Below are 288,358 nucleotides of genomic sequence, written 5' to 3' on the forward strand. Positions count from 1 at the left end.
AGAAAGGCCGGATTGCTTAAGGTCCAATAGGTAGTCAAGTATGAGCAGAAGAGATGCTGACGTGGGACCAAGTTGTTTAGCTGAACACCAGTGTGTGAATCGTTTCCACTTACGTAGATAGGTGGGGCGAGTAGATTGTGTTCTGCTATGTAGGAGCACTCTTTGAACTTGTTCAGAGCAATCTAGTTTGCTTTGGGAGAACCATGTAGTAACCATGCTTTGAGGTGAAGCATGGACAGGTTGGGGTGGAGAAAGCAGCTGTGTTGTTGTGATAGGAGGTTCGGGATGAGAGGCAAGGGGATTGGTGGTCGAATTGACATTTTGGTGAGAAACGGAAACCACGGCTGTCTGGGCCATGACGGGGCAATTAGGACCACCTTGGCCCGATCTGTTCATATTTTTATCAGGACCCTGTTGAGAACCGGTATCGGGGGAAACGCATAGAGTAAGTTTTGGTGCCATGGGATCATGAATGCGTCTCCCAGGGAATGTTTGCCTAGTCCTGCTCTGGAGCAAAAACTGGGACATTTCTTGTTTTTTGCGGTTGCAAAGAGATCTATTGCTGGGTAGCCCCAAATGCGGAATACATTGTGAATGGTGTGCTCGTTTATTTCCCATTCGTGATCCCAGGGGAAACGTCTGCTTAGTTCGTCCACTGTGGTATTCATCACTCCGGGAAGATAGGCCACTGATACCCGGATGTTGTTCGCAATGCACCAGTTCCAGAGTTTCATAGCCTCTGTGCACAACGAATGGGATCGAGCTCCTCCCTGCCTGGTCACATAGAACATGCATGCAATATTGTCTGTCATTATGCGTACATGTTGATTCTTGATTAGTGGCAGGAAGTGACGGCACGCATTGCGAATGGCTCGAAGTTCTAGGACATTTATATGGAGAGAAGTCTCGGTTGAAGACCAAAGTCCCTGGACTGTGTGGTGAGACATGTGCACCCCAGCCTGTCAGAGATGCATCGGTTGTCAGTATGAGGGATGGAGCCTGCTGAAGAAAGGGGACTCCAGAACAGAGGTTGGAGTGAATTGTCCACCACTGTAGGGAATCTTTGACTCGGACAGGTATGGGGAGAGTCTTGTTTAGAGGGTGCACCTTCGGTCTGTACACTGTGGCCAACCACGCTTGGAAGCACCTCATGTATAGGCGTGCATTTTGGACGACAGAGGTGCACGAGGCCATGTGACCTAGTATTTGTAGGCAGTCTCGGACAGTCACCTGGGGACAGTTGCGAATCTTTGTGGCCAGTCGGCTTATAGAGTTGAAGCGGTCTGGTGGGAGAGATGCCAACCCCGTCCGGAAGTCGAGGTATGCCCCTATGAACTCCAGATGTTGGGTGAGGTATAATGTGGATTTGCTTTTGTTTATTTGCAGGCCTAAAGATAGGAAACAATCGATGGTAAGTCGTATGGATCAGAGAGCTTCGTCGAACGTTGAAGCTTTGAGGAGGCAATCGTCTAGGTAAGGAAATATTACGACCCCTTGTTTTCTGAGGTATGCTGTAACTACGGCTAGGATCTTGGGAAAAACACGGGGAGCCGTGGACAGTCTGAAGGGGAGAACCCTGTATTGGAAATGTGTTGAGCCAAGAGTAAAACGTAGGAACCGTCTGTGGGATGGGTGTATAGTCACATGAAACTAGGCGTCCTGTAGGTCGAGGGCTGAAAACCAGTCGCCCTGCTCCAGCGCCGGGATTATAGTGGTGAGAGTGACCATCTTGAACTTTTGCTTTTTGACAAATTTGTTGAGCCGCCTGAGGTCGAGGATTGGTCGCCATCCCCCATTTTTCTTCTCTGTTAAGAAATAATGGGAGTAAAAACCCTTCCCTCTGTGTCATTCTGGCACAGTTTCTACTGCTCCCAGTTGAAGGAGATGCTGCACTTCTTGGAAGAGTAGTCGTTCGTGGCGTATCCAATTGTAACTACCTCTATGACCCACTTGTCAGATGTAATTTTCTGCCATTGATGAGGGAATGGTCGTAGGTAGTGTCCAAAGATAGGTGTGCCGGCTGAAGTGGGAACGCTGTTCTCTAAACCCTCGACCAATGCTTCAAATCTGCCTATTAGTTGGAGGGGATTGCGGCGCCCCTGTAGAATTAGGACGACGACGCTGGAATCTTGGTCTTTGGCGTTGTTGTTGCTGTTGTTGCTCCTGTGGTCTATAGGAGTGTTGTGTAAATGCGGGGTAGCGTGGACGTTGATAAGGTTGGTATCTATATTGTCGTCTTGTGGTCGCAGGTGGCTGGAGACCTAGGGACCAGAGGGTTGCCCTTGCGTCCTTCATTGAATGAAGTACGTCATTGGTGGTGAAGGCAAAAAGTTTTTCCCCGTCAAAGGGAAGATCTTCAATGGTGTTCTGAACCTCTCGAGGAAAGAAAGAGGAGGAGAGCCATGAACCTCGTCGCATGACCACTGCTGTGGCGGTCGACCTTGATGCAGTGTTAGCTACATCGAGGGCTGCTTGAAGAGCGGTACGTGATATGGTTTGTCCTTCGGAAACCAGAGCTGTGAATTGTTGTTTCTTCTGCTCTGGGATGTCATCGATAAAATCCATGAATTTATTATAGTTTTTGTGGTCATATTTTGCAAGGACTGCAGTATAATTAGCTATGCGAAATTGTAGCGTCGAGGATGCATATACTTTACGGCCAAAGAGGTCCAGGCGTTTACTGTCCTTGTTGGCTGGAGTGGAGCGGGAGTACTGTTGTTTGGCCCTCTGGTTCACTGCATCTACTACCAATGAGTTTGGCGCCGGATGGGTAAAAAGGAATTCAGAGCCCTTTGAAGGGATGAAGTACTTCCTGTCTGCTTGTTTACAGGTAGGTAGGCTTGTGGCTGGATTCTGCCAGATGGATTTAGCGGGTTCTAAAAGGGCTATGTTGATTGGTAATGCCACTCTAGAGGAAGAAGAGGGCTGTAAGATGTCTGTTAGCTCATGCTGTTGTTCAGTGACTTCCTCCAAGTTAATTCTCAAGTCACTGGCAGCTCTTTTAAAGAGGTCTTGGAATTTTGCATAGTCATCCGACGGGGTTGGAGGAAGGGGAAGTAAGGCTTCCTCAGGCGTTACGTCCAGCTCTGCTGGAATAGGAGCAGGACTCAGTTGCTCCTGGAAGTGTGATGTTGCTGCCTGGTATCTTGTGTCACTGGCAGGTCTGGCAGGTGGCGGTGCTAGACCGGTGTTGCACCTGGTCGAGGTGCTGTAGCGCACATGTTCTCGAGGGTACGATGTCCATGGTGCCCAACATTGCCATGGTGGGGGGTAGGGCATAGGTGGTGCCATCCAGGGATTCACTCCCCATGGGGCAGGATCCTGAGAATAGGCTGAGGTAGTTTTTTTGTAACCTCTGTTGATTGGGGTCTGGGAGTCTTGATATGGAGAAAAAACTGCCTGTGGATCTGTTTCCTCCTCACTGGAGGAAGGTTGTTCAAATCCTGACTCAGGCATTGGAGAAAAACAGGCATTTATCTGGGGAGACTGCAGACTAGGTGATACCAATAGATCTGCTGTCTGAGTGAATTGACAAGGTGAGGCTCCTGCTGAGGTGAAAACTGTGGAGGAGGAGGTTGCCATGAGGGAACATTCCTCTGAGCAGGGGTTTTGCCTTTGATCTCCCTGTCAGCCTGTGCCGCGGTTGCCGGTGCTGTGGTCGGGGCCGGGGGGGGGGGGCAACATCAGCCTGCAGAAGGTCAGGCAGGGCGGGAAATATCGGCACCGCGTCTGTCGGTGCCATAAATGAGGCAGGCAACTGAAAGCCTGAAGCCTTGGCACCGGAACCTCACGCTGCCGCTGCAGTCTGAGGCGGCTTTCGTGCGGTGCCTGAGGAGCCCGGCTCCTCAAAAGTGCTGAGGCGGGGAAGCACGGGCAGGGAAACTGTTGACCTGCCTGAAGAACTCATGTGCCTCACCAACTTCTTTGTTGGAGAGGGCTGCCCCTTTTTTTGTAGATTTCTTCAGTTTTTTTGAAGCAGGGGGGCTGTGGCGGGCAGCAGAGCCGGAGTCGGTGCCTGGGTCTGAAACTGACCCGATAGACTTTTGCAGGAGGAGCAGTTTCAGTTTAAGCTCCCTGTCCTTCCGTGCCCTGGAACTGAGTTTGCTACAGTGGGCACATTTTTGAGGAATGTGGGTTTCCCCCAAGCACTTTATACATCTCTCGAAGAAGAATAGTTAGTTAACGGTACAAACAACATTTGGAAAGATCATTAAGTGGTCCGCCGAGACCCGCAGCAATTTTCAAGTGGTCCGTAGGAAAAAAAAAAAGTTTGAGAACCACTGCTATGGCATAATGTTGTGTGAAGGTGTGGGCTGATGCCCAGATTGCTGCTTTGCTGATGTCCATAGTGGGGACATTGTTAAGGAAGGCTATCAAAGCAGACAGAGCTCTGGTGGAATGTGTGTGGGTCCCCGCTGGGGGTTTTAGGCTATGTCTACACTATGGACCTTACAATGGCACAGATGTAATGCTGCATCTGTTGTTGTTGATAACAAAAGTTAATGCACCTGGAGATCCATTTAGATAGCCTCTGTCTAGATATGGCCTCTCCTTTTGATCATTCTGTGATGGAAAGGAATAATTGTGGTGACTTTCTGAAAGTCTCTGTTCTCTCGATGTAAAAGGCTAGCACCCTTCGGATGTCTAGGGTATGGAGTGTTGGTTCTCATTTATTCCTCTGGGGATTTGGGAAGAACGATGGGAGATGAATGGGCTGATTCAGATGGAATGAGGAGACAACCTTAGGTAAAAACTTGAGATGCAGTTTTAAGGTAACCTTATTTTTGAAGAATGTTATATATGGGGGGGGGGCGCTACTGTGAGGGCTCTCAGTTCCCTACCCATTGAGGGGACATGATGGTCATGAGGAAGGCCACCTTCATTGAAAGATGGAGTAGTGAACATGTTGCTAGTGGTTCAAATGGGGGTCCGGTAAGGCCTTGTAACACCAGATTGACATCCCATGATGAAGTAGGGGTTCATATTTTGGGGTAGATGTTACGAAGGCCCTTGAGAAAATGCTTGGTGATTGGATGAACGAAAATTGAAAACTCATCCATCTTGTGGTGGAACGCTGTGATAGCTGCGAGATGTACTTTGACTGAACTCATGGAGAGGCACGATTTCTTAAATTCCAATATATAGTCCAGTACCAATGGTAGAGGAGAGGGAACCACCACAATTTGTCTATTTTGGCACCATGTATTGAAGTGTCTCCATTTGTGCAGGTATGTATGTTGAGTAGTTGGTCTACGACTATTTAACAGAATGGCCCTTACTTCCTCTGAACAGGTCATTTTGGCTTCTCAGAGCCATGGAGTAGCTACCCCTGGAGATGAAGTCTTGCCAGATTTGGGTGGTGAACCTGGCCTGCATACTGGGAGAGGAGAGGAGGTAGGAGAGGAAGAGTGCATGATGGGCACACGGCCATCTTTAAAAGGTAAGGAAACCACGTTTGCCTGGGCCATGTGGGGCCTATTAAAATGACTCTAGAGTTTTCTGTCCTGATCTTGTGTATGACCTGTGCTAGAACAGAGGCCAGAGGGAAGGTGTCCCATTTGATGAGAAAAGCATTGCCCAGGGAACGAGGACCCAATCCCACTCTGGAGCAGAAATGTGGGCACTTGTCGTTTTGAGTTGTCACAAAGAGGTCTATAGTTGGGACTCCCACTGTTTGAATATATTCCATAGTACTCGTGTCTTGGGAAAATGTTCTGCTTAGTGCATCTGCAGTGGTACGCTGCCAATGGGTCCCAGTATAGCCACTGTGGTGGGAAAGAAAAAATAATATATGGAGATATACCTATTTCATAGAACTGGAAGGGACCCCGAAAGGTCATTGAGTCCAGCCCCCTGCCTTCACTAGCAGGACCAAGTACTGATTTTGCCCCAGATCCCTAAGTGGTCCCCTCAAGTAACTCACAACCCTGGGTTTAGCAAGCCAATGCTCAGACCACTGAGTTATCCCTTCCCCCCATGGGTGGTGGCATCCAGGGATGTCTGTACCAGTTATAAGTTTCAAGTCCCAGGTGATAGTCCCTTTGTTACAATGGACCTGTTCTGGCAGATATATGGGGAGGTGAAGAATGATGGGAGGAGTAGATTTCTCCTTCACCCTCGTCGTCTTCATCACTTGAAAAGGGAGGAGCAAATCTAGATGATGTGGTAAGATGGTTTGTATGGAGTCTGCTGGAGTGAGGTCGATACTGAGGAGAGGAGAGTCCGACGTCGAAGAGACTAGGAAATTCTTGTGGCAAAGGAATTGCAGCGGTACCAAGAGCAATGGTATCGACGAAGGTGTTGGTGGTGGTACCGACATCTGGGTTGCAGTTGTTGGTGCCAGGGATAGGGCTCTGTGCACTGTGGAGACAGAAGGTGGCACCATAGCCTGCAGTGATGTCAAGCTGCTAGGTGCCGAGTGCCTCATCGGCTCCAATAGTACTGAGGCAGAGGATTTCACTTTCCCATTGCTGCGCTTGTCCGAGCTAGCCTGCTTAGGGTCTTTGCTTGTGAAGTTCCCACAATACTGGATGGTCCCTCAGAGGTGGAAGGTCCCGGTGCAGTTGGTACCGATAGGGTCTGCTGAGTTAGAGAATGCTGTTTCTTGGTGGATTCTTGAGGAGGGGAAGTCTGAGCCCGCTTTTTAGTTGCCTTCTTGGTGGAATGCTCTTTTGCCTGAACCTGTAAAAGGCAGCCTTTGTCAGAGTCTGCCGTGGGAGACTGGCATCCGGGGGGTTGTCCATGATCCGGGATCAGATGTGAGGTGCAGAGACTCCTCCATCATAAGGAGTTTCAATTGCAGGTCTCTTGCCTTCCTGGCTCAGGCTTTCAGGTTATGGCAGTGTGAGCACTTCTGTGGGATGGATGTCTTGCCAAGGCAGCGGACACACTGTGAATGCCCGTCAGAAACTGGGATAGGAGAGTCTGCATGTAAAGCAGCGTTTAAAACCCGGGGAGCTGGGCGTGCCCCTCAGAGAAGGGTTTTCTCCCATGAGGGAGGACAATATGCTAATCTAAAGGTTCACTAACAACTGAAACTTAATATCCCAATATAAGAGAAAAAAGGGGTTTTTAAAAGAGAAATAAAATAAATGGTGAAGGAGAGGTAATTATAAACTAGCCAACAATGAACTATTCACTAAATAACTAGACTAGCTAGGTTAAAGTACAGAGGCGCTGCTAAGTGCTTCAACTCAAGCCAAAGGCAGTAGAGAAGGAACGGGGTGGGGGTGGGGGTTACACGGCACTATGTAGCCACCTGAAGCAGCATGAGGTGGGGACAACACATGTGCGACCCAACCAAGCACTGCTACTACAAATCTCCAATTACAGGCAATCACCTAAACAGGAGCACCCACAGGGACAGTCTTCAAAGAAGAACTGAGGGATTCGGGTTCCCACAGAAAGTTATGGGCAGATTTAGTGAGAAACTATGTGTGAAGAGAAATTGCAGATTCTTCAGGCTTCCTGAGGAGGCAGTTTCTGGCAGGAAGTTCTCTTGGTACACGTGCCTTTTTGCAGCAATACAGAAGAAAGACACCCAACCATTCATACGAGACCACCACATTTTTCTGAGCCCTCATTAGCTCTCCCTATATTCATTATACACTTATCTATTACTAATAACAAAACTGATGGACGGATATCAAAGTTTTTCTACATAACCGGGCCTCCCAGACTTTTCACTTGAGAAAGGACACCACCACCACTACTCTGATATGTTGATTTCAATGAGAGTCCAGAAAACCCTACATTGCCAAGTTTAATACAGCGCCAGCAATGGAATCAGATAAAGCTGCAAGACATCAGACAATCAGAAACTTCTCCAAATCATAATCTCAGAAAGTCTAATGTTGCCAGAAGACATGTCATTGAACCAGCTGCTAGAGATAGGAAGTTGAGTTTAACGTTTTATTAGTAACATCCAAGACTTATTCTTAATACAAAACACTTGCAGATTTCAATGGCCACACAGAAAAGAGAGTCTTTTCAAAGAGGCACATTCTCCCTTTATTTTGTAAGCAGACAGATGTCCCATTAGTCTCAATGGATGCACTATGAAGAGCATAATGTCTTTATACACACAGGCATGGGTTATTATGTGAGCATGTGTCAACAAGCTGACACTTTAGTACAGCCACCCTTCAACTAACCTAGGACTTGGGCTACCTAGGTTCAAGTCAGTGCTCTGCCACCGACTTTTAAAATGACATTGGGCTAGTCCCTTCCCCTCTCCGTGTCTTAACTCCAGGCCTGGACTATGAGGATAGTAGTATGTTGCCTCACAGAGCTTCTGTGATGGAAAATACATTACAGATTGTCAGGTGCCCAGATACTACGCTAATCGGGGCCTAAATACCTACAATCAAGAGCTAGGGCTGTGCTTTTGAAAATAATTCTGAGGTATTTTCATAGAGTTTAAGGCCAAAAGGGACCCCCAAGTCATCTAGTCAGACCTCCTGTATGGCACAGGCCACCAACACCAGCCAGTGCCCGCACACTGACCCCAGCTGTCACATCACAGTACACAGTTTAGGTACGACACTGCCGTTCTTTTATGATGATACTTTAAAAAATATATTCAGCACATCCTTAACCCGTGGGATTTAATTGTCAAAAGGTATCATCGAGGACAACAGCTTAGTAAGAATCAAAAAAGTATTCAGTGTTTATATAGGTAAGGAGAATATCCAGTTAAATTAGATAGCATAACCTCCCTTCCCCCACTTTTTTTTTTTTTTTTAAAGAAGGGATATAAGTCCTAGTGATTCAGGATTTAAGCAGCTGACCACAGTTGCTAGCACATAACCTATTAAAGCAGCAGGTATTTGCCAGTGTCAGAGACAGGATAGTAAATAGACCACAGGTCTGATCCCACCTGGCACTCCCTATGTGATGTACCTCTCTCTTTGTGCCGAAGAATTTAAGGTGCTCTCCTTAAGAACATTATTACTTTGTGAGCTTTCAGAATGCATGATAGATTTTCTTCTTACAACATGCAGGACTTTATTGAGGTTTACTTCTATCTTTTGGCTGGTGGCATTGTGACTCCAGCCAAAACTCAGATGATCATAGCTAACATGTCATTGTGCAATTTGAATGGAGGGATCCCCTTCTGCCACTTTGAAAGTCTGACATTCAAATGCCTGAACAGAAAAATTTGGAGATTGTCTCCCCATGCATGCATGCTTTTGTGATTAGAAAAGTTGCATTCAAACATTTACCTTATAACGTTTCAGAGCTGCCCTGGCTTTATTGACTCATTCCCAAATCTCTCTGTGAACCTACCTACTTATTTAGTTCACAACCCAAAAATGCTAAGTAGAACATTAGCATTTCAATTTTATAATTATCTACTGAATATCTAAAAGATTAGCTGAAAGGGGAAATCACCTCTTTGTCAATATAAAAAATGCAAGCCACTTCAATGAACAAAATTCATCAGAAAATGTGAGTAATGAGCAGTGATGAGGATTTTCTCATCTTGCTAATTTTACATTATATGCTATCTGATTTGATAATATATGCTGAAAATCTGCTTATAACCAAATACAATAAAATAAAAATAAAAAAATGAGGAAAGTGCTCTTTTTGCTGAAGCAGGATCTTCTACCACAGTGAGAATTTCAACATACTTTTGTTGAATTAACAGAAATGTTAAAGCACAAACCCCCCATGGCACTGAAATTGAGACAGACCAGGAACTCCCAGTTGTTCCTAGATCATCCAAATATTTAGAAACAACAAGCAAGGAGGTTCCATTTAAGACCAAATTCAAATCATATCTCTCACCTTGTTGTTCCCTCAATCTGTTATTGACAATGATTTACAGATGTTTCATCCAGAAAGATGCCAAATGGTCTAAAAGCCAATCATAAGTATATAGTATGCACCAAGATCTGCTAAAGATAAAGCTGAATTTCGATTTCTATTCTGATCCTCCTTTTTCAAAACCTTCCAACTCAAAAGGAATTTGTTTGAGAATTTTCTCTACAAGAAGAAAGTTTCAGCCGAATTGATTACACTATTTTATGTAATGAGAACATGAGGAAAAGAAAACACATTTTGCCCATATATTCGGATCAGAAAAGGTTCACTTTGACAACTGAAAAACAGCTGCATTTAGAAAAAAATGTCTTACCTGTTAATTTCATTAGTCCCAAAATAGCAAGATCTTTTGTTACTAATGGAAGGAGGCAGCTAGCTACTTCATTTAAGTTGCTCACAACTATCTTCTTTTAAAGGGCTTAAGCACTTTGGGTATGTCTACACTGCAATTAAAAACCTGCGGCTGACCCGTGCCAGCTGATGTCAGGCTCATGGGGCTCCGGCTGTGGGGTGATTTAATTGCAGTGGGCTTGGGCTGGGACTTGGGCTTTAGGATTTTGCAAGGTGGGAGGATCCCAGAGCTTGGGCTGAAGCCCAAGCCAGAATGTCTACACTGCAGTTAAACAGTTCCGCAGCCAGAGACCGGCAAGCCCAAGTCAGCTGGTATGGGCCAGCCACTGGTGTCTAATTGCAGTGTAGATATAACCCTTTAAGTGGGTTTGTTCAGGACTTTATATAACAGCCTGCCTACTCCTTTGGGGAAACTGAAAGAACTTGTAAAAAATCACAGGCCAATAACTCTGTATTAAAGAACTCATGCCAATTAATCTCTGCACTTGGAATTAATGGTGCTCACGAGCCATAGAGGACACGAAGGCTGCTGCATCACGGAGCCTTTAACACACGGTAGCTCTAGATGAAGAAATTTACAAAGGTGAAGACAAATATTTGTAATGCTCCCCTCAGAAAAACCGCTCTGGATTTTTTTTCTGTTCTTCAATAATCCAAAGAAACAAAATGCAAAAGACTATTGTTTACTGACGTGCTCAAGTAGAAATATCAAACTCGGAACATTCTAACACAATGTTGCTCTTGCAAAAGTATCTGGTCTACATTGTACATTATGTAGCATTTTCTATTTTTGTTCCAATTGAGTGAAAGGAATATAGAAGCAGCCTTCACTTTAGGAATCACCTGACACTTGCATGCACGTTATTTGAAGCTTAACAGTGCATTAATGCTAGGATTTTGCATTTAATAAGAAAATCACTTCGCCTACCACTGGAAGAAAAGCAACCACCTCTGGAATAAAATGCAGCTGCTGTTAGTGCTTAGCATTACTGCACAACAGTTTAGGGAAGGAAATTAATAGCAGTATATAAAATAAGCTCTTTGCATTTGTCTATACAGTGTCTACCTATTATAAACCATTAGCAATAAAAATAATATCCATTTGAAACTGCAGTGTGAACCTTTTAAAACTCGATTTTGTGTCATTCAGTAGACACTTAGTGGGCCCCTAACATGTTGAGACATTGTTCCAGTATAGATTGCCACTTGCTAAACAATCACCACAATTTCCTGAAGCACCTGTTGTTTTGTTTACTATCCACATGATGACCAGGCCCCAAGCCTGCCTAGTATATGAAAAGTTTATGATCGTTACTCAAGGTGGTATAGCAGATGGATAGTAACAGCTTTTGGTCACTACCTGCCTCGCCTTGATATTAAGCAGTGACATAGAGGTAACGAAGTCTAAACCCCCTTATTAATTCCCTCGAAGCCATTCTGTCCCCTGGACAGATATAAACAAATGTGTCGGTCCCATTAAAAAAGACATCTGAGATAAAAAGGAGCCAATAAGAGTCCCTATCTAATAAACTTTTAAACTGTTTGGCATTATTTTAAAATTGCTTAGCCTTTTCCCTTGGGTATAAAATTTGATCCTGGACTAAGAACTTTTACGTTAATTACCATGCCAGAGTGATTATTTTACTGCTGCATGACAGTATGTAAACCTCTCAACAACATGGCTTACATCAGAAATGCTAACAGACTTGCCATCACTCTAGTCCCATTTGAGGTCTGCCATCAGTGTAACAAGGTTAGCTGCAGACATAGTTCACATCGAGTCCTGAAACCCAGACACTCCAAATCATATTTATGCTCTACAGCACAATGTAATAAGCTCTACTGGCATGGCAAGTAATACAAGCGCTGCCAATTGTTTTGACAATAGTCACATATATTTTACCAGCTCTAGCCAAATATTACAATTCCAAATGCCCACGTGGGCCACAATTCATAACATGAAGCAGATTTGCTGACACATACAAATGTCCTCTTATTGTCACAGATCAAGATGGGTCCAAATCAAACCCTCAGATCAAAATACCCCAAACTGTGCAGAGTTCAAGATCCAGATCTGAATTTTAGGGCTTGAGCCCATCTGTAGGATTAGATACCATTTTGTTTGTATTTCAACTTTAATTTATTTTGATGAAGGTCACTGTAGATTTCACATTGCAAAATGGTTCCACGCTTATAGCAAATACAAAAGATGCAGGGCCCACTCATTCCCTAGCGAGATCCCAGATTGGGACAGACGTTAACTCTGTCTCTTTGGAAGTAAATTTTCTGCGTGCACCTGGGTTTTCATGTACAATTTAACAATGGGACTAATCCAAACCCCACTGAAGTCAATGAGTTTTTCTATTGATTACAGTGGGCTTTAGATGAGGCCCAATATAACAGGAGTTTTGATATGTTTGTATGTTGTCTTTTCTAAAAGGAACTGAAGATCACATGTAATCATGGTAACAGCCAAATTCTTGTCTTGATGTTGCCATTCTCACAAAGCCAGAATAATCTCTAGAACATGCCATTTTTGCATGATGTCACAAAAATCACACACACTTAAGGAAAACGCTTGAACCACATAATTCAAAACCCCAGGGGTCAGTTCAGAAATAGTTTCTAGAATATATTTTCTAATGCTTTAACCAGTCAAGTGTTAAATGTGTGCAGGCAGGTGACTTCCAGCAAGTTCCTGGCAAGTCATAGATCTCTGAGTCAGGAAATTTTCTGTGTTAATCCAGTTTTTCTTTTTAATTAATCCCCATTTCACTTCGTTTTGCATCACTCTGAACAATGCCCCTCCCTCTTTGGTGTTTAGACTTTCCAAGTATCTGCAGGCATGCATTCTGTTCCCCATACTTGTGGCTCACCTTAGCTATATTTTTTTCTAGGTTTTTCCTTATAGATTAATCTATGTTGGACTTCAGTCATTTTCTGTCACTTTGATTTCCCTCCAGTCTGTCTCTCTCTCTCTGGTAATGGATGTACCCAGAAATGAATGGTTCAATAGTTGCATGGCAATAGGGTATGTGAATAAAAATCTCACCTTTAGTACACTTCTCCTCAGGGACGCAGTAGGCTTGGCAATGGTTTGGTTAAGTGGGTAAATTCAATCCTTCAGTCATCCCCCCACCCCTTGTGCTACAGCACATAGAGCCTCACAGAGCTACAAAATGTCCAGCCCCAGCCCCCCCCAGCATAAGTGTCTCACCTCCTCCTTGCTGTCAGATAGTGAATTTGTACTGGGTCTGGTATATTTAGAGCTTTTGATGCATACGGGTGGGCAGAATTTGCTCGACATCCATGATCCACAAATCACGGCCCTGATTCTGCAGTCTTATACATACGTTTCACTTTCAGTACGAGTAGTCCCCTGCCTAGTCACAGTTCAGAGTGTGTGCAAACGCTTGCAGGATTTTGATCCACGTTTCCAATCTTCTAGGTTCTTCTGTATTATTTCTCTGCCCTTAAGAGTATTCAACAACTCTCTCTCAGATATTATCTGCAAATGTCATTGATGTTCTCTAGACCTTCCACAGCCTATTAATGACGATGTTTTAAAACTCAGGTTTGTTTGCCAGGATTTGTTCTTCATTCCCACACATTGCTTGTTTCTTTTGGTCACACTATCCTCTGTATGTTTATGGATTGTCCCCTTATTTTACTAAAGACTGACATTCAATTTTACTGAGTCACTCCTCCCCGATTAAGTTTTTTTTCTTTTTAACTTCAGTATCCCATTTGCTTTCTCCCAATCTTTAGGTACCTCCCCAATCATCAGTGACTTTTCAAAAAGTAATTCTCAGTAGTTCAGTAAATTAGGGCTCATCTACTCAGTGTACTAGTTCGCACTAGAGTGGTGTAAATTCTAGCGGGCACTAGTTTGGGGCACACTAACTGGTATGATGTGTGGACCCTGCTGGCACACAATAAAAACTCCTGAGTGTGCATTAACACAGTACTGTTTGAAACAGGACTGCATTAATACGCACTACAGAATTTTCATTGTGCACCAGCAGGGTCCACAAGGAACAGGTAATGCAAAACACCCTAACGTGCGCTGGAATGTACACCCCTCTCGTGTGGACAAGCCCTTTGTGAGCTAATTCCTTAACACCTCAAGATGCAGAACATCTGGACACACTGAAATGTGTATTTGAATTTTCCAAGGTGTCCTGCACCTGTTATTTTTAGTGAAGATCTATTTGTACATGCTTCTTGTCACTTCCCAATTTCCCAAGTTTATTTTTCTTTTAAATGGTAGATGAAAAGACCCCCAACAATCCCAGCTCAATCTTTTAGAGTTGTCATTAATCTTTCTTAGGCATCTAGATGCTGATTCAGAAGGGATGTACATATGCACGTACATAACTTTAAGAATGTGAGCAGCACCAATGACACTTAAAGTCAGGCATGTTCTTAAGTACCTTGCTGATTTTTTGGCCTTATAGAGGCCTCTCAGGGTAGTATCTAGGTCCATTTACCAATTGGCTGAATTTTTCTCTAGTATTGCCATTAAGCCGTGCATCCTTATAAATACTCTTAACCCTTAAAACACTTTTTGCTATCATGAAGAGTGTGTGTGTGTGCGCATCTGCATTTGTGCTCTCTTCAAGTCTTATCTGACTATATATTCTGGTGTGGTCCCCACAATGCTTTTCCATTTCCAGTAAAGTTTTTTTACTCACTGTATCTTTGAACAGGTCCTTCTGAAGCCGCATTGACCACTTCTTGTTTCTCATAATCTTCTTTTTCAGAGGAACTGTCATCTATTGTACCTTAATTATGGTATCGTAGCATTCCTAACCCCTCTTCCACACAAGTAGATTTTAATAATTTCTTCCATTGAACCTTCTTCATTAGGTTTCTTCATTTTACCCAAATCTGCTTTCTTGAAATCTAATACTTTTGTACTACACTGGGTCATGACCCCTTTCCTCACCATGTTTAATTCAAGTAGCATGCAATCCCTTTCCCATTATTCTTAGCCCCTCTGTCAGTAACATTCAGCATTCTTGTAGAAAGACTGAACTAAAAGCAAATGGCTTGGTTTAGGTTTTGAAGAGAACAACCAATCTCTTGTTACATAAGATGACCAATATAATGACACTCTGAGGGATGTTTCTTACTTTAGCACAAAAGCTTCAGAAATGTTGCAACCTAGCTGATGCAAATATAAAACCTCACATATTATGTAAAGAAGGTCATAAATTCTTCAAAAATAATGAAATCACAAAAAGTTAATGGTCATCTTGCTTAAACACCACTTTATTATTCTGAAGTTAGTGCCTTTACAGGTCTAACAAACTGTACAATCATATCAGAAACTGTGACTATAAATTTATATACTCAGCTTAGGTTAGATAACAGATTTAGGAAAACAACAGTGGTCCAGGTAACTGTTTAATACTCCCTCAATAAGCATATACACTTAAAAAGTTTCAGATTTTCATTAAAATGCTCTTAATGCTTATTTAGTTACATATATAGGCAACACATAGTTTATTACTGACGCTCTATATTTTATTTTTAAAGCATTTAACTATATTGGCAAGATAAAGAATTTCTGGTGATTCATGAAAAATATTTTGTGAATTCAAATTATGGCTTCTGTAAACCAGGCCAAAATAACTTTAAATACATAAACAGCAGATAATTATTGGCCATTATTAGTTTAGTAGATCAATAAAAAAAACAACCCCCCCCCAAAACTAACAGCCTATACCAATTAATATTTGTTTTAGTTTATGGCATCTTTATTTCCTATACTTTACATTAAGTCACAGCATGTGAGTCCTTAGGGTCAGTAGAGAAGCCACAATACATACACAGCTTCTAGGATTACACTCCAATGGCAGTAATAGCAGAATTTGTCTTTGGTCTGCTTAATCTCCACCCACCCACAACAGGGATTCAGTATTTCCTGATGAGAATGATACAACCAGGGAGGGATGGCAGACAGAGGGAGTAAGTCTAAAAGGAGGAGACAAGGCAGGAGAGGAAGTGGGAAGGAAGCAGCAAAGTCCAGTGGCCTACACTACACTATTGGTAGCTTATTTTTGACTATCTGAGAAGTTGTTTGCTCTTCTGGACCTTAACCAATAAAGAATATTTGATTTAGTGAAGATTTAGATTATTTAAAATACTGCGATGCTTGCATTTACAACGCAGAGTAGTCACTAACTGTTAAGTGGCCACTGAAAAGGTAACCATACTTCTATATTTCGGCTATACGTTTAACCTTGACTTTCTGACTGAACTGGAATAGACAACACAGTATTGCCCTGCCCAGGAGATCAACTGAATTTAAAAAATACCAAGAAGTCAGATTTGTGAGCACTTGAAGACAATGGCAGAGAAATTACCCAAAGTGCTAAATTTTTTAAATATGCAGCTCCTTCTCCATCATACTATATTTGAATGTGTATTAGAGCCATCTGCAGTTAGTAACATTTGTAGTACGCATCTGGATAGTTTATACAACATGCCAATATACAAATCCGTTCTCATCAGCATTCCTGTGCATCCAGGGAGTTTCAAACTGGTACATGGAGATATGTCTAACATGACCCATTTTCAAAATAGATATCTAACAAATGAAATATACTTTGCAGCACACAAATGAAGATTTCTCTATAAACATACAGCTGTGAAGAGGATATTAGAGCAAAGTTTGTCTAACCGCCTTGATACGATGAAAAACAATAGATAATTTTTTTTACAGTGGCATTTCTAATAATCTTTCTTATTTTGAAGGCTACACCACATGAATCACACCATTGCTTGCCAGTAAACTGAAACACCACTCCAATGAGAAAATATTCTGCTAAGTGTTCAAAGGAAATGAAAAAGGACGGGAGTAATGGGAGTGTGTTTATCTGTGTTCTTTTGTGGGATGCTTGCATTTTGCTGTCGTCTATGTTTTCATCATTGCTGAAGAAGCTTGAAAGCAGGTGAGCTGCAGGTGCATACTACTTTTAAATTTGTTTAGTAGCTCTTCTAATAACCTGTAAAAAAGAAAACATTGTATAACTTTGGCAGTTTGGAGTTTACAGATTTGGGGTGTTGCAAGTTTGGTTTATCCATTTATTTAGAAGGTAATTAATGTCGCATATATCCCAAGCTCTCTGACCTTGGACACATTAAGGCAGTAATATTTTTGTATACATTAAATAGTTCAGTTTCTCCAGTATAGCATACCAGGAACAAACATGCACTACTACAAAAGCAGGTACTGTAGATGCACACCTATTTTTTATCTTTAAAAAAAAAAAAAATCTACTTATTATGGGTAATGCAAGGAAAATCTTATTCTTTTGCGTTCAAGTTCCTCTCGTACTTTCTTACCCTCCCACAGCATCATGTCAGACAACTGGGTGCTCTGAAGTAGCTTTACATCCTTTGGTAACAGATCCTGTATAAACCACTGTTAGAGACCAGATACTTGAACACAGAGACTTCTGATTCGTTCTAGTATGAAAATTCTTATACACCTCTACCCCGATAGAACATGAATTCGGATATAACGTGGTAAAGCAGCGCTCCGGGGGGGGGGTGGGGGGTGGGGGGCGCAGTCCGGTGGATCAAAGCAAGTTCGATATAACACGGTTTCACCTATAACGCGGTAAGATTTTTTGGCTCTGAGGACAGCGTTATATCGAGGTAGAGGTGTAATTTCTCACAATATAGCAGGAAAATGACAAATTCCACTGCAGTGACACCAACAGACACATACTGGAAGCAGCAGCTTTCAGGGAATCAGTAGCAGAGCATCAGGAATGTTAGGACCAGATTGTGTTAACTTGCCACTTTTTCTTATAGTCCCACAAGCTTGTTCTTTTAGAATGCATCACAAGGAGCCTGTTTTCATGTGGCTGAATAGGATGATAAAGGAAAACCCTACTTAAAGCGTTAGCAGTTATTTCTGTGTTCTCAAATACATGGTCAACTTAAATCAGATCAAATGCTGGCACTTGTTTACAAATCCATATATAGCTGATGTTTAGATGTACAGCAAGCACATGTTATATTTAACCTGCTGCATAAGGGGACAGTAAAAATTATGTGCTCATGGAAGAACATAGCCTCAGAGGTATTATCAAATTGTATGCTTTTGCCTTCATATAAATGCTATCTTCAAAAATAAATTTTCATTAAAGAGGGAACCTGCAAAAGAAAAAGTAGTCTTGTTTCTCCCAGTCTCCCACCTTTTTTCCCCTCCTTATGGTCTAGGTCTATTTAGACTATAAACTCTTTTGGACAGAAAATGTTTCTTTCTCTGTGTCTGTACAGTGCCTACCACCCTGAAAACACAAACACACACAAAATAATGTCAGGTTTCAGAGTAGCAGCACAAAATAATGTTGTCTGATTTTTTTTTTTTTTTTTGTAAAGGCCTGGTTTGCTACTTAGGAAAAGACTATGGTGCCTGGAGAACTAGTGAAATGGCAACATCAAAAAAAAGTCAAGCGATTGAAACCTGAGCAAATGCAAGGTAACGAGATTTTCCATCAGGCTATTTAAAACGCTTTATTGTTTATGTTAGCACCTATTGAACTCAAGGTAATTATTTGTGTCACAGGCATGGCTAGAGGCCTCAGATGAGACTAGGGGTTTCACTGCACTAGGCACCGTACATACATGTAATAAGAGACAGTTCCTGCATCTAAGAATTTACAGTCTAACACTAGACAAAGGATGGGAGAAAGGAAGTACCATCACCCCCATTTTACAGATACGGAACTGAGACACAGAGAGGTTAAGTGCCTTGTCCCAAGTCACACAGGAAGTCTGTGGTAGAGCTGGGAATCGAAACCAGATCTCCTGAACAATAGTCGAGTGCCTTAACCACAGACCGTCTTTCCTCTTCAGCTACAACGCATATGGAGTATTTGTGACAGGATGTCTTTGTTAAAGATTCAATACTCCCATCGCTTTAATTAGGTCACACTGAACATCTCAGATTGACAAGAAATTCCTCCAGCAAAACCAGGGAAAATCAGAATTCATATTTCTAAGGTAAAATTAAGTGTTTTTGGGGGAGGAGGAAACCCCAAAATTTTAGGTCTACATCAACAGAAGCAAGAAAGGGCAGCCCATACAATTTTATAAAATCCGTTGAAGGCTTCCTTTAAGCAGATGTCAATCATTTCCTTCAAAGAACAAATAATACGTTGTGTGCTGTAAAATTAACAGGTGTGTGTCTTTCCTACGATCAGCGAGTGAAAGCACAAATTAATACCCACTTCCCCAACAGTCCCTCTGGGAAAGGCTACTGAGGACATCCATCATTCACACGCAGGTGAATATTTCAATATTACATGGAGCATGTTATTGGTAACACCAGCAGCTCTAAATCATTCCATAAAAAATACATTTAACATAATTATTTTTAATTTTGTCATGAATGGTGTGGGGGAGTTTACAGATGTAGTGGTAACATACCTGAGAAAATAATTTAAGGTATAGAACACATCCTTAACTCTCTGGGCCTCAGAGCTGCCCTCTGGGTGGAGGTAGAGCTGTAAAAACTGTACAGTGCTTTGTTTGTGAACCGCCCTCTGTAGTTCAGCACACAGTGGTTAGAAACATACCAAGTCCTACGGGTTTGTCTGAAAGTTTAATTTCGATGAACTCCAATTGCAAAGGGGAACCTTCCTTACCCCAAAAGAGGCTCCTTTTTTATCTTCAGCCCCTCCTGTAGAGCTCTAAAAGGTGGGGAGAGGTCTTGAGGCTTGTGGATGGCAGGAGCAAGGAGTAATTGTTGGATAAATGGATGGAGGCCCATTGCAGGGAGGCAGGGTTCACAAATGTTGTAGTTGTGCAAGCATACTTTGCTTGCGTCTACAGAATATTGAACTAGGGTGATGTCTGAATGGATTCCGTGCAAATGTTTCACACATCTTTGGTTTCAGTTTCATAGACAGAACACAAACCAATGCCGAGTTTGTTTTTCTGAGACATGTGTGCGTGTGATTGTGTGTGTAAATACATTCATTATGGGCTCAACATTGTAAAGTGCTGAGCACTCTGGCCCCAAACCAGCGAAGCACTAATAACATACTTCACCTTAAATGTGTGAGTAGGCCCATTTATCACATGGCATTACTAACATGCTTTAGTCTAAGTGCATACATAAATGCTGCTCACAAACAGGGAAGAACTAGTAGGGGAAGCAAAAGTGGATGGGAACCTGGGAGGCAGTGACCATGAGATGGTCGAGTTCAGGATCCTGACACAAGGAAGAAAGGAGAGCAGCAGAATACGGACCCTGGACTTCAGAAAAGCAGACTTTGACTCCCTCAGGGAACAGATGGGCAGGATCCCCTGGGAGAATAACATGAAGGGCAAAGGGGTCCAGGAGAGCTGGCTGTATTTTAAAGAATCCTTATTGAGGTTGCAGGAACAAACCATCCCGATGTGTAGAAAGAATAGTAAATATGGCAGGCGACCAGCTTGGCTAAACAGTGTAATCCTTGCTGATCTTAAACGCAAAAAAGAGGCTTATAAGGAGTGGAAGATTGGACAAATGACCAGGGAGGAGTATAAAAATATTGCTCAGGCGTGCAGGAGTGAAATCAGGAAGGCCAAATCACTCTTGGAGTTGCAGTTAGCAAGAGATGTTAAGAGTAACAAGAAGGGTTTCTTCAGGTATGTTAGCAACAAGAAGAAAATCAAGGAAAGTGTGGGCCCCTTACTGAATGAGGGAGGCAACCTAGTGACCGAGGATGTGGAAAAAGCTAATGTACTCAATGATTTTTTTGCCTCTGTCTTCACGCACAAGGTCAGCTCCCAGATTGCTGCACTGGGCAGTACAGCATGGGGAGAAGGTGGCCAACCCTCTGTGGAGAAAGAAGTGGTTCGGGACTATTTAGAAAAACTGGACGTGCACAAGTCCATGGGGCCGGATGCGCTGCATCCGAGGGTGCTAAAGGAGTTGGCGGGTGAGATTGCAGAGCCATTAGCCATTATTTTTGAAAACTCATGGCGATCGGGGGAGGTCCCAGATGACTGGAAAAAGGCTAATGTAGTGCCCATCTTTAAAAAAGGGAAGAAGGAGGATCCGGGGAACTACAGGCCAGTCAGCCTCACCTCAGTCCCTGGAAAAATCATGGAGCAGGTCCTCAAGGAATCAATTATGAAACATTTAGAGGAGAGGAAAGTGATCAGGAACAGTCAGCATGGATTCACGAAGGGGAAGTCGTGCCTGACTAACCTAATTGCCTTCTATGATGAGATAACTGGCTCTGTGGATGAGGGGAAAGCAGTGGATGTGTTATTTCTTGACTTTAGCAAAGCTTTTGATACTGTCTCCCACAGTATTCTTGCCACCAAGTTAAAGAAGTATGGGCTGGATGAATGGACTGTAAGGTGGATAGAAAGCTGGCTAGATCGTCGGGCTCAACGGGTAGTGATCAATGGCTCCATGTCTAGTTGGCAGCCGGTTTCAAGTGGAGTGCCCCAAGGGTCGGTCCTGGGGCCGGTTTTGTTTAATATCTTTATTAATGATCTGGAGGATGGTGTGGACTGCACTCTCAGCAAGTTTGCAGATGACACTAAACTAGGAGGCGTGGTAGATACACTAGAGGGTAGGGATCGGATACAGAGGGACCTAGACAAATTAGAGGATTGGGCAGAAAAAAACCTGATGAGGTTCAACAAGGACAAGTGCAGAGTCCTGCACTTAGGACGGAAGAATCCCATGCACTGCTACAGACTAGGGACCGAATGGCTAGGTAGCAGTTCTGCTGAAAAGGACCTAGGGGTCACAGTGGACGAGAAGCTGGATATGAGTCAACAGTGTGCTCTTGTTGCCAAGAAGGCTAACGGCATTTTGGGCTGTATAAGTAGGGGCATTGCCAGCAGATCGAGGAACGTGATCGTTCCCCTTTATTCGACATTGGTGAGGCCTCATCTGGAATACTGTGTCCAGTTTTGGTCCCCACACTACAAGAAGGATGTGGAAAAATTGGAAAGAGTCCAGCGGAGGGCAACAAAAATGATTAGGGGTCTGGAGCACATGACTTATGAGGAGAGGCTGAGAGAACTGGGATTGTTTAGTCTCCAGAAGAGAAGAATGAGGGGGGATTTGATAGCAGCCTTCAACTACCTGAAGGGGGGTTCCAAAGAGGATGGAGCTCGGCTGTTCTCAGTGGTGGCAGATGACAGAACAAGGAGCAATGGTCTCAAGCTGCAGTGGGGGAGGTCCAGGTTGGATATCAGGAAAAACTATTTCACTAGGAGGGTGGTGAAACACTGGAATGCGTTACCTAGGGAGGTGGTGGAGTCTCCTTCCTTGGAGGTTTTTAAGGCCCGGCTTGACAAAGCCCTGGCTGGGATGATTTAGCTGGGAATTGGTCCTGCTTTGAGCAGGGGGTTGGACTAGATGACCTCTTGAGGTCCCTTCCAACTCTGATATTCTATGATTCTATGATTCTATGATAAATTCTTTGCTAGACTGGGGTCACAGTGGCCATCACCTTCAGATCTGAATCCTTCTGGGCCAGTATCAAGGGCCCTTGTATAATACAATTAGATGATGGTATAAGTGGCTATTTAAAAAAAAATTATTAGTTTTTAATTATATTCCAGAATCTAAGCTTTCATTTAGGAAAAAAATTAAGTTTCTAGCCCTTCAGTTGTGAAAAAACAGTGGAAATGAACACAGCAACATTTACTTGAATTTGCTGACAGCCTGAAACAACAGGTCTGGAGACATGAATCTGTCCATTCACCACAATGGGTGTTAACTCTGAAAGTTAATTATGACAATTTAAATGTTGGCACTATTTCTGATTTTAGTCTAAACATGAAACTAATGTGCTTATCCGCCACTGTATAGATACCGGTTTAGATGTAGCATGGCAGAATGCCTTTGTCAAGGGCTGCTGGGATTGGGAAAGAGGAATTAAATTTCCTCTTCTTCTGAATTTAAAGGAATGCTACATTCCCCTCTTATTTAAAGCCTTTGGATTACAAAACCAAACAAAACTGTCTTCCAAGTTCCCCAAAACACCAATTGTCAAACCTTCAGTTTTCCTCCCTGGCTATTTCTCCAATGCAGTTATTGGTATTCAATAGAATAAGACAATGCAGCACACTGAAACTTGAAAATTAGCGTGAAAAGCTATAATTGACTGTAATTCAAAAATGATACTGTATTGATTAGACTGGACTAGGGAACAGAGCAGTGTCACATAAAGCCAAAGTTTCTGCTGTAAAATTTAGGTCTAATGTGCCACACTGAATCAGGGCTTTGTCCTGAATCAGGACTGCCATTCTGTGACTTGCAAAAGTCAAATGCCATAACTTATTCTTCAGCACCACTATCTTGCTACTGCACTAAAAAAACAGTGCTCTTGCGAGTGGTATTATAAAAGGAAGTACAAGTACACTTACTTTTTGTCTGCTCCACTTAAGAGTTGCGGCAGGGCTTCCAAAGCTTGCTTAAAACTTGAGCTGTAATGCAAACATATTTAATTTTTCCCAGGTATAATAGCTCTCTCTCACAGCCTCCCTCTGTAGCTCCATGAATACATACTTCAATTTATGAAATGTTTTGACTGAGCTAAATTAACACATTATCAACTCAACACCTCAGGCTTATGTATAATTTGAACATAGCCAGCCATAGGCTCAGGTAGACTTCTAGCCTGAGGAAATTCCACAGCCACTGAAAATACCTGATACCAGATAAACTCTGGAGACTGACAGCAAAAATATTCATGCTGAACACAGTCGCTGTGAGGGGTCATAGAGGAAGAGGCAGTCTTCGAAATAACTGGTCTTAGTCATTTATGGTGCTATAGACAATAGTTAACCGTCTGAATTCCACCCAGAAGTGAACAGGAATAAAATGAAGAGTACAAAGTACAGATGTATATGCTCTCACTGGCTTGATGTACTTAAGAGACAGGCCATTCCATTCTATACTAGCTGAACAGCTGACTGGCATTCCAAGAGCCCTACATAGAGGGTGTTACAGTAGTCAAGTGCTAAGTTGACAGAGCTGTAGGTAACTGTCAAAATCTGCATTCAAGTGGGAAGGGTACATTTTGGCCAACAGAAGATGAACGAAGGTATTTCTGGCCATTACTTCTAGTGGGGAGTCCAGGAACCAGGAGGAGCCTAATGAGACCCAGAGACTGTGAATGACTTTGTTTTGATTGCAACAAGCAGCATTTTCATCTTATCCAATCTGTGTTTATGCCAAATTGTTTTCATCCAGATCCCTATCTCTGCCAGACACTTGGAGAGTGGGGAAGCAATACGCCCCAAATTAGATGAAAAGATACTGCTCAAAATCTGATAATAAAAGTAACAATATTTCCCATTATCAGAGATGAGTTTAATAACTGAGTATTCATTGTTTGAAATTAATTTGAAATAAAATTTCTTTCAACAAATATTTAAACTATATGTAGTGTTTTTTTCATATTTATCAGGCATTTCATTTTAAATCAAGAGCACAATCTACTTAGCATCTTACTTGCTTTCTGGTGTTAGGTATACGGCCACAGCATCTCTCAATGCACAAATTTCAAGCTTTGCCTAGAGACAGAATGTAACCATTGTTACAAATTTAAAACATTCTTGGGTTAATTAAACATATATGTCACAAAGCCTCTCGCCTGTTTTCAGAAGCAAAATATTACTGCACATTGCAACTTTAAGCAGCCTTAACTTCAATAACTTGTTTCCTGTATTTCTGGTTACCACTCTGCCATGTCAGTTAGGAAGTGCTACAGGAACTATTACAGATTTGTGAAATTGAAGTCAAATTGTTTATCCAATCACTATGTAGCTGTCTCCAAACAAAGAGCGGTCTCCCAGTAACAGTACCAAAGCATGAACTCTGGTGCTCTTTTTCTGCTCTGAGATAGCATTTCCATGCTTTTCTACGTTTAGCTATTGCTTTCTACAGGGCAAGACTAGCACCTTACAGCACAGCTTGGCCAGAGAGGAAGAAAACACAAGAGAACAAAAATCGGTTAATACACATTTTAATCTGGGTTTTGCTGCTGAATTAATTTTCTTCTTCAGATGAGGAAGTAGATGGTTCTGCTCCACTTCTCTCATCTGTCACTTCACTGAGGGTATGTCTACACTACGAAATTAGTTCGAATTTATAGAAGCCGGTTTTATTGAAATCGGTTGTATACAGCCGATTGTGTATGTCCACACAATAAAATGCTCTAGGTGCTCTAGTCGGCAGACCGCGTCCACAGTACGAGGCTAGCGTCGACTTCCGGAGCATTGCACTATGGGTAGCTATCCCACAGCTATCCCACAGTTCCCGCAGTCTCCGCCGCCCCTTGGAATTCTGGGTTGAGATCCCAATGCCCGGATGATGCAAAACAGTGTCGCGGGCGGTTCTGGGTACATGTCGTCAGGCCCCTCCCTCCCCCGTCACAGCAACGGCAGACAATAGATTCGCGCCCTTTTATCTGGGTTAGTTACCTGGGTTACCTGTGCAGACAACATGGAGCCCGCTCAGCACAGCTGAGCTCACCGTCACCATATATCCTCTTGGTGCCGGCAGACGTGGGACTGCATTGCTACACAGCAGCAGCTGCTAACTGCCTTTTGGCGGTAGACGGTGCAGTAGACTGGTAGCCTTCATCGGCGATCTGGGTGCTGGCAGCCGTGGGGCTTGCCTTTTGGCAGTAAATGGTGTATTATGACTGTTAGCCGGCCTATTACAAGTCGGGTCATCGCACATTAGCAGAGTCTTCCCTGAGCAGCAGCTCGTGCAATAGGCCTGAAGACCATCGTCATACACCGCCCCGTATTTGCTGCCAAGCACCCAGAAAGATGCCGAGGGCTATCAGTCACGCTGCACCGTCGTCTTAAGATGTAAAAAATAGATTTTCTCTGTATTCATTTGCTTCCCCCTCCCTCCGTCAAATCAACGGCCTGCTAAACCCAGGGTTTTCAGTTTAATCTTTGGGGGGGACCAGTCTGTGACAGTTGTTTGTGTCTCTCCCTGATGCACAGCCACCGTTCTTTATTTTAATTCCCTGTGCCTGTACGCCATGTCGTCACTCGGCCCCCCTCCCTCCTTCCCCTAGGCCGTCAGATACTACGTTTGCGCCACAGCTCGAGCCGCGAAGCGGTTCACGCCTTTTCTTTGAATTCTGGGTTGAGATCCCAATGCCCGGATGATGCAAAACAGTGTCGCGGGCGGTTCTGGGTACATGTCGTCAGGCCCCTCCCTCCCCCGTCACAGCAACGGCAGACAATAGATTCGCGCCTTTTTACCTGGGTTACCTGGGTTACCTGTGCAGACAACATGGAGCCCGCTCAGCACAGCTGAGCTCACCGTCACCATATGTCCTCTGGGTGCCGGCAGACGTGGGACTGCATTGCTACACAGCAGCAGCTGCTAACTGCCTTTTGGCAGTAGACGGTGTAGCATGAGTGATAGCCGTGGGGCTGGCAGCCGTAGGGCTGCATTGCACCAGCCCCTTCCAGGCGATGGTATATTATGACTGGTACCCGTCGTCGTCGTACTGGAGTGGCTGTCAATCATGGCCACCTGGGCAGACATGCTACTGTCTCGATGATGACGGTTACCAGTCATAATGTACTATTTTCTGCCAATTGCCCAATATTGTCTGCTAAGCACCCAGAAGAGGCCGAGGGCGATGCTGGGTGCTGGCGGACGTGGGGCTGGCAGACATGGGGCTGCATTGCTACACAGCAGCAGCCCCTTGCCTTTTGGCAGATGATGGTATATTATGATTGGTACCCATCATCATCATACTGGTATGGCTGTCACTCATGCTGCAGCGTCGGCTGCCACCTTAAGATGTAAAAAATAGATTTATTCTGTGTTCATTTGCTTCCCCTTCCTCCGTGAAATCAACGGCCTGCTAAGCCCAGGGTTTCCAGTTTAATCTTTGGGGGGACCATTCTGTGTGACAGTTGTTTGTGTTTCTCCCTGTTCCTGTACCTGTACGCCATGTCGTCACTTGGCCCTCCCTCCCTCCCTCCCTCCCTCCCGCCCTCCTTCTCCTGGTCCATCAGATACTACTTTCGCGCCTTTTTTCTGACCAGGCGCCATAGCTAGCACTGGGATCATGGAGCCCGCTCAGATCACCGCGGCAATTATGAGCACTATGAACACCACGCGCATTGTCCTGGAGTATATGCAGAGCCAGAACATGCCAAGGCGAAACCCGGACCAGGCGAGGAGGCGATTGCAGCACGGCGACGAGAGTGATGAGGAAATTGACATGGCCATAGACCTCTCACAAGGCACAGGCCCCAGCAATGTGGAAATCATGGTGTCACTGGGGCAGGTTGATACCGTGGAACGCCGATTCTGGGCCCGGGAAACAAGCACAGACTGGTGGGATCGCATCGTGCTGCAGGTATGGGACGATTCCCAGTGGCTGCGAAACTTTCGCATGCGTAAGGCCACTTTCATGGAACTTTGTGACTTGCTTTCCCCTGCCCTGAAGCGCCAGAATACCAAGATGAGAGCAGCCCTCACAGTTGAGAAGCGAGTGGCGATAGCCCTGTGGAAGCTTGCAACGCCAGACAGCTACCGGTCAGTCGGGAATCAATTTGGAGTGGGCAAATCTACGGTGGGGGCTGCTGTGATCCAATTTGCCAGGGCAATGAAAGACCTGGTGATAGCAAGGGTAGTGACTCTGGGCAACGTGCAGTCAATAGTGGATGGTTTTGCTGAAATGGGATTCCCAAACTGTGGCGGGGCCATAGACGGAACCCATATCCCTATCTTGTCACCGGAGCACCAAGCCACCGACTACGTAAACCGCAAGGGGTACTTTTCAATGCTGCTGCAAGCCCTGGTGGATCACAAGGGACGTTTCACCAACATCAACGTGGGATGGCCGGGAAAGGTACATGATGCTCGCGTCTTCAGGAACTCTGCTCTGTTTCGAAAGCTGGAGGAAGGGACTTTCTTCCCGGACCAGAAAGTGACCATTGGGGATGTTGAAATGCCTATCGTGATCCTTGGGGACCCAGCCTACCCCTTAATGCCATGGCTCATGAAGCCGTACACAGGCAGCCTGGACAGGAGTCAGGACCTGTTCAACTACAGGCTGAGCAAGTGCCGAATGGTGGTGGAATGTGCATTTGGACGTTTAAAAGCGCGCTGGCGCAGCTTACTGACTCGCTCAGACCTCAGCGAAAAGAATATCCCTATTGTTATTGCTGCTTGCTGTGCGCTCCACAATATCTGTGAGAGTAAGGGGGAGACCTTTATGGCGGGGTGGGAGGTTGAGGCAACTCGCCTGGCCGCTGATTACGCGCAGCCAGACACCAGGGCGGTTAGAGGAGCACAGCAGGGCGCGGTGCGCATCAGAGAAGCTTTGAAAACGAGTTTTGTGACTGGCCAGGCTACTGTGTGAAACTTCTGTTTGTTTCTCCTTGATGAACCCTCCAACCCCCCCCCCCCCCGACCCGGTTCACTCTACTTCCCTGTAAACCAACCACCCCACCCCACCCTCCCCTCCCCCTTGCAGAGGCAATAAAGTCATTGTTTTTTCACATTCATGCATTCTTTATTAGTTCCTTACAGAGGTAGGGGGATAATTGCCAAGGTAGCCTGGGATGGGTGGGGGAGGAGGGATGGAAAAGGACACACTGCATTTTAAAACTTTAACTCTTATTGAAGGCCAGCCTTCTGATGCTTTGGCGATCATCTGGGGTGGAGTGACTGGGTGGACGGAGGCCCCCCCACCGTGTTCTTGGGCGTCTGGGTGAGGAGGCTATGGAACTTGGGGAGGAGGGCTGTTGGTTACACAGGGGCTGTAGCGGCGGTCTCTGCTCCTGCTGCCTTTCCTGCAACTCAACCATACGCTCGAGCATATCACTTTGATGCTCCAGCAGACGGAGCATTGCCTCTTGCCGTCTGTCTGCAAGCTGACGCCACCTATCGTCTTCAGCCCGCCACTTGCTCTGTTCTTCCCGCGATTCAGCCCGCCACCTCTCCTCTCGTTCATATTGGGCTTTTCTCATCTCCGTCATTGACTGCCTCCACGCATTCTGCTGTGCTCTATCAGCCTGGGCGGACATCTGCAGCTCCGTGAACATCTCGTCCCTCGTCTTACGTTTTCTCTTTCTAATGTTCACGAGCCTCTGCGAAGGAGAAACATTTGCAGCTGGTGGAGGAGAAGGGAGAGGTGGTTAAAAAGGACACATTTTAGGGAACAATGGGTACACTCTTTCATTACAAGGTCGCATATTTCGGCTTGCAGGCAGCCATCGTAGGCCACAGTGTTTTGGCTTTTTTAACCTTCTTAACATGCGGGAAAGGTTGCAAACAGCAGCGCATTTCCCATATCAAGGATGAATTGGGTTGTCCATTTAAAATGGGGTTTCAATGTAAAAGGAGGGGGCTGCGGTTTCCCGGTTAACATGCGGCACAAACACAAGTAAACCACCCCCCCCCACACACACACACACGATTCTCTGGGATGATCACTTCACCCCTCCCCCCCACCGCGTGGTTAACAGCGGGGAACATTTCTGGTCAGAAGAGCAGGAACGGGCGCCTCTGAATGTCCCCCTTAATAAAATCACCCCATTTCAACCAGGAGAGCTTTCTGGAGATGTCCCTGGAGGATTTCCGCCCCATCCCCATACACGTTAACAGACTTGCTTGCTTTTTTTTTGTAATGTTTACAAATATTTACAAAGTTACACTCACCAGAGGTCTCCTGTGTGCCCTGAGGGTCTTGGGTGAGTTCGGGGGTTACTGGTTCCAGGTCCAGGGTCACAAACATATCCTGGCTGTTGGGGAAACCGGTTTCTCCGCTTCCTTGCTGCTGTGAGCTACCTACAGTACCTCCATCGTCATCTTCCTCGTTCCCCGAACCGTCTTCCCTGTGTGTTTCTCCAGTGAGAGAGTCATAGCACACGGTTGGGGTAGTGGTGGCTGCACCCCCTAGGATCGCATGCAGCTCCGCGTAGTAGCGGCAAGTTTGCGGCTCTGCCCCGGACCTTCCGTTTGCTTCTCTGGCTTTGTGGTAGGCTTGCCTTAGCTCCTTAATTTTCACGCGGCACTGCTGTGTGTCCCTGTTATGGCCTCGGTCCTTCATGGCCTTGGAGATCTTTTCTAATACTTTTCCATTTCTTTTACTGCTACGGAGTTCAGCTATCACTGCTTCATCTCCCCATATGGCGAGCAGATCTCGTACCTCCCGTTCGGTCCATGCTGGAGCTCTTTTGCGATCCTGGGAGGACTCCATGACGGTTACCTGTGCTGATGAGCTCTGCGTGGTCACCTGTGCTCTCCACGCTGGGCAAACAGGAAATGAAATTCAAACCTTCGCGGGTCTTTTCCTGTCTACCTGGTCAGTGCATCTGAGTTGAGAGCGCTGTCCAGAGCGGTCACAATGAAGCACTGTGGGATAGCTCCCGGAGGCCAATAACATCGAATTCCGTCCACACTACCCCAATTCCGACCCGCAAAGGCCGGTTTTATCGCTAATCCCCTCGTCGGAGGTGGTGTAAAGAAACCGGTTTAAAGGGCCCTTTAATTCGAAAGAAAGGGCCTCGTTGTGTGGACGTGTCCAGGCTTAATTCGGTTTAACGCTGCTAAAGTCGACCTAAACCCGTAGTGTAGACCAGGCCTGAGTATACAGGCTTGGGGATTTTGCCTCAGCAATGTACCTGTGTGTCAATTTCCAGCTAAGCAGGCTACGATGGAAAATGAAGTTTGGGTACATTTCTGAGGTAGAAGTGAATCAATCAGGGTTTAAGAGATTTTCTTTGCTCTCATTGAAATCATTTCCGTCGTGGATTTTATGTGAAGATGGTAACACCATGAATTTGATCAATACTTAAAAAAAATCCCATTTACACATTTCTTTCTAGAAATGGATTAGAGCCACAAACTTCACCATAATTCACAATCAGCTTTTGTTCAGCCCATTACAGAGATTCTGGTGGATCCAATCATGAAATGCAGAGACTGATCCAAACTTAACCAAAGTTAATATAACCATGTCAACTTTCTAATTAAGCTTTTTAAACTCTAACATACATATTTATTTTCAACTGTAATGAAGGCTTTTGTTTGGGAATATCTTATACATATATCATACATACAGAGTTTTTATTTTCCCCTGCTAGATAGGCAGCCAGCATAGATTTGTGCGTTAAGGGTGCAGGATTTCCTGGCAAGCATTAGGATTTAGCTGACCACCAATTTATGTTAAGGAGAAAGGTTTCTCTTGTAGGAAAATGGCAAGCAAAGATGGGCCTTCTCAACTTCCTTGAACATCTTGTAGGTTCTTTCAGGATGAATGGGTTAGGATTTTTGAGAGCTGGGTGCCTTAGGCACCTTTAGACCCTGGTTCTGCCACCAATAAAATTTTGAGTTCTTGGGTTTCAATGTAACACTAAGGCCTGGTCCACACTAACCCCCCACTTAGAACTAAGATACGCAACTTCAGCTACGTGAATAACGTAGCTGAAGTCGAAGTACCTTAGTTCGAACATACCGCGGGTACAGACGCGGCAGGCAGGCTCCCCCATCGATGCCGCGTACTCCTCTCGCCGAGCAGGAGTACCGGCGTCGACAGCAAGCACTTCCAGGATCGATCCCAGAAGATTGATTGCTTACCGCCGGACCCGGAGGTAAGTCTATACTTACCTACCCTTAGGTAAGTATAGACTTTGCTTACCGCCGGACCCAGAGGTAAGCAATCGATCTTCTGGGATCAATTTATCGCGTCTTGTCTAGATGCGATAAATCAATCCCGGATTGATCCCGGAAGTGCTCGCCGTTGACGCCGGTACTCCTGCTCAGCGAGAGGAGTATGCGGCATCAACGGGGGAGCCTGCCTGCCGCGTCTGGACCCGCGGTAAGTTCGAACTAAGGTACTTCGACTTCAGCTACGTTATTCACGTAGCTGAAGTTGCGTATCTTAGTTCGAAGTGGGGGGTTAGTGTGGACCAGGCCTAAGTTGTGTAGTTTTGTTTCAGTTTTAAGAGGCAAAATCCCACTGTGATAGTGGCCCATTATCAGAAGCCATAGTTTATGCCTAACGTCAAGCACAAGGCTGGGGAGTGAGTGAAGCCTGGATATGTAGGGGGTGGCTGGATCAGGGGAATGGCTGTTAAATACAGATTGAGGCATCTCTTGTCAAAGCTCAGTTTTTTCCACAGGGAATGGGTATTATTGAGCAGTTTGGTCTGGTCCATATCCTACTGGTTTTGGTACAATCAGTCTATCAATAGTGAGGGTTGATTATGGCCAGAATGATAGAAAGGGACCACAACTGACAAATTTTTCTGCTGGGAGAGAGAATTCTTTCAGTTATGGGTTCAGGGAGTGAGTTCAACAAAAGGTGGGCTACTTACTCAACTCAAAAATTAATTGTGTAGAGCCTTTATTTACCAACTTTACCCGGCTGTGACAAGAAGTCCTTCCCACATGAATTCTCCTTCAAATGCTATTCTACTAATAATACTTGGAAAGTATTACAAGTATATTTAAAATCGAAACTGTACATAAGGTTTATAATATGGTGGGATTTAATATTTACATTTCCCCAAACCAGATGCCAAGACTGCTGGAGAGAATATGAAATGGCAGCTGGTAGTTTCTGCAAGTCCTAGAGAGGCTGTGTGTCAGAGAAAGTGCCTGTTGAGTCAAAGGGAGTTTTCTTTTTTCTTTAGACTTCTCTAGAACTAGTTCAAACTAATGGGAGCAATCAGAAGTGAGCAGGGCAGTGTTAAAATATCTGTTTTACCCATGGATTGGTAAAGTGCCACCACTTCCATGGTATGAGTTCAAATCAGGCACTGCCACAATCTGAAAGACCCTGCCACACAGTATAGGTCATTTGTTTAAAAAAATCATAAGCTTGATTTAAAAACAAAAACCAAATATTTGACTGTAGTCCTGAGACTTCGCATTTAATAACATTATACAACTATTGTGAGTAAACGCCTCATCCCTCCAAAATCCCTTTTGGAAAATATGCACAATTAATGGTAGGTAAACTACCAGAATGCTCATGTATGCCAATATGGAACACAAAGCTCCTTTGTATCAGACCACTGTGGATTACATCATATCATATTTCGGTCTCAAATATTTTCCTTCTCTCCTTGTCACATTTGTATTTAATACATTTACGTGTAATTACATTTTAAATATACACTAGTTAATTCCACCCTTGTAATTTCACTAGGCTATGGAGTCTTCTGCTCCAATTAAGTTTAATTGCTAACTAAAAAGCATAACTAGTCTATGGACCTCCTCTTTAAACGTTAAGTTGATAATACTCTACATTGTATCTTCATTACTAAGAGTGTAATATATTTTTAAAAATAAACCCATTTTCGTTTAGATTTTCAGTTGCTTTAGAATTCTAAAATAAATCTGAAAGAACAGTAAGATGGGTGTTGGCTGCAGATTTCTATTCCATTTATCTACATTATTAAGAATGGGTTTTAAAAGCTAAACATGCTTTTTAAATACAAGACATGGAAGAATAGAAGTAAAACCCGAATATGAAGATATTTTAAGATGTACAATTGCCTGGACTACAACAATTCACAGACCATATATAGCTGATGGGTATTCCTCAGTCAAAAGATTCAAAAGCATTGACTTAAGAGTTTTGTCTGAGTAAGAACTATTGGATCTGATTCTATGAAGAATGTGATTAAACCATGTATTCTATAAATATTTTGCTAATGACGCACCAGGGTTATAGTTATTTACAAAATCCTAAGAACTTACCCTTCCTTGAACCTCATTGGGAATCTTAATTTCACAAGAAAAGCACTCAAAATAAATTGTTAGAAACAAGGGGGGGGGATAGCTCAGTGGTTTGAGCATTGGCCTGCTAAACCCAGGGTTGTGAATTCAATCCTTGAAGGGGCCATTTAGGGATTTGGGGCAAAAATCTGTCCGGGGATTGGTCCTGCTTTGAGCAGGGGGTTGGACTAAATGACCTCCTGAGGTCCCTTCCAACCCTGATATTCTATGATTCTCTGAATGGGCCAGCACACATTCCCACCCACCTCTGTTTATTTAAAATACTCTGGTCACAGTTCATTTGCTCATTGTTGTTAGTACTGGTTCATCTAATCTGAAATGGGAATGGCAAGACTTTTGATAAATGGATCTTTAAGACCTTCTTTTAATGGTAATTTTTGCACGCGTTTCCATAGTGATGTCATTTGCAGATATTTTGCAGCTATGCCTTCCTCTGGAGTCGTACGATACAGGAAATGTTTTTATTCTCTCTCCAAACAGTGGAATAATATACAACTATGACACATCACTACACTGATCTTTCCACACTAATACCAACAGATTTAAAAACAAGCTATAAAATACAATTAAAAACATTATTAAAACCAAAATCTTTGCGGACAAAAATAAGAACACAATCAAAATATTTAACCAGCTGCTGTAAAATAATGGGTAAAAATATAACTTCTACAACAGCTGTTTGTTGCATTTGAGTACAAACAGGCTATTATGCTACAGTCCAATAACAATGGGGAATCTCTCTCTCACTTTCTAGCTACAGTATTTCCAATTTTCTCAACTCAGAAATAGAAAGTCAGAGTCTTTATCTACCTGTAAAGCTCCATTTTTACTGAACGATGACACACACTGCATCAGTCGACTTAGTTCTTCAGCAACAGATTCCACAATCCTTGACAGTACTCGAGGCACTAATTCCTTAGAGATGGTGAATACCTGCAGGTTTTAAATCAGAGCTATGAATTGGGTATCTGTATTAATATTTATATTGCACCTTAGTATGGACATGCAAAGAGTTAACCTTGATTGCATGTTTCGTTGCTTTTCCCAGAAGCACCTTATCTTCTTCCCACTTCTTCCCCATAAACCTAGAATGAAAACTCTCTTGGACTGTCTTTTTTATTACTTGCTTGTATAACACTGAGATCAACGGTGCCTGGATTCCCAATTAGGGTCCATAGTTGCTGCCATAATTCAATTTAATAATAATACAAGATCCACCTTACAAAATAATAGAGTAATAAAACAAAAAGATAGGTGCCAAAATGAGATCAAACAGTGTCAGAGTTCTGAAGCTTGGCAAAAAAGTCAGTTTTTAGGAGAGATTTAAAGACAGTAAGAGACTGTTAGTGCACTGGAAGAGGGATAATGTCTCAGATAATTAGGAGAGAAAATTGGGCAGAACACGGAGCAAGAGGTGGGTAAGAGGAAATGAGATTGAGTTGTGTTAAGCCTTGACGATGAAAATGAGGACAGTGTGGATTACATGTGGAAAAGAGGGGAAAGAAAAAGGGATGGTGATTTGAGGAGGAAGTGATGTGATCAGAGTCATGGGGAAAGATGATGATTTTGGCTAGAAATTTCATTATTCATTTATTCAGATTTCTTAAAAAAACAAACAAGCAATCAACAACAAATGATTGGGTCACACTTTTACTATAGGACCTTTGCTTTATGTGAAAGTTAGGAGCGTGTCTGATTTGACAATGAAAAACTGCTTTATAGAAATGCATAATCAGTGGAAAATATTTAGAGAAACACCAGTATGCGGATGAGTAAAACTCAAATATGAATTTAGGAACCATACCCGATTTTTCACGATATATGTGAGAGTGATGTGTCATGGATTTCACAGACTAAACAAACTGTAACATAACAGATTTGCACTACAGCCAAGGCACGCTGACCACACATATGCTGGCTATCAGTCACTCACCTACGAGTTCAAATAATCATCTTGCTTTTAACTGCTTTGACCCACAAAAGCCAACAATTTTGGTCACATACAGAGAAAAATGGTAAAAGCAATATGGGAAAAAGCCATTTCATGCAGGTGTTGCTGAGCAATACAACACAAGCATACCAAGAAAACGGTCAAAGCCTTCTACTAAGAGGAAAGTATTTGTACCCACAATGGCCATTCTCAACATTACTTGTTAGAACTCAGGAAAAAAATTCTCAGCCATGGTAAATCACCACATTTTTGCAAAAACTATACTTATTTTGGTTTCAGTTCAAATTTGACTTTTTAGTTAAAAGGAACAATTTTTTTCACCTCAGAACCTGCCTATTGCACAGTTGATGGTTAACTATTGTTGTTTAAACTACAAAAATCAACAGTGTTGCTAGCAAAATCTAAGACTGAGCCAGATTGGCAAAATTTCAGCAGAAAACAGTGTTACTCTTGTGGAAATTGTAAAATTTCACACCAGTGATCAAATTCACATACTTCTGCAAGTACTTGTGAAAATATAATTTCACACATAGAAATTCATGAGGCAAAGCTTAACACGGGAAAATCAACTAGCATCCAATTCAATAGGGTATTTATGCATGTGCCCTAATTTTAAGCACGAGTAGTCCAATTGACGTTAATGAGACAACAAACTTTTTTAAGGTAGTCATATGCTTAACTCCCTGGCTGAATCAGGACTTTGATAATTATACCTACTTAAAAGGACATAGCCAAGTTAAAAATCATTTAAAAAATGTCCTTACTTGTGTTTATTAAAAACAATTTAGATTATTTTAACTGAATTTAAAAGAAAAATCTAACTTATTTTGTTTGTTCCTTTCACGTAATTTACTCATCCTGGAAAATGAAAACAGACTAATCATTTTCACTGTGGTTTATAGTTATGTTAACTCCTTCATTCTCAAGTACTGGCACAATGCTGCAGTATTTGTGCTACATACACTGAAGGTAAATACCTGCATCAAAACAAAAATCTGTTTTAATTGGAATTCCAAAACCCATGAAAATATTTCAATTAGCATTAGTCTCTCTAATTAAAGAAAATATTAAAAGGAGTCTAAAATACTCAAAAGCCAATTTTAAGCAAGTAAAGAGGGTCTAAAGACTGAACAGTGTTATTTGTGCTATGTGAAAGAATGGTTTTGGTAATATTAATGAGAAAATACATTTTGTGATGGTGAGGGATGGGATTATTTAGAACAGGTGCTATAGCTTAAGTACTGTAGAAAATTCCTGCAATAGTCTATTTACACTTAGGTATGCATCTGGAAGTATGCAGCTCTGCAAATAATTATTTCAATTTTCATCAGTATTTCACGCTTACTTTTTTAACATACACTCCTCCTCTCTGTTGCAAGCCATGGCCCATTTTGGGAGTCCAGATGCTACATATCCGCGGTTCCCAAACTGGGGTAGTGCCCTCAGCAGAGGGGGTTGTGGGTCCAACAGGTCAGATTCGGCTCGCAATCTGACGCTGTCTGCCCCCAAACACGTCCGGACTTGCTCCACAGGTGCCACACCAGGAGACTGCTATTTTGATCTACAAAATGGTGACCTCCACAAAGTGCAACCTTACACCTATGGTGTGTGTGAGGTCACTCAATGCAGAGATCATCGTTTTGTAAAACAGCAGCTTCCTGGGACAGTATTTGTGGAGCAGGTCCAGACGTTGGCTGTAAGGAGGTGGTTATATGGATGCCATTTAACCATTTGCACCCTCTGGCTCTGCCAGCATCCAGGGGAGGGAGATTTGAATCCAGAAGATACTTATCTATGGGCAGCAGTTTTACCATAAGAGCATCCTCTCTGCTTGAGCCAGTAGGAGTCTGTGCTAGCTTTTTCTGAGATGGGAATCTGCAGTGGCTTGTAAGCTCCTTAAGGCAGGGCCCATATCTTCTTTTATGCCACCATAAGTATCCTGTTAGTACTCGATAAAGAATCATTGTAAATTGCTGTCTCTGTGCTGTAAGTTATTGGCTGATAATGAAATTATTTGGCCTCCCAGACACTCCCAGACATGGGATGACTGAGCATCTCAGCCAGATGGAGTAATGGTTTGCATCCTTTTCCCCTGACCTTGTACTTATAAAGTATGACTGGGAGTGAAACCTGTTTGCAAGCCTCATGCCATGGATTTGCCAGCAGCTGAAATTGAACAGCTCATCGAAATTTCCTGTGATTGATTCTTGGGAGTAACATATGCCCAATTTTCTCTCCCAGAGTTCTGGGTTCACTGTCAAGAATGAATATCCTGCACTCTCAACACATGCATTGAAACTGATGGTGCCACTCATGAACACATATTTGTATGAAGCTGGATTCAGCACATTTGTGTCCATCAAGTCTCAGAATCGATCTGCCCCTAATGTCACAATTAGATTAGATATGCAATTTCTACTACACGTCCGGATTTAGAGAAGCTGTGTTGCAACACACAAGTCCATGTGCTCACATCAGAGAGCACTAACTAAAATTCCTTGGATTCCTTGGTTGTTACGTTGCTTTGTTGTTGTCTGGGTTACAGGAAACAGAAAGTCGCAAAATGGGGTCATGCAGGCAAATATATACCATGCATCCACTCCAGATTTTCTATTTTTGCTTGATGAATTTCCATGCAACATGATGTATGTTTTCCCGCTCAAGCCGCACATGTTCAACACTTCCCCTACACTCCCATCTCTTGAAGCACAAACTAACTCAGTTCATACAAAGAGCACTGTATTTTTTTAAAACATGCACGGAAAGAGAAGAATTGAGTTTTATACTTTGACTTTCCTCTTTTTCAGATTGTTGAAAGAAAATAAAAAGCACACACCAAGGATTTGTCTCCACAGGGAGTTATTCCAAAACAGCTACCCCTGATTAACTCCACATGTGGATACTTATTCCAGAACAAGAGTACCTTATTTTAAATTAGTTTAAACCATACTAATTTGGAATAAGGCACTCTTATTTACTCTTAGCCCTGATCTACACTACGAGTTTAGGTCGAATTTAGTAGTGTTAGATCGATTTAACCCTGCACCCGTCCACACGACGAAGCCATTTTTGTCGACTTAAAGGGCTCTTAAAATCGATTTCTGTACTCCTCTCCGACGAGGGGATTAGCGCTGAAATCGACCCTGCTGGGTTGAATTTGGGGTAGTGTGGATGCAATTCAATGGTATTGGCCACCAGGAGCTATCCCAGAGTGCTCCATTGTGACTGCTCTGGACAGCACTCTCAACTCAGATGCACTGGCCAGGTAGACAGGAAAAGCCCCGCAAACTTTTGAATTTCCTGTTTGGCCAGCGTAGCGAGCTGATCAGCACAGGTGCCCATGGAGTCCCAGAATCGCAAAAGAGCTCCAGCATGGACCAAACGGGAGGTACTGGATCTGATCGCTGTATGGGGAGATGAATCCGTGCTATCCAAACTCCGTTCCAAAAGATGAAATGCCAGAATATTTGAAAAAACCTCCAAAGGCATGAAGGACAGAGGTTATAACAAGGACCTGCCGCAGTGTTGCGAGAAGCCTACCAAAGAACCAGAGAGGCAAACGGCCGCTCCGGGTCCGAGCCCCAGACATGCCGCTTCTATGATGAGCTACATACCATACAGCAGGGCAGTTAGAAGAGCTTCTAGGAGGTGCCCCTACAACTACCCCACCCTATACTTCCCTCCTCTCCCACTCCTCCCGGGCTACCTTGGCGGTTATCCCCTCATTTGTGTGATGAATTAATAAAGAATGCATGAATTTGAAACAACGATGACTTTATTGCCTCTGCAAGTGAAGATCAAAAGGGGGAGGGGAGGGCAGATGGCTTACAGGGAAGTAGAGTGAACCAAGGGGGCACGTTTTCATCAAGGAGAAACAAATAGAACTTTCACACTGTAGCCTGGCCAGTCATGAAACTGGTTTTCAAAGCTTCTCTGATGTACAGCGCACCCTGTTGTGCTCTTCTAACTGCCCTGGTGTATGGCTGCGCGTAATCAGTGGCCAGGCGATTTGCCTCAACCTCCCACCCCGCCATAAATGTCTCCCCCTTATTCTCACAGATATTGTGGAGCACACAGCATGCAGTAATAACGATGGGAATACTGGTTTCGCTGAGGTCTAACTGAGTCCGTAAACTGCGCCAGCGCGCTTTTAAACATCCAAAGGCACATTCTACCACTATTACGCACTTGCTCAGCCTATAGTTGGACTGCTCCTTTCTACTGTCCAGGCTTCATGAGCCATGGGAGCAAGGGGTAGGCTGGGGTAGATGCGACCGTGCGGTGCTGCCGACTGGGAGAGCAGCCTGAGGCAGAATCGTCCAGCTGGCATGATTTTCCAGGCAGGACTGAATCTCCATTAGACAAAACTTAAAGAAGAAAATGACCTGGAGTCATTCCCATTTTTGTCCAGGCACCCTCGACCGACCTCACTGAGGCCGGCCAGGAGCACCCATGTCTGCCGAGGCGCCCCCGATCAACCTAACCGAGGGACAACGATGACGGCTAGCAGTCATATTCTACCGTCTGCTGTCCGCAAGGCAAGTCAAGGGGATGATGCTGTGTAGCACTGCAGTACCGCGTCTGCCAGCAGCACCCAGGAGACATATGGTGACAGTGAGCTGAGTGGGCTCAATGCTTGCCGTGGTATGTCGTCTGCATGGGTCAACCCAGGAAAAAAGGCGAGAAACGATTTTTTGCCATTGCTTTCACAGAGGGAGGGAGGGAGGGGCCTGACAACATGTACCCAGGACCACCTGCGACAATGTTTTTGCCCCATCAGGCATTGGAAGCTCAACCCAGAATTCCAATGGGCGGCGGAGACTGCGGGAACTGTGGGATAGCTACCACAGTGTAACGCTCCGAAAGTCGACGCTAGCCTCGGTATTGTGGACGCACACCACCGATTTAATGCGCTTAGTGGGGACACACACAATCGACTGTATCAAATCGATTTCTAAAAAAATGACTTCTATTAAATCGACCTAATTTCGTAGTGTAGACATACCCTTAGTTTGCTTTGACCTACCCTGTTTTGAAACAGGAGTAGATTAAAGTGCACTAGGGAACTTTTTGGGCATGACAGCAGGATCCACACAGACAGTTAGGATAGCAGCAGGATAGCACAAAGTAGACTTACTTCCCAGCTTGCTGCGTACTAACTGTTCACATAGGTAAACCAAATTTAATCCATACTAATTCAGATAAGGCACTCTTATTCCGGAATAAGAGTGTCTACATCTAGAATTAATCAGGAATAGTTAATCCACTTTAAATGCACATGCTACTTTATTCTGGATTCTCTTTCAGGATAAACAAGCCCTAAAATTTGATATATGGTGTTACTGATGGAAGTTTATACAATTTTTAACCACGCCCACATCTTTAATAAAATTTGTATTTAAACACGTAAATAAAAGTGGCCTGATTTTCAGAATGCTCATTTCCAATGAAGTCAGCCAACTTATTTTGTTTGACGCTTGTAATAATGTGAATAATCTAAAGTTACCTCACCTCTGCGTGCACAGCAATGATATTCACTAATGCTTCTTTCAAATAGTTTCTGACACCTAAAACAAAACAAAAAGAGCAGTCAATCACTTTCACTGTGTTATCTTGACAGAGCTAAGATATTCTACTGTTCAATTCTACTGTTTAATAGTAGACTTTTTCTTTTCATTTCTTTAACTAACACATTTGCAATGATAGAGGCAGAAAGAGAAAGTTCCACAGCCACACCACCACAATCTATTTCCTTTTTCAAAATCAAATGGAGAAAGGCACATTTCCTTACAGCAAAAGGTTAAAGAAGCCAGTAGGTTCCTGTTTCAGTATTCTTCTTCTTCTGTGTGACAGCCTGACTCTGATAACCTTTCAGTTGACCACAGATCCAATATTAAAAAAATAGAAACCCCCCCTAATCTAAAGGTCCTGTTGATACACATACAATATAGTATATTACATGTATAACAGAAAAGTGATGTTTTAAGAAGCGAACGTAGACAACAGGATTACATAGCTTGCAACCAGAAGATCTCATTCCTATTTCTTTTGCAGCTTCTTTGATTGTGAAATATTATCATAAATGGAAATAAGAATTCTTGTTTCTATGGAAGTGGTTTTAGAAGATATTACTCATAACAATTTATAGCAGATGTTATGCTTATATAGGAGAAGTTTCTTTGGGGAAAAGAGTTCAAGCAAGCAGTTTATTTTCTAACAAAACTTTTACAGTAGCATATAAAATATTTGTTCAGTAAATCTAGAGTATCAGAACAAATCTGGCTCTTTGTGTACCTTGCTTTGCAAGCAATGGCAACATAGGGTCTATTTTTTGTTTAAGGGTAGTTAATTTGCAACATACAGGCAAGAGGAATCGTTGAAAGCACAAAAGCAGGAGAGAGAGAGAGAAGGGGTAGATGTACATGACCGGCCAGATTCTGATCTCGTTACACTAGCATAAATCCAGAGTACACTGAGCCCACACCAACTTCTTTGTACATACTCCAAATGTAACTGAGATTAGAATCGTGGAGAATATTGAGGCTCTACAGATTGTGAGTTACAATGGATATTAATATTGCTATTATAAAAGTTACATCAAAGATACACTTGTAATCAATTTGTCTCATTTACTCCATCTTTCTTCAGCTACCTCAGTCATTATAGCACAGTTCTACTTTGAAAAGTGACTCTAAAAATGACATTGAGGGAATCAAAGTGCATTGTCTCTCAACTGTCATTTCAAGTGTACTCAGTTTATAAAATATAGTTGTGTGTTTATTTTACTTGCAAATCCAGCTTGAGATTTAAAAATCAGGCTGCACTCTTTCCTTCCCATCAAAGCTAGTTCAAACACACCCAGAGTCCCTCTGGCACTCACCCCTGTAATCCTTATCACTCACAGCTTATTATTAAATATATATTTTGTGTATATTTACAAATCTATACATTTTCTCCATTATTCACAGCTGGACTGAGCTGAAAGGCTGAGAGGAGGCAGATAAGGACGGTTGGAAGATTAAGAGAAAAAGCAATGGCCTCCTGGAGCTCACCCCAGAGCAGCGGCTCCCCAGTTAAGATTTAGGGCTTGTCTACACTGGCAATTAACAGCGCTGCAACTTTCTCACTCAGGTTGCAACTCTGTAAAGCGCCAGTGTAACAGTGCCCCAGCGCTGGGAGCTACGCCCCTCGTGGAGGTGTTTTTTTTAGAGCGACCATACAAGGCACGTTAAAGCTTTAGCATTGCCAGTGTAGACTAGCCCTCAGTCAGATGTATTTTTATGGTCCGTGACCTGTCCATGACTTTTACTAAAAATACCCCTCACTAAACTGTACCCTTAATTATGACCTTTGGTCACATCTGTAGAACTCCACAGTCTTCAAATTATGCTTTGAATCACACGTGTGCAATACCATCGCTCTTAATGCATTTGCACCAGTATAAAGTAATCGATAACCTCTATAATCAAAACTTAGGAGACAATTATGTTAACTGGGCACTGGAAAGAACAATCACTCTTTGTTTGTTGGTTCTGAAAGTTTAACAGGAATAAAAAGATATAACAATCTATTTATGTCACTAAAGTCAGTAGACAGGATTCAGAATACAGACAGGGAGCAGATCTATTCAGGAAGAAGATTCCATTTTTACATAGTCACTATTTAGGACAGAAGTATACTTCGATCTAATGATGTGCTAGAAACAAAGGTCTTCTCATAAGCTCTATAAGGTAGAAGTGCCATCAGGCTTTTAGTCATACCTCCACACATTCTCTTCCCTGAAAAGTTTTTCATTTAAACTAAACAAATAGGAAAAAAAACAAAACAAAAACTGTAGTGCATTAAAGTTTCCAAATTTCCAGAATTTTATCAAGCCCTCTCCATTTTTGCTCTTTATTACAAGGTGGAGAGGGGAAAACCCTGCAATACAAAAAGTTTTTATGATTTCACTGGTCTACAATTTTTGAGAAGTCATCTGCTTCAGAGATAAAATGCGCTATTTATTATGTATTTTGATGTGCTGAATTCAAATATGACAATTAAAACAACTGATTGGCTACTGTTTCTAAGATATTTAAGTTTTTACATTTTATGTCTATGTATATTGTGTAGATAGTAGAGTTTTAATCATAAATTGTAAACCTAGGTCTTTTCATGTGTTTATGGTTGCTTTACATGATAATATTTCACCTGTCCTGTTTATGTAACACTTTAAAAATCAGCAAAAGGATTATATAAATAAAATTTATTATGAAACAAAAGGCAAAAAACTATTATGTACATAGTTTAGTCCTATTCAGTGTCTACTTGGCGCTTCTTGGCTTGTCTCTTGTATTCATTAAATGGAGCATCTCTTGTCACTGTCCAGCAATAGTCTGCAAGCATTAATGGGCTCCATTTGCCCTGATAGCATTTCTCCATTGTTGCAATGTCCTGGTGAAATCGCTCGCCGTGCTCGTCGCTCACTGGTCCGCAGTTCGGTAGAAAAAAATCTAGATGAGAGTGCAAAAAATGTATCTTTAGTGACATGTTGCAACCAAGGCTTTTGTATGCCTTGAGGAGGTTTTCCACCAACAACCTGTAGTTGTCTGCCTTGTTGTTTCCGAGAACATTTATTGCCACTAACTGGAAGGCTTTCCATGCCGTCTTTTCCTTGCCACGCAGTGCATGGTCAAATGCATCATCTCAAAGAAGTTCACGAATCTGAGGACCAACAAAGACACCTTCCTTTATCTTAGCTTCACTTAACCTTGGAAATTTTCCATGGAGGTACTTGAAAGCTGTTTTTGTTTAGTCAATGGCCGTGACAAAGTTCTTCATCAGACCCAGCTTGATGTGTAAGGGTGGTAACAAAATCTTCCTTGATTCAACAAGTGGTGGATGCTGAACACTTTTCCTCCCAGGCTCCAATGACTGTCGGAGTGGCCAGTCTTTCTTGATGTAGTGGGAATCTCTTGCACGACTATCCCATTCGCAGAGAAAACAGCACTACTTTGTGTATCCAGTCTGCAGACCAAGCAAGAGAGCAACAACCTTCAAATCGCCACAAAGCTGCCACTGATGTTGGTCATAGTTTATGCACCTCAAAAGTTGTTTCATGTTGTCATAGGTTTCCTTCATATGGACTGCATGACCAACTGGAATTGATGGCAAAACATTGCCATTATGCAGTAAAACAGCTTTAAGACTCTTCTTCGATGAATCAATGAACAGTCTCCACTCATCTGGATCATGAACGATGTTGAGGGCTGCCATCACACCATCGATGTTGTTGCAGGCTACAAGATCACCTTCCATGAAGAAGAATGGGACAAGATCCTTTTGATGGGCACGGAACATGGAAACCCTAACATCACCTGCCAGGAGATTCCACTGCTGTAGTCTGGAGCCCAACAGCTCTGCCTTACTCTCGGGTAATTCCAAATCCCTGACAAGGTCATTCAATTCACCTTGTGTTATGAGGTGTGGTTCAGAGGAGGAGGATGGGAGAAAATGTGGGTCCTGTGACATTGATGGTTCAGGACCAGAAGCTTCATCCTCTTCCTCTTCCTCATCTGACTCAAGTGAGAATGATTCTGGTGCATCAGGAACGGGCAGTCCTTCTCCGTGGGGTACTGGGCGTATAACTGATGGAATGTTTGGATAATGCACAGTCCACTTTTTCTTCTTTGACACACCTTTCCCAACTGGAGGCACCATGCAGAAGTAACAATTGCTGGTGTGATCTGTTGGCTCTCTCCAAATCATTGGCACTGCAAAAGGCATAGATTTCCTTTTCCTGTTCAACCACTGGCAAAGATTTGTTGCACAAGTGTTGCAGCATATGTGTGGGGCCCACCTCTTGTCCTGATCTCCAATTTTGCAGCCAAAATAAAGGTGATAGGCTTTCTTAACCATAGTGGTTATACTGTGCTTTTGTGTTGCAAAAGTCACTTCACCACAAACATAGTAGAAGTTATCTGCACTGTTCACACAAGTACGAGGCATCTCTGCTCACTTTGGCTAAACAGAAATGTGTCCCTTTGCAAAATCAAACACTGACAAATAAGAGAGCACGACACTGTATGATTTCTAGAGCTGATATAGGGCAATTTGTTCAGCAGAGTGATGTAAGCTTCGTTATGATTGCATCATCCATGACTTCTAGGAATAACATGATGCAATTCATATCATGTATGACGCAATACCAGCTTCAGATTGCATCATTCATTGTTTTGCCTAAAAAGCAAGTACTGTCCAAACCCAGTCATAGATTTATTCATAGATCCAGTCAAAGATGTATTTTAGTCATTTCTGGTTTAAATTGAGATCCCTTCCCTTTATAACTCACTTATCCTCCGCCATTCCCAAGTCATGGGTCGTATATATTGACCCAATAGCATATCTTGAAAACTAGAGCCAATCAACAATTTTAAGCATCATTTTCGTTCTCAGTGACCCAGAATTAGTAAAGTTTGACTACATTTATTTCAGAAGCATTTTGGCTGTAGAGCAGTGTTTGTGAAACTGGCTGAAATAATATGTTCCTTGTAATTAGTAAACCAAAGTGGGGATATTAAACATCACTATCTGTACCCTGTCAAAAGTTCACAGGCTGATGTGAGATTGTGCCATATTCCCTTTGCCTCTTTCCCTCTTCATCTTCCTTTCTCTTCTCATCCCCTACTTTCCTTTCTTAGGGCTTAAATCCTCTGAGGGCTTAAATCCAGAAGAGGACAACGCAGTCACATACCATCAAATATAGTCTGATGATTTAGCATACCACATCAGTTCTGCCTTAGGAAACCCACTAGCAAATAAAGAGGCAGACATATTCTTGCAATAGACGTTGTCACTGATAATAATAGCTACCAGTGATATGGAAAAACATGAACGAATACAAGCCGCATCAAAGCACTGGGATTTAGGTCCCATCACACCACAAAGACTTGGGTCAAAAATGTATTTCTTTTTCATAAAGTATTTCTGAATTAAATTATACATTGCATTATTCAGAAGAACAGGCTGCATTAAGCAAAGACAAAGTTAAGAAGAAAATATACAGGATAGGTAGGCACAGTTGAGTTATGTGATCTCAGTACAAACTAGGGAAATGACATGGTGCTTGACAAATATTGTTAGCAACTGGTCCCCCTAAACTAGTACTGAAAATTTTCAAAGCTCTTATGGAACGATGACAAACAGTTTTGCAGCTCTTACACTAGTAAAGACCATTTTCAATACCTGTTCAAGGAGACTTGTTGTGACAACCACTGTCATCAGTGAGTCAATTTCCAACCATACACAGAGCATAAGCAGTTACTAATGTAAAGGGGGCGCTCCTTTTCTTCTATTTCAAGAAGGATATTTATTTTTCCATGTGGATACACAAAACCAAACAAATCAGGACCTGCAGGCATAATGAACAGCTACAGTATATTTTGAACAAAAATAAAAAATTAAAAAAATTAGAGTAATAGTTTTTATATCCCTGCAGCTTTTAATGAGCACCTTCATGGAAGCAATCGCTTCCTGGCTCTCCGAGCTCTGGTCAAGTGAAAAAATTATTTAATTAATTAAAAATATGAGCAACATCATCCAACTGTAAATTTGTTAGAAAATTCTGTTCAGAAAGTAAAATTTCTATGTATAATGTATTTTTGTTCAGGTTTCTCCATGCCTGCGGCCCACACAATTATAGTTTTGGGATACCATGCTGCCAATCCTATTATATAGCACTATAGTACTAAAGCAAATGCACTGTATAGCCATAGGTTGTAACTATTAGGCCAATCAAGTGAAATGTAACAACATTCTTAAATTTAAAACAGTTCTTATTTAGAGTATTGAGACATAACTTCCTATGGGAAGAAAGTCTAAGAGGAAAAACAATTGAAGACGGTTGGCAGTTTTTCAAAGAGACATTATTAAGAGCAAAAGAGAAAACTATCCCACTGTGTAGGAAAGATAGGAAGTATGGCAAGAGACCAACCTGGCCTACCTAGGAGATCTTCAATGATCTTAAAAAAAAAAAAAAAAAAGAGTCCTACAAAAAGTGAAAACTAGGTCAAATTACAAAGGATGAATATAAACAAATAACACAAGTATGTAGCGACAAAATAAGAAAGGGCAAGGCACAAAACAAGATAAAACTAGCTAGAGACATAAAGGGTAACAAGAAAACATTCTACAAATACATTAGAAGCAAGAGGAAGACCAAGGACAGAGTAGGCCTGTTACTCAATGAAGGCGTAAAAATAATAACAGAAAATGTGGAAATGGCAGAGGTGCTTAATGACTTCTTTGTTTCGGTTTTCACCAAGAAGGTTGGTGGCAATTGGACGTCTAACATAGTGAATACCAGTGGAAAATGAGGTAGGATCAGAAGAGGCTAAAATAGGGAAGGAACAAGTTAAAAATTACTTAGACAAATCAGATGTCTTTAAGTTACCAGGGCCTGATGAAATGCAGCCTAGAATACTCAAGGAGCTGATTGAGGAGATATCTGAGCCATTAGTGATTATCTTTGAAAAGTCATGGAAGACGCGAGAGATTCCAGAAGACTGGAAAAGGGAAAATATAGTGCCCATCTATAAAAAGGGAAATAAGGACAACCCAGGGAATTACAAACCAGTCAGTTTAACTTCTGTACCTGGAAATATAATGGAGCAAATAGTGAAGCAATCAATTTGCAAACATCTAGAAGATAATAAGATGATAAGTAACAGTCAGCATGGATTCGTCAAGAACAAATCATGTCAAACCAACCTGACAGCTTTCTTTGACAGGGTAACAAGCCTTGTGGACGGGGGGTAAGTGGGGGGGGGGCGGGGAAGAAGCGGTAGACGTGGTATATCTTGACTTTGGTAAAGCTTTTGATACTGTCTCACATGATCTTCTCATAAACAAACTAGGGAAATGCAACTTAGAAGGAGCTACTATAAAGTGAAAAACCGTTCCCAGAGAGTAATTATCAATGGTTTCACAGTCATGCTGGAAGGATGTAATGAGTGGGGTCCTGCAGGGATCAGTTCTGGGTCCTGTTCTGTTCAATATCTTCATCAATGATTTAGATAACGGCATAGAGAGAAAACGTATAAAATTTGTGGACTATACCAAGCTAGGAGGGGTTGCAAGTGCTTTGGAGGATAGGATTAAAATTCAAAATGATCTGGACAAACTGGAGAAATGGTCTGAAGTAAATAGGATGAAATTCAATAAGGACAAATGCAAAGTACTCCACTTAGGAAGGCACAATCAGTTGCACACATACAAAATAGGAAACGACTGCCTAGGAAGGAGTACTGGCGGTCATAGTGGACCACAAACTAAATGATGAGTCAACACTGTTGCAAAAAAAGTGAACATTATTCTGGGATGTATTTGCAGGAGTGTTGTAAGCAAGACATGAGAAGTAATTCTTCCACTCTACTCTGCGCTGATTAGGCCTCAATTGGAGTATTGTGTCCAGTTCTGGGCATCATATTTCAGGAAGGATGTGGACAAATTAGAGAAAGTCCAGAGAAGAGCAACAAAAATGATTAAAGGTCTAGAAAACATGACCTATGAGGGAAGATTGAAAAAATCGGGTTTGTTTATCTGGAAAAGAGAAGACTGAGAGGGGACATGATAACAGTTTTCAAGTACGTAAAAGGCTGTTACAAGGAAGAGGGAGAAATATTGTTTTTCTTAACCTCTGAGAATAGAATGAGAAGCAATGGGCTTAAATTGCAACAAGGGAGGTTTAGGTTGAACATTAGGAAAAACTTCCTAACTGTCAGGGTGGTTAAGCACTGAAATAAATTGCCTAAGGAGGTTGTGGAATCTCCATCATTGAAGATTTTTAAGAGCAGGTTAGACAAACACCTGTCAGAAATGGTCTAGATAATAATTAGTCCAGCCATGAGTCAGGGGACTGGACTGGATGACATCTCAAGATCCCTTCCAGTCCTATGATTCTATGATAACACAATACTTTTCCACAGCTTCTGAATAAAAGGTGTTAAAGAATAACCAAATAAACCCTATTGTACAAATACTATATATTCCACTCCCAGTGCCTTTAAACTGCAAAATCTGTCTTGCCAGAATCCTAGCTGCCACGAGCAATTATTGGTACAATTACTTAATAAAAAACACACATTCCTGATAATGTTCTAAAGACATGCAGAGAAAAGCTGGTTGGGAAGATTTAAACAGACATGTAGGGAAGTTTCAACCATACTTTGGCTGATAGAAACTTTAAAAAAAAAAAAAATCTTCCCATTTGGGGCCAACCACAGCAGTTTTGTACTGATGAAACATTTGGGAAGACAATCTATTATCTGTTAAATACAATTTTCCATTTTATGTCTTAAATAGTTTAGTTTGTGGCAAACAAAAAACCCCAGAAAGTTCACTTTTTAGAAGAAAGTTTAGCAAAGAATGTAAAGCTTTTGCAATGACTTGTACAAACTATGTGAAAAACAGAAGGGAAAGATTTGTGGTTCTGAGAAGTAACAGAAACTAAGCTTGCAGTCACACTCAATGGAGTAGTAGTTCAGGAGTTGTCAGATACAGTATCATCCTACCAAATGTACTGCACTTGGGTATACAGGTTTAGCTGTAGTAGAACTATACCACTGAATCTTCCAAAAACAACCATAAAACACACACAATATTGCATATCAAATCAATTGGGTCCTGAGAGTTGGGTTTTCCAAAAGTATTCAGCTAGCATAAGTCTTCCACAAAAAACTGCTAAAAGGCAGAATTTGTGTGGAATGTATATGTGTATACAAGTTGTGCAAAGTTTTAAAGTGATCAAATAAACATGAAAATGTTGAGACTTTTCTACATTTGTATGTGCAAGTTTAAAAGAAAGCAACAAAAATCTGCATGCACCTGAACACACAGAGTATATATGAACTCGTCAGGACATTTTCTCTATCTGCATGCAGCAAGCTAGTTCTTCAGGTGTTCAAAGATATTCAAGAGTAAACTGATACAGAAAGAGGATGTGAACATCAAACATTTTAACCTCTTCCACAGCCTAGAAAACTCAAAGCTCAAAGACCTTTGAATTCAGCTAGGACAGCAGGAACATAGAGGAATTTTTTTTAACTCAGCCTAGATTTAACATATTTTAAATGTTTTAAGATTTGAGTTGCTTTAGAAATGATGTATAATATTGGCACAATTAGGAGTTTTAACTCTCGTTTTCGTTCTCTCTTGCCAAGTGAGCCAGTCAGATCGTATGCTGTGGGTCAAGTCGTGTGAGTAAAGAAGGGATTAAGGTGAAAAAGTTTTAAGAAAAAGTGGGTGGCATGCTTAAATAGTTTTGCTCACAGGTAGTAAAGCACACCAGTGATGAAGGCTGATGTAATGTTAAAACTTTAGGAAGGAAGATAGAGAAGAAAGAGAAGCAGTAGAGAAGGACCTTAGGAAAAAAAAATTACCTACCTTTTCGTAATTTATTGAATGCACACATACATTCTGCTGTAGATGTGTGTGCATACTGTGCACAGTTGCTAGAAATTTCCCCCCTCAGCAATAACTGTCGGGGTAGTGTGAGCACCCTCTGGTGCCTTGCACCACTGCACGAGTAGTATAAAGGACCATGCTTCCCCCTCCTGCCCCCAACCCCTCAGTTCCTTCTAGAAAGTCTCCAATAGAGGGGAAGGAAAGCGGGTCGGGGAATGGACATGTGCAGCACATCTCGAAGAACAGTTACAGGAAAGACAGATACGCGTTTTTTCTTCTTCGGTGATTGCATATGTCCATTCCACTATAGGTGATTCCCAGGCAGTTTGAACTGGAGGTCGGTGTGGAGTCTACTTGAACAAGGATTGAAGGACCACCTGTCCAAATCTGGCATCGTGTTTAGATTGATGAGAGATGACATAGTGAGAGGCAAACATATGGACTGACAACCAATTTGCTACCCTACAAACATCTGATATGGTTACATGAGCCAGAAAGGCTACAGAAGTTTGCCTGCAACCTGGATGAGCGAGCCAACATTTTACTGGAAGTGCAATATCACCCAATTGGTAGCACAAACACAGCTAGAAATCCAGGAAGAGATCCTCTGGGTGGCCCTTTACTCTGTCTGAAACTGCATCAAAGACCTGAGGAAAAAGATCTGAAAGACCTAGTTCAATCCAGGTAAAAAGCCAAAGCTCTTCTAATGTCTAGAGTAGGGGTTGGCAACGTTCGGCACATGGCTCACCAGGGTAAGCACCCTAGAGGGCCAGGCCAGTTATATTTATCTGCTGACGCGGCAGGTTCGGCTGATCGCGGCCCCCACTGGCCGCGGTTCGCCGTCCCGGGCCAATGGGGGCGGCAAGAAGCCGCGGCCAGCACATAGCTCACCCGCGCCACTTCTCGGTGGGTGGAATCTTCCTTGACTTTGGACAAAACTTTGGGCAGGAGTGTAACTGGAGGAAAAGCATACAGCTGGCCTTTTGATCACGGCAGGAGGAAAGCATCTGTCAGTGAACCTGGGCTGTGACCCTCTTAGGAACAAAAAAGATGACATTTCTTGTTTGGTGTTGCAAACAGGTCCACTTGGGGTGTTCCCCACCGCTGGAAAATGGACCTGGACACATGTTGGCGAATAAATCATTTGTGGTGACCTGTGAACAACTTGTTCAGGTGGTCTGCCAGAGTGTTTTGAACTTCCAGAAGGTAAGCAGGTTGATGGGACTGGTGATGCAGAAATTCCAAAGGAGGTTCACCTCCTGGCATAACTTTGAGGAACTTCTCCCCCACCCACCCCCCATTTGTTTACATAGAATGCGGCTGCTGTGTTGATGTGCAGAAGGAATGCCACCCAAGCTAAATGGAGCTGAAACTCCCTGGTATTTTTTATGGAGACTTAGATCCTGAGAATACCAAAGGCCCTGAGGGACATTTAAGTGAACTCCCCAACTTAGATCGGATTCATTTGTGTCTAAAGTGACTGTCACAAACAAACAAAGATAACAGCTGAGCAGGTAATTGAACCACCATGTCCATATGATGATGGGCCAGTGAGTACATCAAGGCTAGCCAACCCTGCACTTCTCTGAGGCGTAGCCTAGTATGCTGCATCATGCAAGTGCACGCCCCCCACCTGTCCTAGAAGTTTGAGGCAATTCCAAACTGTAGTGACAGGGTGCCCCTTTAGATGTAGAGCAATGACCTGCATTATTTGGAACCTCTGCTCCACCAGGAAAGCCCTGGCCTTTGTAGAATCCAGGTCTGCCCGAATGAATTCTATTCTTTGAACAGGCATCAGGAAAGATTTCTCTGTATTGATTAGGAACCCCCACCTGTCGAAAGTGGACTGAACAGTAGCTACACTGGACAGTATCTGATATCTGGATCAGCTTCTCATTAGCACATCATATAGGTAGGAAAACACATGGATTCGTGATCTTCACTAGAATGCCTCTACTACAACCATGCATTTTTGTGAATACACGAGGAGCTGCTGACAGGATGAAAGGCAGTACTGTGCATGCAGTTTCCCCTGCACGGTCCCGGTCGAGGGACAATGGTGACCTTGCTGAGATGCTCCCAAAGCCTAGCTTATGTAGAAGGACAAGAAGGGAGCGGAGATGCTCTAGAACAGGGGTCAGCAACCTATGGCATGCGTGCCAAAGGTGGCACGCGAGCTGATTTTCAGTGGCACTCTGCTGCCGGCCTGTGGTTCCGTTTGTAAATGGCTTTCCGTTTTTTACAGTGCACTGTGCAATCTTGTAACTTCCTTCTGTAGCTTTGGCTGTAACACCTGGTCTAATCTCAGTTGCTGATGACTTATGACATGCCGGAGACCAGGCTAAATAAGCTGGCAGTCCCGTCCGGCCGTGGACTCTCTGGCTTATCTGGCCCCCATCACTGCAGTAGCTGAGCAATTCACTATTTTTAAGACACTTACCCTCCCGGCAGCCATGCGGGGCAGGGCAGTTGTTCCCATTGTACAGAGGGAAAACTCAGGCACAAAGGAGACATCCACACTGTGATAAAAAACTCACCGCACCAAGTCTCAGCCTGGGGCAGCTGACTCAGGCTTGCAGGGCTAAAATTTGCAATGTAGATGCTGCTTGGGTCAAGACACTTGATCCGACTTTGGAGTCTGATGAAAAATCTGCTTCCTCAGACCATAGTGGAGCTGACTCCAATGGTACCAGGGAGACTGACTCCAAGTCTGGAGATGGGGGTATCGACAAGATCATCTCTGGCTTCCCTCTAGACTGAACCCTATCGAGAGGAGCTGCAACTATAGAAGCCACTGGTACCAAACACTGCTCTGGGGCCAGAGAGCACTTCCAATGCTAGTACCAGGCGAGATTCTTGAACAGCAGAGGAAGCTAGCACCAACAGGTTAAGCAACTTTCTGGGTGTCTCGAAAGCCTTGGGTGTAGATGGCACCAAAAAGGCCTCCTGAGTCTGTGGTACTGAAAGCTGCTCTAGCCCTTCAGGGGTTGGTCTTAATGGACTCTTCCTGGGCTCTGAATCAGCAATCCCTCCTGGGTTTTAGACTGTCTGGGGGTGCCTCTTCTCTTAGCACCCCCCCAAGTCCTTGCCTGAGTTTGGTGCTTTACTGTAGATTTTGAAGGCCACAGTTCCAAGTCTTTGGGAGTCTTACGTTGTCTCTTCTTAGATACCTGTAACGAGTATCTGCCTCTGGACACAGGCAGAACAGGGGGAGCACTCTTAGATAACTCAAATGTGCTTGGTACCCGTTCCAAGTGGGAAACACAGACTCCATAAACAACCACTTGAATCTGGCAGCCTTGTTCTTTTTTGATTGGGGCTTGAACCCTCTACAAATGTGACATTTATCACTTACATGTACCACTCCCAGACACTTAAGGCAGCTGTGGCATGGGTCACTCACTGGCATAGACTTGTTACATGAGCAACAGGCCCTGGAGTCAGGAGAATGAACAATTAGTCCTGTACCGAGGCCAGTCTATAACAAGGAACTGGGAACCCCACTCTAGAAAATTACTATCCTATACTTATTCTTATATCTATATCTTTAGTTTAGTTTACACTAGACTAAAAGCTAACTCTACAGGTTCTATATACATTAAAAGAGAGAAGTCTTGCAGATACAAAGATTGGAGCTCCAACAATTGTCACCAGCAGTAGGAAGGAACTGAGGAGCATCGAGGGCAGTGTGGCCCTTTATGCCTGCATGCAGAAATGTGAGGCACAAGAGGGCACTCGCATTGCCCTCCAAAGTACTGCTGAGGGAAAAATCTCCAAGAACTGAGCACGAGGTGTGCACACACCTACAGTGGAATGGACATGTGCAATCACTTGAAGAAGAATCTCATGCTGTGAGGCAAATTCACTGTTAGAAAGAAACAAGATGGGTGAGGTGATATTTTTGATTGGATCAACTTCTGTTGGTGAGAGATGAGCTTTCGAGCTCTAGAATTCTTAGAGGAAGAGCTCTGTGGAGTTCGAAAGCACATCTCTTTCACCAACAGAAGTTAGTCCAATAAAAGATATAGCCTCACCCACCTAGTTTCCTCTATATTCTGGAACCAATACAGCTACAACACTGCAAATAAGAAAGAAACACAGGCAGGAGTACTAACTGCTGCTGTTTTTCCATGGCTGGAAGCAGGATGTTTTGAGAAAGAACAACTCATGGGAGATCCTATGGCTGCCAACTGCAAGTTCTGATTGTCTCAAAATCCCCAAAGATAAGGGGAATGAATCACTGACATAGAAATTAAAAGCTCTTCATATGGTTATCATGTCGCCAGTCCTTTTTTAGACAATTTTCAAGATTGAACTATTTGACTTGCTGATGAGAAATCTAAGTCACTGTGAACTGAAGCAGAAACTGAACCCGAGTTTAGAGGTGGCTTTGGGAATCAAAAGTACTCGGCTCCAAGGACCCAATCTTTAGTGTAGGGGAACAGTGATTCATACTGTAGGTCTATGCCACAATGTTGGCCAGTATTCAGCATGCTTTGTGGAAACGCCTGGTGGCCTGGAGGCGCACTAGCATATGTGTTTTGGTGGAAATAAGAACCTAAAGATTTGGCAGTATGAAATCTGATTCTATTCTCAATTATTATTTGCATAATTCACTGTTCTGAGCTTTCTATGTTCTGAGCAGTGAGTTGTGCCATTTATAGTTACTCAGTCTCTCTCTCAGAACTTCTTTGCCTCATTGTTTAATAATTCCCCCCGCCCCCACTTATAATAAACATAGTATGACAACCCATTTGAGAGGAATGTGATTCACGCGTAGTTGCACTGCTCTTATACTTGACTGTCCTTGGTGGGTTCATATGCTGTCCAGACACAAAATACAGGACTACCGTACCAGAACGTATGAAAGGAGGACAGAATGCATGTCATCATTAGTTCTGTCTTAAGAAAGTCACCTGTTCTTTGTGCTGTTCTGATGTAGGTATGACAACTCTTTCCAAAAATTCCAAAGAACTTTTAATTAGCTCATATTAGTGCCATGAAAAATTCTCATACCAAATTTCAGATGTATAGTTCTATAACTTTATAACAAGCCACAGATAGTTTTTTGTCACTCAAATTTTGTACCCCGGCTCTAAGCATTTGCAATGTGTTATTTGGAACTATTAAGTAGCCGTTGGAAAAAAATGCACATATCTATTAAAGTCGTTAAGCACTGCTGTGTAGTTGACATTTAAATAGAAACCAACGAACGATATCCACAAGCCATGTAACAGTTAAGATCAGACTGTTTAAAGGAGTTGAATTTCCTTTAGACGCTGTCTGCTTCGCAGTTCACATGGTGATAGTAATCATAGATTCATAGAATCATAGAACTGGAAGGGACCTCGAGAGGTCATCTAGTCTAGTCCCCTGCACTCAAGGCAGGACTAAGTATTATCTAGTGAATTATCTAATGAATGCTTAAAAAATGGTTGCTGCTGGTACCATTTGCCTGAACGCGGTGGCCAGGGCATTTTGTTTTCCTTGTTATAAAACTGTACTATAGGCTAGTCAGTAGCATGGCAGACTACTATTTATTATTTGTATTACAGTAGTGCCTTGAGGCCCCAACTGAGATCAGCGCCCATTGTACGAGGCAGTGTGCATACTGAGAGACAGTCCCTACCCCAGAGAGGTTATTCATAGAGTCTAAGGCCAGGTGGAACCATTTATGATAAGTCTGACCTCCTGCATAACACAGGCTGTAGAATTTCACTCAGTATTCCCATATCAAGCCCATACATTTTGGCTCAGCTAGAGCATCTCTTTTAGAAAACGTATAATCTACCAAGTTAAGACAGACAAAAGGTGGGAGGGGAAACAGAGGCACAGAAAATTAAAATGACTTATCTTAGGTCACAGCAGGTCAGCACACAGTCAACAGTGTTTGAATACAGAGGTTGATAGTACAATTTTAATCACAATGTGGGCATGCTGGGTATTTAAGTCCTGGTCTACACTGGAGGGGGGGGAAGGGATGTCGATGTAAGATACGCAACTTCAGCTACAGGAATACCGTAGCTGACAACTTCAGATACGGGAATACCGTAGCTGAAGTCACCGAATCTTATTCCGACTTACCTCCCGTCCTCACGGCGCGGGATCGACGGCCGCGGCTCCCCCGTCGACTCCGCTACCGCCGCTTGCTCCGGTGGAGTTCCGGAGTCGACGGGGAGTGTGTTCGGGGATCGATATATCGCGTCTCGACGAGACGCGATATATTAATCCCCGATAAATCGATCGCTACCCGCTGATACGGCGGGTAGTCTGGACGTACCCTAATTTTCAGCCATCTCCACACAACTGCTTCATAAAGAATGATCAAGCATTACAGAACAATGCCACAAAGCAGTGAATAGGCTGATACTTTGACATCTTCCAAAACTATAAAGCACAACTTGCTTTGAAATTCTTTGCATCTGAATCTCTTTGAAACTACATTGCATGGATATCAACAAAACAGTTTTTTTATTTAAACATTTTTCATTCATTTTATGATAAAGGAAATTCAAAATCAACTGAATTCTACAATATTAACATTTAGACCTTTGTCCTTTATACCAAAATACTAATAGTCAGTTATGTGTTTATATAATTCAATACACTTTAACACTTCTGCCTATTCATAAAAGGTAATAAACATAGATTTACTCATAAGTGAATGACAGGTAATGTTGTGAAAAACACAATACCTGGTACAGACACATTCTTATACAAAATATTTCACTTCATAGAGTGGCCTCACATACACAAATTCTGAAACATGTATGAATCTGCTGTGATTCAAAGCAATGTTTAAATTAAAGCCAGTCCTGTCATGATCAAAGGCAAAAAATTCAGGTGCCACTATAAAGGAGAAAGTGTAAAGAGTAGGAAAAGAAAGAAGAGCAGGGAAGGAAGAGTGGGTTGATGGCTATGGCACTGATAGGGAAAGGAAAGTTTTTCATTAGATACTTTTAAAAAATTAGCTGTTTATATTATCCAAAAGAAAAAAAAAAAAACAGAAAACACCCAAGACTATATTGCCACGTTGGAGTTTCTGGTGGCATCAAAATTCTTTGAAGTTCACTCTCGTGGTTGATGTTATTACCAAAAATCCCTCAATGTTATTAAAGTCTTGTAGTTTACAGTCACTTCTCTTACATGGTGTGTAATTTCTGGCATTGCTATCACATCCATACATTACCAGGACTAACAGTGGTTTAATACTGAAAATCAGGATAGCTGGAGACATTGACTGGGGATGGCAGAACTTCATGAGAATAAAGTCAGAGTGGGGGAAGAGTAACCATTTGTCTATTGCAATAAAGTAACAAAATTAACATGACTATAAATGCATCTAGTTCTTTTGGAGGTCCTTTTTAACACCACAAAATTGTGAAGTTAACTTTTGAGGTTTATTAAGATTACATTATAATTACTCAATATATTTTCTCTCTGTGTTTGCATGATTCCAAATACCTTCCCAAAACTTCCTACGTTCAGAGAAAATTAAAGTTGCACTGTTAGACACCCAAAAATCAGGAAATGCCACAATTAAAGTTGATTATACAACTAACATACTCTGTTCCTTAATGCTAGTGTATTATATTACTCTTTAACAGCATGATCACCTATTTCTAAAATGCCATGTAAAACCTTTTCTATAATTTTAGAGTCCGGATGGCATCCTGTAATATTTTTTTCATTCGTGTACACTTCTCATACACTAATTTCATTGCCAATGTTTTACAATATCTGTTTTGACACACTGTGTATATAGTAAGATCTCTTCTCTCTGAGGTATTTATTTTAATAATTTTTTTCAACACTATGCTATGCATTTTCTTTTCAATCAGCAGCACAGCCAACCTTTGGTTCACTCCATGGGATGAAATGGCTAACTACGGACATAATTTTGGGGCATATTATATATGCCACCATGTTTCCATTTCATTTCATGCTGAGCAAGCATGGAATCATGCAAACACAGATAGAAAATATATTGAGTAATTATAATGTAATCTTAAAGCATACTTTTCATGTAAATGACCTTTATGGACTCAGTATACAGAACTACTAGATGTTATATGTGTTGCAAAGGTCGTAAAAAAAGTGTATGAGCTTATAATGAATTATTTAAGAAATCATTTGTGATAATATAATTAAGTAAAATTTGTTTTATTCTTACCTCTTTCATAGCACTATCCCAAGGTTTGAAAATTAGCTTCATTGGGGGATTAAACCAATCAGACAAAGGCAGATGTGAAAGATGTTCTTTATCAGTGAAGTCCAGGGGCAAAGTCCTTGCAAGAGGACCAGACACCCTACCTGCACAAGCTGCTGGGAAGGATGAGGGTGTACCAGAGTGCTGTTTAGAGCTCCATCACTTGCATCAACATCTGTCTAATGTGTCTGATCTGTATATATCCATTTTATGCAAACTAAAGTATTAATTGAAAGGGATTTAATGTATTGTTACTAGTACAATTTAGAAATCTACATTAAATTTTCAAAGAAATTGGCTTCAAATATTTAAGTATGATATCTTAGGAGATCAAATGTAAAAGAGAGTTACCATTTCCTATTACATTACTGACTGTGAGATTATTTTTCTTCTGATGCCCTCTTTTAGAAAAACAGCAACTCAAGTTCCAAGAAACTTGTTTATAATTTCTCAAGGAGGGATCTGGTAGATTTTTAAAAATGTTAATATATGTTTTATTTTAAAGTAACTTTTTCTTCTAAAAACCCATAACCTTTCAAGGTATTCTACAAACGTGAGAAAAGAATGAGCCTTAAATGTTTGCAGTCATAAGCCTTTCCTGAACTACAGTACCTGCACATGAGTATGTGATATTTGACTGAAGTGTCCCCACCCACACAGTGATATCATCTAACCCGCTAGCCTAGCAGCTTGATTAAAAAAAAAATTAAGAGTTCTGACTTGGAAATTCCCCATGGACACAACAAAGCAACTCACCTCTGTTCTCCACAACAACATGCAGGTTTCTCCCTCCAAAGTGGGCTGATGGGAAATCTGTTTCATTCAATATGTAACCATCAGTGGCCTATTTTCTTACCCCCGGTAGATAGGCCTGCTTCATTCTAATTACTTAAAATCCATTTTGTCATCATGCTTTTTGACTTCCTCTCTAATTAGTTTCTTGGGACATAAACTCTTCTAGAATCATACATTTGAAGCATGAGGGATGTGAGAAGCCTAAAATGGCATAATTACATGTGGTAGTGACTCTAAAAATAACACAGAACTCTCAATCAAGGCACCTACTTTACTCTAACTAAAACTGCTCAAGCTATTTGTTAACATTTTTTTTTGTTGCTTTGGCCCCTTTTAGATTAATTAATTATTTGCAAACTGATCCAGTTTTTTAAAAATATGCTAATTACAAGCACTCACCAAATATTTTAGATGAATAATTTTCACTTATTTGTTTGCTTTGACTATTCACTATGTTGCATTCTATGGTTGGTCACCCTAGTCATATATTATTATTTCTGTTCCCTTAGGCAGAGATTGAAAATTTTTAAACAGGACAATAGTGCCTGGTTAATGATGGACAAACATAGTTCTATTACAAATTATTAGAAAAAATGCATTTTCTTTATTCAATGACATACAAAAATATACTTACATTATAAGCATAAGGTGTATGCCCCTAAATCACTGAGGTGCTTTTGAAAATTCCACCATGTAGTTTTAGGTGGAAAAATCTAAATTTAATCTGAGGTCCCAGGACCATTATACCACAGAAAGACAGCTAACAAGCAATGGATTATGTTGTTCCTGTATTACCAATGAAACTACTACAAGTCTAGAGCACCACAGAGGCATCATCTTCAGTGTCTTCAGCAGACTCAGTACCCCATAGATTTATGGTGTATAAAATGTCTTCTATAAATAGTATTGTTAGACTACTCATTTTGCCACCTGCAATTGTAGCAGCAATTCATTAAAATATAATTATGATAGAACTATCCATAAATAAGCATAGTTTCATTTAAAAGGAAAGGCAACGGTGGAAGAAATTCAGTGCTCATAACTAATCTGGGTTTGAAAATACAACTACTTTATACATAATTGTACTATTTATAAGCTTGTAGGAATTCATAAGAGACATCTGAATCAACTAAAATGCCGTTAGTGCTGCAATTTGATTAAAGCAGAGAGAAAACATTTACAGACAATGACTCCAGATCATCATTTGAACTTTCTTTTACAAGAATGTAAAACTTTTCTATGAGCCATTTCCTGCTACCGCTGAAAAATATTCCTCCTTTAAATAGAGATGGATTTCAAGGTACTGTACCCAACGTTGTTTTGATAGTAGTTTCAGAAGAAAATGTGAATGTGTGGGTAAGCTCTGGAAACTCTTTGGAGAGACTACCTACTTATCTAACCACACTTCCTGTTTTTAACCCATTTGTCCTAAATCAGTCCCTAGTCTACTGACAAAAAATAGATATAACAATGTGCTATAAATAGCTCATTAGCAATTTTCTTTGTAAAACTGAAAACGGTCTGATACATTTATCAATTTTTTTTCACAGCAGGTCCACATTAAATAGCACACTGATTAATGTTATGGAAGCTACATAAACCGCTGGTGGTGCACTGGTTTTTGCCATAATTTGGGGAAACAAAAGACAATAACTCAAAGATCAGAGATTCAGAATGCATTTGGGATAGAGGCCAAGAGAATCGAAGGCTAAGCGTGGGTGATCTCTGCATACGTTCTGAGGATCTGTACTTTGTTTCCTTTAAATTCTTCTCACATAATTGACAGTAAGCATGAAGAAATGCTGTCTCCTCACAAATGAAAGCGAAAAAGCCAACAGAAATAATGATGATATAAAAGGACCTATATACTTACTAGCTGAAAGGTAAAAAAGGTGCAACTACCAGCAGACAGATTTGAAGGGTATCTTGCTTGGGAAAGGCTTTTTTAAGACAATCAGATTGCAGAGAGTTATTAGGAAAAGGGGAATAGATTCCAACCTTTCTGATGGCCAGGGATGTGGGGAAAACACAGCCAAGAATTTCCAGAACTGAAGTCGAGAGTGCTATATCCCTGAACTAGTTCTCCCCCACTTTCCTTTTTTTAAGCCATGACACATTATATTGATGTAATTTGTATACACTTAGTGGACATCAGCTGGTGAGATTTACCATTATCACAATAATAGTTTTAAAAACACACAAAAATGGAAATTATTATTAAGTATGTGCTTCGTTGTGCTCTATTTTAGTTCAATAATTGAACAGACAATTATTTCACGGTGCACAAACTAGAGTCTGCATATTTCTGTGCTTGAATTGGCTAGCAGCACCAGGGAACAGTAAGTGGTGACACTGTTGCAGCTAATGTTCTAATCTGAACATGTGCTTAAGTCTAGAGCAGAGGTTCCAAATTGTAGAGAGAGCCAGGCAGCTGTGTGAAAGTGCTGGCTCTGTTCCCTGGTTCATAGCCCAAACCAAGAAGCCGTAAAACTTGGATCTGGAACTATTCAGGATCTGCTGCTGAGGCTGCTTATAAAAGGCTTTGCCTCCTACTCCTCAAATCTGACTCATGGGTGCCGCCAGAGAGAGCTGGAGGAGTCACAGTGAGCCAGACCAGCTGCCACTACCAGATCCTGACTAGTCACCAGGAGAACCACCAGACTGAGACCTGCTCCTGCCACTGAAGGGGTAGGAGAAGCAGCACTAGATAGAGGGAGATAGGAGGAGAACCACAAGGGCGCTACAATTTGAAGTGAAAAGCAGCACGGGGAGACTCTGTATGGGAGTTGTGGGCAGGGAATGAGGTCACTGGAGTAGGAATCTGAAAAGCACTGCCGGTGGGAGGAGGCCAAGGCACTTGAATGGGCAGTAGTTATGAGAGAATTGTGTTTTGTTTAAGGAGGTTTATTTCCATCTGTTTGGGCAGGAGGGAAATTGCAAAGGCCTTGACAATGGAGGGCACTCTTAACAGTGAATTGAAGTCAATATGAGTAGAGCACATTCAGTACTTCACAGAGCGCGTGCTCTCTCTCTCTCTCTCTCTCTCTCTCTCTCACACACACACCTACCAAGAATAAACCAAATTTCAGTCTATTAACATGGCAACAAGGAATGCACTTGGGGAAAATATGCATTTATATGCAACAATACAGTCTTCAAATAATTTCACAATTTCAAGTTTATAGTTACATGTAACCAATCCTTATCCTAACATGTAAGTTAGATATCTGAGCACCAATTCCCTATCAAAATCACCACTTACCCTATTAATAAGCCATCTCTCTTGAACACACTGCTTAAGACACAAGAAATAGGGGCTTCCAATTTTCTTTTCTGTTGCGCTATCAGTCTGTTGTTCTAGCTGCTTTTTAAAAGCACTGTGATACTCAAAAGTCTTGTCATAGATTGTAGATGGTATAAGGAAAACTGCTATAATTTCAGACTCTCCCTCAATACAAAGTGTTACAATCCCTTTGTATTGCATTTGGTGTGTCCTATGTTGGCTTTTACTGAAAATGTAAATAGGAAATGCAGTAGTACTAGACTCCTAGCCTCAGAGAGCTTAGGAGTCAAATATGGTTTCTGTAGCTACTGTGTTTCTGTTGTTCCATTACCTAGGACAGTGTCTCCCAAACTTTTCAAAGCTGATCCCCAGTTCAGGAAAATGAAGCTAATTGCACCCCTCACTTCAGCTCTCCCATGTGTTATCAAAGGCCTACACTTTTTAATTTGCACATCTTCCGTACCGCTCTCTCATCACACCACCACTTTGGAAAATGAAGACCTAAGGCCCAATCATGAGCCTACTGATATCAGTGGCAAACTCCAATTGAATTAGTGGTGCAGGATCAGATCTGCCACCCCCTATGCCCAAATCTGCCCCAATGAAAAAAAATTCTACAAAATGCAAACGGATTCAGTGCAATGTAAACCCTGTCACTTTTTCAAAAGCACTTCCTAGACAAAAGAGAGTAGCTGTAGACACACATAACTAGAAGATACTGGAGGCGCAACATAAAAAAATCCAAATTTCTTTATTTAAAATCTACATTAAAAACCATCACCTCTCCCTACCAAAACACAAAAATACTCAAGAATCCAGAAATCTATACCAATGTTTCCTTTCATTAACACAAACTAACCATAGACTACAAGAATATTCATTTCTTTCTTTCAAATCCATCAGTTTTTTAAATCACCCTGAAGATGTCTTTTCATGATTTTATAAAACCTAATATTATTAAAACCTTTCAATACACAAAACAGCTCAAAAGTGGTATGTATTCTACTTACAATTCCCAAAGTCATCCTTAAAGTAATAACAACCTGTCATAGTCTTTGTAAGATGAAATGACAGCAATTTCAAAAATGAAAAATGAGTTTAGAGATATACCATGTTTATGAATTTACTTGGGTTGTCACTCAAACATTATGAATATTACTATAAGAGATTATCAAAAAATTGAAGCCAAATGATGCAAAAAGATCCACATCATAGAGAAAATGTTTGGAACAATATGGAACTAACACTGGGTGTCCTGCATACGAGGCCACCCCAACATCTGACCTTCAAACTATCCAAGACATTTGGATAAACTTGCTTTCGGCTAAACTCACTGTCGTGACTTAAGATTCACAGTCCAGGTGGCGAAGAAATAGGGGTGATCTCAAAAAAGGAAATGGAGGAGAGCCATCTGAATTTCTTGAAGGGTTTATTTTAGTTTATTTATGAAATATGCAACTTTAAAGTTGTCTCTTCTTGAGAAGCAAGGTTTTCCAGCAATTGCAAGGTGCGTATCTACAGCTTGTTCAGTCTTTTACTGGGTAGTCTAAGTAATATCCCATTTGAACAATCCAACACACTTTCTGAAGGCTGTGCTGATGGCATTTCATTATTACAGTAGTACTTAAAGGTCTAGAACAGGTCAAGGCTCCTTCATGTTAGGTGCTGCAGTAAAAAAACCTCCAATTCTTGCCATTAGAATTTACAATCTTGGGCCCCAATCCTACAATGGCTTATGCATGTTCCTACCTTTAACAACATGAGCAGCCCCACTGAGCTGAAGCAAGTAAACAAAGGAAAGGGAGACAACGGTAAACATATTTTTTCATAGACTGGATCTGTGCACAATTTCTAGATTTATTTTGTTTGTTAATGGAGACGAGTGACCAGATCAGTGCCAGTAGTCTCAGTTCACCAGCTGTCTAGCCATTATCAGTTAGCAGTGTTCTGTATGTATTAAGGAAGAATGGAGTCTTAGGGAGAATCTGAAGGAAGATAAGGATCCTGGTTTTGAATTTGGGTCCCCTGGCAACTGCAGCAGAAGGCCATACTGTGATGTTCTGTACCTCGTGGAAACACCCTACACCCCCATGTTCATCCTTATAATATGATTGTGTGGTATCTAATACAAAGTTTGTCATGTCGGGTGTCTTCGGAAGGCTCATGATGTACTGAGCATTGTTGTTATGGTGATGTTATAGTAATTGTTGTTATAGTAATATTATAGGTTGTAATTTCATGTATATAATTATGAGGCTCAAAAATGTGTCTTCATGGCTTAAAATAAGCCCAGGCAAAAACTCTCTAAGAGCAGAGGGTCAGTTCACACCTCATAAGGACATGTATGGGACAGACCCAGCCCAGCCCAGCCTCACAGGAACAAAGGACGCTGGCCTAGGCAGCAACAAAAGGATCTGTTGGACTCTCGAGTGAGTCACCCCCCGTTCCTTTGGTCAGTTTGAGACTGCGATGAGGTAATGCTCACCTGACTCTGAAGGGGAGGGGGGTGCGAAGCCAACGGGAAAGAAAGAACGTGATAAAGGGAGAGACGTTTGTCATGCTCTTCCTCCCTCTTCCATCTCGATCTACATACATCACCACCAAGCGACTGAAGCGCTGTTCAAAGGGGAGAGTCTGGCTGAAGGGCAACCAGCCATTCTGTGGTGAGAAGCATCTAAGTTTGTAAGGGCATTGAAAGTGTTAAGATCAGCTTAGAATGCATTTTGCTTTTATTTCATTTGACCAAATCCGACTTGTTATGCTTTGACGTATAATAATTTAAAATCTATCTTTTATAGTTAATAAATGTGTTTGCTTATTCTACCTGAAGCAGTGCGCTTAGTTTGAAGAGAATAACAAGCCTTGGGATAACAAGCCTGGTACATATCAATTTCTTTGTTAAATTGATGAACTCATATAAGCTTGCGGTGTCCAGCGGGCATAACGGGACACTGCAAGACGGAGGTTCCTAGGGTTGCGTCTGGGACCGGAGATGTTGGCTGGTGTCATTTGGTTGCACAATCCAAGGAGCAGCTTACATGCCAGAGGCTGTGCGTGAACAGGCCAGGAGTGGGGGTTCTCACAGCAGAACAGGGTAAGGCTGGCTCTCAGAGTTGAGGGTTGGAGTGACCTAGCAGATCACCAGTCCAGATAACACCAGAGGGGAACGTCACACATACGACCTCTTTTTCTTTATCAGACTGGAGCATTTAACATTTTAACTTTCTCTGGTAAAACCTAACATCTTTGTACACAAACATGGTCCCTACTGCAATGAACAGAAGGATAACAATTATTCTGACTTTCACCCACTGTTGACAGCCATTTTTATTCCAGATTTCCCCGTATTATATTTTTAAAATGTAGAATCTGTGTTACAATCAAATGTATGGTACCACATAGAAGGCGTACCAGTAATAATTATTCTTGAGTGTGCAGGCTTTATATTTTGTGACAAACAGCTTCATAAAAACAGCTCTCAATTTTGTCCATGTGCCTAAGAAAAGACAACAATGACTTTATGACAGACAGCAATAGGCAGATTGTGGCAGATTTGTAGACCTGTATTATATTATTAGAGTAAACAGATGATCCTTTACACCCTCCTCACAACTCCTCAAAAAATAAAAAAAAGACAAACAGAGTTGCTAGGTGTGCAGTATTCATTGAAGTTACACAGTTATTTTGCATAATTAGACAGAGGTTAAATTCCCCCTCCCCCCCACTTTCTAGTTTCAAAGAACCTCCACTGCGGCCCTTTATATTTCAAGTGGTATGGTTTTGAAAGTGACCGGGGTTTCTTAGCACAAACTGTACAAGGAAGCCTTAAAAATTATTAAAGCCAAAATTTAACATTTGGAAACGATCTGCACTTAGGAGAGATCTAAAGTAACTGGAAAGCTTAAGATTTTTCACAGTTCAAAGAAAAATGTTTTAATAATGTTAAATTACTCTGATTCTCTGAACAAGTTCAGCATTCTAATCCCATCCAAACACTAATAAAATTTTTAAGTGTTTCATTAAATTTAAATTGCACAGTGTAAAGAAATTTTAAATTAATATAACACTTATTACAATAGGCCTGCTGTATTGTTTAGGGTCTATCAGATTTTCCGATTTAAAACCTTATTTTTAAAGAGTTTACAACTTGGCTGTAAAAAGAACACATTCTAGATTGAACTTTGCATAGAAGTTCCCAGCCAAAGTTTTTAGCCAAAAATTTCAACCCCAAAAATATGGATCAGAAAATGTTCAAGTACTAAGACAGACATTAGTGATTATCCATATGCTTCCCACCCACCAACCAATAACTAACTTTAATATTTTTATACGGATACTTTGATTAGTGTCTTTGAGTATTTAAAAACAGAAACCATCTTTAACATGAAGCTGCTACCGTACACGGTCAGCAGTGTTGCAGATAGAATATTTGTGCTTGAATGAGGGCTTATTCCCACTGATAGCCCAGGTTTTGCTTTCTGCTTGATCCTGTGTTTGTCACATCACAGTTGTTGCCAGGGAAGTGAATTGTCTAGTGGTTTGAGTAGGGGTATCAAGTTTGCTAGGTTTTAATAAGGCTCCACACTGCCCTGCTTTGTGTTCTTGGGTAAATCCCAGCCTCTCTGTGCCTCATTTTCTGCCTCTGCAAAATGGGATAACAATACCTTAGAGGGGTATTGTAACGCTTAATGTTTGTAAAGCACTTAGAGATCCTTGGATGCAAGATGCTACATTATTATTAGTGGAGGACATAAGTAAGAGTACAGAATAGGTCCACTTTTTACTACCTGGAAATTAAAGGCCTAAATGATGAAACTCCAGTCTCCAGGTGCTCAGCTATTACAGTGATGAGGGCAGTATAAGAATATAAACAGATTGAATACTATACAGAATAATTTATTTTTATTTATTAGCACTTCGGATAGAATGCTCAGGTTATTTTGATATAGCCCAACCTGCTTAGAAGAACAGCAGGATTTTAGCTTAGGATCTTCAGTGCTAAAGGCATGAGCATCTACCTTCTGAGCTAAAAGAATGTGGCCCAGCTTCTCAAAGGTATTTAGGTTCCTAACTTCCATTGGTTTCCGTGAAAATTAAGAGACTAAATACCTTTGAAGACCGGGGCATATGTCTGTAGCCAGAAGCCCAGCAGACACAAACCTCCAATGTACACCAATTACTACAAGGGATCAAAGACCCACGTTCTTTTAAGATGGCTTACGACACATAGCATTTTTCCAAAATGGGTTATGCTCCATAAATGGCCCATGGCTTCAGACTTCCAGTGTAAATACCCACTTCTAAAATTGCCACTATGATTTCAATACCCAACAAACTACTTTTCAATTAAAATTCCATAAAGTTCTTTAGTAGGCACCGTTGACCCCAATCCCACAAATGGACCCATGAAAGTGTACCTTTGTGCCCTGATTTCAATAGGACTTTACACATGCAGCCTGAGACCTGAATAATATACGCCATTAGCTGATTCAATATGAAAGAATGCAATGGCCATACGTACAGTAACATAAATGACAGTACATTGTGATAAAATAACTTTAGTCTGTCAATAATTTACATTTGATAGAATATAAATAAATGTAGGAGGGGACTAGAAGAAAGTAAGTCCTGTCTCTATAAAGGCAGACAGTGAGCAGGATTCAGACTGACAGAGCCAGAATGACACGATCATCAGGTTAGAGCACAGAACAGACAATAGCCTTTGGAATGGGGGAACATGAGAAGAGACAGCTAACATGTGGATACACAAGGAAAGGATTTTTTTAAGCTGTATAAAGGGAGCAGAAGAAACAGTAATCTCAAATTGTTTACCCTAAGCAGCAACCACAATCTTGAAAGGATTTGGGAAATATACCAGGAACATTACATGATAATCAGATCATCCTCAGAGCACACATGTGTAAATATCTGAGTGAGAGGGGAACTTGAGGAAGAGGGTGAAAGAGATCAAACCTACCTGAAGGGTGTATCAAGTGATGTTTTCAGGCAATCACTCACAATTCTTAGTCTAAAAGAATGTGGACTTAGTGGCCTTGTCTTTTACAGGGATGTGATCCTCCCACATGATGCATGAGAAATGCCTAACGACTACATATAAGAACAGAGTATAAAGGAGGCTCAAGGTGACAAGCACACACATTGTCATAATGGCAACCTGGAATCAGGTATTTTGTTTTATGTTGTTTTAAAAGGCTCCAGCACATAATCCGCACAGGACCCAGGATTTATATGAAGGCTAATAGACATAACATTTAAGAACATACAATGCTAAACTCTGTTTTATTTAATCAAAATCTTTTTACAAACCAATAAATTATAACCAAATGGGTCTCAACAGTCATAGCACCATCATCATTGCATTGATTCCAAATATTAAACAATTAAAAAGCACTGCAAGTGGAAAATATAGCTCCAAAGAACACGGTTAAATATCCATCTCATTTTAAGACCTAAAAAAAATCAGAATCCGTGAAGGAAGTTTGCCTTCCTCCAGCGATAAATGCATGGGTTCTTTAGGTTGTTTGAAAATGTATCCATCAAAGTCTACTTCAAGTTTATTTGGATATTATGTAGTTGTGGTGCAGTAATACACTGAAGTCTAGGCTTAGCACAACAAAGCTCTTCTTTCTGCTCTGGAAAGCAGGTGTATCACTTTGGTGAAAATCTACCACAAGCATTTGTTCTTGAAGAAAGCATATGACTAAATAACACAAATTAGATTTCTGAGCAACAAAAGTCTTCTAGATGAAACATAGAAAACTGACTCTCTGGTTGTAAATAGTAGCGTAACACTAAAGAAACCCCCCGCCCTCCGAAAGCAAAACCTTTTTTTGGGATTTCAGTTACACAAACATGAATAACCCTGGCTTTGTAATAAGCTCACCTTATTAGAAACAGCTTTGAACTGTTTGATTAGATGCAGATCTACCATACTGCCAACTATTATTTATGTAGCCCTTTAAGTGTGCAGGGTGCTTTCCAGGAAAACAAAAAGACATAAGAAGATTGCGATCTAAGGCCCTGATCCTGCAAACAATTATGCATGTGTTTAACTTTACAGATGTGATTGCTCCTATTGATTTTAAGGGTGGGGGGTCACTCATGGCAAGAAAGCATAAGAGTCTGCAGGATCAGGGCCTAAATTATATTTAAACAAAGAACCAATAAAAACACGTTCATACGACATCTTGCGATCAACTGTGGCAGACAAATATAGGGGAAGTAGTATGGGGAGAAAACATTAAGTGCTGGAATCTACATTGTGCCAGATAGTTACACCACTCAGTGGAGAAGCTATAGAGAACTAGAACCATCCTTTAAGATGATGAAGTATGTTACCCACTCTACATCCTGCCAGTTCCACCATGGTCTCAGCTCCCTGAGGATTATTTGTTCCCCCAGGGATGCCATGAAGGGGGAATATCTAGAAGCCTGCTCTCAGTAGAACATAAATATTATTGTGCCTGTCCTACTGCAGAGGTGGAACTGGGGTGGGGGGAAGGGTGGAGGCTCCTTGCCCCCTCTTCTCCATGTACCAGCACAGGTGCAAGTCCTGAGCTGGCTCTGGGATGGCAACATTGTTTTCAGGAATATACTGATCATATAACTTATTTTGAATGTGTTTGAGAGTTGAATTTTATAATTTTCTTTTGTTTTTATATCACTTAAATTTCTCACTGTGACAGACGGCTGGAGTTTTGACAATTTTATGGAAATGGAAAACTGACAACAGAGATTTTAAGAGGCAGGAGAGTGATTCAACTACTATGAAAAAGAAAGACACATGCAAATCTCAAGTCAATCATCTTGACTGTGAGGAGAGTCCAGGAAGGTCAAGATGGCCTGTGACATTTTAAACTTGGAGTCAAGAAGTAGGGGAACATCCCAAAAGTGATTAGGGGACAATAGTTCTTGCATGGGGGACAAAATAAGACTTCTGTATTCCTTCCAGATAGTACTCCCGATAAAACACTCCTGTGAAAATGTTAAGGTAACCTCACCCTGATATGACAATGAACTCTATACCAATGACTTGATAAGCAGGCTGGAAGAGGTAGAAGATCTCTAGACACAGAAAGAACGGCTGGGCCAAGCTGAGAAGGGACGGTCATAAGAGGGACTCGCTTTTTAGAGATATGAGATTTTCCCTTTCTGTAACTAATATAAAGGAAGCCTGCCTCACTAGGCTTTGTGAAGCTTTCAGAGGAGAAAACAGTTTATTTTGTTTTGCTACCATTTCCTCCCTATTTTTAATGAATCTTGTTTTTAAAATGTGATTATATGACTCACAGACTAGGTTACTTCGCACAGACTGCCTCCAAAGAAAGCTAAGTTCTTCAGCTTCTAAGGAGAGATGCTGAAATGTGAAGAGTTCCAGGAGCCTGACTTACAACACAGTGTTTGACAAAAGACATGGACAGAAGCATCCTCTCTCAAGAAGATATTTTGCCTGGGGGCCGTGGCAGGCGAATACAGGGGGAAAGCTGAAGGGCCACAGAGGAAATGTAAGTTAGCAGGGGTATGGGTGACATTCTCTAGTGGATTATCACTGGCTTGATGTCAAAGTATGTTTCAAGAAGGGTTTTGAATGAAGATGGACAGGTGCACAAGAAGTGGAAGACTATTCCAGCCATAAGAAATGATGTGGAAGAAGATTCCCAAGTGGCAATGAAATGATAGTTAATAGCTCTACTTAGAGCATAGGTTCTGGAGGCACAAACTAACAAAAATCAGGCTCAAAGCTCTTGGTGGCAGAAACTCTGCATGGAAATGGGTGGAGTATAAAAGAGTAAGCTGGCCACAAGCTATGCTCTGCTAAGAGCTCTTTAGCTAGTCGATGAAGCCTTTGAAATGGGTGGGGCTGGATAGAGAGGGAAAGGAGACCTGGAAAATATGATAATGAAGTGCCTCTCAAGGACAGTTTCTGCTGGGACTCCTGTGGTGCTCCACCAGATTTTAAAACTGTCCTCCTGGCAGAACCTATAGGAGAGCATCGTGGCAGTACCTTGTGCACTCCCTTGAATCTGAAACCCCTCTCCCCTCTTTGCAACTGCTTCTCCTGTGGGCAAAAAGGGTACAACGTACATCTCTTTGCACCTGCTGGAGTGAATCCAGTTCATAATGTTCATTGCTCAGATAGTACACATATCATTGCATTAATATACTAAACATTATCCACTAATGCAGATACAACATTTCCATATTGCCTTATTAGAAATGAGAGATATTAGAAAATTATGTCATATCTTCTAAAACAAGTTTGAAAGAGAACTTGAGGTTAAAGTGAAATTAACCAAAGAGAGCTATTTTGATGTATAGGATGAATGTTTTTAGTTGCAGAGATATGGAAGTAATGGTTCACATGGTACATTTTGTAAAGCTGATCAGGTAACAAAAGCCTCAAGAACTGCTACTTAGTGATACGGCAAATCCAACAGATGGTGTTCACTGTGTCACAGTCATGGTATCATTAAGCTGAACAGTATTCTTTTGTACATTTTAGTCAAAATATCATCTCATACAGTCTTTCCTTCTTTTGAGAAATCTGTGTAAAAGCAAATTCACTCAGAAAATTGAATCAAATTAAAAATAATTACTTAAAAAGATATTGTACAACAATCACACACTTGAAGAGGTCTATTCTGCCAGGTACTGCAGGCAGTGATCCAAATGCAAAATCTAGCACTCAGACAATGCATGGCCGTGTTCATTGGTGAACCTGGAAATCTTAAACTAATTATTTAGTTAAACTCATTCTAACACTATTTTTAATTGTAACTTACAGAAAAGAGATAATTCTTCAATGTAATGACACAATATTAATGTAATTATTAAAGTATGATGTAATACTAGTTACAAGTGTGAATTAAAAACCACTTTTTTTGCACTTAGTTGTTCCAGAATGCCACGTGTGAGAGTACAAGAGAATATAGGAGGTAATTGTAGCATTCTGTGGTACTGCGTCATGGGGCATGGCTGCCCTGAACCACCTCTGTTGGCTGAGCGTCACATTGCCTGCCTTATTTTCTGTCCCCAAGGTGGACCTCCTTAGCTCTCCCCATACACATCACTACTGGAGACGTGGCTTAAGTCTCCAGTCAAGTGATAAACCAACATAATCCTTTGCAGGGTAGCAAAAGTCCAACTAAAAATTCCCAAACAAACATTTTTCTGTGCCCTTCAGAGCTTCTCTTCAGCCTGGCCACTGGGGCCTTGTTCCCAGCCCCTTTTTCCTAGGCTACCTTTGGGAGTCTCCCGGATTACTGTTCTCAGATCCTTTCTGGGCTCTGTCTCTTACATCTTTCCATGATCTGGTATACACTCTGGGTTCCCAAGATGGTTCCCCTGGAGTACCTAGCCTTTTGCAGACCCTGGCTCAGGCACTGCACGCTTCCCGTGGTTCCCACTCCAGAGTGAGCTCACTCTCAGGTTTTTTATAAGGTGTCCATTAATCTCTCACCTGACCCTCGTTAGTCTGTCCCCCTCACGCTGGGAAGAGGCTAATTAATTATAGCTCAAATGTAGCTGGCCCTATTTCCCTCTGAAATATTGTATATAGCATGGTTTCCAAGAAAATTAAATACAGTGACATGCACTCAAATGACACGCAAGCTACATACCACCTCATGTTTCAGCATGTGCTATCATCTTATTGGAATCTAAAATCTTAGTGAGAGTAACCATAAACTAATGTAGATTCCAAAGCAAAGAAATTACGTTAGATGATCACAATATGTGATGTAGCATTTTGGTGCAGTTGTTTCATAGAATCATAGATTAGGGTTGGAACAGACATCAGGAGGTCATCTAGTCCAACCTCCTGCTCAAAGCAGGACCAACCCCAACTAATTCATCCCAGACAGGGCTTTGTCAAGCAGGCCGTACAAAGGATGGAGATTCCACTACCTCCCTAGGTAACCCATTCCATCACCACCCTCCTAGTGAAATAGTTTTTTCTAATATCCAACCTAGACCTCCCCCACTGCAACTTTAGACCATTGCTTCTTGTTCTGTCATCTGCCACCACTGAGAACAGCCTCGCTCCATCCTCTTTGGAACCCCTCTTCAGGAAGTTGAAGGCTGCTATCAGTAAGGGTCCCAGATTTTCCCTGACCTTCTTCTTGTTGCTAACATACCTGTAGAAACCCTTTTTGTTATCCTTCACATTGTTGCTAGCTGCAACTCCAATTGTGCTTTGGCCTTCCTGATTACACCCCGCCCGGCATGTTCGAGCAATATTTTTATACTCCTCCCTAGTCATCTGTCCAAGTTTTCAATTCTTGTAAGCTTCCTTTTTGTATTTAAGTTCACCGAAGATTTCTCTCTTAAACCAAACTGGTTGTCCACCATACTGGCTATTCTTTCTGCACACTGAGATGGTTTGTTCCTCCGCCGTCAATAAGGCTTCTTTAAAATACAGCCAGCTCTCCTGGATTCCTTTCCCCCTCATATTAGCCTCCAATGGGATCCTGCTCATCAGTTCCCTAAGGGAGTCTAAGTCTGCTTTTCTGAAGTCCAGGGTCCGTATTCTGCTGTTCTCCTTTCTTCCTTTTGTCAGGATCCTGAACTCGACAATCTCATGGTCACTGCTACACAGGTTGCCACCCACTTCTACTTCCCCTACTAATTCTTCCCTGTTTGTGAGCAGCAGGTCAAAAGGAGCACAGCCCCTAGTTATTTCCTCCAGCACTTGCACCAGCATGCTGTCCCCAACACTATCCAAAAACTTCCTGGATTGTGCACTGCTGTATTGCTCTCTCAGCAGATTGAAGTCCCCCAGAAGAACCAGGGCCTGTGATCTGGAAACTTCTGTTAGTTGTCCGAAGAAAGCCTCGTCTACCTCACCCTCCTGTTCTGGTGGTCTATAGCAGATGCCCATCATGACATCACCCTTGTTGCTCTCGCCTCTACACTTAACCCAAAGATTCTCAACAGACTTTTCTCCAGTTTCATACTGGAGCTCTGAGCAATCATACCACTCTCTTATGTACAGTGCAACTCCTCCAACTTTTCTCCCCTGCCTGTCCTTCCTGAACAGTTTATACCCATCCATGACAGTGCTCCAGTCATGTGAGTTACCCCACCAAGCCTCTGTTATTCCAAACACATCATAGTTCCTTGACTGTGCCAGGACTTCCAATTCTTCCTGCTTGTTTCCCAGGCTTTGTGCATTCGTGTACAGGCACCTAAGATAACTAGCCGACTGCCCTACTTTTTCAGTATTAATCAGAAGGGATGATCCATTGAGTAATTAAATTTTAAATTACCTGTTCATCATCTAAACCACCAATATATATGTAATTGGGCATCAGACAATGCTACTGCCAGTTAAGATGATGACCACTTTAGTTTAAGGTAATAAAATGGTCAAGAAACCATTTGGAAGCGATAAACACATCACAAGAAACAGAGAGAGGACTAGCTACTGATCAAACACTGCCCACGTGTTTCATATAGTCAGACCTCTAACCTGTTCACACTAGTCCACTATGAAGTCTGTTATTTTGTGACAAATTATTTGTGCTCCTACTTTACAATTTCAATGTTCAGCAGTGAACTCTCATATCCATGCACGACATATTTAATCATGTAACCATGATTAGCTTCTTAGAAGAATATGGAATTTGGAATCCAGAGTATGGAACCTAGTATTAACGATTAGGTAAACGATACACAAGGGAAGTATAACAAATTTGATAGGATTCTTTATCAAGACAAGAAAAACATTTTAGCCTCAAGTGAAAATCCAAGCAAACTGATGATGGATTAGCCAGGATTCCATGGTGTGGATGGAGAACATTGAGAATAGAATATATTTAATCATAGAAAGCAACTGCTGAACATTCATATTCCCCCCTCCCCCCCCCCCCGCCAGTTCATATGTTTCTCTTTTCATTCCTTCTGCAACTGCATTAGATTAAATATCTGTTAGGACAATCAATTCTAGAGTGCCCTATGTAAAGATCTAAACTCCATTAGATTAAATTGGCAGCAATGTTACCGCAGTAAAAGCCAGTCTTTTCTAGGATATTGTATTCAATTTCAATATTCAGTGTCAATTAGAAAACTCTGTCCTTTGAGTCTGCATAATAATATAATGCTTTTGAATTAATCATTAAATTAACAGTAAATCTGTAAACAAATCCTGTCAATTTAATAAGATTTACTTCATACTGAAAAACTAGCTATAATTTACATCATAAAGAAGGTTGATCATGCCATCAGTGTAATCAAAATGAGTATGTTAATATGTAGTTACTTTTTTGTGTGCAATTTTACTTAATTACACTTAAAAAGCCCTCTACAGTTAAAAGACTGTAGGTTGCAAAGTCAAGACACAAAATTTAAGATATTCCAGAATTAAGATTGCCTGCAACCTTAATCCTCCAATCCTCCTTCTTGTACATATACATTATGATACAGTCTTTAATTACATGATCACTCGCTATTTTTAAAAACAGTATCCCTGCCTCATTCAGTGCACAGAATGGATGGTGCTCACTGAATGTGCAGCTATTCAATATTTTGCTTTCTCCTCATCGTTCAATGTGTGGCCCCAGGCCTTATTTTCTGCACACTATTCAAACCCTGCTCTGAATGATTAATTTTCTCCTGCACGCTTCTATGAAGCTAATACTATGAGTATTTGACAAATATTAATGAATTTATTTTCATAACCTTCTTTGAGATAAAGCTGCATTATCCCCATTTTACAGATGAGAAACTGAAGTTGAGAGAGATAAAGATCAAAAGTGTACACTGGATGCCCAATTTGAGATGCCTAAGACCTGATTTTTTCAGAATGCTTTGCATTTTATACAACTTTATATACTCAAAGCACTGTTTCCAGTGACTTCAGTTGCAGTTGTGAGTACTTAGCCCCTGGATCTCAAGCAGAGCACCAAGAAAAAGGAACACACGATTAGTAGCCACTTGCAAAATGTTTGGTTTAAGTGACTTTCCCAGAATCACATCGGAACACTCTGGAAGAGGCAGGGATAGAATCCAGTTCTCCAGGGCAACACTCAGCTGTCTTAACCATAGACTGTCCTTCCTGTTCCCACAACCCCCTGCTTCGTTCACTGTGCACCTTCCAATTTCTGCAACAAATGAGGCAGGAGTCCTACAGACAACAGCCTTCTTCACTACAAAACCCTGATTCATCCCCAGAGCACCATCCGTCCTATACAATGAATAAGGCAGGGACCCTGGGGGTAGGGGGGGAGATAGCATGTGATCATATAATTAGAGACTGTATCATAATGCATTTGCACAAAGTGACTGAATTAATGTTGAACAGGCAATCTTAAATCTGGAATTTCCTAACCTTTTGAGGGCTTGACTTTGCAACCTTAATATTCTTTTAATCTAGGGTGTGTGTGTGTGTGTGTGTGTGTGTGTGTGTGTGTGTGTGTGTGTGTGTGTGTGTGTGTGTGTGTGTGTGTGTGTGTGTGTGTGTGTGTGTGTGTGTGTGTGTGTGTGTGTGTGTGTGTGTGTGTGTGTGTGTGTGTCTTCCCTTGATATTTTATAAAAGAAAACTGAAAAGACATCACATACTGACTTCTGCAAACCAGTTCTTGGAACCAGCTGAACTGTTTTTGTTGAAACTTTTATATATGTATAAAAAATCAGCCTGAAGCAAGCATGCAGAATGGAAAATTTCAGCCCAAACAATTACATTTTGGCAAAATTATAAGCAACTGAAAACAGGGTTTATAATAATACAATATAATAGAATCATAGGACTGGAAAGGACCTCGAGAAGTCATCTAGTCCAGTCCCCTACACTCATGGCAGGACTAAGTATTATCTAGACCAGGGGTCGGCAACCTTTCAGAAGTGGTGTGCCGAGTCTTCATTTATTCACTCTAATTTAAGCTTTCGCGTGCCAGTAATACATTTTAACGTTTTTAGAAGGTCTCTTTCTAGAAGTCTATAATATATAACTAAACTATTGTTGTATGTAAAGTAAATAAGGTTTTTAAAATGTTTAAGAAGCTTCATTTAAAATTAAATTAAAATGCAGAACCTCCCGGACCGGTGGCCAGGACTCGAGCAGTGTGAGTGCCACTGAAAATCAGCTCGCGTGCCGCCTTCGGCACCCGTGCCATAGGTTGCCTACCCCTGATCTAGACCATCCCTGACAGATGTCTGTCTAACCTGCTCTTAAAAATTTCCGATGATGGAGATTCCACAACCTCCCTAGGCAATTTATTCCAGTGCTTAACCATCCTGACAGTTGGGAAATTTTTCCTAATGTCCAACCTAAACTGTTCTTGTTGAAATAAGCCCATTTGTTCCTGTCCTATCCTCAGAGGTTAAGGAAAACAACTTTTCCCCCTTCTTCTTGTATCAACCTTTTATGTACTGAAAAGTGTTATGTCCCCTCTCAGTCTTCTCTAGATTAAACAAACCCACATTTTTCAATCTTTCCTTATAGGTCATATTTTCTAGACCTTTAATAATTTTTGTTGCTCTTCTCTGGACTTTCTCCAATTTGTCCATATCTTTCCTGAAATGTGGCACCCAGAACTGGACACAATACTCCAGTTGAGTTAGAGCTAATCAGTGCGGAGTAGAGAGGAAGAATTACTTCTCATGTCTTGCTTACAACTCTCCTGCTAATACATCCAGAATGTTGTTTTCTTTTTTTGCAACAGTGTTACACTGTTGACTCATCATTTAGTTTGTGGTCCACTATGACCCCCAGATCCCTTTCCGCAGTACTCCTTCCTAGGCAGTCATTTCCCATTTTGTTTGTGTGCACCTGATTGTGCTTCCTAAGTGGAGTACTTTGCATTTGTCCTCACTGAATTTCATCCTCTTTACTTCAGACCATTTCTCCAGTTTGTCTGGATCATTTTGAATTAATGGGAAGTGTCGAGCAACCTTAACTAGATGACACTACCCGTTCCTCCCATGATTCTACTGAGACAGACAATTCTGCATCGCTGAAGTCCCCCCCGCCCCTCCCCAATGGCATCAACTTTTGTGACAATCTTGGGTAAAACAGTTAAAATCTACACATTCAGTTCAATGACTCAAATCAAATTTTTAAATCTGCATTAGTAAAAGATTACTTTTAAGAGCAGATATTAATTTCATTCAGATGTGGTATTAAAAAGTACCATGATGGCTTCACAAACACATTTCTCTCATGAATCACCAGATTAATTAACTGGACTTTTTTAATGATTCAGTATCACAGAACTACACACTAAGATGTGTCTTGCCAGTTCCCAGTCAACTAGGACTGTTATTTTATTCTGATCAAGCAATTTTTTTTTTTAAACCCCAGACCTGGAGATGAACTGGAAAGTATTAAATACTTCATAAGTAGTAAAAGGGAAGGTCCTTAGACTAGTATTTCTCTATATTGTTTGGCATTGTTGAACCTAGGGTCATGGTAGATTCTCTATCTCTAGCAATTTTTAAACCAAGATTGGATTTTTGTTTAAAAGATATGCTATAGGAACTATTTGGGGGGAACTTTGATGGCCTATGTTATACAGGAAGGAGGTCAGACTAGATGATCACAATGGTCCTTTTTGGCTTTGGAATCTATGAATCCTTGTACATTTTATTTTTTGTTGCTGAACTACTGTTATTATGCTACACCTACACATTTTCTTATAACTTTCACCTTTTCAGAACTGCAGTTAGGGCTGTTAAAAAGTGACCAGATTTTTACAAAAGAATTCCAAAAAATCCCAATGAATTTCAAAAGAAAAAATGGCAAAGAAGTCTTTCATAATCATTCCATTATATATTAGCAATGAAGCAAAATAATCATGAAAAACAAGCATTAAAACATCAATGATAAAAGATGCTATAATAATTTGAGGGCATTTGAAAAGAGATCTAGGAATTATAAAGTAAAATCTCTGAAAAACAACTTTAAATGAAATCTTGGTAAATGTTAAGAAAAACCAGATGAGAAAACAGTTTGTAATTAAACATCAGATTTTTAAATCTCAATTCATCTCAGTCTCTGTTAGAATAATTACACAGTTATTAAACAGATATTTACCTGTTGGAATGAGACAATCTTTCCAATCAAAATATCCTGCATAAATGCCAGGTTCTAATGAGCCAACTATAGGATCTGCCTTCAATTCAATGTAAATTTCAAACAGTCTTTGATCCAACTCCTTTAAGGATTCCATACTAATCTAAAATCAAAACAAAAAGAAAAGCACACTTAATTATGAAAGCAAGAATAATAATCAACAATTTATGGGTTGTCTTCTCTTTGATTTTTAGGAAACATGCCATATGCTTACAACCTTATAATTTTAAACAATATCTCTTTGACTGTAAGAATTTCCATACTAAATCACATCACTGGGCAGACTAGTCCAGTATCCCTTTTCTGACTGTGGCCAGTACCAGATGCTTCACAGAAAGACGTAAGAAACTCCATAGTGGAGAATCATGGAATAACCTTCCCATAAGCATAATTTCTTCCTAATTCTGTCATTTACGTATTGATCCTGCATCACTGAAGGCAATGGGAATTTTACCAGTGACTTCAATGGGAGCAGGATCAAGCCTTTAGTGGCTGGCTTATGTCCTGAAACATGAATGCTTAAAATCCTTATAATATTTTTAACCCACCTAATGTAACTGTGGATTTTTTTTATTATTCGTTGTATATAGAGTTTAATCCTTTTGAAAAATTCAGTTTCACCAGAGATCTGTGACCTCCTAGCAGCTTATTCAAAGTTCACTGCAAGTACACCTCTACCCCGATATAACGCGACCCGATATAATATGAATTAGAATATAACGCGGTAAAGCAGTGCTCAGGGGCGGGAAGGGGGAGGGGGAGAGAGCTGCGCACTCCGGTAGATCAAAGCAAGTTCGATATAATGTGGTTTTACCTATAACGTGGTAAGATATTTTGGCTCCCGAGGACAGCGTTATATCGGGGTAGAGGTGTACTATTTTAAAGTATCCTTGTACAACAAAACAATAAACTGCAGCTCTTTTGGGTACATTATAGAGCAAGGACGTGCTCTTCTTTCCTTTGTGTGAATACAGCTAAATACAAGCACTACAATTACTGAAACCTCCAAATAAAGTAACTAAACTGTGAAACACTCTTACAAAAAGATTGGTCAATGAGATACACGTATGTGTACGTTTCACTTGCTCGCTATATTTAAAGACTGTACCTCTTTCAATACTGTACAAGTATTTTCTTCTTAATATAACTACACAAGATAGCTACATTTTCTAAAGCAATTCCAGAACATAATGTGAAACCTGAAATGTAGACAATACTAAAAGTAGTAGAAAGTTAACATCCTGATATCACCATGAATGCTAATTAAACAAGTCATGCAGAAAATGACATGGGACCACTTGTTGAAGATCTTTATGTTTATGAGCTTATCAGATTTCAAGGTAAAATTTTTTAAATGTCACTCAGCACGTTTCTCAGTCACTGTGAGGTTTAGGGACTTCCCCTCTCACCTGAACACCTCTCATCCTGGAAGGCTCAAGACCAACCCAGGAGAACAGAAGTAAAAGGCAGGGGGGAAAAAAAGCCCTAGCACTTCACTGCCTTCTTCCCATGGAGACTTATCAGATAGGAGTCCCTGTGCTGAAAACCACTTGAAGATTCACTGAATGAAGCAAGGAGGAAATCATTGATGCTTCTGTTGCTCTGCCTTCTCCTACTACACCCCTAATCTGTTCCTGAGCACTCTAATCATAAATCACTGGGTCCTGATGGTGGTGTAGATGGTGAGAGGAGGTCTCTTGAGCTAGATATGGGGGAGAGAAACAGGAGTTCTGGAGGGGAATGAGAATATGGGAGAAAGCAGGTAGATTGGTGGGGACATGGAGGCTCCCAGCAGCAGAGGAGTCCAATAGGAGAAATTGGTGCTCAGGAGCAGCATACACTAGTGCTTTCTTGCTTTCTCCACCTAGTGAACCTCCTGAGCAGTGTCAGAAGTGAGTCCAACAGCTGAGAACCACAAAGGTCCATAAAAAGGTGCTCAGATCAGCAGGAGGGGAGCATTCATAAGGGCAGTGAGAACTGGCCCTCAGGAAAAGGTCAGGAATGCAATTCCTTCCCTCCCAACCACCCACTTCCTGTGGGATTTCTGAAGTCTGCGAAGGGGAGAACCCGCACGGAGACCTACCCCACCTCTTCCTACTCCTGCCTGTGTGAGTCTTAAGACTGGCAGCCTCCCTCATGAGCTTTTTAATAGAAAAATCTCCCCCACCACCCGCATGAACAAATGGACAAGTGACAGGTTACATTTTCAGCTTTATCTCTGTAAGGAAAAGAGATAGTGATTTACTTATTTTAAAATACAAGCTAAGGACTCTATTTTCATGTCCATGAGCCAGTCATTCCTACTGATGCTCCAATTCAAAAGCAAGGAAGTTTAGAATCTAAAGAACAAAAGTTTGTTCTTGTGCATAAAACCCATAGTTTTATATTTCCCTGGATTTGTTTTTTTTGGGGGGGGATGGGGTGGGAGAAGAGAGGGCTACGAAATAGCATACTTACCTAGCCCCTTTTCCACTTCAGCTCATACTGTATAAAAAAATTCTACCTGAGCACCAGATCTAACCTACTAAATATGAGACACACAAAGTAGGTGAGGTAATACCTTTTATTGGACCAACTTCTGTTGGTGAAAGAGAGAAACTTGAGGGCTCCAAATATCAATATTGAAGGACATTATCTTACCCACCCTGTCTCTCTCACATCCAGGGAGTAACATAGATACAACAACACTGCAAACCACTAACTAAGAGGTAGATATAGTTTTTTAGTGTAGATCTTAGGGTGGAGGTGTGTGGAGTTGGAGGTTATAATGGAAACTCATTTGTAATTTTAATTATGGAGCAACAGCTCAAACTTATATTCCCACTTTCTCAAGCATTAGTTCATTCTGCCTTTTATTTCACCCTCATCTTCATTCTGCAAGCTTTAACTGACTCCATATATTATTTGTTTCCTTCTATCCTTTCCACGTCCAGTACAGTTTTGGTTTGTTTTTAGCCATATGACTATGTTTGGTTCTTCAGCCATGAATTCTCTATTACAAATGCCCTCCCACTTGTGGAGTCCTCAAGAGTTCAAGTCTGGGTCTGTGTGATTTGGAAAGAACTGTGTACACTTACAAGACTCCATAAGAAAGAGATGTGTGCATTCATCTTCAATTAAAATAATATATAAATATATATGTGCAAATTAATGGTGGCACTCAGGATCTTGGGAAGCTGCCAATTTGGCCCTCTGTGCTATAAAATTTGCACATCACTGATGCAGAGCCAGGTTTTCAAAACAGTGGTCAAATAATTTGATTTTAGTCATTCTATGGACAATGAACATCATGTAACTTAGGGCCTCTCTGATGCCCACTGAACTCAATGGTAAGGTTTCCTTAAGAATCTAATACCCAAGGGAATTCCCCTAACTCACAAACATCAGAAAGAAGCATTAATATTCCCACGAACCTATAAAAAAGAAAAGCATCTTGAAATCAATTCAAACTGGTAACATTTAGTGATGAGGTCACCATGGCTGTGATTAGTGAATCTTTTGGTCTTTTATAAAAAAAAGAAGGATTTCTTTTGGACAGAAATGTTTTAGACTATTTCCACCTTAAAATGAAATATTTCTGGGTCAATCAAGAAGATAATGCTAATTAGGTTAGATCTTACACTCCTGACTGAAGTCAGGATCTGCTCTGTACTTCCTAAAACTGTTAAGTTAAAAAATCTTTCAGGGCTTTGGCAGGTTTCCCATAAAAAGTATTTAGTGTTTTAAGATGTGTAAAACTCCTCCCTGGAATTGCTTGATTACATCTAAAATACAGTATGGTACATTCTCTTGATTTGGCAAAGACAGATTGTGCAAGAATAAGGTTACAGGCTGTGGTTGTTGGCTCCCCCGTCTAAGCTTATCTGTGATACTGCAACACAACAGTGTAATTCTACTTAACTACAGGAGAAAGGAGATTTGTCAGTAGACAGTAGCTGTCACTGCCTACACTTCCATTTATCTGAACTCACTCCTGAATGGCTGAAAATAACATTTAATCTGATAATGCATCTGTGTAAACCTATTACAAGAGAATGAAAGACTGAAAGTACTTTGAATAAACAGAAAAAAGTGCAGTGATTATAAATGTTGAGTGCCTGATGGCATTCACATGGAAATATGACTAGATGAGTCAGCTCACAGACTCATAGACTTTAAGGTCAGAAGGGACAATCATGATCATCTAATCTGACCACTAATCTGTCCATGAGGAATCAGTGGATACAGCAACTCCCAAAAACTACAACTGCAGCCAAAATACTATTCTATTTTCTTTCACGGTATTTGTGCAATAGTAGCATGTTGCCTGACCTCCTACAAGTTATCTGTTCAGTACTTAATATGAAACATTAATATTATTCAATTAGCACTCAATGTATGTTTTAAACACTGTTGTTTTCTAAACTGGCTACCAAATGAACTCTTAGAAGGATAATCTAACTATCCATCTAGGTACTAATATAGCCCTCACGATCACCCTATGAACATTTATATAACGGCCATGCTGGGTCAGACCAATGATCCATCTAACCTAGCATCCTGTCTTCTGGTCGTGGCCAGGGCCTGACGCTTCAGAAGGAATGAACAGAACAGGGCAATTATTGGATAATTCATCCCCTCTCAGCCATTCTCAGCTTCTCGTAATCAGAGGTTCAGAGACACCAAAAGCATGGGGTTGTGTACCTGACCATTTTAGCTATAGACTTTGATGGACCTATCCTCCATGAACTTACCTAATTCTTTTTTCAACCCAGTTATACTTTTAGCCTTTACTAACCCCCCGGCAACAAATTCCACAGGTTGACTACGTGTCGTGTGAAGAAGTACTTTGTTATGTTTGTTTCAAACCTACTGCCTATTAATTTCATCGGGTGACTTCTGGTTCTTGTACTGAGAAGGGGTAAATTACACTTCGCTATTCACTTTTTCCACACCATTCACGATTTTATAGACCTCATCATAACCCCCCTTCAGTCATCTCTATTCTAAAGCAATCTTTTTTGATATCTCCTCATATGGAAGCTGTTCCATATCCCTAATCATTTTTGTTGCCCTTCTCTATACCTTTTCCAATTCTAATATCTTTTTTGAGATGAGACAACCAGAACTGCACACAGTATTCAAGCTGTGGGTGTACAATGGAGTTATATAGTGGCGTTGTGATATTTTCTCTCTTATTATTTATCCCTTTCCTAACATTGTTAGCTTTTTTGACTCCTGCTGCACATCGACCTGATGTTTTCAGAGAACTATCCATGATGATTCTAAGAACTCTTTCTTGCATGGTAACAACTAATTTAGAGCCCATAATTTTATCTGAATAGTTGGGATTATTTTTTCCAGTGTGAATTACTTTGCACTTATCAACATTAAATTTCATCTGCCATATTGTTGCCCAGTGACCCAATTTTGTGAAAATCTTCACAGTCAGCTTTGGACCTAACTGTCTTCAGTAATTTTGTATTGTCTGCAACTTTGCTACCTCTATGTTTACCCCCTTTTCAAGATCATTTACGAATACGTTGAACAGCACAGGTCCCAGTATGGATCATCAGGGGACCCCAATATTTACCTCTTTCCATTGTGAAAACTCATCATTTAATCCTACCCTTTTTCTTCAATCTTTTAACCAGTTACTGATCCATAAGAGGACCATCCTTATTATCACAATTGCTTACTTTACTTAAGAATCTCTGGTGTGGGAGATTTCTGAAAGTCCAAGTACACTACATCAACTGGATCACCTTTGTCCACACACTGTTGTTGACACCCTCAGAGAATTCTAATAGATTGGTGAGGCAGGATTTCCCTTTTCAAAAGTCGTGTTGACTCTTCCCCATCATATCGTGTTCATCATTGTGTCTGATAAGTCTGTTCTTTACTATAGTTTTAGCCAGTTTGCTTGGTACTGAAGTTACACTTGCTGGTCTGTAATTGCCAGGATCACGTCTAGAGCCTTTTAAAAATATCAGTGTTACATTATGTATCTTCTAGTCATCTAGTACAGAGGCTGATTTAAACAATGAGTTACATACCACAGTTATCAGTTCTGCAATTTCACATCTGAGTTCCTTCAAAATTATTGGGCGAATACCATCTGGTACTATATATACCAACTAGTACTTTATATATGTACTGTATGTACAGTACTGCATTGTTCACGGTCATTAAAGGGTTAATATAGATTTTAAATTGTTCAGTGACTTCAATGTTTGAATTTTGTTCTTTATAAAAATACCAGATTTTAAGAACAATACTTTGATGTGGCTGTTCAAGATCAATTGCTGAATATATAATGGGCACCTCATTTGCCTATATAGTCACCACACTACCAGTGCCTAACTCAGCACTTTATTAAGCATTTCAGGATAGTTGAGCGTGAAGGGAGAAATCTAGAGCAATTTTGTATACTATACTAACAATGCAAATAATTTCAAACCCCATTTGAATAATATTCAAAATTATTCCAGCCACAAAAGTTCAAACACATTCACTGGAACGGCTATGAGAGTTCATTGTGTAGTAGAAGCATCAGTTTGTAGAGAAATACTCTGTACTGGAAGAGATAACATTTTACTTTCAAACAACAAACATTTCTGGAAATAAACCAACTATATGGCCATAAAGATTCTAAGTCATAACATTTCTCATAAAAAATGATTAATCATTACAAAAAGGCAGGAAAATGAGACATCTATAGCCGCCCACCTTGACATTTTCGTTCTTTGAAAAAAAAATCCCTGATCTAGTTTATGAACAAGAGCTGTCAAGTGGTAGAGATTACTAGATTATTTAATCTATCAAATGTATTTTGAGATTATGATCTTTTTATTCTTTGCATCAAGAAAACACAGTGACATTAAAAAGCTTTACTTAGAAATCAGATAAACATTGCCTATGAACATACAAGTCTTTAACAAGTGCTCACATTTGCTCCACTGTTTATTTAAACCACACACATAAACACACAGACATATTAATTATTATTATTATTATTGTTGTTTTTTTAAATAGATGCTTTAAATCCCACTCACTTGTAGGAGGGTCAAGTAATATTTATTCTGGGTGATTGTACAAATAATTTAATACCTGTGAAAAGGAAAAAAAAATCTTTCCATCCAAAGTAATGATACATCTGTAGCAATTTTATTTTAATATTATTGCTTACTTGAGTTATTTTTTCAACTCCTTGGAAGCTATGTTTCTCAAAGTGTTCAGCTATATTTATGAAAGTATGACGTTCCAGGTAGCAGCAATTACTGAGTACAATTAAAAGCCTTTGTTCCTAAATCAAGAGATGTTTTAAGAAAGAAAAATGAACAGTAATTAGGAAATATCTAGGATAACTGTGCATTATTATGTTTATACACATTTTGATCATGGAAAATGTTTTGTTGACTTGAATGACAACAGTCATATGATAAGCATGCTGATAAATAAAATATAGCTAACAAATAGTTTTGTAAACAAAATCCTAAGAACTGGTCAACACTGGGTGTAATGATTCAATAAGGGCACTTTTTCTTATGGGCTCTGATGTCTGAAAGTATTCACTGGAATAATTGTGACTAATATAGATCTGTGATTCAGATCCCATTCCAAAAAGTAAGCCACAAACAGCTTTCCAAGAAGTGGTTTCTGCATTTTACTGTTTTTTTTTCTAGTAACCTGTTAAAAATGATGACCACCATAAAATAAAACCAAAATCTTCACTTTCATATGAAACTGCCTGAAGAATTCGGTTTTAACATTCGAGCAAAGGAAGCAAAACAGATATTAAACAAATGCATTCCCATCCTCCAAATTAAACTAAATCAAAGACTGACAGAACTCTAAATCATTTCTGCATATAATTTGAAACATTGTAAGTCATCTCTGCTCTCCAATTATTTTGTTTTAAAAATCAAATATGGTTCAAAACAGATATTGAATTAGGTTATATCAGGACTGTTGGTCCATAAGACTGGTGCAACAATATGATACCTGAGAGAGAGGCAAGGTCTAGTTTTTCCTCAGGAGGTAATTGGGAGATAGGAACTTTCAAATTATAAACTCAGCTCTGGTGGTGACTTTTTGTGCAACTGTGTGCAAGTCACAAATTGCTCAGTTTCCCTACCTGTAAAAGGTGGAAAAATACTTACCTACCTCAGAAGAGAGTTCAGGATAATCATTTGCAAAGTGCTTTAAAAATGAAAACTTTCTGAGGATAAATTACCATAGTGAGGTGTGAAGGAAGTCAATATCTTATTAAGAATGAGATTTGCAATTCCTGATAAATTCCCAACAGTCTTATCAACCGGTAATGAACTACAACGACTAGTGTAATAAATGTGTACCCATTAACCTGCTTACTACTTTGATTAATTTATCATGATTTGTACGTACAATATTAAACACAAACTGTCAAAAACAATGAAAAATCCTAGGCTAGTCACTTAATACTCTTTGCCTCAGCTACTCCATTTGTAAATGGGGGATAATAATCCTTATTGATACCATGTAGTGTTTTGAAATCTACAGATTAAAACTCTTTTAAGTGCCAAATATAGAAATTAATACTCTTTCCTACTTTTGTTGATTAATATCTCATTTGAAGCTTCAAAATAATTCTTAACCAAATTTATTTTTCCATTGTATAAGCCATATGGCTGGTCAAAAGTATTGGGTTACTGGCAATGATTTTTTTTTTTTGTTAAAAAAAGCACTGAAGCATTTGTGAGGAAAAAACCCTCAAAACGTCACACGGACTTCAATAACACAGGAAAATAAAATAGGTTGATAGCAGTTAATGAATGTTCACACAGTACTTGGAGAGTTAAAATGATATAAGTACTAAATTATTATTAAATTTCAGAATTTAGAACTCTGGGTCTAATCCTACAAGTCTTTGCTCACTAACTACAGTTAGACTACTCATGAAAGTAAGGGATATAGTTTCTAAATTCTGCAGGAAATAGATTATTACAAACATAATAAGAGGTTCAAATTCATTCTTTGAGAGGCATAACTTTATATGTTTCAATAGCCCTTGTGCTGGGGGCATGTACTCTATGGGAATGCATTACAGTTCAAATAATTGGGAGCCCAACTTGCACACAAAAAAATGCAACATTAGGAATTTTATGGAAAAGCAACTTTTTCTAGTCTTTTATTCACCACAACACATTCTACTGTAAGGAAGAGACTCACCAAGGCAAACTACATAATTTTTACACATTTATCTCTATGTTCTAAAAAAAAAAATAATTATCTGTTTTAGGAATAAGGTTATTCGCACTTGAGTTTTAACTAAACATCAAGGGCCAGATCCTGAATTGGTATAAATTAGTGCTACCTTCATTGACATCAATAGAGCTATGCCAGTTTATACCCATTGAGGACCTGGCTCCAACCCTTATTTTTTTAATAAAATTCATGCGTAAGAATATGTAGGAAATACACTGAATACCAAACAATCCAAAGCTCGAAATACCATTAATATTAGCTTTTCTGATAATCTTGTAGTTAGTAAAGTTTGATATTATTTTGAAAAATGTGACTTAGGAATACACAAATGCATTACAAAAGACATACAGTAAAAGATAAAAGCCTTATTCAATATTTAATTTTACCCCAAAGGACATTTTAACTAGACACCACACTTACGGAAGATAAACTAGAGTCTTCATGGATGCTTCCAAATAAATCAGGAGATGAAACGTCAACTGAAAGACTGAAAATATTTTGAAAAAAGTGAATAGGAGACTATTCTTTTTACTCTAAGCATTTACAAATCAGCTATGATGTGTGCTTGCTGGAGAACAATATTTCTATTTCTCAACAACTTTCGAGGTTTTGACATGCGGAACAAGGTTCCAAATAGAACAAAACCAAAACCTTTCAAACATATTTGCAAAATGGAATTGGGTGTAAATTCCATTTTTTTAAATCAAAAATATCTGGTCTTCAATTTGTCTCTCTCTCCCCCCAAGAGTCAGTCAGCCCACCCTGGACCTTGGAGACCTTCTTGTCAAAAAACTCGTCAAAATCAATATGGCTTTGATGAAAAATATTTAGTCGAAAATGTTCTGACCGGCTGTCGTGCTGGGTTCAGCTGAAAAGACTCTAGAAAAAGTTGGAGTGCTGTGTCAGAGCGTCTCATACCATGGAATAGAAGGCAGAATGAGCTGTAGAGCTTTTCTAAATCACCCACAAACTGAACAAGAGCTTTGGGAACAGGAATTGCCATTCCAGCAATCGTATTGGGGGAGGGCGGAAGGTGGAGTCGCACCTTTCTGCACTTTCTTTGATTGCAATAAAATAGTTTCTGTTTTCGTCTCTTATACATCAACTAAAGGTCAACCAAGTAAAGAGAAAAACAAAGGCGGTCTTTCAGGATACAGTCAATCAGTTTTAATTCCAGGCAAATCCAAGCAATATTTTCTGGTTCCTTGTTTTACTCAGGTAAATTTCTAATTTGCCTTAAAATTCAGGTTCTTATGACTCCTCAGATCTCTGAAATTAGTGGTTGATGGAATAAAAGCAAAATTGTCAACAATTTAGTAGATATGTTGATAGAGTTAGGAACATGCCAAAGACAGAGGGCAAAGCAAGGAAAATACCATTCCCCATTGGTAGATGTTATTCAGTGACAGTGGCAACTTCTTTCATATAAACTGCTTGGAAGCTATAGCTCTGACAAAAACCACCAGGCACAGATATTACCATTAGAACAAAAAATGGGCTAGTTTGGTGTAACAGTTACAACCTTTAGAAAGATGATTCTCTTTGGGAATCAAGCAGAAGGATTTTGAATAAGCTAGCTTTCACTAAGCATTACAATAGCTACTAAGAAAACAACTTTTAAATATTCATCATATTTCATTCTCTTATTCAAATCTGTATTTCATTTTTTTTTTTTTTGGGTATAGAAATGTTCTACTTGGCTCCATGGCATTATTGGTCAAAGCCAAAATTGTTCACAAAAGCTGTCTAATAGAAATACCACAGGAATACTGGTGAGGAAAACCTTTTTGAAATTTGCAACTTCAAATATTCCAACTGTATTATTTTACTTACTGTGTGGTATCTGCATCACCATCAGGCTTAGTGCTCAGTTGTTCCAGACAATCTATAAAAACCTATAAAATAATTTAAAAAAAATTCTGAATTTTCCATCAGAGCTGAACTACTGGTACAAAACCTGTAAAAGATTTTAATTTTTTTTAACTGAATTTTTAACTGCAGCATGTAAGCAGAATAATCACAAATACCCCAATTTTCTTAAACCTCAAATAACTGAAAACAGTAGCATTTTAAATCAAGTCCGGCAAATGTTTTCATTATCTTGTTAGCCTTTGTTTTCCTGTGGAAAAAAAGATCTGTGCTATTTCTGTGTACTCTCATCTTGCTAAATGACCTCCCAAATCAGAGTTGAAATCATAGGACTGAGGGTCCACTGGTTTACAAGGAATGTATCTTTAATGGCTTTAAAGTGCTTAAACAGAGACCCCAATGTTAAAGGGTCTCTTAACATCTCTTAAGCCCACTACGCGTCATTTCTTTGGTCTGATTTGTGACATTTCACTTGATAACACAATAGAAACAATTGTTAAAACTGCTGGGTGTTGCTTTATTATCTTAACATTTTTTCTGGGTTATTATACATTTAAAAGATTACCTTAAAAATTTGTTGCAAAGAGCACTGGTTACTAATATGAAACTAAGGGCCAGATCCGCAGCTGTAAACTGGCATAGCTCCACTGATTGCAATTGAACTATGCCAATTTATACCAGCTCAGGCGCTTGCCCTTAGTTTCGTATTAGAAACCGGTGCTCTTTGAAACCAAATTTTAAGTTAATCTTTTAAATATATAATTAATAACCCAGAAAATGCTTGAAGTTAAGCTAGTGCTTCAAGTATATGTTTGAAGTGTTTAGGTGCCCTGATGAATTAGGGCCTTAGAAACCCCAGGAAGCATTAAGCATCATTATCCTTAAGAGTTACTGTAATTTGAAGTTACGATAACACTTATGTCTGGATGATCTGAATTAAACAGTATCTGACAACTTATCACCTTTTATTACTTTTTAGGGAGGAATGGATACAAAGTAAGCCCTTAATCACTCATTTATGCTCCCCAAATCCAGTTTAAAATTACCTGCATGATACCAATGCTTAGCTGGCACACATCCTCCTGTGTTTTTTGTTGTTGGAAAACCTGAAGAAACAACCATATAAGTTCAGTGGATTAGCTTCAGAAGACCTTCTTCCAAAGGAAGTGAGGAAAGGGAAGAGAGTTATAAATATCAAACTTAGTTTCTCTGTATACACTGCTCTTGTGAGACTCCCCAGGGAAAGAAGAGTGGCTGGTAGAACAAATCCTATGTACAAACACAATGGATAGGGGGTGTGGGCATCCTATAGTGAAGGGGAAACACAATGATGGGAACAATACTTGCACATGACGCTACCTAGCTGTGGATAATTCCAATTCTCCATACCATGAAGGTGAAACCGCGATTAGAAAAAGGTAGGAGAAAAAATAAGTGAGTAGAAGGGAAAGTAGTAGCTAGATTTCCTTCGTCCTGTATGTCACAGAAACTTGGAGAAAAAGGTTTGTAGCAACATGTAGGATGGGGAAAACCAAGTGAAGCTGAAAAGAGAACAGGGCAATAGTAGAAGCTCCTGGGACTTCTCAAGATCATCTTTGCTAGCATGTGAAAATCATCTCATGGGGAGTGATTGTGAAGTAATATCCCCTTTCGGGTTCTTCTGGGAAACCCTCATTGGGGGAATAGGATACCTTCGTCATACATGGGACAAAGAAGAAGAGAGCAACAGCAACAGCACCCAATCCTATGAGATGTTGAGCATCTCCTGAAGAATGCTCTCATGTCTTCCTGAAGTCAATGGAAGTTGCTCATACCTTGTGGCATCAGGTCCCCAAGGCAGTAAATGAATGGGTTAGAGTTTATCATGTGGCATACTGCAGTAGGGAAAACAAAGGGTTGAGTTATGTTCCGAATGAAGTCTAGATGTGATATGTATTTGTAACTGGCTCTCCAGGGTACCTACATCGTAAGATCATACCTGCTGCCATTTGAAAGCTACAGGTCATAACCTTTATTACAAAAAAATTACATTTAAATACAGTTCACTTTTTGCCCCTTCCCAAACAAAAGGTACTATGAGTGCAATTTGAAAACGGACTCAATATTGCAAGGGCTTTTTTTTTGTCAAAGTGAAGAAAAAATACTGCGAAGCTTGAGTAATTTCTTAATTCATTTTCTAATAGCATCTCTGTATTATCCACTAACACTAATAATACATAATGAAAACATATTTATACAGTAATTACTTTTAAAATTAATAACAATTTACATGCAAGGAAAGAAAAAGTAAACAACAAGACTTACACTGGCTTCTCCAGGTTTGCAGTCCAGAACACTCTTGAGTGACTGCAAGGAATGCACAATGCATTGTTCAAACTGGGATGGCTGAAAGTAAAAAGATTTTTGAGTTCCTAAATGAACGTGCAATGTATACTATACAAACTATTAATATACATTTTTTTTTTTACAGTAACAGAGAAGATACTCATTTTTTACTGATCCAAAATGGAACCCCCCCCACAAATTTCATGATACACATACCACAGAAATCCCTTGTTTTAATGATGTACTGTCATACTGAAGCAAACAAAAATAATTACACAGATCAATTTTCTCTGCAAGTGTCTGAATGAGAGAGTCTTCCACTGAATGGTTTCTTCGCCTTAAGCCCGCAGTGAAGTTCTTATATCTTGTTTGTGATTGCACTCACAGCTACTCAGGAAAAGTCTGGGGGTAAAATCCTGGCCCCATTGTAGTCAATAGCAGAAGTCCTATTGACTAACAGGACCAGGATTTAAATTTAATGGGGCCATTCTAGGATATCACGAATTCACCATTATGATTTCACTATCATGAAATCATCAAGAACAAGTAGGGGTGGATTGGTTTGGAAGTAAGGCAACCTTGTCTATTCAGAAATTGCTTTGATACTTTGCAAAAAAAAAAAAAAAAAAAAGGCATGGAAACATGCCAAAAAAATAAAGTTACATAGGTCTTAAGGTGTATAAATCTAGATGCAAACGAATTTGTAGCATTATCCCTGTTAGCCAATCTCCCCTTATCCATCCTCTCTTGCTCGATATTGTGCCACTCTGGTTAGAGACCACCTGACGGCACTAGGGGGAAATTGTGTTTCCAGAGGGGAACATGAAAGTGAGAAAGCTATCTCCATGCTAGAAAAAGGGACACCAATCCAGTTGATTTGGTTCAAAAATGGGAGCCAGAAACTTCGAAGTTCAACTCCTTATTTTGCCCTTTATCCTTTGTGTAGCTTTGGGTATGTCTACACTACGGGGTTAATCCGAATTTATATAATTCGAATTTTGGAAACAGATTGTATAAAGTTGAATGTATGCGACCACACTAAGCACATTAATTCGGCGGTGTGCGTCCATGTACCAGGGCTAGCGTCGATTTCCGGAGCGTTGCACTGTGGGTAGCTATCCCATAGTTTCCGCAGTCTCCTCTGCCCATTGGAATTCTGGGTTGAGATCCCAATGCCTGATGGGGCCAAAAACATTGTCGCGGGTGGTTCTGGGTACATCCTTTCCCCTCTCCAGGGAAGCAACGGCAGACAACCGTTTCACGCCTTTTTCCTGGGTGAACAGTACAGACGCCATACCACGGCAAGCATGGAGCCCGCTCAGCTCAAGACAGCAGTCATGAACATTGTAAACACCTCACGCGTTATCGTGCAGTTTATGCTGAACCAGAACCTGCAAAAACTAGGCGGCGAGGAGTAGGTTACGGCAGCGTGGCGGCGAGAGTGATGAGGACATGGACATGGAATTCTATCAAACCGCGGGCCCCGGTGCTTTGGAGATCATGCTGTTAATGGGGCAGGTTATAGCCGTGGAACGCCGATTCTGGGCCCGGGAAACAAGCACAGACTCGTGGGACCGCATAGTGTTGCAGGTGTTGGACGATTCCCAGTGGCTGCGAAACTTTCGCATGCGTAAGGGCCCTTTCATGGAACTTTGTGACTTGCTCTCCCCTGCCCTGAAGCGCCAGAATACCAAGATGAGAGCAGCCCTCACAGTTGAGAAGCGAGTGGTGATAGTCCTGTGGAAGCTTGCAACGCCAGACAGCTACCGGTCAGTCGGGAATCAATTTGGAGTGGGCAAATCTACTGTGGGGGCTGCTGTGATGCAAGTAGCCAAAACAATCACTCAGGTGCTGCTACAAAAGGTAGTGACTCTGGGAAATGTGCAGGTCATAGTGGATGGCTTTGCTGCAATGGGATTCCCTAACTGTGGTGGGGCGATAGATGGAACCCATATCCCTATCTTGGCACCGGAGCACCAGGGTACCCAGTACATAGACCGCAAGGGGTACTTTTCAATGGTGCTGCAACCATGGATCACAAGGGACGTTTCACCAACATCAACGTGGGCTGGCTGGGAAGGGTTCATGACGCTCGCGTCTTCAGGAACACTACTCTGTTTAAACGGCTGCAGCAAGGGACTCTTTCTCCGCCGCCTTATCTGAGATAGCCTTCGGGACGGAGGAGGGAGGCTTGAAAAATTTGCAGCTGCTGGAGGGATGGAAAAAAGGAGAGAAGTTTTTAAAAAGATACATTTTACAGAACAATGCTTATATTCTTTCATGGTGAAAAACACCATTCACATTACATAGCACATGTGATTTCAGTACAAGGTCGCATTTTCCATCTTAATATTGAGTGCCTGTGGCTTTGGTGTTAGAGATCACACCAAACACACAGGTCCGGGCAACAGAATTCGGCTTGCATGCGGCCATGGTAAGCCATTGTCTTTCGGCTTCTGCGCCCTCCTTTCCCACATACCAAGCAAAGCCCGTTGACTGCTGCGGTTTTCCTGTTAACCTTCAGCAGCCGAAAACAAACTAAACCTTCCCCCCATCCAATTCTCCGGGATGATCGCTTTATCCCTCCCCGCACTGCGTGGCTGGTATCAGGGAAGATCCCTGCTAGCCAAAGGCGAAAAGCTCAGCGCCAATTCCCCCCCACCCTCACTTGGCTAACTGCAGGGAAGGATTTCTTTTCAGCCACAGGCAAACAGCCCAGTAGGAACGGCCACCTCTGTCCCCTTAATTAAATTCCCGTATTTCAACCAGGTTACCATGAGCGATATCACTCTCCTGAGGATTACACAGCGAGATAAAGAACGGATGTTGCTTGAATGCCAGCAAACATCGGGACCATACGCTGCCAGGCTTTGTCATGCAATGATACCAGATTACTTGCTACTAGCATGGTGTGGTCAAGTGTCCTACCATGGAGGACGGAATAAGGCTGCACTGCCCAGAAACCTTCTGCAAAGGCTTTTGGAGTACCTCCAGAAGAGCTTCATGGAGATGTCCCTGGAGGATTTCCGCTCCATCCCCAGACACGTTAACAGACTTTTCCAGTAGCTGTACTGGCTGCGAATGCATCCCAAGTCCTCAGGGCAAATTAATCATTAAAAAACGCTTGCTTTTAAACCATGTTTTATATTTTAAAAGGTAATCTCACCTGGGGTCCCTTCTATGGGGTCATGGTCTTGGATACTGGCTTGGGAGGGTACTTCAGTCAGGCTGAGAAAAAGATACTGGCTCTTGGGGAGACCGGAGTGCTGTGCGCTCTCCGGAAGCTCGTCCTCCTCCTCTTCCCCGTCCACAGAATCCTCAGGTGTGGCTGATGAGATCATCCCCGCCTCAGAATCCACCGTCAGAGGTGGGGTAGTGGTGGCGGCCCCACCTAGAATTGCATGCAGCTCAGCGTAGAAGCGGCATGTCTGCGGCTCTGACCCAGATCAACCGTTTGCCTCCTTTGTTTTCTGATAGGCTTGTCTGAGCTCCTTGACTTTCATGCGGCACTGCTCTGAGTCCCTATTGTGGCCTCTCTCCATCATGCCCTTGGAGATTTTTTCAAAAGTTTTGGCATTTTGTCTTTTCGAACGAAGTTCTGCTAGCACTGAATCCTCTCCCCATATAGCGATCAGATCCAGTACCTCCCGTACGGTCCATGCTGATGCTCTTTTTTGATTATTGGCCTGTATGATTATCTGTGCTGATGAGCTCTCTGTGGTCACCTATGCTCTCCTGTGCTGGGCAAACAGGAAATGAAATTCAAATGTTCGCGGGGCTTTTCCTGTCTACCTGGCCAGTGCATCCGAGTTCAGATTGCTGTCCAGAGCGGTCACAATGGTGCACTGTGGGATAGCTCCCAGAGGCCAATACCATCGAATTGCAGCCACACTAACCCTAATTCAAAATGACAATATTGATTTTGGCGCTACTCCGCTTGTTGGGGAGGAGTACAGAAATCGATTTGAAGAGCCCTTTATTTCGAAATAAATGGCTTCATTGTGTGGATGGGTGCAGGGGTTAATTCGATTTAACGCTGCTAAATTTGAATTAAACTCGTAGTGTAGACCAGGCCTTAGAGTAAGTCACTTCACTTTCATTTCCCCAACCTATGATATTAGGATAACACTTATCCACCTCACATCGGTGTCATGAGGATTGATTCATGTCTGTAGAGCAATTTGAAAATCTAAAGCACTATACTAAAATTCTATTTATTCATTTTTAGAACAAGCTCCTGAAGACATACAGCAGAGAAAGAGAGCTAAATGGGCAGAAAAAGGGCATACTTTCAGTGGAAAAGTAAAACGCTGCTACTTTTATTTTTGTTCTCATGTAGATTTTTATTGCCTGAGAAGAAAATAATAAAGCTTCCCTGTACATTAACCTTTGTGCATTACAGGCCCCATGGCTGTAGGTTTCTGACAACAGTATCCCAATATATGTTTTAACAGCTGTATAAATATCAAGGATGTTAATAACTAATTTTCTTGCATGCATTTTACACATATAGTTTAAGCTTAAGCTGTCTCCAAAGGGCCTCTCTGGCCTTGTTTACCCTCAGAAATTTTGCTAAAGTTACCCACCATTACGACAATTGATTCAGATCCATCAGTGGTGGTAACAATGGGATTATTCATATAGACAAGGCATCAGCAGTTGCCAGTATTTTAAGCACCATGTCATGCTCTCAGCAGGATTAGATAACACCATACCTGAGACGGTGGCAGCTCCCTAAAGATCCATATACACTAGCAATCCACCCACGGTTTCTGCTGCTGGCAGAGCTAAACTGGTGGGAAATTTTTGCAAAAAATCCTAGGGTATATATAGCTTTGGAGCACGGTAATGAAGCACTAATAAGATTTTGTCTAGATTTATTAGTTCTACAAAAGAATGACCATGTATGCAAACCTAGATGGAAGAAGGAAATGGGGCTCTGGTCTGGACTGAAATGACCGGAGTACGTTGCAATTGAAAATAAAACCCAGAAGTCATGACTCCCAGTACTGTATTTTAAAACCAGACAACACTCCTTCCCACATTATGTGTATCTGGAATGCTTCACGCCCTCCTACTCAACTTCATTCAAATGTATTTATAGTAACAAACAAGCACAACTTCAGACAGATGGCCTACCGAGTACTCTCTTATATAATACACACAAAGCTTAATCCTCCCACAGCCATTTCTGCTTTCTCAGATTGTTTTTAAGTCATGCCTACAATGTGCTTGTCATCTTTTAGCCATTAGTCATTACTATTTTCCCGAAAGCACCTCACTAATTTATTTTAATATGGTTTCAAGTTGTTTATTGTTTGTCTGTGAGCAACCTCCTAAATTAGTTGGCTCTCAGTTAAATTTCTCATTATACCAGAAAAGCAACTTTTTATATCTACTACAGTCCAGCTTCCATGGTAACGAGCCCATTAAGTTATGAAGCACTATGACGTGGACTGAACTTGCCACAACTTGAGAAAACAAACTGTATTTTAGCAGAACATCCATAGCTAAAAAAGAAACCTTTTTTTTTTTTAAACCTCAACACAATTTTACTAAGGAAGATCAATAAAAACTTTATGGGGGCACATTAAATCCCCCTCCCCCAACCCTCTCAATTTATATACATGCTAGCCTCTTCTCCATGTGATTCTTTACATTCTACTCATATTAAAGGACCGAATACAGCAAAGCTTTACTCATATGAGTAGTCCTTACTCGTGGTAGTAGTCCCACTGACATGAATTGCTACTCACATAAATAAAGATTATTCACATATGGCTCTGCAGCACTGGGACCAAAGTCACTGCTTTTGAAAACCCCATCCATAAGCTGAAATTTATCTAGTTTTTAAAACTACTTTGAACTGTGCTTATGCTTACTGACACATGTAAGAAAATCCACCAGGAGAAAAATAACTCTTGAAAGAGGGAAAAGGTGAAAGAAGAGAAAAAGTAACTTTTGATTTTGTGATAGGATTTATATCACCATGAATATTTGAGAAAGTGAGCAGACAGAGGGCAGAAAGAATTCACATAGAAGTATAATCTCTCCTCCATCTAAATTCTAACCCACTTTAGATGGGAACTGATTAGCTTTATTTTGTACCATATTTTAATTATTTTAAAAATACATATGCACACATGTGTAAATATAAGTAAATGTATAACATGCTGCAAAACTTTTTTTTAATGAAAAGAAAAATGAAATTTACACAAGTCCACCACATGCACAAAAAATGGGTGCCCAGAAACACACAAAGTGTACCCACCAGAGATGTTAAACCTTCATTATCAACCACCCAGTCTTCCTTTTCAGCTAACCTCTTCACATCTGTAAAAAGAAAAGGTGTTAAAATGCTAGGTTTCATTATAAAAAACTCCTTGAACTTAACAAGAGATAAAACCACAGGCACCTAAGTGTGATGAACAGGCATACAAGTACATTGGCCATACTTAAAAGATTTCAGACACTTTTCAAATGACTAAGAATGGCACACACACATAGTTTGCTGCTGCTTTCTCCTACAGAAGTAAAATTTATGGTGCATGGCAATAGTTGCATAAAGCCCACTTTTTACTGGAAATCTTGAGGTTAGAGAAATATTGTTACCGTCCTCTGTTTTAAAAAAACGGACATATCATGGCTGTGTACCCATAATATAGGCATTATATTTGGGAATTCAAATGTATGTTTGTTTTATTATTCCTTGCTCAATGCAGATTTAAAATAACAAACCCTCAAGTACATAACTTAATCTGAGATCAGGACAAGTGTTAAGACTCACATAATTATATTAAATATTTATAATATGTTTGGGTTGAGAGTCATCAGGATCAGGACTCCATTGTGCTAGGTGTTGCTCAAACTTATAGGAAAAATCCATCTAGGCTCTGGAAGGCTTATAAGAAGAAAATGAGATAAGAAGTGTAGGAAAGGGGAGGGGAAGAAGAGGAGTATAACAATCAGTTATATACAATTTAGATACCTATATACATTTGCACGTTGCCCCATTTACCCTTCAACCTAGTCATCATTAATTGGTAGATTTGATTGATTGATAGGTGTTGTGGCAGAGGAGCATCTTGAAGTACATTCGAGAAGCACTATACTAGGAAAAAGTGACTATGCAAAAGTAGCAACTTGTTACCAACAGATCTTTTCCTGAATCTGCCAACTTTATATTTGTTTTTACTGCTGGTTTATTCCCTTAGACCTTTAGATCTAACACAGATATAAAGGAGGGAGCTGAATTACATTCCTTCTTATTCATCATCAAAAGAACCGATTACTAAGTTCCAGTCAGTTACACTTGTACAACCCTCACTGCCTTATTAGGCATTAGCATAATTTAGTTTGCATGACCTTTGTTGCCAGTGATGATGCATGAGAAGGAAAGAAACCAGCTTGACTCTCAGGGCCCAGGCTGAGTTTACAGGGCTGTCAACTAGAAAAACCCTCTTTTATTTACTTGTAAACTGAACACGTTTATCACTAAAAGACAATAAGCATCCCACAGTCATTTCCAGTTTGACAAAACCTGATTCCAGCAAAAATCTATTTGCAAAATAATCATAGGCTGTATCCCTGAAAGTAAGAGCTACAATACAAGGTAAAAGTATCTTCAAAACCGAATTCTTTAAACCATTAGATTGCTGTTTAAATTGCATTTACTGCTGAAATTTTGTTTGCAAGTCAATAACAAAATAATGTACAACTTAGTGCTGTGAGACAGTTTACATAAGAAGAGAACTCCATTACCACTATATCATGTGGCTACATTCTTTCAAAAAAATTCATTTTTTTAAATTATAGAATTGAAAATTAAGCAGCACTGTAAAAGCACTTTCGCCCATGAAGATGAATAAACTACAAATTATTCACACAAAGACGAGGCACAGTATAATCCAAGCAAGAAAATGTTAGAGTTGCAGTTAATGTTCTTTCTTTAAAGCAGACGCATCAGTGGAATAAAATTATGATTGGCGTGAAATAGAAATAGTTTTTTTTAATGCATATTGCAAAAGAGGGAGCTGAATTACATTCCTTCTTGTGCATTTTCAAAAGAATTGTTTACTAATTTCCAGTCAGTTACACTTGTTCAACCCTCAATGTTTAATTTGGTATTAGCATAATTTAGTTTGCATGATCTCTATTGCCAGTGATGATGCATGAGAAGGAAAGAAACCAGTTTGACTCTCAGAGCCCAGGTTGAGTTTACAGGGCTGGTGATTAGAAAAACAAATAGATTAAAGCCATTAAATCTAATAAATAGGATTTTTTTTTTTTTTTTTTACAGGAATATGAAAGAGTAATCAATGAAGGCATGACAAGGGAAGTGTTCTGGTTGGATTTCAGAGGCACTAAATGGACAGTTAGTGTGAATTAACAAATATAGGCAACAATGTGAATGTAGCATAAGAAATCAAGAGATAGTTAAGGGCCATAAATGCTCATTAATATTTGCAAAATATTCTGAAAATGCAAAATATTATACAGTATAAATATCAGATATGATTATTGGTGTTCTTCTCAGAGAGGTCCAGATTCAGTAAAGCACTGAAGCACATGTCTAACTTTAAGCAAGTGAGTAGTTCCACTGACTTCTCACATAGGATTACTCATGTTCTTAAAGTTAGGCATAAGTACCTCGCTCAACTGGGGCATAAGTCGAGTAACAAACAGAAATAAGGTTGTTTAAAGGAACAGGAAGAGACCCTGCTTGCTCCAGTTTGTTTGCTCGATGGTCCCTGCATTGGTTTGCTTATATCAGTCAGCATGAGGATCATTACATTGTCCAGCATGCTGCCCATCACAGAATAAAAGAAGTTTGATCAAACCAGTGGACACCATGAGCCCCAGATGAAAGAAAAGAGCTGGGAAGAGAGATCTCTAGCCCACTGATGTTAATTTTTACTACATCTTGAAAAACTGGGAAAATTCCAGAGGACTGGATGAGTGCCAATATTCAAAAAGGATGACCCAGGTAATTATAAGGCTCGCTAGCCTCAAATCAATTGCAGGCAAAATAAAGGAAAAATGTTTGTGGGAGTCAATCAATAAAGAATTAAAGGATGGGACTATAACTATGCCAATATACATGGTTTTATGGAAAATAGATCTTGTCAAGCAAACCAAATTTCGTTTTTTTATGAGATGCCAAGTTTGGTTGATAAAGGTAACTGCATAGGTGTCTAATATACTTATACTTTTATAAGGCATTTGATTTAGCACCACCTGACATTTGTATTTAAAAAATTAGCACTATTCAATTTTAGTAAAGCACATGATAAATGGATTAAGAACTGGCTAACTGAAGTAGTTGTCAAAGGGAAATCATCATTGAATAGGGGAATTTCTAGTGGGGTTCTGCAATGATCAGTTTTGGGTCTGACACTATTCAATATTTTCTGAGTAATCTGGAATTAAACATAAAATCGTTGTGGATAAAATTTGCAGATGACAAAGACTGACAGAGTGGTAAATACTGATGAGGAGAGGAAAGTCATACAGAGTGATCCGGGTTGCTTGGTAAGCAGGGCCCATTCAAACCAAACGTGTTTGAATCAGCCCAAATGCAAGGTTATATATCTAGGACCAAAGAATGCAGTCCATACCTGTAAAATGTAGGACTGTATCCTGGAAAGCAGTGACTGATAAGGATTTAGTGGACGAACAACTGAACGTGAGCTCCCAGTGGGATGCTCTGGCCAAAAGGGATAATGTGATCTCTAGATGCATAAACAGGGAAACTGTGAGTATGAGCAGGAAAATGATTTTACTTCTGGTGATACCAATACAGGAATAATGCATCCTGCCCTGGTGACCAGATTTAAAAAAAGATGTCAAAAATTGGAGAGTGTACAGAAAAGAACACAAAAGTGATTTGAAGGCTGGAAAAAATGCCTTACAGTGAGAGACACTGGGTAATAAAGGACTCTTTAATCTAGTGGAGTAAGGCATAACAAAAACCCGTAGCTGGAAGTTAAAAGCCAGACAAATTCAAATTAGAAATATGGCACAATTTTTTTTAAACAGTGAGGATGATTAACTATTGGAACAAACTAACTAGGGATATTGCCAATGCATCATCTCTTGAAATCTTCAAATCAAGACTGGATTTCTTTTTGGAAAACATGCTTTAGTCAAACAAGTTATTGAGCTTAAATACAGGGATGAAATTCTATGACCTGTATTATACAGGTTAGACCAGATAAACTAATGGTCCCTTTTGGCCTTAAAAATCTATGAATCTACGACCCCAATTTGCTAAATAGGACTCTAGAGACAAACAGTGAGTATCCCTGATAAAACTGCAACTAAAATATTGTGTAAAGTTTTTAAGATTTTGCTCACTTAGGGTACGTCTATACTTACCTCCGGGTCCGGCAGTAAGCAATCAATCTTCTGGGATCGATTTATCGCGTCTTGTCTAGATCCCGGAAATGCTCGCCGTCGACGCCGGTACTCCTGCTCCGCGAGAGGAGTACGCGGAGTCGACAGGGGAGCCTGCCTGCCGCGTGTGGATCCGCGGAAAGTTCGAACTGAGATACTTTGACTTCAGCTACATTATTCACGTAGCTGAAGTTGCGTATCTTAGTTTGAAGTGGGGGGTTAGTGTGGACCAGCCCTTAAAAAAGAATATCCAAGTTTGAGCTAAAATTAAAGAACAGAGTAGTAATAATGCTGATTCATTGCATGGAACAGCTGTGTCATGACAAAAAGTACAAATAAATTAAAGCGTGTTTGGTTTGGAAAAAAGACTGCAACTTAGTGAAAAAAGTGGCTGCCTTATATTAAAGGGGGAAAAAAGGCTCATAATACAGGGAACCAAGCAAGTATTGTTAGGGAAATGATAAAATAACCTAATAGGTCTTGTATGTTGTGACTCTGTGAATTACAGGTGACCGTATTATTGATTCAAGTACCTAAAGTGAACACAATCTATTCTAGAATGCAGTCTGATTTAACCAAAGAGAAAATAAAAAATCCTAACCATATGCACGTAGGTCTGCACATGTCTTTTTTTTATTACCTTCAGCTGTGTGTTGTAAGGTGACCATTATACAACGTACTCGAAGATCCAAAATAAGATCCTGGATGATATGAAGCATATCATTTGGTATTTCAAATGCAGTAAGGGACTCATAACTAAGCCTGGATGGAGAAGAAAATAAAACGAAGGTTAGGTTTAAACCTACAGTTTTCTAGACAATACTACTAAATATCACAAAGTTACTTAGGAGTTTCTTTTGCTTATGGATAATATTAGTCCTCTCAACAGTAAGCTTTTTAAACTGTGATATCATCCATAATACCATAGGTATGTTTTACTATCTGGTTCATTCATTTGTTGAAACCATAACAATACAGAGTTTCACTGTTGTACTGTATAAACTTGACAAAGTTTAGGCCACTGATGTGCTAATACCACTGCATATCACAATGACCAATATTGTCTTGTCGTTTCTTTGTAATTCTCCATCTGTCTGTATCCATCTGTTGTCTCTTGTTTTATACTTAGATTGAAGGCTCTTTGAGGCAAGGACCATCCTTTTGTTTGTACAGCACGTTATACAGTGGTGTTTTGGTCCATGATCAGCACTCCTAGGGGTGATCATAAAATAAACAGCAACAGAGCCTGCAGTGAAGGGTAACGTGAAGGTATACCACCCTAGCAGAGCATAATGGTTTGACGTGCCAATAGGGAACACAGATACTGTGCCACCTCTAAAGACAGTGCAGCATGGACTCACCCAACGCAACTTAATTTCCACCAGCCCAGCACCACTGACTGGTGTGGAAGAGGGTGGAGCCATGCCTTATCATTCTCCCTATGAGGATTGTAGCACCCTATATACTTGTAAGGGGCAGCATTTGCAGTCTTAACTGGAGAGCTGCAATTGTGCCAAATCTTTACACAGGGACACAAAGGAAGACCGGAGAAGAGTTAAGAACACAAGAATGGCCATCCTAGGTCAGACCAATGGTCCATCTAGCCTGATATCTTGTTTTCCAACACTGGCCAATACTAGATGCTTCAAAGGGAATGAACAGAACAGGGCAATTATCGATTATCCATCCCCTGTCCTCCAGTCCCAGCATCTGGCAATCAGAGGCTCAGGGACACCCAGAGCATGGGGTTGTACCCATGCCATTTTCGCTAATAGCCATTGATGGACCTATAAGAACGGCCATACTGAGTCAGACCAAAGCTTCATCTAGCCCAGTATCCTGTCTTCTGACAGTGGCCAATGCCAGGTGCCCCAGAGGGAATGAACAGAATAGGTAATCAACAAGTGATCCATCCTGTTGCCCAATCCCAACTTCTGACAAACAGAGGCTAGGGACACCATCGAATAGTGACTAATAGTCATTAATGGACCAATCCTCCATGAATTTATCTAGTTCTTTTTTGAACCCTGTTATAGTCTTGGCCTTCACAACATCCTTTGGTAAGGAGTTCCACAGGTTGACTGTGTGTTGTGTGAAAAAATACTTTGTTTGTTTTAAACCTGCTACTTATTAATTTCATTTGGTGGCCCCCCAGTTCTTGTGTTATGAGAAGAAGTAAATAACATTTCCTTATTTACTTTCTCCACACCAGTCATGATTTTATAGACCTCAATAATATTGCCCCTTAGTTGTCTCTTTTCCAAGCTGAAAAATCCCAGTCTTATTAATCTCTCCTCTTATGGCAGCCGTTCCATACCCCTAATCATTTTTGTTGCCTTTTTCAGAACCTTTTCCAATTCCAATGTATCTTTTTTGAAATGGGGTGACCACATCTGCACGCAGTATTCAACATGTGGGTGTACAATAGATTTATATAGAGGCAGTATGATATTTTCTGTCTTATCATCTATCCCTTTCTTAATGATTCCCAACATTCTGTTTGCTTTATTGACTGCCGCTGCACACTGAGTGGATGTTTTCAGAGAATTATCCACAACGACTCCAAGATCTCTTTCTTGAGTGATAACAGCTAATTAAGACTCCATCATTTTATATTTATAGTTGGGATTATGTTTTCCAATGTGCAATACTTCGCATTACTATCGTCAATGAATTTATCTAATTCTTTTTTTACCCAGTTATAGTTTTGGCCTTCACAACATCCCCTGGCAATAAGTTCTAAAGGTTGATTGTGCCCTGTGTGAAAAAATACTTCCTTTTATTTGTTTTAAACCTGCTGCCTATCAAAGACACTACACTGGCTGCATCTCCTTGATGTTTCTGAATTGGGCAAGAACTAGGCAAATGGAGCCACTGCCATTCTCCCTACCCCGATCTTGAGCAGGGCATAAGTATCGGGAATAGTTAGCAGCAGGAACCAGGCTCCAAGTATGGGCACTTGATAACCCTCCACCAACCACCAGGACTTTTGTGGAGTTGCAAAGCCATCATCTTTCCTGCTCCTCTTTCTGAGCAGAGTGCAGGCACTGACAGCAGCCATCAGCAGGGGATGGACACAAATCTTCAAACTTTCATCACTCTGTGTGCCACTATCACTGCCCTGTGATTCTGGAATGTCATCTGGTAACTATCAACAACTTTGTTCACACCACTACTATTGTCTGCTCAGCATGACCACTTAATTAGCTGATTATAAGCCATCATTAGTTCATTTAACCATCTAGGAAATGAGGAATACAAGCAGTGGTCACCGGTGAAAACTCTGGTTTAAGTGACTAGCCCAACATTACATCAGAATTTAAGAGGAGGCAAGGACAGAAACCAATTCTCCAAGATGACATTCAGTTGCCCTATTTATGAGGCCATCCCTTCTCTTCCTGCAATCTCCTGCCTCATTTACTACACACCTTTCAATTTCTAAAACAAACGAAAAAGAGGTCCTATAGACAACAGCCTCATTCACTACACAACCATGATTCATCTACACTGTCCATCCTGTGCACTGAGACAAGACTCCCAAGGAAAAAATATAGCAAGTGATCATGTAATTACAGACTGTATCATAATGCATATATACACAAGTAGGCTGAATTAATCTTGCACAGGCAACCTTAATTTTGACATTTCCTAACTTTTGTGTCCTTGACTTTGCAACATTAACGATCTTTCAGTTGAACACAAAACAAATAAAAAAATAAGGCACAGTTTAGACTATGTTATACATACTAAAGACTCATACCACACAGACCAATAGCCCCAGTTACCTTACAGTCTGGATGACATGTGTTAGCCACTGTCCAGAGAGTTCAGATTTCATCTCCCAGCCACCATACTGTCTCAACTCTCCTTCTCTGAGGCTGAATGGAAGCAAAGCTCCACGGATGAGTTTTGCCAGGGACTGCATCACCTCCTGAATCATTTTCTGTCACAGCATAAAAGAACATCACAAAAATAAATACTTAGGAACTGCACCAATATTTTTAACCAGTTATGTATTCATCACATAATCTAGTCTGAAATGGCAGGCATACATTTCAAATTTCACTAAGGAATATAATTTTACTTACATAGCAAACACCCAAGTAACAAGCACTACAGCACTGTACAACATATTTAAAACAAATACAATATATAAAACAAAAAAAATCACTTCAACATAAACACAAACAACAGGGTCCAAATTAGGGCAGAGAAGGCAATAAACATAGGGCTAATAAGGGTCACTGCAAAAAACAACTGTGAAAAATAAAGATTTAAAATTTATTTATTTTTAAAGCAGGGATAAAATAAAATGGATTTTAGGGGTTGGATATAAAGAAAGTGAGTTCGAAGATGCAGGGCCCACCCACAGCCAAAGCGTGATTGTCTGTAGAGGCTTCAGATGTGATGGCAGGTTCTTAAATGGCCAGTGATGTGTGAGCATACTTGCCAGTACAAGGTATCTGCCTTTTTCTTAGATTGTAGTTTCTTGTAGAGCAAGGATCAGGGCTTTTTTTTGTGGGGAGAGGGAGGAAGTGACTATTGTTTTTTGGGTGCTGAACCTAAAACAGCTTAAAGGGGCCTGATTATTACAGGGTCAACGCTCACCACTATTTGAAAATTAAGCCTTCTTCAGGTGTCTTAATCTGAAAGACCACCTAAACGAAAATAAGTCTGCACACCAAGCTTACCTTGAAATCATTTTGTCTTTGCCTAGCATTCTTCTTTGCTCTTTCCATTTGACCAGATTTTTCAGCAGTCTTGTAAAAATGAGAAACAATTGAAAAGTATCAGTGTCTGGTAACCACGGCTTTCAATTTTAAAACCATTCTAAAAAAGATGCATCAAGGCAAAGGGGTCAAAAATGCTTCATAAGTTTACAATGGGATAAAAGAAGCTAACTCAAGTCACATCTACAAGCGAAGTCTCCACAAGTCAACAAGTATTTATTTATAGTAGCTATCAAGCTGATAGTGTTTAAGTGTGGGGCACAATGTGGCAAAACAACCTAAAATAAAAGGTGGAAGTAAAATAACAGTGTAACAAGTATAAGCTTCATTGAAGTCAAGCAATATTTTCCTATTATGATTTTGCATTAACATTGTTAAAAGAGCTCTAAAACCCATGGCTCAATCCTGCAGTAAGTCTACAGGAAAAGAATCTTCAAGTCCCCAGTAGGTGAGAGGTGCCTGGAGGAAAATGTGGGTCTAAAATAAAGTACATTCTTTGTAATGATGGATAGTGCAGAAGTACTGTGTGTTCTCCTTTTTCTTTTGGCTTAGTACTTTGTTTCAGAAGACAGAGTCCATTATTCTCCAAACTGAAGAACTAAATCATCTGTAATGGACTTACAAAGAAGATTTATCATCATCTTGCTGGACAATTCACATATCTGAAAATTTAGAAGCACCAAAGCACATCTGCACTAGCAACTTTGGTTACAGTTGTGTGAAGAAAAGAATATGGCTTGAACAGTGCTCTTACTGTTAGCAGTTTTCAAATGCAAGTGATAAGTATATATTTGTGTGTGAAGTGTGCCATAACACAAAGCAAGTTTCATAGAAAAAGCTGTTTAAAAGATTGGATTAGAGAAGTAGGTGGAATTGTACAGCTAAGAACATTTGCTAATTTAATGTATGCACTGTGACACCTACTGGACAAAAGTATATTAGCAGAATTGTAGTTTGGAAAAGATATTCTTAAAACTGTCCTCAAAGCAGTAATATAATCAATATATTTTTAAAATGACTAAATAAGTTTCATTTTTTTTATAATTCATCATTTGTTAGAAGTTCTTCAGATTATTTTGTAGTTAGCATACAATTACCAACAAGAAATTCAAATAGAAAGAAGCTTTTCGTCAAAAACACTTTAGAGTTTTTAAATTCTCGGTTTTCCTTTATTATTCTGAACTGTACCATCTTATATTAATCAGAACAATTCCTGCATATTACTGATGAACCTCATATGTACTGTCCTCTTTTTTATTGCTTTTTTCTGATTAAAAAAATCAATCATATTGAATAAACTTCTCTATGTTGCAGGTACCTTTTAAAATGTTACTCAAATAAAGTTTTAAAACAGTTTTGATTGCTCCCTTAAAGCCCTGATATGAAGTTATATTAAAGAAAAAATATAAAATATCTTAAGATACTTTTGCCCTTAGTGATTTCGTTGAATAAAAATCTTAACCCTTTCCTGCACAGACAGACCAAAACTACTTTGTGGTAAGACCAACGGTTATATTTCACTGTTTTGACTTCACATATGCTACTTCATATGGATCTGAGTGGTTCAAAGAGCTGCAAACTTTTTAAGCTGTTAGAAATAGCACATAAATCTTTAACTGTCACTATTCTAAGACTAACAGCCTACCTTTATGCCAAGAAAAATATATATAACTTCACAACAGAAAATAGAACCAGCTTGTTATTTATCACTGGGTTTTTCCTTTGTATTAGAGTTAATCTATTTCAGGCTTATGGATTTCAATCAAATGGTTCTCTGTACATTGTTCTCATGATTTTCTCTCTCTGTCTCCAAAATTATGGTGAACAACATTTTGTTTCTCATATGTCAATAAATAGCAAGGAAATGTAGTAAGGACACCTTCAATGATGCCTAAAATCCGTACTATTGGCAAAATTCTACAGCTTGTGGAGGTGTTGTGGCTGAAGCTCTCCTCAGGAGCTCCTAATGAGGTTTCCTAGGCCCGCATCCATTTTTGTATAGCTAGTGGCAACAAGAGCCTGCACTGTCCACAGGATTTTGGCCATTTCCTACATATGGACAAAAAAGGAGCAAAGCGATGAGGATGAGTTGCTTGTCCAGTCAGAATCTGGCCCTATGAAAGTACAGGATAGGTACCTCAACAGTTTAACATGCAAATTAACTCCAACTTTTTTGCAATGGAAACAATGTTCTGACCAGGCATTATACAAGATTGCTGCATTTTCTCTTGCACTTACTCTCACAAGCAGAACTGCACAACTTTGTGTACAATTGTAAACATAGTGTTCGTGTCTCTTGAAATTTCTCACAGACAGAAAACTACATTAATTTACAGTTGAGGTTTTAAAGTCCAAATCCAATCTCTAATAACCAGAAATGTATTATTACCAAAACTGTAGTTATTTTCAAATTAAAAGCTTCAGGAAGATTCTCATCACTTTCACTAGAGAATAATGGCATGATTCTCTATGGAAAAAACACTGGGTAGGAGTCAAACTCCTACATTTTAATACTGCCTCTTCTTCTCGATCATTGTATGGCATTGACAAATGCATGTTCTCTCTTTCCCTCGGATTTCCATTTGTGAAATGGGGAAAACAAAATGCATCCACTTCTGAGGATTTTAGGTGAGCGGCAGACACAACCGATTTGGTCAACTTAATGTACCCTCTATACACACATGCACATCATACATCATTTGGAAGCTTATTAGGTCTACTTATAGATGAGGTATGATATGGAGTCATCATGTGGTGCTATTACCATAGAAATGGGGGATAAATACGACACCATAAATATGTTAAAATGATCACTGAAATAATTTGCATTCATTTCTTTAGTTTAACGACACTTATTCAAAGACATAAAATTGGATTTCTTTGTGACCTCAAAGCACCACTGCAACAATCTAAACCAGCATTTCTCAAACGGGTCCGTGGACACCTGGGGGTCCCTGAGGATACCCCAGAGGGTCCGCAGGCCCCACTGATCAACTCCTCCTCCTCCCTTCCAGTGCCTCAGTCACACTAAAAGTCCGGTGGCGCAGTGGGGCGAAGGCAGGCTTCCTATCTACCCCAGCTCTGCGCCGCTTCCGGAAAACGGGGGGCTGGGGTGGTTGCAGGGAGGGGGTCTCTGTGCGCTGCCCCCACCCCAAGCGCCGACTCCAGAGCTCCCACTGGCCAGGAACTGCAGCCAATGGGAGCTGTGGGGGTGGTGCCTGTGGGCAGGGGCAGCGCGCAGAGACACCCTGGCTCTCCCACCTAGAAGCTGCTGCCAGAGAGATGTGCCAGTCACTTTCGGGAGCCACCTGGGGTAAGCACCGTCTAGACGGAGCCCTAACCTCCTCCTGCATCCGAACCCCCTGCCCCAGCCCAGAGCCCACATCCAAACTCCCTCCCTGAGTCCACACCCCTCACCCACTCCTGTACCCCAGCCTGGTGAAAGTGAGTGAGGGTGGGGGAGAGCAAGCAACAGAGGGAGGATGGATGGAATGAGCGGGGTGCATGGCGTCAAAAGGTTGGGGGCAGGGACGTGGCAAGGACTGAGCGGGAGGCTTGGGGGGTCCCCAATTTTTTTAAATCAAAATGGGGGTCCTCAGGTTGCTAAACTTTGAGAGCAGCTGATCTAAACAATCTAAAACAAATCTAGTAATACATTTGTATTGGTAGAATTGAAACGTGATAACGCTGGTGACATTTCTGGACAATTATCATCATCTTGTACATCATTATGATCTCTGGCAAGAGTGAGTGGGCTACCACTATCTTTGTTGCTTTGGCATGTATACAGTTCTGTGCAGGCAAGAACGTTATGACTACAGACACAGCTGATTGCTCAGCAACCCTTACTGGTACAGTCACAAATAAGGTCTTGTAGAAGCTCAGATGCCACTGGGCCTTTGAAGAATAAAGGAAGCTGTTCATCATCCTCATTTTTCCTTCCATGTTGTAATGGTGATCCATGATTTGCTTTACCTATGTGTGAAGACATCCAAACCCTTGTTTGTCAAGATGCTGTTTTGACATGCTCTTCAAAACTCTCCTCACATGGTGGGATTCTGGCCAGTAACTTGTCCTTCTTGATGGCTAGACTGAGGTGCAAGCAAGTCAGGTTTTTGTGGGTCTCCTCTTCTTTCTCACTCTGGTCATACAGGACTGCTATCAACTTCCTTGCAGCAGAATTTGAAGCTTATCCATCACAATCTCCCAATTTGGGAGGCTCTGAAGAGGTACGATCACTTTGTTTCGACACCATTAAACAGATTTTTTTTCTCCTATACCAAATAGGTATGTCAGAGAGTCACATGCTGTTAAGGCATGTAGAGCAGGAAGCATGTTGCAAACATCCAGAGTGAGTGCATCACAAATTTCATGCACAGATATGAAGAGATACTTGTTAGTTATGCTGGTAATGATGGCTGTTTCAATCTACATGTTATCTACGTGTTCCATTTCTGGAAAGCAGTGAACAGTAATGACCAAAACATCTGTATCAGGTGACCTAATTACAATGGTTCCTTTGATACCAAAAGCCATATTGGCATATACAATATACAGAAGCATCTTTGTATCAGCTTTCTCTTGAATACTGTACAGGCTTCTTCAACAGCTCAACTGGTGATGGACTTTGCTGCTTCACCACTGGAAAGGTGGTGTTTGTGCTGGGTGTGCTCCTACACTCAGGTGCACTTTGAACCATACATTCACAGAGGAATTTTGCAACTGAGTGTTCGTTGGATGCCACGTTTTAAAACATTTTCCCATGGGGGCACAGGGCGTCCACCAATCACCTGGTATTTCTTGCATCCAACCATAGATCCTGTTCGGAGCAATCTTTCTGAAATTTTCAGAGTTACTATTGTCATACCCGTCAAAGATTCCAATTAAAGAATTAGCTTCAAATCCTTTTAGGACCTGCCTCAAATACTCAGTAGCCAATTTGTCAAATGTGTAGACTGTCTCCAGCTATCATTTGTTTGACAGCCTTGGCATCTGAGAGGTACACTATGGTTTCTTTGTTGCATGCTCTTAGCTCATAGATTTTTTTCAGCTTGAGCTTTCCACTGATGCCCTAATTCAGCTTTGTCTGTTCTTCTTATTGTTCCATCACCATGAAAAAGGAACATAGACACAGATCCTATTGAGTGACTGAGGGTATGTCTATACTGAAAAGGCTACAGCGGCACAGCTGCAGTGCTTCAGCTGCGCTGCTGTAACACTTCAGTGTAGCCACTCACCACAATGATGAGAGAAATTGTCCTGTCACTATAGTTAATCCACCTCCCCGCAAGAAGTGGTAGCTAGGTTGATGGAAGAATTATTCTGTCAACCTAGCCATGTCTACACTGGGGATTAGGTCAGCATAGCTGTCTGTCTCAGGGGGGTGGATTTTTCAAACCCTTAAGAGACACAGCATTGCCAATACAAGTTTTCAGTATTGACCAGCCCTAGGAACAGTTGTGACTGAAACATCATCTCTCCATCTTGCTAAGGACAGAGCTCAGTGGGAAAACAGTTTTGGGACTGAGAGCTGTTATGATTGTCCCTCCTTGCCAGACTTAAATTTAGTCTTCTTGGCTATGTCAGCAGATGTTTTGATGCCAAATTTCTAGACTGGGCTGAAGAAGCTTCATGTGCCATCAGAATCAAGTGTACCTCTCACAAATCTCTCCATTTGTTCTTCACCATCTGCTATTTTCAGTAGAGACTCTTGTACAACTGACGCTATGAGTCAGGGTCAAATCGGTTTCTCATATTGTTGATGACATGGTTGATAAGAGCTATAACATGCTCTTCATCCCTTTTCATTACAGAGGCAAGAACTTAATTGTGGACTTTGTCTTCACTTCTTCTTGTTAGGTCCCTTCTTTCTCTCATAGCTTTTGCATATTCATAATATGAAGCTCTGTACCATCATCTCTAACACTAGTAGTGACCCATGCATAAGTGTCACTGAATTAAAAAGCTAGTTTCTAGAATATTTCAAAGCTTAGTACTTCATGCATAGGCAGTACAAATTAAAATCTTCTACCAGGCAGACTAGATGCTACATTGTTTTGTTCAAATGCTTACAAATGGGGAAGCATTACATTAGGAATTCACGTATAGTTATATCTACCCACTATGCTGTACAAACTATGAGAATGCAATCTACTGCTACTGGTGCTTAACCTTCAGCGTGAGACTGATCTGATCAGCACATTTCAACTGAAAATAGAGAAAACTATTATAATCACTTGTGAGATACTTTGACAATCAATTCTCTAGTTATAAAGGTTATATGACAGTATGTTGTATGCTATGCATATCTGAGTAATTACTAAAATTATTAACACTGTCATTTTATATGATCACTGGTTTAAGTTACATTTCTTTTGATGATATAGCTTGAAAAATATTTTCTGTTGCTCTGGGCATGATACTGTATTGCTACACAATTAATGGGCCAGATTTACTTAACACAAGTCTGGACGAGGGGCACATACAATTGCGACACATGCCACTACAGTTATCTTGCACGTAGATTGGGCACACTAGTGTGTGTGTGTGTACGTACAATTCTAGGCTTCTGTCATCTTGAAACTCTGGGGTTAATTCTATCCTCACATCCAAGTTCTTTAAAGTCACAAAATATGTATGTCCATTCCAGAGTCAAACACTATTCCTCTAGCTTTGTCTCTCATATCTTTAAGATTCATCTAGTATATCATTTCTTAAGATTACCAAACATCTTGTCTCCTTTCTTAGATGTTGATAAATGTAAAATCCAACATGGAACAGTTGGCTCATGATCTTGACAAGCAGGACTGAAACTATGTACATTTCAATGGTCACTCAGAGAATTATACTACAGTACAAAATAGTTCCTATTGTGAAGCCTTTGGGTTTTTTTGGTTTTTTTTTTAAATAGAATCCTTACATATATGTTTCTAGGAAATTTACTGATTAACATTCATAACATACAAAGTGGATCCATTGCTTCATGCCAAATCAAGCACCAATCAGTAGATGTACAATTGCTTATGTCGTTCTACAAATCTCTGTAATCCAAAAGCTGCAAAAACATCTTAGTCAGGCATCTTCTCCACTGAGGTACTATACTTCTGCAGTTTCAAACTCAAATTCAAATACAAAATCATTCCTATGAGCTTTGTCTATCTGAAGACATTTAGGTTATGTATATGCATGAACCAATACCTCACTGAAAAGGCTTCCATTCACATAAGAAATCCAGAGCTTCCAGAAGTTGGGGAGCTGAATTACAACAAGTTTTGTCAACTTTTCAACAAATGCAACTTGTTGAGGAGCTTTACAACGCCAAGCTAAGAGGAAAAGAGAAAGAATAAATAACTTTGAATTGATAATAAAAGCTATTTTAAACATGCTGCTAGAGTGTGATCTAAAAATAATGGATCTATCATGCATATCTATAATCTCTCAGGTGTGAATGGCAACATTTTACGACTTGGTCCATATGGCATACAGCTTGTGTACGTGCAAGATTTATTTCCATATATTCTTTTGAGGGGGTTGGTACTATAAGTATAATATGTCTTCTATGTAGAGGTGCTCGTATGGCCCCACTGAATTATATTGTACAGCCTAAAAATCCACTTGCATAAATCTGTCTTTAAACCAAGCTAAATGATAACTGAACAGGGAGGATCAGAGGCTTAGCCATTAAAATATAGAGTGGGGGAAGGTTGGAATGTAGGCAGTACAATTGTCTTGAGATTAAGACAAAAGACTGGGAAATGGGAGAGCTGAGTTTTATTTCCAGATCAACCACCGACTTCCAGTGTGATCTCACTCATCAACCTCTCCACAATTTCATTAGCGAAGTCTCCGTTTCCTTCTCTGTAAAATGGGGATGGATACTAACATTGTAGGTGGGAGGCTAAATTCATTAATATTTGTAAAGCAATTTGAGACTCTTGGAAGACCAGTACTATTAAAAGTTAAAAAAATCATAATAAAAGTAAGTATAGCACTTCTCACTTGGGACATGAGACCAAAAAATAAGAGAAAAATTATCTGAAGTTGCATAAACCTCTCTACAATCTTGGCACCTTAACCATCACTAGACATCAATAGAGTCACAACTTTGGGAACATGGGGGAAGAGGTGGATCTTCTCCCATTTTCTTGTCAGGTGAGAGATGGGAGAGAGGAAATACAGGAGATGGTGGATGAGCATGGAAAGTGGAGGTGAGATAGGAAACTTCCATCTCCAATCATGTTTGTCTTCCCCATGCTGACTTTCTTCATTTGATTATCAGAGCTATGTTTCTTAGCAAACTATTCTGCATCAATAAATAAATGTTGCATGCTTTTTACATCAAGAATTAGATTCCTGCAAACTACATGGGCACGAAGAAGTCAAAGACCTTCAAACTGATTACAAAGAGGACCTGAAATTTTCTTGTATAGTCTTAGGTCTTTCACAAATTACACAGTTAAAGAGTGTGAAACTAGTTTACATGATTCCATGGGAGCATGGAAGACTACTGGATAGCTTATGGTATTTGTCTTTAATCTAATACATAAATATTGATCATATAGCATAGAAAGTCACCAATTAGACAAACATGAACCCATATAAAACTGGCTGATTAGCTCCGCTGCCAAGGGACGAAAGATGCAACATCTCAGGTGGGGACTTCTGGTGTGGGAAGTTAGAAGGCTCAAAAATCTCTCTTATAATAGAAAAAACCTTAAGTAGTCATTACTGTGGTTGCATCTGTCCAAGATCAGTGCATGATGTCTTTTATGCATGCTATAGGACCTAGATATTATTGAGTTAAAGCTGTAACTGAAGCCATACTTCAAAATTCCTTGCAAATCTATGTTCAAGTCAGAGTCAATGTAATTTGAATTCGCTATTTTGTATTCAACTTTCTTTGAATTTGTTCCAGAATTCACTGCAGCCATAATGATGCATCATGCTAGTGAATAACATGGATAAACGAATCCTCTGAGCAATGACATCAAGTTTTGGCCTAAATATGCTCTTTAATATCATAAACTTTCTATGATGTAAATGTAGATCAATTACATGTAACCAAGGGCAAATAAGCAAAGAAAAGTATAATAATCCTTAGTGCCTCCATTTCAGGATCTCAAAGTGCAAAAAAATAGAATAAGTCAAAAGCCTTTTCTCTAAGAACATCAGGTAGCACAGGCAAACAAAACTAAAAGGAATGGGTAAGATTATTCTAGAATTCTTATGGAAGAATTTTTGGCAGCTTCATAGTATGGCTGGAAAATGTTTTAGTTCATATTGGTAACAAAGTCAAAAAGAAGTTTAGGCTTTTCCTCGTGCGTTTATATGAGATTAACAAGGGGCTTGATGGGACAAGTCCACCATACAGACTGTCCTTTGAAAAATATGTAAGCAATGATAGCATCTTGACTTTTATCTTGCAGAATTTATTACTATTTTTATAGTAACCAAGAGTGTGCTAGACATTTTGCAAAAAAAGAAAGACAGTGCATTGTCTTATCCCACATTGCTTGAAAACTAATTTTAATCATGGAGATGGAGGGAGGAAGGACAACGGAGACAGCAATAAAGTCATGTGCTTACTCCATTTTAGCATATGGATATTTTGGTGGTTCTGTTTAATTTATATTTTTCCTGTGAATATTCAGCATAAAAAGAATATAAAACAGTGTTATAAACTTGCATTTAAAGAATAAAGATAAATGACACAATTACTTACACTGTTAATAATAGAATACCATTTATTTAAATATTTTGGATGTTTTCTACATTTTCAAATATACTGATTTCAATTACAACACAGAATACAAAGTGCATAGTGCTCACTTAATATTTATTTTTGATTACAAGTATTTGCACTGTAAAAAAACAAGTCCACTCAGCCCTACTTCTTGTTCAGAGAAACAAATTTGTTTACATCTGCAGAAGAGATAATGCTGACCGCTTCTTGTTTACAATTCACCTGAAAGTGAGAACAGGTATTCTCACAGCACTGTTGGCGCCGTTGTCTCAAGATATTTACGTGCCAGATGCGCTGAAGATTCAGATGTCCCTTCATGCTTCAATCACCATTCCAGAAGACATACGGCCATGCTGAAGACGGGTTCAGCTCGATAACAAACCAGAGCAGTGAGGACTGACGCACGTTCATTTTCATCATCTGAGTCAGATGCCACCAGCAGAAGGTCGATTTTCTTTTTTGGTAGTTTGGGTTCTGTAGTTTCTGTATCAGAGTGTTGCTCTTTTAAGTCTTCTAAAAGCATGCTCCATAACTCATCCATCTCAGATTTTAGAAGGCACTTCAGATTCTTAAACCTTGGGTCGAGTGCTCTAGCTATCTTTAGAAATCTCACATTGGTACCTTCTTTGCGTTTTATGAAATCTGCAGTGAAGGTGTTCTTAAAATGAACAACGTGTGCTGGGTCATCATCCAAAACTGCTATAATGACTGCACCACGACTAAGGTGGGGCAGAGTTTGTCTGGGGCTTACCTGAGAAGGACAGTTCTGCTTTATGGTGGCTGGGGGAGGGGGGAAGGAGGTCAAAAACTGCTGTAATAAAGGTGCTTGGTGGTCAGCTTTGAAGCAATGACTCATTCCCCCCTCCTCCCCCCCCCCGGAATGTGGGCTCTGAAGGGCATAAAGGTATGAAACCTGGGTGGGGCAAGTCGCTGTTCCACACAGCGAGTAAGCCAGCAAACAGGATCGTGAAGCAGCATGGCTCCAGGGGCATGGAGAAGGGTGAGCTCAGGAAAAATGGGGGCTGTTACTCCCCCAACCCCAGAGGCAGGGAAGGGCAAGCAGAGGCAAATTACAAGTAGGACACAAGGGGTGTGATTTAGCAAGTGAAGCTGCTGCTAGGTATCTGCTGCAGTCACTAGACAGCAGGGAGGGTGGAAAGAAAGGGAACTAGCATCCCCCTGCCCCAGGTACTTCCACCCATAGACAGGGTAGAAGTTGCAACTGGGGAGGGTGAATTGGCAAGCGAAGCTAGTCAGTGTCTGAAACAGTGTCTGGGAGGGGATGGAGGAGGGGAAGAGGGCGACAAGGGAATTTAACTGTTTCATGTACCAGCCGTGCTGCAAGTAAATGTATGGGCTATCAGGCTGCAATTCAGGTTGCTGCTCAAGTGTCTGTACCTTTGCCAGAAAGGGGACAAGCAGAGGCAGCAGCTACAGCACGGGGCAGTCCCAATGGAGCCCAAAGGCTGGAGGGGGACCCAAGGGAGACAGTATTGCTGCAGGGGCAGGGGGTGCTCACCAGTACAGTGGCTGTTAATGCTCAGGGTGGTGTATTTAATAACCCAGGGCAGCCTCATGGACTGAGGGAGGGAAATGACTGAGGCGAAGCATCCACGCATGCAGGTGGGCAGGCTGTGTGGTCTAATGAGGTAGTCAACGGAGCTGTGCAGCAAATGGTCAGTGAAATTGTTTCTGAGGTTTTCTCCACAGCATTACAGTGCTTCCAAAGGGCACGAGGTCACCCAGAACCAGGATATTCTCCTCCACTGAACACAAGGGATGGCAGTAATGCTGATCCCAGGGGTGAGTGTGATCTGAACCAGACAGAGGTTGGGGGGATGGGTGGCAGAGGTGGTATCCAGCCTTCCAGCCTGGCAAGAGATGGCAGTTGCAGGGGCCACAGCGAGGTGCAGGGACTGTGCTCAATCAGCCTGTCAGTGAGTTCACCTGAAGGGACAGGAGTGAGCCTATTGGGGTAGTGAATACTCTGGGTCCAGGAGTAGGAGGTCCAGAAGCCTGGGCAGATGTACCCAGAGGTGACACCTTCAGTGGGGGACTGATGGTATTACACAGCTGCTGCAAGTTAATTTGCATTTACTGCAGCAGCTTCAGGCAGTTAGGTGTGAGGGGTCTGCACAGGGTGATAGGGCAGGCCCAGCATGGGCTCAAGTTTGGGCAGCAGAACAGAGACAGGCCCCCAGCAAGGGTAGCGAAGCCCGCCCCTGAGCATATGGGGACTCATCGGCCATCAGGGAATGTAACCTCATGGGACAGAGTAGAGACTCCGGGGGGATCGAGGGGGAGCAAATATGAGGGAGCAGGGCTCTGCGGAACTCCCTCCATGCAGTCCTGAGAATGGTTCTGCTGGGGTGGCTGACCCGATAGTTCACCTACGCAGTACAACTAATGACAAAATCCTGAGAGGCGAATACGTGGATATATTATCCCTATTGCACAGGGAGGTGTTGACAGACAGTAAACATAGGCAAGGCAAACAAAACAGCGAGCTGCCCAAAAGGCCAAGGGTGCCTAGAACATGGGAAAATTGGGAGGCTGCTTTCTTCATCTGTGCAGGTGTTATAGTATAGGCCTACCCAAAGAGGAGCCCTGCCTTGATTAAGTATATGGACATAAGTAGGCGGGCACAAAATGTGGGGCATGTCCTGATTTAATTATGATGAGCAGTTTCAATTAAGGGCAGCAACACAAACTGGGATAAGGTGGGACATACCTCATCACACACAGTGGTTGAAGTGGATGATACCCAAGGGGCCAGGAGTTCACACAGACAGTGATTTGTTCATACCGCAGCAAGCCCGGGAGGGGCCCGAGGCGCATAATAATATTTGCTGGGCATTTAATGATGGTGGTTGTTTTCGAAGCACCTGTAGATACAGACATGTTTGCAGTACATGTTTTGGGACCCATTCAGCCCATTCTTGCCAGAACAGGAAGGGAAGATCACAGAGAGGAAACAGGAATGGGGGTGGCACAAACGCCAACTACAGGTTTGGCGTGGATGGAACAGGGTTTGGGACACAGAGCACAAGCTGGGGAGGGGGACAAGTGGTGCAATGGGCACGGGCTCCAACGCCAGTCAAGCTGGATGTGTTAAGGATTCTCCTATGGGATTACCCTAATAGGGCAGATGGGGCATATTTGTAGGAGGGGTATTCAGCAGGATTTCGGATCCCTTTTGTGGGAAATAAGACTCATTTGATGTAAAAAAATGTAAAGTCAGTAGCTGGGATGGGACATATTGTTAAAAAAAAAAGATTGCACAAGAATTAAAGGAGGGCAGGATAGCTGGGCCATTTGATTAATTGCCTATAGCACATTTGAGAGTTTCCCCCCAAGAAGACCCCAGGGACATACAAATTAATTCATCACCTGTCATATCCACAAGGTGGCTCTGTTAATGATGGGATAGACCTGGCTCTACGTTCCACATGCTATTCCTCCATTGATGAAGCAGTTCATATCGTTGGGGTGCGTGGCCTGGGGTGCTAATGGCTCGTAGCCCACCTTAATCCTCTTACAAGGGTGGTGGATGGTAAGGTCCAAGCCATGGGTTGGCTGATATTTAATTAACGCTTATTTTTTTAACGAGTGTCATCAGCATGGAAGCATGTCCTCTGGAATGGTGCCCGAAGCATGAAGGGGCATACGAATGTTTAGCATATCTGGCACGTAAAGACCTTGCAATGCCAGCTACAAAAGTGCCATGCAAATGCCTGTTCTCACTTTCTGGTGACATTGTAAATAAGAAGAGGGCAGCATTATCTCCTGTAAATGTTAACAACTTGTTTATCTTAGCGACTGGCTGAACAAGAAGTAGGACTGAGTGGACTTGTAGGCTCTGAAGTTTTACATTGTTTTGCTTTTGAGTGCAGTTATGTAACAAAAAATAAATCTACATTTGTAAGTTGCACTTTCACAACAAAGAGATTGCACTACAGTACTTGTTTGAGGTGAATTGAAAAATACTATTTCTTTTGTTTATCATTTTTACAGTGCAAATATTTGTAAGCAAAAATAATATACACTTTGATTTCAATTAAAACACAGAATACAATATATATGAAAATGTAGAATACCATCCAAAATATTTAATAAATTTCAATTGGTATTCTATTATTTAACAGTGCAATTAAAACTGTGATTGATTAACTTTTTTTAATCTGATTACTTTTTTTGAGTTAATCACGTGAGTTAACTGCAATTAATCGACAACCCTAGTAAAAAATGATTCTTCCTTTATGGCTCTTTATGCTGTATAAAAGATAGATTCAAAGTTTGTTTCCTACTTGGCTTGTTTTTAAACTCAGAAACAGCAAGACTTTATTTCTCGGCTTTTGTTGGATAGCTAAGCGGGATACTAACACCATAATAGAATGAAATCTTAGCTGTAGCTTCCTCAGCTGCTAAAGAAAAGGTGTGGATGTTGAATTTTTATACCAACTGTTCGTCAGAATTTGCCCTTACACAAAAACTAAAACAACCCCCCAACCCTACTACAAAGTTTTAAACTGGCTGACTAAAAGTTCTCTTCCCTGTAAGGAAGACCTGGATACAAAGATACAAATTCAAGTTTCAGCCACCAGTGATCTCACTACTCGGGGCTCAATGGGACTTAGGTCTGGTCTACACTGCGGGGGGGGGGGGGGGGGGGGGGGGAGCTAAGTCAGTCTAAGTTATGCAACTTCAGGTACGCTATTTTCGTAGCTGAAGTGACGTAATTAAAGCTACTTACCACGGTGTCTTCACTGCAGTAGGCTGACTGCTGCCGCTCCCCCATCGACTCTGCCTATGCTTCTTGCTCCGGTGGAGTACCAGAGTCGATGGGAGAGCATTCAGCGGTCGATTTATCATGTCTTCACTAGACACGATAAATCGACCCCTGCTGGATCGATTGCTCCGGAAGTAAGTGTAGACATGCCTTTAGACTCCCACATCATGAGAACTTAAAAAAAAATTGGTTTTCATGTGCCCATCCAGTTCCTGGAAGATAACAGGGAGCTAGGCTATGGACAGCCAGGTAAAATCAAGGCATGCAATCTTATTTTCCCTGTTGGGTTTACCGGATCAGAGAACCAGGCCTGGAGGCGTTAAGTAACAGAGGAACATTTAAATGCAGCTGGGGTTCTTACTACAGAGACCAACAGACTGATATGATAAAAATAAGAAAGTAGTTCCTAATGTGCAGGGAAACTCAACATGGAAAGAGACTTTGTTGCCTTGACTGTAACTTGGAAAAGGAGACTTGGATTTGGACCTAGTTTTTATCTCAGCAAGGGGAAGACTGCTTTGGTCTGATGTTTTTTGCTTCAGTAGGAGGGGGATTTTTATTTAGGATTTTATCTATATGGTGAGGATAACTGTCCAGTTTTGTGGGCTCCTCCTTGACTGATCCCATCATGTAATAAGCACACACCCTTTTCACTTTGCAATTTACCTTTAAGAAACTTCTATATCTTTATAGAGTAGTAGAGACAGAATATGAAAATAACTTTCATAGACATATATTATTCTATTATGGACTGGTGGCTCATTTTCTGTCAACACACTAAAACAATGAATATGATTACCCTCTGTCAAATTTTAATATTTGGGGAATACACAGTAAAAATACACAAGCCTAGGGATTTGTCAGAAGTAGATTTTTTTTTAATAAATGAAACTGATGCTTACTGTCATCACGACCCGACTGAAAGCTGCTGCCCCTTTTCAGCGAAGCAGTCTGACTGAGATGACCAAGTGGAGACGGACGCACATCACTGTCCAGGTCTAGCATGGGGCTATGTAGCAACGAATTGCCTGAAAGACAGTGACACAGTTATTAATATATTTTCTTATGGAACTCCAATTTCATTTGCAGAGGGACTGTGTCAGGTTCAAAATTATGTAATAAAAATATGTCTTCAACCTAAGAAAGAAATGATTGTTCATCCTGTGCAGTAAGTACAGTTCTTCGAGATGTGTCCCCCTATGGGTGTTCACTCTAGGTGTGCTTGCGCTCCTTGCGCATCTGATTGGAGATTTCTCATAGCAGTGTTCATTCAGCCTGCGCATGTGTGCTAGTCAGCCCTGTGCCATTGTTATATAGCACTGTGTGGGTGAACTGCCCTCAGTTCCTTGTCTACCATGAAGACCTATAGCAGAGGGGAAATAGGACGGATAGTGGAGCATCCATATGGACACATATCTCTAAGAACTACAGTTACTGCACAGGGTGAGCAACCATTTCTTCTTCTTCTTCAAGTAGTGTCCCTATGAGTGCTTCACTCTCGGTGACTACCAAGCAGTTCCCCTTTAAGGAGGAGGGGGGCTTTGTAGTTGAGTCCAATACAAAACAGTACAACTGAGCCAAACACAGTATTGGAAGCAGAGTTGTGAGTTATTTCGTAGTGTTCAGCAAACGTATACATTGTAGCGGATTGACATAATTCCGTAATAATGGGCATGTTTTGAGACATGCCATACAGATGGAAATGGACCGTGTAGAGAGAGTTCATATGTCCAAAGGAGCTTGAATATTATGAGATTCATTGCAAGGATTAATGCACTCAGTTATCTACATGGAAAATTTTTGATTAGAAATTGCAGACCCTTTTGATTTATCTGCAAGCAAGTCAAACAATTTGGGGGTCTTTCTGAAGGTTTAGTCCAGATAGAAGGCCTGGGCTCTTCTGATGTCAAGGACATGCGACAGGGCCTCTTGTTTATCTAGGTGAGGTTTAGTGTGGAACACTGGCAGGTGAACGGGTTGATTAATATGGAACTCGGAGGAGACCTAAGGTAAAAATTTGGGGTGTGATCACATGACTTTGTCCTTAAAAATACTGTGAAGGGGAGGCATGACATACAGGCCCATATTTCCCCAACCCATCACGTTGACATGATGGCTATCAGGAATGTCATTTTCATTGATAAATGGAGAAGTAAGCAGGTACCCATCAGTTCAAACAGTGGTGATGTAAGGCATTTAAGACTAGAGTCAGGCCCTAAAGTGAAATAGGATGCTTGACTGGGGGGAAAAGATTTACGATCACCCTGAGGAACCTCACTGTCATTGGGTGGGCAACAGTGAAAGAACTCTCTGTTGGAGAATGAAAAGTCATGACGACTGCCAGGTGGACTCTAACAGAGCTCACTGATAACCCCAAACATTTTAGTGTTAGGATATAGTCCAGTACATCTGGTAGTGATGAGGTCATGAGTGAACTATGTTTGAGGTCACACCAACAGACAAATCTGGTCCATTTTTTGAGAGTATATGTAGTGAGCAGACAGTCTTCTGCTGTGTAATAATACTCTCTTTAACTCTTCTGAGCAGGTCATTTCTAACCCCACAAACCATCGACCAATCACACTTTGAGACAAAGCACTCCAAGACGGGTGAAGGATTTTCCCGCTTTCCTGAGAGAGGAGATGAGAAAAGGCCTGGAGAGTGACTGGTGAGCAAACAGCCAGCTGATTCAGGTAAGGAAGCCATGTTTGTCTGGGCCAAGTTGGAACTATAGGATGACTCTAGCTTTGTCCTTTTTTATTTTGAGTAGAACTTTGGCTATTAGAGGAGTCAGTGCAAATGTGTACAGTAGATTCGATGACCAGTGAAGGTGAAAAGCATCCCCTAGGTACTGGGGACCCATCCCACCTCTGGAGGAAAACTGGGCACATCTCTTCTTTATTGCTGTGATGAATAAGTCTATTGGGGGGCAGGGCATTGCTGGTATATGTAGAGTAACATGCTGGAATCTATTTCCCACTTGTGGTCTTGAAAGCAGTGCCTGCTGGGTGTATACATGGTCACACTCTGAAGCCCTGGAAGACAGGCAGCTGTGATGACGATCTGATTGCATATGCAGGTGGATATGCATGAATTCCAAACCTTGAGAGCCTGGGCGCAGCAGGGGGGATCTTGCTCCTCCTTGCTGGTTGATATAAAACATGTGTGACATATTGTCTGTCAAGATCTTTATGTACTTGTCCCTGATTAGTGGTGGAAACTGGAGACAGGCATATCTGATCACTCTCAGTTCCAGGAGATTGATGTGAAGCGTGGTTTCTTGCAACATTCACTTGCCCTGGGCTGTGAGAGTGTCCAGATGCGTTCCCCACTCTAGCAAAGACATATCCATCGTTAATATGACCTTTCGGGACTTCCGTGCAAACATTGTGATGGTCTTTCCACCAATGGAGGGATTCCTTTATGCAGGTGGGTATGTAAAGTAGAATATTTAAACTGTGTCTGATGAATAAACAGTACCAAGCCACCCTTGAAGGTAGTCTTGTGTGGTCTACGATGAAGGTACCAGCTGCCACATGCCCCAACAACTGAAGACTGTTCTTGACCCGGGTTTGAAGGCTGAGCTGGATTGTATTGGTTATGTTGGAAAGAGCCACAAACCTGTGCAGTGGGAAGGTAGGCTCTTGCCATTACTGAATCGAGATGAGCTCCTATGAATTCTAAGTTTTGCACAGCGGTTAAAGGGAATTTTTGAATGTTCAATTGTAGGCCCAATTTGAAGAAGAGTTTTATGGCTTTGGAAGTAGTAGACTGTGAAGTTAGTTCCAGGGAGCAACACTGCAGTAGCGAATAACTTAGGTAAGGGAACACTAAAATACTTTGCCTGTGGAACTGCCTCACTACTATTGACATGATCTTTGAAAAGACCCTTGGGGCAGATGATAGACCGAAAGGGAGCACCCTGTACTGAGAGTGGCCCTGACCAACAGTAAAATGTAGGAATTGTTTGTGAGATAGGCAGATCGCAATGTGGAAATATACATCCTGAAGGTTGAGGGCCGAGAACCTATCTCCTTGATCTAGTGGCGGAATTACTGGTTCAAGTGTCACCATTTTGAATTTTTGTGTCTTCACATAAGTGATGAATAGCCTCAAATCTAGGCTTGGTCTCCACCCACCACTCTTTTTTGGTACCAGAAAGTGCCTGGAATAAAATACGTTTTCTGTGTACTGCACGGGAATTGATTCTATAGCACTCATGCATAGGAGAGAGTCTATTTCTTGACAAAGCAAGCTCTTGTGAGAGAGGTCTCTGAAAGGGGAAGGGGAAGTCAGGTTAGTTGGTGGACGAATAGTAAAGTGGATGGTGTACATTGTGGAGATGATCTCCAAAACCTATTTCTCTGAAGTGATTGATTCCCAAGTTCACCTGAAGTGGTAAAAGCAGTTTCTGAAGGGAAGAATGCAGGTGAATTGGTGCAACTAGTAAGGATGAGGATGGTAATTCAGACCCTTGACCAGCTTGTCAGAATTGTTGCTTGGAGGTGGAAGGGTATGAGGTCGAAGGCTGAGAGATAGATGGTTTCAGTCTCTGGAATTTCTCTCTCTTCTGATATGGCTCATATGACCTCTAGGAGGTCAGGAATTGGGCAGGGGACAGGATCTTTGAGCCATATGGGAGTTGCTAAACCTTCTCTTGTAGGCAGATGTATAGATCCCAAGAGTGCAAAGTAGATCTGGAGTCCTTTAATGTGCGCAGAGATTCATCCAAGCTGTCTGCAAACAATTTAGACCAATCAAAAGGGAGGTCTTCCACCGTATTCTGGATCTCCTGTGGAAATCCAGAGAGATGGAGACAGGAAGTCCATCTCATAACTACCGCTATAGAGACTGAATGGGTGAGATCTGCAGGGAGTCGGCAATTTTCCTGATCAGATTCTGAAACTGCTTAAAACCATTTGCAAAGATGGAGGAGGCGTAACTGCTTCATCCAGAGATGAAGAGGAGATGACGGCTGAAGGAGAGACCTCTTCATCCATCTCTAGCTTCCTGCTCCTCAAAGATTTCTTCTTGAGGATCATGTCTCCTGGAAAGGGCAGATGATGAAGGCTGCCTAGCTATCTCTGACTGTGGTGCTCAAAACCCTGGAAAATTGATGGCAATAGGCCACCCAAGGGTCCCAGTAAGACAAGGTGGTGGTCCATAAGGCATAGGAGGGGGCACCCATTGGTGCTCAGACCAGTGAGTTGGTGGTTGCGCCCTTGTGTCACAAGTGGTTATAGGCTTATCAGACACTTCTGGAAAGGGGACCTCTGTAGGGGTGAGGAGAGCCTTAGACCAATATTTGGGAAACTGAGGCAAGGCCTTCATCAGAGTCCTCCTCCTCAAACTCACTGTAGAATGGTGGAGCAGCCTGAGAAATTTAGGGTGAAACCATAAGTACTAGGTGAATTTCTGGCAATCTTGATAACCTCAGTACCGAAAATATGTTGGAGTCAAGCAATGGAGAATCGGGCATCTTGAGTACAGCCAGGTCTCAGGGAAAACGAAACTCCTGTGGTACCGAATATGCTGTCATTACTGAGTCCATGGTTTGCACAGAGATAATAGTGGCTGAGGGAGCAGATGGTACTGTGAATCTCAGTCACTCTGAGGGAAACATGGTAGGAGCCCAAGTCGGTTTCTTCGGTACTGATGAAGCAATGGAAGAGCTCCTCTTGATACTTCAGTCCACTGATGGTACTGATGATCTCGCCTGACCAAAAGCTTTGCCCTCTTTCAGTCTAACGGTGCCCTTGGTACCTGAGAAAGCAGCAGCTTCATGGGGACCAGACTGGAGAGCAGATGGTGCTGAAGTAACTGAAGACACTGACAACCTTGGTTTTTTTGAGGTAGATTCTATACCTGGTAAACACAGGACATGGGCTTTGGAAGACTTATGAGAGGAGTTTTGGGTCTTCCTCTTAGATGTCCTCCAGGAGTGTGGCTCAGAGACAGTGGAGGCAGGAGACTTGCTCAGAGACTGGTGTACAAGAGGGGTCCCTTGGCTGGGTCAGAAGCTGGCATAGTGAGCTCTCCATCATGAAGAGACAAAGTTTGATCTCCCTGTTTTTTTCTGGCTCTAGATTTCAATATGAGACAAAAGTTACACTTCTGGCAATGTATGATTCCCCGAGGCAACGGATGCACTGGGAGTGTTGGTTGTTTACCGGGACTGCCTCCAGGCACAATACACAATGTTTGAAATTGGGAGAACCAGGCATAACCTCTCAGTGAATAAGAACAACCTTATCTACTAATATCTGTGTATATAATATCTATCTATCTATATATATATAATGTTTTAAAATGTTTAATACTTTTTTTAAAACTAGAAAGCTAATGTTACTGCTAATTACACTAAGAACTACTATAAACTTAGTAGTACAATAGAAACTGGGATGCAGTTGAGGCAATCTCAACAGGGACAACTGCCAGAGCTCCGTCTCAGGCTGAGGAAAGTGAGAAGGAACTGAGGGCAGTTTACCTGTTCGCTGCTATATAATAATGGCATGGGGCAGGAGGCTGACTAGCACACATGTGCAGAATGAATGGACATTGCTATAAGAAATCTCTGCTCAAAGGTGTAGGGGGCGCAAGCGCACCTAGATTGGAGAACCCATAGGGGCATTACTCGAAGAAGAACGATTACTTACCTTACAGTAACTGGTTCTTCAAGATGTGCTGTCCACATATATTCTACTGTTGCTGCGCATGCACCCTGTGCAATCTAGTTCAGATTCTTTTGGCTAGCAGTGTCTGTTGGGGACCAGGCCTAGGGAATAAAGGATGGGGCAATCTCAATCCTCCTTCAATTCCTTTACCATTACAGAATCCAAGTGTTATGACTTGTAGCAGTGGGATAGATGGGCAGGCCATGGAATATATCTGGACAACACATCTTGAGGAACCACAGTCACTGTAGGATAAGGAACCATTTCTTCTTCTTTAAGTGCTTGTCCATACATATTCCACTGTGATTAATTTAACAGAGGTGGGTGCTACCAAATTATAGCAGACTGCCAGGTCTAGTATAGTTAAGGTTAAGACCAACTTTCTGTTTAAAGCTCAAATCTTCTGAGGGCTCTAAAATCCTCATGGTTACTCAGACTGCCCTTAAATCTGGTTTGCCTCATGGGGGCATATGAAGACCTAAATAAATAATCCTCTGAGAACTGGAAGGAATGCTGTTCAAGCCTGATTAACTGCCCTAGGTTTCAGAACATTTATATGAAGATGAGCTTCCTGAAGAGATGAGAGGACTTGAGTTTGTAAGTTGTCTAGCTCCCCATCCTATATTGGAGACATCTGTTTCTAGAGTCTTGGGTGGTAAAAGTGCAGAGCAGCGTACTCCCTTACAAAGCTTTTCAGAATCCTTTTATCAGTTTAAGGACAATAGGGCTTCTAGGGTGACCTGCAACTTCTTTTCTAGGTGATATGTGATGAGCAGATATACTGACTTCAACTATTCTTTTGTGTAACAAAGTCTGGCATACTGAGTTACCCAAGTGCAGGAGATCATGTGCCCTGGAAGCCTGAAGCAATGGTGAAGGATGTACCTGCAGTTGACTCTGTACTATGCTGCAGAATCTTCTTTGGTAAGCAAGCTTTTGTTGTGGCTGAGTCAGAGACTACACCCTCCCTACAAACTGTATTCTTTGGGATTGTCTACACTATGAGGGGAGATCGATCTAAGTTATGCAACTTCAGCTACGTGAATAATGTAGCTGAAGTTGACGTACTTAGATCTACTTACCACGGCATCTTCACTGCCGTGTGTCAATGGGAAACGCCCTCACATCGATTCCCCTTGTGCTTCTCGTTGAGGTGGAGTACAGGAGTCGATGCTAGAGCGATCAGGGGTCGATTTATCGTGTCTATACTAGACGAGATAAATCAACCCCCGCTGGATCGATCGCTGTCCATCGATCCCAGCCAGTAATGTAGACATGCCCTTTGAGTGGGAACTAAGAGTAATTTCTCCTTATTGGCTCTAAGTCCTAGAGAGGCAAAGAGACAGAGAATCTGCTTAATGGAATCAGCAGGAGATTTCCCTTGAGTAAGCCAGACATCCATGAATGGCTAAACTATGGCTCCCTGCTTTCTCAGGTAATATGCCACTATAACTAGACATTTGGTGAATACCCCTAGTGCCATTGATAGTCCAAATGGCAGAACCCTGAATTGGTAATTGCAGTTGCCTACTTGACATTTTAGATCTCTTCTGTGGGCAGGATGGATGGCTATATAGAAATAAGCATCCTGAAGGTTGAGAGCTGCATACCAGTCGTGTGGATTTAGGGAGGGAATCACAGAAGCTAGAATTACCATCCTTATCCTGAATTTGCTGATGAAGTTGCTCTGATATCTTCAAATACAAAACTGGGTGCCATTTCCCATTTTTCTTTTGCATTAGAAAATAGTGGGAATGTAACCTCTTCCCTGAGAATTCTGGTGAAACTTCTTCTACTGGTCCAAGAGATAGAAATCACAAGGGATCTCTGACAAGGGATGAGGAAAGTCTGGAACTGAATGGAATATCCCACCTCTACTACCTCCGTAGCCCAATAGTCTGTTGTTACGGTACTCTAAACCCCATGAAAATGAAAGAGATGGCCTCCAAATGGGACTGAAATAATAAGATGATCTATTAGAAGTCATTCACAGCTCCCAACTGAGGAGTAAAATTTGCTGCCTTGACGATGTCATAAGGTGTGAAGATTATGCATGGGAAGTTAATGTTTTCTTCGTCTGGAACCTTTGATACTTTCTTGGAGGTACAGAATGTCTGAGTTTAGGGCAATAAGACTTCCTAGGGTAAGACTAAGGCCTAGCTAATTTTCTTGTCAATGCAGGAGTACACACCACTAAAAATCTCAGGGTTGCTCACAAGTCCTTTTAGGAAAGTAAGGCCTCATCCATTTTCTAAGTAAATACGTCACATTTCTCAAAAGGCAGGTCACACCCCTCAAAATGCAGGCCCTCTATGGTACCTTGTACGTCCTCGGGTATGCTGGATGCATGTAGCCAGTAAGACGTTCTCATGGTAACAAAATTTGTCATGGACCTGGAGATGGTATCAGATACTTCCAAACAGGCAACTTGGGATGTATGTCCTACAAGTTGCTTCTCTGAAATCAAACACTTACTTTCTTTCCATGCTGCCTGTGAGACTTTATCAGAAAATTTAGAGGTGTTATTATCATTTAATTAGTCTTATTTCTCCAGCATGGCTTGGTAATTGGCTATTCTCATGTGCGACCTGGCAGATAAGTAATTCTTGTATCCAAATATGTCTGATTTCTTAGGCTCTAAATCGGGGTAGATTTAGGACCTTGAAGCTTCATTCTTTCATGGATCACTGATACCACACAGGATCCTGAAACAGGATTCATATAAAATTGTATGAGATCTGCAGAAGTTTACTCACTGTATTGCATTGCACTTTTACATGTTGGTGCCAGACAGGCAGCTGTCTGCTGGAGTAATTTAGCATCCAGTAAGCCTTCATTAATTGGCACTGCTAAATGACCCAGCGTGGTGGTATGAGTGGTGTCCAGGAGCTTGCTAACTTCCCCTTGGATCTCCAGCGTGTTAGTTATTCTTCTAAATAACTCCTGAAATGATCTGTAATCATCTAGCTGCAAAGTTAATGTAACTACAGCTTCATCAGGAAATGACAAAGAAATGGGTGCTGGGATCATCAACTTGCAACTCTTTGTCAAAACTGTCAGTAAGATGTTTGGCAGTAGGAGCTGGTTCCCTAGTAGTTCATAATGCTACTCTATGTGGTGGTGGTAGTGGAGATATGGGTCACGGAAGCTGATCTCCTTGCAGACTGAAAGCCTCACTGGAGCACAGTAAAGGCAAGCTGCTGGTATGTATAAGGAACAGAAGGCCATGGTGGAGGATAGTAACGGAAAGCATTGTTGTCAGTTTTAGAGCTAGGATATTGGTAATAAGACCTAGACTCCCTATCAGAGGTATGGCATCTAGACCCCAGGAGAGAACTCTGATTTCTCCATGAAGAACATCTTCTTATGTGCCTCCCTAGCTTTTTGTGTTCTCTTTCAGAACAACTTATGAACAGAGCACCTGTCAACAACTGCCCTTCTCCCAAGTACAATAAGCACCTAGAATGCCCACCATTGAGGGCCGCTCATGAAAAGCAATTCTTAAAGCGTGGAGACTTCTGACCCACCATATAGGAAGGAACCAGTACAGGGTAAGTCTAACAGGGAAAAACAAATTCCTTAACAAAAAGGAAATGAATCACTCAACTAATGAACTAATACCACTATCCATAGCTATTTACAAACAAAGAGAGGGCCACATAGTGGATGAGAGCTCAGACGCAGCAAAATTCCAAGTTGAAGCTATGGTGGTGAAAAGGAACTATGAGGCGGTTGAGGTCGTCCTCCCCTTTATGCCCTTGGCAGGAGGACTGTCATGGCGCAAGTACAGCCCCCGAAGGACACTGCTGGCCAAAAAAATCCAAACTGAAGTGCACAGGGCACTAACAATGGAATATATATGGACCAGCACTTAAAGAAGAACAGTATAGGTATGTCTATACTGCAGCTGATTCCCAGCGCAAGTAGAGAGACCAGTGCTAGCGCTGCTCAAGCTCAAGATTTGAATAGCAGTGTGAACACTATAGCATCGGGGGTGGCTGAGGCTAACCACACAAGCTCAGATTGTAGCGGGTGGGCAGGCTTGGATTCAGACAGCTAGCATTAGCTGCCATCCAAATTGCAACATCCATACTGCTATTTTTAGCATGCTTGGTCAAGTGGAGTTAACGCTAGTTTGTCTACCCACACTGGGAATCACACTTCCTAACTGCAGTGTAGCCGTACCCAATGTTACTAGCATCATCTTAATATATTATAAAGACTGGAAAAAAAATCTAATCTATTTTTTACTTTTATTGCTCTTTGGTAACTTTTTGCCCGTTTCTCTCAGCTTGGATAATGAAAATAAGAATCAGCTTCATATGCAATTTCAAAACCCTTTTCACTTTCAGATTCTCAAGAATTACATAGGCACATGTGAATTGCCATATCTGCTCAAGTGAGGGATCCAACAAGTCCAGTGTCCTGTCCAGAGATTCTCATATAATCACTTGACTCCACAAGCTGCAGCTTTTAGAAAGACACAAAATCAAGTATGACTCATGATAAAAATCAGTAGAGTTGGCAACACAGATTACTGGTATTTATTTATTTAGTGATTAGGGATCTAATCCTGCAATGAGCTCTGAAAGGAGAGAACTCCTCGGTCTCTTCAATGAGGCTGTGCATGGGTGCAAAGCTCATTGCAGGATCCCATGCTAAACACAAAAGGTAATATATTGCTGTTTAGTGATAAAATGTATACCTAAAAATGAATAGCATTTGCCACACAGAATATTTACATTGGTAATGGAACATTAAACTTTTTACATTCCCCGACTTTGTGATCTTACCTATTGTACCTCCACATTGCTTTATTATACTGTTTTGCATTTAATTTGTATTTCACTTAGATTAATTCAACTTTGTGGATTCTTTACCATAATTTTTCCACTTTTAGCAATATAGACAATGTAGTGGTGATACAGGTATATTACATATAGTCGTAAAATCTATAGTTCCATGGTACATTTGAATATGAGAGTTCGTTTAAAATAATTCACCACAATATACGGAATAATTGGCAAAGAAAATGTAGAAGGGCAAACATTTTTAAAATAGGCATGTACAATGTAAATGCAAACAGTTAATCGTGCATGTAAAATATGCAATTGCACAGGTAAAAGATCTGTGACTGGATATGCAATTTTTCGCATTCACAACTTATACGCCTATTATTTTTTTAAAAGGCATACCCAAATGTTCTAATTTTAGAACAACAACATCTGTAAAAACATTTTAGCAACATCTGTGGAATTAAATAATCTGAATGGTGTGAATTTACTCTCGCACACAGAATGAAAACCCAAACAATATAAAGGGGTAAGTACAAATTTTGTAATACATTTTCCCCCAAGGCCAAAGAAGGAACGCTATAGCACAGAAGACGCTGTGAAATTCTAAAAGCTTAACATAATTATTTGGTATCAATATAAGCTTTTCCGTTGACTCCACTTCTAGGATTCAAACAAATAAAATGCAAATTTTCTGAAATGTCAAGAAGAAGAAATATCAAAGGGGTGGCCACGTTAGTCTGGATCTGTAAAAAGCAACAAAGAGTCCTGTGGCACCTTATAGACTAACAGATGTATTGGAGCATAAGCTTTCGTGGGTGAATACCCACTTCGTCAGAAGCATGGTAAGGCAATTCAAAGTTATTTAGTTGGCATAAATATTTCCAGTTAAATGTGCTTTTTAATACATTTTTTAAATTAGCACTGTTTTCTCTAACACATAAGCCACCTTTTCACATATAGGAGAAAGTGAAAATATCATGCTTTAACATATTGAAATAGATTTCCTGCCCTCACCATCCACATACCTTCTAAATGTGAGACAGTGTCTATTCAACTGGCATAATTATTTAAGAAAAATAGACCATTTACAAAATGATCTTTAGGCAAGTTCACTTAAAATAGCGTGCCCAATATTACACAGATGTGGCTGAAAGTTGTAAAATTCTATTGTCACTGATACACTACAAAAACCCAAATGATTTATTTATTCACCAACAGAAGACAGTGTAAAGAATACTCTCTTTTTCCACCAGAAACCACATCATCAGGTTGTGGTGGTACCAGGAAAAGAAAGTTAACATGAACTAATTTCTTAATTGGTTGTCTGACATTATAAGCAAGTATAACAGAGCAGCAGGGAACAACAGCAGCACATATACCTCCAGGACTAATAAACATCTGGAGTACATTAGCAAAGCCGATCTTGCTCTGAACTGACCAGAAGATAGCGCTTGAAGACTGTATACTAAACATAAATCTTGAAAAGTGGAAGTTAACTTACAAACAAGTTTTCTCCCATATTCAACTCCTTCTCTCTAGGAGCACAAGTACTAGGTTAGCCATGGAATATAACACAATGGATTATTTTAAGAGAAAACTATGGAATGGAGATATTAATGTTCAGTAAATATTTAAAACCCCAAAAGAAATGACTGTGATTACAAGTTTACTTTTTTCATATACATTCTACAATTTTTAACCTGAGATTCTTAGTATTTTATGTTTGAGTTTCAAGAAATTAAGGGCTTCACATTGCAGGAACAGGTTTTAAGATAGTGTATATGCAGCATAAATACACACTCCTGACATACAATCATATCTTTGATGGCACAGAAATATTTTGTTCCAAAACACAGTATCTGTGTAGAGCATATTTGTTAATGACTACAGTGCCAAAGTGTATATTTAACTAAAGGGACCCAGAAAAATAAAGATTTAAATTAAAATGTAGTACATTCTCCCCAACTACCCAACCACGATAACAGACTGCAAAGGTAATTAAAGCCTTTTTATATCTACAACTGTAAAACCATGAAAAGATCAAATAAAGCAGAATTTGTAACTGAAGATTTTTATATTCATTACTCCAGGATTTTAAAGTCACTTTTTAATATTTTACTATACTATTTGAATATAAAATATACTACAATATGTATTTTACACCACATATATTTACAGTGATAAAGTGGCATAAAATAATATTAGAATGATTACATTTGAGATTTACACACACACGCTCTGCGCTCAGCACCTCTCAAAATCAGGCCTGGCATATAAAGCAACTGTATGTCTTGTGAGGACATCTACTACACTTAGGCATACACTTACTGTATAGTAAGTAATTCTGAATATATTCTTCAGTGCATGCTCCTATAACTGGGACTAGAATTTTCTCTATATATATTAATAAAAACATATATGTATGCTATATAAACACATTTGCATACAGTGTGCACTATGGATTATGCATATATACTATATATCCAGCATGTTACTATGTGTAAATTCATTGAAGCTCTACAGGCAATATACTTAAAAAGTAGTTTTGCTGTAGTCTACAAACTGGTCAACAATTTAAACCCTGTAAACAATTACTTAATTTCTGTATTTTAAAACTTATTTGTGAAACTATTCTGCAGCAAACGTCTGTTCCGTAAAATTCTCTGTACCTTGACTTTATTTGTTCTTTTTCTCTATAACAATGAGATTTTGTCTCTGAGCCCCCTTTAAATGGGGCCTCATTTCTGCATCAAACTGTACCTGGCATGTACATTCAAGTAAAATTCAATTAAAATTCTTTAAAAGGATTTCAGAAGAGGTATTGATTGAAGTTTGGCTCTATTGAGGAATATTATTTCTCCTTGGATTGAAAAAGCAACTTCTAATGAGACATGTTACAGCTCAGTTTTAGTAATTTTTCAATCTGAAGAATTACAATTTTCCTTTATAAGCCAACATGCCAGACTATACTTAAACAACTGACTACTGTATATATGGTATGCATATGTGTAAAATTTAAGAGGGCTCTGCACATGTGTAACTAGGTGAATATAGTTACTGTATTTTCTCATCCTTTATGTCTCTTATAGCGAGCTTTCTCACAGGCCACAACAGTGTGAGGGTATACTGATCTATAGCCTCCGGACTCTCTGAAGGGCGGCAGACTTCCTTACCACCCTTAAACACCTTTGAACATTTTTTCCTGTGCACAGCGGGCCCTTGTCCTGTGCTACAGCCCGACCACCCACTGTTGCTTGTTGACCAAACATGCAGTGCCTGGAGCCTGCACTGACACAACCAGGATAGGATTCCTTTCAAGCACACCGCATAGAAGAATTTCAATTTTCTGAGGCAAGAAATTAAGGGAGTACTACGAATTCCCTTAAAATTAACCTGTTTCAAGAGATAAGTTACTTTGTTTTGTTTGCTCTCAATACTCTTTCATATATATTTAGAACTATGACAGATTTCACATGGTCAGTAAGTAAAAATACAAAACATTCCATTCAAACAAAACAGGAAAACCTGGCAGTTAGTAGATTGGGGTTCTCCTACATCACAACCACTGATATTTCTGGAATATGTTTAAAAACAAATGGTGCAAAAAGGTTTTATATTTAAAATAGCAATTTGTATACAGAAAGAAAACAGATTTGGCATAACAAATAAGAACTTCAGAAATACTCTTCACTTTCAAAACTCAGTACCTAGAGTTAGGCACCTACATAAAAGTGACTTTGTTTTTACTGGTCTATTTTAGTGGAGCTGAAGTTTTCAGCATCCTTGACAGTCAGCCCACTTTTATTTAGTCACCTAAACAAGGATTTAGGAGACTAATTTTGGCACTGGGGGAAATTTAGCAACTGAAGCCAATGGGAATTTTACCATTGATTTCAATGTGGCCAGCATTTCACCCCAGTTTGTAAATGTTCGCCTTGATCGAATTGTGTTTCTTTTTATTGTCAGACCTTTACTGCCTGCAACATAGGTTTAAACAATTTAAACTGACATATAAAGGAACACTCCCCTCGCCCCACAAGATGTCCGCAGCAAGTGTGAACAGCAGACTAACAGATAATAATAAAAACAAAACAAAAACAACAGCCCAATGTCAAGCTCTGTAATGATTAATATTTTAATTTCTTAATTAATAGCTCATTAAGAGTTTTGCTGGACAGTCACTGTGAAAAGAGTATTTCTGCGACGACAGGGGATGTAGTTTAGACATTAAATGGCTCCCAGCTGCAAGAAGTCTTCTTCCAGATGTACAGTAAGAGAAGGCAATAGAAGAGAACCAGCTGCTAGGATAACAAATTGAAAAGGCCCTTTTGACACAAGCCTTGCTGGCCTGTCTGCTCTAACAAAGATAGATCATTCATCGCAAGGTGAATAGATTTCTAGTATGGTACAGAAGAAAGAGCAAAGTGGTCTAAGCATCTGCCTCCTTCCTTCACACTATGTACAGCTGCTGTTATTCTGGCATCAAAAGAAAACATATATCCTTAAGACAGCACTCACAGTTGAGCACCATACTAAAAGTGCTGCCAAAATGATACAATTTTAGCATAAAAATTGGCTAAAAGTGATACATTATTCTGTTTTAAGATAGATCCATGTGTTTACTTTGTTAAAAAAAATAACACAAAATGTAGACAGGATCTACATACCAACCACGCCCTCCATATTGCAGCAGGCAGTTCACGCTATAATTGTCTTAGCATTTCCATAAGACTATTTTAAGGGTTTGAAAAATGATTATATCTTTGCTCCAATACTGAACATCTTATGTGAAGATATTTTGATAAACGAAGATATTAGCTACTGTAATTTAAGATAACAACATTAGGTTCCTTCCCTGTTTTAGCTCACAGGATCACAAGACCCACATAACCAATAGCAAAGCTCCAGCAATAACTAGCAGACATGTAGAAAATATTCTTAATCTCTATGGTTTCTTTCCCTTATATTCACTTTAGAAATCCCAGTACTCACTGTGTTTTGGCACTGCTCCTAGTGCCCCTAGGCAAATTTTAAACTAAAGCTTATTTATTTGCATTTATTTGCCTGCCACTTTACTTCATTATATCCCTTATGTTTCCTGTACTACAGTGAGTCTGACTACAAGAAGCCTAAAAGAGCAGCGAAAAAACAAAAAAAGTGCCAAATGGTAAAGGAGTGACCAAATACATTTAAATAAATATTGTTTTAGCTGCAGGGGATAACTAAGGTGTCTAAGCATCAGGTTTGAAAATACCTAGACTCCTCCAAATCACAGCAGGATCAACTCAGAATATCCACCCCAAAGTGAAAAATTGAGTACTATACAGTTTACTGTTCAGGTACCTTTCAGAAGATATGCAAGTCCTGTCTGCTTTGAGCAGACATTAAGATATCACAGTGATTTTCACAAGACAGGCTTTAAATTCAAATAGCAATTAAAAGCCTCCCATAATTCTATTTCTCTCTATTTTGGAGAATCTTCTTTGGGGAGGATGAGCCTATGAACAAATTGAGGGAGGGACTTTGGCTCTACCTACGATCAGTCTTTCGACAAATCACTGGCCTGATGTAGTGCTGCAAGAATTTATTTAGATTTATAAAAGGGGTCCATCCAATGCTCTGGGCAATTATTCCATAAATGTAAAATAAAAAATACAAATATAAAGGACTGCTCATCCCACCTTCAGAGAGAGAACCTTTCACTAGCAAATATCATGAAGATAACAAAAAATCCAAACATCTCGAACATCACCCCTTCCCAAAAGCCTAGGAAAAAATATGGGCTTTGACTGCCCAGAAGGTTAATTTAAGTTCAAATCTGTCAGAGGAATAAGTGACTTCACAAGCAGATAAGACGACCCTGATGGGCAACTGGGCCAAAAGTTCCTAATGAGTCTAGAAGGTATTAGCAGGAGCATAGTTCCATGTTTACATCTCATTTCTGAAAACGTATTGGAAGAGGTTGAATTTGTTTTTGGGCATGAAGTGAGAAGAAGGACACTCCAGTGATTATGGCATTAGCCCAGGATCTGAGAGCGCTGGGTTCAAGTCACTGCTCTGCGACACACTTGCCACATGATGATGGGCAAGTCACTTAGGGCCAGATTGTCAAAGGTCTTTAGGTGCCTAAAGATGCCTAGGGAAATTTTAAAAGTGCCGAAGTATCTATTCTCCTATTCATTTGTTGGATTCTTGAGTACCAAATTGGGTTATTCCACATTTTCAAGTTGATCAGTAGATTTTCCCCTTCTGATGGAGGCACTGACCATCTCAGTTTAGCAGTAAGCAAAAAGTGACCATCCACTAGTCATAAAAACTTTTCTCTGAGTTTTCAGAAACTCTGTTTCCACAGCTGTACAAAACTCCGTTAATGAGAATCATGGGGTCTTATCATTGTACCAGGGTCTGCAGTTGGGCAAAGATAATCTGGAGTATGAGGCTCACCATCTGGAAAAGTTCCATGGCCTAATATTTTTCAGAGTGCGTGGTGAGGAGGAGGGTAGTCTCTTGGTCTCAGCCACTGTTACACTGTTAAGCTTTTATGTTGGATGCTAATAATTTCTTGTACTACCTACGCTAGCTTCTGCCTGCATACTTCATTAGACATTGGTGATGTGGCCGGAGATGTGTCTGGACTTAATGCTATGTCTGTTATCCACTCCATCAATTATGCCTGAGGATTATCATCTGATCTGTGTTGGGGGAACATAGGGTGATGAGAATTGTGGTTCCTTGCAGTAGAAGAATGGGTGGCTGGCAAGCTCACTTTGGTTTGAGAGAGCAAAGGGGAAGTTCTGATCTTCAAGAACTGTCTTACCTGCTGGTAGTAGACACAATGCTCTATCAGCTGGTGGGAGTGAATATCATTGTTGGGTTCAGTTTGGGATAAGGATCATTGTCTCGTGCATCTAGAATTGCTCCTCAACTGAGATAGAGGGCACTGGTTCTGGTCTTTAAGTGTTGGAGAGGGAGCAGAGAAGTCCTGAAATCTCCTCCTGTAATCTGCTTCCCAGCTCTGTAAAAGCTGCTGTGAAGGTTGCACTGGTGCTGGTGCCAGCCATGAAAGATTAGTCCATTAATTTGCATGGATTTATTTATGTTCTTGTTCTCCGTCTGAATATCATTTCTGAGAAATGAACTCAAAAATACACCAAAGTACTTTAAAAATCTCAACCTCCCCCACATATTTTGTTAAGATTCTCTTTCCCTCATTGTTCCCCTTACCTCCACCCTCAGAAAATAAACAAAACCATTTAACTAATCACCAGATTTGTGTCGTTTGTATGTAGCCTGGACTCTCCCATCAAAAGATTTCTTTAATTATTACAACTGATTTGCTATTTCAGTTGTCAGCTTCTTCATCCATGTCAGGCTGACAAATAGTTTTACACAGAGCCTGACATAACTTTCAATGTCAATGGGACAGTAAAATACATAAATTCACAATTTGAGCACAGAGCAGAGAACATTTGAAATATGCAGGACTTCTAATTAGCCCTACTTACGAATTCCAGGAGGAAACTTCAGGACCTATATTAGTATTCTGGCCTTGGCCACACTTGCAGATGTACAGCGCTGTGAGTTAAACCTGACTTCGTACAGCTGAGTAGGGAAAGCGCTTGCCATCTTTTCCCTCTTTCAGCACTTCCAAGTTGCATTTGCAAGCTTTGCGCTGTGGTGGCTCAGAATTCTAGCACAGGCTAGCTACCACTAACCATTACTATAGGATGCAGCTTGTCCTGCAGTGCCCAAATAAAGAGAATTTTTTTTTTCTGATGATGGTACTGTTGTGAATCCTCCACTCTCATTTGGGATACAAAATCATATTTAAATATCTATTTAAATTACAGCATACAATAAAAAAGTCAACTACATGAGCATCTATACTGACTAACTTCCTTCTCCAATTATGCTTAGTAGAGGCTCTGAGATTCTGATAATTGACAGCAGGGTAGACTGTCAGGGCAACTCTAGGGAAATTAAAAAAAAAATACATGCATAGTGGGGAAGTAAATATAATCCTTGTCCTGATTACAGCCATCAGTGGCCTGGCTGGTGTAGCTGCACCACTGAATTCCCTAGCGTAGACAGGCAAATCCAGTATTTACACACGGGGAGCTCTTATAGCAGGTGACACTGTCCATGCACTACAGGTTATTATTGGCTCAGATACACTTGTGGTCGATCACCAATAGCTGAAATAGGAAAAATCCCCATTGTGGGCAGGTCGTAGAATAACTGACATGCTAAATGTCTCACTCATCCTTGTTAACTTGGGCATTTAGCAAATAATTGTAGTGTTAAAAGATTTCCCCCACACACACAACTTGCCAAAAAAAAAAAAAAAAAAAACCCCAACACCTGAACAAAAAAACCCAACAAACCAAAAACCCAACTAGCTTTGATGATCACCTCTAAAAATCCTGTTTGGGGATGCCAGCGGGGCATTAACCAAAGGCTTTCCTGGCAGGAAAAGCAAAGGCTTTGGTCTAATTTTGGACCTGTTTCACAGGAATTTAAGAGATGAATTAGATTTGTATTAAGGCAATAGAAAATTCTTCATGTGTAACAATTCAGAGCACTGGTCTCCTTTGAAACAGATACAGTTTAGCTGCAAATGCTTGTGACACTAACTCACTAAAAAGTTGGGAAATACATCATACACACACGGTTTCTCTGTCCACCTCCTACTGGTATTTGAGGTATCTTTACTGGAGTTTTAACATAGTCAGTCCTGGTTCAATTTAAATCTACGTATCAAATTTGTGTTGTATAATCAGTCAGTGGGAGAACAGTCTGGAATATCCAATGATTAATGCTGGTGTGCTTAAGGTGCAGCAGTAATCTTCAGCTCTGTATCCCAATGTTTACAATATGAAGAGCACCATCTGCTAGGATAAGTGCATGCTATGCCTGTTAAAAACTGAAACCTTGAAAAAGATCTAATACAGTGTTCAAGAGAATATCAACCTTATGACCCACCTCTGCTGCCAAATACTTGATATACAAAAGAATCTTTCTTGGAAAAGGGAGCTTTTAATAGAAGACTGCAGTCTGAAAATCTGTTACCAACTGCACTTACGAAATGGCCTCTGAATGCAGTATAAATATAAATAACTTTCTTCTGTCAAAAGCCTTGTTTCTATTTCTATAGGTTGATTAGATTTCTCAGTTTCATGCATAACCAATTTTACACCTAGAATGGAAAGACACACTTCCTGCTTGAAAGACATATTTATTATAGTGTGTTTTAATCTATTTTACATCTCTGATCACATTCATTTAAGCTCATTTAATATATGTATGTATATATATATCGCTTGTTCCATCCATGTATAAATGTATGTGCTCTGCAGACTAAAGTTACATAAATTCCTCCTGTTTGGTTCCCAGAAAGGCTGCTAACACAATAAATTGTTTAATATTAACATTGGGATGGGGATGAATTGCTGTAAGTCCCACACCTTAACAATTCAGATAATAAGGAGTAAGGAGAAGTGTTATACATAGGTTGAGATTATTGAGGCAAGCTAGAAAATTTGGACACAGATCTTCTATTAATTTTAATTAAACATGTCTTTAAGTCTTCCAGGCCAGTGTTTCTTAACCTTTTTGACACCAGGGATCGGCTTGCTGAATTCCTAAACTGTGTCAGAGAGATCTCAGGTCCAAAGATCAATCATTGAGAAACACTGTTCTAGACAGCTTCAGAAAAAAATAGTCTCAATCTCATATTATCTTCCTGTTTTATTTTTCTGGGTAAGAAGCTATGGGATGATTGCTCTCAATAAGCCCTCAGGTAAGATGATAAAAAGAAATCCTACAGATATCTTTTTATGTGGATCTTGTTACTTTATTTTTTGCACCTAAATTGGTGTATTCCTGAATGAAAATCTCCCCTGCTATCACTGCTGGCATAGTGGCACACAGTATCATCCACTAGGGTGGACTGAAGCTAAAGGTATATGCTGTGCATGTTCTAACCAGATCTCATGAATTCATGGTTCTATTATCTTCATCATGTTCAATACTTTAAGTACCTGCTGAACCCTATATCTCACCTGGTAACCTCTTTGGAAGGAGAAACACGTCTAAGGCTACGTCTACACTACCCACTGGGATCAGTGGGTAGCAACTGATCTATCAGGGATTGATTTATTGCGTGTAGCGTAGACGCGATAAATCGATTCCCAATCGCTCTCCCGTCGACTGCTCTACTCTAGATCAGCGAGAGGCAGAAGCAAAGTTGACGGGGGAGCCACAGCAATCGAACCCTGAGCCGTGAGGCAGCGAGGTAAGTCGAACTAAGATACATCGACTTCAGCTACGTTATTCTGATAGCTGAAGTTGCGTATCTTAGGTCGATCCCTCCTCTCCCCCAGTGTAGACGAGGCCTAAGAGTCCTATAGCAGTTCTGTGGAGCACTTCTACAATGGATACAATTCTTGTTGTTCCAAAGAAGAGATACTTTTGGTTTGGGATACACATGGAGTAACATTAATATGGGAGTTATCTTTCTGCCCAGAAGAGGGATAGATGTTGATACACTTACCTTGAGTAGTATCTTATTTATTCTTTAAGTGAAAAAAGATGTCATTCAATAGTTGGATGGATCCAAATGACTATATGGATACTAAAATTTGACCAATAGTTAATTTTCCAAGTCAAATCAAAGTGTGGTAACATTTTCTTTGGCTTCACACCCTGCAATACTAGCCTTATGACTAGTTTTTCTGGAAAAAATATTATTATAACAGACCATGTTAATTGGCAGTTGTGGTGATGAAACTCCTGGAAGCACTATATATAAAAGCAATACTTCCAGTAGCAACACTAGTGAAAATGAAGATCACTGAGTATTTGATGAACCTGTTGGTAAAACTGAGTAAGTGGGATATTTAGACACTGTAGCAGGTTGCAGCCAACCTCACGATCTCTAAACTGAGTCTCAATAAAAATATATGTGCAAATTCAGTATTCCACAATGCTCCAGTCTCCTACATATCCATGCATTACTGGCATATACTCTGACAACAGATATCTGTATTCAGCAATTAAAAATCAATATGAATTAAACCCAACACGGAGAAATATTTCAAGGGTTGGATCTAACTTTAGCTGAATGGATGAAGCCTAATAATATTTTCACTATTTAATGCCTTCAAAATCAAGTAAAAAGTTGTTATAATAATAATTCTAACCTTTACTTTTGTGTCAAATAAAATATAAGAAACCATGTCAAACCCTTAAGTGTCAAACTGAAGACTTTCTGTAAACTGGAAAAACGTTCTTGCCTTTTTGATCTTTAACGTAGCTCTCTTTGCAGTTGTGCATGAGTTGAAGAATCCATTTGTGCTGGGCACCAATACACTGCCATGCAGGGTCCCCAGAAGCATGGAGATCAGAAAGATATCTGTAAAACCAAGTCCAGAGGTTGCAGCTCAGACTTGACATACTGAAAACTTAAAATACAGCAAAGTTTAATCATAAAGAACCTTTTCTGTACTTCTTAGGGGGGAAAATCTAAAGAACTAGTAGAATTTTAAATGAGAGATATTTACACTGAAAACTAGAACAAGCTTTGCAGTTTCCCTTCCTAATTTAGTGGAGGCAAAGCCTTAACTGACCAAAGAACAGAAATAGGCAGAATATATATAGTTAACAAAACATTAATATGTAGCTTTAGTTATTCCTCCAATAAGGTAACTGAAACCAAGTTCTTTCTTTAATTACCTGTCAAGATCTTAGTTCAATGCTCAGTGTTTCTGTTGCAACCATTATTGACACCATAAGCACCAATCTACTGTATTTTCCTGCACTAGTTATATTCTGATTGTACTATCATCTCTTTAATCTTGAATGTGAATATTAATGATGAGTAAAGAAGGAACTATTATTGGGGGGAGGAGGGGAGAATGTGTGTGTGGTGTGATAGAGACTAGATGAGGTTCCTTTGAAAATAAGGCCTTAAATTTCTAGAAAAGGGGGAGCACATCAATAGGTATCTAGAAAACAAAATCAGCTGCTGTGCTTACATCTGCATGTGCACAAATAGAGACTGTAGAAGTTCATGCCCACCAATTCTGAAACTAAAGTACAGGCCTTTGAATGTATGTGACGACAACAACAGCATGCTGAATAACTGAGCCTGAAAGTGCTTCAAGATAAGTGCTTCAGTATTAGCAAATCTACTATTTTGTATACTACAAAGTTTCTTGTACTACCTAAACACAGAATGGATTTAGCAATGCAAGCTACCCAAGATGAAATAATACACTGATTTAAGATAGTAGGCAGTACTGAAAAGTGCATAACGCTTTCACAAAAGCTAAATTATTACATCTGAGTAATGCTAATTGATATGATTGCAAAATTCCAACTTTCTTAAGAACTGTCTGTGGTACTTGAGACATGGAGAACAAATTGTTTTTGTCAAAGCATGCTCATCATTTGGACAGATGAGATACTCTTTAAAAATGAGCAGTTGTGTAAGATTTATAAATCATGAGCTCAACTTCATCAGTTTTCAAAAGGACTTGAATCTGCATTTGACTCATTTCTACTTTAAAAAGCTTTTGCTGGCTTTGGGAAAGATGTTTAATTAACTGGATGAGGGAATTTTGAACAGTATGATGCAGATATTAATCTAAAACATGACCTACAAAAAGAGATAAAAATGGGTTGACACACTTTTAGCGTCTTTTTGATTAAGACATTCGTTTTTTGGGGGGTGGGAGAGGGGAGAGGGAGGAATAATTTGCAGTGTTTCAGAGCTCATTCACACTGAAATACTCAGGATGTAAAGAACATCAAAAGTATCAACGATTTACTGAGGATAAGTGATTTTTATTCAGACTATTTTAAAGTCTTAGGGTTTCTTTTTCTTTTCTTTTTTTTTTTAATATCTATGTAACTAAGACCACTTGGGAGGGAAAAAAAAAAAGCTTTTTTACTCCATCTACATTAAGGAAATTTGCACTGGTATAACCATATCATTATAGTTACACCCATGTAAACCCCTAGCATAAACACAGTGTACTGTGGTCAAGCAGGGCTTGCACTGGTGCAGCTTCAGCTAGTAACACATCACATTAACCAGGACTGAAGTAAGCCCCAGTTTGCACCGATGCAGTGTATCCACGTGTAACTACAATCAGTGTAGACATGCTTATATAAGTTTCCTTAATGTAGGTCGGGCCATTCTTAAGGATTCAACACTTCCATTCTTTCAATGAGGGCCTGAAAAAGCTCCTAACACACATTTCTGTATGTTCCAAAGAAGCACTCCAAAAAGGGAACAACATGACTTTCCTTTTTCTAAGGAAAGACTTTTTTTTAAACTTCCAAGACTATTTTACATATTATTTAAAAAAAAAAAAAAGGGAACATACTTCTTTGCTCCATGACCCTTCCTTTAAACACTGACATAGCAATTACATACTATCCATACAGCACCCAAAAAGTGTGTTGGTACAATTCAGATATAAGAAGACTGGTCTCTGTAAGAAAGAACTTACAATCTAATGATCCAATTCAGCAATGTATTTAAACGAATGCCTAACTCTGAGCTCATAAGTAGGTCTATTGACTTCAATGGCTCATATGATTAAAGTTCAACACTTCCTTAAGTATTGTTCTAAATCGGGGCCTAAAACTCCAATCATGCAATTTGTTCTGTGCACACAGCACTCTCTTCAGTGGGTGTTCTGGGGTTTTGAGACTGTCTCAAGAAGCGGCTGGTGAGGCTTTTGCCCTGTGTATCAAGGAGGAGGGTATGTCTACATGGCTCATGGCAGCAAGTCTTCCAGCCGGGGTTGACAGACTTGGGCTATTACTGCTGCATTAAAAATAGCTATGTAAACAGTGTTTTGAATCTGTAGCTTGGGCTCCGAAGTCCACCCCCTTCCCTCTGCTTCAAAGTCCGAGTTCCAGCCCAAGCCACAATGTTGCCATGTTTTTAGCATGGTAGCACGAGCCCAAGTGTGTCAAACTGAGCTGGGAGGCTCGCTTCCACAGACTGTGTAGCAGTACTCACAGTGTCTAGGAGTCAGTGGGTTTAGGGGGAATAGGGCTTGTTACTCTTCCCAAGTCCTCTCCTGAGGATTTAAGAGCCTACCCAAAATAGGGTGGCACTGACAAAAGGCTGCTGGTGTGAGGAGTTCAAAAACACTTTCATGCTAGCATGCACGTCAGCTTGTGCATATCCTCCCCCCTTTGGAAATGCTGTTGTAGAAAAATGTCACTGACCCTTGGAATTTCTATGCAAATCAATCTAACTGTCCATGTAATATTACTCCTTTGAATATGAACCAGTGGCAAAAGAACCAAAACGATACTCTGAAGAGTAAAACTTTTTGAACAGAAATCCAAATTAACACTTTTTAGTATTTCTAAATTCAAAACCATTTCCTTTTCATGCCGAATCAAGATGGATTATTATTAATGAATATGGAGTCCATTTTAAGATCAGTGACTGTTTCAATTTGGATTCATACAGTGATAGTTTTTATCAGAATCTTTATATAGATACAAGTTTGTTTCAAAGCTTTTTAATAATAATGAACAATAATTGGGATTAAATTTCTCATTCTAGAGGAGTGTCATTTATTACACAATATAATTTATTATTGCCATTATTTACATAGACTTGAGTCCTGGGCTGAAAAAGAATCTCAAATTCTGTAAGAAAAAAATGCAGTGTTAAAATTGTAATAAAATATTCATTGCATTATCTGGGAAATGCACAGATATGCATCAGACGTAGAATATATCTGACAAAGATATTAGGTAAAAGATCACCTTATATAACGTTTTTGATCATGTAATGTTGATGGAGTCTCAAGCAATTTATTCAGAAGAAGTTCTCTTAAGGCTTCAATTCGTGTTTCAATTTCAGCATAATCTATGAAAAAAGGAATGCAGAATTCCAATATACCGTTCTTTTCCTGAAGTGTCAACTGAAAATTTTAATATTTTCTCAGCAAAATCTCATGAATTTAGAATAAAACTGATAAATTTTAACAAGTTTTTAAATTGCACCAGTTCTTACAAGAGGAATCTCCAAATATCACCAAACTATTACGTTTTTCCTTGGAGAATTAAATTTAAAAGTTGCTTTGTTAGCTCCATGTTCAATACTCTACCCTGCACTATTTCCCCTGTACATAGGAGTCTTGTATTTTTACATATGCAGCCACTGCCGCCCCCCCCCCCCAACTACCATATATAATATTTCTGTAACAACTTCACTGTTGTGTTCAATTTGGATTAGTTTTGTTTTTGCAATATCACTAATTTCACCACATAGGTGGCAATGCTCTCTGTTCATTTTCTTCTCAAATTGATTTTTTTTTTTAAGAATTAAAAAAAGGTTATTGAGCGAGTTTTATATAGAATTGGATCTTTGTTCTTAATACATTTCTAGACTTGGTAATTTCGAATTAGATATTCAAAACAATCACTTTGTGTACTCAAGCAAGGTACATGTACTCTTTACTGTAATTTACATCTGAAAGAGTTCTGTAAACAATAATTTTATAAAAATACAAGCCTTGGCTTTGAAGCTTTTTCACAACTATGCCAAGCGTGGGACACCCTAAGCTGTATCCTGTAGTTACTGAAACCTGTTTTATGTCTAGTAATACTAAGCCTTTAAAAAAAACTGGCTGCAAGCTCCTATTATATATACTGCAAAGTAATATGTATCTCTCAGATGGAAAACTTGCCAGAAATATTGTTTAAAGTAATTGTTCCAAATTCTAAAGAGGGCTCCATATAAACAGAAGCTGAAGCCCACATAAGGCTTCTCACGGTGCTACATGTTCTTTATCTTTCCTGTTAAAAAACAGCAGAGAGTCAAAGTAACTGAACCCAAATCTTACATTTTTTGAACACTTGAACCTCGGTCTTCCCAAACAGTGACTTGGCTTTTTCATAGTCATTAATGACCACATCGTAATCACCCTTTAAAATAAAGGAACATTGGAGATTTGTCATAATAAAAAAATATCGTAGATTGATTTCAGTGGGAAAAACACATTTGTACTTTATTTTTTAAATGCACTGTACCTTTTGGATATTCCTTTCAATATTAAGAGGAAGGTTAAAAAGAAACTTAAAACGCTGAAGGACATTGAGTGCATTTCTTGTTGAATCTGCCTTGTCTTTGCGACCCAACACTTCTTGGAATAAGGTATCTGCAGTGTTACTTGCCCCTATTTTAAAGAAGGGAGAAAAAAAGGAAATAAAGTAATCATTGCAGAATAAGATCACTATATATTCCTCAATAGCTAATCTTATTTATCAAATAATACTGGATGTTAATTATAAAGTAGTGAATAATTACTACTGATTCTATAAACTCAAATTAACACTTTAATGATTTCTGTTCAGCTATATTAAGCACACGTCACAATTTACTGAAATACTATTTCAGTGCTGATCACTTAGCCTTTTAATGTGGTGAGCCCTCCGTACAATTAAAAACAACCACATTTTCCTAGTTCAAGTGCTTAACTTCACTGTGGTGATTTTATAGTTTGTTTTGGCCACCAATCTAAATTTTACAGTTAATCTATGTCTTTTAGGCTATTCGATCATCAGAGACTGTTATTTTTAGAACAGAATATAATGAAATTATACTAGTTGAATTCCCTAGCTTCAAGAGTTAGCATTGGGTGGCAGGGGGAGTTTCTTTCTTTTTTCTTTACAGCTATATAAAGCAAGTTGGGGCTTTTTTGAATTCCAGTAAGAATTTTTTTAAAATAACCTTAGATCTTTGGCATTAAAATGCTTCGTTTTAAAAAATGAATCTATATAGCAACTATAGACACATTTAAGCAATTATACAGAGCTCATTATTGGAACACCATTATATAAGGGTCTGATCCTGTTTGCATTGCAGTCAACAGTAAAATTCTCATTCCCTTCACTGGATGCAAGATCAAGTCCTATGTTAACAATTTTATGGGAATAAGAATGTCTACATTAATCTATTCATATTTATTTAATTTTTTTCAATCAAAATACATTCTAAAGAGAATAAAATTATTTTTTCCCCATCAGACTACAAAGTGTTATATCATTTTGTACTAAAACGTTTCCCATAATTATTCGGCACAAAATAATTAAATTTCTGTTACACGAAGGAAGATTAGTATGGGATGTGAAATAGTTACATTTTTCAATTTGTGACATTTTTAATTAGGCAAAAGGAAAAAAGAAGAACTGTTTTAGCCTTTTAGATCGCTGCCTGTAAAAAGTGTCTACATTATCTGGTCTAGTGACTATACTTTAAGCAAAGATGAAAAAATTACATCAGTCTCGCTGGGTGGCTTGCATGCCATTTTCTCTAGTCAACACTGTGGGTGGCCTGCTCAAGTTAAAAGTAGTCTTTGTAAAATAATTGTTAAATCTAAATAATGTTTAAACTGTTGAAATTTTGAAGCCCTGACGTAAAAATCTTTGTTTTGTCAGGACAGCCGTTTCTACTACATGTGATTTAATGTAAAATAGTTTAATTCATTAAGAAAAAACCCACAACATAATATCTAACTGGACTCTTAAATACTGACTCTGGATAAAATTTGATTTTTTCCAAATGCCTATCTGTTATATATATATAAAAAGAGAATCACTCTTATTTTAAATCACAACTTACTTATACATTCATTTAATAGTTAAGCAACAAGTCATTTATTATTTTCTGGTAATTATAGTTATAATCACAAGGCATTTTTCCTTACACATAAGGAAGCTTCTTTAAAAGGTGACTAACAACTACAGAATTGCACATGTATATTTGTCTTTAGTTTAAAAGAATCCATAACTCAATTCCTTGAAGAAATAATATGTTTTATTAATCCTCAGCACAATTTTAATGCATTTGCATTCTTTTCTATGGATTATTAATTCATTTTTTGAGAAATATCAAATCAAATTTCTACGCAAGAAAAAGTTTCTCTTTTTAGTTACACAAACTGAAAAATTAATCATTGTCCTTTGTTTATGACTTTTAGAAAATCTCCTGTAATACTTAAGAGTGCATCACTTCCAACGGTACCTGATGCAAAATCCAGTGCTTCAGACCCCAAGTGTTCTTAACCATTAAAAAAACAGGCATATTTCAGACTGCTCGGCAGACTCATGTTTAAAAGGAGTTGGTGTACCTTATAAACACATTTTTTTTCTCCAAAGGGTTAAGCTTCAAACAATCCTCACATCTTGACCTCTGAATAAAGACCTATGCCTGTAATGCTAAAGTCAATGGGATTTTTGTCATCGACTTCAATGGGTGCTGAATCAAGCCCTATGCTGAAGAAATGTCTATATTTAAGAAAGGTCTATCAGACACTCTGTCCATAAGTGCTTCTTACCAAAAAGTAAAGTACTGACTACTTATCAGTTTTCCTTCTCTGACAGATTGGGAAATAAAAAAAATGTATGTGGACAGAAGAAAATGACAATCAGGTAGATACCATACCAATAAAAGGAAACCAACTTTTAAAATATACTGAATTCTTTTAAGCTACCATTCTTGATTAAACTCATCCCTTTGCATGGTACAATACATGATTTTATATATAAATATAATAGCTTGTTTGCATAACATTATTCTCTCTTTTTTTTTTTTTTTTTTTTTTTTTTTAAAGCCCAGGTCCTGGCCCATCCAGCATCCTCCATCATGACTTGCCCACCTTCACAGGACAGAAAAAAGTCACCAATTCTTTTCCACAAGAAAGCAAAAGCCAATACCATTCTGAAGTGGCTGGCACAAGCTACTCTAAAAAGCTTGCTTGCAAAAAAATGGACTGCATTACTTGCATACAAATTTCAACTCCACTTGCTAGACCAGAGAATGATCACAGAGTCTATTGTTAATCTGAGGTCTGTCACAAGCAGTCCACGAGAGGATACATGAATTAGTCTAAATACAGGATACTTTTGCTGTGTTCTTTTACTATTTTAACATTTTAAAAATTTACTTTGGTCAAAAGAAAAAAAGCTCGCACTGACTTTACATGTGAGTGACTAGGTGTAAAATATATGGCGTTGTAGGTTGTGCCTAAAATTTTGGCACATGCATGTTTTCCTACGTGTATCATTTTGCCTGTATAAAAAAACCCCAAACAGATGTGTGGACACAAACTGTTCAGATAGTAAATTGCAAATACCAGGTTTTGCATGGCCAAGAAAAAAAAAAAAAACTACGTGCAAATCTGCACGTACAACAGTGTACATGAAATGTGCTATTATAGAGTCTGGGTGGAGGCCCTTTTGAAAAACTATTCCCTCTCCCCCTACCCACTCTATCATTGTGTATTCACACACCAAAGTATCCTGACCAAAAAAAAAAAAATCTGCTTCCATGTCACTTTTCTGATTTCATACAGCATATTCAGGCTCTCAGACACTGAGCCAGTTATTTGGATGTCATTCCCTGCTTATTGATATAGCACTAAGGGAAACAGCCCTTCCTCTGTGAAAAAAATCACAATGAAACAAAGTAAAATTATCTTGGCACAAGTCCAAGAATTAGGAACTTTAACTTTTGTGATCTGGTGAAGCATGTACCAAGCAACAGAAATGTAAATACTCTCTCCCAACTCAATCATACAATATGAGGAATACTTTAACAGGAAGAGGTTATGGAATTTTCAAAAGCGCCTAAATGACTTAGGAGTACCAGTCCCAATGTGGTCTGAATGACTGAATATCAAATAAAAAATGTATTGTAGATAAATCTTACTAGCGTAAACACTATTTCCAGTAGCAGTTCTCTATTTTTCTTCTGCCACTGCTTTAATGTATTGCATTTAATTCCACTCATTGTCCAAGATACACATTTATTTTTCAAAACTTTTTTGTGTATACTTTTTTAAAACCAAGATTTGTCACGTTAGAAGCAGGAAAACAATATTTACCATAAAAGTCTCCCCTTCTTCCCCATTGTTAACCATAAATCTGATCCTGTACCTATTGAAGTTCATGGCAATGTTCCCATGGATTTCAATGGATGCAGTATCAGGTCCCAAAAATCATCACTATGCAAGAATAAATGCCAGGACAAAACTTACTGTTTTCTACTGTGTAACAAATTCCAAGAAATATATTAAAGCTTTCATAAAGTCTGAAGTCCATAAATAGTTGCTGGTGGGAGGACAAAACTTACTGTTCAGTACATTCTCCAGTTTTTGCGTCATGGATCCTTCTACTTTTTCCGTTCCATCCGCTTCCAGTTTTTGATGGATTGCTGGAATAAAATGTCTAGTTAAAATGCAGACCACTTAAATCGATGGGAATACATTATATCAACGTGATACTTTAAAATAGCTTCTCAAAAATTTTAAATTAAGTGTTATATTTCTTGCTAGACATAAGCAGCTCAAATGTTATGAGAGGCACCATGGTCTAGTGGGCCACAGGGCGAAGAGCCAGACACTCCAAAATTCTAATTGTTACTTTGCCACTGTGTGACGTTGCACAAATCACTTATCTCCAGGTCTCAGTTCCTCCCCCCCCCCCCAAGGATAATGCTATAAAATAGTATTAATTTTGTATAGTATTTTGAAAATATAAATACCACATAAATGCTATATGTTATCATGACACTGGAAAGTAGTTTGTAGGTGTGACCCTAACAGCATCCCAATGCAAGAGGCTCACTGATATCTGGTAATGAGTTTCAGCTTGCCTGACCAGTTCAGAGTACCCCAATTCATTAATGTTATAATCTGTATCTCATGTAAGTTATGTGAAAACTAACACCACACTGATAACTAACATTCTTGTGTGGTGTATATAAGGTAAGTTTCTAAGGGACCATACAAATATGAAGGAAATGTGGAACTAAAATGCGTTTACCAGACAAGGCTGGGGGCGAGGGTAAACAGGTTTCTCTCAGACAAAGGATAGGCTAACACTTCCACTCAGGTGTCACCACAGGTGATTAGCAATCACATGTCAAGTAGCCATTCATTTGCACTGGAGAGGGCAGGAACAGATCAATTTGCATTTTAGCAAACACCAGCAGGGGAAGAAAGCGGCATGGAACTTCCTTCATCCCAGACTCCATGTCTCCTTCCTCAGAGCTTGAACAAACTTTATTGGGGGATGGGGGACGTGGCGGGGGTAACCTTCAGAAGAATCAATTTCAAAGGTTCACTGGACTATAAAAGAGAGGGGCAAAGAACCGCAAGTTATCTTTCACCTAAGACGACAAAGGAACCAACTATTTTGTGCTAGATTCTGACAGGGGGATGGGGGAGGAGGGATGAAGTGGGGTCAGCCATCTTGCTGGAAGGAAGTGTGGTAAAAGTCTTACCTTGAACCAAGACGTAGTTTTGTTAAGTTTCTAGAAAGCACTTCTATTTGTTTGTAACCATTTCTAACTCTATCCTTTATACCTGAACTCATTTAAAATCCCATCTCCTTTTGTTAATAAAGTTGTTTTACTTTTAATCTAAATCAACCCAGTGCTGTTTTTCAACTAAAGTGATAAGATGTGCATTTTGTCTCTTCAGAGGAGCAAACTAACCTTATTATTCCTCTGAATGATCCATGAAAGAGGTTGGACATCGCAGAGCGTACAATTTGGGAAAATTCAGGACTGCGGAGGTGTTGGGGTCATCTTGCTAGGTGTAACCAAACCTGGCATATACCAGAGCATGGCTAGGATGCAACAAGTGGACTGCTAGAATCAGAGTAGCTGACCAGAGCTGCTTAACACACAGACACTCAATGCTTGCTTGACTCCTGGCTGTTAATGTCAGGGCTGTAAGGTAGGAGGACTAGTAATAGGTGCCTATATAAGACAAAGTGTTGAATATCAGGACTGTTCTTTTAAAATCAGAATATCTGGTCACTCTAGCTGTGAGCACAGCAGCAGAGCATTTAATGCACCCAGGTTTACAGGCTGTGGAGACACAACCATTCAGTGGGCTGGATTGCACCCCAGAACATGACAATAGAGAGAAGCCACAGTTATATTATAATTAAGGCTAAGATTTTGTCATGATTATTTTTAGTAAAAGTCACGGACAGGTCACGGGTAATAAACAAAAATTCACGGAAGCCATGACCTGTGACTTTTGCTGCTGCAGCTCCATGGTTTCCCCCATCACCGTGGTGGCTGGGAGCTGTGGGGTTCCCGCTTCGCCCACGGCGGCTGGAAGCTGCACGGTGACCATATTTCCCAAAGAGAAAATGGGACACCCAGCCGCTCGCCCAAGGTGTTCCCCTCTCCCCATGCAAGGCTTTCACCTGTCACTGGAACCCTGAGGAGGGACCCCTCAGGAATCTGTCACCTGTCACTGGAACTTTGCCGGGGGCCCCCTGTGGATTGCTGCTGCTGTCGCCTGTCACTGGAACCCTGCCAGGGCCCCACTGGCTGTCAGCTCCAGAGTAATTCAGCCCCTGAGGCTGAAGCAAAAAATGTCATGGAGGTCTCTGGAAGTCACGGATTCCATGACTTCCATGACCTCCATGTCATAAATGTAGCCTTAATTATAATTAGGGCTGTCAAGAGATTAAAAAAAAATAATCGCGATTAATTGCACTGTTAAACAATAATAGAATACCATTTATTTAAATACTTTTGGATGTTTTCCACATTTTTAAATATATTGATTTTAATTTCAACACAAAATACAAAGTGTGCAGTGCTCACTTTATATTTATTTTTTATTATGAATATTTGCACTGTAAAAATAAAAAAAATAATATTTTTCAATTCACTTAATACAAGTACTGTAGTGCAAGCTCTTTATCATGAAAGTTGAATTTACAAATGTAGAATTATGTACAAAAAACTGCATTCAAAAATAAAAATGTGAAACTTCAGAGCCTACAAGTCCACTCAGCCCTACTTCTTGTTCAGCCAATTGCTCAAACAAGTTTGTTTACAGAAGACAATGCTGCCCACTTCTTGTTTACAATGTCACCTGAAAGTGAGGACAGACTTGCGGCATGGCCCTGTTGTAGATGGTGTTGCAAGATATTTACATGCCAGATGTGCTGAAGATTTTTGTCTCTTCATGCTTCAACCACCATTCCAGAGGACATGCGTCCATGCTGATGATGGGTTCTGCTCAATAACGATCCAAGGCAGAATGGACCGATGCATGTTCATTTTCATTAACTGAGTCAGATACCACCAGAAGACGGTTGCTTTTCTTTTTTAGTGGTTCGGGTTCTGTAGTTTTTGCATCAGAGTCTTTTAAGACTTCTGATAGCATGCTCCACACCTCGTCCCTCTCAGATTTTGGAAGGCACTTCAGATTATTAAACCTTGGTTCGAATGCTCTAGCTATCTTTAGAAATTTCACATTAGTACCTTCTTCGCATTTTGTCAAATCTGCAGTGAAAGTGTTCTTAAAACAAACAACATGCTGGGTCATCATCCAAGACTGCTATAACACGAAATATATGGCAGAATGCAGGTAAAACACAGAGCAGGAGACATACAATTCTCCCCCAAGAAGTTCAGTCACAAATTTAATTAACAAATTTTTTTAACAAGCTTCATCAGCATGGAAGCATGTTCTCCAGAATGGTGGCCATAGCATAAAGGGGCATCAGAATGTTTAGCATATCTGGCATGTAAATACCTTGCAATGCTGGCTACGAAAGTACCATGCAAATGCCTGTTCTCACTTTCAAGTGACATTGTAAATAAGAAGCGGGCAGCATAATCTCCCATAAATTTTTTTTTTGAGGGCAGTTATGTAACAACAACAACAACAACTCTACATTTGTAAGTTGCACTTTCGTGACAAAGAGACTGCACTACAGTACTTGTATGAGATGAATTAAAAATACGATTTCTTTTGTTTATCATTTTTACAGTGCAAATATTTATAATAAAAATAATATGAAGTGAGTACTGTACACTTTGTATTCTCTGTTGTAATCAAATCAATATATTTGAAAATGTAGAAAAATATCCAAGATATTTGATAAATTTCAATTGGTATTCTATTGTTTAATAGTGCAATTAAAACTGCGATTAATCATGATTAATTTTTTTAATCATGATTGATTTTTTTAAATTAATCGCAAGAGTTAACTGTGATTAATCAAAAGCCCTAATTATAATAGTACCTAAAAACATCAAAAATGCCATATTGGGTCTGACCAAGCCTCGTACCCTGTCTCCGACAGTGGCTAGTACCAGAGCTTCAGCTGTAGTGTACAGAACAGTGCTATTGGAGTGATCCAATCATCTTCTCCTCCCAGCTTCTGGCAGTCAGAGCTTTAGAGTCGCCCCAAGCATAGAGTTGCATCCCTGACCATTTTGCCTACTAGTCCTTGGGAGAATTATCCTCTATATTCCCAGACAAAAACTACAATAAAAGGGAGTTAAGGTTGAGAGTATGTACCAGTAATTTAAGGATATAAAAGATTACAAAGATGCTGAATTATCCCAAAGTCAATTATAAATCCAGAGTTAAAGTCCAACTTAATGTTAAGATATGCAAATGCACAGTTGGAGCACCCACACAATTGTAACTCTGCCCTGCAGTGACACCATGCATTAACCATTTGATTAAAATTAAGACGTTTTGGTGTTTTTGGTCCCAGACCATATGAAACCAATTTTTAAAAGACCTGTTTTTCCCCTAATTGTGTTATTACAGTGCAGAGAAGATTGTTTGGGTTCCTCAACTGTGTAACAAACTGTGAAATGCTGCTATGTGATATTGCCAATGATTTCAAAATATCTAGAAACGGTGGGCAGAGTGCTATTAATTTTTGTGAAATTAGAGAAACAGTTGGGAGAAATGGGTGACAGTGCCTGGCATCTAGTTAGCAGAGCCAAAGCTTCAACCACCTCTGTAACCATTTTAAGATGAAAGAACTGGTTGATGGCAGCCATTAACTCCTTCCAGCGTAACAATAACCCCAACTTAGCTCTGCCCATCTTCCTAATAGTTTAAAGTGTTTAAAGTGTTGACACACTAAATGACTTATCTCCCAGACAGAAAGAAAAAAAAAATAAGAAAGGGTTGGGAGAGAGGGGGAAGAGAAGAGAAGAGATAAAAGAATAGGGCAGGGGTTCTCAAACTGGGGGTCGGGACCCCTCAGGGGGTTGTGAGGTTATTACATGGGGGGTCACGAGCGGTCACCTCCACCCAAACCCCACTTTGCCTCCAGCATTTATAATGGTGTTAAATATATAAACAAGGGGGGGGGGGGGGATTGCGCTCAGAGGCTTGCTATGTGAAAGGGGGTCACCAGTACAACTAGTTTGAGAACCACTGGAATAGGGCATACCCACAACCCTTGGCATGGGGGAGGGAGAATGGGAGATCCTAGTATTGGGGGCTTTGGGGAGTTGCAAATAGTTCCTGAAATAGAGAGGGGGTGGATAGGTGGCATGCAGGAAGCTTGTGAGGAAGAAGGAAAGGATGCAAAGAACCTGTAGTGTGGGCAGTGGTGAGCTTGGCATACAGAAGCAACAAAGTGTGTGACCCTTTAGTTATCTGAACACTCAGGAGACAACCTAAAAATGGTATAAATGTAAACTTTTATCAGTCCAAATGCTTAAACCACTTTTCAAAATGAGACTGGACAATTATGGTGTCACCAATAAAGCGAGTTCTATTGTTCAAGAATGGGTGTGAACTACTGATCAGTGTCTAATGCCTCATACATTTTCCTTTAGAGTCACTGCCCTACCAGGTTCTAACTCTTTAAGTGCTTTGGAACATTGCAGACTTGATTTTGCTCATTCATTTGTCAGCTTTAAACTGGTGTACCTTTGGCTATGTCTACACTGCCCTGCAGTTTGGACTACAACGGTGTGAAAAGCCATGCACACCAAAATGCTGTGCTATCATGCCCCCATGTGGATGCTGCGGGAGCAAATTACAAAGTTCCTAGTTCACAGTAATGCAGTCCTGTTTGAAGAGGACTACGTTAATGTGACCTAGGAACCTTTTAGTTCACACCCATTGTATCCATATGGGGGCATTAAAGCACAGCATTTCAGTGTGCACTGCCATTCACACCCCCATAGTCTGAACTGCGGGGCAGTGTAGACAAGCCCTTTATTGTCTTCAGTGGATTTATTCCTGATTTACACTGGTATGAGATGAGAATCAAGCACTATGAGTTTGGAATATACTATAGATAAAGTTATATTCTAAGTTTAAAAACTGCCTGTTTGCAGTGTATTGAACAGTATACCAAAAATCAATCAACATATTTTGATTACACTTAGTAACTACATCCTAAAGTGCAGTCCATTTTGGTCAATTTTACAGTCATAGGATTTAAAAAATAATAAATTTCATGATTTCAACTATTTAAATCTGAAATTTCACGGTGTTATAATTGTAGGGATCCTGACCCAACGAGGAATTGTGCGGCGGTCACATGGTTATTGGGATGGGGGGGAGGAGTGGTATTGCTACCCTCACTTCTGCACTGCTGCTGGTGGTGGCGCTGCCTTCAGAGGTGGTCAGCTGGAGAGCGGTTGCTGCTGGCCAGGAGCCCAACTCTGAAGGCAGAGCCATTGCCAGCAGCAGCGCAGAAGTAAGGATGGCACGGTATGGTGATTGCCACTTTTACTTCTGCGCTGCTGCCTTCAGAGCTGGTCCCTCAGCCAGCAGGCGCCACTCTCCGCCACCCAGCTCTGAAGGCAGCACTGAACTAAGGGTAGCAATACCGTGACCCTCCTAAAATAACCTTGCGACCCCCTGCAACTCCCTTTTGGGTCAGGACCCCCAATTTGAGAAACACTGGTCTCCCCCATGAAATCTGTATAGTGTACTATAGTGTAAAAGCACACAAAAGACCAGATTTCATGGGGGAAGACCAGATTTCACGACCCGTGACACATTTTCCATGGCCGTGAATTTGGTAAGGTCCTACCCATGACCCATGGGTGGTCTGCAGAGCAGTAGCAGATGATTTATAGAAAGCTGCTGGTCTGCCATGGTCTCATTTCCAGTAAGAGAAGCAGAAATGAGATTAAATGAAAAGGAAATGGAGATAGTACAATTAGCCTTTTTTTTTTTTTTTTTACTTTTTAAAATTAGGGACAGTTAAAAATATACACACACTTTCCTGGTGTTGATTTTCCATGTAAATCAATTCCTGTAGTTGCCACTGGGAGGCTATGTGATCATGAATGGGAGAGCAAGTGATCTTTGAAACCACAAACAGGAAGGTGAGGGTCCATAAAACAATGTCTAGATGAAGATACAGTCCACATTATGGAAGTGTTTGAGAACCCTTGCTATAGAGTACCCAAACTTTGAAATTGGTGGACCTGTGGCTCTGCAAAAGCTGTCACACAACTGCATTTTAAAAGCTGTGGAGGTAAGGGAAGAGAGGAAATCTACAAGGTATAAGTGAAAAGAACAGGAGTACTTGTGGCACCTTAGAGACTAAAAAATTTATTTGAGCATAAGCTTTCATGGGCTCCAGCCCACTTCATCAGATGCATAGAATGGAACACACAGAAGATATTTATACATACAGAGAACATGAAAAGGCGGAAGTAGCCATACCAACTGTAAGAGACCAATCAATTGAGATGAACTATCATCAGCAGAAGAAAAAAAAAACGTTTGAAGTGATAATTGAGATGACCCATATAAGGTGTGAGGATACTTAACATGGGGAAATAGATTCAATTAGTGTAATGACCCAACCATTTCCAATCTCTGTTCAAACCTAAGTTAATTGTATCTAATTTGCATATTAATTCAAGTTCAGCATTCTCTCTTTGAAGTCTGTTTTTGAAGTGTTTTTGTTGCAAAATTGCCATCTTCAAATCTGTCACTGAGTGGTTAGAGAGGTTGAAGTGTTCTCCCACTGGTTTTTGAATGTTATGATTCCTGATGTCAGATTTGTGTCCATTTATTCTTTTGCGTGGAGACTGTCCAGTTTGGCCAATGTATATGGCAGAGGGGCCTTGCTGGCATATGATGGCATATATCACGTTGGTAGATGTGCAGGTGAACAAGCCCCTGATGGCGTGGCTGATGTGATTAGGTCCTATGATGGTGTCACTTGAATAGATATGTGGACAAAGTTGGCATCGGGCTTTGTTGCAAGGATAGGTTCCTGGGTTAGCATTTATGTTGTATGGTGTGCGGTTGCTGGTGAGTACTTGCTTCAGGTTGGGGCACTGTCTGTAAGCGAGGACAGGTCTGTCTCCCAAGATCTGTGAGAGTGAGGGATCATCTTTTAGGACAGGTTGTAGATCTTTGATGATGCGTTGGAGAGGTTTTAGTTGGGGGCTGAAGGTGACAGTTAGTAGCGTTCTGTTATTTTCTTTGTTGGTCCTGTCCTGTAGTAGGTGATTTCTGGGTACTCTTCTGTCAATCTGTTTTTTCACTTCAGCAGGTAGGTATTGTAGTTTTAGGAATGCTTGATAGAAATCTTGTAGGCGTTTGTCTCTGTCTGAGGGATTGGAGCAAATGCGGTTGTATCTTAGAGTTTGGCTGTAGACAATGGATCGTGTAGTGTGTCCTGGATGGAAGCTGGAGGCATGTAAGTAAGTATAAGTGTTTTGTCAGGGTGTTAAGAGATTCTAGAGTAGAGGGAAAGTGCTGTCTGGAGTAAGTGAGATAATGGTGACTGTTTACCTACATACCAATTAGTATTTTTGTTTGGACTAGTTTTGCACAACTAGTCCAGCTAAATTAACTTAAACACACTGAACACGGTGTACATATAAATAACTTCTCTATGCACACAAACCGGTAGAGAATACAACATATTACACATGCACAATACACACCTTCACTTTCCATATACAGAAACCATTTTTACCTTTCACCCAACAGTATTTTCAGATTTAGTTATATGTCCATTCCTCATTGAGAACGATGCACATACCAAATTTTAGGTTCAAGATTCAATGCAAAAAGCTTCTGAAGGATTTATTAAAATGGTGATTAAAATCATTTTTTCATTATAAAGTAACTCAAAAACAGTGAAACATTTTCTTCATACACAGAGGCTGGATGCTCAAAAGCCTAGGAAAAGAAAAAGTGCCAGCTGGATAAACTGGATTTCTTGCTTCCACACAACAACAACAAAGAAACTCAAGAATGGGCTAAAGTGACACCATGCAAACAAGGGCAGTCAAAGTAGATGCCAATGAGGGGGATAGGAGTAGGCCTCACTGATAAGAGGCTCCAGAAAAAATTCAAAATCTTTCAGGGAAAAAAAAAAAAATTTTTCCTGGTTTCCCCCACTTCCCCCGATGCCTGATATGGAAAAATTGGAACTTTGGGGGGAAATGGAAAAGAAATTTTCATGTGAAAAAATGTGTCTCTGAATGAACAGTGAAAGAATTATTAGAGTAATATATGAAATATTATTACTGCTGAACTTCAGTCCTTCAAAATGCTTTCTAATAAGAATGTCAAATGAAGTTGCTTTATTTCAAAACTTATATTATTAGGCAATTACAATTCCTGTATACTGTAGGCCTATATTCTGTATATATCTATATAATCCTCTGGGGCATATTATTACAGCCCTCCAGTCAGTACAAGGTGCTACCATTTTTACTAGCAAGCAGGAGTGAAGTTTGGTGTGGAGACAACGTGAGCAGGAAGAGAGAAGTAGCTGCTATCTTGAAGTTGCTGTCCTCCTGACAGGCCCCAGGGAGCAGCACACTCATCCTATCTCCTCAGCAGATTAGAAGGTTGACACCCTGTGTCTTGCTGGGGAACAAATGAACAGATTACTGTCTGCTTGTGTACAGCCAGTGGGGCAGAGGCCTGTGCCTGCAAGGCACTGGAAGAGAACCTTGAGGAGCTGGAATGGATCCTGTCTCAGAGTCCTGACCCTGACATCCACCAGAGGAACCAACCGCACCAAGCACAGAGAAGCTCTTATTATTTTTTCCTTCTCTCTCAGCAAAGATGATGTGACTGTCTTCTAACATGTAGAAGTATTTCCAAGCTGGAAGTCATTCAGGCAAAAAAAGGACCTGTGTTTTGCAAATACTGCCAAATGAAATATTCATTTCCAAATGCCACCAGAATGACCATACACATCCTAGCATGCATGAAATATCCTGCAGACATTAAAAGTGGAAATGAAGGTCAAGAAGAAGAGTGTGAGATAGACAACACGGACATTGGTTGCATTTGCAACAAACATTCTTGATCCAGAAGTCCTGCTTCTGTGACATCTTCATCTGGAAGTGTTGTACACTCAGTTTCAACTCTTCAATCATCAGGAAAACACAGGCATCTGAACCAACGATATCCAAAAGATTCCCAACAATGATTGTATGCAGTGTAGTTGTAGCTATGTCGGTCCCAGGATATTAGAGAGACAAGGTGGGTGGGGTGTTAACAGACCATTTTATGTTGAATAGTTCCTTACAATATGTGCTAACTACTTATGGTAAAAAAAATCTTTTCCACCTTGCATTCTGCTGTGAGGCTGGGAGTTCCTTTCCCAGACCTGAAGAAGACCTTTGTGTGGCTCAAAAGCTTGTCTCTCTCACCAACACAAGTTGGTCCAATAAAAGATATTACCTCCCAACAATGACTTCATTTATAGACAAGATGACACCTGAATATCAACAAAAAAGACTGATGAAGCAAGAGTGACATATGCTTCTGGTATTCCAGTGTCAGTCATTGAAAAAACAGTTATTGGCAGGCAGCATTTAAATTATTAAGACCATCATACCAGTTACCAAGCAAACATTCTTTGAGCAAGCCTCTTCTACAGTCAGAATATGAACATGCAATTAAACCTGTGCAAGAAAAAAAAAAAAATCAATGAAGCACTTTGTCTGGCAGTACTTACATATGGGTAGACAAATGTAAGGGTGGAAGGGGAAGGAATCATAAACTTTGTAATAACACCACTTTAGGAGAAAACAGACAAACTGCAAAGTATATTAGGAGAGAAATATGTGAAGTACTAGAGAAGAGTGGAAATGGGAAAGTATTTGCTCCACTGACTGACAATGCCAGTAATATGAAAGTAGAATGGGACAACATAATGGACAAATATCCCCATATAACTATAAAAGAATATGTTTTTTAATGCCTAAACCTGCTTATTAATGATTTCATGCAGTTGTGCACATTGGAAGAGATCTATAAAAAAAGTAAAAGAAATTATAAAATGTGACAACTACTCATATTCTTTAAGAAGAAGCAAGAAGAAAAGTATTGTAAAAATAAAATGGTAACACTGCACCTGTCTAACAAAACAAGATGGGAATTGTGGGGATGTCATTTGAAAATGTATTAAAACAAAGAAGCTCTTCAAGAAAGAGTGATGACTGAAGATCTTAAAAGTGTACAACACACTGTACTTGATGAGGATACCTTCTGGGTTCACCTGCAGAACACTCTGAAGATTCTGCAGCCAACTGCTTCTTCAATCACTGTATCTGAATCAGATAAAGCACTTCTGTCGGACATTCCTCAAGTTATGACAAAGATAAAGTCAACTGTATTGAAAATCTAAGCTCATCTCCACATACAAGTCAGGAAGATGTAAAAGTGAAGGACTTTATACGCAGATGGGAAGAATTCTGCTGTAAACCAATATATGCTACTGCAAATCACTTAGATCCAAGGTTCAAAGGTAGTTATGTTAGTGACGATAGCATTGTTACATCACTTGACTGGATTACTAAACAAGCTACACATTTAGGATTAGATTTTGGAAAAGCAGAAGAACATAAGAATGGCCATACTGGGTCAGGGCAAAGGTCCATCTAGCCCAGTATCCTGTCTGCTGACAGTGGCCAATGCCAGGTGCCCCAGAGGAGTGAACCTAACAGGTAATGATCAAGTGATCTCTCTTCTGCCATCCATCTCCACCCTCTGACAAACAGAGGCTAGGGACACCATTCCTTACCCATCCTGGCTAATAGCCATTAATGGACTTAACTAGATAAATTCATGGAGGTTCTCTTTTAAACCCTGTTATAGTCCTAGCCTTCACAACCTCCTCAGGCAAGGAGTTCCACAGGTTGACTGTGCGCTGTGTGAAGCATTTTCAAATGTTGCAGAATACAGAACCTCTTCAGGTATTTGGTCCCAGAGTGCAATCTGGGAATCTGCCAAGCACATTTCTCCTACAAAATGGTGGCTAGGCCTCTGTACAGCACAACCATTGACTCCTTTTGCTTCTCATCTGCTTCAGATTCCTCCATCTTCTGAAGCATGAGAAAAAGACACTAGTCAATGTTTGGAAATATACACACAAACCCAAGAAACACGATAACATGTGAAAGAGTTTGTTTCACGCCATGCATATCCTCAGTTTAATGAAATAGATGAAGATCATAGTGGAAGTTCAGAATCAGAAGTTGTTAATTTTTGAGAGAGAGATTCTGATTAGAAAAGTTACAAGAAAAAACTTGACCTATGGTAGCATTTCCAAGAGTAAATTGATAACTAAACTCTTTAAGTTATACTTATTTATAAAATGGCTAGATTTGCCTACAAATGAGACACACTATATATAATGATAGTGCACTATTAAAGAGTTTAATGTTCACTATAAAATCTGGATATATACCCATATTTACTGCAGGTCCTTAATGTTGTACTGTGTTAACTACACTATAATAAATATGTATAAATTAGGGCTGTCAATTAATCGCAGTTAACTCATGCAATTAACTAAAAAAAAATTGCAATTAATCGTACTGTTAAGCAGCAGAATATCAATTGAAATTTATTAAAATGTGTGGATGTTTTTCTACATTCTCAAATATATCAATTTCAATTACAACACAGAATACAAAGTGTACAGTGCTCACTTCATATTATTTTTATTACAAATATTTGCACTGTAAAAATGGTAAAATAAATAGTATTTTTTAATTCACCTCATACAAGTACTGAAGTGCAATCTCTTTATCATGAAAATGCAAGTTACAAATGTAGGATTTTTTGTTACATAACTGCACTCAAAAACAAACCAATGTAAAACTTTAGAGCCTACAAGTCCACTCAGTTCTACTTCTTGTTCAGCCAATCCCTAAGAGAAACAAATCTGTTTACATTTACGGGAGATAATGCTGCCCGCTTCTCAATTTCAATGTCACTTGAAAGTGAGACCAGGCATTCGAATGGCACTGTTGTAGCTGATGTCGCAAGATATTTACGTGCCAGATGTGCTAAAGATTCATATGCCTCTTCATGCTTCGGCCACTGTTCCAGAGGACATACTTCCATGCTGATGACACACGCGTTAATTAAATTTGTGACTGAACAACTTGGGAGAGAATTGTATGTGCCCTGCTGTTTTACTTGCATTCTGCCATATATTTCATGTTATAGCACTCTCAGATGGTGACCCAGCACACATTGTTCGTTTTAAGAACACTTTTACTGCAAATTTGACAAAATGCAAAGAAGATACTAATGTGAAATTTTTAAGATAATTACAGCACTCGACCCAAGATTTAAGAATCTGAAGTGCCTGCCAAAATCTAATCAGGACAAGGTGTGGAGCATGCTTTCAGAAATCTTAAAAAAGCAAGACTGATGTGGAAAGTACAGAACCCAAACAACCAAAAAAGAAAATCAAACTTCTGCTGGTGGCTTCTGGGTCAGATGATGAAAGTGAACATGTGTTGGTCCGCATTGCTTTGGACTGTTACCAAGCAGAACCCGTCATCAGCATGAACGCATGTCCTCTGGAATGGTGGTTGAAGTATCAAGGGATGTCTGAATCTTTAGCACATCTGCCATGTAAATATCTTGCGGCACTGGCTACAACAGTGCCATGCAAACACCTATTCTCGCTTTCAGGTGACATTGTAAACAATAAGCAGGCAGCATTATCTTCTGCAAATGTAAAAAACTTGTTTATCTGAGCGATTGGCTGAACAAGAAGTAGGACTGAGTGGACTTGTAAGCTCTAAAGTTTATTTCTGAATGCAGGGTATTTTTGCACATAATTCTACATTTGTAAATTCAACTTTCACGATAAAGAGATTACACTACAGTACTTGTATGAGGTGAATTGAAAAATACTATTTATTTTGTTTTTTTACAGTGCAAATATTTGTAATAAAAAATAAAGTCAGCACTATATACTTTGTATTGTGTTGTAAACGAAATCACTATATCTGAAAATGTAGAAAGCATCCAAAAATATGTAAATAAATGGTATCCTATTATTAACAGCGCGATTAATCACAATTAATTTTTAATCGTGCAATTAATCATGATTAATTTTTTAATCACTTGACAACCCTAATATAAATATGTTCATTTTTAGCACTTTTTCCTCTAGAAACATGAGTTTCTTTTGTATCTGCTTTATAACATCAGATCTCAATTTACATACTATTTCTAGTCCTACGGATAACCTTCCTTTTTGTGTACAAGTCAACAATGTTGATGCTTTCTATTTTCAATATTTTAATTCCTCCTCCCCTCCCCCATATTTTAGAGAGATGTCAACAGGCAAAAAATACACAAATATCTCAGCGTGCAGCTCCATCTCTATTACTATGTATATTTGTCATTATTCAAATACAAAGAATTTATACTTATTTACTTCATAAATGTAACTAGCAGTAATCTCTATGTGCTAATTAAATTATACATAATACATTTCTCACTCTTAAAGAAGCAAAGTTTCATTTTGATAAGCAAGTAACTACTGCAGATATTTCAATTTTTTCCAAAATTTCTGTTTTTCAACCACCCTCCCCATATGTTTTTTTTCTATGCCTTCACAACATCCAGAAATTTTATATCTCTAGACTCAGCCACACAAACCATATGCTTGGTTAGGACCACGGCTTACCATATCTGAGCATCAGCTGGAACATTGTTAGTGCTCTGATAAAAAGTTTGCAGTTATTGGGGCAAGGAGAGACTGAATCTAGGCATTTCAACCACAGTTGAAGAGTTCAAAGACAGTTATCTTTGCCAGAAAAACAAGTGATAGTTTAATCTGGCAACTACACTGCAATAGGCTTTCTAGTAATCTAAACTACAATTTGATTAGTTGCTGTTTGTATTAAAAACAATTTAATATTAGGAAAGAGATGGTTTAATACTTTGTTACAGCTTTGCAGAACCAGGCAATTTAAATTTGCAAGTCAATCTTTAACATACACACTATTTTTAATACCAATTTGTTCAAAAACTACGGGTGAAATTTTCAAAAGCAGCTCAGCATTGCTCTAACTCTGCTCCCACTGAAGTCAATAGAAGTTTTTCCATTGGTTTCCAACGGGAGCAGAAGTAGAACAAAGCAGAAGTAGAACTGTTTCTTTTGCACAGAAACTTAGTTAATTTTTTTTTTAAGTGTCTGGAACACATCAAACCAAAAAACAAACAACTAAGGAAGACAGACTGATTCAGCAGAGCATAGTTCTGAAGGCCCTGGGCATAGTATCCATTAAGCCTCTGGCACCAACGTATACTAAGGAATAGGAAAAACTAAAATGTAAAATGTAAACACACTTTCCAGAATAAATGGAAACCCAAATGTCCATGGATTTCATGTCAGAAAGATGAAATGATCTGTGTAATTTGGAGAAAACCTGAAAAGCTTTTGATAAGGGCATGCCCCCTATGAGAAGTGTAAAGTCTTCAGAATGGATCCCAGATATGTATATGACTGTTCTACTGATCATCTGAAATGTACAGAAGTGTGTCACTTTGTCCTCAAGAAGCTATTACTAGATTGCTCCATAAAATGCTAAAAGATCTATAAATTAGCAATGTGGTGTACTGTCACTTACAGTGTCACTAAATACGATTTCATTTTCAGAAATATTTAAATATTTTGCAACTTGAAGGAAAAACATGGCCTTAATCTCGAATCATATTGCATTAACATCCAAAACATTGCCAAACTAACTACTGAAAAAATATGTTGGACCTCAAAAAGCATGAGATTTTGAAATAATGTTGGATTGTGTTTAATTATCTTTTGTTTTTTTGAGCTTTTTCATGCTTTTCCCCACAACCACAAGGGCAAGAAAAAATATGTATTTATTTATTAAAGTAGAGAGTCTCAAATAATAACCTGACTCCAGGGCCTGGGGTTTTAAGAAAAACACAAACTACTGTAAGACTTATAATAAAATTTCAAAACTTGGTAACAATGCATCCACGTAGGAAGAAAGTGTATATAAGCAACAGCAAAGTCTCTTAGGGAAGTGTCTCAGAAATGTATATTAAAAGCTAGGTTTATTACTCCGCTGAATGAGCCACTGAAAAAATCCGCAGCTGAGCAATTCTGGTTATGTCAGGTTTTACAGAATAGGAAAAGTTATACTCTCTTTAGTGACCCGGTGAACTTGGGATCTCAGACATCTCAAGATATCACATAAGGCATAAAAGCAGCTTTACAAGTTGTGCAGATAAGGACAAGAAGAGTTTGAATCAAAATTAAAATAACAACGTGAATTTAAACGATGTAGTGGAGACTATGGGCTTTCAAACGACATGTAGGTCATAGTTAGACAAGATATGTTTCTTTTTGTGCACAGCACCAACCACAACCTTCAGCTTTATATTCTGGTCTAATAAAAGATTATCTATAGCTTAAACAATTGAAAAATAAAATTTGAAAATGGGATTCAAAATAAACTCTAAGTCATAAAACATGACAGTAACTTCAAACTGTCTCTGGTGAGTTTAAGGTAATTACCAGATATTTTGAAGGAATCGACCAAGTGTTCAGGATTGATCTTCAGGCCAGAGCTCTGAAGGCTGTCACCAGCTTAGAAGACATTAAGTCAGAGACTGACGCAGATCAAATATGGATCATTCTTAAGGTGCTTAAGACATGCACAGTTTTGGGCACATGTATTTCAGCATGGACTCAACCACCATTCCAACTGAAGTCTCTCTTATTTTTAAAGGAGAAATCTCTTGTTTGTTACTTTGCAAAACCTAGGAAGTGCTATGCTGGACTTGCAGCAATGAAAAACAAGTCTGTCCCATATGTCAGGAAGCTTAACTCTAGGATGGTACATTTGACAGCATAAACATTTCTGGGATTTTAAAGGCAAAGCTGCATTAAGTAAATCAATCAGTCAATCAGATGTATCATCTTGAAGCTGCTTTTGAATATATGTATGCCAGATTCACTAGGCTGTAACAACCACAACTCACATGGTTTTAACCTTTGGCTCAACATGATGACCTAACGGTCAAAAAGAATTGGCCCATTGTGGAAATGTAAATGTATATATTGACAACCTGCTATTTCATTGGGTATTGTGCAAAGAAGAGGAGGAGAGTGTTCAAGATGTTGGTTTTATCTGAAATGACACCTGATTACCATCAAATCCACAACAAATTACAATGCATATGCATGTTTAATTAAAAGCTTTTAACTATCAGACCACCTGCCTTTCAGAATACACTGATCTTGGTAGAAATATTGTTTTTGTTGTCCTGTAGCAAAGCAGTAATAGAGCATGGATAATCTGCAATGAATTTAATAAAAACAAGTCCCCCCACAAGAAAGTACTCCAGTACTTGACGTAGATACTAGTGAAGTGTCCTCTTACTCTGTACACTGCCCAGCACAATGTGGCCCCAATCTTGGTTGACCTTTAAGTGCTACCATAAAAATAAATAAACAAATAAATAAATAATAGATGGTTTACACCCTTGCCAGGCTATTCTCTACTACCTTGGTGTGGGACCAAGAACAAAATATTCTTTTACATAATCACAAAGAACACTCAAATGAAGGGACTAGACTAGTGCTATTCTGTATGAACAGTTCTACATTTCAAGTCAGATGGATATTGTCCATAATATTATTTGAAGTACTAGGATATTTATTTGGATTTAAAATGCATTATTATATGGTCTCACTTCTGACTCTCAGTCTAATATGCTTCTACTCAGCCAGTGTGAATTTATATTACAGTGAGGCTAAAACTTAATATACAAGACCTAGTGCCTGACACACTAAAAACAAGAGAATAATAATGAGTAACCCGGGACAGTAGACCAAAGCAAAGCAAGCAGAATGCAAAGAATGCTACTGACATTAGACAATAACAGCAGCAACAATATTTAATTTACTTCTGAATGAAACCACAGCATGAAAATTTGACAAATGGGTTTTCTTGTAAGACAACCAAATTTGAAAGTTTGGCTGCCCATGGACAAGTAGGCAGAACATTTCCCCTTCCAGTACATGTTTTTAAGCTCTTAACTGTATAATTCCATCCCAAAATTGGATTGATGAATAAAAACTATTGAAAATGCAGGACCTTAGAATGAATGTGTCATGTCAAACACATCTGTTGCATTACTAGCGTGCTGTGAAAATACGCACAACGTACTTGGATAACTTCAGACTGTCCAACAGGAAGGAACATTTATATGGCAGGCAAACATCAGTTGTTAGTTTCCCAAGACCCCAGACTGACTCAGAACTGAATGACTATGTAGTGGTTTCTTCTGTTTTGGAGAAACTGGATTAAGCAGTAGTAATACCACACCATAAGTTTCCCGACACTGGGCCAAATGGTGGGTTGTGGCTGTGTCCATTCCAAATCAAGGCTGGGGAGAGCAAAGGAGGGCATGATGTGGTCTGCAAACCACACTTTGCACTCACCTGAGATTGGAATCATTCTGCTCTGGGCCTGTCACTAGGTGCAAGTTAAAGTAGCCTAAATGCTGCTCTAACTCGTTCAGCAACCAAGGATCCATTATGGACAACAGGGTTCACCAGGGCACAGAGATGCCCTGGCCACGTTCACTTTCCCTTGGCCACACCCTGATTTAGCGATGGGAGAAGGGGGAATTATGCCACCCAAGGATCCCTCTACTCTACTGGGTTCTTCCAAGGGCTAATTAAACCAGTTTTTCAGCAGAATTGCACTAGATGAGCTGTGCAAAGCTGCCCTACTCAGTGTCATAATCTCAAACTATAACTTATTTTAGAATTTTTCAACATATCCAAAAGGCAGGAAGAAAGATAACTGGTAATGTGACTGTCACACACTTGAAAATTCAGGTAATTTAGTAAATGCAAATGTGTATTTCTCTAATCTGTACTTAACTAAAAAGAAACCTTGCAGTGTAAAGATTCTAAAAAGTTCATTTTAAAATATATATTAGATTACTATCTGTCCAGAATCTTTTATGGCGGTATGTGGTCTGTCAAAGGCAATACGATGAAAGGAACAGTAGCCCTGTTTGGAATGCTACTTTCTAGGTTACCATTAGTATTATGGGAAATAAACCAGCTACATAACTGATGCTGACAAATGGGTCAAGTCGAGGTGAGCCTTGTTCCCCTTAGCTCAGTTTACAGCCTCCTTTCACTGACAAAGCAAACTTCCTGTTGAACATCTCCTCTATAGTAAAGTTACTGTCAGCCAAGCTAACAGACAAAGAGACATGGGGATCTGATAAGGCATTCTTATTTTCCAGGAAATTAAACCAAATAACAATATGTCCGGCCTACTTGACCTCTTATTTTCTTAGTAAACACTTTCCAAATTGCACAATGTAATGAGCATCTTTTGGTACAACTCTTTATGTTTTTCACTTATTTATTTTTTGTAAAGATACATTGAAATTGATGTAAAGATTTCATCAGTTTTGACAGTCTACTTAATAAATCTGGGTCCAATCTTTCAAGCCCTTACTAACAGGAGCAGTCACACACAAATCTGTGAATAACTGTAGGCAAGATAGGGCCCTTTATCTTAAAAAAAATTGTTAAAAATGTAAGCTTAAAAATGTACAAACATATTTGTTCTTCCACTTTATAGTTAAACGAAAATACAAAACACCTGGGGTCAGGTGACATAGCATTCTATTTCTCAATAAAATTTTACTATGAAATGTGGTGATTTCTTAATACTGTAGATTTCACAACAAATTAAGGAGTTCAAGAAAACGAAGCAAAAATGACTATTGATTAGGAAAGACCAATTTAAGAACTAGAAGTAGGTTGCTTTGTTAAACAGAAAAAAGGTGGACATGATAATAGTTCACAAATAATTGAGAGGAGTAAACAAAGAGTGGAAAAAAATTGTTTGGGGATAATATAGGGGTATTGGGATAAAACTGATGTAGGCTATCATGGAATGCCTCCTGTGGGGAGGCTATTCCACAATCTAATGGATTTCCTGTCAGGAAGTGGAGGAAATTCAATAAACACAGGACATTTAGACTGTATTGGCAGGAGAGATGGACTAGATGTGATCTAATATGTATTTTCTCTCTCTAGTTCATGTGATACTTTGACAGCTGTATAGCTTAACAGCTATTTAGTGAAGCAGTTTGCAGAATCAAGCTTATATTCTTTATTAAGGATTATGTTGAAGCCACATTTCAGCTTTAAAATATCAGCTGTCTCTGATGTAGCTCAGTTTAAAAACAAAAAGACGTGTCTAGAATTTAAAGGAGGAAAAATATTACATGGAAATTCCACTGTACTTGCATGGGAAGACATCACCAGCATTATAACTCCCTATGCAAATTAATACTGTATAACCTACATCAACAAATAATAATAAACTCCTACATTTAAGTGTAATGGCGCTGTAATTGAATATAAACAACTCTGATGAAGAGATTGGGTTGAAATGTTCCATGCCAGGTCTCTGACTCAGGCTGAATGTTTTTGGAAACTTTCAGCCAAAAGTTTCAGCCATTTCTGAGAATGAGGCTAGAGAAAAATAAATTGTTTTGCCCAGGTTAAAAAATTCTGGTAACCTTCTCTTTGAGAAACTCAAGAGCCCCCATGCTTTGGTGCAGGAACTTGAAATTTGGTCAAAGGGTAGTCTGTCACAGATGTGTCTTTTGCCACCCCTGTTAAATCCACCCATCATTGGGCCAAGTTATATGCCTTTGAAAATTTTGCAATTTGTACATGCTCATAAATACATGCTAGAATTTAATAGCTAAAATTTCCATTCTTGGCATGCTCCTGCTCAGGCCAGCAGGGGGCTGAGCAGGATTATCCCTGCAATTGCAACTTTGGGATGCTGCAGGCTGTTTTGGATTCTGGTCAGGAAATGGAACTGAAAGCCGGGAGACTCACTCTCCTGAACTCTCAATGCCCTCCCCTACTGATGCCAAGGTGGTGTATAGGGAGTTGCCTGATTTGAATGCAGGGAGACAAGAGCCAAACCTACCAGGAGTAGAGTGGGACAAGGAGTGCGATAAGGAGGAAAGAGACTGGAACTGGAAGCTGATCGGGGTGGGAGAGTAAGACTGGGTATTGGGATGGTGGTAGATTGGTACTGACTGGACAATGAAACTGGGACCCAGATTGGAGGAAGGAGAAAGATGAAGGCAAAACAGATCTGATGAGAAACCAGGATGCGGGGGAAGAACTGGGAGTGGCTGCATAAAGAGACTGGGTCAAGGAACAGCAGCAGACTGGTGACAGACTAGATGAGGAGCCAATGGGGACGGGAAACATGGGGAGGGAGGGTGAATGAACGCTGAGGAAAGGGAATAGACTATAACTAATGCTGGACGGAATTTTTCAGCCAAATCTTTTAGTGAAAAATGCAGATTTGGTGTCACAAACAGTCTGCAGACTTGTGTCAGTTTTACCAAATTGTTTAGCTTGGGGAAGGAGGGGATGACAACTAAAAATATTTTAAAAAATTGTTTTGACATTTTTTAAACAAAATGTTTTGATTTTTTTGGTTCAAAACAACTTTGTTTCAAAATTTCATTTTTTTAAAAATCAAACGTTTACATATAGTCAAAATCAAAATGAAATTATTTTGTCAAAAGGAAATGCTTGGTTCTGCCTTAAGTGAAATTTATTTTTGATTGTTCGAAAATGCCAGCAAATCAAAAACTAGTTATTCCCATAGCTCTAATTGTGTCCTCCCCAAGAATTAGTTTTAGAAATCAAATACAAAACGCCCTCCAATTCTAATGCTACAGGTCTGAATGCAAGGAGGAGATTCAAAGCCTTAAAGATGTTAATTTTCAACAGCATCAGCATCACGGTCATTCTTCTCCTCTTAATGATTTTTTTTTTATTCACTGTTTACACTGGCACAAACTACAAGTCTGTTTCCTTTTGAATGCTCATTAGGGGTCTCTGGGAGGAAGACTCACACCACGTCATTGATCATAGGCACAAAGTGACACCAAGATCTACAGTACTCTTCTATTTTCAATTCATAGTGCTTATAATACAAAAGCAGCTGCACTAAGACTTTTTTTTAAGATGGGGGGATATGCCCCTAAAATGAACAGAAATGAAAGCACAGAATTAGTTCAGCTAAAACACTCTGAATGAAGCTACTGGAAAGCTGCAGAATGCCAGCTGAAAAATGCAGAAAGGTATTATGCTAGCAACTATTTTTGTATTCAAGCAGACACTTTTTAAAATGAAATAAAAGGTGCTTTGCAATTTTCCTTTTGTTTGGCTAATATTTGTAAAATTAACTTGTAGCTTGGCTGGCTCTCTGGCCTCTTAATCTCTTATGAGGCTGGTCTTACAGAGCATGGATTCACAAGGAAGGGACAAGAGAAACAACTGCAGATGAGTTTTTTGGTCTTACTGAAAAGACACACACTTTATAATAATGCATTCCAAATCCCCACCCAGCCTTCATAAATCAGAGAAAAGAGAATTCCCAAAATAATCTTCCAAGAGGTCACATGCAGAGTTACCACATATCCATTAGGACTACTTTTTTGTTGTTGTTGTTGTTGGAAAAGTGTGTCATGAACTGTAGTGGAGTATATTTTGATATTATATTATCTTTACAGCAAAAAGAATTTGGGTGTAATCATAGGGATTTAAAGTCAAATTTTCACATGAACTCATAGATTTAGGATTATTTACAAATTAGGATTTCAGATTTGCCCAGGTGATTTCGGATTACTGAAAAAAAAATAAAACATGATCTATCAGCATTTTTCATGTAAGAAAATGTCTGTTACAGCCGTTGGAAGTAACAAGCCCTCTAAAATGCCATTTCAGCATATTCTTTCCTATTCCACTTTTGTCTGCAACTATTAAACATCTATGGCAGTTACTAGATCTATAAACACAGTAACGGACCATAAATGTTCCACAAGCACAGTGTCACATTTCTGTGATGCATTTCCTAAAGAGAACGAGATCCCTCCCCACCTCTAAAAGCTATTGAAAGCTATAACCGTGGTCATTAGAACCACTGCAAAGGTAACTAGAACCTGACCAGCAGTACTAGGATCTTTTAAAATGATAGTAGTAATGATACTAGTAGTAATGATACTACTCTATTTTTCTCCACTTAGTTACATCACTCAAACCTGCCACCAAAAGATTTTGTCTCATCAGAATTTCTCGTCTCTTATTAAAATAGACTTAGGCCAAGATTTTCTACTGACAGTGATTTAGGAGTGCTCAGATTTGCATGCTCATCTTGCAACACCTTAAAGGGCCCTTACTTTTCAGCGGCTGGATGGGCTCAATGAAAATAATGCCTCTCTATCAAATTGGTCGCCCCAAAATTGAGAGACTAGAGTTCTTTTTGAAATTCTTGGCCTGATTTCTCAAGTCAGAACTTACTGTACACTGGTAACCATTTCAATCTAAATTCAGGATGAGACATCACAGCACCAAGACTATTTTCCTAAAGTCTGAAATTTATCTTCTTTCTGTCAGCTCTGGTTTAGTATGTTTTTCTTGCTCTTCTGGATTTTGTTAGATTATTTCATACTGTGGATTATGCAATCTTCCTGGAATATCTTTGATACCTAGCAGGTTTTTTGGTGCCCATCTTTCACTGATTAGTACATCTAGCTGGCCAGTCCCATCTTGCAACCTTGATCATTTGGAATTTTAGGTTAGTCAATCTATTTTCCTTCTTCATACTTTTTTACTTTGAAATGAGTAAATTAAAATAGATTTTCTATATGAATATTTGATTTTTCTTTTATATTGCTGATGTTCATTAATCAATTTACCTGACAGGGCATCTTGTGCTTCAAAAAAAGTGCTGAGACCTCCTTTCACATATGCTAGACTCCCCTCATTTTTCTTGTTTGCCTGCTTCTTCAGATTCATGACTGCCATTTTGAGCTGATCAAAACTGAAATTAAGCAAAGAAGAAACACTGTTGTTGATACAATGAAAAGGGATTGATACAATAAAAGTCATGTATTAAAATTTAGCACACAGGACATGGTAATTTACAGTATTTTATCATATCACAGAATATTAGACAAGGGAGAGATTTATTAGGTTATCTACTACATATTCCTGCCAACGAAGAATTGTTCTTCATGTTACATTTCTAGAGTTCTGAACAATCTAGTTGTCCCAAATAAGGGGCTTCCATCACTTCTCTTAAAAGAGATTTTCCACTACGTAGGTTTCTCAGTCAGGAAGTCTTGCCTGATACTGATCCTAAGTTTTCCCTTTCTAAATTTCACCCTGTTGCGCCAAGCTATATCCACTTGCACTGTACCATCCTACATAATTACCTGCTTTTACCTCTTTTCTTCTGTGTACATCTAGCCAAACAATGTACATTTAACTCTTTTAAACTTAATCCCATTCACTTTTTGTTTTTAATTTCCGAAGTCACTCAAAATTTACCAACATCTTCTTGATAATGAGGTCCCGAACTAAATGCAATTTTGCATCAAAGCCTTTGAGAAAAACACATTCCTGTTCCATTCCTTTATGCTTTTGCACATGCAGCCTACTGGGCTTTTTGCTACTATGCTGCATTGCATAGTCATGTCTAACTAGTTGTCCAGTGTTGCTCCTATAGTAGATATATTTCCATATTACTGCTCCTCAGTACTCCTAGATTTTTTATCCGTTTTTGCTTTAATGAAATTTTTAAATTGGAAATTTAGTTTCAACTAGCTTTGATTATTTTCAAAGTAATAATATCTGTAATTCATGATTAACCACTACACATATACTATTTGTTGCTTGTATTCAGAGAGAAGTTATTACAAGTTAGGTTACTTAATTAGCCACCATTAGTAAGCATAGAAATACCAAATTATAATTAGAAAAAAGTGTGATTTTTCAAAGATATTTCAAAAAATTTTAAACAATGACTGCTCAAGAAGACAGTGAGGGATGGAAATTAAAAAATCTACCACTGAGGATACACCTAACACAATAGTACCAAAACCTCTGTCAGTTTAAAAGCGTTAGTAAAAGATTTGTTGAAAGAACAAACTAAAAACTAACTAATTTGAGCTCAGTCAGTCAGAAAGTGATCCCCACCTGCTGTGAGACAGGAAAGCACTGGTGCACTGTGCAAAGGCATTTCCCTTTATACAGGGATGATGTCACAATGTTTTGCTTTATTTCCCGTTTCCATTTGCTGGTCGGAAATCATATTACTCACTGTCTGAAATGGCCTATTTGGTGTACAATAAGAACTTCTTACTAGCAGCACTTTCAGACTGCTGGGCTCAACAAAATCAGTACTGCTCTCTTTTAACTAATGTTTCCCTGTTAGCTGATAAATTAATATGAAGTCTGAAGAGTTTGTTTATACTTGTTATGATGTTCTGTCAGGAAAATAATTTTAGGGTGAAAAAATCTGAATTTCCTTCAAGGAAAAAACATACATGAGCTAACCAAAACATCAAAGTTCCACACATTCAGAGTTCCTGCTACCTGGGGTTAAATAAAGGGTAGGGACATTAAGGATATGCTGTGCTCTTCTGAAAAAAACAACACAACAGCACAAGTAAGGTAAGTGGGGGCCAAAATAATGACACCTAGTAGTTATACAATGCTTTTCATCAATAAATTTTAAAGCATTTTACAAAACGGGATGAGTATTCTCTCCACTTTAGAGTTGAAGAAACTGAGGTACAGAGAGGACAAGGCTAAAATTCTGAAAAACCTTAAATGACATAGCAAGTTACATCCCACTGACTTTCAGTGGGACTTAATCGTCACTTTGGCATTTTTGAAAATTTTACCCTCACTAGCTTGCCCAAGGTTACACAACAAAGTAGTGGCAAAGTTAGGAACAGGCGTCAGGAGTCCCAAACCCCAACCTCGTGCCCCACCATTTCTATGTCAATGAAAGCCTACTCAGTGGAATCTTTTTACATTTTTCTTTCAGTATTAGCTCATGGCATGGATCTGTCCTTGATTATGTCTATCCTTCTTAATTAACTCTTAAATCTTCTAGTTCTCATTTATGTACTTGTTCTATCAAACACACCCCAATAGCTTCCTAGTACTGAATATCTGAAAATCTGATGTTCTGCTCCACCTGGGTAACATCTTCTTCGTCCCATGTTTTTGAAATTTCTAGCCTTGGGAAAATAGTTAAAGATCCAGCAGATTCAGAATTATCCTTAATCCACAACTTTGTCTGTTAATCTATAATCACCTCTGAATCATCATCAAATCATATCTACCATTCAAGTCTTCCTTGCTGTTACTAGTCTGAAAAAATATTTGCATCTTTGCCACTTTAAATTTTCAGTTTTCCTTCACTTTGCCCTACCCTTGTTCCTTGTTTATACTTATGATGAGTTGGTTCAGCAAACATGCAAACAGAAAGTGCTTTCCATTTAAAAATAAATCAATACAAAATAAAGGTGCACTCTGCCCCCATTGCATTGGCTTGAACAGAAATATCTATGAATTATGGCTTCAGTCCAGAGCAGTGGACCCAATGCAAAAAACAGCTTAATGAGATAAGCAAATAAAGAAAGCTATACAACAATAATTTGTACTTCACAAGAACGGTTTTGTAGAAAGTTGTGACAAATTATTTTCCAAAGATAGATTCCATGTCTTGAGTTAACATGCCATTTTAATATGAGGTTTCACACATGAATGCATCACTAGGCACTGATCCAACACAACAATGTGAAACAGTTAAGAAAGTAAGTCTATGTCAAGCTACGTTGTTGTCTATGTAGTTATTTATGTTTTCAACTCATGGACAGCAGCATCTTTCTCAACAGCCACAATTTCAGTATTTTATTCATCGACATACTGTTTTATTGGAGAGTTGATTATGGATTTATTCTGTTGCTTACATTCCAGTTAAATCCTGGTAAACCAAAAGATAGATTCCTGGTCCTGTTAACAGTTCCTGAATGGTAACCACAAAGATCTATTTTAGGGTTCAAGTCTGCAATCTTTACAATGAGTGGTCCGACTGAGTTACTATTCACTGTAAGTAAAGATGCCAGAATCAGGCTCATAGAGCTTAGACAACTAATGAAAAGTCATTTTAGTAATTTTTCCTCCCAACTACTTTTATTTCAAATACACTCTTCTTCTTACACATGTATTGGAACATACTGTTCCCTTGCTATTGGAGCAGCTCTTTTGTCTTATAATTAGAGATCTTTCAGTCATAGTTTCAATTCAGGAGTAAATGAAAAGTATTCTATGCCCATCTAAACAACTGTGTGCTTTTCATTTAAAGTGGTCATAGCCTTCTTGGATCCTGGTAAACTGAACACGTTCTACCACTAAAATGCAAGAGAAAATTACTACACCAAATGAAGTCTTTATTTCAATAACTGGTTTCAAGCTAATATCATTACAAGAATATTAAAGTTCACATTTTTTTAAACAGTGCTCCATCCTCCATTAAATCTACTGTAGTCAAAAATTGCAGAATTGTGCATGTTCAGTTGCTTATACAAAAGTGTATGTACATAATGTATCCATGTAACTACCATGATCCCATGCCTGACCAAAATTCTATTGAAATCAGGAAAATTTTTCCATTAATTTCAATGGGCTTTGAATTAGGCGGTTATGTGAGCAAGTTCTGTGTACACAATTCTGAAGGTTTGCACACAAGCAAAAGCTAGAAGTTGTTCTTCCTAAGCATTATCATGGAGTCATTGGCAAAAATTTCCAAAAATTCACCCCATGAATCTCACTGGAGGGTCCTACCTTTTTCTATTACCGCATTTCACATGCCTGCTGATTAAAAGCTTTACTGGTTTGTACTGCGTGTCTGTACATTGCCTACCACAATGGGGCCCAAATCGGACTAAGGCCTCTGGACATTACTGCAGTACAAACATTTCTTCCACTACTACCACCATTGATATCTACGATGCTCAGTAACAATACAAATACTGTCGGATGTTTTAAAAACATTGTTATTGTCCACAAACCTTGTTGTTGAATGGTTTTCTATCAAATACCATGCAGCGGAGAAGTTTTCACTAGTGAAATCGGCACTCATCCCAGGAAACAGTGCCTCCAAATCCTTCTGGGGAAATCTGCCTCTGAAAAAGGCAAATAATTTATAAAGTAAAGTGTTTACTGCCAAAAGGTTATAAGAAAAATTACCACATAAAACAACAGCTCATGTTCCATTCTTCAAATCATGACACTAAGTAGTAACAGAATAAAAACACAGAACTGTAACAACCTAACAAAATAAATCTGGTACTAATGGTTCTAGGGTAAACCCAACACATCTAGGAAAGAGGTAATTGAAATTAAAATGGTACATTATTTTTGGATTTTACTAATGTACATGGGAGTAGTAGATTAAAATGGTGCTACACACAACAGCTGCAATTCTAACAGTAAATAGTATCACCATGAACATTCTTTACAACTAAAGGTGTTACTTCCTTTTTTAACTTTAAAATATCTAAATACTATAATTTGCATTTAGAAATCTATGTACATTTGTTGATGCAAATTGTTTTTTTCTTGAAAAAGAATGCATACATCAATTTATACGGCCTTTAAAATATTTGTTTAGTAAAAGGATTACTCAAATTAAATGAAGACTGTGTGCTATGAAGGCAAGCAGAAACTCATCTTCTTATTTCAAACTCTCTCATAATGCAATAAAATGTACAAAATGAATACTTATCAACTAACCCCCAGAAAAGTGAGAGCAAAGCTCACCTTTTGCTGTAAGTCTTTTAAGCCCTTTATTTTTTTCAATATCAGTATTTAGATAATACAGTGACTGGTGGTCCCTAAGGGCCTGATCCAACTCCCATTTAAGTCTATGGCAATGTCTCTCTCTCACGCCTTGTGTGTGTCCAGTATGTATAAACACACAGTGTAGATATGTATACATGAATGAGTATATACTGCAGATATTCAATCTCACGTTACTTCACGTAGAAAAATAAAGTAGAAAAAAACTTTTTATATTCATTTTAAAATAAATTAAGACTTTTGCTTATACTCACAAAAGTATGGAAAATTCATACGTAATGTTAAAACTTTCAACAGGTAATAAGCACCATAAGACTAAACTGTGTAGCATTAAAAATGGTGAAAGTTGTGAAATTACACTGATCTTTTTAACCCCAAAAAGTGAATTTCTAGACTTGAAGTTTGCACCAGAATCTAACATACTTTAAATGTGGGTGGCGGATAGATTTCCCTTTGTATGTGTAAAATAATGTCTTTTGAATTTCATAAAAATCTTTCCATTTCATCCACCATCCACATTTGTTAGAAGTGCTCCATTTACTTGATCTTATCTGTATACAAAACATTTTAATTCATTTATTTTCATTTACAAAACAGGGCCAGACTGTCACAAGTTTCAGCCTAAAGGGAACACAGACTCACAAAGTTATGAACCAATGGGAAAAAGAAGTTTCAATATGTCTGATTGGTAGTATAAAAATAATCTGAATTCATGGGTGTGTTGTCTAATGCACAATTTATTTATTTTTTAAAAACACAGAAAGTAGAAGGTTAGAAAGAAACTTCCCTTATATTCAGGTTATTTCATTTGAGGGGCTTTTTGTTTAATTTTTAGGGAGGAGGTTAACCTTCCTTTGAAGCATCTGGTACTGGCCACTGCAAATTATAGTATATTGTCCTAGAAAGACCGCAGACCTGATATTACGATTCCCACATTCGTATGAAAAATCGTGAACACTGAGTATCTTTCAAGTTGGCTTAATCTATTAAGAGGTGAATCCTGGACTCTGTGTCAACCCAAGTAAAGGAGATTGGTGCAGAGGGATGGAATACTCTCTGTAGGCAGCCAATGAAACAGTAGCAAAATGGCCCCACAACAGCGTTAGGCGACAGTAGCCAAGTAACTATTGCAACTCATCTCCTTCCCCCTGCTCAGTGCATATTTACATCATTTATTCTAAAATCAAATAACAACTTTAAAATCAAACCCATTTTTCTCCCATTCATAAAAGACATGTTCACAATTTGTCAAAAATTCCCAAATCAAAAAAAAAAATCACCGGAGACATTCACCATTCCCAGTTCTCTACTCACAGCTACATCCAACCATCAGAGACTAATTCAAACTCTGCCAAAAAAATGTAAAAACTGTTGTTGAAAAATTAAGTAATAAATGCAGACACAGAACCTGAAATAAAATCCTCTCTGAGGCGTATGACCTAGACAAACTGCTGCTACACTGTGCAACACACACTACAAACAAAAAACAAACTTGCAGGACCTTGCACTTAAAATTAAACTGGCAAGACCAAAAGGAAAATTAAGAAGACACTGAACATACATATTTAATATCTTCTCCAACAGCCTGCTGTATCAACAGCAATGTCACTGGAAATGAAAATTACAATGAGAAAGGTATTTTAAAAACAAACTATTGGTAAACATATTTCAAAGAGGCAAGAGGACTACAAAACCTGCTTCCAGGATGAACTGTTCTAACACATATATTTTAAAAATATGCTGAAAAGCAAAATGCAGATTAAAATGAACTAGTGAATCCAAGATAGGTATTTTTAAAGAGTTGAGAATTGCAAAGAAACAAAGTTATCTTTGCTCCACCACACTTTACATCTTGAGGATTATTAGCACCAGGAGTTGCAAAGGACACCACCCTTTTGCCCAGAAAATTTTTGCCAGTGGCACTCTCTACTGAATTAAAACAACTAGGATTGTCTAAATTATTTGTTATTATAACATGAGAAATGGAAAGAAGGGGGGGGGGGGGGGAAATAGAGATTGCATACAACATGGTCCAAATTAGTTTTCTCTACCTTTGGTGAAAGAATTATGTGGAGTACAAAAATCCATATGTGCATGCAGTGAGACTCATTACAGTACTGATAGGATTATGGATTTTGTGGATGCTAATTGTACTGACTGGGAAATGCTGATGGTCAGGTGTACTTGACAGTAGCTCAGTGTTATAAGTCTTCAAACAGGAAGGACACTCCAGGATAAGAATTTTTACAGTGGGATTATCACTGAGTGCCTATTAACTAACAAAATGTACAGGATCATTATAATACAATATAGTGCTCACAAAATACATAAATGTACAGCCCTTGTGGTCAAACAATAATCTAGCTAAAGATTCATCTTTCAAGGCCAAGAAAAAGAGTCAGACTAGACATTCAAGTACTGTATCATCTCTTAATGCATGCATTTAACAACACATAGGGAAAACAGGATTTATTCATGTGCATCAAAGTAGATGCACACCTTCTGAGAGTGTATCAGAGACAGATATCTGACTAAAAATGAACCAAAAAAACCTCTCAGAGACAATACTTATTACTGCAAAATATTACCAACATCTCCCTTTATATCATTCACAAAACCAAACAAACATAGATACTGCTAATATAACTCTTAGCATTTATTTCAATGTACTGTACTCCCTCCAGTTAGTCTGTTCAGGCTTAAAAAAAAAAAATAAGTCCCGCAAATTGGTTTGTACACACAATAATCAAAGAGCCTGAAGAAACTTTAAAAGTTAGTTGCATTTTAGTTTATTTTAGTGTGACATTTGGCCACTTTCAAAAATTCTAGAGGATTTTTTGTTTGAAATGTTTATTTACTTATTTTGGATTATAAATTAGATACATACATAGACAACACCACACAAATATAGATAAGACATAGACACTACATATCCCTCTACTGGGAATGAGATATTTCTTTCTTTCCTAAGTGAGGAAAGTAGCAGTGATGACAGCAGCACATTGTGTGGGGAATATCACATAGGAACATAAAGTGATATCATGTTGGCACCATATGAAAGCGTCAAACACCATTATGCATCTTATTTACCATTAAATCTATATAAAAAGAGAGACAGTGAGAAATAACTTCAAATGCTTTGGTCATTGGGCAGCTATAATGACATAATTAACATCCACACACCATTGTAGAGGAGATCACTAGGATTGGGCTGTTGGACTTTGTCATTATAGAAGATGATGGGAGGCGGGTCAACCTTCTTTGATGACCCACAACTTGGATATCTATCAAGGGGGAGAAAATCCCAAAGTCCTTCAATGAAGGTAAGGATTTTGTTATCAAGGCTCTTTATTCCTATTGAAACACCTAATTTGAAAATAGTCTTTTTTTTTTTTTTTTTTTAAACACAGTGGTTGGACTACTTGGGTTGAAGTGTTTTAAAAATAAAACCATTACAATTTCACACAGTTTATATTCAAATCTTAACTACAACAAAAGTTAGACTTGGATTTGAGCCATCATCTACACCCCACTTCCCTCAAGTGTGCTGGAAGCAAGCTCCTAACTTCTCATAGTGCTGTACAGGTCCTTGCTCCCTGATAAAATGTATATTCATACATTCAAGATTGAAAATATGTCAAATACAGTTAATGTCATTTATGCCGCATCTGCCTAGCAATCCCAATGTTATTGCATACTGCAAGAACAATGTCCACCTAATTTTATTCTAATTTCATGTACCTAGGCCCATACAAACTCTTCTTGCAAATTCTGTTACCAAGTTTGTGCATGCACAGACTCACAGACTATTATTATCTATAATAACCACAGAAGTCAATCAAGATCAGAGTAGGCTCTCGGTAAATATAACAAGTAACTGTCACTGCCTCTAACTTAAACAAAGACACAACAAGTAAGTGGAACAACAATAGGTGGCAATGCGTACTAATGAACATAGCTAGTCTATTTATACAACTTAATGCTTCTTTGTCATTTTTAGGGGGGTTATTATAAAGATATTTTTTACAAAGTATTAGCTATCCAGTCGTAGATTTTTCAGTGTACATAACAATATAAACCCATTTAGAAACTAAAATCAGGCCCGAAAACTGGATACAGTCACCAAAAGGTAACTTGAACTAGATTCCAGAGGACTTTATAGGTCAAGAGGAGCAACTTAAAATAAACACAGATTCTGAATGTCAACCAGCATAAACAAGCTAAAACTAGAGTTATTGTATGAGCTTGCTCTGTCTGGTATCAGTCAGACTCCTAGAAGCAGGATTTTGTACCAGCTGTACTCTGTTAATCGTGCATGCAGAGAGACCAGCAAAAAGGACACTGGAGTAGACTAAACAGGACAAATCCAAAGTGTTAACAAGGACCTCTGCAATAGCAGGAGAGAGGCAATGACTCACTCTGGCAAAATTTGACATAGGGATGGTCCCAGCAGAGACAAGATATTGAAATGTCAGAACAGCTTCTAATCATAGGAGAATGCTGTAAGAGAGACTCAGTGGAAGACTGTAAGAAAAGTAGGTTGCTAAAACTGATGGCTCAATATCACAAAGTGTAACTAAAATGTTACAATATTTTTACAGCATAATAATACATGGCTACTTATATAGCACTTTTCATCTGTAGATCTCATAACTTGTATAACTGAATGCGGCAGTTTACAAAACCGACAGTAGAAAAATTTAAACTTCCATTGTCTATTTGCTGCTGTAAATTTCAATTAGCCAAGTTCAATGTTGAAGTTATCCACTGAAACAGTCTTCTCTCATATCACAATAGAAAACTGACACACTCCATTAGGTGGCAGTGTAAGATCAGTCTGTTACATCCTCCCAGCTGAAAAGTTTCAGAAGCGGGCCGTGGGAAGATGCAAGTATCTGTTTTGAGTGGGTGGATACAGAGCTAATGTGGAATGTACTTAGCATGTCAACAATTGCTTTCATGTATGAGACTGATCCACAGTGACGACCTATGCAGCATGCAAAACAACAAACATTATTCCAAGAGAATTTCTAACCAAACTAGATACAGTTAGGTCTGATTGCAGTTGTTGCATTGCAGTTGCATTCATTTTCATGGTCTGGAAAAGGTTACAAGGAAAAAACTGTAGTACACACTACCTTGTTCAGCTGTTTTGACTAGGTATATCTATTGATATAGCAAGTAATCATTCAAAACAAGTTGTCTGTAGGTCTGAATTTCATTAACGTTTCTTCCATTGTTATCATGAAGTAGATATTGCAAATTCTTTTCTTTTTCTGTTTTAAAATTCTAGGTATTAAATCATTAACCTACCAATCTGTTCTTGTACAAATTTTAAATAGTAAAATCAAATATACTTCACCACCATCCCTTTTTAATTAGTATTTGTATGTTACTTTTCCCTGTTTTCCAGCTCTAGGTCACTTGGTACCTCTTCTTCTGCTGGGTTTCTGGCTGCATTTCAATAATATCATAGCCAGCAACACACCTTGGAAAAAAATCAGATCTACTTTAAATTTCAAGCCACCAAATAAAAGTAGAAGACACTGTTAACTCAATTTCTGTTGAATTCTTGCTTTACTTTACAAGCTGATGGCTACACTACAAAGCTAGAATTCAACAAGCAGACTCAATATTTTGAACAAATCACAAAGCCTGGTAAAGAAAACACACAAGCATTGCACTTGAGTTCAAAAGCTGGGTAACAAAGCCTCTTCTAATTTGAACCTGCTTTTATGTTTGAAGTTATAAAAAAAGACCTGACAATAGCAGAGAAGAAATCATCTTAGGAATGTATATTTGTTTGTAAATATTGAATCAGCATAATAAAGTCACAACTGTAAATTTTTATCACCAAGTCCTGGTCTCCTTGCAAAATTAACTTAATTTTTTTTTAGGCACTTAGTTGCATTTTTATAACTACTAAGGCACCATGTGTACAAAAACAGCAGTTATGACTTTAAAAATATGAAGGACCTAACAGTCAAAGACTGCCAATAAATACCAATTATTAAACTTGCAGGTTGAAAGATGACAGCTTGCATGCTGGGTACACCCATAAAATATTTATTAAATCCTGACTCATGCAAAAGCAGCAACTCTCACTTTCTTTTTTGCATTCAGACAAACTGGTCATGAAGACATTAAACTCCTACTTACATGTACATTTCATGTATGTACACTACTGCTGAAAAAAAAAAGTGATTTATTGAAAATCACTGGAAGCAGATTAATCCACCTTCAGAAGGCATTCCCTCCACTATTACCAAGTAATTCATTATTCAAAGGCTCTTTTCACATAATTCGTAACAATTCCCAAATTATTTCTATTAATCAAATTCCACTTTTGCCTATCTGCTGATTATATACACAAAATCAAATACATTTTCCCCATTCTTACAAATGGTTAAACATTGTTGTTGTTTTTTAAACTAAAAGCCATCCCTAGGGCTTAAGATGTTTGATCATTAAAATCTGAGTTACATATTTGGAGCCATCTTGGAAATACCAATCTGTATGATTCACAATGAATGATTCATTTCAAAATGCATTTGCATTGGACATGGTCCCATAAATAATATTTAGAAAACCACATGAGGCAACTTTCTGTTTAAAAAGAAGAAAGCATTATGCCTGTTTTTTTTTAAAACACAGCACACAGGGCAGGTGATTTAGTCATTTCACATCATTGAACCAGCTCTTCTGTCTTACATGCTATTCTGGCATGACCCTTTTAGGCCTCGTGCTTTCTGGTCCCTCTTCACTTCCTATTATCCTGCCACCTCCCATTTTCTCTCTCTTCTTTCACCCCTTTCCTTCCACAGTTAGTCCTCTTTAAATGCTTCTATTGTCTACCATTATTAGCAAGACTAGTATGCTGACATTTCCCCCCACCTCTACCAGGCAGCAAACCAAGTTCCCACAGAGGATGCAAATTCCACAAAGTCAGACCAGTGCTGCACGCCCATCGCACATTCCTGAATTGAATTTAAACCTGAGAAATGCATCCTAACTTGTGTGCATGTTTAAATAATTTAAGTGAGTCAAAGATGTTGTGTCACCTAGTTCATCTTTGTGGTAATGCAGGATTGTTCTTTATTGTACTAGGCTTACTTCTAGTCCAGTTTTAAATATGCCAAGCAATGGGGCAGCTTACACCACTTTCACTGGGATTCCAAAGCCTAGTAAAGTTTACCATTAGAGAGTGTTATGCTTATAACTACTTGGTCTAAGTTTTACCTTTCTTAATTTAATTGCATTAATCCTAATTGTGCCACCTCTCCCTCCCTCAATGGTTATGTACTTCCCGTATTTGCAGACTTGTGTCCCCACTTAATCAATGGTTAGCTAAGCTATACCCATATAGCTTTTAAAATGTCCTTACAAACCAATCCTTTCAGTCTCACAACCATTTCTGTTGTCCTTTGAACTTCCAATTTGTAAAAATAAATACATTAAAAAAAAACTTTCTAGTAAGAGGTGCTCAATATTAACCACAAAATAATCCAATTTCAGTTATCGTTATTACCTCACTGCTGTGTCATGGAATATCTCAGCACATGCAGCCCAAAATTGTATTGGTCCTTTTTGCTCAGATGTCTCACTACTAATTTGTTTTGATTCACTCTCCTCAGTCAAACCTAAATATAAGTCTTTCCCAGCATTATTACCTCCCAGATTCCTCCTCCCCATTACATATCTGTGTTTGGGATTATAATTTCCCAGACGTACCTTGCATTTTTCTAAGAGAATTCACCTCTTGTTGTTTTCTGCCCAGATTTTTTAGATCTTTCCACAACCTTTTGTACCACTCCCTGCACACAAGTAACTGTACATTTTATAACATGCTACCTACTACTACTACTACACAATTAAAGAAGATATTAAGTAAGACTGGATCCAATACTAAACTCATCTGTACCTTCTAGACTCCTCTTTCAATTTAACATTTATTAAATTAAATCCTTTTTTTTACACTCCTTTCAGGTAGTTGTCAATCCATGTGACAGTAATCATAGCCAAGCTGACCTGAATTCATTTTGACAGTAAGGTTCTGAGGCTGTATCCAAGGGTTTATCAAAATAAAGCCAATCTTAAAAATAACCAAAGTCATGAGTAATAAGCAGCACTGGTTTATGAAGACTAGATCTTGCCAGACAAATATTTGTTTGGATACAGTTACAAAATTGACCAGATGAATGGAAAGCAGACAATTTTCTAGACATGATTACTCTCAATATTTTACTAGGGATAGGATTCAGACTTTGAGAGAACAGTAATTGCCAGGATTTAGGGTGGTAAGAATTCAAGTATTTTACAGAAATAATTGTGGAAATGAAGATACTCAAACTTGAATGATGATAATTATTTAACAGAAGATTTTATCCATCGTGGAAAGAATAAATGGACAATATCCTAATTAAATCCCAAATGCATACATAGTTATGATAACGATTTCAAAAGGTACATTGTCAAATTTGAGAGAGGCCAAAAATTAGAACTTTCTGCTTTCTTGATTCACAAATATGAATGCTGCCCCATTCTTGTGTGGTGCTGAAGATACTGAAATAGTTTCTCCTTCACTACTCTGAAGAAATGGACAGAGAGATCACAAACAAGCCATGCACTCCAGACAGAATGGATCCCATAGTAAAATAGTCTAATTTTAAACAACCTTTGTTTTTGAAGGGGCTGATATCTTACTTCCGAGGAATTTTATTTCTAAATGCTATTTTAGGTTCGATTATGTTTTGGGCACTGGTAGTGTCCCTTTAAAGCCCTATGATAGATTTATAATAAGGGAGTAAGTTTATTACAGAGCAATTTTATAAAGTCTACAATATTTGTGAATGAAAGCCAAGGAGTTTGTGGTTAGAAACCCATATTAATGTTTCAATAAAAGTAAACTAGTTGATGGATACATAAAACATATTTCACATTGCAATACTAGAAAGAGATATCTATCTAAACACGCTTAAAAGCCCCACAGAACTCAAGCATAACACTGAGTTCTACAACTGCAATGTATAAACCCTTAGACCAGGGGTAGGCAACCTATGGCACGTGTGCCGAAGGCGGCATGTGAGCTGATTTTCAGTGGCACTCACACTGCCTGGGTCCTGGCCACCAGTCCAGGGGGCTCTGCATTTTAATTTAATTTTAAATTAAGCTTCTTAAACGTTTAAAAAACCTTATTTATTTTACATACAACAATAGTTTAGTTATATATTATAGACTTATAGAAAGAGACCTTCTAAAAACGTTAAAATGTATTACTGGTACGCGAAAGCTTAAATCAGAGTGAATAAATGAAGACTTGGCACACCACTTCTGGAAGATTGCTGACCCCTGCCTTAGACCCTAAGTTATTTGCCAATCCCAAAACTGTAAACATCACAAGGTTCAATGAACTAGGCTCTCAGATTATCTGACGTTCTTATCGATCACACAGTAATATAGACAAAAATTAGAATTACCAAACACCACTGAATACTAGGTATTGTGCCATCAGCTAATTGAATTTTCTGGTCTTTCCCCACCCTCTAAGCTGTTAAACTTTTCTGGAATTCATATAATGATGTATAGAAAAAACCACTAAGAAAGTGGATTAAAGGCATTTGGTACTCACTTGTCTATCTCAATACCAAGCGGATTAGCTGGACGTAGAGACAAGGGGGGAATCCCTTTGTTCCTGTCAGTACGCGTGTCATAATAGTTCATTTCATCAACCCAGACAGCAGACTGATCCAAGATACCTAGAGAAAATAAAGCACATATCCTTAAAACAACAAAGGCTGTCCAGCACCATCAACCTCGGCCATACTGAATTAATTTGAAAAAGACTGAAAAATATAAAATGCGTGCCTAGGTAATATTTTGGAAGATACAGAACAAAACAACCTGGATACAATTATGCTTAGAATAGCTGGAAAGGTATCAGTGGCAGGGCATCACACCTTACATCTCACAGACTGCACTGTTCTGTTTAAGATACAAAGTACCAATGCAGACAAGTTAACAGAAAATAATAAAATAGCACTTTTCCAAGTCTTTTACTCATCACCTCAAACCCTGTCACCCGTCAAAGATACTAGCTGCTAATGTGGTAGTCTCTCTTTTCATAAATTTTGGGGAAGATTCCTCATTTTCACCACTTAGTCAGAATAAAAGTTAACTCTGGCCACAAGCCCCTTAGCTAGCAAGTCCCCTAGTATGTGGCAGTCCTCAATGAGTGTAGAGCAGAGAGAACTAGCTTCCTCCCAACAGCTCAAGCATAGGGAGCATGTCAAGGCCCTCAGACTTTTGCTGTTTGGCAAAACACAGATTTCTTCCTCCCCCAAGACTTCCCCCACCCACGAGTTTCTAATAAAGTTTGAAATATTAATATTTGGATTGTAAAACATTAGAACAGCTCTGGGGAAAGTATGTGTTATTTAATTGCCATTGGAACCATAGAAAACAAGAACCTAAACTGTTGCTTTTGTGTAGCCCTTATATAAGCAGTGCCTATCTTAATTTCTCAATGATCTAGATCGGATTCTAATTTTTTTTTTTACTTAAAGGACATTTTGGACAGGATTGCAGATGAAATTTGGGGTTAGACTACCTGACAACATTCTTAATTATTAAACAACACACTAGAAATACCCCAAAAAGAGGTAGGGATGGGTGGGTCTCTCTCTCTCTCTCTCACCAGGTATTAGTTGCTAATGTTACTTAATTATAACAGCATCCAACATTCAACTCCTTTTTTAAAAGGATAACAGTCAGAAGGAACTATAGGTGTACTGTCCACACATTCCTTTTGTGTCTTTTACTGATTCATTAAGCTTAATAGCCCATTAAAGAACTTGATTACTGGGACTGTCGTTTTTACAAGTATTAATATCCATTCTAAAGAGTTTTCGCTTTCAGAAAAACAGATGCCTTCAATGACCAACGTATAAGTATACCTAAAAGGCAGTTTCAACCCAAAATGTGTATTGTTAGTATATATTTTGCAAGTACTAAACAAGTAAAGAGTAACTAAGGAACAACTATCAGTGGGTTAAATTTTATAAATAAATGTTATTTACAAAACCAAAGACATCTAGTCAATTTTAATTATTTAGCAAAAGCAATTGTAAGTTTGAATGAGGCAAATACCTATTTTCTCAGGTTTCAGGAGTTTGAAGGAAACAGTCGAAGTTCCACTGCCACCTGATTTTGTAGTGACAATAATGTCCCCCTTATCATTTTTAGCTTGTCCCACTCGACACACTATTTTACTGGCAGACATCCATTCAGCAGTCAGCAGACAGTTGTGTCCGCAGATTGTTAAACCTGGAAATCAAAGACTTACTGTGAATAAAACTGATGAAATACAGTCTGTCTTACAATAGTTAGTTTTCTGTTTATCTAGACATGTTATAAACAAATAAAAGAATTCTGCCAATCCTGTCTTTTATAATTTAGATGAATAATATTGATGTTTATTTTTAAGCATTTTTTCCTATTTTTATGCATTTAAACTTTCAGTTGTGGAAAATTATGGGTGGGGGATGTCAGACAATTATTTAATGACAAATAGATTCAAACTATTAAGCATTATAAGCTGTTAAAATACAAATTGTCAACATCACATGTCAAAATATACAAAGTAAATATCCTTAAATCAACAAATCAGACCCGTTGTTACTATTCATTCCCTAATCCATTTGTAACAAGTCTAATTCAAAAATCTAAACAACTGGATTTTAACTCTAATAAGTTCTCAGGCAAAGTACAAAAAATGCTGCTTATCTTTATATTTTGATTACTATCAGTGTAAGTATTTGTTGTGGGTTTGTGTACATACAGTGAAATCAATGTTTACTGATATTTACTGATAAAAATCTAATCCTTCCAAGCCTAGTTAGAGATCATTGAGGTGCTCTCATCTGTACCTCTTCTATAGTATTATGTGGACCCAATACAGTAAGGAAATCATGGGTATATTTTTCAAAAGCACATAGGTCACTTAAGAACCTAAGTCCTATTGATTTTCAGTGGGAGGTAGGCACTTTTGAAAATAGGACTTAAGCTCCTAATCATTTAGGTGCCTTTGAAACTGTTTCTCCCTATGTACTAAGTACATTGCTGATCAGCCTCTATATCTTCAAAACACTGCTCAAATATTAATTATTCAGTTTTCAGGTGTAGGTGTCTAGCTTAGCTCCTGCCCCAATACAGATGGTACATCACTGTAATCAGACAATGCCATTTTTTTTTTTTAATTGGGTTGGTTTGTATTTTCAATTTCTAGAAACCTCTTACCAATTTAACAGATACTTACATGAAAAAGGTCCGCATGTGTCACACAGCCCCAAATATTTCACACTTTCTTTTCTCATAATTTAATTCTTTGACTGCACACAGTAGACAAATTTGGCAGGTTTGAGGTTTTTGTCAGATAGCACATCTCTACCTGGGCAAATTCATTTTTTTTTAAGGGGACTAAAATGCTTGTTATAACAGAGTAGAATATTCAGAAAGAATTATTTTTAAAATGTACAGGGATGGTAGATAAATTATATATTTTTTAAAGGTGACCATCCACTGCCTTCTTCATTCTATTCAGCAAAATGGTATCTAATACTGATTGCAGTACCTCTCCAGTTCATGCACTGAATGAGAGTACCCTTTTTTGGCAATGACACAACGCCATTTGTAGACTATTACTAGAAGCTATGGGATACTAAGCTGATCAACATAATAAGGGAGTTTATATGATGGAAGCAGGTGTGCAGTGAGGTCGCATATAGGCCAGGGTGATTATTGTGATATTGTGACTGGAGTTGGGCAAGGATCTGTGTTATTTAACAATCCTCTTTGAATTAGCACCCGACTGGATGATGAAGAGGGCAACACAAGGCACTATGGATGGTGTAAAATAGGTTAGCGGAGATAAGTTACATGACTTTGACTTTGCTGATGAAATTGCTTTACTAAGTATGATGTGGAATTGAATGATTCCCCTCATATCAGATGTAGAACAGGAAGCAGCAAAAATTGGATTGAAAGTAAAAAGTTATGAAGGTCAGAAACTGGACAACAGATGTAAAGATGTATGGGAATGGAAAAGAAATCACACAGGTAGAAGAGTTCAGCTATCTGGGGAATGTGATGACATTTGAAGGGGACTGTGAAAGATATTCATACAAGATTAGAAAAAGCAAACAGAGGTCTTTCACATCAAACTAAACCATGACTATACCATGGGACTGTACTGAGCTCACTACTGTACAGAGCAGAGACAATGGCTAACACAAAGCAATTGATGGGTAATCTCCACAAATGGCTGAGGAAGATATTACACATTTTATGGAAAGACAAAACAACAAATGTAAGAGTAAGGAAGCTGACAGAGCAGAACATGTTAGAAAATATCAACAACAAAAAAAGGCTCAGGTGATTTGGACATGTACAACATATGGAAGATTGAAGCAAGTGTTAAGCAAGCATTGTACCTGTGGGAGGAAGGAGAAAGTGAGGAAGACCAAGGAAGAACTGGCAAAAGACAGTGACATAGTAAACTGAATATGCTGGCATCACCTGAACTACTACAAAACTAGTGAGTGACCGTAATCAATGGAGGCACTGGACTCCCAGATGTGTCAGTGGTACCAGAGGAACTAAGATCTAAAGTAAAGGTGACCAGCAGAGAAATAAATCTTGTCTCTGTGCAGCAGTGTGTTATTGTTTGTTTGTTTGGGTTTTTGGGGGTGGGTGGGGGGGGTAGGAGAGATAGGGAAAAAAAGAAAGAAAGGTTTTATGTTTGTGTTTTGCCTTCAGAATGTATGAAATATCAAACCCTGTCTTTTCTGGGCTTTTGCCCAGAATTTTTGGAAGGACAAAAATAAGAGGCTGGAGTGAAACTTTTCTCAGCTCTGACTGAAAAGGTGAGACAGTTGAATCTAACATTTTCCCAAGGGTGTGATAGGAGTTTGAATTAAGTAGGTACTAAAAAAATAATACAGAAAAAAAGAAATCAGACTTTGAAACCTGGGCAATTGAGAGCGAAAGTGATTTTTAGTCACTATTTAAAGACTCTTGTCTTATGATATAATTGCCACTAGTTTGTCAAGTATACATAAAGTCATCCCACAAAACCAGTGTAGACAACACCAGACTTTTCTAGTATAAAGACTAGCAAGGGGAAAAAAACATTTATTTTTTTTAATTATAACAACATTCAGAATGTTTTTATACATTAAAAGAAGCAAAAAAGAGCAGCCTGTTTCCTCCTTTGTAGGTCAGTTTTAAGGTTCACTCACTAAGATTCATTTAATTACTATTTAATTTAACTTGATGGAATAATTTAACTTGGATTTTCACTAAAATATGTAGGAAATGTTTATACTTGTGCAAAATCATTTGAAGATTTCTACATTATTTAAGAGTTTCTTTCCTGCCTTCAATTTTATTTCTTAAATAAATATTACTACTCAGGGAACATGGGACTTAAGAAGTCCACTAACTTAAAAATTTGCTATGATCGGCTTCATCTCACAGAATAATAAATGACATGGCACTGTAATGTATGTGCTCTTCATTAATGTTTTGCATACCACACTAAATATAGTAATGGCACAGGGCTAAAACTTTAAAACTGACAAAAGATCTCCCTCGATACATATTTGAATCCAGAAACAAACTTTGTTACCAAATGACAGAACTTCCTTATAAATGAAAAGTATTTTCTTAAATTTTCTGCAAGTGTTTTTAAAGTTTCAAAGTCGCAAGTGACTTACAACCTGGTTGTCTTTAACAGAATGACATAAAAAGGCATATTCTCTTTCTTCATACACGTGGTACTCAGTTTATTCCCAAGCACATAATATTTTCTACTTTTTATTGAATTGTAATGCTTTTTGGCAGCAGGTGGTAAGGAGAGTTTAACTGAGGTTTATAAAAATATTAGGCTTGAATCCAACAAAGACTTACAAATGTGAGTACTCCCATCATGTGTAACTCTTTGCAAGACTGGGACCTTAGGGAATGTCTATGCTGCGATAAAAAACCCAAGGCACTGAGTCTCAGAGCTCAGATCAACTGACATGGGATCACATGACTCGACTGTAAGGCTAAAAATAGCAGTGTAGACGTTTGGGCTCAGGATGGAGCCCGAGCTCTGAGACCCTCCCCACTCATAGGGTCTCAGAGCCTGGGCTCCAGTGGAAGCCAGAACTTCTACACTGTAATTTTAGAGCCCCACAGCTTGAGCCCCACAAGCCCAAGTCTGCTGACCCGGGCCAGCCACAGACGTGTAGATGTACCTTTCGACAGTCCCCAGAATAAACTAAATGTTAAATAAGCGAAGATAAAAATTGCAATGACTTTCAACTCTCATACATCAACACAGAAGATGATTAGCAGCAAAAATCTGAAAGAAGACTTATTTACACTGTAAAGTAATGCACAATTGCCCAGGTATATTATTGGAAGGGGTGTGGTGTGGTGTGGCATAGCGTGACTTCAAGTGGCAACACAGAGTCCAGGTGAATTAGATGGAATGCTAAAAAGTACAACAAAAATTGTGTATATATAGTGCCTTTTACCTACATATATCAAAGGTTTTTTTGTTTTGTTTGGTTGTGTTTTTAAACAAATATTCACTAAGCTTCAACACCCTGGTCAGAGCAGGAAAATGTTGTTATACCCTTTTTTTAGATGGCAAACTGAAACACAGTAAAGTTAAACAATTTGAACACAGCCACAAAAGTCACTGGCAGAGTAGGGAACAGAACTTGGGAGTTCTGTTTTACAATCATGGGGTAAAATCCTGGTTCCATTGAAACCAAAGACAAAACTCTCATTGGCTTCACTACGGCCAGATTTCACCATGGACTCTAACTACAAGACAAACCACCTCTGGCATAAGTAATAAGGTACACATATATTTAACGTGTACATTACCAATTCAAAACCATCTTTCCAAACTCATGGGGATAATTGTATATTATCATACTACCCATCGTTTATTTCCTCTGAATGTAAAAATATCAGAATCTGTCACCAAGCAGTTTCTTGCAGTCTAAAAATGTGGAATGCATCAAACCATTTCTCTGAATTTACCTATGAGGTCTGTTGGCCCAGTTCCCAAGTTTTCTCCTCTAATTGTGACTTTTGTCCATGAAATCCCTTCATTGGGAGAGATACCAGTTACAAGAGGGGGCTGGCGTGATCGAGACATGATATTTTCCTTCTGTGACTGGAAATCCAGTTACTCAGCAATCTGTTCAATAAGGAACAATAAATACAGTATGTAAGTATTTACAAAATAATTATACCAAAAACTGAAAACATTAAAATTGTAAAACTAAACATCTTTTAAAAATGTTTTTATAAAAAAAAACAGTTTTCACCACACATTTTAAATATTTTATATTAATTACTAGATGTCCTTGCATTTACACGTATGTATATTCAGTAACTCCAGATCTGAATTAAGTAAGGAAAGTAAACCCCCCCAAAAAGATACATTAGAAATAAATCCATTAACATTCATAATGGTAAGTCAGAGTACACATGTATAAGATCATAGTAGTAAGGATTTGGAAGAATCTACTCAGTCAAGTCCATCCTTGGCTTAGATCAGAGGTACGATACTATGTATGTTCACAACCATAACACCCCCCTTTCTTGGGGGGGGGGGGAGGGGGGAGGAGAGGATTCCTGAGAGTAGTTTAGATAAATGATGAGCGTTTATCCAAAATGGAAACCATTCTTACTCTGAAAGTAAGAGACAGCTCCCAATACCAACATAAAGGAGAAATCAATATTATCAACAACAATATAAAAAAATCCTACCTGGCCCAGGACAATATACGCTTTGAATACGTATTCAAACACCATGTGAAATTATTTGAGAACCATTTCCAGGATAGTATCATTTTGCATTTCAAATCAGGAGCCTGCCTGAATCATTTCAGTTATCTCAGCAGTCGTAAACACTACTAAAACTCCTGTGTCATGCAACTCATACTTAATCCGTGATTAATTCTGATGCTAAACTTCTTGCTGTTTATTAGTAACTTTCATTTGCGAAGCTTTGTAAGCCAAAAAGCAGATGCACATGGCTTGAAGCAACATTAGCTCCCACTGGGTTCTTTCTGCAGCTGCTGCACAAGGATTCAGTCCAAAGCAGCAAATAGGTCCTGTAGTAACTTCAACAGTAAAAAAAGGGGCAAGCATAGCCGGGTTCAGGGACAGCCATCCACATATGATGACTCCTGTCTCAAGAGATATATGGATCATTTCATCTGTTCTGTGACCCCCTAATCTTGCCAGGCAGAACAATTTTTTTTTTTTAAACTCTGAGGGGGAACCTCACAGCATTTAGTCTCCTCTGCCCGACCTTCCCCCTGTTGCTTTTGGGGAGAAGATGATCTGTCATCACGTATTTATAACAGGAACGTCTCTAGTCTAGGCAAGCCGATAACCAAATATGATACCTAAAAAAAATGGCTGAAACCTTTCAGCGCAACTTAAATAGATGCTAGTGAGAACATGACAGGATGTGATCCATGACAAATGACTTCTGAGTAGTTCAAAAATATATTGGTTTAAGGTATAAGATAATATATTATGAAAGTAACAAAAGCACAGGTACTGTACAATATAAAAGTCAGGCCTGGTGGCTGTCCAAAATGGATTAAAGCTACCTGTGCAACCTTAATTCAACCTCTTTGTGCATATTATGAGTGGGGCCCTACCAAATTCACGGTCCATTTTGGTCAATTTCCTGGTCATAGGATTTTAAAAATAATAAATTTCATGATTTCAGCTATTTAAATCTGAAATTTCACAGGGTGTAATTGTAGGGGTCCTGACCCAAAAAGGAGGGGTGTGTGTGTGTATGTGGGGGGGGATTACAAGGTTATTGTGGGGGGGGGGTTGCGGTACTGCTACCCTTAGGGTAAGTCTATACTTACCGCCGGACCTGGAGGTAAGCAATCGATCTTCTGGGATCGATTTATCGCGTCTTGTCTAGATGCAATAAATTGATCCCGGAAGTGCTCGTCGTCGACGCCGGTACTCCTGCTCCGCGAGAGGAGTATGTGGAGTCAACGGGGGAGCCTGCCTGCCGCATCTGGACCCGCGGTAAGTTCGAACTAAGGTACTTCCACTTCAGCTACGTGAAGTTGCGTATCTTAGTTCGAAGTGGGGGGTTAGTGTGGACCAGGCCTTACTTCTGTAATGCTGCTGGCAGCGGCATTGCCTTCAGATTTGGGCAGATGGAGAGCAGTGGCTGCTGGCCAGGATCCCAGCTCTGCAGGCAGAGCTGCCACCACCAGCAGTGTAGAAGTAAGGATGGCATGGTATGGAATTGTGCTGTTGCCTGCAGAGCCAGGCCTTCAGTCAGCAGTCGCCACTCTCTGGCTGCCCAGCTCTGAAGGCAACAGTGGAGAATTAAGGATGGCATAGTATAGTATTGCCACCCTTACTTCTGCGCTGCTGCGGGCGGGGCACTGCCTTCAGAGCTGGGCACCTGACCAACAGCTGCCGCTCTCCAGCCACCCAGCTCTAAAGGCAGCAGTTTATCCACTCACAGACTATTTTTTCAATGGGATTCCTACCTCACTCAATGCACAGGATGGGCAGGGCTCACTTAATGAGCACCTATTCAATATTTTGTTTTCCCTTCATTGTTCAATGCGTGACCCCAAGCTGTGCTTACTACACGCTACTCAAACCCTATTCTGAAGACAGGATTATTAATTTCCTCTAGGCCTTTTCTACGGTGCTCATCACTACAGTATCTGAGTGATTCATAAACATTAACTAACTTTCACAACACCCAAATGAGAAGGGATTATCATTCCCATTTTACAGATGAAGAACTGAGGTACAAAGAGATTAAGGTCAAAAGTATCCACTAATTTTGGTAACCAATTTGAGATGACTAGGACATGATTTTTCAGAGTACATTGAACAAATGAAATGCTATATAATACTAAGTACAGCTCCCATTCACTTCAGTTGCAACTGTGAATGCTCCACACTTCTGCAGATCAGACACCAAATCTCATCTCAGGCACCCAGAAAATGAGGAACACAAAATTAGTGACCACCATGAAAAGTTTGGTTAAGTGACTTGTCAAGCATCATATAATAATACTATGGTAGAGACAGGAATAGAATCCAATTCTCCAGGGCAGCAATCAACTGCCTTAATCATGAGACCACCTTCTCTCTTTGCATCCCGTGCCTCATTCACGACACACTACCCATTTTCTGCCACAAATGACACAGGGTCCTACAGACAGGTCTTCTTCACTACACAACCCTGTTTAATCCCCTGAGCAAACCCATCCTGTGCACTGAATGAGGCAGGGGGTCTGTGGAAAAAAATACTATGTAATCATGGCACAGAAACTGTATCATAATGCATATGAACAAGGGGGACGAATTAAATTAAATGTATAATCTTAATTCTGGCATTTCCTAGCTTTTGGGTGCTTAGTATTGCAACCTTAATAATGTTCTTTTAACACAATTTTTAGTGTGTAATTTCCTACATTTTTAAAATTCAGGGAGTCCTCTGACTTACAACACAATTCTGAAGAACCAATTGTGTCATAAGTCGAAACATTGTAAGTCAAAATTGTTTTCCCATAGGAATCAATGGTATGAAGCGGAGACTGGTTCCTGAATAAAGGCTTGATACACTATTTTCACCACAATAACCCAGATTTTTTGTACTAAATGAATTGATAACTAATGTTGCAACATCAATGTATTTACTGTACACTGTAAACAGCATTCAAATAAACATATAAACTCACACATGCTGCTCAGAATGCTGGCAACACAGGCTCAGAAAGCCAGGGAGAATGGCACACATGTTGAGCCTCAGACAATCACTGTTCAAGCTTTCTGATTGGCTCCCCGCCCCGGGCTCAGCCAATCAAAACCAAGCAGCAACCCTACCCAGCAACAAGCTGCTGCCTCAAAGCCAATCAGAAGTGACCCATACCAGCTCCATACCAGTATAACGCAACCAGGAAGTGATTTCAAGTGAACTTTAAGCAAATTAAGCATCGTAAGGGCGAACCAAGCGTCGTAGGAGCAAAATGGGCAGTCAATTGAAAAGCATCATAAGTGGTGTCCAACATAGGTCGGGCATCGTAAGTCTGAGGACTCCCTGTAGTCAACTGAAAAAACATAAATTCTGTCATGTGTCATCATATTGACACCCACATGGATCAGCAGCAGGGTTGGAACCCTTTATATCCACTGCACAGACCTCAGTCACTTGACCTAGTGGACTGATAGCAGTAGAAGGTAGTCATCCTCTGTGGACCAGCACTAGAGGTGGGATGAGACACTTTGCCAGAGGATTTCATAGTTATTTGTTGATAGCAGAGGAATGGCGAGACTCTGGAATCTTGAGTTCCATTCCAGGCTCTGAAGTGGAGTGTGAAGGGGACACAGACTTCTCTGTCCATTCCCCCTTAGTTTGACCCCTTTCCAAACTGTCCCTGTCCTAATCCCCTTCCCCACTCCTAGCCATTCCTAGCCTCCACTCTTCAGGCTTTTCATCCAAAATCCTAGTCCCAGTTTTCTTGCCCAGCAAGTCCTCGTCTCACCCATCCCAACAGCTTATCCCAGTCTTTCCCACAGTCCCAGTCTCCTAGCCCAGCAATTCAAGTGCCCACCATATCCTTTTCCCCAGGCTCTCAGGCCATCCAGTCCCAGTTTCCCCCTCCTTGCTCATCTGATGTCTCTCTTCCGCACTCTGGCCTCCATTTGCCTCCTCTGTCTTATCTCAGTGTGTGCCACCCCACCCCTGCTTTTCCCTCAGTATCTGTAAAAAAAAAAAAAAAAAAAAAAAAAAAAAAATTAACAGTTCTCCCCTCACCCTTGGCTCTCTGTCCTATCTATCTCCCCACTCCCTTATCCCCAGTCTCCTTGCCTAGCCAGTCCCAGTCTCACTACAATTCCAATTCCCTCTCCATCCTCCAGTTCCAGTCTTCCACCCCTAAGTGCATTGTTCACATCTATTCCCTCTCTGCCTACTTTCTGGTTCAGCTCTTGTCCCCTCTGCATTCCATTCAGATAGCTTCCTCTTCTTCAATGCCTGGGCACCAGTAGAAGAGGGCATTAACAGCACAGAAGAGACAGTCTCCTTGCTCTCAGTTCCTGTGCCAGGCCAGCTGGGAACTGCAGTTTCAGTGAAAGTCCTGCTCAGACCCAGGTGGCAGTATGCTCAGTGAGGACAGAATCTTCAGAGAATTAAATTGCTAGGCTGTAGCAAGTCTCTGAGCACGTGCGAACTGTGATTTTATTTATTTATTTATTACAACTTGCCCAAATTTGGGTGGATTTTCACAGGGACAGCAAAAAGCACATCCCGGGAAATTCTCCTGCCAAATTTCAAATCCCTGCACCGAACAAGAGTAGCTAGAACTTCTCAATAAAAAAGTTGTAAGAATTTTTATTAACATGGGCAAAATAATGTATTTTTCACTAGGCTCATTCTCAGAAGTGACTGAAATGTTTTGAATGACATTTTCCAAAAACCTCAGCCTGAGGCAGACACCAGACATTCATAATTTCAGCCAAAATAGTTACAATTTTGCAAACTTCTAACCAAGTACCAAATGAAAATATGATCTCATAATGTGAAATGTAAAGCAACCTTAATAATAGGAGCTCTGCCTCTAATAAATAAGATGTTCAAAGGTTAAGTACATGCTTATCCCTCCTCACAAGTTTTGTGCCTATTGCCAAGTTTAAAAATACTGGTAGCATACGAAATTTTGACTGTATTTCCCACATGGATCAAAGGTAGCAGTTATCATAGGCCCAGATTCATCCCTTCCTGTGGGAACAGATCCAGGGAGAAGACAATATTGTCAGTCGAGGAGATGGTGTTCCTTCCCCCAAAAAGCTTGCTTTGGAGACTACTCTGAAACTTGAAGGATAACAGGGCCATCTGTGAACAAGTCGTGTGTCTCTGGTCCCTGACAGACTCCCCACCCCTTCTCAGGCCCAGAGTTGATGACTCCACTAGAGACCTACAGAGATTTCCCCAGAATCAAAGAATCCTTGAAATGTAAAGATGTTGAGAGGTCATCTAGTCCAGCTCCCTATGCTGAGACAGGATAGAAGAGATCTTGCAACCTAGGACTGTATTATTCTCTTCGAGTGATTTCCACAGGGCCAGAAGGAAAATACTGCGCATTCTCCAGTAGCCTGCCCACCTAGTCTCTATCCCCTCCATCAGTGTGGAGAGATCTCCACAGAAAGTAGAGGGTGTGACAGTGCCATGGAGGTTGCTAAGCACCCCACTTCTGCAGGAATTGGAAGACAGATACATGGATCTGAGTGAGATCATCTGGACCATTATATTCATTGGACACATTTTAGAGAGATTTATATAGAATTTTAAATCAATGACCAAAACACAGGTCAAAATTGGGGACTCTTCAGAGCCTCACTAGTAATGTGGGGAAAATCTCTAGAAGACAAAATGAAACAGAAATAAACTATTTTGTTATTGCTTGCTTTTTCTTCACCAGAAAATTTTTCAGTTTCTTTTTACTGGGGATAGTGCATCTTTCAAAATATCTGGGTATACAGGTAATGTGTTGGAATTGAGACTAAACTCAAAAGTAATATTAAAACATATTTTGCTGGATTTCAGAAACTAGCACTTGATCTCTTTCCATGATGAGCTGAATATATGTAATAAAAATGTTGAGCCTTCTGAAGTCTAATATTTTTTCTAAACTATTTCTATATTTATTGCAGAACGGCTTTAAAAATACTTCACTGGAATAGAGAGCCTGAAATAAATCTCAAAATGTTACAGCTAGACTATAGCATTCAGACTGTCTAGAGTAGTTGAGTTTTTATTTATAACAATTGGCTTCATTATTTCACAGAATAGGTAAAGGAGTACTATATATATCCTCCTACCTACAAAGAGCGAGCAAGTGCTTGGGACCATTCCACTAAAGAAGTTTTGTTCTGTATTTAGATGTATAATATTAAACAGAGAGCACGAGAGAGAGAGAGCACACGCGCGAGAAAGAGAATGTACCTAGATCTTAGAGCACTTATATAAAGAAAAAGAAAGATGCAGAATTGTATGGGTTTGTTAACACTGGTGTAGAAGGGACAATGTAAAATAAAATGTTAAACAGTATTCTTCAAGGATCCCAACTACTGCACAGATATCTGCTAGAAATACCACATACAACATTATAATGAATTTGCCAAATCTCTACAAATAATAGTTATCATTGCAGTTAACCTTCCAGTAAATTTGACTCGTGAAAACAATATACAAATTATTCTCTCCATTCTGCTACCTGGGGCTTACACCTTGCATTTCTAATTCATGGTGCTACTAGAAAGTAGAATTCTGGTTTTACTTCCCATCCCCTCACTTGCAGTGACTATTTGCCAAAATATAAATAGTCAGGTAAATATTGGGTAAGTCTGCCCTGACCACGGGCTTTTATATTCTAATTGATTCCTTCTGCAAATGAAGACGTCATATTTCTAGGATGGATGAAGTGATAATCAAGTGGGGAAAGGTAAGACTGGCACTTTTTAAAAAGGGGACTCAATGAAGGAGGACACAATGGATTGTCAGAAGTTAACAAAGAATAAAAATATTTGCATTAATTATAAAAAAAGCAATATTTTCAGGCTTTCTAGCATTATTGCAAATGTAAAGACCATGGATTGGAACTTATAACACTGACCATTAACATAACACATAGTGTACTGAATGGTATTTTTTTGTCAGCATTTCGTCACAGGAAGACCCTTGTTCAGAGTACAGCCCAACTGACTAGGGTTACCATACGTCCGGTTTTTCCTGGACATGTCCGGCTTTTCGGCAATCAAACCCCCGTCCGGGGGGAACTGCCAAAAAGCCGAACATGTCCGGGAAAATGCCGGCCGGGCACTTCCCCTCCCGCGGCTGCTCTGCTCCTCCCCTGACTCTTCGGCTCTGTTTAAGAGCCGAGCTACCCGAGCGCTATGGGCTTCAGGCAGCCCCCTTGCCTCCGGACCCCAGCCGCCGGCCGGGCACTTCCCCTCCCAGGCTCTGGCGGCGCAGGGTCCGGAGGCATGGGGGCTGCCCGAAGCCGGTAGCGCTCAGGCAGCTCAGCTCTTAAACAGAGCCGAAGAGTCAGGGGAGGAGCAGAGCCTCCGGCCGCGGCGGCTCTGCTCCTCCCCTGACTCTTCGGCCCTGTTTAAGAGCCGAGAGCTACGGGCTTTGGGCAGCCCCCATGCCTCCGGACCCTGCGCCGCCGGAGCCCGGGAGTGGAAGTGTCCGGCCGGGGGCGCAGGGGCCGGAGGCATAGGGGCTGCCTGAAGCCCAAGCGCTACCGGCTTCACGGTTTGCCGGGCAGCCTCCAGACCCTGCGCCCCCGGCTGGGCGCTTCCCCTCCCGGGCTCCAGCTGCGCTGGGGAAGCGCCGTCCGGGGGGGGCAGGGTCTGGGGGCTGCCCGGCAAACCGTGAAGCCGGTAGCGCTCGGGCAGCCCTTTTCGCGTGGCTGGGAGTGGGAGGGAGGAGGGGGCGGAGTTAGGGTGGGGTTGGGGCGGGGCTGGGGTGGGAAATGGGCAGGGCCAGGGCCCAGTGGAGGGTCCTCTTTTTTTATTTGTTAAATATGATAACCCTACAACTGACTAAAGTAGTACAGCTAGTCTCAGTGGGGCACTGTGTTGTAAGGGTCATCAGACATAGATCCAATTGCAGGATCGAGCCCCTAATATAGTCAAATAAGCACTAACAAATCATGAACAAAAAACCAACTCAATACCCACTAACCTTCAGTGTCAGAAATTTCCCACCCAAATTCAGTAAACAATGAAGCTCTAACACAGCTATATTTGAGATCCTAAGTTCTTCTGTGTAAAGTATAAAAGAACTTTTCAGAAGGTCCTGAACAGAAAGTACCAAAGTATTCTACTTATCCATAAGACTAGAACAACATGAGTGAGAACAATGCAAGTTTCCCCACACTGCCCTACACTGTGTCTTGATTGTTACACATAGGGACCACTTCTACTGGCTAGAAGGAAAAAGAAGATACGATAGTTCAATCCATTTGTTCACTGGCATCCTTGCTAAGACTCTCAAGGGTGGTTTGTATGTATGATGCGACTACCTGTCCAACAGGAACTATATTGAGACCACCCATTCATGTCACATCGTTCAAAAAAGCCATTAGCTAAAAATGATTCTAACTCAGTAGTCACCTGAATTTGAAATACTGACCTATAGATAAAAGACCGAAAAGATTACAGATGTCCCCAAAATGCTAGTTTCTAATTTTCTAAAAATAAGTTAATGGAAGTAAAGAAGTGTAAACTGGAAACTAAACGTGACTTTTATAATTCTAGGAAGAAGCACATTAGGAAAATACTAAATCATAGCCAGAGTCCATACCTAGGGTTATAATTATAAATGTAGCCCCAAATAGGAAACCCGGCACAAAAATTAACTATTTACCAGGTTTATAAACACTGGTTGAAATACCACAATTTTAAAATTTTAATAAAAACCTCTTTTTATTATATGTGCCCAACACCGTGCTGCCAGCAAGTGGAAAAGAGACATTTCCCAATTCTGTCATCTTCTGTGCTTTTATCAGAGGGGTAGCCGTGTTAGTCTGAATCTGTAAAAAGCAACAGAGGGTCCTGTGGCACCTTTGAGACTAACAGAAGTACTGGGAGCATAAACTTTCCTGCGTCAGAACCTCACTTCTTCAGATGCAAGTAATGGAAATCTCCAGAGGCAGGTATATATCAGTGTGGAGATAACGAGGTTAGTTCAATCAGGGAGGGTGAGTTGCTTTGCTAGCAGTTGAGGTGTGAACACCAAGGGAGGAGAAACTGTTTCTGTAGTTGGATAGCCATTCACAGTCTTTGTTTGTTTAATCCTGATCTGATGGTCTGTGCTTTTGTGAATCTGATAGTCTCTCAGCAACAGACTCAGAGCTATTAAAGACCATTGTTCTTTCCAATGAGCACCCAAAGTGAAGCTTGAAAAATATATCCACTACAAAACACCTGACTATAAAGAATGTTCAGATAGGCTTTTTCCAGCAATAATTATCACTCTGAAGTTTAATTAGTTAATTTCCCGTTGTCTCCATTATTAAAAAAAAACCGTTTTACAAAACTGCTGTCGTACTTCTGTGAGGAGTGTTATTCATTGACAGATTGGATGTGGAAAGACAGGTTTCTCCGCAATATTTTTTGCTGAAAAGTTAGTCTAATTGAAGAAATTTCCTTAGGACCTTTCTTCTTTGTTTGATTTGGACCATATTCCTTTATTACAGTAGTTGTCTCTTTTTTAGTATCTTGAGAAAACAAAGTCACAAAAAAGGTGTAATCTAGCATACACATCAGTTGCTTGATTGCTTTCCATGACTGTTTCCAGATAAGTCTTTTTGATATCATGTTGGCTATCATGCTGTGAAGTGCAAGGAGCTGAGAAGTATCCACTACAAACAAAACTGTTGGAGACATCTTGCAAGATGAGCACAATTCTTTTCTCTTTAAATTAATTTCTCAAGTAAGTTTTCTGATCACAAATATGGATCTGGCAAAACACACAGAAACAGCAGAGGCTATCAGATCTGCTAAGAAAGCTATTTAACCTTTGGGACTACTCTGAGAATTCTGATTCACTTTCTAGGACAAGCTGGACGGCCAAATGACAAGGGATGTGAGAGGATAAAGGAATTGTCATAACTGATCAGACCAGTTTTGTGAAGCAGGATATTGCTGACGTTACCAGAATCTGAAATAATTTAGTCATAGTTGTTCAGGACTTCGATGTATCATGTTGTCCATTGGATTCACATGTGGACAAGGCTATCATGAGAATGATTGCAGACATTAGGAGGTAACTTTCTGCACCGAACACTGGAAGAGGTGTCACACTCAGCTTCGGTAATTATTGAGGGATGGGGGTGTTTTACTAACCTGTTGCGGACGTGTGTAAGTGCTTGAGAAAGTGCTTGAGACTAAGTAAAGTTTAGGTTTAAGTGAAAGCACTCTTGTGTTGTCCTGTTTGTGCCAGCCACGTATCGGTCGGATGGCTGTGTCTCTCCTGATTCATTTCTTGACACCAACTCGCACAGAGTAAAAGTTACCAAGAGCTTTGGGTTGAAAAAACCCCAGGTAACAGAGGAGAATTAACAATTAGATTTTTTGGAGTTTTGTCAATAGAGAAAACACCAGTTAAGAGGTCATAAAGATGAGTTCCAGGCTTCTGAAAAAGTAAAGTCACTTGGTTCCAATTACTGAAAACCCAGTTAAATTAAAGTCCCCAGCACTTTGCAAGATGAAATTTCTCACAAGCACTCAACCTGAAAGATTCTCTCTCAGATGAAAGAGTAATACTGGGGTCACCGTGCATTGCTGCAGTCATCCAGCAGAGGGAATCTGAATTCAAAAGAGGAAATTAAAAATATGACATATTTGCCATCACTGTGGTGAAACGAGCACATCTACCGCATAAGCTATGTCAAGACCAGTACATGTTCATGAATGTGTTTTAGTCACAAAATACCTAATGAAAAAATTCCAACATTCATAAAAATATTATTGTTCAACCAGTTCTGGTGCAAGGCACAGCAGGAATGCCCAGCATGGCATGCTTCATTTTTCAGAGTATTCATCAGAGAATTAGTTCCATTAACTGCCTTCTAATATACAAGGAACTGCAAATTTGGAAGTGATGTGTTAGGGACCCCTGGCCCACTAATATCAATTAGCACTTACATGCTCTCAACAGAGACAGACTTTTGAAACACACTTTAAAAAATACAAGCCAAAAAACCTTAACAGATTCCATAAATTGAAGAGTCTATCATCCTGGTTAACTATGAAACATACTTTTCCAACAAACAAATCTAATGTATTTGTTCAATACAGAAAACGCCAAGTGTTTCTTGGAGAACACTGCGATACAACAGAGTCAATAAAGAAGCATGGCAAATGACCCAGAGGGGGACAATGAAATGATTTACTAATAAGTTCCTTAGACTTTTAATTCAAAGCCACTGCAAATCAATGAAAATCACTACTGCACCCTTTTCTGTGCTTTATCTTCCCAGCAATATAAATTCAGACAGACAAGCTACACAAACCAAGATTTAAAAGTAGCCAAAAAGAAACACAATGAAAATAACTGACATTTATTAACCCCTCTGGAGATCTTCAGTGCCCTACAATTTCCACAGCCTTCAACACTGCATCAATAATACAAAGTCTAATCCCGCAAGCCTGCCAGAAAAGACTGGGAAGTGAATAAGCTAAACAATGCTGAAATTCCAAGTGATATTAAGAGTCCATGCACGTTTATTTATATAATAAAAGAAGAATTGTCAACTTAAACAAGAAATGCTCATGGATGTTATATTTTGTGGAGAAAAAAGTCTTCAAAACACCACTAAGCTACTTATAATGAAAAGATGAACAAGTATGAAATAAAGGGTAATATCACCGTTATATGGAAATAGTAAAGCCTCGTTTGTCTTAGCTTGTCGTATCTGGCACGTTGAGTCAAGCCAATATTAACATTGACAAACATGTTAATTTACAGGACAGTGTCATATGCCAAAATCAATTTAGAATTTGAAAGTATAAATTTGTGGGAGATGGGGGACAAATTATGGAAAACAAAAATGTGATTTTATATTAAATGACCTGATGTGAGGCCTTATTCTGTTGTTAAAGGAACATGTTTTGGTCACATGATCTAGTCAGCCATCAGGTCTATATGTTAGTTATATTATCTTTGAGTAGCCGAGTAATGTCCATTCAATAGTTTTGTTTTCACAGCGACTATACTTGTATATCTTAAAACTCTTGCTTTACTTAACCCAAAAAAGGTATACCTTCATGGCAATATATCTTGACACAGTGAAAGCAAAATAATCACAGCATTCAGCAATGTCACTAAGATTTCTGAGTCACAAGGGATTAGAAGTCTGGACCTGAAGCAGATGCTGTGAAAGCACTTGGTAGAGGAGCTCAGTGCATATTTCAGACTGCACTGCAGCTGCAAGGGATTGACGCCGCTAACTATGGAATCAAACTCAGGAGAAACTCCGGGCATAGTTCCGGCATCCGAAATAAATTAAAGTAAACAGTGTTGCTTTCTCTCATCCACCCTGTTAGCAGCCTCTCTGCCGAGCTGGAGACCACACACCCAGACCACACAGCACCAGCTGAACTCACTCGCACGCAACATCTAGGAGCTGTCACTCTACTGAGGTATGAAGAGGAAAGATGAAGAGGGGGGGGGGACAGGAGTGTGTGTGTGTTTAAGAAAGCTGCTGCCTTCTGCTCCTATCCTTGCAGCTGGCTTGTGTGTTGTGAGGTTTGGGGAGGAAGGAAAGGAGAAAGAAGAAATCCATAATCCATGCTGAGAAAACATACCAGTAATGGCCTTTTGTAGTAATGAGTTGCACTCCTCTTGTAGCAGTTTAGTAGCTGATGAAGGGTTAACATCAATTAACATGAATTAACCTCCTATCTATCACATGTCAAAAAATCTTAGGCTTGTATCAAATACTAAATTGTAAATACTAAATGACTGCAGTATGTGCAACAGATCTACCTGGAGAACGTGTGTTAAATTTTCAAATAAAGTACTTGACGTGTTTTATATTTGAAAAAGATTATCACAAAACAAACTCCATTAACTAAGGGCCAGATTACATTACCCTTATTCAGGGCTTGTCCACACACAGAAGAGATGCATAGATTTAAATTAAATCAGTTTCGAATCACACCTTTAACTAAATCGGTCCAATTTAGTACTTAAACCAAGCCTCACTTTGAATAGTACCTTACACCACAAGCAGTCTCATTGAAGTCATTGGGATTACCTGTAATACAGGGTGCCACTCAGTGTAAGAATATCTCAATCTGGCCCTATGAGTTAAGGCTGCACAAGGGCATAGCCCACCAACATAAACTACTAAAACCAAGGAAATTACCCTTTCAGTGGTCACACTTAGAAAGTGTCTTTTGTTGTGACAGATTCAACCATGTTAGGAATACCCACTATTATTTTTTAAGATGTGGGGGATACTATTAAAACCAATATCTGTCAAAACAGAAAAAATTGAAATGAGACCATTTAAAAACTTTAATACCTTTCCACCCTGGGCACACTTCACCATAATCAACCCTCACTCCTCCATCTGCCACCTATCCACCACCCACACCACATATTCCTCCTCCCTCAAACTCACTAAGAAACACACAACCTTAAGACAGGTTTCAGAGTAGCAGCCATGTTAGTCTGTATCCGCAAAAAGAACAGGAGTACTTGTGGCACCTTAGAAACTAACAAATTTATTAGAGCATAAGCTTTCGTGGACTACAGCCCACTTCTTCCACGAAAGCTTATGCTCTAATAAATTTGTTAGTCTCTAAGGTGCCACAAGTACTCCTGTTCTTTTTACACAACCTTAACTTTGCCCATACACACAATCCAACATCCCATATCCACTCAATCACACTTTGGCCCTATCTCAATCACCTATCTGTCTAAATCACAACCTACATACTTTACTCATTCATTCAGCAAAATCACCCACAAAAAACTAAAGCTCATAACTCTTTTACTTTCTTTCCACACTACAATAATTCCTATACGACAAAACAAACTTAGTTTCATAAACCAGGGTTATTATGGTTTGCCCTAGTATACAAAATAACCAGAAACACTCACCAAGATTTTATGAAATGTAACACAAAACATACTGCAAAATTTACTTCATAAGCATGCTTAATTCCTTAAATTCATATTGTCCAAGACTTAAAAGTTTCAATTCTACAAAAATTATACAAAAAACAAATCCCAGTCTACTTTTCACTGTATTGTATCTGCCCTTAGATACAGAAACACTTTCGCTACTCCTAACCTATTATAACATTTCAACCAAACCAATCCAAATTTTCTTTAAGGCATTCTTCATTGATGCTGAACAGGCTTGAGAGGAGTAAAGGTCTTTTAAAATTGGTGAAATTCTGAACTCAAGTGCCCCATAATCTACTATTTGACTTCCACAAATTTCTACCATGTTGATGCCACAAACTGTGAAACAATCTCTTTCACAAACACAGAAAGGATTACCTTTCAAATCTCAAATCAAGATTGTCACACTATTCTTGACAGTTTACATTTTACTTTAAAACAGCCTGTTTTCAATGGACATTAGTCCATTAAATCACTTGTTTCTTATCCCTTCCTTTAATTTGTCTGATTTAACATGTCAAAATACATGTACTGATATTTGGTAATCCTTAAAAATACTAATCACCCATCTGAAGTATTGATCAACAGCTTTGGCATTTACTAGTTAGATGAATTTACATAGTAAATTCAATAACATGAAGACCAAAAATGACCTAGCCAGCCATACTGTCAGATAGCTCACAAGCTTTCTATACATTTCCAGACTAGCAAATCAAACCCTCTCCTAATTTAGGACTCCACCTACTTCTTTCTCCAACATCCATTGAAAGTTTATTCCATCCACTAGCCTTCCAATCTCCAATCACCAGTGATTCTGCCCACATATCCCCTTCGACTCAAGGCTTCTACAATTCTGTAACTGTCTTACTGTTTCCTAATAAACCTAACAGTCTTTACAAGAATGTTAGTGTTCTCAATAATCTCCTTTCAACTTCTTAAATTAGTTAAAAGTTCTTATTCACAGATTGAAATTGGAGCCTGATGTTTTGAGCATCAAAAAACTTTCAAACATGTTTATGTAAATATATTAAGAAGTTAAAAAAAAACAAACTAAATAAATCCCACTGGGTGGGTTTTTATTTGTTTTACTAGAGAAAAAAATAAAACATCAGAGGTTTTTCATAACCTCATGTATCTACATACTCTATTCTTCAGCCAAGCATTATTAGTCAAAAAATAACCACATCTATACAATTAATATGGCTGGAGTAAACCTTGTGTTTGTTGGTGAGGATATAAGTGGCGGGGAGGCTGATAAAGTAAAGTGATGTTTGCAGTGTGGCATCATTGGTTCCTTGGTTTTTACCCTTTAATGCTCTTGTGCCACTATAACTAAAAGTATTTTGCACTCCCCGATACCCCATGCTTGCTACCGACCCTGATTCAGTACTTAGGCATGTGCCTGACTTTTAAATACACGAGGAGTAGTCCATATGCAACATGGGCTTAAATGCTTTCCTGCATGTAGGCCTGTCTGCACAGATATGCATATACTATGTTTCCCTCCGTTTAACACAGGCAATATGTCTGTATTAATATTGGAGGTGGCCGGTGTGCTCCCAATCTGTAGCCTGGATCTTCTATGTAAAAGCCTGTCTCTCGTGTGATTATGAAAACTGAAGCTGTCTGTAAAGAATTAAAGTTTGTCGCTTTCCGTGATGATGAAAAGGGACTATGTTATGATAACAAAAGCATACCACCCTTCTTTATAGTTCCTTAAGATTATTTGTCAAGAACATAATGTTCATTTTTGCAGTATGAAGCAATGTATGAATGTTGAGAACCATTTCAGTCACACACACCACCAGACATTTGAAAATTTTCAATAATAGCAATTTTAAAGTAGTTAGATTTTTGAAAATTCAGTGTGTCTGTATTCACCATTAGGTACTCACCAGTGGGAAGTTTTTGTTTCATTTAGAGATTTAACTTTTAAGTGAAAAGTCTAACCTTAACTTTGGAGCTGCTATCAGCCCTATTAGATATAGAGCAGTGGTGACCAACTGGTCGATCGCGATCTCCGGCGATGCAGTGTGGCTGTTGCTAAGGCAGGCCCCCTGCCTGTCCCGGCCCCACACTGCTCTGGGAAGCGGCCAGCACAGCCCCGGGGGCAGGGGAGCAGGGGTCTCCCTCCACACGCTGCTCCTGCCTGCAAGCACCGCCCCCACAGTTCCCATTGGCTGGGAACAGGGAGCTGTGGCCAATGAGAGCTGCGGGGGTAGTACTTACAGAGAGAAGCAGCACATGGAGCCACATGATCCCCTCCTCCTCCCCCCTGGCGGCCACAGGGGCATGTTGGTCCCTTCCGGGAGCAGCGTGGGGCTGGGTCAGGCAGGGAGCCTGCCTTAGCCTTGCTGTGCCGCCAACCAGAAGATGCCCGAAGTAAGTGCTGCCCAGCGGGAGGCCGCACCCCAACCCCCAGCCCCCTCCCGGGGCCAGTACTCCATACCTCTTCCTGCACCCCGAACCCCCTTCTGCACCCGAAACACCAGCGTCCTCCCAGGGCCAGCACCCCATACCCCTTCCTGCACCCCAAACCCCCTTCTGCACCCTGAACCCCAGCTCTGAGCCACCTCCTGGAGCCAACACCCAATACCCCCTCCTGTACTCTGAACCCCCTTCTGCGCCCCAACCTCCAGGCCCCTCCCAGAGCCAGCACCCTGTACCCCAACACTCTGCCCCAGCCCAGAGCTCCCTCCTGCACCCAAACTCCCTCCCGTAGCTTGCACCCCTTACCCCCTCCTGCACATCAATCCCCTGCCCCAGGCTCAGCCCAGAGCCTCCTCCCACACTGCGAACCGCTCGGCCCCAGCCCAGAGTCCACACCCCCTCCCAAACCCTAACCCCCTACCCCTGCCTGGTGAAAGTGAGTGAGAGTGGGGGAAAGTGAGCAACGGGGAGGGAGTGATGGAGTGAGGGGGGGCAGGGCTTTAGGGAAGGGGCAGGGTAGATCCTGGGTTGCCCTTAAATTCAAAAAGTTATCTTTGGCGTAAAAAGCTTGGAGACCACCGATATAGAATATATTGTTACAGATATTATGACACAGAGTCAGTAAAGCTTAACCAAAAAGGGTTAAAAATATACCTGAACACACTTCTAGGGGCCTATACATTCATTTAGGTCCAAATACTGCAGTCAGATCCAGGCCCCCAATACAATGCAATTGGATTCTTGTATACAGTATAGTGCAGAACCCCACTGACTTTGCAGTTCTGCACACGCACAAGGTCTGGCTAGATGAATCTGATTGGGAGGTCAGGACCCTATTTTGTTATCAGTTTCCTTGGATGTTGATAGAATATAGACCTCTTTAGGGCTTTACTTCACTAGGAAGCTCAATCATATTTAAAACCGGGGGGGAGGGGGGGGGGGGAGGGAAGGGGATTTACTTTTGTTTGTTTTTTATAAACACAATTGAGTATGGTCCCAAGTGCCAGAAGGGTTACCATGACTACCTGACAATGCTGACCACAACTTGTTTTTATCTACATTGAACAGTCAGCATCATATCATTATCTCTACTGTTAAAAAAAACAGAGTTTAAATTATTCAGTTTCCTACTGAAGAAGATGCCTTAGACTCATCCATTAATAGTCTAAAAATTAGTATTTTAAAAATATATTTACTCCAGTTTTGACCTAAAAAAATATATAATACATTAAATATAGTGGTGAGGAATATAGTGTTGTTTGTTTTAAACGTGTTACTGATAAGCCGTCTAGAATGCTAAGATTCTATAGGAAAATTGAGCCTTTCCATTATAAACCTCTAATTTCAGGAATTTGTAATCTAGCATTAAAAAGTGTATCCAAGGCTGACTTTTGGCATGAGATCCCAGAAGACAGGTGGTTTTGCCTCTATCAAATTTTGAGGTTGGGGGAACTTGCCACTGTTTTTGAGATATAGAAATGTAAACAAACAGATTAATTTTCAGATTGCTTTTATACTTCGATTTGAAATCTGTTTTATTTTTGCAACTGATAGTTTGTCGGCTGTAAACACAGACTAGTGCCTTTGGCTACATTAAGGTTAGGAGGATGGCATGTGAACTCTAAGTCTTTAACTTTGAAAAGTTACCACTATGCATATGCACTACCTAATATCCAAGGAAAAAAACATTTTTTTATTTTTAATCACACTTACTTTATATGATATTAAAATCACTGCCTAGATTATCCCCCACAATCAACATGTAGAGGGAACCCTCCCAGGGCAGTTCTCCTCCCTCCCACAGCACCATTTTGCTTTCACTGTGAAAGACAATCCATGAGCCCACAATGCACACTGCAAGTGGGGAGTGAAGTAGGTAGGCCAGAATGGAGGGGGAAAGTGTGGATGGACCAGAGGCAAGGCTAGTGGTGGATGAACATAATTTCTCTCCATATCCACCAGTATATTTAGAGATGAGTCAGCTAGGGCCTGAAACTCTGGACCTCCAAACAGATCGCCCTGGGGATCCAGTAGATTTGGGGAAGGTGGGCACAAGAGCTTTTTCTTGAGGAAGAAAAAAAAGTCACCTCCTCCCAACAGTGGAGGGATCCTCAAGAAAACTTCTTCCTCGGGATCTCCTCTCCCAGGGTTTATCATGGGAATGGTTTGATCTGGTTCATTGTCGCTACATGACACTGTTGGATACATCATCGTATGATGACAAACCTCATCTAAGAACCAGTCCATTGGATCAAACCACCAATTTTTAGAAAAAGCATATGGATAAAGGCTGCACGATAACAACTAGCTTTTACACAGCATTTTTCATCAATATATCTCAACGTGCTTTTCAGGGCAGTCAGTATCATTATTCCTATATAACAACTAGGAAAGCAGAAGCACAGAGATGAAGTCACTCCATCTGTGAGCAACATACATTTAGAGAAAACTGACAAAATATGTATACATGCTAGCCTTTCAGGGTTTGTAGCTCTGGGCAGTATCAATCTTTTTGCTTTACAGGCCTATTTTTGCTGGAAACAGAAATGCAGGGTAAATTATAATCCTGGCTGCTTTACATAAATTGACATAATTTAGCAGTTGAAATAATGCAACTTTAAAAACATCTCTCACATTCAACCTTCTATCTTTGTCAGATATTCTGAACTTTACATTTAGAATTTTAGTGATAAATCAGGATTTTTGATATTTTCAGATTTCTGCATAAGTAGAAATATATTTAAAATAAGATTGAAATTAAATCTGATTTATGTTTTTTGAAAATATGCTTCCTTAAACTCCCTGACTTCATAATTATTTAAATATTTTTTTTTAAATTAGTTGAATATGTTACACACTGCTTATTTTTTGCAATTTTCATCATGATAGGATTCATGACGTAGACTCTCTCATCTAATCACCTATTTTATTTACTACTTTGGATCAAATTCACTATGCTGAGTGGTCCAACACAAAGGAATATATATAAATACAACCAGATAAAGAAATTTCTAAATCTGGACTATGGCAAGACTGTCAGTATATTTTAAATCTGAAAACCTTTAGTGTTTGCTTTTGCCTTAGCTACTATCAATGCTGCTCTGTAAACATGTTTTAGGACCATGAGAAATCCTAAAGCCCAAAACATTCTGAGGTTATATCTACACAGCAAATGAAGACATGGCTGTAAAGCAAGTAAGCATACCCACCCTAGCTTTAATCTAGCTAGCATGAGTACTAATAGTAGTAAAGACATGACAACACAGACTTCAGCAAGGGCTAGCTTACCCAGGGTCCCACCAAGGTTGTACAGTGGTGAGTAGCCTGCACTGAAAGCCATGTCGCCACATCTTTATTACTATTGATACCTGCACTAGTTAAGATTAAAAGTACACCTTCATTTGCTGTGTAGGAGTAACCTAAATGACAGGAACTTTATGAACATTACTACATTTATTAGAGGAACAATATTTGTATTATACTCTTTTCAAATCACAATGTTCTGAATATTTCATGATTTAATACAAAACATTAAAAGCTTTACAAGATTTTAATGAAGCTTAGTAACAAGGAGTGAATTGGTGGTTGGAAAGGAAAGAGGAGATATAGATGCCTGTATGATTTGAAGAGCTTCTCTTCTACTAGCTAAGCAGGCATGTAACACAAAATAGGGGAGCACTTTGGCTAGATAAGTAGCTTTCTGCCTGAAATTTGTCATGTGTGGTCTCCTGTCAACATCATTTTTTTGGTGTGGAAACCTGGAGTTAATTAGATGTAGCATTTTAGAAATGCAGGACTTTGACAAGAAGCTACTTAAATTTTGAAAAATTGTAAATGGGGAAAGGGGGATTATATCAAAAGATAATCTGGCCTAAAAGACTCATCTATTTAATTCACTGAAAATTATTTCCTAAACACGTTTTCTGGATGAATGGATGGTTAATTTTAGTTATTTACTACAGTCTTCTAAGCTTCTCAAAACTCTATGAGCTCCCCAGCACATTTTATAAAGCTTGCAGAAGAAAAGGTATTTACCAACACCATGAAACAGCCAAGTTTGAAGGACTTTTAAAAAGTATACAGGTTTAAGTGATACTATTAGAGCAAGCAATATATGCTAACTAACTCACCTGCCATCAATAGTGTTTCCCAAACAAAATATGCTCTCCCTGATCCCCACAGCTGCTCAGTAAAAGGAACATGATTGTTTCACCACTGCTATTCAAGAGTGGACAGCAGTGAAACTAACATGAATCATATCAGCAGCTGCTGGACACCCTGGCCTGGATGCAGACTGCCCAAAGGCCAGGAATCTCAGGGCCTCAAAACTCCTGGACCAGCTGGCTCACTGGGCTGCCCCGCTCCCCCAGCATAAGAAGTCAGATCCCTTGAGGGTCAGGCAGCCAGCTGGCCAGGGAGTCTGGAAGCCCTGAGAGCTGGAGTTTTCAGAGCTTCCAGGCTCCCTGATGCAGAGGCAGGGCTCTGAAGATTTCCAAGCTCACCGTGCCACTGCACGAAGTGTGGAAGTACAATTGAGTACTCCTCAACTGTAGCTTACAATGAAGAGCAAATACCACTACTTGCCCATTTACAGTATTTATGGTGCCTTTAGAATGTAAAGTCTTAGTATCAATGATTTCACTCTTCAGTGAAGAATACATCTGTAGTGACACAGACATAATAAAAACTGAACAAGAGCTTTAATTTAATTGAAAAACGTGTTTTTTTTTTAATATCGACCTCCAATATTTGATATCAAGCAGGTGAACAGGAATGTGTTGGAAGCATCACAGAAATGACAGCACATTGCAGCCTCAGCTGCATCCTTCAGGTAGCTTCTGCAACACATTGGTCAGTGGCCAAGTTGACAAAATATCAATGATTATGTGGCCAGCTATAAGGGTATGTCTATACTGCATTGTAAACCCAGGTCTGTGGAACCTGGGCTTGTGAACTCAGTGGGTATGTCTATACTGCAATTAGACAGCTGTGGCTGGCCCCTGCCAACTGACTCAGGCTTACAGGGTTCAGGCTAAGAGCTGTTTAATTGCAGTGTAGACATTTGGACTTGGGCTGCAACCCAGGCTCTAGGATCTTGCAAGCTGTGAAGGTCCCAGACCTCAGCCCAAGCATCTACAACACAATTAAACAGCCCCTTAGCAGGAGCCCCACCAGCATGAGTAGCTAGTAAGGGCCAGGCACAGATGCCTAACTGCAGTGTAGACATACCCAGTGTTTCCAAGCCAGCGCTCATTGCAAATGCGGGTCCCACAGCCGGACCCGGGCCTCACAGCCGTGCGAACTAATGCACTACTAGGCAGACCTTCTGAGTCGGGCCTGCGGCTTGAGCCGCGTCCACACTGCAAATGACAGTGTTTGGATCCGAATACGCCCTGACCCGGGCCCCGCGTACTGCAGCCGTAACCTGCGCAGGCTCCGCCGCAGCCCCGTGGGGCCCAGCGTAGTTGTGCCGGGCAGAGAGAAGCGGAGCCTCCGGCAGCCCCAGCGCCCCCGTCACAGTGTCGGGGGGCGGGGAATGGCCTCCCCCGCACAGAGCCAGCGCCCAGCCGGGGCAGGATAACGGGCGGGTCCCAACGGCCCCATCCGGATCGTTATTATGACCGGCAGCAGAGGCAAAGCGGGTCCGCAGTGAGCCCCCCCCGGGGGCAGGAGCCGCAGAGGCACGCGGGGGGGGGGGGGGCTGCTCCGCAGGTCAGAGCCGGCTCGCGCTGACTTGGAGCGAGGGGGGGCGTCACTCACCGGCCGCCGCGGTGTTTGTAACCAGTGCTGGGCAGCTTCCCTCCCGGCAGCGCCTCCGCCTCTCGCTCGGCCAGCCCGCCGCAGTGGAGCCAAGATGAATCGATCGCCTGAGAGACGGAGCCAGAGCAATCGAGCGGCAGCCCCGCCCCTCCCGCGGCTTCCTTCTCCCGGCCCCGCCCCTGAGCTTGTTCTCCTCCCCCCTCCCACCAGTCCCGCCCCTTCGCCCTCAAGCGCAGGGCGAGGCCATCGGGATGACTGGGTTTGAGACAGTGTATGGGGGGCAGGGAGCTGGGGACAGCCGGGGGGACCCTGGGGCCAGGCGCTGTCCAGCCCCACAGAAGGCGCTTCAAGAAATAAAACCACCGAGGATGAGTGGGGAAATGCTGCTGAGAGACGGAATAAAGTAAGAGAAAGAAACAAAATAGGACCCGGGCCCCGCTCCTGCAAAGCTCTGCCAGGAGCTGCAGCGCACAGGCAACCTGCAACTGAGTATATTTTTCTGTTTCAAACTGGGCGTCTGGCTTGATTTGTATAAATCAAAGTCTGATAAGGGTCCTGTTGGGGGGGCAGGAGGTTGGATTTTTTTTTTTTTTACCCATGTCCCAGTCTTCATCCAAAGTTGTACCTGTCTAATTTATCCATTTTTAAAAACAATTTTAGATGAGCCTGGGCAAGCCCCTGCAGGGCTGCCCAGAGAATTCAGGGGGCCTGGGGCAAAGCAATTTTGGGGGCCCCTTCCATAAAAAAAGTTGCAATACTATAGAATACTATATTCTCGTGGGGGCCCCTGTGGGGCCTGGGGCAAATTGCCCCACTTGCCCCGCCCCTCCCCCCCTGGGCAGCCCTGAGCCCTTGGGAAGAGGTTCTCGACCTGAGAAAGTTATATTGGTTTAACTTAAATCAGTTTTTAAACCACTGTCATTAATCTGATGTAAACCCTGCTATGGACACTCTTAGTTTGGTTTAAGAGGGGCTTATTGTGATTAGTTTACATTATTTTAATTAATTTATTCTAAACAAAATAAGGCCTTGTCTACACTGGTAAGATTCTGCGGTGTAATTCCCGAGGTTAACACACTGCCAAGCCACTTAGTGCACGGAAACCACTCTGATGAGAGGCTTTCTGCACTGAGGCTACAGCTCTGCGGTGTCAGTGTAGACACCCTGGGTGATTACAGCGGGCTTCCGGGAGGTGTCCCACAATGCCTGTTCTCGCCTCTCTGGTCATCGGTTTGAATTCTACTGCCCTGCCCTCAGGTGACCAACCGTGAGCCCCACCCTGTAAATTCCTTGGGAATTTTGAAAGTCCCCTTCCTGTTTGCTCGGTGACGCGTGCAGTGGTCTCAGCACATCTTTCCAGGTGACCACGCCTGCTCCACCCACCAGGCGATCCCCAGCTTGGAGCAATGCCAAGCTGCTGGACCTCATCAGCATTTGGGGAGAGGAGGCTGTCCAGTCCCAGCTGTGGTCCAGCCGTAGGAATTATGATACCTATGGACAGATTTCACGATGCATGACAGAAAGTGGCCATAACCGGGACAAACTGAAGGAACTGCGGAACACCTACCACAAGGCGCAGGATGCAAACCGCCGCTCTGGTGCTGCGCCCACAAGCTGCCGGTTCTATAAAGAGCTGGATGCGATACTCGGTGGCGATTCCACCTCCACTGCAAAGACCACTGTGGATACTTCGGTGGCTCATGTGCGAGTCGAGAGTGGACCAAGCCAGGAGGAGGAAATCTTGGATGAGGATGTGGAGGGGGAGGGGACCCAGAGGCAGAGGATGACTCGGAGGTCAGAGATGCATGCAGCCCAGAGCTCTTCTCTACCCCAGAGAAGGCTAGCCAGTCACAGCTGTCGGAGCGTGGTGAAGCGCAAACAGGAGAGGAGGCCCCTGGTAAGTGGCTTTGATTTTGGGAATCGCTGAAGCAAGCTGTTGGGGGCAGGAGGGTTGCAGAAAGTAGGCTTGTGTCTGTATGATGCACGTACCACCACATGCCTAGTCTGAGCGGAGGAATAGGGTGTTGATTGACTCCCTCACTTCATGGGAATCTGCCTTAGAGATCTCCACAAAACTCTCATGGAGATACTGGGCAATCTGCTGCCACAGGTTCCTCAGGAACAGAGCTGCTTTGTTTCTTGCCCCATTAAGGGTAACTTTCCCATGCCACTCTGCCATCACTGGGGGGGTGGGAGGGGGAGACCATTGCTGCACATAAGCAAGCTGCATAAAGACCAGGGCGGAAGCTGCAGTCATGGAGAAGACCCTCCCTTAATTCCCTGCTCACCCTCAGCAGCGAGATATCTTCCATAATGAACACAGCCTGTGGAAAATGTGGGGACAGTAAGGCCCCGCCTACAGTGCTGTCTCTCCCCAAGAGCCACATGCCTAGTGTACTGTAGGGTCCTGGAACACTGATTGCCCCTGCCCCTGCGGTTACTGACCATTTTGGGGGTCTTGAGGCTCCTGTGTGCTTGCCTGGGGTCAGCCAGTTAGTGACAGGTATGTCAATAGTGGCTGTGTTTTAAATCATTGAATCAGTGGTCTGTGTGTTGCAAACAATACTGCTTCTGTAAAATATTGCATTTTGGCTTCACAGATATGACCTTGGGAGCCCAGCCTCCTTCTTTGTTGTCGCCGGCTGAATGGCTACGCAGAATTAGAAAGTGGCTACGAAGAACTAAAGAGGACTTTCTGCGTGATGTCATGATGCACTCTGCGGCCGAAAAGCAAGAATTGAAGGAGTGGCGGGACAGCGAGAAGAGGGACTGAAAGGAGAATGTGGCACATCAGAATGAAGCCACGAAGCTTCAGGATCTTTTCAGGGAGGAGATGACAAAGCACACCAGGGTCTAAGCTTTATTAATAAAATACAGCAGAGAGTGCTGGGAATGCTCCCACATCACTCAGGGGAAGAAAGAAAGCATTAGAGCCCCAAGCCCTAATCCACTTTCATACTCATACACGCACTACCCAAAACTGGCCAGGCCTGGGTGTAACGTAAGAAGAGGACAGGGAGGGGTGGATGGGAGATGTTGCCCTGGGCCCAGGTTGTCTGGGGAATCCGGTGTAATCTCTGAATTGCTCCAGTTCTTGGGCAGGTTTTTAAGTCCTGGGTTCCTTTGGGGGTGTTGTCGCCCAGGGCCCTCTTTGCCTGGTGCTCTTTGTACCAGTCCTAATCGGCTTGCTGTGGCCTTCTCAGCTGCCCAAAACACACCGGGTCCGGAGACTTTGTTTTCCCTTCTGTTGGCCTTCACCGTCGCTGCCTCATTCGCTCTGTTTTTGCTGCTATCTTTGCAGCTTTGCTCCCTTTAGTTCTCCTCTTCTCACGACAGGGCAGCTGTAGATTTCTTGTCTGTAGCTTTCTCATCGAGCCCATGACCTTGGGCCGGGGCCAGCATCTTCACACGGAGCTAGATAAAGTGCCGAGTTAACCCATTCTCTGCTTTTTCTTCCCCCCTCCCCCCTTGGCCTCTCTTACTCCTGCAAAAAAATCTTCCATTCCCCACTCACACACTTTTGACCCTCCCCAAAATGCTTTGCAATGCTTGCAACAGCGTTAGCCACATACAATGCTGATCTGCATTCTCCAGGGACTCCCTGAGGGAGGTGGCCATTGGGGTGTGACGCTACTAGCAATGCAAACTGAGCAGCTCCGCGTCCACCCTCTCCTGCAGCCGCTGTCACAAAATTCTTTCCCATGTGCCCCCCACCCCGACACCGCCAACACACTCTTAGCAACCTCCTGGATCCAGTCTGTACCCGCGGCATTCCACTCCTGCCCCGTCACAGTCCAGCCCTGCGGACTCCCAGTACCCACTGCACTCGACACCCGTCCCTCTGCAGTTTAGCCCTGCTGAAGTACAGTACCCGCTGCACTGTACTCCAAAGGACAAGCGTTGCATATGATACCTGGACATACACAAATCTTTAACTGTCCTGGGACCCCACCACCTCCTGGGACCTTCCCTTCCCCCCATTCTGCATAGTGCTGCTGTGGTTTTTTTGTTTCTCTCTCCAATCTGGTTGTTGTTTTTTAATAAAATAATTGTTTTGGTTTGAAAGCAATCTTTATTTCATTAATTAAAAGCAAACAGAGCCCTGCAAGCAACAGGCAATTTTCTTAAACCTTCACAGTGCATTGTCTGCCCCAATCCCAATCACCTCCCAGCATTACAACCACTGCCCTCCCGAGCAGAGCAACAAATATTAGTGTCTTTCAGCTTCAAATTGCTGGCTCAAGGCATCCCTGATCCTTATGGCCCCGTGCTGCGCCCCTCTAATAGCCCTGGACTCTGGCTGTTCAAATTCAGCCTCCAGGCGCTGAGCCTCAGCGGTCCAGCCCTGAGTGAAGCTTTCACCTTTCCCTTCACACATATTATGGAATGTACAGCATGCAGCTATAAGCATAGGAATATTGTCATCGGCCAGGTCCAGCCTCCCATATAGGCAGCGCCAGCAGGCCTTTAAACATCCAAAAGCACACTCAACAGTCATTCTGCTCTTGGTCAGCCTATTGTTGAACTGCTCCTTGCTGCTATCAAGATTCCCCGTATATGGCTTCATAAGCCATGGAATTAAGGGGTAGGCAGGGTCTCCCAGGATCATAATGGGCATTTCAACTTCCGCTACGGTAGGGTGATCAGATTTCCCAATTTTATAGCGACAGTCCCAATATTTGGGGCTTTTGCTTATATAGGTGCCTATTACCTCCCACCCCTTGTCCCGAATTTTCGCACTTGGTATCTGGCCAGCCTACGGCCTGGTCTACACTAGGCGTTTATGTCGAAGTTAGCGCCGTTACATCGAATTAACCCTGCACCCGTCCACACCGCGAAGGTATTTAGTTCGACATAGAGGTCTCTTTAATTCGACTTCTGTACTCCTCCCCGACGAGGGGAGTAGCGCTAAATTCGACATGGCCATGTCGAATTAGGCTAGGTGTGGATGGAAATCGACGCTAATAGCTCCGGGAGCTATCCCACAGTGCACCACTCTGTTGACGCTCTGGACAGCAGTACGAGCTCGGATGCTCTGAACTGCCACACAGGAAAAGCCCCGGGAAAATTTGAATTTGAATTCCCTTTCCTGTCTGGCCAGTTTGAATCTCATTTCCTGTCTGGACATCGTGGCGAGCTCAGCAGCACTGGCAACGATGCAGAGCTCTCCAGCAGTGATGGCCGTGCAATCTCAGAATAGAAAGAGGGCCCCAGCATGGACTGATCGGGAAGTCTTGGATCTCATCGCTGTGTGGGGCGATGAGTCCGTGCTTTCCGAGCTGCGATCCAAAAGACGGAATGCAAAGATCTACGAGAAGATCTCTAAAGACATGGCAGAGAGAGGATACAGCCGGGATGTAACGCAGTGCCGCGTGAAAATCAAGGAGCTGAGACAAGGCTACCAGAAGACCAAAGAGGCAAACGGACGCTCCGGATCCCATCCCCAGACATCCCGTTTCTACGAGGCACTGCATTCCATCCTCGGTGCGGCCGCCACCACTACCCCACCAGTGACCGTGGACTCTGAGGATGGGATAGTGTCCACGGCTGGATCCTCGGACATGTTAGCGGACGGGGAAGATGAGGAAGGAGATGAGGAGGACGAGGCAGTCGACAGCGCTCACAACGCTGATTTCCCCGACAGCCAGGATCTCTTCATCACCCTTACAGAGATCCCCTACCAACCCTCCCCAGCCGTTACCCCGGACACAGAATCTGGGGAAGGATCAGCCAGTAAGTGTTGTAAAAATCTAAACATTTATTTGTAACAGAACAGGAATATTAACAATTTAAAAAATGGGTTTCTCATGATTAGTTTGATTAGCTTAACGATTCAGTCATGGGCAGTGCAACTATTGAAAAAAAATCTAGCAATGTCCGGTTTTGCATGATTGTCCTGCCCAAGCCGCTCTACTGGTTAGTCACTGCTACAGCAGCTACAGTAAAATGCGGTCTATATGTCCGGGGATGGAGCAGAAATCCTCCTGTGACATCTCGAGGAAGCTCTCCTGGAGGTAATTGGAAATCCGCTGCATTAGGTTCTTGGGGAGAGCGGCCTTATTGGGTCCTCTGTAGTAGGACACGTTGCCACGCCACGAGACTATCAAGTACTCTGGAATCATTGCTCTGCACAGCATGGCGGCATACGGCCCTGGTCTTTGCAGGCTTTCCCGGAGCATTCTCTCTTTCTCGCTGTCAGAGATCCTCATGAGGGTGATGTCGCTCATGATGACCTGCTTTGAATGAGGTAGGGGAATGTTAGTGTTGGGACTGCTTTGCCGTTCCTTTACAGAACTGTAACCGCTGGTTTGCAGCCACGCGGTGGAGGCGGGAGAGGGGCAGCCGAAAGGGATCGTTCCCGGGGACAGCCGCGAGGGTGTGGGACAGGAGCAGACTTCCTGCTTGCCGAATTGCTGGCAGCAGGGACCGACATTGATTTCAATGTGAAATGAGGCCATTGCTAATATTAAAGTTTTAAGCTGCCACAAGTCTACGGCTTACCATGTCTGCCTGCAACAGAAATTCCGTTCTCCTGAGAGGCTTCTCAAATGTGCTGTAGAAGACCCCAGGCACTGAATGCGAAGGCCGAGAATTCGACCTTGTGCTGAGTGCGCATGTGATAGGTGCTGTGCATGGTCTTGTTAACAGAGAAAGACTATGTTCTTTGTTCACAACTACATTTATCTTTCTGAGGAATTCACTCCCTTTTTCCCATTCGCACAGCCCCATCTGCGACTGTCTCACAACCTAGCCTGTCATCACACTCCCAGAGGCTAGCGCGGATTAGGCATAAGAAGAAGAGGACACGGGAGGACATGTTCTCGGAGCTTATAGCCTGCTCCAGAGCCCAGGCAGCACAGCAGACCCAGTGGCGGGAGAACTTGACCCGAATGCACCAAGCCAACATGGATCGGGAGGAGAGGTGGTGTCAGGAAGACCAGCAGGCGACTCAAACCCTGCTTGGACTAATGAGGGAGCAAACGGACACGCTCCGGCGCCTTGTGGATGTTCTGCAGGAACGGAGGCAGGAGGACAGAGCCCCGCTGCAGTCCATCTCTAACCGCCCTCCCCCGCCACCAAGTCCCATACTCCCCTCACCCAAAGTGCACAGAAGGAGAGGCGGCAGAGTCCCTGCTAACTCTCACTCCACCCCTGCAGAGAGCTCGAGCAGCAGAAGGCTCTCATTCCCCAAAATTTGACAAGTTCTTTCCTTCCCGCCTGACACAAGCCCCCGTCCAAGTTTCACTTTCCCAGTTCCATGTTTGGTTGATAATAAAAAATACGTTTCTGTTAACTACTGTTTCCATCATGTTCTTTTGGAGGAGGGGGGGATAGGGGGTTGGTAATTCGACAGGACAGTCACCTTTGGCAGGGTATATAGTCGGGGGCAGGCACAGCAGCAGGGCACATACATAGTGCAGTGATGCAGTGACTAGTTACCCTGGTTAGTCTGGGAGGTTGTTTTCATGTTCTGTAGTGGGGGGTGGGTTGCTCTGTGACTTTGTGGCAGGGGAGGGCAGTTACAGATCTTAAGCGGCGGTCCTTAGGCAGGATCACAGAGCCACACAGCAGGGGATCTGTAACCGTCCTCCCCCTGCCACAAAGTCACATAGACCCCCCCATACACACAGTCCCTATCAGGAGGGGTGACAGGCTCCGTTGAAACAACCATCCCACCGCAGCGGAGCCTGTCAATCCTTGAGTTTAGAAGCTGCATTCGCGCCACTACAGTACACCCGCTCCGCACCACAGTCTGCGTCCCAGTTTTAAAAAATTCCCGCGAATACAGTATTAAAGAAAACGGTGTGCTTTAACAAAGTAGAACTATTTTTATTTTGAAACGTGTGTTGGAAGTGGGGTGAAGGGGGGATGTAACTGGATAGGATAGTCAACATTAACTGGGCAAAGAAACGGGGGCAGGTTTAGCTTCTCAATACACAAACTTTAAAGTCACAGGTTACCCTGCTCACTCAGGAACTTTGCTTTCAAAGCCTTCCGGATGCACAGCGCTTCCCGCTGGTCTCTTCTAATCGCCCGGCTGTCTGGCTGTGAGTAATCAGCAGCCAGGCTATTTTCCTCAACCTCCCACCCCGCCATAAAGGTCTCCCCCTTGCTCTCACAGAGATTGTGGAGCACACAGCAAGCTGCAATAACAATGGGGATATTGGTTTCGCTGAGATCACAGCGAGTCAGTAAGCTTCTCCATCTCCCCTTGAGACGGCCAAAAGCACACTCCACCACCATTCTGCACTTGCTCAGCCGGTAGTTGAAGAGTTCTTTTTCAGTGTCCAGGGCGCCAGTATAGGGCTTCATGAGCCAGGGCATTAGCGGGTAGGCTGGGTCCCCGAGGATGACTATAGGCTTCTCCACATCCCCAAGAGTTATTTTGTGGTCCGGGAAGTAAATACCTTGCTGCAGCCGTCTAAACAGACCAGAGTTCCTGAAAACACGAGCGTCATGAACCTTGCCCGGCCATCCCACGTAGATGTTGGTAAAACGTCCCCTGTGGTCCACCAGTGCTTGCAGCACCATGGAAAAGTAGCCCTTTCTGTTAATGTACTGGCTGGCCTGGTGTTCCGGTGCCAGGATAGGGATGTGAGTTCCATCTATGGCCCCACCGCAGTTTGGGAATCCCATCGCTGCGAAGCCATCTATGATCGCCTCCACGTTTCCCAGGGTGACTACCTTTGGCAGCAGTACATCAACGATTGCCTTGGCTACTTGCATCACAACAACCCCCACGGTAGATTTGCCCACCCCAAACTGGTTCGCGACTGACCGGTAGCTGTCTGGCGTTGCAAGCTTCCACAGGGCTATGGCCACTCGCTTCTGGACAGTCAGGGCTGCTCGCATCCGGGTGTCATTGCGCTTCAAGGCAGGGGACAGCAACTCACAAAGTTCCAGGAAAGTTCCCTTCCGCATGCGAAAGTTTCGCAGCCACTGGGATTCATCCCAGACCTGCAGCACTATGCGGTCCCACCACTCAGTGCTTGTTTCCCGTGCCCAGAATCTCCTTTCGACGGCATCAACATGACCCATTGCCACCGTGATGTTCTCGGCGCTGGGTCCCCTGCTTTCTGAGAGGTCTGTGCTACTCTCAGACTTCAGGCCATCACCGCGTTGACGTAGCCTCCTCGCCTGACTTTTCTGCATCTGCCTCAGGGAAAGGTGTATGATAAGTTGCGAGGCGTTGAGAGCGGCCACAACTGCAGTGATGGTTGCAGCAGGCTCCATGCTCGCAGTGCTGTGGCGTCCGCGCTGTCACTGACTAGAAAAGTGCGCGAACTGATTTCCCGCCGGCGCTTTCAGGGAGGGAGGGCGGGAGTGATAGACGGATGACGACAGTTACCCAAAAGCACCCTGGACACATTTTTTTTACCCAGAAGGCATTTGCGGCTCCACCCAGAATTCCAATGGGCAGCGGGGACTCCGGGAACTGTGGGATAGCTGACCACAGTGCACCACTTCCAATGTCGACGCTTTCCCCGTTAGTGTGGACTCACAAAGTCGAATTACTGTCCTTAGTGTGGACACACACGTTCGACTTTGCAATATCGATTCCAAAAATTCGATTTAAGTAAAATCGAACTACTCTCGTAGTGTAGACAAGGCCTACGCTACCGTGATCTTCTGGTCTGGGAAGAAAGTCTCTTCTTTCAGCTTCCTGAACAGGCCAGTGTTCCGAAAGATGCTTGCATCATTCACCTTTCTGGACCAGCCTGCAATAATGTCCATGAAACGCCCACGGTGATCCACAAGCACCTGGAGAACCATAGAGAAATACCCCTTCCGATTAATGTGCTAGGGGATCTGGTGCTAGAATTGGAATATGTGTGCCATCTATCACTCCCCTGCAGTTAGGGAAGCCCATTTGTGCAAAGCCATCCACAGTGTCATGCACATTGCCCAGAGTCATGGTCTTTCGGAGCAGGATGCAATTAATGGCCCTGCACACTTCTGTCAACACGAGTCCAGTGGCCAACTTGCTCACTCTGAACTGGTTAGCGACCGATTGGTAGCAGTCTGGAGTAGCCGACTTCCACAGTGCAATTGCCACGCGCTTCTCCAATGACAGGACAGCTCATCACACAGTCCCATGAATGTGGCTTTCCTCATCCGAAAGTTCTGCAGCCTCTGCTCATCATCCCAGACGTGCATGATGATATGATCCCACCACCCAATGCTTGTTTTCCGAGCCCAAAAGCAACGTTTCACTGTGGTCAGCACCTCTGTGAATGCCACAAGCAATCTCATGTTGTAGCCACTACGCGTAGCGAGATCAATGTCAAACTCTTCTTGCCTTTGTAGTTCAAGGAATAACTCCACTGCCACTCGTGATGTGTTAGTGAGAGCAAGCAGCATATTGGTCAACAGTGCGGGATCCATTCCTGCAGACCGAAGAGGCAGAGTGTGCAGTACACAAACTGTTGAAAGATGGTGCCAAATGCACACAGGGATTGCTGGGATGCAAAGCAATGCATCACAGAACATTGAGACAGGACCCAGGATGGCCCGCAACTCCCTCTGCCTTCCCACAACTCTTAGCGGCGGAAGAGGAAGAGATGCTCTGTGGGATAGCTGCCCAGAGTGCACCGCTCTGAATACCTCTGCAAGTGCCGCAAGTGTGAACATGCTATTGCGCAAGCAGCTGACAGTGTGAACACACAACAGCGGTTTCCCTTCAGCATTCTCTGAGCGGCGATTTAACTGCAGGCGATGTAACTCTGCCAGTGTAGACATACCCTAAGTGTCCACACTCGTTTAACTAAATTGGTTTAAAAATCGCATCCGTAGTTAAACCACTGCAACTTTCTCATGCAGACAAGCCCTTAAATTGATTTTTAACCTGGTTTATATCTATTTATCTTAAATCTTACTGAATAAACTAAATTGATATAAACCAGATTTCAATCAATTTAAGTGTTCACACAGGGATTTGCAGCAGTTTAAGTAACTAGATTTATGATGCATCTTTAATTAAACCAGTATGTATAGACAAGACCTTGGAAGTGTCATTTCTGGGCTTCCACTGGAGAAGGTCTCAGTGAATAAATATTTTCACATCTTAACAGACAGGACCAGACTATTGAATCCTTAACAAAAGCTTCCTTTATCCCAAATATTAGACAGTTAAGTTAAATAGCAGTTAAAAGAGAACAAAAGCAGTTTTAAGCAGTCTGGCTAAAAATCCTTCCCCTTTTTAATAAATTAGCTTTCCATCTCTTAGCTTTTATGCAGTCATCATTGCATTAGTTGTCCACTTAGACAGGATCTGAATTTCTACTGTTAAAAGTACAAAGAAAAAAACACATCTTCAGGCATTTTTTTCCTATATCATAAAGGAGTGAAAAAGGACATAGGTTCAGTGGTTTTGTATGGTTTATATTCTCCTTTGCAAGTTATCTTTACATTCATGCAAGAACTGAAACTGGTACAGAACACAGCAGCCCACAGGCATAATGCTTAACTTTATGCACCTGAAGGGTCCCATATAACCTCCCAAGTGTCTAAAGTTAATCATAGGCCTACAAGTTTGCAGGATCAGGGCCTGTGGTGGGATCCACAAAGGGACTTAGGCATTGCAATGTTGAGTGTCACAGTGCCTAACTTTTAGGTACCTAGAAAATCCAAGAAACAATAAAGCCAAGTTAGGCTCCTAGGATACCTATACAATGAATAGGCTTTTGCCTTAGAATGGGATTTGCAAAAGCCAGCATGCTAGGCACAGAGCACCCTAAGCTACCCAGTGGAAGATGCTGATGATAGAGGTGTTTGTTAAGCCCTGCCAATTTGACAGAACTAGGCTTCTAAGTCTGGGCTGCATGGAAGTGCCTAGCTCTGTGATCCATGAACAGGGGCCTGCTACCTGGAGTTGTACAGGTTAGATGCCTAAGCTTCTTCTTGAGGGAGTACGTTAGGTGTCTGTCTCATGCCACATAAAACAAAGAAGCAGATGATGGAACCCATCTTACCATCTGGGACTTGCCTACTTGAGATATCTAAAAATAAAGAACATTTTGGGGGAATGAGATAGGAGGGTTATGTTATTTTCTTTATTTTGCTGGGATTTTAATTTGGCATGTGGTTACAAAAGCCTAAGTAGAATTAAGCCTAAACAGAGAAGAAATTAAACTAGAAAGAAAAACAGGAAGAACTGGAAAAGGGGAAAACCACTTAAAGTTATACTACTGTCAAATAAGGCCCAAAAATGTGTTTTGTAAAAAATCATCTTTTTACAAAACCTCCTTGGCCTCAGATGCTATCAGGCATAATAATTCCTATGAGTATTTCCATGGATATTAGGTAGACTTGAGGGCACTTAACCCTTTTAGAGGATTGGGCCACAATAATTCACCTACCAATGAAGTTAAAATTAATTGGCTGGTAAATTCCTTATTTTGTCCTTTTGCTCATTTAAAGTCCTGTACTGCACCTGCTTTAGTCTAATTTTTTAGTATTATTCTCCAATGATGTTCAGTAATTGATCCAATTATAGTATGCTCTTTGGTACCTGAGCAAGACAGATCCCTCTGATGATGTAATGTAACTTTTGGATTTTTTCTTTTTTTAAGTTTTGTCCAGGGCTGGGGGGGGGGGGGACAAGTGGGGCAATTTGCCCCGGGCCCCACAGGGGCCCCCACGAGAATATAATATTTTATAGTATTGCAACTTTTTTTTTATGGAAGGGGACCCCGAAATTGCTTTGCCCCAGGCCCCCTGAATCCTCTGGGCAGCCCTGGTTTTGTCACCCATGAGAGTATCACCTTATTTTCAGACTGTTCATCAGTACATTTTGTTTGTTTAAAAGGATGTTATCAACAATACCACTATTTTCAAGCAAACCAAGGATTGATTAATCCTGGCGGGCTCCCACCCAATAGACTGCACTTGGGCCCTGATCCTGCAAACTGCTCCATGCAAGTGGATGCCTGTGCCCACAGAGAGCCCCAAGGACTTCAGTAGGGCTCAATGCAAGGGTTCGTCCATGCAGAACATTTTGCAATGTTGAATTTAAAATTGAATCAGGCTGCAAACTTTGGAAATGATCCAGATTCTCCCACGGTTCAGAGTTGTTTGGATCTGGAGCTGCATCTCTACTGGAAATACAAGTATTCTAAAAGTAACTGATTTAAAAAGTATCGGAGGGGTAGCCATGTTAGTCTGTATCCACAGAAACTTGTTTTTGATTTAAAAAGGGAAAGGAACTGAATTTCAGAAGTGTTGAGCACTTATCACCAGATGAATTCTATGAAAACTATAGGAACGTGGAGCCTCTGAACATCAGATCCAATGTCATCTTCATTTTAAGGTTTATAATAAATTTTGCCAATAAAATAACATTAGCAGCAATTTATGGCCAAATCCAGGTCCTGGTGTGACAGCAACATGGAATCCAGTCCAAACTGCACAGCAGGTTGAGCTCTGCAACAACAGAACCCAATGCTAGGTCCTAAAAGGGTATATGCTATGCTTCCTAACAGGCATGTGGCTTTCCCTCAGACATGCAAATTCTCTTGCTCCCCAGGATGGAATTTATTTACTCTGACCCACTCAGGTGACCTGAAAGTATGTCAGTGAAGCTCTGTTCATGCACAGTGCATTTCTGACTCCGCCACATGTTGTTTTCCCAGCTAATAGTTATACCCAGAGGAACTTAAAGTGGCCACGTTGTAAGCACCCATCCAACAGCTCCTAAGCAAAACAGCAATGGAATGTAGATAGGGCCTGTTGGGCAGAAGAACCCACATCACACATACGCGCTTCCAGGACAAATGGAGTAAAACAGTAATATTGACTATAAAATTTAAATTAGTCAAAATACTCAAGATAGTATAAAGAGATTAATCCTCTTTCTTAAGAATGGGATGGGAAAGTGGCAACTTTAATACACTATATCCTGCTGAACAGAACTTATTACCCCCTAATAAGGGTTACATAGAACAACTGTTTGCACTTACTGTTTTCTAGTCTGTTTTTGTAGATTAAACAACACAACACCTCTGAGAGTTAGGTAAGCATTCCTAAGATTTTAAGGCCAGAAGAGACCGTTATGATAATGTAGTCTGACCTCCTGCATAACACAAGTCATAGAATTTCAGCAAGTAATTCCTGCATCAAACTCGTATCTTGTAAATGGAGCTAGAACCTGTTTCTTAGAAAAACATCCAATTCTAATTTGAAGGCTTCAAATAATGGAGAATCCGCCACAATGCTTAGGAAGTTGTTCCAAGGATTAACTACTCTGTTAAAAAATTGCACCTTATTTCTAAAATGAATTTATCTAGCTTCAGCTTTGAACAATTTGATCTTATTATGCTACTAGCCTATTATCAGAAACCTTTTCCCCATGTAGGTACTTGTAGACTGTGACTGAGTTCTCTCTTAACCTTCTCTTTGGGCTTGTCTACATTACCCACTGGATTGACAGGCAGCGATTGATCCAACGGGGGTTGATTTATCACGTCTAGTCTAGGCATGATAAATCGACCGCCAAGTGCTCTCCCGTCGACTCCGGTACTCCACCAGGGCAAGAGGCGCAGGCGGAATCGATGGGAGAGTGTCAGCCGTCGACTTACCGCAGTGAAGACACTGCGGTAAGTAAATCTAAGTACATCGACTTCAGCTACGTTATTCACGTAGCTGAAATTGCATAACTTAGATTGATTCCCCCCCCTCCAGTGTAGACCAGGCCTAAGGTAAACTAAATAGATTGAACTTCTTCAGTCTCTCACTGTAAAACAAGTTTTCCAGACCTCAGATCATTCTTGTAGCTCTTTTCCAAACCCTTTCCAATAGGTCAACATCCCTTTTTGAAGTGCAGACATGAGAACAGTATTCTAGCAATAGTCTTGCGAATGCTGTTTACAGAAGTGATACCACCTGCCTACTTCTATTCAATATTACTAGACAATGTTCAGATAGAGAAAACTGCATAGAGAAAGGCCCCTGAAGCCCCAATTTGGCAAGTTACTTAGACCATTAAAAGCACATGCTTAAAGTTAGGCACATGCCTAACAAGTACCTTGTGAATCAGGGCCTAGGTAATTTGTCAAAGGTCAAAATGGTAGAACCAGGAATGGAACCAAGGAGCCCTAACTCCTAGTTGCCCGCTCTAAGATATCCATACTTACTGTTCAAACATTTTGTGGTCTCACTGGTTCTACCTCTCTGCTTTTTCTCAGGATCAAATATGGAGGGCTAAAACCAGAGTTCTTTATTTTTGTAAATGGGGCTTTCAGACACTGGCATATATTTGCTGGAAAATTCATGGAATATTTCTCCAGAGTCAATTTTTTTTAGACTTTCCCCCTGTATGTTATGTTATGTTTCCTAGAGATTATCTGCCTTGTGAGTCTTTGTAATAGAAAATTGACTAGATGTAAGGCATGAAGCTGATATCCAGGATGAGATTTTAAAAAAATATCTGGCTTTTATCTCTTTTTTTAAACAAATATGTACTGATAAATCCTTTGACCTTGGCAGTGCTTTTCCCAGTAAATATCAATTTGGGCCCGCAACTCTAATTGTAAAGTAAAATATATTTATGCTAGTTTAAAGAGAAGAGAAAAAGAAGCATTACTGATCAGTGCTTGCCCCCCAAATGATTCCTGGCATGTTTTAAAAGAAACAGAATATAAATTAATGCACAAGACATTTTGAATTCTCTTCCTGAACAAGTAGTCAGTTTCTCCACATCAAACAGAAAGCGTAGCCTTTTGCATTTTTCAATGATCTTTAATAGTATACAAAATTCTCACACCGCTTTCTTTTCTTGGTTTGCAGTATATTAATTCTTTCCTTTAAAGACCTATCCAAGGAATCTGTGCACTACTGACCCAGAGGCATTGTTTCTCTAAACAGCATCAACAAAACAAATTGTTCATTTACTTAGTGCAGCTAAAAATACTGAATTCTGTATACTACAGTTCAGTCAAGAATGTCATTAGTCTATGTAAAGTAGGTTTCATCAGCTCTAATGCTACATCTTGGAAGCAATTTTCATCTGCAGCCTTTATTTTTAAAGAACAAAGTAGACATATAAAGCTGCAAATACTTAGAAATGTCCCATATTCTTTCTTCAAAACGGAAAGCCCTACCAAAAAAAATTTAACATTTTGTGACACTGGACCTCAGGGTAAAATGTGCTCCTTCTCCCTTTGTGGTATGCAAGGCCAAACTGTAGCAGAACTGCCTTGGTTCCACTGTTACAAGAATAAGCCAGGGAAGGAGAACATTACAACCTTCTGTGCATTATAAAGCTGTGCTAGCTCTCTGAAAGTATTTGCATAGGGAGGATTATGCACAGAACGGGAGTAGAGTGGAGGCCAATTAGTCTATATACTGCAGATCTACTGGCCACAACATTAGTTTTAGAGTGGTGCAATAGTGGCTGCGTTTCACACAAGTGATGTTAACGTCACTATGTGCGTCACATTTTACATTCTTCCTTTAGAAAATAATGTAAGTAGAATTGGGTAACATCTTAATAGCAAAAAATAACGTACTCTGCATAGCATACCATTTACGAACATACCGTCAAATTACTATGTATCTCAGATTTGTCTTTCCTAATCAGGATTCTTTCATAAAATAATTTTCAATGGTTATTTTAGTGTAACATCAGCATCTCAGGAACCTCGTGCTTTAAAACTGAGACAGTTTGATTAGGCCTTAATCTTGCACATGCTTCACTCTACATCCTTTGAATAGTTTCCATGGACTTCATTAACTACTCATAGTTCATAAAATTAAGTATCTGTGTAAGTCTTTGCAGAATGAGGACCTTAGGTTGCAAACTCTTTGGGGCAAGGTCTGTTTTAGGTTATACATGTGCAATGGTGCCCTGAACTTTAATTGTTGGTCTGTTTGTGCTATCACAATACAAATAATAAATATTTAAGACCAAATTCATCAAAAAAATTAAGTGTTTTCCACCAAATAAATAAATAAGTTCAAATTAAAAAAAAAGGTTTTGTATTTTGAAAACTCTACACAAAATGTTTTTGACTAAATGAAATAAAAATGTTGTGTTTAGTACTGAAAATTTTGGGGAATTTGGTTTTTCATTTCTTTCCCCCCCTTAAAAAGGAGGGAAAAGGAGTGGGGGAGGGAATGAAAATATTCACTTTGGTTGAAAAGTAATTTTTCTTCAAAAATATTTAATTGAAAATTTTTCAAACAACTCTCATATAACCATCATTCTCAAATGAACTTTATAATTGCACAGTATTTATAGGAGGTTATACCAAACTGGCACACATTGTAATCAGGGATCATTTGTATAATTACAGAGTAAGTTTATGAAAAAAAATAGAACACATTTAACATTAAAATGTGAAACTGAAATAATTTCTGATCAGAAATTATTACATGTAGGGCCTGATCTGAAGCTCTTAAAGTAAAAGGGAATGTTTGACTTTAATGAGCTTTGAATCATGCCCTTAATATTATTATTTATTTTTAAAGAGGACCCAAAAGGTGGTACAGCAATGTATTATAAAATATGCTTTATTTATTAAGACTCTCAATAAACATTCTCCAGACTGAATCAAATATGATTTAAAAACCAGAACGGTTGTAATGATCAATTTAATAAACTTTGCTTTAAAGCAAATTTAACTTCAAGAGGTGTGAGGATACTTAACACCTCTTGTCAACTGTCTGAAATGGGCCATCTTGATTATCACTACAAATGTTCTTTTTTCTCCTGCTGATAATTGCTCATCTTAATTAATTAGCCTCTTAGAGTTGATATGGCTACTTCCACCTTTTCATGTTTGGTATGTATATATATCTCCTTAGTATATGTTCCATTCTATGCATCCGAAGAAGTGGGCTGTAGTCCACGAAAGCTTATGCTCAAATACATTTGTTAGTCTCTAAGGTCCACAAGTACTCCTGTTCTTTTTGCGGATACAGACTAACACGGCTGCTACTCTGAAACCTGTTTTCAAAATGTATTTCTCCATCAACTTTTCGCAAAACTGGATGTGACAAACTCATCCCAGTTGTAACTCAATTGAAGTCAGTGGGGGATTAATTTAACCCAATCTCTTTAAAGAGCCACAGAAATTTCCATAGCCAATATTCTTTTAAAAAAATTCTAAGATTTTTTTTTTTAAATGGGTGTTTAAATGTAGACTGCTAAGTCCCTATTTAGTGCTGGGTCCTGCAAAGTGCTGAGCACTCACTTCAACAGGATTATTCCAATGCTTAAAGTTAAGCATGTGCTTAAGTGATTTGCTGGATCATAGCCTTAAATAAGGCCCCTGTCCTGCAAATGCTTAAGCATGTGCACAACTTTACTCACAAGAGTAATCCTATTGCAGACAATCTGACTACTCAATGAGTAAATTTATGCATATGCTTAAGTGTTTGCAAGCTCATAGCCAAAGTGGCCTGATTTTCAAAGGTGCTGAGTGTCCATCAGATCCCACTTAGGAGCTTAAAGTTACTTACACATTTAAAAAAAAAGAATCCTAGCCATTATTTGGAAACAATTATGCCATATTTTATGCGTTGTTTGCATTCCCAGTTATTATTACAGGACTTTTGCCTAATAACTGGACTTTGTTTTTCAGAGCTTCATCCACTTTCAAGGCCTGATCCATGTCCCATTCAAATAAATGGGAGTCTTTCGATTAATATTTGAAAGAGTTGGATCAGGCTTCTGCTGCTTATTCTCAATCTAAAATCATAAAACTCTGTTGGTACCAATCACAGATGGTTGCTGTGGCCATTAATATGAGGAGGCTCATGCTTCAGGTGATGAATAAATAGCAGGAGCCAGAGGTGAAAGTAAGCCAGTCCGGTCCAGTACGGCATACTGGCAAGAGCCAGTATGCCGTGCCGGACAGCACCGGCTTCCGCGGCGGGGATTTAAAGGGCCCGGAGCTCCGGCCGCTGCGGGGAGCCCCGGGCCCTTTAAATCCCCCCCGTAGCTCCGGCAGCCAGGCTGGGGCCGGGATTTAAAAGGGCTCAGGGCTCCATGGCGGCCAGAGCCCTGGGCCCTTTAATTCTCCCCTGAGCCCTGGGGGTTCCGGGGTGATTTAAAGGCCCTGGGGCTCCCAGCCACAGCCCGTGCCCCAGGGCCTTTAAATCCTGAGAGGCCCCGCCTCTTCCGGTTGAGGCCACGCCTCTTCCGGGTGAAGCCACACACCCCCTCAGGACTCCGGCCGTACCGGTAAGTCCTGTAAATTACTTTCACCACTAGCAGGAGCAGATTAATTCATGAGAACAATCTCCTGGTCAGTTGCAAGTGTCCCCGATAATAATGAAGAAAACAGATGATATGCAGCATTAGAAGAATCATTTCTAATTGGAATCATTTCCAGGAGGCATCAGCTGCCCTTTAAAAATAATAGATTCTGATAGTTTTTAAATTTTTATATCTTGCATTTTTTAAAAAATGTATACGATATATGGAAATCGTATGAAAAAAATGTATCTTTTCTCATGTCTGTTATATGGTTTGCAACTTCCGACTGAATTGTAAAAGAATATTAACAGTAGCATACAGAATATTCACAAATTTGACACAGTAATATAATGTAGGATACACTTGGGAAGGTGGCTTCTTCCAACCCCACCTCAGAGCAATCATTAACTGCCACAATCTGCCCCTTCTCTGGCAGGCATGCCTTAAGGTATATCAAGTTTGTTTTAAAATAGAATTGGCAATTTAGTTCCAAATCTGAACTTCCCCCAGTGTGGGGATGCTCAGATCCCAGATTTCCATTCAGGCTCATTATAAAGATATGTATGTGCAGTGGAGTTGGATCTGGTAAGAATTTGAACTTTCTAACCTGGGAGTGGAGAGGAGGTTGGATCTGGAGTTTTGGTTCAAATCCATCTCTAGTCAAAAATCTATATTAAATTTTGTTTCATTACCAGCACTATTATAAAAATAATGGTCAGTGTCTGATTCAAATCAACACATTTCAGTTATGGGTAAAATTCCAGAGTGACATGCCATTAATAATTCTTTGGGGGTGGGGAAGTTTCCATTTTAATTTTTTTTTATGCATAACCTTTTTTCATCAAATCTGAAATATCTAAATTCAGATGGCGGGATCTATTCTTTGGTCACATACACATGCATAACTCCAGTTGATGGCAACTACATTTAGAATTGAGCATAAATGTAAGAACAGATTCCAGCCTCTGCCTCATACCAGACATTTTGACTCAGTCCATCTCCAAGTAAATTGTGAGAGATAAATCAACATCTTAATGGAATATTCGTTGCTCATCTTTTCTTTGTGTTCATGGGCCAATGAAGAAAGCGTGATTCTCAAAAGGTTGTTTAATTTCAAATATTCCAGTCATACTATTTTAAAAAAATCCATCAGTGAACTGCTAACTGGTGGGGCGGGGGGTTACATTAAATGTCAACTTAACCACATTAACATTTTATTTTTGCATAAAATTCAAGGAGCAATAAAGATACAACAAAACAAGAGGCAGAAAGAATGTGGTTAAGTAACAAAGCCACACACAAAATAAAAAATTGGATAGGTTTTTTGTTTTGGGAAAGGTAGAGGTGGGGTTACTTGAAATCTAACACACACAAAAGCAAACCTAAAGTAGCAATGGCATTGAGGCTGGCTTTTGTGGAATTACATTCTTGCAGAAATCCATGGAGGCAGAGTCCAGGACTAGGACGATTGCCAGTGGCATATACAGACATAGTTTTTTCAATCAAAATCCCAACTATGTAGCTATTGAACTCTACAAGACTTGCAAAGAATACACTGAATATTATCTTTTCATTTCCATGGCATCTGTACATTTAAACTACTATGTCTGTAGCAATAGTAAATGATAATGATCTATGCACATTTAAATTAGTGTGATCCTGCAAGACAAACAAAATACCAATTAATTATTTTCCATTATATTTTATAAAAGGATTACTACAAAAATTAATCAAAGGTATGCTGTCTTTTATTTTTTTTTTTTTTATTTTTTTTTTTTTTTTTGGTGCTTTTTCTCATGTTGCAGGTTTTGAAATTGAAACGTTGCACTGCTGAGAAAGTGCCATGAAAATATAACCCACTGCATTCCATGAAAATAAATAAGCAAGGCCACCCAAATTTTCAATTAGTGTTAGTGCAGAATGCAGGAAATGGCTAGAGAACCCTCAAAGGCTGCCTTAGGCTGGGTCGTGGATACGGAACAGTGACAGGAAGGTTTGAAGCAGGAATACAGGCTCAGTGTGAAGATGGCTCTTCTCCAAGGAAAACTGCATGCTAATAGGTTAATACTGATTTCCTGAAACATACAGCCTGGGTATTACAAGCTGGAATTTACATTCTGACAAAGGCAATTGCTGATCCTCAAGACTTTGCTTTTTTGGTGATGAAATAACACTAGAAAGTTCAAGCTGCATTATATATTTTATGTTTTAAGCTTATTAAACATTAAAAGTACAAACTGTGCACATATTTTTGAGCCACCTGAAATAGCAATAGCCTGGCTAGTTTGTGAAAAATAAGGAACAATGTTACATTTCAACATGTCCTCAAACAGGCAAAATTGCACTTCAGTCAATGGGAGTTTGGCCCATACAGGACCTGGAAAAATTGGGTCCATAGTTACCTTTATACAAATTAAAAATAGAAGCTGTAGCAAACTCTTTACCCAAAATGAAATCAGGGTGTGACATTGCACTCCATAATGTTTTATGGAAATATGCTTATGAGTGTAAATATGATGTAACTAGAATATGCTTAATGCAAAAGGTCTCTTGTAAATTATAATTACAAAGCTTACGATCTACTGAGTGTGGTCATCCTATTTGTTTGCATGTATTATTTCTATGTCTGGAGTTAGGAGACTGAGATATAAACTTGTATTACTGATGTAAACATATTAAGTGGAAGCCATTAAGGGTGCTTCAGAATCAATGAACTGTGAATGGGTTTGTTTACCTGCAAGCCTTCCTGTGTACATGTAGGCCAGCTCCTAGGTAATGAAGAAGGAGGTCTTACAGTGACATGTGATCATGTCACCTGAACTGGAATCCATCTTAAACCTGGTGCTTTTCCATTTAGAAGGAGGGGTGGGGATCTAGAGAGACAAAAGATTCCCACCTTGTGCCAAAACTATAAAAGGGGGTGAAACAGAACAAAAGGGATCCCAGTCATGAGAAAACCCCTGCTTTTCACTTAAGATGCCTGCTGGAACTAACAAGGACTCTACCAGGGGAAAGGATTGGGCCCAGACTAGGAAGGAGTCCAGTCTGTGAAAGAAGCTTATTGGAACATCTCTGAGAGTGAGATTTACCTGTATTCAGTTTCTTAATGTATTAGGCCTAGACTTGTGTGTTTTGTTTTATTTTGCTTGTCTGTTATTACTTGAAACCACTTAAATCCTACTTTTTATACTTAATAAAAATCACTTTTGTTTATAATAATAAGGTATGGAGATATACCTATCTCATAGAGCTGGAAGGGACCCTGAAGGATCATGAAGTCCAGCCCCCTGCCTTCACTAGCAGGACCAAGTACTTATTTTTGCCCCAGATCCCTAAGTGGCCTCCTTAAGGATTGAACTCACAACCCTGAGTTTAGTAGGCCAATGGTCAAACCACTGAGCTATCCCTGCCCGAGATTAATATCTGGGGGAGCAAACAACTGTGCATATCTCTATCAGTGTTATAGAGGACAGACAATTGATGAGTTTACCCTGTATAAGCTTTATACAGAGTAAAACGGATTTATTTGAGGTTTGGATTCCATTGGGAACTGGGTGTCTGGATGCTGGAGATAGGTGACCTTCTGAACAGTTTTTGGTTAAATCTGTAGCTTTGCGGGCGTGGACCAGACCTGGGTCTGTGTTGCAGCAGGCTAGCGTATCTGGCTCAACAAGGTAGGGTTCTGGAGTCCCAAGCTTGGGGGGAAAATGGGCTCAGAGGTAAAGTCAGCATGTCAGGTGACAGACCCCTAGGGGGTCTCTGTGGCTGAACCCATCACACAGGGGTTCAGCAATATTGACGTAGGTGCTCTGCATTTAAGCCAAAGTTTGTCAAACCTAACAAAACAAAACAAAATATACCCTGAATCCCAACTGCTCCCAAAAAACAACAACATGGACTTGAGTGTTCTGACAGTAAGAATCCAAAACATTTTAGCTGAATAGTAAAGGGCCTTCCACTCTCCTAGGGAAAGATGTTATTAAATAAGCTTTTTAAATTTTTAAATTCTGAAAAGCTTTGAATATTTTGGGTAGTGTGTCATACACTGGATTTTTTTAAAATAATTATATTACAGTCTAAATTGCCAGAGCAATTAGTTGAGCAAGGAAGGAAGTGGTGGGAATTTTGTGCGATTTAATTTGTTTTCACATTTAATTATACAGTTTTTGGTTACACATGATAATTATTTAATCAAACATAATTTGCCTTGTGGTAACTCACATCACATCAAGAAAATAAAAGGGGTTGCCAATCATTGCAGGGCAAACAAAGCCATTGGATGACACAGGGATAGTTTACTTGTCTGTATTCTTGTTCCTGTGAGCTGCATGCAGTATGTTCTGAACAGTATGTTTATTCAAGTGGCCTAAGGGTAACAAAATGGAACAGGCATCGATTCAGGCAAGCACTTGAACACATGCTTAAATTTAGGCACTTGCATGACTCCCACTGACATTAATAATGGGATTCAAGCTCATACTTAACTTTGCATGTGATTTAGGGCTATCTTGAATTAAGATGTTTTCCTAAATTGATTGCACAATTTTTATGAAAAGGTAAATGTTTCTGATTGCTGATAGGGTTTAAAGACATTCATTACCTTTGTGTTTGAACAGAAGAACCATGATACAAAAAAAAAAAAAAAAAAAAAAAATAGAAAAGTCCCTCTCCACCAAGATTCTTAATGTACAGTATAGCCACTAAAAACATAAAAAAAAACTTTAAAGAATCATCACAATGATACAATATAAAAAACAGATAAAATATTAGCAAGCCAAAGTGACATTTGTTTTAGATGGAATTATTGTAGTGTCCCCCATTGCAGAATTAAAATTAAGAAACTGAAGCTGGAAGAAAATATTTTAGAAATCACCCCCCCCCCCCAACCCCTAATTTTCCTGGTTTGAAATCTGATCTACTGTACAGGACTGTCCAACATTTTAAAAACAATACTTTGAATACCACTAGCTTAATTCTAACCATATTTCTATAACAAAACTATGCACGCTTCCAAACTCAGCGAGGGGCAGTGGAACCAGGGGGACAAGGAGGCCTAGTGCCCCCTGCAATGGAAATATTGTGGGGGCTCCACCCCCATATAAATTTGTGTGTGCCTGGGGGAGTTAGGTGAGGTGAGAGTGGGACCTAGAGGGCTGGAGTGCACATGGTGGGGCCTGGGATGAGGAGCAGGTAGGGGAGCAGGTAGGAACCCCTGAAATTCTTCTTCCCAGCCTGAAGCCAGCTGCCCCCTTCCCCACCACAGAGTCTCAGTATATCCCCTTGCTCCTCCTCTTCCTATCCCTCATTTGCAGGGTGCTTCCACCCCCCTGAACTCAGCAAAAGACCAATCTGAAGAAAACAGAGTCTTCTGAAAGACTCTTAGGGCTTGATCCTCCGAAGTGCTCAACGCTGTGGCTCTGATCCAGCAAAGCACTTAAATACCTGTTTCAATGGGAGTACTAATGTACTTAAAGTCAAGCATGTGCTTCAATGCTTTGCTGGACTGAAGCCAGAGTGTTCAGTACCTTCCAGGATTAAGTCCTTTCCTGGCACTCTAAGCATACAGACTTCGAAAGTATTAAATACCTCAAGGTCGGCATGGCTAAAACAGACCTCTTAATCTTCCCTCCAAGGCCTACCTGCTATCTCCTTTCTTGATCAGTGTGGACAACTCCACCACCCTATTTGTCACTCAGGCCTGTAAACTGGCTGTTACCATTGGGTGTGCCCACGTTTGAGGTGTGGGAGGTCTGATTCCCAGCTTGTGTATATATACCCACGCTAGGTCTGCTCGAGCTAGCGCCTAAAATAGCAGTGTGTCCACAGCTGCAGGGGTAGTGGTTTGAGCTAGTTGTCTGAGTACATACCCAGAGGATTGGGGGCAGCTAGTGTGAATAATGCCTCCCAACTCAAATGTAGATGTTCGATTACAGCCCTCTTTCTGCGTAACATCTCTAAGATGCAGCCTTTCCTATCCATCCACTCAGCTAAAACTCTCATCCAGGCTCCCACCATCTCACATCTCAATTACAGCACCACCCTTTGCTCTGGCCTTGATAAATGCAACCTTACCCCATTAATATCCATTCAGAAAGCTTCTGCAAGTCATCTTCCTAGCCCATCATTTTGACCATGTCATCCCTCTCTTTGCATCCCTTCGCTGGCTCACTTTTAAGGCCCTCCAGAGTCTATCCCACCCTACCTCTCATTTGCTATTGAAATGTTGACTCGTGCCTCCAATCAGCCCATGATGCCAGCTACCATCACCCACATGTTAAACAAGCACCTTCATGCTTTCTGCCATGCTGTCCCTCATGCTCGGGAGGAGCACCCCATAAACATCCACAAAAGTACCTAATTATTATCCCTCAAAACCCTCCTCAAAACTTACTTAACAATGGTGGGTTAGGCTGCTGGTGTGTTGAGACCACTGCCTATCATGCCCATCAGTACTATCTTGTTGTACTCCCCTGTTGGTCTATCTGTAGCCACCTTTCTCTTATGCTTACATTGTAAGCTCTTTGGGGCAGGGAATGACTTTTTGTTCTGAGTTTGTACAGTGCTTAGCACAATAAGGTCCTGATTAATGACTACAACACCTAGGTGCTAAGATACATATAATTAGTACTAACATTTCACATACCAGCTATCTGTAGACATAACTGTATATGACAATATTGCACCAGATACCTGCACATACCCTTGTATGCAGCAATACTGTAATATTCCACATAATGATTTTACCGGTATATATTGTTATGTAGAAAAACAATACACAAAATACTTATTTACATATGCATGCCACACCTAAAATCTATATACTTACTTGTGTACATTTATCATTGAGTTACCTATAAATATCCATCTAAAAGAGAAATAAGCTTTTTTTTTTTTTTAAAAAGTGTGTTCTACAATTGCCATTTACTGAAACAGAAATTGAAGTGGCTGGCTATGTTTCAGGAAACTGCACATGATTTTAGAATGACAATTGTACGTATACAGCTCAGAGCAGTATCTGAACAACAGAACTTTTAACTAAAAGTTATTAGGTAAAATCGTGACCTCATTGAAGTCAATGGGAATTTTGCCATTGATTTCAATGAAGTCAGGATTTCATCATACTTTATTATATAATAGGTTTTATATAGACTCTTCTTCTAATTCATAATTTGGCTTAAGTGACAATTTCCTATAGCCAGTGTCCAAATTATCCAATAATATCTGCTTAATGCAATCAAGATAAATGGTGGAAATCATGTTATGTTAATATAAATGGATTAGTTTCCTGAGCTTTAGTCAAATGGGACAAAAGGATCAAATTAACCAGGCATTACATGATAATAATTGGAAGGCATTATGGGCACAATCCTGCAGTCTCTGCTCAGGTGAAACTCACTTACCTAATAATTGTTCCCACCTTCCTCCCCATAGTCACTAGATGCCCAAAATAAAATGGAAATGATACATTTCCACTTTGCAAGACGGAAGAGCTACAGATAAAGGGACTCAGGAATACCCTACATCAGGGGTCCACAACCTTTCAGAAGTGATGTGCGAGTCTTCATTTATTCACTCTAATTTAAGCTTTCGCGTGCCAGTAATACATTTTAATGTTTTTAGAAGGTCTCTTTCTATAAGTCTATAATATATAACTAAACTATTGTTGTATGTAAAGTAAATAAGGTTTTTAAAATGTTTAAGAAGCTTCATTTAAAATTAAATTAAAATGCAGAGCCCCCTGGACCGGTGGCCAGGACCTGGGCAGTGTGAGTGCCATTGAAAATCAGCTCGCATGCTGCCTTCGGCACGTGTGCCATAGGTTGCCTACCCCTGCCCTACATGATGTAGAACTTATGGCTCCATGTCTCTCTCTGGTCATGGACACGGATACATGGAAAAAATCACGATAGGGGTAGGATCTGATCACAGACAGAGGGTGCATTGCCTCCAAACATTTATATTTGAGTGTTTGGTGGCAGGTTGGAAAGGATCATCAACTTGCAGCCTAAACACTCCAATAGCAGTCATGGAGCAGATGCACGCTAGCAACTACAAATCGAGGCAAGATTCTGATCTTCAGCTTCACATGCATATGACTGAACACACATCCTATTTAGTCAGGCTTTGTGCTCTTAGACTTCTACCCATTGACTTCAATGGAAGCAGGATCAGGATTAGTGGGAATTTTTTCAGAAAACATTTTTCAGTTGAAAAATGTCAATTTGTCAAAACTGAAACTGGTTGTGAAACAAGGTCGGTTTCATCAAATTTCCTGACTCAAAAAATTCTGGTTTTCTGGTTCTAAACAAGATTTCATTTAAAAATTTAAGTTAATTTGACAATAAGAAAGGTTAAAAAAACAGATATTGAAACAAAATGTTTGAGCTGACAGATTTTTTTTCTGTTCATGAACATTTACAAGCCTTTGACTTTTTGTCCTGATTCAGGATGGGAAAAAAATGTTGATCTCTCAGAAATATTTGTAGTCTAGGAAAACCATTTCCCACCATCCTCTATGTTTCACCTTTTATATTATGTATATTTGTAGACCAAAAAGGGAAATAGCACATTTCTAGATGAGCTCTGTTTTCACCTGCAAAAAGGCATAGCTGGGGAGATAGAAACGTGTTGCTGAGTTACACACTTCCTCTTATGTTCCCTTCACTCTCTATTGTCTGAGGCTATGCTGACTGTAATGGCTGTTTGAAGTGAAAAGTCTGACTCTCCATGTGTGATCTGAGGGAAAAAAGAAATCTTCAGTGATATATTCTGTAACAGGACATTACGAGGTAATTTAAAGTATAGTTCAGAATTTAAAAAGGCTATTAGGAAACCACTGCATAGTTCATGCAAGCTTTGAACACAATCCTTGATTAATCAGTACTGCATTTTCATTGAAAAAACAAAAACCAAAGATCAATCATCATATTTCCACTAGAGCAAGCATATTTGTTAAATCATTCCATGGCATGCTAACCCCTTTAGGCTTCCAATATAAAGCTCGTGGCTTTGAAACTTCAGTATCTGGACAGCTTTTCATAAATGCACTGAGAATTAGCCATTCAAGACGTGGCCCTATCTTCAGACATACGAACGCAGGTCACAATAAGAGGAATAATCTTGATATCTGAAGGGCTAGCAGCAGCCTAGCTGTTAAATTTTTGCTTGGTTGGAATTCTGCTGTCTTCTAAAGACAGATTTAACATAGCTCTGTAAGTCTAAACCTATGTTTAAGTTCCCTCAAGCGTGTAAGCCTGGAGGGTAATTTGATCAAAAGCCTTACCTGTGCACAGGGTGGTCATATTCTACCTTCTGTAATGGAGGTATCTAAAATACATTTCTTAAATATGATTATTTCCATATACTATGTATCCTGTGACCAACTCAGCCACAGGCAGCATCATTTCAATGGGTTGTGGGTTTTTTTGTTTTGTTAAATATGCCAGCAGTAGCCACCATCTCCTCTCTGGGCACCCTTACAGATGGGGAACTGAGGCATAGAGAGAGACTAAGTGACCACCCCAGGTTACATAGGAAATCCATGGTAGAGCAGGGGATTGAACCTGTATCTCCTAGGACCTAGGCTAACGTGCCAACAACAGGGCCATTTTTCCTCCCCAGTCTTCTTCCAAATACAGCCTTCAGTAAAGGGGCATGTTCTAATCACAAGTTTTGTGAGATCATCCAGTAAAGTCAATAGGAGTGTTGTGCTTAGTACAAGAGTATATGGCCCACCGTGAATTGGTAGTTTCTTATATTAACTACATTTCACACATCTTTCAGCCAAGTTCAAAACACAGCCCTTTGAGCTGTCATATGAATTTGTGACAATCTTTGATCACCGTCTATGATAGACATATGAATAACGTTCAGAGAGGGTCATATTTTCTGCTTGATCTTTGATTAAGACTCCCATTGACATCAAATGGTCTCGTGTGTGCAGAAGGAAAAAAGACTAGGGGCTAACATTTTGAAACCAGGGTGCCTAAAACCAGGCTCTTGAGCAGAAGAAACTGTGAGTCCGGAACCAAAATTGGTGTGTGGGAAACTAGGTCTAATTGGTGGATCAAATAATGAGGGCATGGATGGTTCCATGCATCACTCTCTTTTTGGGTCCTTAGAGAAAGACACTTTGTGGGGAAAAGACAGAAGAACAGATGGGGGCTACTGGAGCAAGCTTCACTATCATGGCTGCCACTCTCACGGTTTCTAGGAACTCAGGGCCTTCGTCACCCTGGTCCTGAGAGATGTCCTGACCGGATTGGGCCAAAAAAGAGGGTCACAGATGATATCACTACTTCTATCAGCTCCAACTGAATCCCAAACATCACCTGGGATAAAACAGGATCAGACTGCAACGACAACAACTCCAGCGCACCTCAACAAACTTCTTCTCTTTTCCCCAAAAGGACAATTATTTCCATCTTTAATACTATCTAAGAGACTGTGAGACAAGGGTTTTTTCTTCTAAAAGCTCCCCAGCTAAAGGGAAAGGGAACAAGGGATGATGTTAAAAAGAAATACTTACTTAATACTTTACATTTCAAATGCTTTAACTGTTTTTCCTTTTTTCAGTATCTTTAATAAAAGGTTAAAAGGATTTTTAATGATGTGTTTGCCATAGTATAAGCAGGCTGAGGTCTCTGTATACCAAACCCCAGATCTTGTTTAACTCCGTTTAATGTTGGGCAGTGACTGAGTTATGTTAACACCTTTGGTCCATATAGTCCTTCTAATTAATGCAACAGCTCCCAGGTTTGAAAATTTTGGCCATGGTTTTTAGTCAGAAAATTAAATATAATTCAGCAATAGGTTTAACAGAATCTATATTTTATTTAAACATATGGTTGCTCTTTCCTTTATATCTGTGTAAATCAGGAATAGCCCCATTAAGCTCAATAGAGTTACACTGGTATAACATCAGCATGAAAGCAAATTCAGTGCCATGGTGCATCATGTGTGAGAGAACCCACAAGTCAAACAGCGTAACACAGATATTAATGGTACACATTTTAATGAAAACACAGCCCCCAAGTAGATTAAAATGCATTGCTTCTTCTTAATGTATCAATGTGCACTTCAAGCACTTCTTCATTTAGTAGATACATCACCTTAGAATTACGGCATTTCAGTGTAATGGCTAAGAAACTTCTCCAAGTAAATCTGCTACAGAATAGTGGTGAGCAGAGAAGGGGTTAACCATACAGCCATCTACAAATATATCAAAGATTGTTTATTTACCAGGTTTTAGGATTTTTTTGGGTAGAGATGTATGTTAAAATTATAAAATAATACTCAGTAATTTTCAGATTTTCAAATGGCCACCAGAGGGAGCCCATAAACTCTCATGAACATAAGTGACAGAGGCACATTGAAATTGATAAGAAAAATCTAAATAAAAAAAAATGGAACGTAAGGGCTGCAGAGAAACAATAAACTATTTTCTTTAGTGCACACCAAGATCTACATAGTTGCAGAGTTTCTAGAAAAATGACAAAGCTGACTGCACATTATGCTGCTAAAACAACTTTTTAAAAGTCCCATGCTTTTTGGTTATATATTTTGCCATAACTAGCATTCCTTTAAAAAAAGATATATATGTATTGCTTTTGTTTTGGAGAGTGATATCAAAGCAAGTAGATCTGGATAGAAAACAAAAATGCAGTCACCTGTGGAGTTTTGCATACGCAAACAGATGCATTTTAGGAAACCATTTGAAATTCTGGCTCTAAATGCACAGCTAATTAAATAATAAAGTTCTGATGTGTCAGAAAGTAATCTACCATAAATGAAGATGAACTGATGAATGTTTGAAGTCATCATGATATGATTTATTAATCTTTCAACCGTCTGGAATTGTTGGTTTATGATATATATATATATATATATAACATTCAAGAAAACTGCTTTTATGCGTCTTGAGAATTGTACTTCCCAGTGTGAGCTCATTACAATGAAGCAGATTTAAGCCCCAGTCCTGCCATTTGTAACATGACAACAATGGGGACTCCATATAGATGCAGGGGTCTATCTACAGGTTGTAAATTGTCACATTGGGCCATAGTAACTAGTAAAGAAATTTAGATTCTTTGGATAAAGGGATGAACATAATCCTACAGAATGCTGAGTCTCTTCTATAAGATCCTTAGCTGTCTTAAATATCACTGACTTCAGTGAGTACTGAAAGAACTCAGTTTCTCAGGATCTGAATTTAAATATTATATATGATTTCCATAAGAGTCTTTGTTATGTAGGTCTGAGTCAAAATAAGGTTCAGACCTACCAATAAAAGACAGTTGGAAAATATCATTTGTTTTCCTTTGAGGCCACTAAACAAAAAGATATTAATTAGGCGTCTGATTGTGCCCCATTTGCTCATGCAGAGTCTCACTGGTGTCTTACTCTAAGGGTACATCTACACTACCGGGGGGAGTCGATTTAAGATACGCAAATTCAGCTACGTGAATAGCGTAGCTGAATTCGACGTATTGCAGCCGACTTACCCCGCTGTGAGGACGGCGGCAAAATCGACTTCTGGGGCTTTTTGTCAGCGGCGCTTACTACCACCTCCGCTGGTGGAGTTAGAGCGCCGATTCGGGAATCGATTGTCGCGTCCCAACGGGACGCGATAAATCGATCCCCGAGAGGTCGATTTCTACCCGCCGATTCAGGCGGGTAGTATAGACCTAGCCTCAGCTATATCTTCACAGGCCTTACTCAGCTGGGCAGAGGAGTAAGCCCCTTCATCTCCCTTCTCAGCCCTGACTAGACTCCAGCCACAGGGGGGAGTGCAGGGGCTGCTTGCTTAATACTCCCCATCAGCAAATGGGCAGGAAGGGAGTGGAGAGGGGCAGAGAGCAGGAGGAGCCCAGACTTTGCTCCACCCACTCATTGGCCAGAGCAGCTGCCCAATGTCTGGGGGTTGGGGAGGGGTGGTTGAGCTACTCCACAGTATTGCCAACCCCAGACATTCCAGAAATCATGAGTCAGGCCCCAAAACGTGATCAGCTTAAAAACCATGAGGTTTTTTAAAATGGAGGTTCTTTTTATTTGCCTTCGGGGTTCATGTTTTCAGGCTTTTCTCAGCAAACAAGGTTTAGAAACATGCTGTTTCTTGAAAATGAAAGCTGAGATTGTCACCTAATCACATGATGACCGGAGGTGGGCTTTAAAAAAAAACAAAAAACCAAATAGCATCAGACCTGTGATTATTCCTGGCAGGAAAAGGATGAAGTAACTCATTCTTCATCAAAGCATGACAGGGGTGAGAGGGTGGGGGCACATGCCAAGTATTGTCACTCAAATCACAGTTTGTTCTCTGGTCTGCTCCTTTGTGAGACTATGGGGTCAGTGAGACAACTCACAGGGCAGGATACTAGTCAATGTGAGTGCTGAAAGCAGAATCTGCTTCTGTGTGGTTAAACAGAAAAGAAGCTGTTAGCTCACTTCAAAATAGCAGAGAAAAGGATTTTTCCTTCATTCGTCATACCAATTTGTTTTGCCACTCTTCTCCCGCTCCACTCCCCAGCAACCTGGCTTAAATTTATGCTATTTTCTGCTACATAAAACTTTAAAATTTGTCTGTAAGACCTTATACAGTGTAAATCAGGGTAGCTGCACCGAAAGTAGAGCTATGCAGATTTACACCAGCTGAGGATCTGGCCCACAAATCTTATCATAAGGCCAAGGATATTAAAAAAAAAAAAAAAAACAAGAATTTTTCTATAACAGTGAAATTACAGTCTTTCAACAGTGCATGTTGATTGTGCCATCTGGCACATGATTTAAGTACTTAAATTAAGCACGCAAATCAATGCAGTGTTGAAAGACTTTACATAAATAATATTTTTCCACTTTCAAGCGTCTGAATTTTTTTATGGCCCAAACTCTAAAGGTGCATGGAGAAAAATATTTGCAGACTTCCATGTGTCATCCTCCTTTTACAGGACTGCATCCTCTGTATATTTTGCCTCACCAGCAATGGAATTTTCTCTACACACACACCTCCAAATCACATGACATGATGTTATGTAGCTTCTGTTTATTCAAAAGATTATCATGAGTGCAGTTTAATTGGAAATTGATGAGAGGCATTTAAATACCAACCAACCAACATGTTCCTCCGTGTTAAAATTATTTTCCCCCTATGCTAGCAAAGAAGGTGTAGCAGGAAAGACTTTTCCATTCCCAAAGGCCGTGGAATCACCTCTTGGAGGCCACTGCTGTGTCTATAGGGGGAGCTCCACTGGCAATAGGGCAGCTATGTTTCAGGGCAGATAGATTTACACTGAAGGACGACAGGCAAAATGTTTGTCACTAGGTTTTCTTGCCCAGGGAGTCTGCTCCTTTGAAAAGCAGAGATGACTCAATTTTAGAACTAGTATTTCAAGAAGGGATGAGTTATTTCAAGAGGAGAGGAGTTATACACCCTCTTGATCAGGTAATTCTGTTTATTTTGTGTAAGGGATCTAGGACACCTGTGTTAGTTTTAAAGCTACTATATATACACACACAGCATTGACTGATAAATTTTGGCAAGTTCCACCTGTTATTTCCACATGTGTGCACTAAGAAAATACTCAGTGTAAACATTGACTTTGAAGTAGTACCAAAAACATTTACGATAAAGTGTCAGTATAGTCCAATATGTTAACTTGCTAAAACATACAGCATGTTGGGCTTGTTCTATGTTTCTTTAAAGAAACAAAGGAAAACACAAGTAGTGAAACCTGCCCTTGAACACCACCTCCAATATCCAATCCCTTTTCTTAAAGGGACACCATCAACTTGAAAAAAATCACTCTTCTGTCTGAAGTTGTTTTACTTACTCTTGTTACAAGTAACACCTAAGATTATCAGAACTGAAAGAAATTAGAGGAAGTTATATTTCCCTATTTTTCTGTTTATTTTATTCATTTGATAGCCCTTCTTATTTTGTCAGTTTATATCCTTATCGCACACACAAAAATGACACTAAGAGAACATTAAAGATCACAAAAGTCAAGTAATCAAAGATCAGGAAGTGCCAGAAATTAAGAATGTTCGTGCAATCTGAATCTGACCCCCTTAGGTGAATGCATTAGGATACAGTCTTTAATATATTATCACATACTAGTTTTTCGTACAGGACTCCTGCATCATTAAGTTCACAGAATGGGGATGAATCAAAGTTGTGTAGAAAAAGAGACTTGTCTGTGGCACCCCTGTGTTTGTTGCAGAAGTTGGAAGGAGTGTAGTGAATGAGGCACAGGATTGCAGGAAGAGAAAGGAAGATCTCATGGTGAAGGCAATTGAATGTTGCCTTGGACTACTAGATTCTATCCCTGCCACAGAATTCTTATGTGATCTGGGCAAATCACTTAAACCAAATTTTTCACGAGTGGTCAGCGTAGTGCCTGAAATTAATTTTAACTTCTTTTTTTCTTTTAAATTGACTAGATTTCAAGTTGGTGTTCCTACAAGTACCCATTTAAAGATATTCCCCCCAAAGTTTCCAGTAAAATTTTGTTTCAAGATGACTTATATTGGAGCAACCATATATTTTTTGCCAGCTGGGTGGTTACTTATCACAGGTTGCACTGTATTTCTATAGTTAACACCAGTCCATGCACACAGAACTAATTTGGTACTGGGACTAATTTGTTGTCCCAGATGCAGTTTCTCCTGGTTGAACTGGGTCACTAGTATTCGAATTGCTGAACTTTTCCTTGTTCTTACTGTATTTTAAAGCTTATCCCTGCTTAGTGTGGTCTTGAAATATCCATTAGTTCATATGCTGTTGCTTGAACAGTGTAGATGCCACCAAATGCGTTATGCACCTCCATTATGTTCAGTTATGAGCCAAATCTGGCATGCTACAGAGTAGGATGCTGGTGAGGAACAGATGTCTGTTGATGCCATCCAGTCATCATGTTTTAGGACTTCTGGAGGGTCTTTTCATCCTGTATTCACTGGGACAAAGTCAAAGGTGATTTTCAGAGGGAAGTTGGTAGGCATTTGGAGCAGATGACCATATCTCCCTAGAGAGTACTGGGCAACCATTTGAGAGAACATGACCCAGTTAGTTAGAAAAAAGATCGCTTAATTCAATTTGAATTCATACCATTTTGTGTGTTCGGTTTGTGAAATATATTCTTTAGGTGCCTCATTACTGACAATACTTATACAGTGCAGGCTTTAAGTTCTTTCTCAGTGTCACCCATGTTGTTGACAGAGCCGAGGGAGGTGAAATTACTGACAGACATTCTGAACTGGGTAGCTGATGATAGATGCTAGAGCCCACAGTGTTCAAAATCACCAAGTGGAAATTTTTTTCTTTACCCCAATTAATGTTCAGGGCAGTTTTTGCCACTGAGCTGTCCAGGGCTTTAAGTGCTGCAACCAGCTCATCCATTGACTCAACAGCCAGCACAATGTCATCAGCAAAATCAACATCAGTGAGGTTCCTGGGTCATATGCCTAAAATGCATTGGCTTAGTTTCTGGCCAAGCACATAGTCAATGATGGCATTGAAGAGTCCTGGGGTGGCAACACATCATTATGAAACACTTGACCTAACTCAGAAGAAGTTGATTCTTTTCTCACTTACAAGAACATAATGTGAGGAGGAGTCATCTGCAGAGTTTGTGTGGGAGGCCTGTGAATTTCAAGATCAGGCCGAGCAATTCTGTGTCAGAGTCAAACAGTCTTGATATCCAATGAAATGGGAACAGGGCACTTCAGTTCTCGCGCCTTCTTGATAAGCTCACACTGTGAAGATTTACTCCATCATGAAATGGCTATTTTTTTGTGGATTTATCTTGCTCCTTAAGATTTCAATGGCTCCAGCCAAGAAGACAGAAGATAAAACGTTCCCTGGGATGGATAGAAAGTAATTCCATGATAGTTACAACAATCTTATTTGTTGCCTTTGTGTGTCCAAATAATGCTTTTTTGCCATTTGGATGGGACCAACTCTATCCTCCAGATGTTATCGAACAGCATCTATGGCCACAAAAGAATAGTTGGCCCAGCACTTTAACAGTTCCACAGATCCTGCTGCTTTATTTCTCTTAAGCTTCTTTAAATAGCATCTTGAAATATCCCCATTGAATACTGTCTTGCAACTCACCTCTCTTACATTAAAAGAATCTCAGTAAAATTTCTGTTGACTCCGAGATCTACTCTGTGCTATTAGTTCTTTGACCATGCTGAACAGCTGGTAAGGAACTGGGATCCTATTGCTTTGCTTTCAAATAGCAACATCCAATCTGCTTTCCTCTACTTGCCAGGGCACCCAATTACTGTGAGATGCTTGGTTTCACCTTTGAAGAGATGTACTGTTATTATACACACATGCTCATGCTCAGTTTTGTGTATTGGCTTAGAGTCCTTGAGTTCTTTCCTGAAATGTGTTGTTATGAAAAATAAAAATAAAAAAAATAGGGGCCATGATCTCCTGTTTAAAAATCATAAAATTCTGGGAATTGTCAGAACCTCTGGAGGGTGTTTTAAGCCATTTTCCACAGAACAGGTTTCCAACTGGAGCTCAAAATGAGAGTCTTCTACTGCTGCTCTGGCATATCTGCACATAGAAATAGATACTTTAGTGTGAGAGTCATGTCTTTCATTGGGCAAAGCAACCTAAAGTAATGAACTAGTGTTTGGAGTACAGGCAGCCAAAAAACTTATCCTTAGGCAGCTTTCAAAGCACAGAATAATAATATCCATATTACTGAATATTCCATGTTACTGAAGTATCATCAGTTTGGGTGACTAAACGGTATAGGGAGCTGCCGGACAAGAAGATCATTTTCTGGACTGCTAAGCAAGCTATCATTCATTTATAATATGAATTATCAAATGTTCAAATCTAAAAGAGCTGTGAATCTGATAAGAGCCTTTTTTCCTTACCCTTTGGAAGGCAACATCTGCTTCAGGAAGCGAGACATTCTAGGCTTTGATAACACCACTGCGGACACTCTTTCCTGTTTCACTGGTAGAAGTTCAGGTAGTTGGTTTGAGAGGTGGGATCCAGAGCCCACAGTGATGCTAAATGGCTATAGACTATAGTTTCTTGAGAACTTCGGCACTTCTCAAGGCCCAGTTCAACCTCCGGGTTTCTAGTTTGTAATGAAATAGAAACTCATGGGAAATGTGTCATTTTGAGTTTTGTAGGAACATTTCACTTCATAGGTCAGATGCTGCCTTGCTGCAAATGGGCACAATTCCATTGAAGTTAAAAGAGTTACACGAGAAGTGATTTAACCCCCTGTGTAACGTACACAATAAGATACTCAAGTCATCTTCTGACTAATTTCTCACTCAAAAGCTTTCAATTTTACAAGACAAATACAGTGTTTGTCCTATGTTTGACAAGAAAATGTTCAGTTGAAGAATCATAGCCCTATAATTACAAATGTTTCAAGCCCAATAATCTTTTGTTTACATCAGTCAGTGATCAATTACTGCTCACTTTCATCATAATCCTAGATTTCTTTAGACCACTCAGTAGTAATTCTAGCTTACTTTCATCATTCTTGTGGTGAACATATACCAATAATTAAATCTCTCAACAGAAGAAATCAACATAATGTGGAGGTTTAAGATTGTAAAGCAGCAAGAAATGGGCCTGTATAGAATCGTGAGAGCAATAGCAGTGACTAATTGTGAGAATCTCCTTCAGCATTGGGTGTTTTGTGTCAGTGATGAAATACTAGTTGGGTGACCTCAGCCATTTTAACTCTCTGGGTGCCTACTCTTTTTGTTAGAAAAAGGCCCCCTTTCATTTAGTTACTGAGCCGGACAACATAATTAATTATGGAAAGATGGGTCTAGAGTTGCTGAGAACTTCACTGATAATATGGAGAAAAATCTATATAGGTACCTATTATGCAGTATCAGTGAATTTATTCTCAGCTACTTCACAGGTGTATTCCAAGTATCATTATCCTGCAACAGAGATTATATGACTTCCCAGTCACAAACGAAGTCTGTGGCAGAAGTGGGATTTGAATGCTGCTCTCCTGAGTCCTAGCCCAGTACCTTAACTGAAGACCATTCTTCCTCCATATAAGTCACTATGATAAAAGTCTGGCAACTGACTGATCTGCATCTTGTCATTTATTGTAGACAACATTGCATCAGATGGATGGGGCTAGTCAGAGAGAGAGGACAAGTAGTGAGCATAATGGTGGAAGGGCTGAGGGGAACCTAGCAAAGGCTGACATCAAGATGAGGTTATTCTTACTAGGTCTTTAGTAGCTTCCATCATGATGATTTATGAGTCCAGCCAAGTGCTGAAAGAAATAAATGAGGCTTAACATTAGCTTTCTAAAGACAACAATTATGTCTCTGTAGAGGAAGGGCATAAATGATGGCTAGATGTCTACAGAAAGATGACATTAGCAGAGAGATACTGGAAGTGGTGCTAGGTTTGTATATATGCAGTATCTAGAGAGCTGTATTAAGAGAAAGGATGAGGAGAAAAGCTGCAGAAACAGCTCCTTGGAGTCCCAAAGCTTAAAAAGCACTTAGTAAGAGGAAATGTGAATCTAGGGATAATGAAATGAGATTTGACAAGGGTAGTTCAAGCCATGATTGTGTAGGCTGTTGCATCCCTTGTCCCTTTACTGAGCTGTATGTTTCTTATACTGATAACTTTAGTAATGCAAAAAGCACTACAGTATATAAGCCAGTTAACAGTAGCCTGAATTAAGTCACCCCCCTCCCCACAAAAAGACACAGTTATATTAAAAGTCTAACCTTAGTTTAATCTTCTGTGCCCGCTATTGCACAGGTGGCTGGTCCAAAGCCCTCTGACATGGAGTCCTTCCTCTTACTTCATTTGATATAGCCCATTCAAACGGCGGATTATTTCAAGGTGAGTTATGAAAGGAAGATTACTCTTGGCTTTAAATTCACAAAGGCAAGTCAATTTAAAGGCTGGCGGACACATCTGTGCAAACTTTGCGGTTTGGTTCACAAGAGGTTGGCAGCGAATCAACACCTTCACGTACACTTGGATTCTGGAGTTCTCTGAACTCCAACTTCCATGAGAATGTTCCCCACCTATCCCCCAGCATTTCCAGAACTGACTAGAAACACTGCACTTCTCCTTCCTTAAAACCAACACCTCCATGTTGAGATAAGCAATTCCCTTCCTGAGCCTGAGAGGGTGGTAAGCCATTTCCCCCTCCGCTGGCTCGGTGGCAGGCCAGCTAGCAGAAAAAATGGTTTCTAAATATGTTTCTTAAAAACCCACCTCGTGTCAGATCCACTAAGTATGTTCCAAAAACATTTAATGTTGAGGGTTTCAGGTATATTATTGTCACAACCCTACTCATCTCTGTCACAATGCCTACAAAACGTTTGAAATTAGCTGTGCAGCTGGGCCTGATCTAAACTCCACTGAAGTCAATGGGAGTCTCTGCTGACTTTAATCATCTTTGGAACTGGCTTCTAGTGTGCTTCCCCCTTTATTTCAATAACCATAGACCTCTCACTGTTAACTTGTGCTCCCCCGTTTTGTTTCCCGTAACCACCTGGTGTCCCTAGTTATACATTTGTATTGTAAGCTCTTTGTATGCACAGCACCTAGCCCCAAGAAGCCCCAAGTAGGCACTATGACAATACACATCATTAATGAATGACTAGTAGAACCAGCAATTAAAAAAAAAATTAAATGTCAATACAGTTTTTAATTTTTTAAAAGAGAAAATTAGTGCCATTTTTACAGAAGATCTCCCTATTTTAGTATTTTTAATTAACCATGGAGCTGGTTGAAATGTTGTTAATTTTGAATTAAAAAGTGGGGGAATACCTATTTTTTTCCATTTTGTTCTGGCCCGCTCTGCTAGTTAGATTTCTGCTGCCCCTGATGTGTATTTTCAAAATAGCACCTATTAAACTCCTTTTGGGTTATTTTTAACATTAACACTGGTGTACTATCAGCTTAAACTACACATTGGCTTGTAAGGGCACATTTGATTACTTCACGCCACCCATACTTGTTTCACTGATGACTTTGTCCTCATCAAAATACACAGACCGGACAGCTGAGAGTGTTAATTAGGAAAAAGAGTAGTTGGCTTTGATTTTTCATTTTGCATGTGAGTGTGTAAAAAAACATTATTCCAAAAATGGGCTGGTACTTAAAAAAAAAAAAAAAAAAAAGGCTCTGAAGACATGAAGCCAAATAAAGACCCTCCCCAGGGACCAAACAAAATCAGAGCTATCAATAATGTAATGCGAGAACACTGAGTTAAAAAAAAAGTCTCTACGGCTTCTTAAAAGAAACACGCTCTCTTTAGTGCCCTGTAAACCTATGAGAGAGCAGACCACTGGCACTTCAACCTCCTTGATTTGGTCAGGGACTATAAAAATGTTGACATTTCCCCTCAACCTTATAAGAAAATTACTGTGGTGTTAATTGATGTATTTTTTTAAAAAATGCATTGAACATATTTTAGATTTTTAACTGCATCAAACTAAAGAGTCAGAAGAAGCTGAGCTACACAAGGAGGTTTCATTCACAAGACCACCACTCTGGAGACTTAGATTTAAACCCAGCCTGCTGCTGGTCATAAGTGAATCTGGACCATATTGGGAGCGGCTCTTGTGCTGCAGTGCAAGGAGAAAGGGGCTGGAGCCTCCTTCTTTGCCTCTTCCACAGAAGGGCCACTCACCTGTGAAGTTCCTGCACTCACACTCATCTTGGGTAGGTGCAGCTTCCTGCTAACCTTAACAGGGGCCCATGGCTAAATGCCACATTTTGGGCCATGGAGTTTCAGCGATCTCATCCTAGTTCCCAATGCTATTATTTTTTCTTATCACAAACCACATTGCAATTCCACATGAGTGGCAGTCCTGCTTTAGCAAGGCTAAATTTTGTTTTTTAAAGAACAGATAAGATTAATTTAGAGTATTTTGTTTGCCTTTGCAGTAGATTGGAGGATGCCACACAGAGTGATGTGTTACTGGCAGTTGCATATTTGTGTAGCACATTATACTATCCTAATGCACACAGTAGTGATGAATGGCAAACGAAAGGATTTTTTCTTCCATTTTAGGTTCCAAACCCTTGCTCTCACTCTGCTAGAGTCAATGGGACTCCATGCAGGTGCAAGCATCCTCCTGCATAGATCTCATTGCAGGATCAGGGCCTGTAGCCCAGAGCCTCAAAAGGTATTTAGGTGCCTAACTCCTGTTGTTGAGGATTTGGGCCTACATGCTTAATTTGTATTGAAATGCAGCTAGAAGATTTGTTAAGAACTCTGATTTTCAGGTTGTTTCCATTTTACTCCCTAAGGCTCTGATCCTGGAAAAACTTAAGCATGGGCTTACCTTTACATACTGTGAGCCAATGGGGTTACTTACTGTGTGTAAAATTAAGCACATGGGTAAGTCTTTGCAGGATCAGGGCTCAGAACAGTAAAAACAATGCCCTTGGAAATCCTGCAGATGTCATTCTCCAGGCTAGGTAATTTGCATTCTATGTTAAAAGCAAAATCTTTTTAACACTAACAAGTATCAAACAGAAAGGCTTGTAACATTTTTGGCTCCCTCCACTTTCTAGTATAATTTTCTTGGATTCAACTGCCTTTATGAATTTTACATAAAGTAAAGCTTCAGGGCTCTGATGCCTAATTCTTGCTCTGTAAGAGTAAATAAATAAATAAATAAAAGCACTAATGAAAGGCTGTTAGTAGGATTAAATGCTACTAGAGTGCATTTATTTCAATTTACAATGGCCCACAGTCTGGAGACTGTTCTCTTCCCATTCTAGTGCCAATTAAGAAACAAAGATTTACAGATGAGTTACTTTGTTTCATACACACTTGAAAATGAGGAGTATAATTTATGAAGAATTTAAGATGCAAATGTTAACTAGATGACTTGCCTTTAAGTGAGCAGAGCTCTGAGCATGATAGAAATGCTGACTGGAAGAAAGCACATTTTTCAGGCAGATAGAACTGAACACACAGTTAACATCGCAAACTTCTGAAGACCTGTTTAATATAAACCTTTCTTAATATTCAACCAATCTTTTGCTGTTCTTGCCAAACAGGGTACTTTCAGACTTATTTTCACAAAAAAAGTTGTAAAGTATAAAAAGAACCCTCCCCCCACCAACTAGACCAAAAAATGACCAAGGATTATATGGAATTGGATGGATAATCTCACAGAGAATCTCAAAGGAAATCAGGAAGCTGGTTCTAAGATTAAACATCTTTTAGAACTGAGGAAATGGTGTACTGAAAAATCACAAGGCACCTATTTGGAAAAACACAATGCGTAAGCCAAAATTTTGCATAGCTCAGTTTCCAGACTTGAATATAAATCAGGGGTTCTCAAACTGGGGGTCAGGACCCCTCAGGGGGTTGCAAGGTTATAACATGGGGGAGTCACGAGCTGTCAGCCTCCACACCAAACCCCGCTTTGCCTCCAGCATTTATAATGATGTTAAATATATAAACAAGTGTTTTTAATTGATGGGGGGGGGTTGCACTCAGTGGCTTACTATGTGAAAGTGGGTGACCAGTACAAAAGTTTGAGAACCACTGATATAAATGGAGTGTAGGAAGTTGCGGCAGCAATGCATCATCTTTAATCTGTTCCCAAGCACTTCTAACTGGATTGGTTCACAATAGTTACTTAGGATTGATGGTACTAACAGGTCATTTTCAGAAGCAGAGTCCACACTTTCATCCATAACTGGATAATATATTGATCAGTGTATCATTAGAGTTGCTAACATGGAGAAGTTTAAAAGAGACCTCCTGAAATATGATCCCCTCTCAGTAGATAGGTTAAGAAACTTTCCGTGTTTGTACAGTGCCTAGCACAATGGGGTCCTGGTCCATGGCTGGGGCTCCTAGGTGCTACAGCAATATAAATAATTATACTTTTCCAGGAGGCAGAGGGTCTTTTTCCAGCTTCATAATGCAAGCACTACTACTGATACCCTGATCAATGGATATCTATTGTGTGCCACTGTTTACGTCAAAAAGAAAAGTTGAAGATCATGTTAATTTCTCACTCAATGACTGATGGGAAAACATCGTGTGCTTTTTGCAGAGATTCCTTAATTTAAGAGCAGAAGTCAACATTACTGCACTGCAGCAATTGTAACTGCAATGGTCAAGACCTTGTAGGCATGGTGAAAAAAAAGGGCAGGAACTTTTTAAGTGGCAGACCACTAGGTAAGACCATTCTCAGGGATGTTAGTCTTTAAAAAGGGAGTAGGGTAGGACCTCTCAGATAGATGTGTTCAAGGAATATGGTCAAGGTGAGAGGCTCTGCTTTAAATAAATGTCATTAATTTGGAGAGCAGAAATGTGTTCTTGCTCCTGAAATTGCTTTGGAAGTAGACGAACAGTATAAAAAGATACGATGTGAAAATATCAGCGGCTGCATCCTTTTGCACTGAAGGGGTTCCAGGAGCAGATAGCTAGCTCAAGACACTTGGAAATTACAGTCCTGACAAAAGAAAAAACATTGATTGGACTTGACAGCAATTATTGTTATTATTATTATCTTATTTAAGTACTGTTGGTGCTCTTGGTCAGCTCATGGATCAGTTGAGTTCCTCTGGAGCGACTCTTGTCTTTGCATTTTGTTGACATGTGAGTGATCTAGGAGAAAGTTCACAGATTCCAAATTTCAAAGTTGCATGTAGAAAAACAAATTTTAAATTTGCACTCACAGATATTTCAGCAGAAGCACTCATACACAGAAACAATACCTGACTAATCACAACTAACCCATGCAATTTGAATAGTGAATATTCAGAATTGTTAACAAACAATTCAGAGTTAAAAAGCTTTGCAAAAACATTCAAATAATTCTGAATTACAAATATGAGGAAATCACAATTTGCTTGTGGCTATTCACTGTGCATAGCAGTGATTGAAATGATCAAAATGAATTATTCCTATAGAATAGTATACTGTTGTAAACAAATAGGCCACCCTCCGCACAACCCCTCATGACCAGGATGCCTCTGCACTGCCCTGCTCTCTATTTATTTTCCTTCTTCCTGGCCCTTTTATACAGGCTCCACTCACTTGCTCATCCAATCACCACCCTTATTAGGGTCTGGGTTTATTCAGACAAAATAAACTCAAAAGTAAAACTCAAAATCCTGAATCTGTCCTGGGGCCTGGCTCTTACCTCAGAACATGGATGAGCAAAATAGTTCCTTCCGAGTCTTTATTTTTTAAATCGGTTCTTAGGAGGTGACCCACTGGGGGGTTCAGCTTGGTAATGCCCTGCTCCAAGCTGACAGCCTTGTAGACTTCCCAATCAACCCTTTAAGAGAATTGCTTCAGCTGTATTACAAGGAACCAGCTGCTTGAGGTTCCCTCTGCACGCCAGCTGTCTCTGGTTGGCTCATTTTGCAACCCTGCTCCAGGCTTCACCTCTTCTGCAGGCAGCTCCCTCGCTCCCTTTGCTCTCCCACAACTGTTGATTTGCTGATATACTTAACTCCAGGAAGGATGATATTTTACACATAAGGAAAGCAGTAATTATGTTATACTTAATACACTTCTGCTCTTTTTAACATAGCTTCTTTTCTTAGACCACAAGCCGGCAACAGGATACAACCCCAGGGATCCTTTGGAGGATGGGAGTTTTGTCTTCTTTCTTAGTCTAATTCATTGAATGACCACTAAGGAAATCTTCTGCTGGCTGAGAGGTTCTTGATGACTCCTTATTCACATCCTGTATCATCTCCACAAATTTAATTTATCTCTCTGCCTGCTGATAGGAACTAGACCCACTCTAGCTTGGCGCAGGAGAGTCACAAAGAACAATTTTACTTAATAACTAGGTGTTATTACTAGAAAAACAATTCCTATTTTTGTTATTTAGGTTAGATTTAGTCCTGGATTGGCAAGCGTTTTCTATTATGAGACTATAAATAAAACCCTTTGGCAGTAATATTTTTGAACTCTAATAGCTCAAATACCACTTTCATAATAAAAATATTAAATTTTATATAATTGAGCCTGTGTGACAATTTTCAGTCTGAAGCCCATTTTTGCAATTCAATAAAAAACACAAGAAAAGTAGCTTATAATGTAAATGCTCATAGACCTTTATCTATAGAGAAAAGAATAACACTACTATAATGCCATTTAATGTCTCTTGTCCCTTTTAGGAACAAACCCACATGTACATGTTTGAATTAACTCCTAGTGTTTAAATCCGTTGCTAACGGAGGACAGATTGGGAAACAGCAAAACCTTCTCATTCCATTGCTAGTGAAGATATCCTGATGCCACCTTTGCAACTGGGACCACTTGGCCTTCTCATTAGTAACCACAGTAGAAACAAAGGAATTGTGAGAGCCAGATTATGGCCCAGATCCTGTAATGAGCTCTCTACAGGCAGATCCCTGTCCCTGTGAAGAGCTTATTGTAGGACTATGTGGTGTAGCTGTTCTGTGGATAAATAGTGGCTCTTAAACATTCTGTACTGAATGTGTGACACTTTTCAGCAGCACTAAGGGCCTGATTTAACTCCCCTATTGAAGTGAATGGGAGTCTTTCCATTGTCTTCAAGGAGACAGAGTTAGATGGGATTTTATATTTATCACTTTAAAATAAAAACTAAAGTCGTCTGAACTGGCAATACAACTGAAAAGTGAGCCTGACTATCATTCTCATGGAATACTATGAAAACTATAAATAATTATTGAAAATTATGAATGATTCATTCATTTTTAAAATGATGATCTATATTCATGGTATTCATGTTGACTTTTGGTATCATGGGCAGTGTGCATGTGTGTGAACACAGACATGGGTGCAGTATTCAGCATCCTCAATAGATTATGTGATTTTAGATTGGTTTTACACAGGGGTAAATCCATTGGTTTCAATGGAGTTACTGATGATTTACACCAGAGTAAATGAGAATCAGGCTGAACAACTACGTATATTTTTCAATACATAATTTTACTCTGTTGTAGGAGCTAGTACTAGTTCATTTTTTTAACCAAAATATATTCCTGTTGGAAAATATAGTTTTGTCTAAAGTGACATTTTTCATGGGAAAAATGTAGCTTTCAACTACATTTTATTAAAATTTTCCAGTTGGGAGAATCTAAATGAAAAAGATTCATTTGATAGGTCAAAACATTGCATTGTGATTGAATTAAAAAAAAAATTCTATTTCTACATTTTATTAATATTTTCATATTTTTTCATTTCATGAAAAATTTCAGTATTTCATTTTGTCCTTCTGATTTTGGAACAGAATATTATTTTTGAAGTGTCAAAATGTCTGGAAAAGGAAAATTCCATTTTACAGACACCTGCAGCAGGAGTCATGAATTCAGCACTCCCTAGAATTACAAAGTGTGGGGTAAATACACATATGACCATTTATTAGGCTAATATATAATTTTATTAATAATAATAATTTGAAAGGCTGTTACTAGGGCTCTTTCCTTAGCAATGTTCTGCCTCAGCTAGTGTTTTCCTCATTCTGGTAGATGGATCATATCATAATAGAGTCTTTGGACATTCTGTTTGGAGTCCAAAGAAATACATTTAAAAAGAAAAATAGATCAGATTTAAAATAATTTTAAACAAGTTGTTTTTATTTATTTATGTTTGTTGAAAGCAAACTAGCCAGAAGAAGGGGGCTTGTCCAAATTTTTAATAGTTTATCTTGGCAAAACCCTTTTTGCCTTACTCATATGGACCCGGATTCAATAGAGTACTTAAGCATATACTTAATCTTAGTCAATGGGATTACTTGTATGCTTCAAGTTAGGCATGTGCTTAAGTACCTTGTTGAATTGAGGGCCACCTGGAGTTGCAATGGAGTCAACAGGACTGCTTGTATGGGGGTAAAGCAACCAGGATTCAGCCCCACATATAGAGAAAGAAGCTTTTGGTTTTTGACAACATTCCCAGGCAGAAATTACTTTCTGAACAGTGAGTTACAATTTAAATAGTCAAGTTATAAGTAAAAGATCTTTTAAATGTCACATATTATAATTGACTGATTCTCTTGATTAAATCTATTTCATGACAGGGAAATCCTATAGAAGAAAGATTGTTTTAAAATCTCAACTAAATGGTACAGTGCTATATGCATTCCCTACTCCAGCCTCCAATACAAATCAAAATCTTTGCATTATGGATAATGCCCAAGGCTGGAAAGCGAGCCAAATACCTGCCATCCTGTCCTCTTTCATTAACCAATGGGAAAAGGAGAGAAATAAAGTGCCCTACTGGGGCAGTCAGCCAACAGCCCACATAAACCCACTGTGCCTCTTTACAGCAATTCAACAAAAGGTTTAGGCTAGGGGAGGGAGAGGATATGAAAAACTCTGTACCACAAACTATTGCAAAATGCTTTACAAGCATTGAATGGCAAAAGGAAACTCAATCAATTGCTGGCAGTGATATTAATTTTGCACTGTTCAACCACTTCTATGCTATTAACTAATGCACTTGTGTCGCTAAAAGTGAAATTCCTTTGTTATTGTTGCACTTTTTGTAATAATGGAATTACCAATTTCTTTTAAAACCTGTTTCATGTGCTCCAAAGATATTTATTTTTTCTATTTTTAATATAATGATTAATCAACTCTAACAAGCATCCTTCAAGTCAAACAGCTGAGTTATTGCTCAAAAAACAGCTGTTTCATAGTTAAATATATCCTTACTTCACCAGCTTGCTGAGAATTTGCTGGTGGCTTGTCTTTAAACATTTAACTGACAGTGAGAAAGTCTAGTGCTTAATCATACTTTCTGTTACAAAGGCTACATGGTTTAAAAAAAGCACATAGCAAAAAAAAAAAAAAAAAAAAAAAAAAAAAACACACCCTGGAAGAAAGCTCTTCTCTCCCTCCTCCACCCCCCCAATACCACACATAAGGTTACTACCAGATGTTCACTTTACATCCTGCCTGGCTTAAAAAAAAAAAAAAAAATCCCAAACTTTTTTTATTCAAAAACGTCAATATTGTTTAACAGTAAATGTAGTATAATTATAGTATTCAATAAACATTTAACAAGACAGGCATTTTCGGCAAGAAAATATTACTAGAGTGAACATTTTTAGCAGTTTAGCAGTTAAATTAGTAATTTCTTTTATAACATCTGGTGCGCAGTCTCTAATTTCTAAAGTTTTGGAAAGAAAAACCATTGGGCAGATTTTGAGTTATGAATAATTTGCCAGTTGTTTACCTTTATGCCAATCTTATTCTTCCCTACATAGATGCAATTGAATACATTACAAATGTGTTTTCCATAAAAGTTCTAAGATTTTGGGAGGGGGCAGTGGAAAATGAATTAAAGCCATTTTGGCCATCTAAACTCATTCTCATTTCTATCATCATTCTCCCCTGACACCATCATTAGCCTCCCACATGGAAACGAGGGTCTGATCCTCTAGTCCTTAGAGTTACCGTTTGATATGCACAATGATTCTGACTGAAAGCCACTGATCTCAGTGAGAGCCTTCTTATACTCAGAGGGCTTTGGATCAGATCTAATGCAAGGAAAGGACGTCTGAAAATGGAATTGTAATGGGCTCACATTAGAGCAGTGAAGGGCAGCTTCAGCCATTGGATAACATAGGCCAAAGAAAAGCTATTCAGTGCTAAGTTGGAAAGTTCCTTCCAGCTGTCGCCCCTCTGCGGGGATAGCCAAAACACAACCTAATACTTTGGCTGGGCCTTGTTTCTCTGGAATTGTCCCTCCGAATAGGAGAGGGTCCTATGTGTTTTTCTTAAATAATATCCCAAATATTTCCACCTCTATCATTTTCCTGGTAAAGCTGGGGGGGTTCTCAGACTTCTTCATAGTGTGCACCTTCTTAACAGGATGATGATTTTGCAGACTACCTCCACTCCCATTCGCAACGGAATCCTCCTCCTCCACAGCCAACAGAAATTGCGTAACACCACTGTGGTAGGTACAGAAATTGCCTACATGAGAAGTAAGGTTAGGAATGTATCTGTAACTGTAATGAAATTTAGCAGCTGGAAGTAAGGCACCAGCACCCATGGTTCCCTGCTGGCTCTCTGCAGACCAACAGCAAGTCCTCCACAGACAACCAGTTCTCCACAGACCACATTTTGGAAACCTCTGTGGTAACTCATTCCACAACTTGTTGATTTCCTGAATGTAGTTTACTTCTTAAAATTTGTCCTGAATATGTGATAATCTTAATGTTAATAATATATTTAATTGTTAACTGTCAGATCATCCATCTGTGGGCAGTTTTTGGCCACTGCATGGCCCAGGATCAGTTTATTACCCTAATCTATCTACTACGTTGTTTATTATTAAATCCTAAAAATGGCACTTGTATGATTTAATTATATGCTTCTACAGTATACGTTCATTTGTTTCACTTAGGGTCAGATTCCTATTTGCTGAGTAAAGTGTTACCCGATGTGACTACGGTTGGCAGAATCTGGCCTTTGCTCATTTAAAATGCTTGAATAGTATCCTCCTTGCAGGGCTGTCCCTAGCGGGATGCGGGGCCTGGGACAAATCAGCCCGTATGGGCCTCCCTTAACATTTTTATACAGGTGAAATCTGGTGTGGAGAGGGGACACCAGTGCTGGGGGGTGAGGGATGATGGAGAGTCACAGAGTGGCACCTGTGCTAGGGGCGAGGGGACCCCCTGTGCTTGCGGGTCCTGGAAAAGGGTGGGGTCCAGCGTGGAAGGGCAATGGATGGGGTCAGCTGGCTCTGGCATGCTCCTGCAGCACTAGGATGCTGGCGGCTGTGCGATGGCAGGCGACGCTGGAAGCTGGCGGGGAGGGGTGGAGCAAGGTTGGCTGGGGTCACTGCTGCCACTGTCAGAGACGGAGCATGAGCCCTGCAATGCCGAGCAAGAAAAGGAAATACAATGCTAACCCTCCAGGCAAGCCTGGCCCCCCAAAACCCTAATCCCACTCCCTGGGCCCCCAGGACTCCTAACCCCACCCCCGCTGGACTGGCCTAGCGCCCCTGCATGACACATGCACACTGAAGCGCAGGGCCCGGAGCAGTTGCCCCAATTCGCCATACCCAAAGGACAGCTCTGACTCCCTGACGGCCTGATCCAACACCTTTGAAAGACAATTGGAGTCTTTCCACTGACTTAAATGAGATTTAGATCAAAATCTAAACTGCGTGTTATATCTGGACATAATGCTGGATGGAGTGGCTATGTGACCTGGGACAGCACTTCATGGGATAAAAGAATTGTCTAACAGGAGAATAAGATTTGGTGGATTAATAAATGATTTCAGAGTTCAGAGTTGTTATGGGCAATAGTCACATGATTTCTCTTTTAGAGAAGTCAGGTTTGTCCTCTTTATACTAGTCCTGGCAGTCTGCCTCTTTAGAAAAGTAGGGTAGGGAACTATTGTACTTTATTATTTTACATTTGGAGGATGAGTGCAGAGTTCATTTTGATTATTTCTATGTTTATCTGAAAATTGGTCTTGTGAGCTAGAGAATTTTTCCAATTAGCTACTGTGTTTGCCTCTTGTTTTTGTTCCTTGCATGATACCTGGTTTATACAGGCCCCAGGAACATTGGGCCTAGCCCTATGACATGCTGTGCACTAATAAGAAGTGATGAACACCTCAGCTCCCATTAAAACCAAGTGAAGTTCAAGGTGCTGTGTGTCTTGCAAATCAGGCCCTTTGTGCTCACATGGCAGCTGGATATATCCCCTCATCTGACTAATCCTTTAAAAAAAAAATAGTAAAAAAGAATTACCGCTGACTGAAGTTTAAGTGGATGATAAACCAGTTTGATTCATCATAGCGCAGTAAATCAAAGTATTATAACAAACTGAACCAATCATATAAGACTAGATTCTACCACTCTTATTCATGCTGAGTACCCCCTTGATGTCAATGGGACAACTTGTCGATAAAGGCACTACACAATGTGAGCAAGGGTAAGTCTACACTACAGCAGTTACAGCAGCACAGCTTCTAACGTAGAGTAACGGGAAAAAAAATGGAGATAGAAGCTTAAGCTACACTTTGCTCTGCTTACACTACAGAGTCCCCCCCTCCTGGGAAGATAAGCTGGATAATTTCTTCTACAGTCTGATACTCTAGTGCCAATTGAATATGAGGATGAAATATCCTAATGGGAAACTCCAGATAGGATCAGAGGTTACACAACCATCTTCTGTCTCATGAGGCTAAATTGTCACAGCCAGGTCACGGACAGCCAGACCGAGTAGTCAGAACCAGAGTCTGCAGTAATGAGACAGGAGTCAAAAATTGGTCAGGCCAGGTCAAGATACTAGGGAGTCAGAGGCAGGAAACAAACTGGAGATCAGACCCACGAATCAGATGTCAGGAGTCACTCTGGGTTGGGATGCCAGCAAATCAAGCCAGGCGTATGGGAGCAGGATGGAGCCCAGTTATTTAGACAGTTTTCTTCTTCCTGTTGCTGGTTTAATCAATCAGCCACTCTGGGACTCCACCAATCAGACCTCAAAGTACCTACTGTACCTACTATGAGTTAGAAGTGCACTACATAGAAGCCACTGTGCCTTGCCCCTGATGGAGTCCCCTCAGGGTGGCTTTAGCTGTTCAACTTGGTGTGGGTCATCGAAGATGGCTGACATTGATTGGAGAAAGGCATCCCAGTTTGTCAGCACCAGGCTATGGCCTTCCAGCAGTGGGAGACACCATCTAACACGTCTCTCAGCAGCCTGATTACCAAGACCACCTTGGTCCAGTCAGAGGCATAGGTCCAGGGATGTATCAGAAGCGAAGGCGGCATTGGGTCATGAAATCCCAGAACCGCTTGCAGTTCCCATTGAACCATTTAGGCAAAGGGTAATACAGGCCCCTGTTTGGGACAAGTCTTTGTACGCTATGTTCAGAGTGGTATTCTTGGCACTGAGCTGTCTTGCTTGCTCCTGCAGCTGCTGGTTGTCCAAGGTCAGCTGCACAACTTAGGCCTCCACCTGGAGGTGGAAAGCTCATTTGGGCAAGTCCGATGCTTCTGTCCGATGGCTGTGGTGGTGCTGCTGCTGAGTCCATCCTTCCCGCTCTGGGCTTGGCCCCTCAGGGTTATTGTGGTCCAAACCAGCTGTCATGGTTGGGTCATAGGAAACCAGACCTAGTAGTAGGAGCCAGAGTCTACAGTCATGCGATAAGATCCAAGCGTCGGCTGGGCCAGGCAGGGCTGGCTCCAGGCACCAGCGTAGCAAGCAGGTGCCTGGGGCAGCCAATGAAGAGGAGGGTGGTACATTCGGCTATTCGGCGACAATTCGGCGGCGGGGCCATCACTCCCTCTGGAGGCAAAGGACCTGCTGCTGAATTGTCGCCGATCGCGATTTTTTTGTGCTTGAGGCGGCAAAAACGCTAGAGCCGGCCCTGGGGCCAGGATACCAGGGATCAGAAGCAGGACAAATTGGAGATCAGAACCACAAGTTAGATCCCAGGAGTCATGCCAGGAAATCAAGCTGAGGGAACAGGAGTAGAAGGAACAAGGCACACAGTCCAGACAGGGTGGAGCCTACTTGTTCTGACAGCTTCCTGTTCTGATGCTGCCTTAAGTAGGGCCAGTGGGCCAATCAGCTGCTCTGGGACTCCACCAATTGGATCTCAGGGGCAGAGCCTTACACTGGGGCCAGGCTTCATGGGTCTCAGGTAAGCAATTGTCAGCAGGCTGCCAGTTGGTGTGTGGCTCTTCCCATGAACCCTGAAGACAGATTTGTGGGTCATGACAAAGTAATTTGGAGAAATAGGGGATTAAACCCAGAATTTGAAAGCTGCTTTGGCCTTATGGAATTGCATGTCATCTCATACAATGTCACTGCGAGAGATCAATTATTTGCCAATGATAACATTGTTTGGTCTGTCCAAAAATCTAGTTTCCTTACCAGATTTTTCCTGCTCTAACTACTATGAACAGGCTTTCTGCACCCAGAAGTTAGTGGACCTCATTCTATAGGATCAGTATTAATTGATCTGCCTATATCTTACCTCCAGTTCTGCCTGAACTGTGTTCTGTGCAGGACCAGGTGAGGGTGGGGGGAGAGCAAAAAGTGGCTAAACACCACCCAGGGGCTGGCTTGACTCCCAGTGTAGGGGTACGTATATCTACAAGCTCTGCAGTGGCACAGCTGCAGTGTAGACACTACAGCATGGGAAGGGAGTTTTTCCATCACTGTAGTAAATCCATTCCCTCAGGAAGAGGTAGCTAGGTCAATGGAAGAATTCTTCCAATGATCTAGTGACGTCTACAATGCATCCTACGTTGGCTTTACTATGTCTTTCAGAGGAAAGAATTTTTCACATCCCTGAATAATGTAGCTAGGTTGACTTAAGTTTTAGGTGCAGACCAGGCCTAAGTTAGAGGAGCCTCACAAAGGCTGCTCTAAACTCTGCAACTGGTAATGATCCCTAAGGAGCAATTACGCCAGCTGAAGGGTTGCCAGAGTGCAGCAGCATTGCTACCATGCCTCCAGAAACACCCTGACACAGCCTCTATGCTTGATGAATCCTGAATTGCCTGGTTAGATCAGCTTTATGGCCCATTTGCATTGAGCAGCAAGAGGACCTGTACTGGTGGCCAGGATCTAGCCTTTAAGTATAAAATATATAGAGACCTACCTACCTCCAAAATAGGCTTCTTATTTATGTATGTCATTTACTCTAGGCTGCTACGTGCTGAATTTTAAGGAAAGAAACTTCACCAATCTAGCTCTGAATAATGAATCCTCATAAGTTCTGCAGATTTTACAGCAGGAAACACTTATCTTTTTACCAAGATTGGCTTTTGTAGCCAATGCATGAGGCAAGAGAGAGTTTAGGGAAATAATTCTTCAGTTTCACCTTTCTTTGAGCAGGGAGAAATTTTCAATGGAAAGGTCTTTTAATTTTGGCATTCCATGCTGTTTCTTAAAATGGAGCAGATCTGGATGTGACATACAGTGGTCTAAGTGCTGCATCCAACTGCTATATAAACAGAGCAGTTAGTGCACATTCTAAAGCTGTAACATTAAGTAGAATAATGGACGATGGCTTTTGATATCCATGTAAACCATGCATTTTATTACAGAGAATTACCATGTTAATTTTTTGAAAAGTAAACAAAACCTAGTGCAAAACCGATTCAGTGTATAACCTAACTTGCCTGGTGCCTAATGAGGTGACAGTGATGGAATCAAAACAAATATCTTTACATTTCATAAACGTAGGAAAAAATACTTCTGTGTTTAATCACTGTCTGAGTCATTGACAAAGCTGGCACCCCCAACACTGCAGATTCTGAAGTTAATGTGACTACCTTTCCAAAGCAGTTTGAGATATAGGCTAAACTCTAATGGACCACCATGGTTTGCATTGAAACAGTGCAGGCAAACGGCAGATTAATATAAGAGGTGAATAAGAGTTTTCACATACATATACAAATCTATCCTGTAAATTAGCAACCTCACGTTGTCCTGAGTTATGATTCCTCTGTTCTTATGTAAACTACTAACGACAAAAGGCCTTATGCTGAACTACTTCCATGGGCAAAATTCCCATTGATTTCACTGAGAGTTACGCCTGAGGAAGGAATTCAGGATTGGATCTTGAAATAACGTTCTCTTACTGCCATCCATTATATATATAATTTCCATTCAGTCAGCTAAATTCTGCTTATACTGGCATGCATTTACATGCAGGTCCCCTGAGGTGGAAAATCCTTCAGGTGGTGACTTATCCACAACGCATTCTCTGATCTGTAGGGAACAACTGCAGTGCCAAAAGTGGGCAGCACTGGCCAGTAAGAGGTGCGGTCAGGGCAAGTGACAATGAGCTGATTCAATACATTTCTGCAGGAGTTTTAACCAGTAGGCTGTGTAGCCATAACCTAAAAGCTCCCACATAGCAGAAGACCGCAAAAGAAATGAATCTTCCATGGAGAGACCAGTCTGTAAATCACTCTTCCCTGTGCAAACTTGGATGAACCTGTCCCTCTATATTAGTAGCATATACTATTCTCTACAGCAGGGGTAGGCAACCTATGGCATGCATGCCAAAGGCGGCACACGAGCTGATTTTCAATGGCACTCACACTGCCCGGGTCCTGGCCACCGGTCTGGGGGGCTCTGCATTTTAATTTAATTTTAAATGAAGCTTCTTAAATATTTTAAAAACCTTATTTACTTTATATATAACAATAGTTTAATTATATATTATAGTCTTAGAGAAAGAGACCTTCTAAAAATGTTAAAATGTATTACTGGCATGTGAAACCTTAAATTAGAATGAATAAATTAAGACAGCACAGCACTTCTGAAAGGTTGCCAACCCCTCCTCTACAGAATGTTGGCTGGAGGTGTATAACAGAGTAATCCATTGTTCACTGTGTAGAGTGTCTTCCCATCTAGTGACTGGTCCACAGAGGGGATTAGTCCACTACAGCTACCAGCTAGAGGAGGTACTTCTCCTGCTTTCTTAAGTGGTATAGGCTCATGATATTAGTTCTGCAGAATCAGGTTCAGTCCAAGTGATGATGTTTGAACAGTTATTACCAGGGGTGGCTTTATGCATTTTGCTGCCCCAAGCATGGCAGTCAGGCGGCTTTTGGTGGCGCGCCTGCGGGAAATCCGGCTGGTAACGCAGGTTCAGCGGCATGCCTGTGGGAGGTCCGCCGGTCCCACGGCTTCAGCGTACCCACCACCAAATTGCCGCCGAAGCCACGGGACTGGCAGACCTCCCGCAGGCATGCCACCGAAGGCTCCCTGACTGCCACCCCCACAGCGACCGGCAGGCCGCCCCCCGCGGCTTGCCGCCCCAGGCACGTGCTTGGTGCGCTGGTGCCTGGAGCCGCCCTGGGTTATTACAATAGGAAAAGCAATACTGTATTTAGTTATAAATTACCAGCATATAAATACAGTTAATCATAGGTGTGGTGGATGTAGCTTGAAACTGTTCTGCCTCTGTTTTCCATGTATTACTCTTTTACATGCTTAAGAGCAGTTTAGCAGAAACCATTTTCTTCTCAGAGTTGTCTTGTCAAAAGATTCCCTCCGCTGTAGGTGTTTTCCACACACAAAAATGAGGATTTGTCAACACTGAAACTGGTCATAGGAATGGGTCGGTCTGATGAATTTCTCAACTCAAAAAATGTTGAAAAGTTTTTTTTTTTTAAACTGTTGAAACATTCATTATGACTTTTTAAAATGAAAAAAATAGTATAGTTTTCCTGGTTCAAAGTGACTTCATTGAGAAATTTAGGCTGAGTTAACGTTTTAACCAAACATGAAAAACGATCCAAAAAACAATGAAACATTTTGCAGTGACCAAAAACAAAACATTTCAACACAGTGTTTCAGTTGATCCAAACTGAAATTCTCTTTGATTTGTAGGTTCATGAACATTTTTGAGATTTTTACTTTGTCCTGATTTGGGATGGGAAAACTTTTCAAAATCTTGAATATAATCCTGGGATGAGAAAACAATTTCCCACCCAGCTCTGGCTACTAACTGTTGGAGAGGAGACACATGGTGTGATCTGTCTCCTGGAGACTTGGATTTTCTTCCAATTTTCTTCTGATAAAATAAAAATAATTTAAAGTGAAAGACTCTCATATGCTCTTTTTGTGTAGAAAGACGGCAGTAGGGTTTGAGGGACCACTCGTGCAGTCTGCTATAGAAATATTGGAATTGCTATGAGTGGATAAAGGTAAATAGCCTATGGCAAACTAGAGAGACAAGGTAGGTGAGGTAATATCTTTTATTGGATCAACTTCTGTTGGTGAGAGAGACAAGCTTTTATGGGAAACTGACAGAGTTATGACTGTAGAAGGCCAAAATTTATTAGAAATCTGGGGTGTTGGCTTCTTATCATCAAACATTTGAGTATTTGGACTGTATCCCTTTTATGGTTTTGCCAAGACCTAATCATTCTATTTAGAGCTATTTACAGATGAAGGAAAATTATTAATCTCACTTTTTATTATTGAAGAAGCAAAACACGAAGTAAATTAAGTCCAATTTGCATGAGGTTTTGCACACACCTAGATTTGAGTACAAACTTGGGAACAGACTTTGAACTCTGTAGCCTTTATAGTCAAAATTTTATTAAATTTTTCCACATAAGTCTTGCCACATCTTTATTGCATTCATGCAATAATAGAAGATCTTTCCTGGGGCTAATTTTACTCCTTGAAATTCCCATTCTTGTTAACCCAATTCTTTGTAGTCTAGTGGTTAGAGTATCTGCCATATAGTACAGAAGAGGCGGGTTGAAGTTCCAAGATGAATGCATTTTTTATTAAAATACCTTTTATTGGCTCAGCAATAATTGATCATTGCATTTACAACATTTAATTACCATTACTCTCCCAAGACACTTGACATTGAATGAAAATATTGAAACAAGCCTTTTTGTTGAAGCAGCAAATAGTATTGCACGCTATTAAGTCTCCTGTTATGAAATGTCAAAGGCACGTAGATCTTGGTTGTACTTACCAGGCTTTTCAACGTTATAGTCTTTATATTAAATTTTGTAAGTTATTTTTTCATTGTAGTTTTCAAAATGTTTCTGTTGCATCAGGGAACTGGGAAGCCCCTTTATGACTAATTTAACACCTGTAAATTTCTATGGCTACTAACCAAACACTTTGTAGATGGTAAAAATGAAATAGATATTTAATTCATCAAAGTAGTGAGTTCAGTTCCAGTGGTTGTGTCTTTTATTAAAAATTCTATTAACTTTATTCAATGCCATTCTAGATCAATGTGAATTTACTACTTTTCATAGATTTTTAAGGCTGGATTATGTTAATCTAGTTTGACCTCCAGCATAGCAGAGGCTAAGGGCTTGTCTATACTTACGCGTGGTTCGGCGGCAGGCAATCGAACTTCTGGGTTCGATTTATCGTGTCTTGTCTGGACGCGATAAATCGAACCCAGAAGTGCTCGCCGTTAACTCCGGTAATCCTGCTCGGCGAGAGGAGTACGCGGAGTTGACAGGGGAGCCTGCCTGCCGCGTCTGGACCACGGTAAGTTCGAATTAAGGTACGTTGACTTCAGCTACGTGAATAACGTAATTCACGTAGCTGAAGTTGCGTACCTTAGTTCGAATTGGGGGGTTAGTGTAGACCAGGCCTAAATCTCACCCACAACAACAGGGCCCCTCACCAAAGGCTCTTAAGCAAAATAAGCAGTCATGGGATAAGAGGGAAGGTCCTCTCATGGATCAGTAACTGGTTAAAAGATGGGAAACACAGGGTAGGAATAAACGGTCAATTTTCACAGTGGAGAGAGGTAAATAGTGGGGTTCCCAGAGGTCTGTACCATGACTAGTGCTGTTCAACATATTCATAAATGATCTGGAAAAAGGGAGTAAACAATGAGGTGGCAAAATTGGCAGACGATACAAAATTACTTAAGATAGCTAAGTCTAAAGCAGACTGCGAAGAGTTAAAGGGATCTCACTAAACAGAGTGAAGGGGAAACAAAATGGCAGATGAAATTCAGTGTCGAGAAATGCAAAGTAATGCACATTGGAAAAAATAATCCCAACTAGACATACAGAATGATTGGGTCTAAATTAGCTGCTACCACTCAAAAAAAAAAAAAAAAGATCTTGGAGTCATAGTGGATAATTCTCTGAAAATATCTGCTCAATGTGCAGTGGCAGTCTAAAAAGCCAGCAGAATGTTAGAAATCATTAGGAAAGGGATAGATTATAAAACAGAAAATATCATGTTGCCTCTATATAAATCCATGGTATGCCCATATCTTGAATACTGCATGCAGATTTGATCTTCCCATATCAGAAGAGATATTAGAATCGGAAAAGGTATGGAAAAGGGGAACAGAAATTATTAAGGGTATGCAACAGTTTCTGTATGAGGAGAGATTAAAAAGACTGGGACTTTTCAGCTTGTGGGGATATGGTAGAGGTCTATAAAATCTTGACTGATGTGGAGAAAGTGAATAAGGAAGTGTTACTTACCCCTTCACATAACACAGGTACCAGGGGTCACCCAATGAAATTAATAGGCAGCAGGTTTTAGACAATCAAAAGGAAGTACTTCTTCACACAAGCCACAGTTAATCTGTGGAATTCATTGCCAGGGGATGTTGTGAAGGCCAAAACTATAACAGGGTTCCAAAAAGAACTTGATAAGTTCATGGAGGATAGGTCCATCATGGAGGATAGGCTATTAGCCAGGATGGTCAAGGATGGAACTCCCATGCTCTGAGTGTCCCTAGCCTCTGTTTTGCCAGAAGCTGGGACTGGAAGTCAGGGAATGGATCACTTGATGATTACCTGTTCTGTTCATTCCCTCTGGGGCACCTGGCATTAGCCACTGTCGGAAGACAGGATACTAAGCTAGATGAACTACTGGTCTGACCCAGTATGGCAATTCTTATAATTTCAGCATCGGTTTTCAGATTTTTTTAAATGATCCAAAAAACGTGAACTACTTATAAGTAGAGTTGGTCAAGAATTTTTTGTCAAAACCATTTTTTGTCAGAAAATGCTGATTTGTCAAACCCCAAACTTTTTATGGGACATCAGTTTAGAAGAAGCTTTCACTGGATAAAGCTGCCCAGATGGACTCTCTGGTCATAACTGGAGAGAGAGAAACCCACACATGCACCTTAGAATAAACAAAGCCCATTGATTAAGACATTCCCTTTGGATATGGGAGACTCAGACAATTTTTTTGAAATCTCAGAATTTTCCACAGGCTAGGAAATATGTTTCCTGCCCAGCTCTACATACAAGGTCAAGTTAGAAAAAGCAGTTTCACCATATAAAGAAGATCAGCTCAAATAAGGCACAGTAAGGGCTGATTTGAGGTCTGATCCACAGCCCAATTCAATGGGAGTCTTTCCAGTGAGTTTAACTGTCTTTGAATCAAACCTTTAATCCCTCCCTTCCCCAAAGTAGAGCTTCGACATGTGAATTTATGACCAGTAGGGGTCTGAAGTTTTCCCTAATTGCATGAGGCCAGATTCTCAGGTGCTCAGATACTATGGTAAAGGGGTCCCTACAAGTACTTAAGCTAAATAAACAGAAGCTCAGCACCTGAACATTTGCATAGCTGCAACACCAATTAAGGGTCTGACTTATGGATTTTTATTTTGTTTAACTTTAAAAAGTCAAATGAAATTATAATAAAAATCAGTGAATATAGTCAGACTTAAAAATTAATAAACAAGCATATGCAAAAAGCGGATTCTTCATTGCCTTGCACTGTCATTTGCACCTGTGCAAAGTGAATGTAAACCACCACCACTACTAAAAGTGAGGCAAGAATGTTGATTTGATAGCAACTTGCATCCACTTTGCACAGGGATAAGAAACGGCATAAGACAGGAGAGAATCAGACCCATGGGCCTCATTCTCAGCTGGTGGAAATCAGAGACGCTCCACTGATGTCAGAGGTACGTGATTTACACCAGTGCGGATCTGGCCTAATATCTCAAACTTACAATAAATAAAATAAAGTAAATATATTTATCAGTGAACAGCTAACTCATTTCTAACACGGCTATTCATGGTCCAGGTCTTGGAACAAATGCTGTTGTGTTTCACCTGGACATCACTGGTTTGGCCCATTTTACTTTAGGAAAGCTTTCAAAAATATTGTTGCAAAGATACTTACAAGTAAGTGATGGGAAGGTCAGAGGAGTGATTGAAAGAGAAAGTTCAGAGTGGAAGAACTGTATCTAACAAATTAAGTACTGTTTCACAGTACAATTTCTTCCCCTGAACTGAACCTGAATGCTTTAAAACAGGGGTGGACAAACTTTTTGGCCGGAGGGCCACATCGGCGTTCCGAAACTGTATAGAGGGCCGGGTAAGGAAGGCTGTGCTTCCCGAAACAGCATGCCCCCTCCCACTTCCCGCCCCCTGACTGCCCCCCTAGAACCTCCGACAATGGCATTTTTGTGCCAAAACGGAGGGTAAAAATATGACCCTTTGTATATTATGTAAGTATAGCCCTAATACATTCATCTGCAGAATGGACTATTTTTTTTAAAGTAGAGGTAATTATGATGCGTTTCATCTAAAAGCCAAATAACCATAGTGGATGGATATCTGGAAAAAAGCCAAGAGGACCCAACATGACTCCTCTTTCATCCTGACAGGATCTTCTTTTTATGCTGCTCTCAATAATCCACTGCCTGATTTAGAAAGGACCTAGTAACATCTAGAAATATTTGAGTCAGAGATAGGCTTGAACCAAAACACGGGGGCTCAAATCCTGATTCCAGTGAAGTCAATGGCAAAACTCCCTTTGACTTCAGTGGGGCCAGATTTCACCCTGTATCAAATGCTCCCAGACTTTGAGAAAGCTCGGGTCTGAATCAGAATTTGCAGGTTGAACCCATCTCTGCTTTTACTATATTATACCCAAATATATACAGTTCCATAGTCACCATGTCAACCAGGTCTTTGACTAAATGTAAAACCAGCAAGGAAAAAGGAAATCACTGTCCTTCCCTGGCAATAACATAATCATATGCGTCACACAAAGGACACAGCCATTTTCCAAATGGCTAGCCAGGAGAGGATTGTATCATGGCCAGAGATATTCACTTCATTCTCCTGATTTATTGGAAATGGGTCAGGAAAGTCCCCTGAAAAAAAATACACAACACTTTGAGTTTAAAAAAAGAGCTTGGAATACATTGAAAGAGGAAATAAGAATGTGGGAATGCAACTGGATTCAGTTCTTTGATCATGAGTCCAGAAGGAATATTAATTATCGTTATATTTGAGACCAGACTGTGGGATCTCCTTTATAGCAAACCTCCTCAAAAGTATAGAGAACCTTGGAAATGACGGATGTCACAAATGCAGCAATCTCACAGAGAGAGACAACTTATGTACACAGGCAGGACATATCTTGGCAATCAGCAATTGCCAATGATGGAAATAGACTAATTATGAGAGAGAAAGGGGAAGCTCTGTTCACAATATGGACCATCTGCTGCTGTTGCTTGCAGCTGCATAGATATAGTTATTCCATTGGCTTCAGTTGAGTTACTCTAGATTTACATCTGTGTAAGAAAACAGAATTTGGCCCTATCGGGCCTAATTCTCCTTTCATTTACATCCACTTTATACCCCTGTAATTCTGGTGAATTAATTGGAGTTACTCCTGATTTATACCAGCGTAAGCAAGATTGGAACCAAGCCTTATGTAGTGAGAATATGCCTAAAGCTATATATTAATCACAGGTACTTCACGAGCAATGATTTTGCAGATACCTGCAAGCACAGGTACTATAAAACTTAATAGATCCAAAAATAATAAGTCCTGGAAGAGGGGCAGAGAATTTTAGATGTGATTCTGCTTTTCCTGATTTACCCTAGGTTTGATCCTGGATTTTACATCAGTCATTCCTGATCTACACTGGTGTAAGTGAAAGCAGAATCAGTCCTAGCATTCTCTTTAGAATGGTTAAAACAATTCATATATGCAGCACCACGTTCTAGCTGGGATTTTCCATTTGTAAACCCTCTTCTTCTATTTCCTTCTCTACACCCAATATTTGTAAACTCCTTTCTTTCTGCAATTCTTGCTCTCTCTCCTTCCAAGGCACTTGGTGTCTCCCTTACTCTAGGAACTTATAACAATTAGAGAGCTGCCTGGAAAAGGATTTTCTTTCCCACAAAAAATTTCAATTATAACAAAAATTTGAAATTTTTTTCAAAAAGTGTCCTTTGAAAAACTGACAATTATTTGTTTTTGACTGTCAAAAACTGTTGACTTTCTGAAAAACCAAAACACACAGTTTTTTTTAAATATATATTTAAAAACCTCAAAAACGTCAGTGAAAACAGAATTTTTCCCACCCCCACAAAAATTTCCATTTCATAGAAAGGCAATTTTCCATACAAAAAACTGATTTCCCCCTCCCCCCCAAGACCTAATAACAATGTTGGGGTGAGGACAGGCTTTACCTACATGGCTTATGCTACAGCACCAATTGCACAAAGAGAGAGTATGTGCAGAGTGATTTCTCTCTCGTTGAGAACATCAGTTCTTCTTTTTATGCATTAATATTTTTAAATAGAAAATATTTAATTTTAAACACTTATTCTTTCAGAGTAACAACTAGTTGAACACAAATTTGAAATCATGAACACAGAAAAGTTCAAATAAATAGACTACATATTTGATATTGTCATTTCAGCAGGGAATTGTGACATCTTGTATTTTGTATTAAAGAAGAGAGGTCACTTGAACTGAAAAATAAAATACAGATATAGACAATGTAGTAAATAATATAAACAAATGTGTGTTTGTACCTTCTCTGATTTTGCTGGGATGGGAGTGAAACTATAACCAACACTCACTTTCAGATACATTTTTTGAAGGCACAGTATTAAATCCAAACAGCAGGGGTCACAAAAGAACACTCAATAATATTAGAGCTTTCCAGATTTTTCACAGGATCTGTTTCAATGTTTTCCAAATCTGTGTGCGTGCGTGTATGTATGTATAAGAATAAACCTATTTCCACTAAGGACTTGATCCTGCAATCATGTGCAGATGAGTAATCTAGAGGTTGTTGTTTTAATAAGTGTTTTAAAGATTCAGATTCCAAAGCCAGAAGGGACCATTGTAATGATCTAGTTTGACTTCCTGTGTAACACAAGCCATAGAACTTCCCCATAATAATTCCTAGATCAGATCTTTAAGAAAAAGACCCAATTAAATTTCTAGTGATGGAGAATCCACCATGACCACTGGTAAATTTCTCCAATGGTTAATGAATCTCATTGTAAAAAAAATTTATGCATTGTTTCCAGTCTAAATGTATCTAGCTTTAACTTCCAGCCATTGGATCATGTTGTACCTTCTCTGCTAGATTGAAGGGCCCATTATGAAATATTTGTTTCTCATGTAGGTACTTTACACTGGACCTGGTGCAATGAAAGGCCTAAGGATAACTACAATTAATGTGTTTGTAGGATCAGACTCAAACTGTTCAGAGTGGTTGAAGTGGTTTCAGTAAATGATCTTGAAAAATATGCAAATTTGGTAAGCATTTCCACGCAGGTAGTTTTTGAGGCATTTGTGTCTGTAGACATACAGACACACCGTAAAATGGGATACAAAAAAAAAAAAATCTTATGGACATATTGTTGATTACTCTGTTGGAACTTACTCCTTTGTGAATAAGTATTTCATCTTATGCACAGCCTGATACAGGAGTCCACAGGAAATTTTATCTTTTATTTCAATGAAGTTTCAAAACAGAGCCAGTCAATTTCAGATAATTTCTCTCTCTCTAAAGGCCTGATACAATGTCTACTGAAGTGAGAGCAGAAGCAGGACCAAAAACTGGTAACGTCATTGTTTTTGGTTTGTTTTTCTATAGTTCAAAATGTTTGCTCCCAGGCTATATGTTTTATCCTTTTCTATATTGTTTTGTTTTAGATCAAATGGTTCAGTGAACTTAAAAATAAAAAGAAACACAGCCAGCCCAGCTGCTCAGTGCTCAGGAGCACAACCCTACAACAACAACCCTGTATAGTCACACAATGGGAAAGAAAGGCATCTATAGAAGTGAGGAAACAGATTTCAGCTTCAGGCTTCGAGGGGGGTTAAAACAACAGTGAGTTAAACATGCAGTCTTACAAATTATGAAAATATCTTGATCTTTATATCCTTTAAATCTGGGTCAGGAGTTACAGAATTAGAATACAAAAGTGATGCCTCTTTTATGGATTTAACAGGGTTTGGCATAGTTAATATTACACTAGTAATGTGTGCGCTTACCTTAAAAACCAAGTTTTTGTGTACATTGAGACAGCAGCATTCTGGCACTGATTCAGGAAAGCATCCTTAGTAAGGAAGGGCACTTAAGTAGATGCACTTAAGCCCCATTGATACTTGAGTCCATGCTTAAAATATTAAGCATGTGCTTAAGCATTTTCTTGCTTCAGGGCGAGAGTCTGGCTGATAGCCAGGTAATTTTAACACACAATTGACTGTTTTCTTTGTCTTAATATTGATTTTTAAAAAGCATTTCTTAATTATTCTTTCATCCGAATAATAATTGTAACATTAAAGTGGTGAAAATTCATTTTAATCAAAATTTTAAGACTAAAATAGACATTTGAAA

At 40.3% G+C, this 288,358-nt stretch overlaps 1 protein-coding gene and 1 long non-coding RNA gene across 2 annotated transcripts; one reads left to right on the forward strand and one right to left on the reverse strand.

Moving 5' to 3' along the window:
- Positions 1-15,432: 15,432 nt before the first annotated feature.
- EXOC2 (exocyst complex component 2) lies at positions 15,433-223,166 on the reverse strand. The gene is made up of 28 exons (XM_054017785.1): positions 223,083-223,166; positions 200,216-200,375; positions 195,266-195,442; positions 193,749-193,875; positions 183,331-183,444; positions 179,161-179,285; positions 155,442-155,522; positions 151,340-151,485; positions 151,153-151,234; positions 150,071-150,173; positions 146,566-146,684; positions 124,704-124,829; positions 116,468-116,592; positions 109,232-109,300; positions 108,326-108,483; positions 105,181-105,302; positions 100,417-100,478; positions 94,125-94,205; positions 92,867-92,926; positions 91,785-91,846; positions 90,372-90,438; positions 87,895-88,011; positions 80,688-80,829; positions 41,421-41,476; positions 34,769-34,891; positions 24,674-24,735; positions 23,584-23,643; positions 15,433-17,192 (listed from the first exon to the last, which is right to left on the reverse strand). Exons 2-28 carry the CDS (start codon positions 200,331-200,333, stop codon positions 17,102-17,104), a joined length of 2,775 nt encoding a protein of 924 aa, XP_053873760.1. The 5' UTR covers positions 200,334-200,375; positions 223,083-223,166; the 3' UTR covers positions 15,433-17,101.
- On the forward strand, positions 120,695-135,831 carry LOC128831420 (uncharacterized). Its single transcript, XR_008443793.1, has 6 exons — positions 120,695-120,815; positions 126,349-126,494; positions 131,234-131,399; positions 133,876-134,026; positions 134,828-134,968; positions 135,665-135,831. It is a non-coding gene; the product is annotated as an uncharacterized LOC128831420 (long non-coding RNA).
- Positions 223,167-288,358: the final 65,192 nt, after the last annotated feature.

The sequence above is a fragment of the Malaclemys terrapin genome, chromosome 2 (assembly GCF_027887155.1).
Source record: "Malaclemys terrapin pileata isolate rMalTer1 chromosome 2, rMalTer1.hap1, whole genome shotgun sequence".
Taxonomy (NCBI): domain Eukaryota; kingdom Metazoa; phylum Chordata; order Testudines; family Emydidae; genus Malaclemys; species Malaclemys terrapin.

Bases quoted from the DNA above. Each gene is read 5' to 3' on its own strand.
- EXOC2 (XM_054017785.1), bottom strand. From the start codon at position 200,333: ATGTCTCGATCACGCCAGCCCCCTCTTGTAACTGGTATCTCTCCCAAT. The intron at 116,593-124,703 runs GTAAGCATCAGT...TTTTCCTCTTAG, and splicing joins TCAGTCGGGTCGTGATGACA to CTTGGCGTTGTAAAGCTCCT. The intron at 90,439-91,784 runs GTAAGTAAAATA...AAATATTTTCAG, and splicing joins GGTGATGCAGATACCACACA to TCTTTCAGTTGACGTTTCAT.